The 288,358-nt window shown below is 42.3% G+C and overlaps 1 protein-coding gene across 1 annotated transcript; it reads left to right on the top strand.

Annotated features, from left to right (window-relative positions):
- Window positions 1–73,873: 73,873 nt before the first annotated feature.
- LOC126474887 (mucin-5AC) lies at window positions 73,874–232,569 on the top strand. The gene is made up of 17 exons (XM_050102381.1): window positions 73,874–73,960; window positions 154,218–154,297; window positions 172,844–172,919; window positions 174,988–175,070; window positions 179,078–179,241; window positions 179,343–179,401; window positions 179,979–180,143; window positions 180,253–180,422; window positions 183,424–183,639; window positions 196,875–196,973; window positions 197,497–197,656; window positions 206,647–206,787; window positions 210,091–210,263; window positions 210,551–210,752; window positions 215,426–215,618; window positions 223,110–223,281; window positions 225,250–232,569. Exons 1-17 carry the CDS (start codon window positions 73,913–73,915, stop codon window positions 228,452–228,454), a joined length of 5,406 nt encoding a protein of 1,801 aa, XP_049958338.1. The 5' UTR covers window positions 73,874–73,912; the 3' UTR covers window positions 228,455–232,569.
- The last annotated feature ends 55,789 nt before the right edge of the window (window positions 232,570–288,358 follow it).

Genomic DNA, 288,358 nt, shown 5'->3' with positions numbered 1-288,358 from the left:
TTTGTTAACCGTGGAGAAGGTTGTTAATCAACCTAAATCGGTAAACAGAAAATTTTTATTTTTTTATTGCTATCAAGACAAAAAATTGTAACCGATACAAAAGTTATCGTTTTAAAAACTGAAGTGGATAAAAAGTCATATGTACGCCAAACTCTAGTTAAATTAGAAAAGTTGGTGGACTTGAGCGAACGAAGCAGATTTGAATGCAGTGCAGCTAATTCGATTGTCCTTCAGTCCCTCCTGATGACTACGAGCTGTGCCTAACGAGCTGAAAAGTGGTAGTTGAGAAAATTTACAGCAATCAGTCGCAAATAGTGTCTTTTGTTTCAGAGCTAGATTTCAACTACTTTGTGGCGATCATCAGTGCGGTCGGATGCAAGTTAAGTGATCAGTATTGCTGTCCCTACCAATACAGCGACTGATTGTTGTGCACTTTCTCAACTTTATTAACGCCCATTGAGCATATCCGTTCCGTATGGAATCGAAACTGAAAAGCAAAAATTGTACAGGGAACTGTTTTGATAAATTCGTTTAAATTCAGTTCAAGATTATATTTTTAACAAGTTTACAAAGTTTTAAAAGCTAAAATTGAAGTAAGGACATTGACTAGTATTTATAAAAAGCGAGTTCCGGCTTATCGGGACTTTTTGTTTTAATTTTAATATATAATTATACCAGCGTGATGAATTACCAGTTGTGGATGCTGAACTGCGTACATTTCGAGAAAGCTTTGAAATTCAGTAAGAACGGGCGATTGCAGTGAACGAAACGAACGACTGTAATGAACGAAGAACGGTGGACCTGGAACGAGCAGCAAGCGACCTCTCGATAAAGCGTTTGACTCGGTGCCCCACTGCAGACTCCTAACTAACGTACGAGCATATGGGATTGGTTCCCAAATATGTGAGTGGCTCGAAGACTTTTTAAGTAATAGAACCCAGTACGTTCTCCTCGATGGTGAGTGTTCATCGGAGGTGAGGGTATCATCTGGAGTGCCCCAGTGAAGTGTGGTAGATCCGCTGTTGTTTTCTATCTACATAAATGTTCTTTTGGATAGGATGGATAGCAGTGTGCGGCTGTTTGCTGATGATGCTGTGGTGTACGGGAAGGTGTCGTCGTTGAGTGACTGTAGGAGGATACAAGATGACTTGGGCAGGATTTGTGATTGGTGTAAAGAATGGCAGCTAACTCTAAATATAGATAAATGTAAATTAATGCAGATGAATAGGAAAAAGAATCCCGTAATGTTTGAATACTTCATTAGTAGTGTAGCGCTTGACACAGTCATATCGATTAAATACCTGGGCGTAACACTGCAGAGCGATATGAAGTGGGACAAGCGTGTAATGGCAGTTGTGGGGAAGGTGGATAGTCGTCTTCGGTTCATTGGTAGAATTTTGGGAAGAAGAGGGTCATCTGTAAAGGAGACCGCTTATAAAACACTAATACGACTTATTCTTGAATACTGCTCGAGCGTTTGGGATCCCCATCAGGTCGGATTGAGGGAGGACATAGAAGCAATTCAGAGGCGGGCTGCTAGATTTGTTACTGGTAGGTTTGATCATCACGCGAGTGTTACGGAAATGCTTCAGGAACTCGGGGTGTGGGGTGTGGGGGGGGGGGGGGGGGGGGGAAGAGTCTCTGGAGGAAAGGAGGCATTCTTTTCGTGAATCGCTACTGAGGAAATTTAGAGAACCAGCATTTGAGGCTGACTGCAGTACAATTTTACTGCCGCCAACTTATATTTCGCGGAAAGACCACAAAGATAAGATGAGAGAGATTAGGGCTCGTACAGAGGCATATAGGCAGCCATTTTTCTCTCGTTCTGTTTGGGAGTGGAACAGGGAGAGAAGATGCTAGTTGTGTTACGAGGTACCCTCCGCCACGCACCGTGTGGTGGATTGCGGAGTATGTATGTAGATATAGATGAAAGGAGGAGACCGACTTGAAGGGAACGATGAACGACAGTTCAGATTGGCGAAGTTCCTTTGGACTTCTTCCTTCGCAGACGACCTACCTCTCGTGTCGGTAGCATACTGCAAATGTTAACAAAGTACAGAAACTGGCTGGCTAACGAAAGTGTTATTCTCAGCGTTAAGTTAAACAGATTGTCTCCGTGCGTAACTAAAAGTAGGTTAGTGGCGTATTAAAAATGTTGATCGCTGTTTTTCTTTACCTTATTTATAGCAGCAAGCCTGTACACGCACGAAATACTGAGTTTTCAGCCTTGCTGTCAGCGCTACACGCGGCCAAATGCTCTGAGAATGAAAATGTTAACGTTGCGCGGCTGCAAAATGTGTAAAAGAGACGTGTGCGACGGCCTTGTACTAATTTTTTTTTAAACCCAGTGTACATATAAACAGCAGAGCTGAAAGCTGGGTGCCAGGCGTGCTGAGGGAACGCCGGAAATGGATTCAGGCCGATGCGGTAGGAAGCCAGATAGCGGAGCAAATATCTGTGCCGGTTGTAGCGGAGGCGTGACGGACAGGCGTCGATGCGATGAGTTGTGGTGGTGGTGGTGGTGGTGGTGGTCTGGGGGGGGGGGGCGGGGGAGGCGGGTTCCCTGCAGCATATTGGGGCCGCACAGCTCAGCGAGCACAAGTAATATCGCAGCGTCACCCAGCGCTGTCCCACCCTCCTCTCACACCTATCCACTGGCGCCCGCGGCGAATTACTTTCTGCCGACGCCTCGTCACTGTCATTATTAATCTATCACCTGCACAGAGGGAAATAATTAAAACACCATTTCAGATAAGGAAAGATGAAATCACTCAACACCCGGTTGAGCATACACTAATACCACTGTAACTTTTTGCTTTTGATTCACAATTCAGTAGATTTTCTGTTAAATCGGCATTATACTATTCAAAAACATTGACCGTAAAGAATTTTGTAAATACAAGATGGTACCCAGAAGTTCGCAAAATTTGATTTATTCGCGCAAATGGCTACGAGTACACCGAAATGCCGTCGGTTTCTCCGCATACATCATTCATTAAACAGTGTGGTTAGTGGCTGCTAACAGCGTGGTCTAGTAACTTGTTTGTGAGCGTACTTCCATTATCGTGCTTCCGTGAGTTTGCAGTTGTGCGATGGTTGCCCCGAAGGACCAAAGCGTCCGTAGAAAGTTTGGTTTTAAACGCGGGAAAATCAGTGTAGAAACGCACCAGATGTTAAAGCAAGCTTACAGAGACAACGCTCTAGGCTAGACACAGATTTCCACGACAGGTATCAGAGATTCGAAGCTGGCCGCTGTGTCCGAGTGGTTCTAGGCGCTTCAGTCTGGAACCGCGCGACCGCTACGGTCGCAGGTTCGAATCCTGCCTTGGGCATGGATGTGTGTGATGTCCTTAGGTTAGTTAGGTTTAAGTAGTTCTAAGTTCTAGCGGACTGATGACCTCAGATGTTAAGTCCCATAGTGCGTAGAGCCATTTGAACCAAGCGATTCGAAAACAGGGAAGAAATCAGCTTATGACGACGATCTTCCCGGTCGGCCGTCAGCTGGCATCACACCGGAATATGTTCACAAAGTGGGGGATCTGATTCTGGAAGGTGGTAGATAGACCAAGCAAGACTTCTGGTATACCTCGAGAATAAGGTATGGTACATATGAATGTGTTCTGTCAGAAGAATTGTACATGAGAAGGATCGCAGCGAAGTTTGTGGGCTGCTCCAAGACGATCATAAGCATACGTGTGTGTTTGTTTGTGTGTGCGCGAGAGAGAGAGAGAGAGAGAGAGAGAGAGAGAGAGAGAGAGAGAGAGAGAGAAATTACGCGGCGTCTGGGGAGTATGGCGGCTGCGGGAAAAGTGTCGTCTCGTTTCTAGTTCAAAAATTTCTGGATGCTACAGGTCGTACGCGGGTATGGTGGAGTACGAAGTCATTCGTATGCCATGTCTGCGGACGTGTTCTCCAGATGTCCTCACAAAAACGTCTTAGAACATCGCAGTAGAACGACCGTCTGAACAGGAGAGACGAACTCGTTTACGAACAGTTCTATCATATATATCCGGAAGTGGCGTAAGAACGACTGGGTATTCTACTACGCCCACACACGGCTTACAATATTCAAGGAAATTTGACTACAAACGAGATGACAGCTGTTTCTGTAACCGCCGTTCTCACCAGATTTTGTATAACTTCTTTCCCTTCCGCTGGATGAAAATTAAATTGAAGGGATTGAAGATTTGATACAGCGGTGGAGATTGAAGCGTAATCGCAGTGTGTGCTAAACGCGTTACCAAAGACTTCCAGATTCCATTTAAAAAGGGGGCAAACGCTACGATCGTTGTATTCGCTTCCAAAGGAACTACTTTGAAGGTGATGAAGATCTACTTATGAAGTTATAATGTTAATATAACTCGGCAACTTAAGCCAACCACCTCGCACTTTCTAAAGACGTTCCGCTAGGGCAAAGTTAGTAGTGTAAGCAAAAAACTAAATAGATGCCAAAGATATCCTGTCGTAGTAGATCCTAAGTTTACCGGGGCACTCCCAAATGCAGTTTTTGTTAACGGACTTCTCAGTACCGCCTGTGATTGATTATGTAAAGACCTTAACATCGATTTGGCAAATTCAGTTTTAACTGTCAGCTTTCTTATCCACAATAGATACTCGCTCCCATGTAAACGCTTTGCGGTTCTTGAAACATGCGTAGGCTCGTACTAATTGTTAAAAATTTTGATTGCTCTTCTCTTCAATTAATAGTCACTTGTTGTGCAGCGCAAAAGAAAAATAAGTATCAGACTAAGCAAGAAGTTATCCACTGCATAAGAGAAGCAGCGAGACCGAGATGATTTACACTTTGTGATCTAAAGTATCCGGAAACCCTTACGTAACGCGGTATTGACAACTAGATGTCTCGAGAGGCTGACCCGAAGGCGGAAAGTATTATGTCGTCAGTAGAGGAGCTATAAAAGCATAATGGGGTGGTCCAGGACAGCTCACTGATTTCGGATCTTATGACACGTAAGTAACAAATCCATCAGAGATATTTAATTCTTCCAAAGCTACCCTAGACGGTTGTATGTGATGCTGAAGTTTAAACACGAAGGATCAACCACCGCTATACGAAGACCAGGTCAGGGATCTCGAGCGTTAAATCGCATGAAATCAGCGAATGCAGTCATGTGAGTACAAAAGTTCTACCAGCAGTCCAACGAGCACGGCGACTTCGGGTATTTACGAGGGTAATCCCAGAAGTAACGTCTCCTATTTTTTTTTTATAAGTACATAGACCTGTTTATTTCTACAATGGTTTACATCAGTTTCCAGCTTGAACATTTAGCTATTTTTCGACATAATCACCATTTCTGTCGATGCATTTTTGTAGACGCTGTGGCAGTTTTTGTGTGCCCATGTCATACCAGCTAGCTGCCACGTTGTTCAGAAAGTTGTGAACCTCTTCTTTCACCTCGTCGTCGGAGCTGAATCGCTTTCCGGCCAAATGTTCTTTTAACCTAGGGAACAGGTGATAGTCACTGGGCGCCAAGTCAGGACTATAAGGTGAGTGGGTGATTATGTTCCACTGAAACTGTTGCAGGAGAGCAACGGTTTGCCGATCGAAGTGTGGGCGAGCGTTGTCATGGAGAACGGTACGCCCTTGCTCAACATTCCTCTTCTCCGGTTCTAAATTGCCAGTTTGAGTTTTTTCAGAGTCTCGCAATACCTGTCAGCGTTAATTGTGGTCCCAGCGATCCAGCTCCGACGACGAGGTGAAAGAAGAGGTTCATTACTTTCTGAACAGCATGGCTGGTATGACATGAGCATACAAGAACTGCCACAGCGTCTACAAAAATGCATCGAGAGAAATTGTGATTATGTCGAAAAATAGCTAAATGTTCGAGCTGGAAACTGACGTAAACCATTGTAGAAATAAACAGGTCTATGTACTTATAAAAGAACAGGAGACCTAACGTTTGGTATTACCCTCGAAAAAAGAAGCGGGTCGAATGTCAAGCAGCTCCCCGTAAACCACACATTTCTGTACTCAGTGCTAAGCGGCGTTTGAGGGGTATAAAGAGCGTCGTCGTTGGACAGTGGACGACTGGAAACAGGTGATTTGGACTGATGAATCACGCTATACCTTGTGACACTCCAATGGAAGTATTTGGAGTTGGCGAACGCCACCTGCCATCATGTATAGTGCTAACAGTAAAGTACGGAGAAAGTGGTGTTACGGTGTCGGGGTGTTTTTCGTGGTTACCATGTGGCCCCCGTACTGGGCTTCAAAAAACGCCGAATGCGGAAGGATATCAACATATTTTAGAGCCCTGTGTACTGCGTACAGCAGAGGAACAGTTGGCAGACGGTAATTGAGTGTATCACCATGACAGTGTCCCCTGCCATAAAGCAGCTTCTGTGACTCAATGGCTTATGGACTGTTAACATCACCAGTGTCCGACATTACTACCTTCTCTGTTTTCTGCTCTCGAGAAAGAAGTTGCTGCCATTCCTGTACTGACTTTCAGACACCTTATTGAAAGTGTCCCCAGCAGATTTGAAGCCATCATAAAGGCGAAGAGTGGACTAGCCACACATTAATGTCCATTAATAGCTGGCCGGATACTTTTGATTAGATAGTGTATTTCCAGAGGCCACTGGTGTAAAACGACTGAAGATCAGCGTTATTTGACATAAAAACTCGTCAGCGAAACTTGATTTCCAACATTTCCGCCTGCCGGGGTGGCCGAGCGGTTCTAGGCGCTACAGTCTGGAACCGCGCGACCGCTACGGTCTCAGGTTCGAATCCTGCCTCGGGAATGGATGTGTGTGATGTCCTTAGGTTAGTTAGGTTTAAATAGTTCTAGGGGACTGATGACCACAGAAGTTAAGTCCCATAGTGTTCAAAGCCATTTGAACCAACACTTCCGTTTTCGTATTCCTACGTTCCATGTCAGCGTAGTAGGAGCCGTACACGAAAGAGCAAAGCTCTATTAGAAAGAAATTTTATTGTTTCCTATTGTGGAGAGCGAACGTGTCCCGAAATCCGTACAGGAATAATAAGCTCTTGCCCTTAAGAAAGATGAAGGAAATTCTGATTCCGGAACGGATTGTCTGGTACAGAAGATTGGTTCCGACGTGGTGGACCAAGAATAGGTGTTCGTTCGGACAGTATGGCTTTCGTTCCGCAATCATTTTATTCTGTTGTTTTCATTAAGTGTGGACTATGATGTCGGCAGTGAGTACCACATAAAACACGGATAATTGTGTCTACGTGTTTTTGTGGGACCTTGGCCGTGCCAGAGGCGGGACATGAAGTCGCGATCTCAAAGGTAGCGACGCTGCCCGAAGAGTACAGAAGCCGACTAAATCCCATACCAGTCGTATCTGTAGTCCGATTAAAATTACTTGACAGTTGAAGTCTATCACTTGCCGCTGCAAGTGCTGCCACATCTGCTGCCAGTTACAGTTCGGTTATAGGCAACACACACACGGCGGGTCACTTCACAAATGTTGTTCATGTGCAACGCGGAGCAATGTTGGAAACGGCCTTCGCGAGGTATTACAGAAGTGCTAGATGCCCTGTCGACAGCTGACTTTAAGTGATCAATGAGTCAATTGCGGCTGACAACGCGTTTTGTAACTCTGAATTTAAACTCTTGCGCTAATCTAACCACAACCTTGTGGTGTACAATGTATCCGAAGAAATGGCGGTCAGCAGTCTGTGGCAGAACTGAAATCACGATCGCTTTGTTCACGGCGAGTAAAGCTAACCTCTATGAGCAAACTCAATAAGAAAAATTCCACGCTATTTTGTCGAAAGTCGACATGTTGAGAAACGTGGCTGTTGTATATAACACAGCTCGTTGTATATTACACAGCTCGTAAGTACACTAATCCTGCAAGTTTACTAATGTTTATAAAAACCATCTCATGAGCAATTAGATTTTGTAAAAGAAGTAAATCTTTCGTAGTAATACCATTACCGATATGACAACAAAAATATTTCTTTTCTTTCCTAGTGCAGCAAACGAATAACACAAAGCAAAACTAGGTCCAACCAAGAATGCTTGTAATCTGCCATCTGAAGATGGATTTGTAAAGAAAAATCCGAAACCGGTCATGGTCTGAAGAGAATAAACCTTTTTAAACCATACATGTGGCTGGTAGCTGTTTTTATATAAATTATAAACTTTAAGAAAAATTCCAGTTTCAGCGCTAAAAGCAAACCCTAATTTTTTTTAGAAATAAAAAAATGCATTCGAACCAATCAACTGGCAGAAAATAATGAAGTCTTCAGATTTACGAATAAAAAAATATCGCTGCATTGGAAGAGATTCGAACCATCTTCCTGGTTAACCACCTGCACTACGCCACTACACTGCATTACGTTGTTATATTTGCGACTCTGGTGATCGTGTTGCAACGTGAATTGCAAGGTCCAAAAAATCGGCTTCACGCAATGTCCTGCAAAGTTTAGCTACCTAATGTAAGCCGATATCTGTCATTATAGTAACTGCATATTTGACGCTATAATAATGTCGTGTGACGAGGGCCTCCCGTCGGGTAGACCGCTTGCCTGGTGCAAGTCTTTCTATTTGACGCCACTTCGGCGACTTGCGCGTCGATGGGATGAAATGATGATGATTAGGAGAAAATCTCTGACTCAGCCGGGAATCGAACCCGTACAGTCTGTCGCGCTGACCACTCAGCTACCGGGGGCGGACATATTTGACGCTGAATCACGTCTAGTGCAGGAGGATCAAACAGTGTTAGATCTCTGTATATTTCGTTAGCATCGTTTTGTGTTTATCATGTGTGATAAAATACGAAGTAATAGGCTAGCCACAGGCTTCGGGACCCAAACAAATCAAGAAAAGGAGCCGGACGAAGAACTTGAAGTGAACTGACCAATTGTTGCGGCAGTTGGGCAATGGCGAACGGTTCGGGCGTGACGTTGAGCATTCAGGTTAGAAGAAATCACCTTGAATGCTTGAAGTGTCAACTATCGAGTAATTTTAATCAGACTATAGTAGCGTTCAACCCATTAGTGACGTCAGGTAGGTAGCAGTTACGAAACAGGCTCCTCGACATACTTTTTTCATCACTGACTGCGGAATGCACGCCCCCAAGGCGCAGTGACAGAAGTCCCAGTGTAGTGTGAAGCGTCAGTGGACCGGTGGTGCCGTGATGGAAGTGTAGCGGGGCGTGACATTTACCGGCGCCAGTGTGTGGCTCCGCGGCGCACTGGCGCCAGTGAGGCGGGGCACGGGCCAGACTGGCGCTGCGGCTGGCGTTTTCCGCGGAACAGGATGGCTGGCCGCGGTCCAGCCGGGTATTTCTGCCAGCCACCGCGCAGTCATAACGGCTTCCCGACACCACGCCAGCTGACTCAGCGCTTCCGGAGGCATCTGCTGCGCTAGCGGTTACTGCGCGCCGGTCGTCGCCTTCTGGACCTATCAGTTTTCGAGCTCTTTTATTCAATGAACGCATTGGTTATTGAGTAAGGGGGGGTGGGTGTCATACAGAAAAATGTTCAAGGATCATTCTTAGGATTTCTCTCTCTCTTTTTTACTCGTTGCTTCTTTCGTCTGTAAATGTTATTTGTACCGGGTTCTTGCAACTGAAGTGCAGCTACTCACGTAGGCCCAGTGAGGGCTCTATTTATCGCACAGCAGCGAAAATGGTAGATATGCTAATGCGTTAATGTGTTAATAAGATGCGCTCGGTTTTAACTAAGATACTTCTAATCAGTTTCGAAATTACCGTTCAGTAACGCTAAGTTGTCACTAGTAGAGACGTGTGCAGTTTGTGTTGGATGCGTTGACGTGCTCCACGACAAACACGTCATATTCCATTGAGCGCGAATTTACAAATTGTTAATGTATTGTTACTGATTACAATTTTCGTATTTTGTAAAATATTGTTTAGTGTATTGGGCTGAATGTAGACAAATCATCAGTTCGAAGCAGAACACTGGGCGATCAATCTTCATCGATTTTCTTGGAGGTGCTGAAATTCGGAAGTAGTGTTCCTAAACTAAGTATGTGTCTATCTCGTGTCCGTGACTGTGATTGGTACTTGTGCAATGTGCTGTAGCGTGTTTGTGTTATTGTAGGAAGTATACTTAGACAAGGCCTGGAGTACGGGAAGATTCCAGCTTGATTACATCATAGACAGAGGGTTAGAAATCAGCCCTACCCACGGAGCTGAGATAGATCTCGATCACAATTTATTTACGATGAAGATTACACTGACGTTTATGAGAATCGTACGGAAGAATCAGTGTGGAAGGGAAAGGGACACTGAAATATTAAGGAACGACGAGATGCGTCTGATGTTCGCTAAGGATGTGGATACTGCGATAAGGAATATCACAAAAGGCAGTTCAATTGAAGAGGAATGGACAACTCTTAGACATGGCAATCGCAGATGTTGAACAGACAAACTCAGGGACAAGAAAGGTAACGGCGAAGAAATCTTCGGTAACAGGAAAGTACTTCAACTAACTGACGAATGAAGTAGTAAGTGTAAAGATGTTCAGGGAAATTCAGGAATACAGAAGCATAAGTTATCTTTCAATGAAATGAACAGGAAGTGCAGGTATGCCAAGGCGAAAATGCTACAGAAAAGAAGTTAAGATACAGAAAAAGAAATGGCCGTCGGATGGACTGATTTAGAGTACAGATATGAAAAAACAAACAAACATCGTGAAATAAAAAGCAAGGGCATCAACATTAACAGTGAAAGGAGAATTCCACTGCTAAACGCAAAGGAGAAAGCGGATAGGTGGAAAAAGTACACCGAAGGCCTCCACGAGGGAGAGGTTTTGTCTGGTGATGTGACTGAGAAAGAAATATGGGTCGAGTAGACATGAAAGATACAGGTAACGCGGTACTAGAATCTAATAGCACTTGGGAAGACTTGCGACCAAATAAGGCAGAGTGGATATATAACATTCCTTCGAAATTTCTAAATCACTGGGGAGAGTGGCAACCAAGCGACTATTCAAGTTAGTATGTCGAATCTATGAGGCTGGAGATACACCATCATACTTTCGGAAAAATATCACCTACACAATCCCGAAGATAGCAAGGGCAGAAAAGTCAGAAAACTATCGTACAATTAGCACAGCACTCCATGGAGTAAAGTGGCTGACAACAACAGATGACTATCAATTTCGCTTTAGGAAAGGTAAGGGTACCAGAGAGGCAGTTATGACGCTGCGCTTGCAATCAATAATGGAAGCAAGACATTAGAAAAACAAGACACGTTCGTAAGATTCGTGGACCTAGAAAAAGCATTTGACAATGTAAAATGGTGTAAATTGTTCGAAATACCCAGAAAAATATGTGTAAGCTGTAGGGTAAGAAGGGTAATATACAACATGTACAAAAAACCGTGAGGAATGATAACAATGGATGACAAAGAACAAAGTGCTCAGATTGAAATGAGTGTAAGGCAGGGATGTAGTCTTTCGCCCCCTGGTGTCCAATCTATACATCGAAGAAGCAATGACGGAAATAAAAAAAAGTTTCAGAAGAGGAACTAAAATTCAGGGTGAAAGGTTATGAATTATACCATTCCTTGATGGCATTGCTGTTCTCAGTGAAAGTGAAGAAAAATTACAGAACCAACTGAATAGAATGACGAGTGCGGCGTATGGGTAAACCGAAAAAAGAGAAAAATAATGAGAACAACAGAAATGACAACAGCGAAAAACTTAATATCAAATTTGGTGACAAAGAAATGAATAAAGACTTCGGAAGCAAAGAAAAACGTGACGGAGGTAGTAAGAAGGACATAGAAAGCTGGCTAGCACAGGCGAAGGCATTATTCCCAGTCAAAAGCGGTCTACTAGTATAAAATGTTGGCCTTAATTTGAGGACGAATTTGATGAGAATGTACGTTTAAGAGTGCAGTGGAACTGCTTAAGGGACTGTGAGAAACCCGAAAAAGAGTGTCGCAGCGTTTGAGAAATGGTGCTGTACAAGACAAGAAAATTAGGTGGACTGAGAAGGTAACAGTTGAGGTGGTCTTTACAAGACCTGTGATCAAAGGAAAATATGGAAAAGTCTGACAAGAAGAAGGTACAGGGTGACAGAACGTTTGATAAGACATCATAGAATAGCTTCCACAGTTAAAGAGAAAGCTGTAGAGGGCAAAAACTGCAGGGGAAGACAGAGGCAGGAATACTTCCAACAAATAATTGAGGAAGCTGGGTACAATTTCGAGCGGGCCAGTATCAAATCAGTTACAGGACTGATGACCTGAATAAAAAAGTGAAATAAAAGGCAGGGAGGATGGCATCGGGATCCGCCAACAGCCCTCACATAACAAGAGCATCAATGGGGCGCAGAGGACAGAATGTATGCATCCGACCACGTTCCGCTTTCGAAAGTGTCACCCATCATGCTGGTCAGATACAGATGATCCCGATTTCGTACACCATAATGATTCATCAGACTGTGTGCGATTCACCAACCGGCGTTACGCTACTGTAAGATACCGAGCTTGGATTCAGTGGACAAACTGAAGCTGTCCTCAGTACTGAGATTGAATACCACAGTGCTTTACTAGCCACTGACGTATTGGAGCTGACATATCTGTATCTCTTTTAAAGTCACTTAGCCAATTATAGGACACAGGTTAACACAGCCTCCGAACCACGATACAGCTTGGCATTTTGCATAAATACCGATTGGTTATAACTGAAGTCGGCTGTAACTATCGTATGGCAGCGGAACTTGGTATATTCTTATGCGTTAAAGCAAAAACCCATTTAAGGTGGCAAAAATTAGTTCCGAATTTGGGCACCAGGTGCAAATCTGGCGCTTTGAATGCAACGAAGACGTATAGAAATGTTTCCATGCGTAATGGATTAGGTACGGATGTGAGCAGAAAAGATCGAACAAGTAAGAAAGGCATAATGTTGGTTTTATTATTAACCATCAGTTACACAATTTGTTCAGCGTGAGCACTGGAGACGTCAACGAGATGCTCTAAAGCGTCATATTTGCACCCGGTAGCCAAAATGAGAACAATTTTTTTTTCCAGAGTAAATCGGACATTTTGGTTATTAATTCTCCTTCCAGTGAAACCTTTTGTGTGTGACACTTGTTTATGGAAAATATGCTTACATATTCAGAACTATTTTAAAGAAAAAAAATTGTATCTATCGCTGCAGGAATTCTCCAGGGCTTGCATCACAGAATGCGAAAGACGCACACATTTAAATTCCGTTCACTGCTACAAATTTAGCTTCTTTTGCAGGGGAGTAATAATGAACAACAAGAATTTGTCGTTTTCTAAATCTAATATGATATACTGAACAGTATACACAAGAGTTTAACATTCCCTAAAACCACGTGGGAATTTGTGTAGCGCTGAGTAATCAACATAATTGGAAAGCATGAACTATGTTTTGCAAAACGATTTGTATACTAGGATTAAACCCATGGATGCAAATAACTACACATAGCGACTCCCATAATGCTACAATTAATCTGTAAGCACTGTGTACTATCTGACGATAAGTAATAATAATAATAATGTCGTGTGATGAGGGCCTCCCGTCGGGTAGACCGCTCACCTGGTGCAAATCTTTCGATTTGACGCCACTTCGGCGACTTGCGCGTCGATGGGGTTGAAATAATGATGATTAGAACAACACAACACCCAGTCCCTGAGCGGAGAAAATCTCCGACCCAGCCGGGAATCGAACCCGGGCCCTTAGGATTGACAGTCTGTCGCGCTGACCACTTTTTTTTTGCATTTTGTTCGTTATCGATCGTTGTGTTTGGTCGTTGCGGACGTCGCAAGACATCCTGTTCAAGTTCGGTGGTTGATCCTTCCACTCAGTTTTTTATTACAGAGGCCAACCGGCTCTCTGACCGAACACGCTGAGCTACCGTGCCGGCATCACTCAGCTACCGGGGGCGGTCTGATGATAAGTTACTGGGCGACTTGAAACTGGTTATGGTAAAGTCAAAATTGTACCGTCACAACAGACGAGTGGTTGCAGTTATATCTGAAAATCGTTATTTATCGCCGTCATAGTCCATCACATTCTCAAAGAATAAGAGTTTAATGTTTCTGTGCGATGAATCGGGTATGCTTGCGATGTGTACCAGCTTGGAAAACCCGTCTGTTGGTCCGAGTAGAGGTATGCAAAGTGTGTCAGGTTCGCCCTGCGGGCGGCAACCACACTGCAGACTCTGGCTCGTGGCTGGCAAGGCGCCACGCTGCAGCCTTAAGGCTCGCATATGCCGCGACCGACATTCTGACAGTTCCCTCCCGCCACGTAACTCCCGACTAAACTGGCCGCCGCAAGCGCGTTGGTTCTCACTCACCGCTTGCGGGATTATTTTTCGTTTCTTCCTCGGAACTGTCGTCTTTCTCGTTCCTGTTATTTTCCGGATCGAAGGAATGTGTTTCTGTTTCTTCTCAAACCGCCACGTGTTCGATCTGGGATGCCTGCGCCGGCCAGGAATAACATAATCTCAGTTTATGCATATCCATTACGGATATGTTAGCACCGTAACTATAAATTGAATGTAAATTAGTTATAGAAAACAGCAACCAGTCACTTTTTCGAATAATTATGTTTTATTCCATAAACCGGTTTTCGAACCTTTTCAGGTGCATCTTCAGATGGTTTCTGGAAGCTACATCATTATTGCTAGCATAATGCTTGGTGCTAGTTCTATGACAAAAAGATGGAACACGCTTTAATGTATCGCCATGACTATTGCTTCTCTGTCGATATAGATGTAAATTTACTTTTTTACTTACTTGAGACTGTATAGGCGGCTTTTTTCGTTTAGTGTCCATCTGTCTGCCCCCATTTTGATGTCCGGTTGTTATATCACTAAACACACACACTTCCACACAAACTATATTAATTTACAAGCTGACAGCGAGACTTCTTCAGCAACCAGCATGCGCTTTACAACTGTTGCTTGTAACAAAAGTCTTGACAAAGAGATATGGCATAGGTCTACTTTGCACAGAGATGTAATTTGTTCTTTTTTACATGTATTAAAGTCGATATAAGGGCAAATATTTTAATCAGAGTGGCGATAAAATAGGTAAATTACTACAAGAACAAACTTCAGGTGATCTGTCTTATTTATATTCGTATATTAACGTATATTACAGGCAGTTTATAGCAAATATTTTAATCATAATTGGCGTGAACATGGGTGCCCAGGAATCAATGATACAGAGTTGACTTTTGTTCCTGGTTTTTAAATATAAAGTGTACGGTCATACAAGCAGCTTTAGTCCATTACAAACACTATAACTTTTATATGTATACCTTTAGCTAAAATAAACAGAATCTACTCGTGCTAATATCCCAGATCATGTTAACGTAACAACAGAAAAAAGTCAACAGTTCATTTGAAGGTTTGTTATTAATTTAAAAATTTAAATTTAAATATAAAGGTCCTAGTCATACAGAGAGCTGTATCAAATTGCAAATGCAATAACTTTGCGTCATTGAGCCCTTAGCATTCATGTTAACGCCAATCATGATTAAAATATTTGCTATAAACTGCCTGTATTATACGTTGATATACAAATATAAATAAGATATCAGATCACCTGAAGTTTGTTCTTGTAGTAATTTATTTATTTTGTGCTCTGATGTTATCGCCAGTATGATTAAAATATTTGCCCTTATATCGACTTTAATACATGTAAAAAAGAACAAATTACATCTCTGTGCGAAGTAGGCTCATGCCATATCTTTTTGTCAAGATCTTCGTTACGAGCCACAGTTGTAAAGCGCATGCTGGATGCTGGAAAAGTCTCGCTGTCAAACTGTAAATTAATATAGTTTGTGTGGAAGTGTGTCTAGTGATATAACAACTGGACATCAAAATGGAGGCAGACAGATGGACACTAACCGGAGAAAGCCGTCTATACCGTCGCAGTAAGTAAAAAAGTAAATTTAGATCCATATCGACAGACAAGCAATAGTCATGGCGATACATTAAAGCTTGTTCCATCTTTTTATCATAGAACCAACACCCAGCAATATGCTAGCAATAATGATGTAGCTTCCAGAAACCACCTGAAGATAAACCTGAAAAGGTTCGAAAACCGGTTTATGGAATAAACATAATTATTCAAAAAAGTGACTGATTGCAGTTTTATATAACTTATGGAAAACATAGTTTCAGTTTAGAGTCAGAGTAAATGTTGAGGACGAAGAAATTTACTATCACGATTCGGGACTAGGTTTTTGTAAGTGTCAGAGAGTTGTGGTGACATTTGTGAAAACTGCAAAATACAAGAACTGCTTGAACAAATGGATCCAAACGGGGACACTGTGCAGATCTGCGCTCTAAGAACAATCGGCTATGCGTACGCTAGGCAACAGCTGTTTTACGTTACCCGGAACTTCAATTCACACCAAGGTCATTCAGTAAACATCCTCCAGATACCACACAGAAGTACACTGAGGTGACAAAAGCCACGGGGTATCTCCTAATATTGTGTCGGACCTCTTTTTGTCGGGCGTAGTGCAGCAACTCGACGTGGCGTGGGCCCAACAAGATGTTAGAAGTCCCGTGCGGAAATGTCGAGCCATGCCGCCTCTATAGCCGCCCATAACTGCGAAAGTATTGCCGGTGCAGGATTTTGTGCACGGACTGACCCCTCGAGTATGTCCTGTAGGTATGCGATGGGATTCATGTCGGAATATCTGGATGGCCAAATCAGTCGCTTGAATTCTCCAGAATGTTCTCCGAACTATCTACATCTACATTTATACTCCGCAAGCCACCCAACGGTGTGTGGCGGAGGGTACTTTACGTGCCACTGTCATTACCTCCCTTTCCTGTTCCAGCCGCGTATGGTTCGCGGGAAGAACGACTGCCGGAAAGCCTCCGTGCGCGCTCGAATCTCTCTAATTTTACACTCGTGATCTCCTCGGGAGGTATAAGTAGGGGGAAGCAATATATTCGATACCTCATCCAGAAACGCACCCTCTCGAAACCTGGACAGCAAGCTACACCGCGATGCAGAGCGCCTCTCTTGCAGAGTTTACTAAACTTCTCCGTAACGCTATCACGCTTATCACATAACCCTGTGACGAAACGAGCCGACCAATTGTGGCCCAGCGACATGGCGCATTGTCTTGGGAACATGAAATCCACGAATGGCCGCAAACGGTCTCCAGGTAGGCGAACATAACCATTTCCAGTCAGTAACGCAGTCCATTCCATGCAGACACAGCTCACACCATTATGGAGCCACCACCGGCTTGCAAACTGCCATTTTAACAATTTGCGTCGATAGCTTCGTGGGGTCTGCGCCACACTCGAACCCTACCATCAGCTCGTACCAAATGAAATCCGGACTAATCTCACCAGGCCACGGTTTTCCAGTCGTCTAGGGTCCAAGCGATATGGTCACGATCCCAGGAGAGGAGCTGCAGGCGGTGTTGTGCTGTTAGCAGAGGCACGGGCTTCGGTCGTCTGCTGCCACAACTCATTAACGCCACATTTCGCCGTACTCTCCACACTCATAGTTCGTTGTACGCCCCACATTGATTTCTGCGTTCATTTGACACAGTGTAGCATGTATGTTAGCGCTGACAGCTCTACGTAAATGCCTTCGGCCACTGCGTTCTACGTGGTGAGAGGTATGCCTGAAATGTGGGATTCTCGGCACACTGTGGACACTGCGAATTTTGGAATAGTGAACTCCCTAACGTTTTCTGAAATAGAATATGCCATGCGTCTAGCTACCACTACCATTCCGCGTTCAAAGTCTATTAATTTCCGTCGTGCGGCCATGATCACGTCGGGAACCTTTTCACATGAATCATCCGTGTAAAAATAACAGCTCCATCTTGTGCACGTGATACAGTGCGTACAAGTGTATATCGGTATCCCATGACTTGTGTCACCGCAGTGTACAAGGCCGTGCCGAGGATTTCATTGGAGGGGCAGCAAGTCATATTAGTCTCGTGGAACAGGAAGGGGTGAAGGAAACGCGCATAATGCGTTACAAAATAAGTCTCAACTCTGTTAGAAGCAGCCGGACGAGGTGGCCGAGCGGTTCTAGGCGCTACAGTCTGGTCCGCAGCTCGTGGTCGGCGGTAGCGTTCTCGCTTCCCACGCCCGGGTTCCCGGGTTCGATTTCCGGCGGGATCAGGGATTTTCTCTGCCTCGTGATGACTGGGTGTTGTGTGATGTCCTTAGGTTAGTTAGGTTTAACTAGTTCTAAGTTCTAGGGGACTGATGACCATAGATGTTAAGTCCCATAGTGCTCAGAGCCATTTGAACCATTTTTTGTTGGAAGCAATATGTTTATTAATTACCAGACATACTAATGCTGCCACTCAACGCTTACTCCTTAAGTTGTTTCTAACTGAGAGAGCATATTTTGTGAGAGATACGTACGCATTGTTTTTCTGTCACGCAGATGATTTTCAGACACACAAAAATAATTTCGGTATTATATTGTAATTTTGTGTGTGTGTGTGTGTGTGTGTGTGTGTGTGTGTGTGTGTGTGCGTGTGTGTGTACAATTATTGGTAAGGCGAGAAAATCCATCGCGAATTGAAGATACACAGCTCCTGGTTTCCTTTAGGAACCAGAGCGATCTGGCATTTCCAGTATTACACGTACAGCTATTCTTCACGTGTCAGCTTACAGTGTCACAATCATTTCCTCGGAGTACCAGTTAGTGTACGTTACATGTTGTGACTCGCCGGCCGAAGTGGCCGTGCGGTTAAAGGCGCTGCAGTCTGGAACCGCAAGACCGCTACGGTCGCAGGTTCGAATCCTGCCTCGGGCATGGATGTTTGTGATGTCCTTAGGTTAGTTAGGTTTAACTAGTTCTAAGTTCTAGGGGACTAATGACCTCAGCAGTTGAGTCCCATAGTGCTCAGAGCCATTTGAACCATTTTTTTTTGTTGTGACTCTTTTCAAACTGATTCTGAATTGTTACGCATGTATAAAATGTTCTCGGTTTCCAAGTCACATCATTTCAAATAAAGTACAGCTATCTCTCCCATCATCATCGTCAGAAGTAAATAAGCCACCGACTGCTGGGGGGGGCGCCGTGTTCCGTTTATATTGGCGCAATAAGAGAGTCTGAAACCTTCCATAGAGGGCCGCAGCGTTGTATGCGCGGGAAGGCGAGTTGGGCAGCTCATAGCAGTTCCGGCCCGCCGCGGGACCTAGTTATGAAATAACAAAAACGTTTCTCCCAGAGAATTGAATTGCTGAACAACAGAACCCATTGAGTATTTCAGACCGGCAGTCAGTGACATTTCAGCATTCAGACACTAAAATGCCGAATGCGGTAGCAGTGCAATCGTTTGTTAGTTTTCTGTCGTGCAGAGAGTCTTCCCGGCTTGTAACCTCACGCTCCCTACTCACTATGCAGTCAGCATTGAAGCTGCGTGGAGGCCGCCTACATCACTCCCCCCACTTCTTTCTTCTTCACTCTCCCTCTCTCTCTTCCTCTCTCTCCTTCTGCCCTATCCTTGAAGGCGGCCACATTGAGTGGTTAACTCACGGTCTATTGTAGCGAGTTTCCGTATTCGATTCCCGTCGAACAATCCGAATTTTTGTGAATTGCGAAAGTAAGAGGCAAAGTTCACTCAACCTCGTGTGGCCTCATGAGTTGTTTAACAAATAAGCAGAACGCCGGATGATCCGTAGACTGTTCGTGGATGATGCTGTTTGCTCATAGAAGACTCAACGCTCAAAAATTGTAGCAAAATACAGGAAGACCTGAAGAGGACGGACGCTTTGTGCAGGAACTATTAGCTGACCTTGAACATAAAGAAATGTAGCATACTCCGCATAAATATGTGGAATACACGTTATTGTTTGCTTACACGATTTCCAAGCATTCGGTGGAGGCAGTCACATCCATTAATGTTCTGGGCGTGTGCGTACAAGGTAATTTAAAGCGGAACGACAACATAAAAGTAATAGCAGGAAAGGCGGATAACAGACTGACTCAGTGGACGAGTTCTCAAGAAGTGTAGTCCACGCGCGAATGAGGTAGGTTACAAAAGCCTCGTTCGACCGATACTGGAGTACTACTCACCATGTTCGGACCCTTATCAGATAGGATTGATAAAGAAAGAGAAAATCCAAAGAACAGCAGCGTGTTTCGTCACAGCTTCGTTTAGTAAGCATGAAAGGAGTCACGGAGATGCTCATCCAACTTACGTGGCAGACGCCACAAGAGAGATACGCAGTGATTTTGTGGTGTCACCGCCACACACCACACTTGCTGGGTGGTAGCCTTTAAATCGGCCGCGGCCCGTTAGTGTACGTCTGACCAGCGTGTCGCCACTATCAGTGATTGCAGACCGAGCGCCGCCACACTGCAGGTCTAGTCTAGAGAGACTCCCTAGCACTCGCCCCAGTTGTACAGCCGACTTTGCTAGCGATGGTTCACTGTCTCTCATTTGCAGAGACGACAGTTTAGCATAGCCTTCAGCTACGTCATTTGCTACGACCTAGCAAGGCGCCATATTCAGTTACTATAAGTACTATCTTCAAGAATGTATTCTGAACAGATAATATTGTGTATCACGTACCGTCAAGAGCGACGTTCATCATTAATGGATTAAAGTTAAGTATCAAACTAATTACGTCCGCTTTCTGAATTCTCATTCCTTGTCATGTTCCAGACATCACCTCAGTACTTCCCTCCTCACGCTAGCCTGCTTGAGCTAAAACGCGTGCATTTCGGCCTCCACTCGTAACACGGTGTTGGGTCTTCTGTTAACATAAAAGATTTAGTATTAACTATTCCGTGAGCATACTTTCCTTACACAGCAAACCACATTGATACGAAAGCCATTGGAATGGGTTCCTGTTGTAAAGCTTGCCACCGCCTGGGTGTGAGCGACAGGACGTTGTGTAAGTACTATTGTTAAAGATACTCCTACAGACCATCACTTTGGTTCAGACACTTGAAAACTGATGAGACTCTCGGGCTAAGAGGGGAGAAATGAAAGTAGGAAAGTTGAGCGTCCTGCCGTCAACTAGAGACGTAGCTGTAGCTCCGTTGGAGGCGACATCACCGCTGTATGAAGATTGCCGGTACGAATAAAACGGCAATTACTTTTAACGATCTGGACTTCTCTACAACGTGCTTCAACCTGGACAGAAATTGATATCGTCCTAAATAGTACCTCAGGCAGGTTAGTTAGAAAATACCAGTAGACGTGGTTTACAAGGCCTGCAACCTATATGGATGGCTGTGGAAGTGAAGGGAAGTGTTCACTCAAGAACTCGGCTTCGTGTCTGCGTGTGAAGTACTTTAGAAACACGATGGCACACGACAGATGGCACACGACAGACTATATTGGCAAAGACACCATAAACTGTCTACGTAAACAGGGAAACTGGTACGTCCATCTTTTATATCGATCATTAGATAAACATACACATAAAAACTTAGTACTTAGTAAAACATCTAAAGGGTGATCCTGACTTGACTACTCAATCACATCCAAACTTTGAGAATCATACAGGAAGCACTAAGAGGTATGTTGTTTTAAACTACATTTGGTGTTCCGCTTCTGGGCGTCAAGACGAATAAGTTTTTTGATTTATAGGGCCGATTCACACTTGACGGAATGAAACGTAACGTCACGTCAAAACATTTCAAAATCCATTTCAGATGTCTGCATTTATACAGACAGTCCACGGCACAGAACGGGACGTCACCGTGAAGGTTTCTCGGAAAGAAGGTTTTGACATTTACGTTGGTGGGTGAATGGCGTGGGTGGCGACTGTGTCATCATTGCTAACTTAGTAAGTTAATCTATTTTTGCGTGATGTTATAGAAATGGATTAGGTGCTCTTGCGTCTTCGTAGTCTTTATTATTTTCATTTGTTTTCGTGACAAATTACAGATGCTTCATGATGACTGATTTTTTTTTTTTTCCATTGAGTTTCCTTGCTTCATGATGACTGATTTTCTTTCCATATGTTTCCTTCCATAAGTGAGGCCAGATGTCTGAAAGCGAAAAATAATTTAGGCTTTACGATAACTGAACAGAGCTAACGCTACACTATATAACATAAATTGATGAAAGTAATCTCATTATATAACCTTGTATTCAGTGAAGAAGCAGAAGAATACAATTGTTTACGTTGTTATTTGCTACAAAGCGGAAAAAACGTAACCGGTAAGATAAACAGGATCTATGTATCTCCTTGTAAATATTGTTAGATGTATCTGTATGTATATACTCTGTCTACACACATTAATATGACCACTTACTATCTTTGACGTCAACGTGCAATAATCACTCATGACGGCATGTGGCAGCACTAGCACTGGAGGGTATGTAAAGCGTGTCGGGGGAAAGCGGAAAACAGTGCAGTCATTCTCGTAATGCAACGGAGCGATTTATCTGACGTCCAAAAGAGCATGAGCATTGGTTTTCGAGCCAAAGATGGAAGCATTTCCGAAACGGCTGTGTTTGTAAACTGTGTTCCGCTGTGGTTCGTGTTTCGCTGTGGTTAAAGTATACCGTGCACTGTAAAATGGCGCCATCCAAAACCAACGCCAAGACAACTGTGGCGCATCACGGTCCATAGATGACAGGAGTGAATGACGGCCCCGGGGATGTGTAAGGACGTACAGATGTGGAACTGTTGACCAACTCTCCTTCCAGATGAACCAAGGGGCTACCAACAGCGTCTGCTCACCGACCGTCCAGCGAACGGTAGCTGCGTATGGGCCTCCGCAAGAGGCCTGATGCGTGCACCCACTCTGTTGTTCGTATGCGACGAAGGCTGGAATTTGCACGCCGATACCGCAGCTGGACGTCCAGTTAGTAGCGACAGGTGGCCTTTTTAGATGAACGACGTTTTATGCTCTATTGGACAGATGGCCCTAGGCGTGTACGGCGTGAAGCGTCTGAAAGGAAACAACTTTGAGCAGTTGTTGGAAGAGTCCAGGCCGGAGGCTAATACCTGGACGATATCATTCTGGAGGGTACAGTGGAACAACACAAGTATGTATCTATCCTTGTGGGCCAGATCGACCCCTACGTGCAGTAAGTTTTTTCCCGGCAAGGTACAGTATGTGATCAAAAGTATCCGGACACCCCCAAAAACAAACATTTTTCATATTAGGTGCATTGTGCTGCCACCTACTGCGCCGGCCGAAGTGGCCGTGCGGTTCTAGCCGCTGCAGTCTGGAACCGCGGAACCGCTACGGTCGCAGGTTCGAATCCTGCCTCGGGCATGGATGTGTGTGATGTCCTTAGGTTAGTTAGGTTTAAGTAGTCCTAAGTTCTAGGGGACTAATGACCTCAGAAGTTGAGTCCCATAGTGCTCAGAACCATTTGAACCATTTTTAAAACCACCTACTGCCAGGTACTCCTTATCAGCGATCTCAGTAGTCATTAGACATCGTGTGAGAGAGCAGAATGGCGCGCTGCATGGAACTCACGGACTTCTTACGTGGTCAGGTGATTGGGTGTAACTTTTGTCATACGTCTGTATGCGAGATTTACACAGTCCTAAACATCCCTAGGTCCACTGTTTCAGATGCGATAGTGAAGTAGAAACGTGAAGGGACATGTACAGCTCAAAAGCGTACAGGCCCACTTCGTCTGTTGACTGACAGAGACCGCCGACAATTGAAGAGAATCGTAATGTGTAATAGGCAGACATCTATCCAGGCCATCACACAGAAATTCCAAACTGCATCAGGATCCACTGCAGGTGCTATGACAGTTAGGCGGGAGTTGAGGAAACTTGGATTTCATGGTCGAGCGGCTGCTATAAGCCACGCATCACACTGGTAAATGCTAAACGATGCCTAGCTTGGTGTAAGGGGCGTAAACATTGGACGATTGAACTGTGGAAAAACGTTGTGTGGAGTGGCGAATCACGGTACACAATGTCGCGATCCTATGGCAGGGTGTGGATATGACGAATTCCCAGTGAACGTCATCTGCCAGCGTGTGTAGTGCCAACAGTAAAATTCGGAGGCGGAGGTGTTATGGTGTGGTCGTGTTTTTCATGGATTGGGCTTGCACCCCTTACCAGCCGGATTGGCCGTGCGGTTCTAGGCGCTACAGTCTGGAACCCAGCGACCGCTACGGTCGCAGGTTCGAATCCTGCCTCGGGCATGGATGTGTGTGATGTCCTTAGGTTAGTTAGGTTTAATTAGTTCTACGTTCTAGGCGACTGATGACCTCAGAAGTTAAGTCGCATAGTGCTCAGAGCCATTTGAACCATTTTGAGATGGCACCCCTTGTTTTGCGTGCCACTATCACAGCACAGGGCTACATTAGTGTTTTAAGTACCTTCTTGCTTCCCACTGTGGCAGAGCAATTCGGGGATGGCGATTGCATTTTTCAACACGTTCGAGCACCTGTTCATAATGCACGGCCTATGGCGGAGTGGTTACACGACAATAACATCCCTATAAATGATAATTAATTGAAACCTTCAGCTGCTGACAGGTGTTGTCGATATACCTCGATGGGGACAGCTGAAAATGTGTGCTCCGATTGGGACTCGAACACGGAATCTCCCGCTTACATGGCAGACGCTCTATCCATCTGAGCCACCGAGGACACAGATGAATAGAGGGACTGCAGGGACTTATCCCTCGCACGCTTCTCGTGACACCCACATTCCCAACTGTCCACAATCTAATATTTGGGCAAATATCTATTAGGAACATTACGTATGTAGAAACCATTTTCAGCTGTCCCCATCAAGGTATATCAACAACACCTGTCAGCAGCTGAGGGTTTCAATTAATTATCGTTTATTCTATAGAAGCTGCACGGTCATCAATGGCATCTGTTCTTTCGAGAACAGTTACTATCATCATATATAATAACATCCCTGTAATGGACTGGCCTGCACAGAGTCCTGACCTGAATCCTATAGGACACCTTTGGGATGTTTTAGAACGCCGACTTCGTGCCAGGCCTCACCGACCGACATCGATGTCTGTCCTCAGTGCAGCACTCTGAACAATGGGCTGCCATTCCCCAAGAAACCTTCCAGCACCTGATTCAACGTATGCCTGCGTAAGTGGAAGCTGTCGTCAAGGCTAAGGGTGGGCCAACAGCATACTGAATTCCAGCATTACCGATGGAGGGCGCCACGAACTTGTAACCAAGTCATTTTCAGTCAGGTGTCCGGATACTTTTGATCACATAGCGTATCTACCAACGGGACAATGCAAAGTGTCACACAGCTCACAGTGTACGTGCGTGGTTCGAAGAGCACCAGCAGGAACTTACCGTACTCGCCTGGCCACCATACTCCCCGGATTTTTAAACCAAATCGATGATCTGTGGGACCACCGCGATCCAGCTGTGTGCGCCATGGGTTGTCAACCGAGAAACTTAGCGCAGCTGGCCACGGCAGTCGGTACGGCTCCACACCTCTGTCGGTACCTTCCAGCACATCATTGACCCTCTTCCTGCATGTCTCGTTATAGTACGTGCTGCTAAATGTGGTATTCAGTGTATTTTCACTAGCAAATAAATATGCATGTTTTACAATGCTATGTTACTTCTCAGAAATTTACCGCACAAAATTAATCAACCCCTTATGAACTTTGCTTTGACCATTAATAAACTTTGTTATTGTTGGTTCCTTAATTCCGATATTGTAGTCCGACTTCTTGTGTCACGGATGGTAGGTATCTCACATCATCATTTTCATTGTTCCCTGCTGGTCTAAGCGAATCGACGTCTTGTTGACGTTCTTTATAGCGTGAACACACCGCTATTTGTCGGTGACGTCCCCTAACGGTCCACGTCTAGTGCGAATCGACCTTAACATACCAACACGCTACATTCTGTTGAGTGTGCAGGAAACAATAGCGATGTAATTGTTTATTTTATGCTTTTGAAATTCAGAAAATTAGTTATGTAAAATTTGTATAAAGGTTAATTTTACAGTTTGTAAGTGCTCCTCGACTAAGCTGTTGACGTAATAAGGTCAGTGAAGACCAAAAGAGGTCGAATTTGGGAAATAAATCGTACAATCGCAAATTTTTGTGCAGTAGTAGGAGAAAGAAATACTGACAGACGGGGGCGTAGTCGGAGTGGGGGTGCGTTTGAACGTCACTTTTGCGCGTCTTCTTGAATAACTCTGAAACTATGGCCATTAGCGAAAACGTATACAGGTATAAAATTTATCTAAATTATCTACAGAAAGGTCCTGTCATCTTTTTCTGAAGGACGAATAGTATGCGCGTAGTGAGCGAGGGAATACGAAAACTGCGCGCATGGTTTCGAAGGCCATGTAACGTTACGGGTTGCATTAAAATACGAGTACATAGGGCGGGGTAGCTGCATCACCTGGTTTATAAAAAGTTATATTTAATTAACCGTGTTGTAAGACTAAACAATTATAAGCACAATAAATCTAATCAAAAAATTAAAAAAAATTGAAAACAAATCGGGTAAAAGTGCTCCAGACTGCCCTATCGTCGTGTGGCTTTTGTGTCTGTCCAAGAATAAATAACACAGTGAAGTGAAAACAAACATGGCGTGATCAACATTCTAAGCCAAATAGGACGCACGTCAATTTCGTTAAATCTGAATGGTGTTGTTAGAGTAATAAAAACGTTTAGTTTTATAGTTAGTAGTCTGGTAACGGTGCCGTATTTATTTTGTATCTTAAGTTTAAAGGATGTTAGTTATCGGATAGCGCTCATGTGCCCACATGGTGAAGCGTCAGTCGTGTTTCAGAGAGGTGCAGTCACAGGAGGGAGAATGCGGCAGTTGGGGCGGCCTCGGGCAATAATAGCGGTGTGTGGCAAGCGCGGTGCGGCGCGCAGGGGTCGACGCTCGGACCCTGTGCCCGTGCCGCGCGCAGCCGGCTGCTGGCCGGTGTGCGCCGCTGACTCAGCCCACCAGCTGCCGGCCTGCCGGCTACCGCAGCTGCAGCTGCCGCTGCCGCGCTCTGGCAGCGCAGCCGAGCCGGCCTCGGACTCGTAAAAACGCCCGACACGCGGCTTTCCTTATGGGTTCCCTGCGGAGGCGGCGTACGAGCCAAAATAAACGTGTCTGCAGCGGCCGGAAACAGGTTTTCGAGCGCTGTTCTTAAAACAACGCACCGGCTTGCTGCCATAAATTTTGTCGGCTTCGGTCGCGCGTGTTTTGAATCTCTTACACGTTTGCATCTGACCTCGTTGGCGCCAGAGCCAAGCACGTGGTAGTGCACGTCTGCTACAGTTACGTGTGCATTACATCGACCTTCGGTAAGGAATGAGGAGGTTCTGCGCAGAATCGGAGAGGAAAGTAATGTGTGGAAAATACTGATAAGGAGAAGGGATAGGATGATAAGACATTTGTTAGGACATGAGAAATGACTTCCATGGTACTAGAGGGAGCAGTAGAGGGCAAAAACTGTAGAAGAAGACAGAGATTGGAATACATCCAGGAATGAGGGCGTAGGTTGCAAGCGCTACTCTGAGATGAAGAGGTTAGCACAGGAGAGGAACTCGTGGCTGGCCGCATCGCGCCAGTCAGAAGACTGATGACCAAATAAAAAGCCTTCGATGTGTGGATGTTCCCTAAAATGCGAGTACCACTGACTGACATTCGGCTTGTCACAAACAAGCAAGCGAGAAAGAAAGGAGAACTGCGAACAGTAATATTATAAACGCTTACTTGCAGTTGCAGCTGTCACCGATAATACGTCTCTTTACGTAAGTTGTTGACGGAGGGGGGGGGGGGGCAGGAAAGGGAAGGAACTGATGATATCAGCTGCGTCGGGATTTGATATGCAGTCAGCGATGGTGATTGAAAATGTGTGCCGGAAAGGGATTCGAACCCGGGATCTCCTGCTTACTAGGCAGTCGCGTTAGCCACTGCGCCACCCGGACAAAGTGTTAATCGCAAATGCGCAGAATAACTCGGCACGCTCCATGGCCGACACACATTCCCAACTAGCGCCACCACTTAACCTGTTACAGCGTAAAGTGAAGCGCCGGCACGCCAGTCGGGAACGAGAGAGCAGGGAGGGCTGTGAGGAAGACGTCAGCCAGTTGCTCACTGACCGATCCCTCTCCAGGACGACAACGCGACAGAAGCGGCCTCTATGCGAACGGAACACCCAACAGGTCGCGGCCCACTTCTACGACAAGCTTCAACGACTGGTTGCGGCCCATTTCTACGAGAAGCTTCAAGACCAGCGATCTTCTAGAAGTGTCAAAACTCATTACTTTGCTCGTACGTTCTATGTAGCTCAAACTTGGAATCGTTATGCTGAAGAAAATTCTTATTTTGTCTGTCGCCCTTTGCTTGCGATACATATGTTAAACACAAAGTTAAGTATTGTATTTTTTCGTTTTGTAATAAAACTCATTAATACGATTTGTTTCAATGTTGTCTAGCTATCCGAGAAAGCAGGTTTCCCATACACGCCACATTTGACGACTAGGCAGGACTCAACATACGCACAGTCCCTTTCCACGTCCTCTGTGCCCGCTAATTTTAGATTCCGCTCTAGGTCGAACTTAAATGTGCGTCTGCATTGATGGTTATGGATTAATAGCACATCGAAGCGTATCAGTTATATGAATCTCCAAAAGTAAGACACCACGCATTCATATAAACAAACTCCTCTTTACTTCTTATTTTTCGAAATAATGAGAACACTTGTACCTTTCAGAGAACTTTGTGGCCATTTACCAATTGAGGTTGCGCTGTGTTAAGCATTGACAAGATGGCGGTTGAGATGTAGCTTTTCCGTGGTTTCCCTAAATCGCTTAAGTCAAATTCGAGACTCGTTTCTTAGAACAGGACACGTTCTGTTTCTCTTACCCGTCCTTTCCAAATACGAGCTTGTGCGCTGTCTGTAGTGACCTAGTACTCGAAGACATCTTCCTTTTTACATGGCTGTTAGTGTGCGCATCAGGCACATAACAAAATTTGGTATCGAGCGAGGTGGCACAGTGATTAGCACGTTGGACTCGCATTCGGGAGGACGACGGTTTAAACCCGCGTTCGGCCATCCTGATTTGGGTTTTCCGTGCAAATGCAGGGATGGTTCGTTTGCAGGGGCGCGGCCGACGTCCTTCCCCTTCCATCCCTAATCCGATGGGACCAATGACCTTGCTATTTGGTTACCTCCCCCAACCAACCAACCAACAAAATTTGGTAAGCGATGACAAAACATAAACCTTTAAGTAAATTGCAAAGCAGCGTTAAGATTGGATTTTTAAATTATTAATTTTTTAATTTCGTTACCACAGTACAATGATCATAAGCGTTTTACTTTCTGACGACAAGAAGATGTGTACCATCACACCGGACAACGTAACACAAGCCACTTGAAGAAGCCTAAGACATTCCTATTGTATAGGACTTAAGGTCTAAAGTAAGACAGCTCATATCTAACTTCAATAATAGTGAGAGAGTCTTAATATCTCACTTAGTGTCTGCAATAGTGTTACTGTATTTTAAGAGAGACGGATAACACGATATGTTAAAATTATCTCTCACATGACTTTCGTTGCTTCTTTCGCCAAACTCATTTATAAATCTTTCTGAAATGTGTGGGTGTCAGCAACAAGAACTTTGCGTAAAAGCAAATGAATCGCGGAATAACTAAGGACGTTTTACATACACAAATGTGATGTTCCGACACGGAATTCATCTACATCGGTACTGACCTTGAGGTATGAGTGAAAAAAATGTGAAATTTGCTGAAGGTAAAACAATATTAGACTCGTGCATTAGATTTAATAGGTCCGTGCTTTGGGGATACGTAAGCTGCTGTTGATGGACTTGTACAGTGCCTCAGCCTCGAACACTTCATAAAGAAGATACGAAGAGCTGTTTTCGTGGCGGGTTCGATTACTAAGCGGGAAAGCTACGCTGAGATATTTGTCCAGCTCCCACTAGGAAAATAGACGTACATCACGGTGTGGTTTAATGCCAATATTACGAGAGCATACGTAGAAGAGTCGGCCAAAATGGCTTCGTCCTACACATATCGCGAAAAGGCTATGGTGGTAAAATTAAAGATATTTGAGCTTACACGAAGGCTTAGCAAAAGTGTTGATGTAGATGTAAAATGTAGAATCTGCATACAAACTAATTTGGCGTGTTCTACATGGTATAAGCTGGCAGTCGAAGGCAAGCGATGTCGCAAAATAAATCCTGAGAACAGCGTAAAATTTGGAAAGAAGTTATATTCACACCAAAATATTATAACCAGCTGGTAAAAGTCAAGTGTTTGCAGCAATCTATGAGGGATACGCCGTATATATTATTTATTAAACGTTATGCTGGAGAAGGAAATATCAGGAGAGTCATGACCTAGATGTTGAGTCTCCTTAAACCAATAATCATCAGCTGCAAGAAAATACCATTTATAGTTCCATAGGAGCAACTACGTTAAAAATAAAATAGTTTGCAGTAACTGTAGGCGTGATGATGCAGAGTACTAACCGTATGTTGCCATTGCCCCGTTGCGGGCGTTGGGGTCGCTCTCTCATTAAATTAGCCGTTTCCATGTACGGACGACTTGCCTTTTTTTTTAAAGAGTGCTCACATTTTAAATCTGTGTCCAGACTGACACGGTAGCTGTGCAAAAGAGTCTGCAGCTGCTGAAGTTTATGATGTAGATAGAAGCGGGAAGCTCGAGTGTGTAAAGCTATTCTAACCACCGCTATGCGGAGAGATGCGCCAAGAAAAAAAGTCATTCCTTGCCGACAGAGCACCACGTAATTTCTCCCAAAAGTAGAGCAAGGACTCTATCTTGGAGTGATATGTAAGAACTACAGACTGACACTCCAAGGTTTTATCTTTCTTCTATATGAGTACAATGCACAGCACGATTTTATCACGTTTGATTGCACGCGAGTTACCCACTTTCATTTTATTTCTGCTGAGATACTATATACTGCGATGTACTCATTGTTTTATTAACCACTGGTTAGTAAAAGTCCTTCTTTTAAACGTTAGTGCTCTAGTTGCGTGGCTGCTCCATTCCCAATTTTTTACTCGGTGTTATCTGTAGGCTTGAATTTCTCGTAATGTTATTCTTTCCTTTTCACGCCTGTTTTTCCATTTATATGCAAACGAACCGTGTCGGCTTGTAATGGCCGATTCAACGCAGTGAAAATTTGGAAAAAAGTTATGGTGGATGCAGAAAGACTCTGTTCACATGCACTGAGAAGTTGTGTCCTTTTAAATGACAGATAGTAAGGCTTTGTTGATATCTACAGTAGAGGGATGGATAGGGAGAGAGGAAATTACGTATGCCTAACATTAAGGACGCGAATTCCAACCTCCATAGAGTGTGTCATACATAGGTGAACAACCAAATGATGCGGTGGCAAACATGTTTGCTGGATGCGAAATGGTGAAATATGTCTTCTACAAAACTGAAACATCGTTCGAAAAATACTTTAGATACAAAATACTTCAGATAATAACGGTAACGTGGATGAAGATAATTATTATCATCTCCGTAGACCACACTGGAGTGCGAACCTCCTATAGTGATTGTGTATCACTATCAAAAAGCAATAAATGACATCACATGAAAACTTACACTTATGCCTACAGCTATACAGGAACCCCTTATCCATCATTACGCGCTATGTTCCCAATCACTATAGAGTATTGTGGTATTTAAGAATTATTCAAATTACTGTTGATGCTCCATACAGAAATCTCCTTTGAAGCAGCTGCAGCATGTCGATACTGCAGTGTCATAACACCGTAAGGTAACTTGTCCCTTGTCCTCGTGTGACCGAGTGTACTCTTTTTCTGTGAAAGACATCGAAACGAGGTTTTCGGCACGTGACAGCAGGCAGAGGAGCCCGTAATGTTGTTCCATGTTTAATACACTTGGCGCCTGTATCAACTGAGATACTGAAACAAGTACAGCTTTTTAAGTAGGACGAATACTTTTTCAGTGACTTTCTAAAGCTCTTGAAAAGATGAATTCATAGTCGTCAAGAAATCGTCAATTTGACGTTGTAGGGAAGTGGGGAGGTTAAAAATTGTGAAGACATCAAGCAGGTAGCTTACAGCAACTGTGCAGAGAGGAAAAGGCATGCAGAAGATAGATTAGCTTGGAGAGTTGTACCAGACTGGGCTTCGGACTTAGGAGAACTACAAAATATCAGTATACTCGTATTTCGAAAAGTCGTTACAGAAATACATCGTACCATTACAAGCCATTGCTTCAGTAATCTCAGTTGATACAATAGTTAAGTGGATTAAACTTGCAAAGAATTACGTGCCCCTCTGCGTAATATTGTAGAGTGTGTTCCAGAGAGAATGGTCTATATTCAGGGATCTGACAGGGACGGTCATTTGAAGCAAAAAACTACATTCGGACTTATGCCCTGTTCCAAATGGTTTCCTCGATAGAGCAAATTTAATGTACTCTGTTATTTATTTTCTGTATTGTTCAATACATCGTCAGGTTTAAATATGTACGATAGTTAGTAAACATAACAAAATGCGTTTTACAATGTATCAATTAAAAATGCGCACCTTTAACACATTGCCTCAACCATTATCGTGTCATATTACAGCTGTTGCACAGTTCGCAATAAGTGTTCGACTATATCACCGTCAACTTCAGTGCATTTGTGCGCTCTTCGGAGAGAATGCGTCGCTTGTCTGAGTGCCTCTGCAGGTTCCTTAATGAAGGCAGCAGTGTCCACGATGCGACCAAGCACCTCAGGCTTCATCCAGCCCCATAACCAAAAAGCTAAGACGTAAGGTCCGATGACCTTTGTGGCAGATTAATTGTACTACCACGACCAGTCCAGCGAATAAGATAAGTGCGGTTGAGATATTTACTCACACGTATGGGAAAACGTGCAAAGGCTCTGTCGTGCTGGAAGTACATTGCAGTTCGCTTTGCGAAGGACGTGTCCTCAAGGTGCTCAGCAAACGAATTTTCAGAAAAATTAAAGTAATCCTTTCCCGTCAGCAACTAGGTAGTTTTGGGTAGAATAAAACGTCAAAGAAGTTGGGTCGGTAAGACACGTATATGGGCGCCACTTGCGCCTAAAATAAATGTACATTATTCCATTTGGAATAGAGCATATGCCCAAGGGAAGTTTGTTGCTTCGAATGAGCGTTCCTGTCATATACTCAGGTATTGATCTTTCGTCCTGGGGCATCGTGTATGTTGAAGACGTCGTTGCGATATCTTGAACGGTTCGTAAAAGAAACGGGATGTAACTTTTTTCTGAGTCGCCGTGTACGGTGTATTGTTTCTTTTGTTGGCTTTTATTAAGTTGAAGCGTTTACCACCATACTGCTTTAATGTTGGAAGGGTCACAGTTCGTAGCAAGTGCTATCTGGGGTTGCTCCAAGGAAGTGTCTTCATTTATTGTCAGAGCTTTTAGAAGATGCAAGAAATCTACTAGACTGCCCACAGCCTAAATTACTCTTGCCCATCGTCTTCTGGATTATTGCTGCGTGGTACGAGATTCTTACCAGATGCAATTGATTGAGAACATCGAAAATTTCGAAGAAGAGCAGCGCATTTTTCACTATCACGGAACAGAGGAGAGAGTGTTGCCGATCTGATACACGACTTTGGGAGGTAATCATGAAAATAAAGGCGTCTTTCGTTGCGGCGTGATCTTTTCACGAAGTTTCAGTAGCCAACTTTCTCTTTCGAATATGAAAAAATTTTGTTGACTTTCTCCTATATACGGGCAAATGAGGGTCGTGATAAAATAAGGGAGAGCTCGCACGGAAAGATTTAATTGTTAATTTTGCCCACATGCTGTTCCAGAGGCGAACGGTCGAGAAACAGTCAAAAAGTGGTTTTCCGAACACTCTGCCAAACATATAAGTGTGAATTGTAAAGTAGTGACGTAGGTATGCATTCTCACGGAACGTTATGTTAAACCGCGCGATGCTATGGAATGCGAACGCAAAACTGTGTGATGAAAGTTTGACGTTAGAGGCACACAAAGGGATCTCATACCGCTGAAAGTGTCTGTCGCACCAACGTGATAAGATACGCTGTGCCCCATCGGCGCGCCGCAGCCAGGTAGACGAGGCGTAATCACCCCGCCGGCTGACCTCGGCAGCCGCCTTCATCGCTGGCGAGGCTGTAGCAGCTGCCTCGGCATAGCCACGGCCGCCGTTGGTCAATGGTAATACCGGTCAGTTCGAATCGCGCCAAAACCGTAGCAATGGGGTCTTGAAAAAATTCTGTTTCCAAGGAAGTAGGAAGAAAATGACGTTATCCTTAACATTAAACACCGAGTTACTTCACAAGAGAGATAGAGTATTTCCGTTTCATGTAATTTTGAAAGTTACAGATTGTAGAAAGGGAATACAAGCGAAATAAAACTGGAATACTACGGTTAGCAGAGGCTCACTACAAAAGTGGTGGGCACTTCAAAACAGCTAACGGCGATACATACACTACTGGCCATTAAAATTGCTACACCACGAAGATGACGTGCTTCAGACGCGAAATTTTACCGACAGGAAGAAGATGCAGTGATATGCAAATGATTAGCTTTCCAGAGCATTCACGCAAGGTTGGCGCCGGTGGCGACACCTACAACGCGCTGAAATGAGGAAAGTTTCCAACCGATTTCTCATACACAAACAGCAGTTGACCGGCGTTGCCTGGTGAAACGTTGTTGTGATGCCTCGTGTAAGGAGGAGAAATGCGTACCATCACGTTTCTGACTTTGATAAAGGTTTCGTGACATCGCGGTGAACGCACATTGGAAGCGTGTATTCCTCATCGCCATACTGGCGTATCATCCGGCGTGATGGTATGGGGTGCCATTGGTTACACGTATCGGTCACCTCTTGTTCGCATTGACGGCACTTTGAACAGTGGACGTTACATTTCAGATGTGTTACGACCCGTGGCTCTACCCTTAATTCGATCCCTGCGAAATCCTACATTTCAACAGGATAATGCACGACCGCATGTTGCTGGACCTGTACGGGCATTTCTGGATACAGAAAATGTTCGACTGCTGCCCTGGCTAGCACATCCTCCAGATGTCTCACCAATTGAAAACGTCTGGTCAATGGTGGCCGTGCAACTGGCTCGTCACAATACGTCAGTCACTACTCTTGATGAACTGTGGTATCGTGTTGAAGCTGCACGGGCAGCTGTACCTGTACACGCCATCCAAGCTCTCTTTGACTCAATTCCCAGGCGTATCAAGGTCGTTATTACGGCCAGAGGTCGTTGTTCTGGGTACTGATTTCTCAGGATCTATGCACCCAAATTGCGTGAAAATGTAATCACATGTCAGTTCTAGTATAATATGTTTGTCCAATGAATACCCGTTTATCATCTGCATTTCTTCTTGGTGTAGCAATTTTAATGGCCAGTAGTGTATATTGCTCTGGTTGATCAGTGGTGTTGCCTTGTTAGTACATAAGAGATAGAGTGCTGTAGTAATGGATTAAAGTCTGTCAGCGACCGAATAATACCAATGAAATTCAGCACTAGACCTTGGAAGCTGAATGTTATACAAGAATTTCCTCCAACTTCAGCAGCTGATGATGAAGAGATGGAAGAATTTTATTAGTCTCTTTCCAACTGCCTCGAGTCATACCCAAAAAGAAAGATATCGCAGCGCTAAGATAGGAAAATGGAGCTCATCAAATAAAGTACCTGGCTGTCACAGCTTAGGTAAAAGGAATGATCGTTAAGATCTACTGCTTCAGCTCTGTCACGAAAATAAGTTTGTTATTACCAACACCTGCTTCCAACACCATCCACAAAGACATTATTATCGGGAGCTCACCAGGTACAAATTACCGTAATCAGGTGGCTATGCTTAGAACTTGTGATTGGCTTAAAATCGAATGTTTCGTTAAAAACAGTAAGACTCTTTCAGGTGCCGACTGTGATCCTGACCCTCATCTTCTGTATCCTGAACAGAGGCTGGAGCTGCCGAAAGGTAAAGGGACGCCTCCAAAAGCAAGAAGACGAGAACAAAAGGATGAAATTGATTTTTTTAGGAATCTAGTTCAAGAATACTTTCGACCGATCTATGAGACATTATGACATCTGCAGAGAAATGGAATTTCCCGGTTGAGACATTAGTTACAGCAGCTGCAAAAAGTAGTCAAGGGTAGAGAAAGGGAAGGAATAAAAATTTATAGCTTACTAACTTAATCATACAATTCATTGAGAATAGGAAAGTGCTGAGAGTGAGAGAATTACAGTGAACTCGGCAGTACAACAAGTTGTTGTTGTTGTTGTTGTTGTGATCTTCAATCCGAAAACTGGTTTGATACAGCTCTCCATGATATTCTGTGCTGTGCCAGTCTCTTCATCTCCAAATTATTACTGCGACCTCCGTCTTTGTGAATCTGCTTACTGCCCTCCACGCTTCCGTCTAATACTAAATTAGTGATCCCCTGATGCCTCAGAATGTGTCGTATCAACCGATCCCTTTTTTGGTCAAGTTGTGCCCCAAATTTCTTGTCTCCCCATTCTGTTCAGTACTTCATCATTTGTTACATGATCGACCCATCAAATCTTCAGCATTCTTCTGTAGCACCACATTTCGTAAGCCTCTGTTCTATTTTCATCTAAACCGTTTATCGTCCATGTGTCATTTTAATACATGGCTACAATCCATACAAATACTATCAGAAAAGACTTCCTGACACTCAAAACTATATTCGATGTGAACAAATTTCTCTTCTTCAGAAATGTTTTCTTGCCATTGCCAGTAAACATTTTATATTCTCTGTACTTCGGACACCATCAGTTTTTGTTGCCCGAATACCAAAAATTATTTAATCCTTTTAAGTATCTCGTTCCTTAATCTGATTCCCTTAGCATCACCTGATTTAATTCGATTTCACACCCTTATCCTCCTTTTGCTTCTGCTGACATTCATCTTATGTCCTCCTTTCAAGACACTGTCCATTCCGTTTATCTGTTCTTCCAAGTCGTTTGCTGTCTGACAGAATTACGATGTCATCGGCAAACTTCAAGAGTTCTTTATTTCTGCTCCCTGAACTTAAATTCATCTCCAAGTTTCTCTTTTGTTTCCTTTACTGCTTATTCAATGTACTTACTGAATAACATCGGGGATGGGCTACAACGCTGTCTCACTCCCGTTTCAACCACTGCCTCCCTTTCATGCCTCTCGACTCCTGTAACTGCCGCCAGGTTTCTGTAGAAGTTGTAAACAGCCTTTCGCTTCCTGTATTTAACACCTGATATCTTCAGAACTTCAAAGAGAGTATTCCAATCAACACTGTCAAAAGTTTTCTCTAAGTCTACAAATGCTATAAATGTAGGTTTGTCTTTTCATAACCTATCTTGTAAGGTAAGCCGTAGGATCAGTATTGCCCCGCGTATTCCTATGTTTCTCCGAAATCCAAATTGATCTTCCCTGAGATCAACTTCTATCAGTTTTTCCATTCTTCTGTAATGAAACCGTATTAGTACACTCCTGGAAATTGAAATAAGAACATCGTGAATTCATTGTCCCACGAAGGGGAAACTTTATTGACACATTCCTGGGGTCAGATACATCACATGATCACACTGACAGAACCACAGGCACATAGGCACAGGCAACAGAGCATGCACAATGTCGGCACTAGTACAGTGTATATCCACCTTTCGCAGCAATGCAGGCTGCTATTCTCCCATGGAGACGATCGTAGAGATGCTGGATGTAGTCCTGTGGAACGGCTTGCCATGCCATTTCCACCTGGCGCCTCAGTTGGACCAGCGTTCGTGCTGGACGTGCAGACCGCGTGAGACGACGCTTCATCCAGTCCCAAACATGCTCAATGGGGGACAGATCCGGAGATCTTGCTGGCCAGGGTAGTTGACTTGCATCTTCTAGAGCACGTTGGGTGGCACGGGATACATGCGGACGTGCATTGTCCTGTTGGAACAGCAAGTTCCCTTGCCGGTCTAGGAATGGTAGAACGATGGGTTCGATGACGGTTTGGATGTACCGTGCGCTATTCAGTGTCCCCTCGACGATCACCAGTGGTGTACGGCCAGTGTAGGAGATCGCTCCCCACACCATGATGCCGGGTGTTGGCCCTGTGTGCCTCGGTCGTATGCAGTCCTGATTGTGGCGCTCACCTGCACGGCGCCAAACACGCATACGACCATCATTGGCACCAAGGCAGAAGCGACTCTCATCGCTGAAGACGACACGTCTCCATTCGTCCCTCCATTCACGCCTGTCGCGACACCACTGGAGGCGGGCTGCACGATTTTGGGCCGTGAGCGGAAGACGGCCTAACGGTGTGCGGGACCGTAGCCCAGCTTCATGGAGACGGTTGCGAATGGTCCTCGCCGATACCCCAGGAGCAACAGTGTCCCTAATTTGCTGGGAAGTGGCGGTGCGGTCCCCTACGGCACTGCGTAGGATCCTACGGTCTTGGGCGTGCATCCGTGCGTCGCTGCGGTCCGGTCCCTGGTCGACGGGCACGTGCACCTTCCGCCGACCACTGGCGACAACATCGATGTACTGTGGAGACCTCACGCTCCACGTGTTGAGCAATTCGGCGGTACGTCCACCCGGCCTCCCGCATGCCCACTATACGCCCTCGCTCAAAGTCCGTCAACTGCACATACGGTTCACGTCCACGCTGTCGTGGCATGCTACCAGTGTTAAAGACTGCGATGGAGCTCCGTATGCCACGGCAAACTGGCTGACACTGACGGCGGCGGTGCACAAATGCTGCGCAGCTAGCGCCATTCGACGGCCAACACCGCGGTTCCTGGTGTGTCCGCTGTGCCGTGCGTTTGATCATTGCTTGTACAGCCCTCTCGCAGTGTCCGGAGCAAGTATGGTGGGTCTGACACACCGGTGTCAATGTGTTCTTTTTTCCATTTCCAGGAGTGTATTTTGCAACCACGACTTATTAAACTGGTAGTTCGGTAATTTTCACACCTGTCAGCAACTGCTTTCTTTGGAATTGGAATTACAAAATTCTTCTTGAAGTTTGAGGGCATTTCGCCTGTCTGATACGTCTTGCGCACCAAATGGAAGAGTTCTGTCATGGCTGGCTCTCCCAACGCTATCAGCAGTTCTGACGGACTATCATCTACTCCCGAGGCCTTATTTCGACTTAGACCGCAGGTTGTTGGCGTTAATACGGGGAAATTACCAAGGAGAAACAAGTAATTACATCAGTGAAACATGTGAGAGAATTGATTTTCCAGGATTACAGTGAGACCAAATGCATGTTCAGTGAAATAAAGGAACTTACAGGACCCTTCAAACCAAGAACATTGTTTGTAGAAGATGAAGATGGCAAAGTTCTAACCAACAGAATTAGCTGTTGGTCGGTGGAGAACATACTGAAATATGTTGTACACGCATAAAAATGGAAGACTTGGTCGTGCAAACATTCCAGTAGTAAAGCGACGTAACATCTTATAAGAAGTAGCCCGAAAGGCTGTAGCTAAAGTAAAAAATAAATAAAGCACTTAGACTGATCGTATTACTCCCAAAATGAGCAAATCATCAGGAGGTAGGGATTTGTAAATCATACATGAAGTATTTAACAGGATATGGAGCAATGGAACTTGGATAGAAGACTAGTCTACGTCGGTAATGATTCCATTTCATAAGGAAGGAAACACACAGCGTTGGGAGAACTAAAAAACCATTTCATCGAGTTCAAATACCATCAAGATTTTTCTCTCATCCATGAACGCCTGAGTATCTGCTTGGATAAAGAAATACCAACGGAGCCAGCTAATTGAAAAACGTAGAGAAATCAATATGCTTTCGACTGTGTTCGGTGGAAATTACTGTGGAGCGTGTTAGCAGAAATTAACGTTCCTGGTCGTCTCGTTATCCTAATCAGAATCCTGTAATAGCAAGGCAGTAATGCGACTGGATAAGACTAATTCACGTCCTTCTAAATCATTTAAAGGCACCAGTGATGCATTCTATCGCCAGTTCTATTTAACGTCTATGGAGAATATGTTATTAGAAAAAATCTTCATGGCTGGACTGGTAGGATCCGGATTGGAGGACGAAGAATCAGTAATTTAAGATTTGCTGATGACACTATACTGTGCACAAAATCACGAGTGGCAATGAAGGAACTACTGGATAGTGTTAAGAGAGAAAGTGACCAACTTGGATTGTCCGAAATAACAAGAAGACAAAGATAATGGTAACTGACAGAAGTGAGTCAGTGCCAGCCTTTGGTGTACTACTGGAATGTGAAGAAGCTAATTACTTTTTGTATCTAGGCTCAGTGGTTCAGAAATAGGATGGGTCATACACAGGAAATATGACGTAAAATTGTTCTGGGCAGGGATGCTGCATCAAAGCCGACGGTGATTTGGAAAGACCGAGCCATAACCAGACATACTAAATCGAAAGTGCTGAAATCTCTGGTATTTCCAGTTTTCCTCTATAGCGCTCAAATGTGAACAATAACTGAAGGGGACAGCAAAAGAGTTGATGCTTCTGAGATGTCGACATTTAGGAGGTTACTGAGAATATTATGGCTGGACCAGGGAACCAACAGATCAATTCTTCCCTGGCACAGAGTGGAGAAGAGGTTGTCCATTATTTGTTTGTCCAGTATTTGTTTCCAGTGAATCCTACAGTTCTTTGGTCACATAGTTCGGTGACAGGAGGGAACTTGAAAAGAATGATCATCCAAGGCAAAGTCGAAGGATAAACGATTCCAATTAATACCGTCGAGACGACGGCTGGACCAGGTACAGGAGAAGACATACCTTCTACTCCGCGATACAAAAGACCGGGATAATGGAATAGACTGTTTTATGGGTCACCAACTTTCAACTATGAAAGACGGAGTGATGATGATGATGATGATGTAATTTTGAAAACTTACAAGTCAACGAAGTGCAAACCTAGAGTAGTTGGGTCTCACTTCTATACAATACTCAGCCACACATGGAAGTGTCCCTCGTAATAACCTGTGAAAATAAACTACTTGAAGAAAAAAAAATGTTTTGCACCACACTCATGACTTGTGTAGTTTTTTAATTTTCTTTTCGGGTAACCATTTCTCATTACTCTTTTCACTACAGGATATTACTATGTGCAACAACGAGTGTAATGGAGGTAAAGGTAAAACTCCACTCAGTACAGAAGGAATGAAGATCAGGGTTTGACGTCACGTCATTAGAGGCGTAGCAAGGATGGGGAAGGAAATCGGCCGTGCATCTCCAAAGGAACCATCCCGGCATTTGCGTAGAGCAATTTAGGGAAATCACGGAGAACCAAAATCTGGATGTTCGGACGCGAATGAGAACCGTCGTCCTCCAGAATGCGATGCCAGTATGCTGACCACTGCGCGATTCGCTCGGCGCTGTCAGGGCGGTTGAGTAGGACGCGCTGTGTCTTAAATCATATACCAAATATAACATAGACCGCGCATGTCTCTATCACTGCCGTGTTAACGCTTGAAACCTACATGTAAGTCACGTGACTAGGAGCAGAAAGCCGAATTCCTGTCACTACGCACTGTGTGAAGAGGAGCTGACCGCTACAGTTTTTCTCATTTACAGTTGAAATCAAGCATTGATTTTGACAATTCAACGAACTGTAGTACTACTCTTAAAATGTAGTTGTGCAGTTAACCTAGTTTCTCCGGAATTCCTGATAATAAAGCAGTGGTTATAGTTTTTACATGTGGTCAAGTTGAAAAGTATTGACCTGTTGAAAAGTATTGATAGCTCTTTTAACAAGCGACAGAATGACTGTTCTTTAGTGAATACTTGTTTTCTATTTGCGCTGTGAATTCTTGTAGTTCGCCACTTCCAGGAAAGTGGAAGACAAAATAACAGTTTCCAGCGCAGCATTAGTTTTCTAAAGATTTCACAAGAATATGTGTGAAATGCTTTAGTAAGCTTTTGTAAGAGAGAAAATTCGTGTATGTGCATAATGTCAGGTATTTACACAAAATAAGCACGCTTGTTTTCTGACTTTTGCTTAATCCAGTACAGATACCGCCGATATCAAGATAGGAAGCGTAATGCATTACGGAACGCTGATTTACTGGTGTAGTGAACCAGATATTAACGATATGTCGTCTCAAAATCTAGTCATTCACCAAGATTTACATCCAAGGACCAACATCCATCCTAACTTGCAACTTATGGAAATACCTCTTAAAGTACTTGAAAATAGTTCACTTACGCAAATGAGATTTTCGTCACTGTACCTAACCTGTAGAATAAAAAACAAGACAAATCTGAGCATATGTGAAGGCTGTTGCTTCTGCATCTAGTGAAAAGCACAACATTTGATCTGTAACAGAAATGTCAAGTTGTGCACTATAAGTGCGTAATGACATGCTCGGCTTCGTGCTCCGGGTCCTAGCCGCGCGGGATTAACCGAGCGGTCTGTGTCGCTGCAGTCATGGACTATGCGGCTGGTCCCGGCGGGGGTTCGAGTCCTCCCTGGGATATGGGTGTGTGTGTTTGTCATTAGGATAATTTAGGTTAAGTAGTGTGTAAGCTTAGGAACTGATGACATTAGCAGTTAAGTCCCATAAGATTTCACACACATTTGAACATTTGCTCCGAGTCACGTGACTTAGACGTTGGTTTCAGTAAAATGACGTCATGCTCAGTCTGTCACCAAATGACTATGCGGACAGGTTGGGCAGCAATCTGCGGGTGTTTGCTGATGATGTGGTGTACGGGAAAGTGTCGAAGTTCAGGGATTGTAGGAGGATACAAGATGACAGACAAAATTTGTAGTTGATATGAATAATGGCAGCTAGCTCTAAATGTAGAGAAATGTAGGTTAATTCGTATCAGTCGGAAAAACAAACGTGAAGTCTTCGGTTACAGCATTAGTTGTCCTGCTTGACATAGTCACGTCATTTAAACATCTGGGCGTAACGTTGCAAAGTGATGTGAAATGGAAAGAGCGTATGAGCATTGTGCTATTGAAGTTAAATGATCGACTTTGATTAATTGGGAGAAATTTAGGAAACTGTGGTTCATCTGTAAAGGAGGCAGCATGTATGACGCTGTTGCGACCTACTCATGAATACTGCTCGAATGTTTGGGATATGCACGAGGTCAGATTAGATGGACATCGAAGCATTTCAGAGGCGGGTTGCTAGATTTGTTGCCAGTAAGTTTGGGTAACACACAAGTATTACGGAGATTCTTCGGGAACTCGAATGGGACTCGCTTGGGGGAAGGCAGCATTCTTTCCGAGGAACTCTGCTGAGAAAATTTAGAGAACCGACATTTGAAATTGACTGCAGAACGATTCTACTGCCGCAGTCACAAATTTGGCGTAAGGACCAAGAAGATAAACATGCGAGAAATTAGGGGTTATACGGAGGCATATACGGGGTATCAAAAAGTCGGTATAAATTTGAAAACTTAATAAACCTCGGAATAATGTAGATAGAGAGGTAAAAATTGACACACATGCTTGGAATGACATGGGGTTTTATTAGAACAAAAAACGAATTTCACAAAATGTCCGACAGATGGCGCTGGACAGCAAAACTGTTACCTTGACGGGTGAGAGGTACGCCGATATGTTACATACAGAATCGCATCGTCCCCAGCCTGGCTGATAAACACCTGCTGGCACGTACGATGTTTATGCAGGTTGGCGCTCCACCCCATATTGCTAGACGCGTGAACGATCTCTTGCACGAGTCGTTTGGTGATGATCGTGTGCTCAGCCGCCACTTTCGTCATGCTTGGCCTCCCAGGTCCCCAGACCTCAGTCCGTGCGATTGATTATTGGCTTTGGGGTTACCTGAAGTCGCAAGTGTATTGTGATCGACCGACATCTCTAGGGATGCTGAAGGACAACATCCAACGCCAGTGCCTCACCATAACTCCGGACATGCTTTACAGTGCTGTTCACAACATTATTCCTCGACTACAGCTATTGTTGACGAATGATGGTGGACATATTGAGCATTTCCTGTAAAGAACATCATTTTTGTTTTGTCTTACTTTGTTATGCTAATTATTGCTATTCTGATCAGATGAAGCGCCATCTGTCGGACATTTTTTGAACTTTTGTATTTGTTTTGTTCTAATAAAACCACATGTCATTCCAAGCATGTGTGTCAATTTGTACCTCTCTATCTACGTTATTCCGTAATTTATTCAGTTTTCAAATTTATACTGGCTTTTCGATCACCCGGTAGATAGCCCTTTTTTGCTCGCTCTATTTACGAGTGGAGCAGGAAAGGAAATGAGTAGTAGTGATGTTGGGCACACTTCCCCACGCGCTATATAGTGTTTTGCGGAGTACGTATGTAGATGAAGCAGTGATGGTGGAATGAAAGCTAAGTAGGACGGCAAGTAACTACTATCGGCCACACACACACACACACACACACACACACACACACACACACACACACACACACACACACACACTTCCTCGTCTTCTCAGTGGCACTTATTTTCATTAGAATCCAAATCAGCCAAATACTGCTATTACTTCATCAAATTTGATGCCGAACCGCATATGGTTCGAAAGACAAACCTCCAATATTCAGAGATTGCTTTAGGCAGGAAATCCGCATAAGTGGGAGGCTTCGTGTGGGTACAGAATGTGCCGGGAAGCGTTTGCGTAGCAGTCAGGCAGATGGACACAGCGTCTCAAAGAGAGACGTTTCCGAAAACGGCTGGATTTATGCGCAGAGGAGGGACATCTCCAAGCGCTGGAAGAGTGGGCGGCGACGACGCGATAATGCATCCAGTTCCAGCTGAGGCCGAGCTTCTCCAAACGCAATTTGTCAGGACGGTCAACGTTGGGGATTACGCTCTCGCCGGATTAGAGAGGCAGTCTGCGCCTTCGGATTACGAATGTTCCATGAAGACTAGCCGGCGTCGCCTCTTTCGGGGATTAGTCGCCGTAGGGACGCCGGAGAGGGAAACACACTTGTGCCCTGGAGCGTTCTGACGCTGCGAGATACTGGAAAATAACAGTGCTTACTATACCCGTAACCCACGCCAAAGCAGTAGCTTTCGTCCACGAGGAAGGCATTTCGAGTACTGGTGTTGAAAGTAATTTTCAGCAACTCGTTGTTTCGAGGAGTTTCAGTTTCCCTTACGTGACAAATGTAGTAGCAAAAGCGTGAAAGTGCTGTAATTACAGAATATAATTTCGTATCTTAATCTTTCTTTCTTACAGTATTCGATGTTTCCTGTCACAGAGGTCACAGTTCGCAGTAACTGACGGGAAACCGAAGTGATATCTGCGTTTCCCATAAGAAGTATCATAGGTCGTTTGCTGTTTTTAATCTGTATAAGCGATTTAGAAAAAAAATTTGATCAGCCCGCTAAAATTATCTGCAGAATGATGCTATCGTTTACCATCTAGTAAAGTCATCAGAATATCAAAGTAATTGTAAAATGATTGGGACAAGGTATTTGCATGGTCCGAAAAGAGAAAGTTGATCTTGAACAATAACAAATGTGAGGTCCTCTCAAATGGTTTTCTCTAAGCACTATGGGACTTAACTTCTGAGGTCATCAGTCCCGTAGAACTTAGAACTACTTAAACCTAACTAACGTAAGGACATCACAAACATCCATGCCCGAGGCAGGATTCGAACCTGCGACCGTAGCGGTCGCGCGGTTCCAGACAGTAGCGCCTAGAACCGCTCGGCCACCCCAGCCGGCGAGGTCCTGTCCGTTAGTACCAACAGGAATACGTTAAATTTCGGTTCCGCTGTGAATAATACAAACCTAAAAGTTGTAGATTCAGCTAAATACGTAAGAATTACGATTACGAGCAACTTGAAATGGAGCCATCTCACAGAAAATTTTACGGGGAATGCCAACCAAAGACTGTATTTTAGTGGCAGAACACTTAGAAGGGCAGCAAATCTAGTAAAGAAACTGTGTACATTACGCTTGTCAAACCCCTTCTCTATTATTGTTGCGCAGCCTGGGATCCTATCGAGATAGGACTGGCAGAGGACGTAGAAAAAATTTAAAGAAGACCTGCTTGTTTTGTATTATCGCTAATTAGGAGAGAGCGTATCACGCATGAGAAATAGTGTTTTTCGTTGCAGCGAGATCTTTTCACGAAATTTCAATCGCTAGTTCTCCCGTCCGAGTGCTAAAATATTTTATAATTCTGTCAGTTGCACTAAGCAGTGCAGTTTCATCTGTTGTATGACTACGTGTTGTGTGGACGTTAACTGAATATATCAGTGGAATTTTGCTGTGTGATAAGCACTTTTAGTGCAGGCTTGGTTTGAAAATGGACGGCTGCGTTCGAAACTAGTCATCAGTGTAAATGACATGCAGCTGTGACAGAAATTTAAATAAAGAATTATTAAAAAAGTTGTTACTCCTTCCCCAGGAAACTGTAGGAACTGCATAAACTCGCATTCGGGAGGACGACGGTTCAATCACGCGTCCGGCCATCCTGATTTAGGTTTTCCGTGATTTCCCTAAATCGCTCCAGGCAAATGCCAGGATGGTTCATTTCAAAGGGCACGGCCGACTTCCTTCCCCGTCCTTCCCTAATCCGATGAGACCGATGACCTCGCTGTCTGGTCTCCTTCCTTAAACAACCTAACCCAACCCAACTACATAAACCAAAGTATTTTGTTGAATACATAGAAGAAAATGACCATCGCAGTAAAATAAGAGAAGTCAGACCTCGTACGGAAATACTCAGGTGTGTATTGATTATACAACTCAGCTGACCCACCAGCGTAACTTCCACTGACAGCTCGCGACAGGCGTAAGCAACAGATTCGAAAGTGGAGAGTCCTCGTCTAGTTTCAGTCTACCCTGTGATTGCACTCTTTCCAAACAATGTCTCTGCGAGCACTGGGGTCTGTCATAACCAATGGCACTTTTACAGTAATGTACATTGTTACGGCTGTAAGAAGTACAGCAAGTATGCAAACCAGTGATGTGAACCGAGCTGTAGACGCTTGCCAATAATTAATACCTGAGGATGACATCTTGTCACCTGCTGCTTAATGTTGCGTTGGTGTCGAAATCTTAAATCACACTTGCTTTAGTCTCATGTAAGCAAGGTAAGCAGCTACTGGTGCAAAGTGTCAGATAAATATGTAAGCCACATTCAGCTTGTTTGTGAAAAGGTATTAGGTTGGTGCTTAAGTTCGTAGCGTTTTGCATGTTGGTATTCTGGTTGATATGGTTTTATGTATCGATCGTCACTTTTTTATTTGTATTTCACTGTTGGTATTGGAGTTTACTTATTCTTATTTTGTTATTTAGAGGTAGTGAGTGGAACTGTGGACGCTACCTAAGGAGATCACACATGTCCATGACCGAGGCAGGATTAGAACTTGCGACCGTAGCAGCAGTGCGGTTCCGTACTGAAGCGCCTAGAACCGCTCGGTCGCAGCGGCCGGCTGACACAACAGTCTAGAGTTCAGTAGAGGGGTGGCAACAGCGGAGGAAGCCAAGTGTCTGTGCGAGAGTTTTCACGTACCAGAGGCGAAATTTAAAGTGTCGTTTTCAACGTGAAATTCTAATAATGATGACAGTAGATTCCAGCTATGAATAAAAAGTGAATGTGGGTAAGAGGGCGGATTGGGTATGAATCATTGAGGATGTTTTTAAATGTTTAGGCAACAGAAAGGACCCATCTTACATTTGTGTTGTAGCCAACATGTTGGAAACGTTCAAGAAGTCAGGCTGTTTGATGAGGCCCAAGAGTCAGTTTTTAAACAGTTACCTTGATTTCTTTTCCTGAAATTTAGGATGAGTTGAGTGAGAACTAGTGGGAGCGCTTTTATCAGAAGACGATTCGTGGCCTCTGGAATACCAGTACGATGCGAGAGAAAGCAATATAAGGTGCTTTAAGCTTTGTAAGATGCATTACGGGAAAGAGTGAAACTATAATCCAATTTAAATAAAGAGATATCTTCATCTTTACTCGTTAAGGAATCCTTTGTTCGTATTGAAAAATTAAATTGCTTTTCATTCCAAATAAGTGTGTATGCTAGGAAGTACAAAACTGCCAAAATCATGTTGTGACAGTACTTTACGTATTAGAAAAAGATCAGATAAAAACGTGAAGATTACCAAATACGCTGCAATCAAAGAATATTTCTTCGTCGGCCTATGCTATAAATGAAAAGCTTGTTTTTTACGGAAGCAGACTGACGACGTTCAAAAACAAGAAGAAAAGGCCAACAGCGCGCGCGTGCTGAAGCCAGTGAAGTAGCGCAGGTGTGCGGGACCTGAGCTGGCCCGTATATCGCTGCCGTCTCTTTACGCGACGTGCCGTGCTGGGGTTGTGTGCTGGAAACTGCCGGCCGCCGTACAGCCGGGTGCGCTTGCTGCTGAGTACTAAATTTTCATATTTACAGCTCGTAACCAGCCACGCCCGTGCGGGTGAAGGTTTCGCTGGGGCGTTTGGCTCCGTTTAAAGTATGGCGACGCCTCGGGAGGCGCAAGGCTGCGAGAATCTTACTGGCGCGGCTGTTGCGGCGTCTGAACCAGAAGTTGCGGTTTTCCACTTCCCTCTAGTTCCCTTTCGTAACGTATATGTGTCCCACATACACTTTTATCTAATTGACGGGGCACTATTACTCGCTGATTGTTTCCACCCACTGTCTACCGGCCATAAAACTCAAACCTCGTTCTTGAGCTCACTCATTTTGCGTTCAGCCCTACGCGATTTCAGGCTGCTGTTTCCTCCGTTATGTTGATGTACGAGGGGCTTTCAGTAAGCGATGCAATACATTTTTTCTCTCGGCCATTTTCGGCTGTGGGACATCGCGGAATATTCCCGCTTCAGCCCCTCTAGTGTCATGAAGTTGCGATTGGTGGCGGTGCTGTAAGTGGCTTTCAAAGTGGCGTCTGTAACGCGGGTGCGTGGCAAACAGAGAGCTGTCATTGAGTTTCTTGCGGCGGAAAACCAGACCTTCGCAGATATTCATAGGCCCTTGTAGAACGTCTACGGAAACCTGGCGGTGAACAAAAGCGCGGTGACTCGTTGGGCGAGGCATCTGTCATCACCGCACAAAACCTGTCCAAACTCCGGCGTGCCGGCCGGCCGCACACAGCTGCGACTCTTGCAATGTTGAAAAATGCTGACATCCGCGGGAATCAGTACGTGGACGATGGGGAGGTTATTAATGCACCAAGAAGTGTGCTGCGACGTCGACCGGTAGAGTGGTACATAGTGCGGGCATTTAGGCTCTCCCAGAAGGTGGCGTAAAGCCGTCGCACTGAACGGAGATTATATTATTTTGAAAAACAGGCTTTTGTAGCCAAAAGATTGGGGAATAATATGGTGTATAGGAAGTTCTAACGAAACCCAGCGTGCTTTCAGAAGAAAAAGTCTTGCACTACTTATTTTGGGAGTCTGGAACCGCGCTGATGCTACGGTCGCAGGTTCGAATCCTGCCTCGGGCATGGATGTGTGTGATGTCCTTAGGTTACTCAGGTTTAAGTAGTTCTAAGTTCTAGGGGACTGATGACCTCAGATTTTAAGTCCCATAGTGCTTAGAACCATTTGAACTTATTTTGGAAATATGTCGTAAGTTCCTATGGACCGAACTGCTGAGGTCATCGGTCCCTAGGCTTACACAGTACTTGATCTAATTTAAACTAACTGACGCTAAGGACAACATACGCACCCATGCCCGAGGGAAGACTCGAACCCCGGACGGTGTTCGTCTCAGAAGTAACACACAACCCTCATTATTTGTTTCAAATGGCTCTGAGCACTATGGGACTTAACATCTATGGTCATCAGTCCCCTAGAACTTAGAACTACTTAAACCTAACTAACCTAAGGACAACACACAACACCCAGCCATCACGAGGCAGAGAAAATCCCTGATCCCGCCGGGAATCGAACCCGGGAACCCGGGCGCGGGAAGCGAGAACGCTACCGCACGACCACGAGATGCGGGCCCTCATTATTTGTTTGCAGAGGGATTTCGTACTGAAGGTAAAATCTTCTGCGTTGTTAAGCCGCGTCATATTTCTTGTATGCGATCGACTTTTCGACCCCTCTGCTAGTATTTTCTTCCGGATCTCGTGGCGTCTTCGTACGATTCGCTATGTAGTGCTGCACTTAGGGCAGGGCAACGAAATCGACAACGTAATCTCTGCATAGCCTCGTTTAATGCTCAAAATGGTTCAAATGGCTCTGAGCACTATGGGACTCAACTGCTGTGGTCATAAGTCCCCTAGAACTTAGAACTACTTAAACCTAACTAACCTAAGGACAGCACACAACACCCAGCCATCACGAGGCAGAGAAAATCCCTGACCCCGCCGGGAATCGAACCCGGGAACCCGGGCGTGGGAAGCGAGAACGCTACCGCACGACCACGAGATGCGGGCATTTAATGCTCAAAAGCGGCGACTGAGCCAAGGAAAGAGCTCAGTTATCGCCTAGTAAAGGTCATCATCATATTCATGGACTGGGCGATCTGTTCTGCTTAATTTTAACAGTCCACCTGTTTCTGAACACAACACACCACACCACAGTTTCGTAGAATGCGGGACATGTTACTAATGTAATAAATAAAAAAATACCTTATGCGACATAGGTGATATGATTCACAAAAATTTGTTTCGTAGACTCGGGGTGTAGTTATTTTTTTAATGTCATAATGTCTTTTATGGTCTCCTTTGGAACAGCGCTTCACTGCACATACGAACCCCGTTTCTGCTCTTTCGATCTGGGATCCATTTCTGCGGTTGTGTCACACTCTGACACCAGATCTGTGATAGTCAATGGTTCGTCAGTTGTGAGTGGTTTCACTTTCGTGCTGGCCTCCCAGCGTCGGCTTGGTGGCACACTTTTAAGAGAAAATGATCTATTCTCAATGTGTGTCATATTAGTAGGTGATCTCGCAGCCAAGATATTTCAAGTCTGCATCGTGTTCTGATTTCACATTTGCGATCCAGAGTTCGTTCAAGTGAAGTCACTTCCATGAAATGCAATAATATTAATTGTTCCTCTCAATACATTACACTTTGTGAGCCAGTTTTCTGTTCTTAGACCATATGTTTAGTGTATAAACTGTAGGATAATGACGACAGATTCCAGTTTTGTATAACTTCTCAATTTTTCCTACGGGCTTTTTAATCTCGTCGGCATGGTGTTTATTGTTGAATAGAGCTAAAAGAGTGGAACTGGGAGAGGATGTTCCTTTTAAAGACAAACACTGTAAGGTCCTCTTGGTCAGCGAAAAGTCCACATAATGCTCGCTTGTAATTCGTTGTTGGAAAGTGACAATAGTCTCACTGGAATACAATGAAACTTTCACGAGCGTACCGATAAGACTTCCTTTTTTTAATTATGGAAAGCAGGCTGTTAAGTTTCTTTGGACATCCGCTATAGATCAACATGATGTTGGCAACAAGAAGACGGCGCATTACGGGTATGTTGTTAACCTAGAGATTATTACTTCTATTTTGATTTGCCATTTTTCATTCACCGGCACCTGTATTCCCTTTCGTAATTGTTTAGACCATTCTAATACCGAGTATCAGGCGAAAGGGGACTGTCTCAGTAAGAGTTGCGGACGGGATTGAAGTTTAATTCTGGCATTTAGAGTCAGTTGTCATGTGTCCCTTTAAGAGAAGAAAAAAAAAGTTAAAATCGCTGGATGCATGAAATCAATGAAGTACGTCGGACGTGTGATGCATGAAACTGATTTGCGGATAGAAGAGAAGCACAAGAGTAGAAAATGGAATCTATAGAAAGTTAGTATGATCAACCTCTTTTTGACGCTAAGAGATATCCTCACAACCACATCCGCTCTCTCCTCCTGAGAGAACCTCACGATGCTGATCGACCTAGGCCGGCCGTTGTGGCCGAGCGGTTCTAGGCGCTTCAGTCTGGAACCGCGCGACCGCTACGGTCGCAGGTTCGAATCCTGCCGCGGGTACTGATGCGTGTGATGTCAGTAGGTTAGTTAGGTTCAAGTAGTTCTAGGGGACCGATGACCTCAGATGTTAAGTCCCATAGTGCTCAAAGCCATTTGAACCATTTTTGAGCGATCGACCACCGTGTCAGCCCCTGCCAGATGTCATTCGAAATGGATACGTAGGGGATATGAGATCAGCACACCGTTCTGCCAGCCGTTGTTGGCTTTCCAGACCTTGTGGCCGCTCATTGTCATCCAAGTAGCCCCCCAGTATAGCCACAGGAGCGTAGATGCATCCGGTTCCAGTCTTCTCGAGAAAAAACCCTGGAAGCACGGTGGATAGGACGCGCAAGTGGAATTCTTATATACAGGGGTACTGTCTAATCCAGTGCTCTGCAAACTTCCTAGTCCACGGAGCCAAATATCAGCAGTACAACGACTGAAATTTGTTTTGAGAGCCAAATCTTTTAAAGTTAAAATACACAGGTAGTCACGTTGTTATTAACTTCATCTATCTGTTTTAGTTCGTCCTCTGTGTATTCCAGACGATCTCAATGCCCGACACTACGTATTCTTTCACTTTACAGCGCTCCTTAAAATTAATTTAATAAACGTAACACTTTATTTGAAAGTCTCAGCTATACTCTACGTAACTTCAGTGAGATTTAATATGTTATTTAAAAACGGTGTTATTAATTGATAAAATGGAATTGTTAGATCTTCATAAAATTAAACCATGACAATAACGAACAAACACTAATGTGAACATCTCCTTCCAAAGTTTAGACAGAATTCCAGGTTGTCATCAATAAGACGGCTTCTCAGTTTACTCTTGATAAGGTTCACGCTTGAAAATGATTATTCGCATGAATGTGTAGCGCCCAATAAGGAAAGAACAGCAAATGCTAGTTCTTTCAGGTGATTACATAAGTCACGTGTTAAAAATCAACATACGCCGCTTCATCTGGTCTTTCAAAGCAACCACTTGCGGTAGGACCTAAGTTTACATTTTTCTTGCTGCAGTACTTCCATATCAGCACAAAGACGTCCAAATTTCGAGCTCCACAATTCTTTGTTTTTTAAATGCATCTCAAAGTCGCCACTGTCAATATTAAAGACAGAATAATGTATTTCTTTTGCAGTAGCATTAACAGATTTTTTTGACAAATGCTGACGTGGCTTTGCTGTTTCTAAATTCCTGAAACTTGTTGAGGAAAGCGGCCCTGATATTTAAAAGTGTTGTTTTTAAATAGCAAATGTCAGTCTCAGAATTATTTTTATGGCGATGTTTCAACAGGTTCGGTAGAGAACGAAAGTTTCTCTTTCAAAACTTGAGCAAAAAACGATAATTTCTCTCCGAATGAAATAAGTAGCGTCGAATAAATTGAATTTCTTTTTCCCACGTAGTTCTTCATTAAGCTGATTTAAATGAGACGTGACGTCTGCCATAAAATGAATAGACTCGCCCAGGCCGAAAAACGACTTTGCGCATGGGCCCAAAAAGTTTCAGGCGCATTGTCCGCGGTTTAGTCACTCGGCATCTGCTGTACCTGATTCGCTCACGAAGGACAATTCAAGGGAAGAGGAAAGTGAAATCTGTTTTGTTTTGAAGCGCGTGAGAGTTGCGCAAGGTAAGCGGGTGAGCGGTGTTGCGTCGGGTCGAGCCGGTCGGCGCCACCCACTGCACGCGAGTGTAGGCGCAGGTGTGCGGCGTGGGCAGGCGGCAGGCTGTCCCTGCTGCAGCGCAGCGCTGCGCGGCCCAGACTCGAGACACAGGCACAGCCGGCGCGCTATTTCAGATCTTCGCTGCAGAAGGGCGGACCCCCTACCGACTCCCGGAATAGGACCTGCCGCGCCTCGTCTAGTCGCCCAGTATCGCTCCCAGCAGCGTCGCCCCATCGTGCCATAAGTGACGTCACCTCGCTGCAGATTCAATACAGTTACCGTAACAACAATAAGCTGCCGGGCTAAATACACTACTCGCCATTAAAATTGCTAGACCACGAAGATGACGTGCTACAGACGCGAAATTTAACCGACAGGAAGAAGATGATGTGATATGCAAATGATTAGCTTTACAGAGCATTCACACAAACTGTGCCGGTGGCGACACCTACAACGTGCTGACATGAGGAAAATTTCCAACCGATTTCTCATACATAAACAGCAGTTCACCGGCGTTGCCTGGTGAAACGTTGTTGTGATGCCTCGTGTAAGGAGGAGAAATGCGTACCAACACGTTTCCGACTTTGATTAAGGTCGGATTGTAGCCTATCGCGATTGCGGTTTATCGTATCGCGACGTTGCTGCTCGCGTTGGTCGAGATCCAATGACTGTTAGAAGAATATGGAATCGGTGGGTTCAGGAGGGTAATACGCAACGCCGTGCTGGAGCCCAACGGCCTCGTATCACTGGCAGTCGAGATGACAGGCATCTTATCCGCATAGCTGTAACGGATCGTGCAGCCACGTCTCGATCCCTGAATCAACAGATCGCGACCTTTGCAAGACGACAACCATCTGCACGAACAATTCGACGACGTTTATAGCAGCATGGACTATCCGCTCGGAGACGGTGGCTGTGGTTACCCTTGACGCTGCATCACATACAGGAGCGCCTGCGATGGTGTACTCAACGACGAACCTAAGTGCACGAATGGCAAAACGTCATTTTTTCGGATGAATCCAGATTCTGTTTACAGCATAATGATGGTCGCATCCGTGTTTGGCGACATCGCGGTGAACGCACATTGGAAGCGTGTATTCGTCATCCCCATATTGGCGTATCACCCGCGTGATGGTACGCGGTGCCATTGGTTACACGTCTCGGCCACCTCTTGTTCGCATTTACGGCACTTTGAACAGTGGACATTACATTTCAGATGTGTTACGACCCGTGGCTCTACCTTTCATTCGATCCCTGCGAAACCCTACATTTCAGCACGATAATGCACGACCGCATGTTGCAGGTCCTTTACGGGCCTTTCTCGATACAGAAAATGTTCGACTGCTGCCCTGGCCAGCACATTCTCCAGACCTCTCACCAACTGAAAGTCTGGTCAATGGTGGCCGAGCAACTGGCTCGTCACAATACGCCAGTCACTACTCTTGATGAACTGTGTTATCGTGTTGAAGCTGCCTGGGCAGCTGTACCTGTACACGCCATCCAAGCTCTGTTTGACTCAATTCCCAGGCGTACCAAGGCCGTTATTACGGCTAGAGGTGGTTGTTCTGGGTACTGATTTCTCAGTATCAGTGCACCCAAACTGCGTGAAAATTTAGTCACATGTCAGTTCTAGTATAATATATTTGTCCAATGAATATCAGTTTATCATCTGCATTTCTTCTTGGTGTAGCAATTTTAATGGCCAGTATTGTATTGGCCACTCCTTTAAGAGAGCACACTGGTCGTTGTGGAGCGGGATAGATGCTGTAGAATGATACCAGATAGTCATGTCACCTTTCTTCCATGACGTAATTCGTGGCGGTTTAGGGGTCTGTACGTGTGCCAGTCGGCTGAGTGGAAGTAGCACCGTAACATGGGTCGATGTGGAGGTTTGACTGAATGACTGGTTGAGCGTTCTTATGACTTCAGAGTCAGCACGGCCTGCGAGGGGTGTGAGAAAAGTGATTGATTTCTTATCTACCACAGATTTTATATTTTTTTCAAACAACGATATTGTTCCCTTCACAATAGTTCCCTTTGGCAGCAGTACGTCGGCGAAGTCGTTCTGAGTCCTTTTAAGATATTTTTCAAACTCGCGAAAAGGAAAAAAGTCACAAAGACTCAAATCATGTGAATTGGGGGGGGGGGGGGGAGAGAGAGAGAGAGAGAGAGAGAGAGAGAGAGAGAGAGAGAGAGAGAGAGAGAGAGAGAGAGAGACTGTGGAACAACAAAAATGCCTCTTAAGGTGAAAAATTCCGTGATGGAATTGGCCGTGTGACATGAGGCATTGCCATGATGCAGCATTCAATTGTCTGCAATGTCCTTGCGGCTCACTATATTCACTCTTTCGTGAGTCTTCTTTGTAAAACATTTAGTTGACAGTTTGTTCCATTTTCGTAACACACAACGAAACAAATCTTCACTGATAGCGCTCTCAAAAATCGTGTGATGACTAAACGGAGCTGAAACTCGGACTGAGCATCTCGAAGGTATGGACACACCGGTCTACACAAGCAGAACAACATACCGTTGCCAGATCACTCGCAGCTTCGCCAGACCCATTACTTTTCTCAGACACCTCGATTCAACGCGTCTACAAGGAGCGGTATACCACTGGCAGCCATGTAGCACGGCGCGAGAACACTGGCCGCGAAATCGTCGTGACCGACGGGGACTGGGGTCGAATTTCGCGGCTCATCAGCGACTGCAGGTCGATATCAAACAGTTTCCGAAGCATAGCGAAGGGAACTGCGCTTCTGACAGTTCGTCCTTTGAAAAGCGCTTTTGCTCACAGCAGCACATAAAGCTGCAAGTCTTCAGTGAGCCAAGTCAACAGTAGCCGGCTGAAAGCGCGCAGTGTTTCAAGGCATCGTGTGCACCAACGGTCTTGAGGCTTGAGGCGTCTACTCGCAGTGTGTGGATGGAGTAATTCAGGCCAGAGGTAGTTCTGTGAAGTTTTTCGTCCCATGCCGTGGGTGTGGGTTCACCCATTCAGGTTACCAGGATGTTTATTGCGACATCTCCATGGAGTGTATGCTGTGTACCGTCCTTTCTTCCCAGATGACAACAGCCGCCAAGGAAAATGCGTGCGACCATTTGGAAGAGCGGGTGTAACGTAGCAGTCAGTGTCTCCGCTATTAGGTAGCTTTATGCGATCTGATCATAAGTGCGTGGATTTAGCTGAATATGGCATACCTAAAAAAACTCGTGGACGCTCTTCCTCCTAGAAATAAAGCCGTTGTTAAGACTAGAAGCGGTTTTACACAGTATTAGCGTGATGTCTCCTCAGGTAGCATTCTTTGATTTTTTATTATTTTTTATGGCTATGCGTGATTAAACACGATGATCGTTCTAAGGTCTCTACCTTCGTGGATTAATCGCGATCTCACACGAAGGGGATTTCCAACTATCAGACGGCTGGAACGGGGTGGAGTGAACCTGTTAAGATCAACAGTGCGGCTGTTTGGAGGGGAAATAGCGGCCCCGGTTTAGAAAGAGATGGCCGGGTTGGAGAGAGGTGTGCTGACGACTTGCAATTACAGCACTCCTTCCAGGTATCGCATTTACACAGGATGAAGAACCGTTCGGTCGGAAGGCATTGTACTACAATGCGGAGTGTTTTTATTTGGTTGACCATAAATTAGGTCTGATGTTCCTATATTCGTACAAGGTTATATCCCCAATTTTTTCACCTGAAATAACTTATTAACTCATAAAAATCAGGGCTCAAGAAAGGAAGACCAGCGCGTTTTTGCAACTTGTTTAATCAGCGAGTTAATGAGCCAGCTTTGCTTTTGTGTAATGTAATTGTGATGTTTTTGGCCCAGAATGGAATATCTGCACGAGACAAAATCGTTAATTTAACTTTCTTACGGAATCACCCATCCAGAATCCCAGAAGTCCGTCGCCATGACCTTATCGGCTGAGGCTGCTGCTTTAAACTTTTTCTTTGGAGGAGAAGTGGTGTGCCGTTTTGTTCCCAGTTCGAAGTGAGGAACCCATGTTTTATCGCCTGTGAAGATTCTCGACAAAAATTTTTCACTATCAGCCTCGTAAAGCGCAGGCAACTCTGCAACTGAATGGTCTGACACGGCCCGTCACGAATTCCATTCCTGTGCCAACCTTGTCATACCAGAGTAGCACTTGCAAACTACATCCTCAATTATTTGCTACTCCAATTTCTGTACTCCTCTACAGTTTTTACCCTCTACCGTTCCCTCCAGTACCATGAAGTTATTTCTCGATGTCTTAACTCATGTCCTATCACCCTGTCCCTTCTTCTTCCCCTTGTTTTCCTTACATTCTTTTCCTCACCAGTTCTGCGGAGAACCTCATTTCTTACGTTACGAGTCCACCTAATTTTCACCATCCTTCTGTAGCACCACATCTCAAATGATTCGATTCTCTTCTGTTCTGGTCAGATTAAGGACTATGTTTGATACCAGTAGACTTCTCTTGGCCATGAATGGTCTGTGTGCCTGTGCTAGTCTGCTTATTATATCGTCCGTATTTCGTCCGTCATGAGTTACATTGCTTCCAAGTTAGCAGAATCCCTTAACTTCATCTACTTTGTCATCACCGACTCCGATGTTAAGTTTCTCGCTGTTCTCATTTCTGCTACTGCTCATTACTTTCACCTTTCCTCGATTCACTCTCAATCCGTATTGTGTACTTATTAGACTGTTCATTCAGTTCAACGGATCCTGTAGTTCGCCTTCACTTTCGGCGAGGACAGCAGTGTGATCAGCGAATCTTGTCATTGATATCTTTTCACCTTTTATTTTAATTCCACTCTTGAACCTTTATTTCCATTATTGCTTCTTCGGTGCTTAGATTCAACAGTAGGGGGCGAAGACTACACCTCTGTCTTACATCATTTTTAATCCGAGCACTTTTTTCTTTTTTCCACTCTTATTGTCCTTGTTGGTTCTTGTACGTATTATGTATTACCCATCTTTCCCTCTACTTTACCCCTATGCTTCTCAGAACGTCGAACATCTTGCACCATTTTACGCTTTTTACAAGTCAACAAATCTTAGGAACCTGTCCTGATTTTTCTTCAGTCTTCCATCAGTTATCAATCGCAACTTCAGAATTGCCTCTGTAGTGCGTTTATCTTTTCTTAATTCCAAACTGATCGTCATCTAACAAATTCAGTTTTCTTTTCCATTTTTCTCTGTATTATTCTTGTCAGCAACTCGGATGGCATGAGCTGTTAAGGTGATTGTGCGATAATTCTCACACTTGTTGTCTCTTCCGGTCTTCGGAGTTGAATGGATGTTTTTCCGAAAGTCTGATGGTTTATCGTTAGCCTCACACGTTCTACCCACCAATGTGAATAGTCGTGTAGTTGCCACTTCCTCCTATGATTTATGAAATTATGATGGAATGTTATCTATCCCTTGTGCGTTATTTGATCTTAAGCCTTCCAAATCTGATTTAAATTCTGATCTTAATACCAGTTCCTCTATCGACTCCTGTTTCTTCTTCTATCACGTCGTTCAGACAAACCCCTTCCCCTCAGACAGGGCTTCAGTGTATTCTTTCCGTCTATCCGCTTGTACTCTTTCCACCCTTCAGCTCTCTCCTCTGCATTTAACAGTGGATTTCCCATGGCACTCTAATGTTACCACCCTTCGTTTTAATTGGTCTAGATGAAAAGAATTTAAGAAGATTTTTAACGATCTAAAGTTAAATGGTTCAAATGGCCCTGAGCACTATGGGACTTAACTGCTGAGGTCATTAGTCCCCTAGAAATTAGAACTACTTAAACCTAAGTAACCTAAGGACATCACACACATCCATGCCCGAGGCAGGATTCGAACCTGCGACCGTAGCGGTCGCGCGGTTCCAGACTGTCTCAATCTAAAGTTATTTAATGCGTATCACCGTATATAATTCTGTTCGAAGTAAAACCTATTTTCTAGTTTATGCTTATTAAAATTCATTACAAAACTATTTCACACGTGTTTGCTTTGAGGAACTTGTGATTTAGTTCCGACATTTGTCTTAGATTCGACCAAAGCCTACGCATGATGTCTTATTCCACACACATTTCATTTGTCAATATTTTATTGTTCATATGTATTCAGGCACGTCACAGCATTTACACGAAGCACCAAAGAAACTGGTATAGGCATGCGTATTCAAATACAGAGATATGTAATCAGGCAGAACACCGCGCTGCGGTGGACAACGCCTACATAAGACAACACGTGTCTGGCGCAGTTGTTACGTGGGTTACTGCTTCTGCAGTGGCAGGTTATCAAGATTTAAGTGAGTTTGAACGTGGTGTTTAGTCGGCGCACGACCGATAGGGCACAGCATCTCCCATGTAGCGATGAAGTGGGGATTTTCCGTACGACCATTTCACGAGTGTATTGCGAATATCAGGAATCCGGTGAGACACCAAATATTCGACATCGGCCGGAAAATATCCTGCAACAACGGAACCAACGACGACTGAAGAGAATCGTTCCACGTGTCAGAAGTGCAATCCTTCCGCAAATTGCTGCAGACTTCTATGCTGGGCCATCAATAAGTGTCAGCGTGCGAACCATTCAACGAAACTTCGTCGATGTGGTCTTTCGGAGCCGAAGGCCCTCTCGCGTACCCGTGATCACTGTACGACACAAAGCTTTACGCCTGGCCTGAGTCCGTCAACTCCGACATTGGGCTGTTGATGACTGGAAATATGTTGCCTCGGCGGACGAGTCTCGTTTCAAATTGTGTCGAGCGGATGGACGTGTACGGGTATGGAGACAACCTCATCAATCCATGGACCCTGCATGTCAGCAGAGGACTGTTCAAGCTGGTGGAGGCTCTAATGGTGTGCGGCGTGTGCAGTTGGAGTGATATGGGAGCCTTGATACGTCTAGATACGACTCTGACGTGTGACGCGTACGTAAGCGTTCTGTCTGATCGCCTGCATCCATTTATGTCCATCGTTAATTCCGATGGACTTGAGCAATTCCAGCAGGACTGTGCGACATGCCGCATGTTCAGAATTGCTACGAGTGGCTCCAGGAACACTCTTCTGAGTTTAAATACTTCCGCTGGCCACCAAACTTCCCAGACATGAACATTCTTGAGCCTACCTGGAATTCCTTGCAACATGCTGTTCAGAAGATATCTCCTTCCTCTCGTACTCTTACGTATTTATGGACAGCACTGCAGTATTCATGGTGTCTTCTAGCACTACTTCAGACATAAGTCGAGTCCAAGCCACGTCGTGTCGCGGCACTTCTGTGCGCTCGCGGGCGCTCTACACGATAATAGGCAGTTGTACCAGTTTCTTTGGCTCTTCACTGTATATCTTCTGTGTCAAACTTCCTGTTCGCTAACACTCAATTGAAAATCGTTACTCATTTCGCGCTGTATGTCTCTTACGCTTCCTCCAAGCACCGTCTTTCTGCGAACAGTCAGATGTCTAGCTGTTTCCGCCAATAGCGGCTGTGCTGCTTCTACAATTCTCATATTTGTAGCATGCTAGGTTTTGACCGGCCATTTAAGCTGCAGATTGCCTTCTTACTTTCTAATATGTAGTAGGACCTTGCGTGAACATCGATGAAGTTCACTATATGGTCAAAGGCAATACTGTATTAGTTGTAGGAGGAAGGATAGAATTAGCGCCCCATTCATTAAAGAGGAAGCTCTATCTCATACGGACTAGAATGCTGGAGGCGAGCAGCATGTTCTTGTTGAAGGAACCGTACAAGCTTTCATCCAGAGTCATTTCTGGGAAGACATGGAAAAGTTAAATTAGAATTTGAAAATTAGAATTTGACTCCCTCGAGGGTACAGTATTAATCGCTGCTCCACTTCGCGCGGTACAAATGGTTCAAATGGCTCTGAGCACTATGCGACTTAACTTCGGAGGTCATCAGTCGCCTATAATTTAGAACTAATTAAACCTAACTAACCTAAGGACATCACACACATCCATGCCCGAGGCAGGATTCGAACCTGCGACCGTAGCGGTCGCTCGGCTCCAGACTGTAGCGCCCAGAACCGCACGGCCACTCCGGCCGGCTCGCGCGGTACACGACCTGAGATGAAAGTTGGGGACGCACCGGCGTCTTCTATTCTTCTATCCCTTGAAACAAGCCATTTACTTTCGCAGTCGTGAGAAGGCAGTGCGAGAAACCGGGGCAGGTGGCTCCATGCATCTTCACGACTGACATTGTCAGATCCTCGGGTGCTACCAACGTAATGTATTGGTGCGGGTGGCAAGTGCTAAACATGTCCCAGTCGACAGGTTCGGATTCCGTAATGATGTGAAAGTGACGTTCTAATGGCAAAACAGCCACCAATAAACGATGCGTTATCGTGGTAGAAGATAGCAGCTTCAACAGCGAACTCACTGTTCCTTCGTTGTAGAAGACCTCGGTAACGAGTACCGGGTGTATTTATTATTTGAGTAATAAGTAAGTTTGTAATAACAATAATAATAACAATAATAATACACTAAAACATGAAAACTACCGATTGCGTTAAACATGAATGTAGGGTGTGCCTTTAAACTTCTATGCCGTGCGGTGAGGCAAGAGCATACTTGCGCGTGATACCACGTATTCTAATGGCCGTGGTCTGAGATTGACTAGTTGGACAAGAACGCCGAATTCGGTTTTCCTGGGAGATATAGCCTTACGCTCTCGGAAATACGTGGGTTGGAGTTCATTCCAGGTATTACATTAGGGTGGGCATATCTTAATTTGGGGTTAGTCTGTGGAGAAGCTGGGACTTGCAATGAGTGCAGGTGAGTGGCCTTGTGCCTTCGTGATCATCGTATTGGACGCACAAGCGAGTGTAGGCTGTCGAAAAGTTGGTATCGGGCGTCAATTCACTACGAACTAACGTGGCTTTGTATTACAAGGCTATTCATTACCAGTTGCTCGTTCATCGTACTCGGTAACTTGGCGCAGAAACTTGAAGTACAAGAGTGACAGTTGCCACCGCAACATGCGGTTGTTATCCGATACATTTCTGCGAATGCTCTCAGGGCCGCCACTTGTGGTCAGCTTGTGGTCTGCGCCTCGCTTGGCCGCAGTCCCACACAGCGAGCCTCCACGTTACGTCAGGCGCCGCTGACGTGACGTGTCTGCTGTCTCGTTTGCCTTCGTGTAGGACGACAGCCATTACAATAATTACCCGCACTTCGCAGAACACGAGCTGGCCAGCGACGGGCGGACGCTGTGCAACTGATTCCCTCTTGGTCCCGTCCCCCTCTGTCTCAGTTGATGTCAACAAATACAAGCGTATGATTACAATAAGTTGCGCTGTGCAACTTAAGATTGTTTTCATAACGATTATTGTTATCAGAACTCCAACTTACTGAAGGTACAGAAGACAAACTTCTGAGTTTTATACAGTTTCTTAAGACAACAATAAATGACAATGTCGGTGATGAGATATGTTTTCTACCGAAGCAATGCACTTATTCTTTTTGCTTTCGTCATTTATGTTTATACGAGGAACGTTCAATTAGTAATGCAACACATTTTTTTCTCTGCCAATTTCGTTGAATTAATGTGGAATTTGTTGTGGGACTTCGTAGAATATTCCCGCTTCAGTGTCTATAGCTTGATGAAGTTTTGGTAGTTGGCTGCGCTGTACGTAGCCATCATGGTGTTTTAACGGAAGTGCGTTCCAAACTTAGAGCTTTCACTGAGTTTCTTCTGGCGGAAAACGAGAGCACCGCAGATATTCGCAAACGCTTGCAGAATGTCTGAGGAGACCTGCCAGTGAACAAAATCACGGTGAGTCGTTGGGCGATGTGTCCGTCGTCATCGCAACAAGATAGCGCAAACCTGTCCGATCTGCCACGTGCCGACAGGCAGCAGACAGCTGTGATTCTTGCAGTGCTGGAACGTGCGGACACTCTCATTCGAGGTGATCGACGGATCACATTCAAACATCTCGCTGCTCAACTGGACGTTTCTGTTGGTGATGCTCATAAAACTTAATTGGACTGTGCTTCCTCATCCACCCTACAGCGCGGATCTCGCACCTTTCGACTTCCATCTGTTTGGCCCAATGAGGAATGCACTGTACGGGAAGCAGTACGTGGTTGATGTGGAGGTTATTGGTCCACCAGGTCGTTTGCTCCGACATCGAGCAGTAGAGTGATATCATGTGGGCACACAGGCCCTCCCAGTAAGGTGGTGTAAGATGGTAGCATTGAACGTAGATTATTTTGGAAAAGTAATGTTTTTTAGACAAAACAGTGGCAAATGAATAACGTGTACGAAGGTGAATACTGCACAGAGTATTTTATGAGAGGCCTCTCAATTCTTGGCATTACCACTCCCGCCTTGGAATCGTTCACGATGATCAAGGGCCTCATTTACCTAGGAGAAAACGGCAATTGTTAGGTTAAAAGTCTAGACCTCTCTCGTTACATTGCTTGTCATAGCACTCTCGAGTGTAGATACCTTTCAATTACGGAACTGGCTCTGAAAAGCCGTATGAAAAATTTTGTTCGCAAACGCGCTTAGAAACTTATTGTCTTAGAGCTGAAAGCAGTGCAGCCACAACTTAAGAATGACCGGTTCATATTGGAGTTACGGCGCCGAAACCAGTCGCACAAAATGAAGTGTAAATACACTCATGCTCATAAATTAAGGATAATTGCAGAATGTGGTGACACAAAACTGGCGCAAATAGCATAGGCACGTAGGGAATCTGTAAAACCACGCTATTGGTGATATGTTAAGGAAACCATCCCAAAACACATGTGCTACAAAACGACACTGTTTCCTGCGCACGTACCCCGACATCAATATGGGATATGACCACTATACACATGTACACAGGCCGCACAACGGGTTGGCATACTCTGGATCAGGTGATCGAGCAGCTGCCGGGGTATAGCCTCCCATTCTTGCCTGTCTGAACTGCTGAAGTGTCGTAGGGGTTTGAAGACGTGCAGCGATACGTCAACCGAGAGCATCCCAGACATTCTCGATGGGGCTTAGGTCTGGAGAACAGGCAGGCCACTCCATTCGCCTGATATCTTCTGTTTCAAGGTACTCCTCACGATGGCAGCTCGGTTGAGCCGTGCGTTGTCATCCATCAGGAGGAAGGTGGGACCCACTGCACCCCTGAAAAGGCGGACATAGTGGTGCAAAATGACGTCCCGACACACCTGACCTGTTTTAGTTCCTCTGTCAAAGACATGCAAGGGTGTACGTGCACCAATCATAATCCCACCCCACACCATCAAACCACGACCTCCATACAGGCCCCTTTCAAGGATGTTAAGGGGTTGGTATCTGGTTCCTGATTCACGCCAGATGAAAACCCGGTGAGAATCGCTGTTCAGACGTGGACTCGTTCGTGAACATAACCTGGGACCACTGTTCCAATGACCATGTACTGTATTCTTGACACCAGGCTTTATGGCTCTCCTGTGACCAGGGTCAGTGGAATGCACCTTGCAGGTCTCTGGGCGAATAAACCATGTCTGTTCAGTCGTCTGTAGACTGTGTGTCTGGAGACAACTGTTCCAGTGGCTGCGGTAAGGTCCCGAGAAAGGCTACCTGCAGTACTCTGTGGCCGTCTGCGGGCACTGATGGTGAGATATCGGTCTTCTTGTGGTGTTGTACATTGTGGACGTCCCGTACTGTAGCGCCTGGACACATTTCCTGTTTGCTGGAATCGTTGCCATAATCTTGAGATCACACTTTGTGGCCCACGGAAGGCCCTTGCTACGATCTGCTGTGTTTGACCAGTCTCCAGTCGCCCTAGTATTCTACCCCTCATAACGTCATCAATATGTGTTCCTTGAGCCATTTTCAACACACAATCACCATTAGCACGTCTGAAAACGTCTTCACACTTACTCGCTGCACCGTACTTTGTCATGCACCAAAACACCTCTGCGTATGTGGACTGCTGCCAGCGCCACCATGCGACGACCGCAGGTCAAATGCACCGCATGGTCATACCCCGAGGTGATTTAAACCCGCAAACCGCTCACCAGAGCGTTGTTTCACCATGTATCAGCATTATCCTAAATTTATAAGCATGAGTGTGGATAAAAACGAAGTGGAAATGTGAAGCTATTTTCGAAACAAGTAGTCTCTCAGCTAGGGACTGTCAAATAGAATTCTCCTTCGAAAGTACTGGAGATCATGTACAGAAAACGCCTCCCTGAAGAATGTCCACTTGACGGACGGGGAGAATATCCTGTACTTCCACGTTGCGGTTGTATTTATCATCAGTTTACTATTTCAGTTTTATAGCTAGGAAACTTCAGGAACATACATACCGCATCACTGTTTAGCATTTAGATACAAAATCATATGAATTTCAACGAAACACTCCTTCTTCTTTCCACTTTCGAACAGAGAGAGTTAGGAGATTACTTCTGAGAAGTTGGAGTAACAGTGCTTACAGTAAAGATTAATACATAATAGATTTTTAAGGATGGTGGGTAATCGGAGTACCTGTCATTCTGAATGTACAGTCAATTCATCCTGCGAACGGTAGTGGACAGATCAGGAGTTACTTTTTCATTGGTTTCAGGCAAAGCCCACTTCACGATATTCCGGTGTTTCACATAATGATACAAACAGGACATTCGTCTTCCACTATGAAATATAAAATATAATGCAACGACATTGTTAACCTACAGAATACATTAGTGTGAATGCACTATCATATTAAAAGCCACCACATTTTGTAAAACCCATTCTCTGAGAAAAGATCCTAAAATTTTGAAGTTCTCTTTTACACAGACAGACGAAATGGTAAATACGCCTGGGAACAGGCCTATTCATTAAACTGAAAACTACTCTAATTGAAAGAGAAAAATAATCCTTAGTTTTTAAAATATTGCACTGTTCTTAGATGGTTGTATTTATCTCGTTCTGCTGTATATGTACGACGTCGTCATTAATGACGTTGGAATCATAGGTTGGAGAGGGCAGCAGTGGGTTCGTTGGCTGTCGTAGACATGTCAAAAAGCCACAGTCGCAGCAAATCAGAATTTTGTGTACAATGGATGACTCTGACAGTTATGGACTAAATGCTCACATTAGGGACCACAAGCCTTTGCTATCATCTAAATAATTTCTGTTAGAAGACAGCACTACAAACTAATCAATTTGTTAAAAACTCAATATCCTGATGCGTCAGACCCAAGACGTATTCCGAGCCACCAGACAATTTCAGTTGTAACAAAGAACAACCAAAAGTCGTACAATTGTACTGTCATCCAATAATTAAAAAACCAACTTCAAAAGTCTTTGGAGATATACTAGAAGTTTGATGGGCGTAGTCTTCATCTACATCTACATCTACATTGATACTCCGCAAGCCACCCAACGGTGTGTGGCGGAGGGCACTTTACGTGCCACTGTCATTACCTCCCTTTCCTGTTCCAGTCGCGTATGGTTCGCGGGAAGAACGACTGTCTGAAAGCCTCCGTGCGCGCTCTAATCTCTCTAATTTTACATTCGTGATCTCCTCGGGAAGTATAAGTAGGGGGAAGCAATATATTCGATACCTCATCCAGAAACGCACCCTCTCGAAACCTGGCGAGCAAGCTACACCGCGATGCAGAGCGCCTCTCTTGCAGAGTCTGCCACTTGAGTTTATTAAACATCTCCGTAACGCTATCACGGTTACCAAATAACCCAGTGACGAAACGCGCCGCTCTTCTTTGGATCTTCTCTATCTCCTCCGTCAACCCGACCTGGTACGGATCCCACACTGATGAGCAATACTCAAGTATAGGTCGAACGAGTGTTTTGTAAGCCACCTCCTTTGTTGATGGACTACATTTTCTAAGCACTCTCCCAATGAATCTCAACCTGGTACCCGCCTTACCAACAATTAATTTTATATGATCATTCCACTTCAAATCGTTCCGTACGCATACTCCCAGATATTTTACAGAAGTAACTGCTACCAGTGTTTGTTCCGCTATCATATAATCATACAATAAAGGATCCTTCTTTCTATGTATTCGCAATACATTACATTTGTCTATGTTAAGGGTCAGTTGCCACTCCCTGCACCAAGTGCCTATTCGCTGCAGATCTTCCTGTATTTCGCTACAATTTTCTAATGCAGCAACTTCTCTGTATACTACAGCATCATCCGCGAAAAGCCGCATGGAACTTCCGACACTATCTACTAAGTCATTTATATATATTGTGAAAAGCAATGGTCCCATAACACTCCCCTGTGGCACGCCAGAGGTTACTTTAACGTCTGTAGACGTCTCTCCATTGATAACAACATGCTGTGTTTTGTTTGCTAAAAACTCTTCAATCCAGCCACACAGCTGGTCTGATATTCCGTAGGCTCTTACTTTATCAGGCGACAGTGCGGAACTGTATCGAACGCCTTCCGGAAGTCAAGAAAAATAGCATCTACCTGGGAGCCTGTATCTAATATTTTCTGGGTCTCATGAACAAATAAAGCGAGTTGGGTCTCACACGATCGCTGTTTCCGGAATCCATGTTGATTCTTGCATAGTAGATTCTGGGTTTCCAGAAATGACATGATACGCGAGCAAAAAACATGTTCTAAAATTCTACAAGAGATCGACGTAAGAGATATAGGTCTATAGTTTTGCGCATCTGCTCGACTACCCTTCTTGAAGACTGGGACTATCTGTGCTCTTTTCCAATCATTTGGAACCCTCCGTTCCTCTAGAGACTTGCGGTATACGACTGTTAGAAGGGGGGCAAGTTCTTTCGCGTACTCTGTGTAGAATCGAATTGGTATCCCGTCAGGTCCAGTGGACTTTCCTCTATTGAGTGATTCCAGTTGCTTTTCTATTCCTTGGACACTTATTTCGATGTCAGCCATTTTTTCGTTTGTGCGAGGATTTAGAGAAGGAACTGCAGTGCGGTCTTCCTCTGTGAAACAGCTTTGGAAAAAGGTGTTTAGTATTTCAGCTTTACGCGTGTCATCCTCTGTTTCAATGCCATCATCATCCCGTAGTGTCTGGATATGCTGTTTCGAGCCACTTACTGATTTAACGTAAGACCAGAACTTCCTAGGATTTTCTGTCAAGTCGGTACATAGAATTTGACTTTCGAATTCAATGAACGCTTCACGCATAGCCCTCCTTACGCTAACTTTGACATCGCTTAGCTTCTGTTTGTCTGAGAGGTTTTGGCTGCGTTTAAACTTGGAGTGGAGCTCTCTTTGCTTTCGCAGTAGTTTCCTAACTTTGTTGTTGTACCACGGTGGGTTTTTCCCGTCCCTCACAGTTTTACTCGGCACGTACCTGTCTAAAACGCATTTTACGATTGCCTTGAACTTTTTCCATAAACACTCAACATTGTCAGTGTCGGAACAGAAATTTTCGTTTTGATCTGTTAGGTAGTCTGAAATCCGCCTTCTATTACTCTTGCTAAACAGATAAACCTTCCTCCCTTTTTTTATATTCCTATTAACTTCCATATTCAGGGATGCTGCAACGGCCTTATGATCACTGATTCCCTGTTCTGTACATACAGAGTCGAAAAGTTCGGGTCTGTTTGTTATCAGTAGGTCCAATATGTTATTTCCACGAGTCGGTTCTCTGTTTAATTGCTCCAGGTAATTTTCGGATAGTGCACTCAGTATAATGTCACTCGATGCTCTGTCCCTACCACCCGTCCTAAACATCTGAGTGTCCCAGTCTATATCTGGTAAATTGAAATCTCCACCTAAGACTATAACATGCTGAGAAAATTTATGTGAAATGTATTCCAAATTTTCTCTCAGTTGTTCTGCCACTAATGCTGCTGAGTCGGGAGGTCAGTAAAAGGAGCCAATTATTAACCTAGCTCGGTTGTTGAGTGTAACCTCCACCCATAATAATTCACAGGAACTATCCACTTCTACTTCACTACAGGATAAACTACTACTAACAGCGATGAACACTCCACCACCGGTTGCATGAAATCTATCCTTTCTAAACACCGTCTGTACCTTTGTAAAAATTTCGGCAGAATTTATCTCTGGCTTAAGCCAGCTTTCTGTACCTATAACGATTTCAGCTTCGGTGCTTTCTATCAGCGCTTGAAGTTCCGGTACTTTACCAACGCAGCTTCGACAGTTGACAATTACAATACCGATTGCTGCTTGGTCCCCGCATGTCCTGACTTTGCCCCGCACCCGTTGAGGCTGTTGCCCTTTCTGTACTTGCCCAAGGCCATCTAACCTAAAAAACCGCCCAGCCCACGCCACACAACCCCTGCTACCCGTGTAGCCGCTTGTTGCGTGTAGTGGACTCCTGACCTATCCAGCGGAACCCGAAACCCCACCACCCTATGGCGCAAGTCGAGGAATCTGCAGCCCACACGGTCGCAGAACCGTCTCAGCCTCTGATTCAGACCCTCCACTCGGCTCTGTACCAAAGGTCCGCAGTCAGTCCTGTCGACGATGCTGCAGATGGTGAGCTCTGCTTTCATCCCGCTATCGAGACTGGCAGTCTTCACCAAATCAGATAGCCGCCGGAAGCCAGAGAGGATTTCCTCCGATCCATAGCGACACACATCATTGGTGCCGACATGAGCGACCACCTGCAGATGGGTGCACCCTGTACCCTTCATGGCATCCGGAAGGACCCTTTCCACATCTGGAATGACTCCCCCCGGTATGCACACGGAGTGCACATTGGTTTTCTTCCCCTCTCTTGCTGCCATTTCCCTAAGGGGCCCCATTACGCGCCTGACGTTGGAGCTCCCAACTACCAGTAAGCCCACCCTCTGCGACTGCCCGGATCTTGCAGACTGAGGGGCAACCTCTGGAACAGGACAAGCAGCCATGTCAGGCCGAAGATCAGTATCAGCCTGAGACAGAGCCTGAAACCGGTTCGTCAGACAAACTGGAGAGGCTTTCCGTTCAGCCCTCCGGAATGTCTTTCGCCCCCTGCCACACCTTGAAACGACCTCCCACTCTACCACAGGTGAGGGATCAGCCTCAATGCGGGCAGTATCCCGGGCAACCACAGTCGTAGTCCGATCAGGGGATGCGTGGAACGAGCTGGCCGTCCCCGACAAACCCCCATCTGGACCCCCACAGTGATGCCCATTGGCAACAGCCTCAAGCTGTGTGACCGAAGCCAACACTGCCTGAAGCTGGGAGCGAAGGGATGCCAACTCAGCCTGCATCCGAACACAGCAGTTGCAGTCCCTATCCATGCTAAAAACTGTTTTGCAAAGAACGTCTGAACTAATCTACAGAGAGCGCAAACAAATCGACGAAATATAAACGGTTATTAAAATACAAGATTGCCTAGTAAATGCAGTAATGCTGCTACTTGCGCACTGCTGACACTGCTCGGCGGCGGAAGGAGACTAAGCGAAATTACACTATTCAGGTACTAAAACACGATGCTACACTCTCAAATACTATAATACGCCCGAAATTTATGAATTAAACAATGCAAGAACCAAAAACACGCAAAGAAATTAAGAATTAAACTATGTAACAAACGAGTGAGCTAGGAGTATACGACTTGCTGCTCAGCTGCTTATCCAACGGCGGCAGGGAGCACTTCTGATGATTCAGTTACGTAAGGGGCAATCAAATGAAAAAGAGACGGATGTAGAAAGAGTGAGTGAACTGTTTTTATTTGAAAAGTAATCGCCATAACTGATCCCATTATGAGGCGAGACAATCAGTGGCTTTATGGAAAAACGTTTGCGGCCTGTGGGACCATGTGATTGTACCCAGGCGTACACCTCATTGACCGAAGCAAATTGATGGCCTCGAATGTCTGGAGGACGTGTCAGGGCTCCCCATCGAAACTTCTGCAACATACTCAGACAAACTTAGCAACATGGGGGCGGTCATTATCCTGCAGCAGAATGATGCCGTCTGACAACATTGGCTTGGCTCTGAGCACTATGGGACTTAACTGCTGTGGTCATCAGTCCCCTAAAACTTCGAACTACTTAAACCTAACTGACCTAAGGACATCACACACATCCATGCCCGAGGCAGGATTCGAACCTGCGACCGTAGCGGTCGCGCGGTTCCAGACTGTAGCGCCTGACAACATTCCTGGGCGTTTGGACTTCATGATGTGCTTCAGTTTTTGCTGAGTGACGTATCACTTTGTGTTAATCGTGGCGTCAGGTTCCAGAAAGTCAAAGAGCAGCGGACTCTTCCACTGACCGATAGGGGTAATCATAACTTTCCCGGAGCTGGTGTGCTTGTGGCCGGCCGCGGTGGTCTAGCGGTTCTGGCGCTGCAGTCCGGAACCGCGGGACTGCTACGGTCGCAGGTTCGAATCCTGCCTCGGGCATGGGTGTGTGTGATGTCCTTAGGTTAGTTAGGTTTAAGTAGTTCTAAGTTCTAGGGGACTTATGACCTAAGATGTTGAGTCCCATAGTGCTCAGAGCCATTTGAGCCATATGGTGTGCTTGTTGTTTCGAGTATGCTGCAGAAGTTTTGCTGGGGAGCCCTTACACATCCTCCATACAGTCCCAGTCCCTCCCCATGCAGTTTCCAATTTTTGAAGCCCTGGAGAAAGACATTTGTGCCCGTCGATTTGCTTTGGACGAAGCTGTGCACACCTGGATGCAATAATCATCCCATAGGCAAATGCCAACATTTTTCCATGAAGGCATTGACCATCTTGTCTTGCAGTGGGATAAACGTATTAACAAGAATTATGATTATTTTTGAAGTATTAAACAATTTACTTACTTTTCTTCCCAGATTTCTTGTGTTTGACTGCCACTTATATAAACCGGATCTTCAAAGATTTGATCCACATTGTTAGAAGCGAAAAAAAGAAATATCTAATGTGACATGGATGAACTTCATCTGGTTATTTATTTACGTAATTTTCTGAAAGTATATGCTTCTTTTATTGAATTATGCACACAACAACGACACTGATGGGTACATTGAGGAATAACAGAAATACTCTGTTGCCCTAAAAAATCATAAAAAGGGTCAAAACAGAATGCTTAGGCAATAGAGTAAAAATTAAGAAAACAAATTACTTATCGAAATACAAATGATATTTGTTGTTCAGTAGAGCAGGGATTGTAGGTAGTGTGTATGTGTTTATGGTTTGGAATCCCTCCCAAACCCCTCGATAGATTTCAACCAAATTTGCCACAGAAAATGCAAGCCTCATCAGTATCAGCACTGTGAGTTTTATAACCTAGCTCCAATAGGAGCAGTGATATGGATAAAAATATGTTTTTCCAGTTCCAAGTATAAAGGCTACACTGCGCAAGAGGCATTTTGTGTGGGAGCAATATCGGCCTGCCAAATGTACCTGCTTTGAAGAGCAGCCCACATGTCAGGGGGCAAGACATCGTGTTTTTTTTTCCGAGGACCTGACACGTAGGCTGCCATGTGTGACAGGTGTGTTGTGTTAGAATAGTATCAACCTGCTTTATCAACCTGCTTTGCATGGCAAACTGTACATCAGGCGCTAATAAATGATTTTCAGGCCCCTGATGTGTAGCCTTCCTTGCATGACTGGTGTGTTGGAGTAGTATTGGGACTACGATGGAAGGGTGAGAGAAAGATGTGGTGAGAGAGGAGGTGGAGGAAATTGACAAAGAGAGGGGAAGAGTATATGAATACACAAAGAAAGGGGGAGGTGGAGATAGAGATAGATAAAGATAGAGGGGGGGGGGGATGAATATACTGAGGTGGATGAAGCAGACACCGAGGGCAGGAGGAGATGTGTTCAATATATGTGTCAGACACATATGCAGGCAAAGCTGCGGGGAGAAGGCTGTAGGTAAATATAATTATTTTTTGAAAGAATAAGCCGCCGTTTTGACTGTTGGCTCAAGACCATCGAAAACTTTTTAAACATAATTAGTTCCTTAATATTCTTGTAGTGGACCTCTCACGCGCTTTTACGTCCAAAGAATGTCTGCTTGTCGAGTAAACCGAGCGAAATTTCTTTTGTGTACCCTTTACTGATTTAAACTGTACTCAGTCGGTCGGCAGCTTTTCAGCTTAAGCTTTAGTAATGTACAATCGTCGAATGGCGTTCACGAAATAACGGACTGTCTGTTTGCTTTTTATTATTTGTGATGTGTTCTAATTTCTGGAGCGAGGAGAAAGGTAAAGCTGGGAATAAGTTTTGTTACAGTAAAGACGGAATTCGGACAGTGTTCAGCGACTTTGTGTGCAAGTTGAATATTTTTTGCAGGCTGTTAGGGTTGTTGTTGGCCTTTCCAGGCTATACCGAAAAATGTTGCAGTGGTGTAGAACTGTTTCCCGTTAAATTACTTTTTAAATACAAAGTTTTGCGCATTGCTCGGATTCACAGAAACAACGCATATTTCATTCAGGACTCCTGCAGCCACGTTTTCTTTGTTGGCGATGGCTCGCGCCTCTCCTTGGCTAGATTGTTAAGTAGCAGGCACACTGACTCTGTGCAGTTGTAGGTCAGCTCTCCTTTGAGTGGGCGCCGGCCGGGTTGCTAATAGGTTCTCTTTGTTGTTGGCAGGCCTGGCTCCAGAGTTCCACCGCCACAGGGTGGTCCGCCCACGCATGTTCCACGCCCGTGAGAAGAGGGAGATCTCCAGCTCTCGCCATCCGGTGAGTACATGGACACATCGGCCGCTCTCGCATGGCCAACCTGGTGCGCATGTTTCAGTATTGTTAACTGCTTGTTGCAGCAGACTGGTTACCGGTAAGGCCGTAATGGATCGTGCCGCATCAGTGAAACATTTAAAACAGCCATTTGTGTGATATCTAATTTACATTGGTCCATTCCTTGTATTATTTATATTATTGTTCGGCCTCCTAGCCCCCCTGCCCCCATCGCCAAAGTGAATCTGTTTGTTCCCATCACTATCATGTGGAAATACGGTCTGTTAATCAGAGCTCGGTATGCAGTCTATAGTAATCAGTAATGTACTTTAGTGTATCAAATATTGACTATATTTTATTGCCAAGAGCGCGACAGCTTCGACAACATTCATAACGTCGAATAAGCAATAAACAGAAAAACTTTATCCAGTATTGCACTATCTTCACTCTTCTCACAATTACTAACGGAAGTTATATTAAAAATTGAGGGCATAATTAATAGAGCCGTAAAAGATTATTCTCAATAATGACTCAGAATAGGGGCTATGCAAACAGCAATCTGTACCTCGCCAGGAACCATCACTGTCGTACATTACTGGAAAAAAAACTTATTCTTCACATGCATCGTTTCGGCCTCCTTCGGCATTAACACGTAGCTGGTTTCTGTCATTGTAGTTCTATAACAAAGCGCAGGATCTCGGTCACAGCCCTAAGTAGATATTTCCACGAATTCGGTTTGGTTTTTAATTTATCACCAGTGGCACTATGATGCAGAATATTTGACATATCGACAATAAGATACCGTCAGATACCGTCTTTACCTCTCAGAATCAGTGGGAATCTTATTTTGTGAAACATCCATCGCAGGTATTCGGGCTAGGGGCCAAGATCAGTGGGAAAAGTATATACCACCATAGGTTCTTTGAAAAAACAGCAGGGAATTCTGGTCATGAATTGTTAAGTTGATGGGTCAAAACAGCAAAACGTATTTTGATTGTATTACCCTTGATACTGGGAAATATGTCAGTGACTACTGCCAAGCCTGACGCTACCTCAAGCAAACAACTAGCAGCTTCAGACTTGATATGAATTTTCCAGGAGAGCAATACTAGACTTATCGATATCGACGCTTCAATCGTGGGGACATCTGTTTTCTCTGCTTCTTTCACATGGACATATGGTTTTGTTTTGTTTTGCTTTCTCTGTCTATTGCAGTGGAATTTGTTACACCACGTAACTCAGGCCACAATAACGTAAAATTCAGTCTAGTCTGAGTCACATAATTAGCATTAAACTGTATATTGTGACAAGAGAAAGTGTACGAGGATTTTGAACATGTAAGTCTGTATGTAAATGGAGATGAATATCTGCTAAACATATCTGATTGGAAAGCTGTAGCAGAGGAAGGAATAGAAGAGTTATGGGAGAATAGAAGAGGAATAGAAGAGAAAGGCTAACTGAGTTCTGTAACAAATTTAAGTAGTAATAGCGAATACACTGTTCAGGAATCACAACAGAAGGAGGCACATAAGGGGACGATCAATAACTTGCTGTTTGAGGGTGTTGCTGTAGTGCATACCCAATGAAGCGCCACTCCGATGCAGGTATGTAAGCACCGCAATGAAGGCAAGGGATTAGTGTGGCATTCCTGTCTTTCCGACGTGCGTACGGTAAATACGGAAACGTGAACTATGGCGACGTTATTACCAAATGCGTCCAAACAGGACCAACGTGCTGTTAGTCGTTTCTTGGCTGCCGAAGGACAAACACCGGTAGACATCCATCGGAGAACGAAGAATGTGTATGGGACAGCATATCTGTTAAAAACCACCGTTGTGCAATGGTATGCCAAGGGGTGCTGCAGCTTCACGACGACGCTCGTCCCCATATCGCAAATGTCGTAACGCAGAAGTTAATGTCGGCTCAAGTTGGAGACACTCGACCACCCGCTCCATAGTCCTGATCTCTCCCCATGCGATTATCACGCCGTCTGTCCTTTAAATTAAGGCCTTATTATACAACGATTCCTCTCGGACGAAGATGTGCAGCAGCCAGTTACAGACTTATTCGCGCATCAGGACACGGTGTTTTACCAAACGGGCGTCTTCAGCGTGGTTCATCGGTGGGATGAGAGCCTCTGTGCTCACGGTTATTTTGCCTTTTTGGCATACCGATTCTGGACTGTACTGCCTTCGATCGGAAACTTTTTGATCTCCTCATATACTTCGAAAAATCTGGGGACACGGGGTGATTCCAGCCGGATTACATCATGGTCAGACAGAGATTCCGAAATCCTATACATTTTGTCTCATGCTTCAAGGCAATAGTTTAGTTGGTTCAGTTCACACTGGGACGACAGCGATACGACATTGCGCCACCTCTAGGTGGTGGTGTACGACACCGACACATACACTATGTGATCAGAAGTATCCGGACACCCCCAGAAACATACGTTTTTCATATTAGGTGCATTGTGTTGCCACCAGCTGCCAGGTATTCCATATCAGCGATCCCAGTTGTCATTAGACATTGTGAGAGAGAAGAATAGGGCGCTCCGCGGAACTCACGGACTTCGAACGTGGTCAGGTGATTGTCACTTGTGTCGTACGTTTGCACACGAGATTTCCACACTCCTAAACATCCCTTGGTTCACTGTTTCCGATGCGATAGTGAAGTAGAAACGTGAAGGGACACGTACAGCACAAAAGCGTACAGGCCGACCTCGTCTGTTGAGTGACAGAGACCGCCGACAGTTGAGCGTGTGAAATCTTATGGGACTTAACTGCTAAGGTCATCAGTCCCTAAGGTTACACACTGCTTAACCTAAATTATCCCAAAACAAACACACTAACCCATGCCCGAGGGAGGACTCGAACCTCCGCCGGGACCAGCCGCACAGTCCATGACTGCAGCGCCTGACACCGCTCGGCTAATCCCGCGCGGCGCCGACAGTTGAAGAGGGTCGTAATGTGTAATAGGCAGACATCTATGCAGACCGTCACACAGGAATTCCAAACTGCATCAGGATCCACTGCAAGTATTATGGCCGTTAGGCGGGAGGTGAGAAAACTTGGATTTCATGGTCGAGCGGCTGCTCATAAGCCACACACCACGCCAGTAAATGCCAAACGACGCCCCGCTTGGTGTAAGGACGATTGAACAGTGGAAAAACGTTGTGTGGAGTGACAAATGATGGTGCACAATGTAGCGATCCGATGGCAGGGTGTGGGTATGGCGAATACCCGGTCAACGTCATCTGCCAGCGTGTGTAGTGCCAACAGTATAATTCGGAGGCGGTGGTGTTATGGCGTGGTCGTGTTTTTCGTGGAGGGGGCTTGCACCCCTTGTTGTTTTGCGTGGCACTATCACAGCACTGGCCTACATTGATGTTTTAAGCACCTTCTTGCTTCTCACTGTTGAAGAGCAATGCAGGGATGGCGATTGCATCATTCAACACGTTCGAGCACCTGCTCAAAATACACGGCCTGTGCCGGAGTGGTTACACAACAGTAACATCCCTGTAATGGACTAGCCTGCACAGAGTCCTGACCTGAATCCTACAGTACACCTGCGGGATGTTTTGGATCGCCGACTTCGTGCCTGGCCTCACCGACCAACATCGCTTCACTCCTCAGTGCGGCACCCCGTGAAGGATGGGCTGCCATTCCTCAAGAAACCTTCCAGCACCTGATTCAACGTATGCCTGCGAGAGTGGAAGCTGTCATCAAATGTAAGGGTGGGCCAACACCATATTGAATTCCAGAATTGCCGATGGAGGGCGCCACGAACTTGCAAGTCATTTTCAGCCAGGTGTCTGGATACTTTTGATCACATAGTGTATCTCAATCGATTCGCTCGATGCAACAGGGTGTTCTGGTTGTTTCACGAAACTATTGTGCAATACAAATTTCAAGTCATCAGAGGAGCCTTGAAAAAAATTGTTTTATGTAAATGTAGCTTAGGTACATCCGTCCAGTTAGTTTCTCACTGAGGCTTATGTTTTTTGTAAACATTAAAAACCGCGGCTTTTATATTCGCATTGGTTCTCCGCTATGCAAGATTTTCATCCGACTCTAAGTAAACTATTCGGTTAAAAAAAGTAGATTTTTCTCACGTTATAGTCTGACACCACAGCTCGATAATGAAGAGGTTTTCCTTACGCTGTTGCCCGCAGTTGGTGCGATACTTTGCAAATAAGTAAACCACCGAGCATATTAAGAATTTTCAGTGAAGAATACAGTCGCTGATAAGTTTACGTTTGGTGATTTTTAGCTGATATACTGCTGCATACGAAATATAGCTAACATATAGAAACCGTTTTTAATGGCGGAAAGAGAGCAGAAATCACAGTTTAACAAAAACCTGGTGTTTGCCTTCTATTTATTTTGCCAATTTTGACACAGCAGCCGGTTGGTACCGTTGGGCCTTCATGGCCTGTTCGGGCAGAGTTACCTTTTTTTATTTTAATTGTAATATCGAAAAAAAATTCCATGTATTCGTGGAAACACCTTTGAAATTATGAAACAGAGTTACAAAGAAATATGCATGATATACAAATGTTTAAGTATAGCTGCTTCGCGTGTCTGCAACGCGATTTTGTAAACGTCTCCATGGCAACGCCTCTTCATAGACAACTGTTGCTTTCGCCTACAGCCGTTTGCCCTTCGTAGTTGAAAGCTGTCAAAAGCGCTGCCAGGTATCAGATTTCCCTAAGTTGTCTCGACTGTAGGAGTGTCTCAGTAGTAAAGAATGAATGTATTAAACCTTCATGAATGATGCGGCAGTTTATCACGCATCTCAGTGTTTATGACGTCTTATCTCCCGAACTATAACATATGATAAGCAGGTGATTCTTACACCGACAGTGATTGTTGCCTGACAGGAAGGGATATGTGCGCAAAGTTTGATCAAAATCGGTCCAGTATTTTAGGAGGAGATGTAGAAAACACCCACCCACGCATTTTCAGTTTTTTGAGCTTTAAATAATAAGACAAAAGAACACCCTCCTCAGAAGCGATCATGATTGAAACGGAAACGTGATTAGTGCTGTCTTGGTGCTTGTCATACGGCGAACCGCAACATTCCAGTGACAACATGAGTGTAGCACCGGTAAGCATCGCGTCGCACGACCTTATCGCAGCGTGCCCTAAAGTACCGCATATCGTATCGTCTCAGCGTGAACCGCGTCTTAAAGTAGCACGCCCCGTCAACACATGCCACTGACTAAGACTGACGATCCTGTTTTATACACTGATTTCCTATGTAATTACGCGAACCCTCCTCGAATCAACTGAATAATTACTCACTGTTGCCCTACCAGTCGACGGAAACCTTCCAAACTCATATTTCATCACAGTAACAAACTGTCCCAATAATTCTTTAGCCGGCCGGGGTGGACAAGCGGTTAAAGGCGCTACAGTCTGGAACCGCGCGACCGCTACGGTCGCAGGTTCGAATCCTGTCTCGGGCATGGATGTGTGTGATGTCCTTAGGTTAGTTAGGTTTAAGTAGTTCTAAGTTCTAGGGGGACTGATGACCTTAGAAGTTAAGTCCCATAGTGCTCAGAGCCATTTGAACCATTTTTTAAATTCTTTTCGGTGCGACAATTCCACGCGAATCCCGAACAACGACTCCCAACCCGCATTCTATGGCAAGACCGTCAGCGCTATGGAATTCTCGAACGTGACAGCAAGACAATGCCCCTCTGGAAAGGGCATGCTCAACTCCTAAAGTTCAGAGAACCTGCGATGCGTTAAGGGGTACTTTCTGCTACGTGGTACCACTACAGACAGTAGTGCCCTTTACACTTCTAGGGAGAACCTAGGAGCAGGTATCGACTCTGGTCACAATTTAATAATGAAGAGTAGACTGAAGAGTAAGAGAATACGTGCGGGAGAATGAGTGAGAAAAGAAGTAGCATACTGAACTTCTGAAGAATGATGAGGTGCGTTTGCAGTTCTTTAAGACTGTGGAAGCTGTCGTTATGAATACAATCGGCAGTTCAGTTCAAGAGGAACTGACGTATCTAAAAACGGGCACTCACAGACTTTGGACAGATAGCTATAGATATGAGGAAGGAAACTGCGAAGAAAGCTTCACTAACAGAAGGGATTGATCTGCGTAAGAAGAAAACACACAAATGTTCAAGAAAAGACAGTGCAGCAATAAAAGTCACTTGTGGATAAAATAAACAGGAAGCCAAGGTGAAATGGCTTCATCAAAAATACGAAGTCGAAAAAGAATGGTCGTCGAAAGGACAGATGGAGCACATAGAAAAGTCAATATATCCTTCTGTGAAATCAAAAACAAAGGTGTCAGCATTAAGAGTGGAGGAGGAATTTCATTTTTAAACACAGAAGAGAGAGCAGATAAACGGAAAGACTTCATTGAATACGTCTACGAGATGGAGGAACTGCCTGATTCATGCTAGAAGAAGAGATGGAAGTCGATATGGAAGACAAGGGACACCCAGTATTACAGTCTCTGTTTACAGATCTTCAGAATATTGACGATCAAATAAGGCGGAAGACATAGATCGCATTCCTTCAGAATTTCTGAAATCATTGGAAGAAACTACTACTCAAGTTGGTTTGTAGAATTTATGGATTGGAAATAGCAAGGGCGGATGAGCACGAAAACTATCGCAGAGTCTGCAGCTCATTCCCCCAATTTGCTGATAAGAATGATATACGGAAGAATGGAAAAGAATATTGAGGATCCGTGTAATGACGTTAGGAAAGGTAAAGGAACCAGAGAGGTTTGATAATGGGAGCAAGTCTTAAGAAAAATCAATTTATCGACCTAGAAAAAGCGTTCGGCAGAATAAAATGTTGCAAGATGTTCGAAATTCTAGGGGTAATATTCAGTATGTACAAGAACAGAGAGTGAAAAATGAGAATGGAGGACCAAGAACGACGTGCTCGGATTAGGAAGCTTATAAAACCTTTCGCCCTTGTTGTCCAATCTGTGCATTGGAAAAGCAATAACACATTTCAGGAGTGGGATTAAAATTAAGGATGAAAAGCTATCAATGATAAAATTCGCTGATCATAGTGCTATCCTGAGTGAAAGAGAGGAAGAACTGCAGGGCCTGTTAACCTGAAAAGCAGTGTAATTAGTACCACACTATAGACTGAGAGCGAACTGAAGAAAGGTGAAAGTAATGAGGAGTAACATAAGTTATCTAGGTAGGTACAGAGTGCAGGAAGTGTAGGTGAAGATAGAGATCAGCCGGCCAGCGTGGCCGTGTGGTTCTAGGCACTTCAGTCTGGAACCGCGTGACCGCTACGATCGCAGGTTCGAATCCTGCCTCGGGCATGGATGTTTGTGATGTCCTTCGGTTAGTTACGTTTAAGTAGTTCTAAGTTCTGGGGTACTGATGACCATAGATGTTAAGTCCCATAGTGCTCAGAGCCATTTGAACCATTTTTGAAGATAGAGATCGGAATATATCGAACAAATAACAACGGACGTCGTGCTGGGCCACATTAAACCAGTGAGAAGACTGGTGACAAAAGACAAGGTTGTCGAACGATCTGTTGCAGTTGCAAATTACACTTCAGTAACTGAAACTCTCCGAAAGAAGAAACGATTGGTAGGACTCATGCTGAGGCAAGAAAGAATGGTTGATTTGGCAATGAAGGAGTGTATGTAGAATAAAAATTGTAGAGGGAGGGAGACGAAGGTTTGACTATAGTAAGCATTTCGCAGAGATGAAGAGGTTTGCACACTTTTTACTGGCGTGATTGTAACAGCAGCGGTGCAAAGTAAAGTTGGTTGGAAGCAATGTGTGTTACTTCTTTCAGGGACTTGTTTTTGGTTCCCTTATAAAGAACAAAAGTAGTGTTATTAAATGATCTCAAAATGACATAATCGTGGCGGTGGACATGGCCTATCTTCTGCTTGAGCGAAAGTGATGGAAAACATTGCTCAGCACTCATGGAACAAGGTAGCGCAGCGGTGAAAATTGTGAACCCTGTGGTCTGCCTTAACCACTGCAAGCGAGAGCCACGAATATTCCTTTAACGAGGCCGTAGGCGACTTCCTCCCACTGTCACGTCCATTTCAATTAGCGTCTCGTCTGTAATGGCCTGGCTGTCGAAAATGTGTTGAGCTCTCAAGGGCCCTACACACGCACCAATCGACCGACTAATTACATTGCTGCCTACACACGCCCTGACTCCGACTTCACTCAGCTCATACGGCGCCGCCCTGTTCCTGTCGCTGGTTGCGAATTCTTTGTTACATTCATTGAAGTTACGTTTTAGAAGATGTCGCTTGGTATTCCAAAGACACAAACCCTATGATTTGTCTTAGCTGCTTTTACGGTAAGAAAGCCAAAAAAGCCGGGAGAAAACCATGGTCAAAGAAATGGATAATGCAAAGGTAGAAATGCATCAACGCCCTGCTAATTAAGGAGAAGGGTGTGTGTGTGTGTGTGTGTGTGTGTGTGTGTGTGTGTGTGTGTGTGTGTATTTGTGGTGTAGTGTTAACGAGCTGGAGGTCGATGATTTTCAGAACTATTGAGAATGGATGAAACATGGTGTTGGGAGCTACTGAAAGACTTCAGACAATATTTGACGGAAAGAATACACTAGTAAGACAAGTTGCAAGCTGCGAGGAGGGGGATCTTAGTTACATTACAGTTTCTAGCTACTGGCATAAGTTAAGATGCCATCAGATTCAGTGCAAATGTTTCCCCACAATTTCCCTCACAATTATTATTTGAAATGATTGCTGAAACCTGCAGTATGATTACCACTTGCCTCAGCTTATGTCTTGCCGTCATTTAGACCAATTTACCACACACAGACACGGAAGCGTAAGTTTCGAAATACATGGTTACGGGGGAGGGAGTTTGGTGGATATAGAGGAGGGGCGGAGACAATTTTTAAAAGATTCAGGAGGAGTTTGTTAGAATTAAAATCATGTTTGCAGGATGCAATTCAACGTGGTCAAGAGTAAAGCCTTTATTAAATTTTCTTTTCGTGTTCAACCAAACCACCATGTTTATCACAAATTGTTACGTAACTAACTTTTCAGGTTGCTAATTGTAAATGGAGTTTCTTGCCGTAAGCAACAAGTTCAGATTATTACATAAATTTTGACAAGTTAAAATTTTAAAATGCTGAAATATTTTTAACGTCAGTCTACAAGTTTCGAGATTGGATCAATAAAAAAATGGAGAAAGATTAAGCGGGTAGTTGTAATGGTTCAGGTATTCTACAGAGTCTTTCCCCCTCTTTAGTGCAATGCGCAGAACGTTCAGCCGTGTGAAACTGTGAGAAAAGCCCTATTTTGGAATATTGCTGATCTCAAGCGCCAAAGCGTTGACGTTTAATTCCTGCTCTTTGTTGTTTTGTGGTAGATTCGTACTGCTAAGACAAAGTCTCGTCAGTCGTGACGATTTTATTTTTTTTCCAAAAAATAATTTCAAGTCGATTTTGTTCGGGAGTCAAGACATGCTTTGCACACACATTTTTCTCTTCTTCGAAACTTTCTGGAGAACGACTTCAGTACTTGATTTAGGTATGTTGGTCCATAGCGATTTGTGATACGTTGATACACTATGCCAGCTCGCAGCTGACTGGTCGAATACAAGTCTGTTGTTTTACAGTTGTTCGTTCAAGCAGCCATCATACGAACTGCTCTGATGTCGCTTATATGCCAGCACTAAAATCAGTCTCGGAGTTTTTTGGGCGGACGGTATATTCCAAATTTTTTGCAACGTCACGCCTTGAAGCTTTTTTGCTGTATAGCAGTACAACCATTTGGAAGGGAATCGATAGTTGATGGTCGCTCAACACACTACAAAGAGTTGTAACGACGTTCGCCAGCTGACGCTGGTTGTGTCAAATATCGAAATTTTAAATTTGAAACCCAGTCGTAACATTTATATAAAGGTAATATAGAACTTTTTGTTCTTATAATAGAACACTTCAACATCAGGCCTGTCACACCTATTTAAACATGCTTCAGGGATTGAAAATATAGGATACTTGCCGAGAATAAAACACCAGATCTGTTTTATAAACTCAAACGTCAAACCCGGAAAATTTTTCGCATATATTCATTTATAAGTAAAAACTACCCTATTGAAAGTGAGGGTGGAAACGTTAAAATAGATAGAGCAACAGTAGTGCTGCCTATGAGTTCACGCTACATCCCAACATTTTGTATACTCACGCGGGTAACAAGGAAAGGAAAAACTGAGCATTTGCCGCACGAATTTCCCGTAGACGAAACTAGTTCTGTTGTGACTCGTCCACAGGCTGAAGGGCGGAGAGCCCACTTGGAGACGTGTGGGTACGACACACCGAGCAGCTTGCGGTTTTGGTTGTTGTGGCGGAGGCAGTGCAGAGATGTCGTGAAGTACTGGCCCTCCTGCCCGCTGTCTGCTCTGACTCCATTATTCATTCCAGGCTGTTGGCCGGGAACCACGCGGTACAGAGGAAAAAAAAGAAGAATTTATTATCCCGCCTGGGTGCCATTTGCAATTAAAATAGACACTGCCGTCGGCCAAGTTCCCTCTAAAGTAATCTGAAGAGAGAAGCCGATAAGGCGCTGCCGTGTACCGACGCTTCGAACCCAAACTCGTGTAATGTAGGTCTTCCAGAATTGCCGTTCGTGCTTCTGATCGATTGCACTGGGGCAGTGCCAACGCGCACTCTACTCGCTGCCACACTCCCTCTCGCATGGTGTATGTTGCATTTCCCAACACGATTCGTCGGCTTCGTGTTATCGTTTGTTGTGTTATTAATTAAATTATGCATCACACGAATGTCATCTTTTTCCTAATGTGTTATAGATGCTAGGTAATTGCTATATAATGTAAATAACTTTCATTAATTATTATCACGTGCATGGAAATTTTTTTTCGCCGTTTTAAATATAAAGTACGTGATTCGGAACCCTGTCGTATCCAAATCGTTTGTTTCCTGCAAACTGCTACGCCATAGGCACCGATAAAAAAGTTGAAGAGGCAAGTCAACCGTTTTAAACAGTTTTAGTAAATTTAGCCCTCAGATAACAGATCACAGGTAATAAAACTGGAAGAGTCATTAAATGTGCAACTTTGGACAAAAACCTCCGTTCTCTCTCTCTCTCTCTCTCTCTCTCTCTCTCTCTCTCTCTCTCTCTCTCTGAGACACACACACACACACACACACACACACACACACACACACACACACACACACAAAAACCTTTTTTTGTATAGATGAGTTAGTAATTTTACACGTCCTGAAGAGGAAGAAGTTCAAAAATGTTCAAATGTGTGTGAAATTAACTGCTAAGGTCATCAGTCCCTGAGCTTACACGCTACTTAACCTAAATTATCCTAAGGACAAACACACACACCCATGCCCGAGGGAGGACTCGAACCTCCGCCGGGACCAGCAGCGCAGTCTATGACTGCAGCGTCTGAGACCGCTCGGCTAATCCCGCGCGGCCAAGAGGAAGAGGTATAAAATATTCTTTCTCCTTACGTATAATGGCAAACAAAATTTGTACACAAAACAATGTGCTGTTTCGTTATATTCCTCGCAGTCAGGTTTAACAGAAAAGAGGGAAGTTGTATTTACAGCTTATCAGTTCATCGTTAGAATACTACTACGGAATCTGAATCAGCCGAAAATTTGTGACCCTACCCGTTCGCAGCTTAAAACCGTGTAAAATATTGTCATTGACGCTACTGTCCTCAAAGACCCAGCACCGATTTACCCATTCATTTTAATCAAATCTATTCCCAATCAAGGTGTCCTTTGCGACGACAGTAAAAAAAGGCCTAGAGTTAGTTTTAAAGGAAAGATCTTTATTCAACAGAAATTCTAGAACAAGCAACGTAACTTCAGTAGGTACGATATAGCTTAAAATATCACAAAAATGACGTATTAAGGAAGAATGATTGAAAAAACAAATTAAAATACGTTTTTTTAATCCTTAACATCTCTTAAATGTTCTGTAAACGGAGGGGGAAAAACGTGTACTTTGTTCAGTGTTTTGACTAAGACACTATAAGAAGAACAGGGCTGACTTTTTTGGGACCAGGTTCAGTTATTCATCTTTCAAGAAAGATTAAGGAAAGGCAAACCTACGTTTCTATCATTTGCAGACTTACAGAAAGCTTTTGACAATGTTGACTGGAATACTCTCTTTCAAATTCTAAAGGTGACTGGGGTAAAATACAGAGAGCGAAAGGCTATTTACAATTTGTACAGAAACCAGATGGCAGTTATAAGAGTCGAGGGGCATGAAAGGGAAGCAGTGGTTGGGAAAGGAGTGAGACAGGGTTGCAGCCTCTCCCCGATGCTATTCAATCTGTATATTGAGCAAGCAGTAAAGGAAACAAAAGAAAAATTATGAGTAGGTATTAAAGTCCATGAAGAAGAAATGAAAACTTTGAGGTTCGCCGATGACATTGTAATTCTGTCAGAGAAAGCAAAGGACTTGGAAGAGCAGTTGAACGGAATGGAAAGTGTCTTGAAAGGAGGATATAAGATGAACATCAACAAAAGCAATACGAGGATAATGGAATGTAGTCGAATTAAGTCGGGTGATGCTGAGGGAATTAGATTAGGAAATGATGCACTTAAATTAGTAGAGGAGTTTTGCTATTTGGGGAGCAAAATGACTGATGATGGTCGAAGTAGAGAGGATATAAAATGTAGACTGGTAATGGCAAGGAAAGCGTTTCTGAAGTAGAGAAATTTGTCAACATCGAGTATAGATTTAAGTGAAAGGAAGTCGTTTCTGAAAGTATCTGTATGGAGTGTAGCCATGAATGGAAGTGAAACATGGACGATAAATAGGTTAGACAAGAAGAGAATAGAAGCTTTCGAAATGTGGTGATACAGAAGAATGCTGAAGATTAGATGGGTAGATCACATACCTAATGAGGAGGTATTGAATAGAATTGGGGAGAATAGGAGTTTGTGGCACAACTTGACAAGAAGAAGGGACCAGTTGGTAGGACATGTTCTGAGGCATCAAGGGATCACAAACTTAGCATTGGAGGGCAGCGTGGAGGGTAAAAATCGTAGAGGGAGACCAAGAGATGAATATACTAAGCAGATTCAGAAGGGTGTAGGTTGCAATAAGTACTGAGAGATGAAGAAGCTTGCACAGGATAGAGTAGCATGGAGAGCGGCATCAAACCAGTCTCAGGACTGAAGACCACAACAACAACAACAGATATTATGCACTGAGACAGAGCGAGTTGTTTGAAGCTAGTGACCAGTTTTGTGGAAAGGTCTTGCAAATTCCATAGCTGTTCTCTGTGACTGAATGAGAACGTTTTGACAGTAACAGATCAGGCCTCGACAGTCATTACTCTTTCGTTCAGCCTGAGAAGACAACACACCGAATATAATATAACACCAGACCTATGACATCTTTCTGTAAATGAAGCAGTAGTGAGTCTCATGTTTCTCTAGTTTCATGCCTCCCTGGTTCATGAAAAACCACCAAAAAGCCATAATCGCCGTGCCTACGCATCGTGTCAACGGTCGTTGACATCGGACGCGCATTCAATCGTAGTGTAGGTTTCTCCTCAGCGGTTCAAGTACCGGTATTTTCGAAATTGCCCAGTCGAGAATTTGAATATCAAAGGAGCACTTCGGCACACAATTCATTTCACTCTTATTTTCTTATTCCAATTCAGTATTGCATCAACAAACACGCACTTAGAGACAAGCGTGACGTTCTGGATCATCTGCAAGAGCGACTACCAGGGCGTAAGAGAGAGGTAGATAATGACTTTCGTAGCGAGTGTACTAGTTGTCTAACGTGCAGGAAGTCAACTTGTGTCTGCTTCTCCTTTCACTCGCGTCTGTTTAGAGGCAGTCCGGGGACCTTCGCTAACAAGACCTTTGCGGGTGTAATCTAACGCAGGTGTGGAGATAAGCTACGAAGAGCGCTACAAGGTAGCGTGTACATGATCCTTCATTCCAGACGCGTGAGTTTGCCAGCTAAAGGCTCCAGGCTCGTTGTGTTTGAGGTTTCCCACTCTTGTAAACTACTTAACTTTTGCATACACTGTCCGCAATACGACAAACTGACCAAAAACCTTCCCATTCGTGTTGAATGTATTGACAGTGCGTACGGTGCTTGACGCCTCGGATTTAGTACCACAGAGATCAGATGCTTTGTTTTTTCTCGTGAACAGGCAAGTGTTTAGCGGCAAGGAGAGGCCACAGCATGACTTCCTACCGATAACGAAATTGTTAAGAGACGGAACAACATGTCGGATCGACGAGAGCGATGAGGATCTGTCGTGACCTTGATGGGGCAACCATCTCGTCATTCACTTGAAGTAATTCACCGACACCGTGGAAAACCTTAACATCAGTATCCGCAAAGTGATTTGAACCGCTGTTTTTCCAGAACTGTCATATAGTGTGTTAACCACTAAGCCACTCTGCTCGATAAGTGCTTTGAAATTTCGTAACTAACTGGATAATTTTTATGCGTCACAGGGAAACCTTTTTCCGAGCACCTACAAATGTATCTGTACCCTTTGTTTCCTGCATTTGTCCACAAAGTCTTCGAATGGTGTTTTGGCTATCTGTATGATGTGTGAAATGAGTGGTGACTACATCCTTATTACTGGACTTTGCTACTTTATTTAATTATAAACAACTTCAGAAGGTGGGTTTTCGTATAAATGTAGATACAACAAATTGTTGTATGTAGTGCCTCTTATGTGAAGATAATCCGAACTAATTAGAGATCTTCTACATGATAAAATACTCGTATTTTCCTCGCTCGCTCGCTCACACGTTCAAAATGAACAATATTTCCCAGACTGAAAAGCTTCTAGAACAGGTAATTATCCTTGTGTCCGATATGAAGTTTTCTTTAATGTCTTGTACAAAGGACGATTGAGATAACGTGAAGATTCTGGTGTCAACACATTATTTCCGGGAGTTGTTTTCTCAGTGATCCGAAACGCAGTGATGTTATGTTTATTGAAATTAAACGCTCCAGATGCCAATAATGTTGTTTTGTTCGCACAACCGGTTTCGACTCAGTTGTATCCCATTCTCATATATGATGGATGTTTACGCTAAGGGCCGCGAAGTTATATAATAAAATTATTTATCCGGACGATATGCGCCGTTGTCAGTTATTTTATTGTCAACATTGCATGTCATCCGAATTTATATAGCATATTACGTGACTGTGCTGTTATCGGCATTAACACCAAAAATACTTGGAAATGGCAGGTAATTAAGCTGACACAGTTACGTGAATAAAACTCCAATGGATGTGGCAGCTGGACCGTTTAATTTCAATACACATGCTGCTGTCAACAGCTACGGAGCAACTGCTGCCTGCGCACGGAGGAGGCAAACCAATCTAACTATTCTCATACGAGCAAGGCATTTTTCATTGACGTCATCTATGATTTCTTCTGTTAGTGAAGATAATCTGTGGAGCGCTCTCATCTGCCTTCTTCACATCTTCGTGAGATTGTGTTGGTCCACAGTCTTGTCAGAAATTGCAGACTTCCAAGAAATGCAAACACCTGCTTACACCAATCCTCCCGGCGTTCAAGTGCTAATGCCAAACCTGTTGTTAAACACGTGAATGCAAAGAAGATACTTTGTCCTTGCAAGCAGCACAAATGTAACCGCCACCGAATATTGGAAATTGGAAATGAGTTTCGCTGTTTTTACGCTGTTCGCTATAGTGTTAGAGGCGGATCCAAAATTCCGCAATAGGAGTATGCTGGGTGTGCTTCTCTAAGCCCTCAGATCCAAGTCAGTAAAGCCTTCAAACTACCTAAAAGCGGTTCCGTTTTTACAGCGGAAACAGTGGCAATTTGGGAAGCACTCAGGTTTGTACCTTCAGTTTCCTTCTCAAAGATATTACGGTCACAGGAGATGGAATAAAACAACCAATCGTTATATACTGAATGTTGTACTGGCATCTGTTCCCTATAAACAGAGGGGACAGAAGTTCCAGCCGTTATGGATCCACTCACAAGCTGCAACCGCTATAATGAGGCAACTGACATATTAGCGGCCGGACAGTGTGGCCGAGCGGTTCTAGGCGCTTCAATCTGGGGCCGCGCGACCGCTACGGTCGCAGGTTCGAATCCTGCCTAGGGCATGGATGTGTGTGATGTCCTTAGTGCTCAGAGCCATTTGAACCATTTGAACATATTAGCGAAGCAAGTTGCAGTTAAGGGAACTGTCCTTGATTTGAAATCGCCGTATGCAGATTGCCTACGTGATATCAAGAGCTACTTAAAATATCAGCGACAAGAGATGTGGATTGTGTACCAACAAATGAAAGATGGGTATTGTGCGGCATTACAATCTTAAATTCCTTGATTTGCGAAGACTTCGGCAGACCAACGATTTCTGTCATTATTCGACTCCGCTTTAACCGTACCTCTTTTCCTTTACGTCTACATAGAACCAACGTTCACGGTATTGCTACATGTGTTTGTGAATATGAGAAACTGATGTTTTGGTGTCCCAAATTTTGCTAAGAAAGATTTGAATTTTTTGGAGGCATTGATGAGTATGGTATACTACCTCCCTCAATCAATTTCTTTTATTCATCTGCATCTACAACCTTGTATTGTATTGAACTGGGACCTAGAAACGACGGAGACGCTTCGCCCCGCCGTAGCCCTCAGTGTTTCACAAGCCCACAACCGGCTGCAGCAGTCCACTCACCCCACCGTCGCCCCACACTGAACCCAGGGTTATTGTGCGGTTCGGCCCCCAGTCGTAATTCTGGAGCATGAAACATGCTCCACAATTCTACAACAAATTGACGTCAACGATATAATCTAAAATTATGTGCATCTATCCTGCGTCCCTTTGAACACGGGAATAAGCTGCGCTTGTTTTACAGCCGCTAGGTACCCTACGTTGCTCCTCAAAATTACGATAAATTTCTGCTTGAAGGGAAGCTAGTTCTTTCGCATAGTCTTATAGAATCTTTAATGTGTCTGATTTGTTCCTGATGCCTTTCCACTACTAAGCTATTATAGTTGCTTCCCTTACAAGTATAGGGAAAATCTTTAGGTTTTAGTAATATTCACATTTTCATTTTGATGTATTGCTTACAATTAAATTGCAGCAAGCTTTGATAACAGAAAAATGTGTGTGTGTGTGTGTTTTTTTTTTTAAATTTGCTTTGGAAAAAATTGTGAAAGCTTGAGCTTTTACTTCTGTAAATCTTTGTTTATGTATTTCCTCCGTACAATTAAGTACGCACTGTAAAGGTTTGTTTTACACGCCTAAACTGGAGGTCATATACAAAGAAGTGTTCACCTGGGAAAAATAGCTATGCAAACCGTAGTAAGCAGACGTCTCTGCTGTGAAGCATGGCGAAGATTTTGTGCTGATACTAATGGTTGTATAGTGGTTTTCATTGCGTCCAGCGGTCACATTGAAAGGAAAGGTGACAATCTAAGACCGGCCGGTGTGGCCGTGCGGTTCTAGGCGCTTCAGTCTGGAACCGCATGACCGCTACGGTCGCAGGTTCGAATCCTGCCTCGGGCATGGATGTGTGTGATGTCCTTAGGGTAGGTAGGTTTAAGTAGTTCTAAGTTCTAGGGGACTGAAGACCACAGATGTTAAGTCCCATAGTGCTTTAACCGTACCTCTTTTACTTTACGTCTACATAGAACCAACGTTCACGGTATTGCTACATGTGTTTGTGAATATGAGAAACTGATGTTTTGGTGTCCCAAATTTTGCTAAGAAAGATTTGAATTTTTTGGAGGCATTGATGAGTATGGTATACTACCTCCCTCAATCAATTTCTTTTATTCATCTGCATCTACAACCTTGTATTGTATTGAACTGGGACCTAGAAACGACGGAGACGCTTCGCCCCGCCGTAGCCCTCAGTGTTTCACAAGCCCACAACCGGCTGCAGCAGTCCACTCACCCCACCGCCGCCCCACACTGAACCCAGGGTTATTGTGCGGTTCGGCCCCCAGTCGTAATTCTGGAGCATGAAACATGCTCCACAATTCTACAACAAATTGACGTCAACGATATAGTCTAAAATTATGTGCATCTATCCTGCGTCCCTTTGAACACGGGAATAAGCTGCGCTTGTTTTACAGCCGCTAGGTACCCTACGTTGCTCCTCAAAATTACGATAAATTTCTGCTTGAAGGGAAGCTAGTTCTTTCGCATAGTCTTATAGAATCTTTAATGTGTCTGATTTGTTCCTGATGCCTTTCCACTACTAAGCTATTATAGTTGCTTCCCTTACAAGTATAGGGAAAATCTTTAGGTTTTAGTAATATTCACATTTTCATTTTGATGTATTGCTTACAATTAAATTGCAGCAAGCTTTGATAACAGAAAAATGTGTGTGTGTGTGTGTGTGTTTTTTTTTTTTAAATTTGCTTTGGAAAAAATTGTGAAAGCTTGAGCTTTTACTTCTGTAAATCTTTGTTTATGTATTTCCTCCGTACAATTAAGTACGCACTGTAAAGGTTTGTTTTACACGCCTAAACTGGAGGTCATATACAAAGAAGTGTTCACCTGGGAAAAATAGCTATGCGAACCGTAGTAAGCAGACGTCTCTGCTGTGAAGCATGGCGAAGATTTTGTGCTGATACTAATGGTTGTATAGTGGTTTTCATTGCGTCCAGCGGTCACATTGAAAGGAAAGGTGACAATCTAAGACCGGCCGGTGTGGCCGTGCGGTTCTAGGCGCTTCAGTCTGGAACCGCATGACCGCTACGGTCGCAGGTTCGAATCCTGCCTCGGGCATGGATGTGTGTGATGTCCTTAGGGTAGGTAGGTTTAAGTAGTTCTAAGTTCTAGGGGACTGAAGACCACAGATGTTAAGTCCCATAGTGCTCAGAGCCATTTGAACCATTTGACAATCTAAGGACGTAATCGGCAAATATCCCCCCACTTCGCCACTGTCTTCTGGTATTGCTGTCCAGAGCTTCCCAAGTTATCCACATGATAATTTGTGTATGTTGTAAGTAGTAACGGTCGTATCACACTTCCATGGGGTATATTATTTGTAACGTGCGCGTGGGGCATACGATACTCATTAAAGCCTGTACTATGGCAAGTGAGCGGGATTCACTTTACGAGACAGTATATTCGTATAGATATTGACCGCATGTACCTGAATGGTGGCAAATCAGACTTACACCCACTCTGTAATAACAATGATCCGTCAAGTAAGTTCAAAATGCAATTACACGTCAGTATGTACCAATAGCAACACTGAAGATGCTACCAATTTGATAATAATACGGTCGCCAGCCTAATTAGGCATTAACTGAGTCTCTTCCCTGTACAAGTTGATGTATATTCATGCAAAACAACACGTAGTAACACTGCATAATATAGTGAAATTTTAGAACCAGAAAATCTATTGAACTGATAGCTTCACGTTCTGTACTGATATGGAAAAACCATATATACATAACACAACACTATAATGTATACTACAAAGCTTCGTACTGTCTATTGATCTGATTAAAATCGGGCATAGGTTACTCTAGAAATAGCACTTTCGAGCCACACACAAAATATCAATTTTGATAAAGATAAAACACTGATAAATTTCGACTTATATATTGACTTTAACTTTTGCTGGTCAAACCAATGTGGAACACTTCAGAATTCAAATGAATAAAGGGGGGGGGGGACCTGAAACTGTTATGATCACTATATTAAAAAAATTGATTACTGAAATTACTGAAATTATCATGCGTTAAAGATTTCCAGTATATAAGTTACTATTCTTTTTATCATACTTACTTCTCATTTAAATACCTTTATATCTGTCTCGAAATAATTAAACTTCATTACTATATCAGTATTAAAGTTATCTTTCAACTTCGTTAAACCTTCGTTATTCATTTACTGGTTCATCAACAAAACAGTTCTTTAAACACCATTCTAACATAACTAGGTCTGCAAGTAATTATTATTAACACAAAATTTAATTTTTCATTTCGGGACACTCGGATTGCACAACATTTGGAAAGGACCCTGCCTAGGTTAGTTGTGAGGATAATTAAACGGGGGGAAAGTTCTGGTAAAATTTAGGTTATTATTGAACAGTTCACTCTATGGTCCATACGCATACAGTACTAAAAAGTTTCAACCTGCTTGTATCGATGCGGCGGTTGGCGGGCGGCGAGGCACAGAGCTCACATACAACCACAGCTATGGCTCTTGACGTATCGGCACTTTAATTCTTCTTTAGTGCCTGTGGAATTTTGCCATGCTGTGTGGGCATTGGAACGGCATACCCGAGGCTCAGTGAAACTACGTCTTCCAGGAGAGCCTCCTCGCTCCAGAAGGTGTTGCTCAGATCAATGCCAAACTCCGACTACTACTGCTGAGCCCGTTATGCCGTACCGTGCCGTGTGCATTTTCCCGCGCTCGCCTGCCATCCACCTTTTACCGCTCCCTTGCAGACAGGGTATTCACCCGAGGTTTTGCATTCTACATATCCTAACACATTGCCTACGTATGGACCAGACGCACAGTTACAATTTTCAACATCTTAACAATAGTTTCAACATTTGTTACATTTCAATTCCATAACAATATTGCTTGACATTTGACATAAACATTAATATTCACATTGAAACTCGTTTACAGTTTTCTTAACACAATGGCATGAAACAAAAAAGAAATGAAAGCAGAACATTAATTACTCAAGTTTATCGAAATATCAGAAGAAAAAATTATTATATGTACAATAGGACAGAGTAGTTGTTGTTACATACTCCTGAAATAACTTTAACATGTGTCATTTTGTTCCCTTGAGAGCGTCGTGTTGAGTTTCTTAATTATACAAAAAAGACGCCGTATTGACGAAACGCACGGACATCATGTTTTAGATAATTTTTACTTACTCCATAGCAACGCTGAAATGGTTTTCCTAACACAGACATTACCGGTGTCTACTTACAACGCCAATTGGAACCCGAAAAGAACAAACTATAGTTACCTCACTGTACGAGTCTCATTTTATTCTAATATTACGAGTACATAATCTACATCTTCATGTACACGATTAATCTACAGTTCACAATTAACTGCTTGGCAGAGGTTTAATTGACCCGCGAAGAAGCTATTTCTCTGCAGCTCCACCCTCGAACAGCGGGGGGGAAAAACGAACACTTGTACCTTTTCGTGCGAACTTTGATTTCTCTTATTTTATTACAATGATTAGTTCCTGTGTAGGTGGGCCCTAACTAAGTATTAACGCTTGCAGAGGAGGAAATTGGTGATTTAAATTTTCTGAGTCGATCCTGTCGCGACGAAATGCGTTTTTGTTTTAATGATCCGTGTATCATCATATCCGTGGCTCACTCTCACCTTTTAGCCGATAATACAAGACAAGGTGCCCTTCTCTGAACTTTTTCGATGTCCTCCGTCAATCCTACCTGATGCGGAGCCCACGCCGCGCAGCAATAATCCATAAGAGGCGGACAAGCGTGGCATAAGCAGTCTGTGTAGTAAACTTATTGCATGTGCCGAGTGTTTTGCCAGTAAATCGCAGTGTTTGCTTCGCTTTCCCCCACATAATTATTTATCTGGTCGTTCCAAGTAAAGTTATTCGTATTTGTAATCCCTAAGTATTTAGTTGAATTCACAGACCTTATATTTGTGTGATTTGTCGCGCAACTGAAATTTAGCGGATTCCCTTTAGTACTGAAGGGGATTGACTTCACACTTTTCATTATTTAGAGTCAGTTGCCACTTTTCGCACCGTATAGATACCTTGTCTAAATCATTTTGCAGTTGGTCTTGATGATCTTCTGACTACGAGACGATAAACGACTGAATCTTTTGCAAACAATCTTAAGAGAGCTGCTCAGATTGTTTCCTAAATCGTTTACGAGTATATCGCCTCCAGGTTCAGAAGACTGTTAATGACATACCTGCTGAAGCAACAAAAATGACTACCATTGGTCCTGTACATTATCTTTACCGCTGTACAATCATATCTTCGTCATTCTCCAGTATTCTTAGCTGATGTAGTCTCTTTCAATTTTGTTTCTCCGTAAGTCGCTACATCAGAAAACATATTTTGTACGCCTATAAATTCTATATGTATCTGTCGCTGTTATTATTGTTGTTATTATTATTATTATTATTATTATTATTAGTCGTAAAGCTCCCAATATGGAAGACGCTAAGTAAAGATGGTTCACTTCTGGGGCTTCTTATTCTTCTTGTTTGCCCACCAGGTCTTCATTCTTTGCGAGAATTCAGCTTTTCTTTCTTCGCTCCATTTTGTTCCAGTTCTCGGCGCTTTTGTCTCTGGTTTGACCTCCCAATTATTATTATAATTATTATATTATAATTAATTATTATATATTATATATAATATATTAATATAAGTAATATATAATATAATAATAATAATAATAATAATAATAATTATTATTATTATTATTATTTCTTTCTTTTCTCAGACGTTATGTCTGGTCAAAAATGGAAAGTGACGCGGACCTTGATCAAGCGTGACTTCCTTTTAACTGCACGGTATATGTTATATTGCATTTAGGAACTTTCGGGTAATTGAACATGTATCAATAATTACAGATTTCTGTAGTTGTATATATAAGTTTGGATGTAGCTGTATTGCATTGATGAACTGGTGGATATTGTGTGGTATGACTCCTGTAGTTGATAGTGTAATTGGTATAATGTCAACTTTATCCTGATGCCACATGTCCTTGACTTCCTCAGCCAGTTGGATGTATTTTTCAATTTTTTCTCCTGTTTTCTTTTGTATATTTGTTGTATTGGGTATGGATATTTCGATTAGTTGTGTTAATTTCCTTTGTGGACTGGCAAGACAGCCAATCCACGAGTACGGGAGGCCGAAGGGCACGCGTTTAAGCTCACGCAGGATGGCGTGAGGTCTGGAAAATGACAAGGTCTTTATAGTAGCAAAAATAGTACGTAGCTTCTGGAATACTTAACTTTAATCCATAATTGGTGAACATCGGTCTGACGGTACATGCATCACAAGATAAATAGCAGTTGATAATGGCGCCTTGTTAGGTCGTAGCAAATGACGTAGCTGAAGGCTATGCTAACTATCGTCTCGGCAAATGAGAGCGTAATTTGTCAGTGAACCATCGCTAGCAAAGTCGGCTGTACAACTGGGGCGAGTGCTAGGAAGTCTCTCTAGGCCTGCCGTGTGGCGGCGCTCGGTCTGAAATCACTGATAGTGGCGACACGCGGGTCCGACGTATACTACCGGACCGCGGCCGATTTAAAGGCTAGCACCCAGCAAGTGTGGTGTCTGGCGGTGACACCACAATTTCTTCTTTTTATTGGTGATTATGATGTTAGGTTTGTTATGTGGTGTTGTTTTATCTGTTGTAATGGTTCTGTTCCAGTATAGTTTGTATTCATCATTCTCCAGTACATTTTGTGGTGCATACTTGTATGTGGGAACGTGTTGTTTTATAAGTTTATGTTGTAAGGCAAGCTGTTGATGTATTATTTTTGCTACATTGTCATGTCTTCTGGGGTATTCTGTATTTGCTAGTATTGTACACCCGCTTGTGCTGTGATCTACTGTTTCTATTTGTTGTTTGCAAAGTCTGCATTTATCTGTTGTGGTATTGGAATCTTTAATAATATGCTTGCTGTAATATCTGGTGTTTATTGTTTGATCCTGTATTGCAATCATGAATCCTTCCGTCTCACTGTATATATTGCCTTTTCTTAGCCATGTGTTGGATGCGTCTTGATCGATGTGTGGCTGTGTTAGATGATACGGGTGCTTGCCATGTAAAGTTTTCTTTTTCCAATTTACTTTCTTCGTATCTGTCGATGTTATGTGATCTAAAGGGTTGTAGAAGTGGTTATGAAATTGCAGTGGTGTAGCCGATGTACTTATATGAGTGATTGCTTTGTGTTTTTCTAGTTTCTGCTCGTTCTAGACAGTTTTCTTAAATTGTCTACCTGTCCATAATGCAGGTTTTTTATGTCCTCCTTCCTTTCTGCTTAATGTGAATCTTTCAGTTGCTGAATGTATGTGATGTATTCTGTATTTGTGGCATTGTGATCGTGTAAGTGTATTGAGTGCTTCTAGGTCTGTGTAACTCCATTTCACTACTCCAAATGAGTAGGTCAAAATTGGTATAGCATAAGCATTTATAGCTTTTGTCTGGTTTCTTGCTGTCAATTCTGTTTTCAGTATTTTTGTTAGTCTTTGTCAATATTTTTCTTTTAGTTCTTCTTTAATATTTGTATTATCTATTCCTATTTTTTGTCTGTATCCTAGATATTTATAGGCATCTGTTTCTTCCATCGCTTCTATACATATTGGATAACCACAGCGACTGCAATCTTCTTGTTTAGTGTGTTTTCCCTTGACTATGCTATTTTTCTTACATTTGTCTGTTCCAAAAGCCATATTTATATCATTGCTGAATACTTCTGTTGTCTTTAGTAATTGGTTGAGTTGTTGATTTGTTGCTGCCAGTAGTTTTAGATCATCCATGTATAGCAAATGTGTGATTTTGTGTGGGTATGTTCCAGTAATATTGTATCCATAATTTGTATTATTTAGCATGTTGGATAGTGGGTTCAGAGCAAGGCAGAACCAGAAAGGACTTAATGAGTCTCCTTGGTATATTTCACGCTTAATCTGTATTGGCTGTGATGTGATATTATTTGAATTTGTTTGGGTGTGGTTTTCTAATTTTTCATTACTATGTTTAGGAACTGTATCAATTTAGGATCTACTTTGTATATTTCCAATATTTGTAGTAACCATGAGTGGGGTACACTATCAAAAGCTTTTTGGTAATCATTGTACGCGTAGTGTAGCGACCTTTGTTTAGTTTTAGCTTGATGTGTCACCTCTGCATCTGTTATCAGTTGCTCTTTATATCCTCGTGCTCCTTTGCAACAGCCATTTTGTTGTTCATTTATAATTTTGTTCTGTGTTGTATGTGTCATTAATTTCTTTTTAATGACTGAAGTTAATATTTTGTATATTGTTGGTAGGCATGTTATGGGGCGATATTTAGCTGGGTTTGCTGTGTCTGCTTGATCTTTAGGTTTCAGATGAGTTATTCCATGTGTAAGTGTATCAGGGAATGTGTATGGGTCTGCAATGTAACTGTTAAATAATTTAGTTAGATGTGAATGTGTTGAGGTGAACTTCTTTAGCCAGAAATTTGCTACTTTATCTTTTCCAGGGGCTTTCCAACTGTGAGTAGAATTAATTGCTTGGGTGACTTCATGTTGCAAAATTATCACTTCAGGCATTTGTGGTATCATCTTGTATGTGTCTATTTCTGCTTGTATCCACCGTGCATGCCTGTTATGTTGTACCGGGTTTGACCATATGTTGCTCCAGAAGTGTTCCACGTCTGTTATGTTTGGTGGATTGTCTATTTTAATGTGTGTGTTATCTATTGTCTGGTAAAATTTCTTTTGGTTTGTGTTGAATGTTTGGTTTTGTTTCCTTCTATTTTCACTTTTTTTGTATCTTGTAAGTCGTTTGGCCAATGCTTGTAATTTCTGCTTCTTTTCATCTAATTGCTCTATCGCTTCTTGTTGTGAGATTTTACCTAACCTTTTTCGTTTTTTTTCTGACATTTCATTTCTTATAATTTGTGTTAGCTGTCCCATGTCTTTCCTCAGTTTTTCTATTCTGATCTGTAGCCTGTGTTGCCATGCTGGTTTTGTGGGTTTCTTCTGTGTGTTGGTTGGTTCTGATCTCTGCCTAGTGTGTATATTTAGTGTAGTGAGTGCTCCTACATAAACCAGTAGTTGTAACTCTTCCATAGTTGTATTTTCATTTATTTTGTTGTGTATGATTGTGTTGATAGTTGTTATTGTTGTTTCGACTTGTGGGTTATTTGGTGGTCTATGCAAGAATGGTCTAATGTCTGGTTTTGTGTCTTTGAATTCTATGTATGTCAACTGAAATTTTTCTTCTTTATCTGACATGTGTGTCACTTCATGTTCTATTTGTGCTTGTTCTGGTGGCTGTCTTAAGATTTCGTTTTCCTCTGATTGTTTAATTGATGCGTGTTGTTCTTTGTTTGTTTGCTCTGGGATGTTTGAGTCCATTACTGTATTTTCTTCTTCTTCTTCTTCTTCTTGTGATTGCACATTATTTTGTTCCAGTATTTGTTGTACTTGTTGTTTGATGTTCTCTAATTCTGACTGGGGTATCCTGTTATTTTTGATTATTACACGAATCTGATGAGCTAGTCGTTGTTCTGTTAAAAATTTTAATTCCGGGTATCTGGTAATAAATGTTGTGTATACTTGTGATCTGTATCCAGTTGTGTTGGTTCCTAAGTTTGTTGCTTGGTAATAACAGAACATGAGGTGTCGGTTAACTTCATCTGACCATCTCATCCTCTGTCTTTGTTTTCCTTCTAGAGTGGTTGCAGGAAGCATATCCTGCAAAACACCTCTATTTGGATTTAAATCATTTTCCGTGTGGCTAGCAGTGTCGTTACCATTGTGGACGGGCATAGGGTTCAAGCGTCGTCCCCGACCATGACAGCGCTTATCCGAGGCTTCATTAGTTCTGTCCCGATCCAACTAATCACACTAAAAGGGGGTTAGCCCTATTAGTGGTTTGTTCTTTTCGTCGCCTTTTACGACTGGCAGAACATACCGAAGGCCTATTCTTTTCCCGAGCCTCCACGGGTTTTATTATTATTATTATTATTATTATTATTATTATCATCGTCATTATTATTAGTGTCAGCGGCGGCATTAGTGGAAGTACTGGCAATATTAGCTTTATTGGTTCATAGTCAATATTATCTAATCACATTGTCTATATAGACATTCGTATCATTAAAATACTAATTATCATTAAAATTGTTATTTCTTAGATAACTGTATGTGTAAAACCCGTGTCACATGTAAGAAAGGGCCTGATGGTCCTAATCATATCAGTAGAAATAAATAAATAAATAAATAAATAAATAAATGCATAAATATAGGTCAGAAACAGCAGAAGACCTATAACTGTCGTGGAACGCCAGATATTACTACTGTTTTACTGTGACTTCACGTCACTTACTACAAACTGTGGCCTTCCTGACGAGAAATCACGAATTGAGTCGGACAGCTGAAGCGATACTTCATAGGCAAACGATTTCATTAGAAGTCACTTGTGAGGAATGGTGTCAAAAACGTTCTGGAAGTATGGAATCATTTTGAGGTCCCCTGTCGATAGTGCTCATTACTTTCTTTGCTTCCTTTCGTTTTGTGACGTGAAAGCATCTTTTTAACCTACTCACTGTTTCGTACAAATTATCACGGCAGGAGTTAATTAACGGTATTGTTGAGTAGAAGTTGCAGTAGCTACATACACACACACACACACACACACACACACACAAAGAGAGAGAGAGAGAGAGAGTATTTGCGACATTACCGCGGGACCGGTAGCTTGTTTCCGGCGCTGTCTTACCACGGGCGATGTAGCCGTTCTGCCGCACCGAGTGCATTCTGCGATGCCGGCTGTGCTGTACCGCATTTAATTATTTGCCCGCGTCCCTGCGGCTGGCAGCAGTTGATTATTCGCGGCGCGTACCGCCGTCCATTATCTTGTTTGGAAAGGGGGTCGAACGCGTGCGCGGAAAAGCGCACCTCTGCGCTACTGATTTACCACCGTGCTTCCGGCGCGCATTCGTCCCATAGCTTTGTACTCGGAACCGAGCTACCGACCATACGTTAATGGAGTCTTGTTCTCCTAAAGGACGTTCTCATTTTGCGCCCATGGCAGTTGCTCTTCACGACACACAAGACCTCACAGCGCCGCGACGCATTCTCTGATAACTTGTCGGGAATTGGCCGGTATATTACGAAACATTTCTAATGTCATTGATCTGGCAATCGTCAGTTTCTAGTAATAATACAGCGACGGAAATGGATTGCCTTACACCGTGGACACCTTGACCGGACGCTAACGGTCTGTTACGCCAGTGTTTGCATGCCATTAGCATTTGTTCATGGCTTAGTTTCGCATATTTTCATTACAGAAAAAGCCCTTCCCTCATCTGAAGAATGTGTAATCACGTGATGACCACTGGGTGCCTGTAAGGCTGCTGAATCTTTTCAACTGGGGATCGCAACAGTGCATGCCCAGAGGACGTATGACCATCTTTCGAACTTTGAGAAACGTCGATTTATTAGAAAGAGAGGGCATGGAGATAGATCCTAGCAAGAAGGGATTCGCGAGGCGAGTACATCTCCAACTCGTGGAATGATGGATCTGGAAGCTACTGGATATGAGAACGTGAGCGATTTGGTAATTTTTGCAGGGAGGCTGAATGCTCCCCGGTATGCGAGGTAAACTCTCTCGTCGTGCCCTTCAAGGTCATGCAGCTCCTTAATGCAGGGCCGGACACTGCAGTTCGTACCACAAATGCATTGAGGAATATACGGTTTCCTGAGCGGTAAGCACGTCTCTCTGATTTGTCCCGCATCCGACAAGGGGACTGTCACCCGATAACCACATATTTTGATGCGTCGTAGTTTATTAATAGGCAGAGACCTGTCCGGAGTACCTGGCTAGCATCTTTTCATGCGACAGCCCCCGGTTGCCAAGCAGATCGATGTTGAAGTCTTACGCGGACCTCCTACAACTCTAACGTTAATCATATACCGAGCAAGTAAGCGCAGTGCAGCGGCTGAACTTGGTGGGAGCTACTCTGGCGGTACGTGATCACATCTTGCTTTTGTGACCCCTTTCGAGACAAGGAGTGAAAACCATCCCTGTGTAAAAAAAAACGTGTGAACAAGAGTAGCCATTCCTTCCGGGCACGGTATGCTACAACTGAGTCTCGAAAGATATTCCGTTACGTATTCCTATGTCTGCAAGAACAATCCGGGAAATCTGGTCGGATTTTTCAAAGCAGAGTTGACGTGTTGATTCAAAAATTAAAATCTTTGGTGAGCGGTAGAAGTTAGCGAAAGCGCTGTGTGAAGAGATTTTAAAATGTGTCATTCTTCCATACGTGTGACAAGACAAATATCTTTACAATATTGATTCGTTCGAAGGGCAGACGCGTCAGACACTTTTCGATAAAATATTTTTAGATACAATAAATGCATGCACGTACACCGTAAAAATTATCCCACCTAAATGTACTCCACCTTGCCATCCCTGTAGTGTATTTGCACAGGCAGGCTAAAATTTTCACGAAATAAATTCAAAAAGCACCCCACTAGTGAAGAGTAACAGAGAAATCGCTTCGAGGAAAGATTCCATAAAAATACATTCTTTTATTGTACTTCAAATTAGCGTACCCGCTTTCACAGGAATGGTCAAAATAGTTGTTCTTCACAACGAAGTTGACTGACGAGAGAACAATCTTTTTGAATTCAAACGAAGTGTGTTTTCCGGTATCGCCTCTGAAAAATCCATGTGCGTGCAGGGCAGTAACTTTCATTAAATGTGTATGGTGCTCTACAAATTTGTGGCTCGGTTGCTTCTAGGACAAACTCCATCCAGAATTCTGTAGTTGCGCAATAACCGCTGCAAGCAACAGCGAGTGAGACGATTCTGTAATGTCTTCTGTAACAATCCGAACACACATTTGAAGAAAGTTTGCTCTAATGGTTGTTTTATTAATGGAATTAGTAGGACGAAAATGAGTGCTTTAGAATAATTTTGCGTGGCATATACTGAGTAATGATATTGTGTATGATGAAACTAGAGGAAAAAAATACAAAAAGATGTGGTCAGTATTCGAACCCGTACCGCCGGTGTTGTAAACATGAACGTTAGTCGCTGCGCTTGTTGAGAAAAAGGATAACAAGGAGAACATGGCAAGTGCCATAACTAGACTTCCTATGAACTTTACTCAGTGGAGGAAGGTTCAAAATAAGCGAACACGTGTCTCGGCTCATCCGTAGATACTCGTCCGTTTCTGAGAAAACGACGATCAATGTTTTCGAGATGGGGCTACTTTATGTAGCTTTCAACGAGTCAGTAGTCACCGAAGCGGCGTCGCAGTGGCTAGCGTCACGGGTCCATACTTTTGTGCCCCGTGTTCGAAAACAGATTATTATATTTTTCTATTTTTGTCTACCCATGTCCATAGAGATTACTACGAGAATGTTTTCCGATGTATACTGAAATAATTGTCCTTACTTGTGTACTATTTGCAGGGTGAATGAACCAAGAAGACAAAAAAGACAATAAATAAATGGAAAAATTATTTGAAATTGTTTTCGATGACATTCCTGTGGTGCATTTTGATTCATAATCAATTGCAAGCGCCATTTTTCGGAAAATTGATCCGTTTTGCGTGACTTGCAACGAAATTATTGCCAGCGCGTGAAATCTTTAGCAGTGGTAACGTCGTTTCATTGCCGAGAGAGATTTATACGACAAAATTTCGCTGTGGCAAAACTACCCTCGCGCGATGTTCGCATTGTTTGGAATTTAAGTGTTTCGAATCTTTCTACGATCGGCATCATCCAAGAGCATATGCACCAAATCTTCCTGAAGAATAGACATTAGAATAAAGTGTAAGAATTAAGAACTAATATAAGAATGAACTATAAGAATATAAGAATTTAAAACGATTGTGACCCCTGAAAATGCCATAACACATATTGACACTTATTGTAAACCAGCTACAATTTTACGATTAATGTAGCGCACTTGTATTCGTAAGTTGAAAAGAAACATTCCGTTGGAACCTTCTACAGACATGGATTCATAAATGAATAAAATAAAATAAAATAAATGAAAAAAAATAATCGGCTTTCGAACACGGGAAGCAAAATTGAAAGGCCGCGACGCTGAGCTTCTCGCGCGCTAAGAGTCATCAAAATTACGTCGAAAACTTTGACGGCCGTTTTCTCAGAAACTGTCCAGTATCTGCGCATAAGGAGACAAACGTGTTCGTTTCTTTTGACCCTCTTTCAGTGAACGAAGTTTCTGGAAAATCAGATTATGGCACTTGCCGTGTCCTCCTCGTAAGTATAGAAGTTACGCATAAAACTGCAACATTGGTTTTCTCGGAAACAAGGGACGGTCGCATGAAAATCCTTCTAGCCAGGTACGCACTCCTTTCAGCTTCATTTTCAAATGAGGGAATGGTGCAAAGGCACAAGGAGCAAGGTCTGCGCTGTAGGGAGGGTGCTCAAGAAGTTTCAGCCCTGTACCCGCAAATATTCGGTGCATGCTTTGGTGCCCGCATCTCGCGGTCGTGCGGTAGCGTTCTCGCTTCCCACGCCCGGGTTCCCGAGTTCGATTCCCGGCGGGGTCAGGGATTTTCTCTGCCTCGTGATGGCTGGGTGTTGTGTGCTGTCCTTAGGTTAGTTAGGTTTAAGTAGTTCTAAGTTCTAGGGGACTGATGACCATAGATGTTAAGTCCCATAGTGCTCAGAGCCATTTGAACCAGCCATGCTTTGGCGCGGGGAGCTGAAGCGTTGTCGGGGTGGAGGAACCAGGTCTCTATTCTTGACTTCGGTCGCAGGTTCTACAAAGATAGGATGACTTTGGGCAGGCACTGCTCAGTGTACCACTTAACTGTGACTGTCTTCTTTGTGTCCAAAACAACACGCTCCACAACTCTATTCGATCTAAAAACTGACAGCTACGGGTGTGTCATCATCTTCAAAGACCCAAACTTTGTTTTGAGTCTTAGTCGACACGTCATAGTACAGCCAACTCTCGTCACCTCTAACGGTGTTATTCACATACTGAGATTGTCCCTTAAAAAATTTATTGAACGTCTCCCGGCACCAAGTCCCACGTCGTGTCATCTGCTCTTCCGTCAGTCTATGCGGCACCCAGAGACAACGAAGTTTCTTTACTTGCAAATGATCGTACAGAATCGAACGAATTGCTGTTGCGTTTAGCCCTAAGGTATCCTCTATTTGCTTATAGGTCATTCGCCTGTCTTCGGCCAGAATTTTCCTCACAGCTCAATGTTTTCCTGCGTAACCGATGGTCGTGGCCTTCCCGTCCTCTCACCGTCCTCCAGAGTGAAATTTCCTCTGTACCATCCGAATATAGTTATACGATTTGGTCACATATCACAGAGGGCAAGAGCCATTTCTTCAGAACACTGGCTTATGTGTAAACCACGCTCGAAGTGACCACTAGCCTTGCTAGTAAACGACTGCGCCCGCAGATTTTGCATAGCGGCTACAATGCAAATATGAAGTATTCCCAGAACATAGCAAAGTCAGCCCCCATCGACAAAACTTTACTAGTACCCTTTGGGAAAACTGGAATGCATATGCCTGTCTTGACCAAATTTTGTACAGTTATTCTATTGCTCCATTGATAAGTACAGCGAGTTCTAAGTGGGGTACAGAACAAAAAAATATCTTTTAGTATACTGTGAGCAACATCAACACACTTTCAGTAACGTGTACTACCAAGGGGGATAAATGTAAACAAATGCAAATTTCGTTACTTGTTATCTTTTACTCACAACATACTTTTTGAAGAGAGATTGGTGTGTAAGTAAGGTCCTGAAACTGAAAATATTAAATATGACATTCATTGGGGAAAGTGACGTTTACTGCTAAGACTCAAATTCTTTGCTTAAGTTTAACTGAAAAATCGAGTAGAAGAATTCATGAGAAACAAATATTTTTTTAAAATTTTGAGATATAAAGTATCTGATATAGGTTACAGTATTTTCAAAAGGTGGGCATAAAGTGTACCGCCCCCCCCCCCCCCCCCACCCACCGCATGACTAACGGCATGAGCATGTAGGACATTTTAATACAAACACATTATGTGTATCCACAGAACATGGCCTATAATTGAAAAAGTGTAATGATGTCTCTCGATTGACAAGAGATTCCAGATTAGTCCCCAGTTGAGATATCTGGTAGCAGACTGCCAAGCGGAAAGTGACCATGAGAAAAAGGTGGAATAACAATCGAAGGGATAATGTCCTACGAGTCGGAGCATGGAATGTCAGAAGTTTGAACATAGCAGGAAAGCTGGAAATCTGAAATGGTAGATGTTATTTAAGGCTGAATCTAGATATAGTGAGGGTCAGTGAAGTGAAATGGAAACAATGTAATTTCCGGTCAGAGGAATATAAGGTAATACCAACAGCAGCAGAAAACGTTATAACGGGATTAGGGTTCGTTATGAATAAGAATGTAGAGCAGAGAGTGAGTTACTGTGAACTGTTCATGCCGACGTCGTATGCAGGAGACAGAGAGATAATTAGTATATGAGGGTATTGAACGGGTAATTCAGTATGTAAAAGGATATGAAAATATGGGCGACATGAACACGGTTGTAGGGGAATACGGGCTAGGCCGTAGTAATGAGACAGGCGAAAGAGTGTAAAGTTGGGAAGGTAGAAGACGAGCTAGTGGCAGAAGTAAAGCTCTGAGGACGGGGCGTGAGTCGTGCTTGGGTAGCTACGTTGGTAGAGCACTTCCCCGCGAAAGGCAAAGGTCCGGAGTTCGAGTCTCGGTTCGGTACACAGTTTTAATTTACCAGGAAGTTTCATATCAGAGCACACTCCGCTGCAGAGTGAAAATCTCATTCTAGATAGATCTAGATTGTTTTTATTTGATTTTTAGCATTTTATATCAATCGCTGAGCTACAGTTACATAATGCTATCTAAAATTTTAAGAACAAAGAGTTTTGCTTAACCTCAGCTTTCAAATATTGGAAGTATTCATCTTGATGTTGAAACTCTTTTGTCTGTGTTTGCTTGAACAATAACATGTTTTTGACCCAGACATGTTTCTCTCTCTCTCTCTCTCTCTCTCTCTCTCTCTCTCTCTCTCTCTCTCTCCCCCACTCCCTCCCTCTCTTTCTTTTCACACACACACACACACACACACACACACACACACACACACACACACACCCCCCTCTCTCTGAGAAATTCGAAACAACCGCGAATGACATCTTCAACTGTTCCACAGTCTGCCGTCTTGTTTTCACACCTTCTACTGTTCGACTGTCCGCCATCTTGTAATTACAGCTGGTAAACAGCGACAGTGACAACTCAATACACAGAACTTGACAATGAAGAAGATGACGAAAAAAGAAACTGTAGCCGCCCGTTGTGGCAGAGCGGTTCTAGGCACTTCAGTCTGGAACCGCGCGACCGCTACGGTCGCAGGTTCTAATTCTGGCTCGGGCATGGATGTGTGTGATGTCCTTAGGTTAGTTATATTTAAGTAGTTCTAAGTTCTAGGGGACTGATGACCTCAGATGTTAAGTCCCATGGTGCTCAGAGCCATTTGAGCCAGAAACGGTAAGTGAAACATAATGTAAATAGATGCACACGCACACGCACACACACACACACACACACACACACACACACACACACACACACACACACACACAACCTTTCCCATGAATTGTTAATCTCAGGCGTAGCCATACAGTTAAAAATCGTAATTTTTGCGTAAATGGTTTGCCTAAATTAAGTTGTATATAGTTGCAGGTGACGAAACTGTAAAGCAAAACAGTCACTATAAAAACATAATACAGCAGGAAAACCACACCATGTGGTAGTAAGGTATGAATACACAATTTTATGTGCTCTTCAGAAACCTTTAATTACGATTTAGAAACTAATATTTATATGTATTTAAACCGTAAAGAACATTCGTTATGTTTAACAGCCATATTAATAAAAAAAAACCAATGAAGATGCTGCAACTGCAGTGAAACATGTTTGGGACAAAAACAAAATTGTGTTTTGCGAAAGGCGGACCCCACTCAAAAACATATGTTATTCGAAGTATTCTGTTAGTCTTTAATGTAGCGGATGTCCGTAGATATACCAGTGGATACCAGTATCGGTACAGGCTTTATCTGCAACATAATTGTTACGGCAGACATGTGCCGGTATAAGTACCAAAGTTTTCCGGAAACAAAAGCCCCTGTTGTGGTTTCCATTACAAATGCTAAAGCAATAACTGCCGAGTACTAGACAAATGTTTTGAACAAACCCAGGAAGAAAAAATGATCCAGAAAGAGCAGAGGTTGAAAAAAAAAATAGCATCCTTCATTCGAAAGATGCCCCGTCGACTAAGATGCGTTTTTGGCAGTAGGGAAACACGCATTGAAGTACCTTTGTTGAAATATCCTTCCAGTTACCTAGATTTTGGGCCGTTTGACTTACAGCTAATCCTGCAGCCAAAGAAATTTTGTACTGGAAGATGGTTTCAGTTCAGTGAAACGGTTACGGCCGCCGAACGTGATTATTTTGTATACCTTTCAGACGAACAACGGGAATTAAATAATGATAATAAAACATGTTTTGGTAATCGCAATGGTCTAAGGACGGTTGGGAACCACTGTCGTACACAGATGTAGCCCTGGAACGGCATGTATGAGGCGGCCCAGTAAACGAAGGCGACGTTAATCGCTGTAGGTAGTACCGGAGAGCGGGTGAGGCGCCCTTGGCTCTGGTGCTGTGGCCAGCGGGGCGGGCTGGTTCGCCCACGGCGAGGGGACAGCCGCGGCCTTACGTAGGCGCCGTGATCTTTAAAGCGCTGCGCATGCGCCACTCGCCAGAAGATTCACTCGTGGCGAAAGCAGTGAAACGAAACACACAGCTAACTCAACACTATTTTCCCCAAGCCTTAAGTGCAGGTACTTGCAATACTTTGTCAGTAAACTATCACCGACGGAGTAGAAGTGCCTTTATTAGATCAGTGCTCAAACACACAGCAATTCTGCTGTTCCCGTGGGCAATAGAGTGTAAACGCCTGAAGACGAAATAACGCTTTTCGGAATCGGTTGCTTCAGTAAAGATATTTCAGTTTTTGGTGGGGATATTTTATTGGCGGCATATTCCAGTGGATCCTTCGGTTGCTGCTTGCTACAACTAGTGCTAAGTTCTAGGGGACTGATGACCACAGATGTTAAGTCCCATAGTGCTCAGAGCCATTTGAACCGTTTTTGAGCGTGAACGGCGATAGATGTTGAGTGCTCAGTCTGAAGGATACGGAGATGCCGCGTTCTCGTGTCAGACGACGTTATCAGTACCTGACACTTTCAAAGAGAGGCTCTTAGTTGGTCTCCACTTCGCAGGCTGGTCTAAGAGTGCAGTATCCAGCTCCGTGTGGCATTAACAAGTGACGGGCCCGATGTTGGACTGCATGGAAATGTGACAGGAGGCATATTTGTCGTCGTCGTCATCGTGGTAGCTCTGGTCGATCACACATGATCACTGCAAGGGAGGATCACCGTTTGCTGCATCAAGCTCGTCGTAGCCCCTACACATATGAGTTTGTGATCCGAGAACAAATAATGGACTCCGTGAACATTCAGTGTCATCCCGCATCATTGGTCTGAGACTAGCAGCAGTCGGACCAGGGAATTACTGTCCCGTACGTAACTGCCGTTAACACCACAACAAAAACGGCTGCGCTTGGCGCACGGTCGTAACCGGGAAGGTTTGACTGTCGATGAATGGCATGGCATTGTATCGAGCGATGAATCGCGGTTCTGCACTACCCCTGACGACCATCGTCGTAAAGCGTGGCGGCAGCCTTCCAGTGTATTGGAGAACCGCAGTGGGTTTACTCCTAGCGTCATCTTGCTGAGCGCAGTTGGATCTAACTTCAGGTCACGAACTGGTAGTGATTGAAGGAACTCTTGAAGGCACAACGGAGCTTCACGGACATCCTGTGTTTTCGAGTGTTACCTCGTGCAACAGTATAGTGATTACATTTTTTAATGGAACAATGCTCCTCCACATATGGCACTTGTGTCTATGAACTGTCCGCTTAATTTTGAGGTACTCACAAGGCCACCAAGATCCCAGATCTGTCCTCTGTCCAACACGTGCGGGACTAGCTCGGGCCTCATCTCCTTCCCAGTGCCAGTATCCAAGATATCAAGAACCACGTACAACAGCTGTGGGCCACCTTGCCTCAGGAGAGACTGCAACGGCCTTATGACATTCTTCCCGACCGAATCAGTGCACGCATCTAGGCCAGAGCGGTAGCAACGTCACACTGATAAGTGGGCTCATGCTGCCAAGTTCTTTGCAAATTTCACTCGATTCTGTAACCACTGAAATAACATCACATAACCTCCCACCTCGTGAAGTTTCGTTTCGTTTCCTTCTCCCCTTCTGGGTGCTTAATTTTTTTTGTCAGACAGTGCTATTCTTTTCTATTAATTCACTCATTGTGGTTATCCACTTCGTTTTGGTTTTATTTTGATTTCATGCTTCAAAGTCTTATACATGACTAAATGTCGGCCGGGGTGCCCGAGCGGTTCTAGGCACTACAGTCTGAAACCGCGCGACCGCTACGGTCGCACGTTCGAATCCTGCTTCGGGCATGGATGTGTGTGATGTCCTTAGGTTAGTTAGGTTTAAGTAAAGTTCTAGGCGACTGATAACCTCAGATGTTAAGTCCCATAGTGCTCAGAGCCATTTGAACCATTTTTGAACATGACTAAATATTTGACCGCCTCGCCAAATGTATCTGTTCTAGATATGCCTTTGTACACAATGAGTCATTGTAAATTGCATAAGAGAGGGTACTTTTAACTATACCGTATATCGAGGTTTCGCCTCGGTCCGTTAGTGAATGGAGCAGCGGAAAAGTGTGCATCTTCTTGTGAGACCGATTTTATCTTCGTGATCAGTGATTGCTTGTTGGTGGCCCTGTAAGCCGAAGACTGGTGAAGGAAATAAGTGAAAACAGTAAAACAGTTACAGTTCGTGTTTTCCCCTTTCATAATCCTCAAACACAATTTGACTGCTTGGAATGTGATGACTACAGACAAGTACGTTATTAGCACTCGCTGTTGGTTCTTATGGCCAACTGAAGCTAGAACACAGAGGAGATTCCTTGCTAGTAATATAACGAAGCATCAGTAAAAGAAGACGTTGACATTTGTGAGGAAATGAAATTGTATGAATGGTGGGGGCCCTAACCCGGATCCCTGCTGACTCTCGGATCGACTCACGAGTTCCAGCTTGGCACGTGTTTCAACCCATGCCCTGTCAAAAGAACGCGAGGTTGCGCGCGTTCATACGAAGAAATGCCCACCCCCGTTTTCTTTTCTATTCTCTTCTCTTTTCTCCTCCTTCTCCTCCTCCTCCTCCTCTCCCTCTCTCTCTCCCTCTCTCTCTCTCTCTCTCTCTCTCTCTCTCTCTCTCTCTCTCACACACACACACACACACACACACACACACACACACACACACACACACACACACACACACACAGAAATTTCTTCAGATGTGGCTTATTAGGAGAAACGAAACAAAAGGTAAAATTGTCACAACCCGAAGGTTAGCTTGAGTACCACACTGCTATACTTGGTGCGGTGCTATTACAGGTGGTATGCCGTTGCCTTCCTCCGACGTCTGAACTGACTTACGCAATCAGGTACTGGGGGGACCACAGTTTAATGTGGACTCGTAAAGAGTGAAATTGTAACGCTACACACATACTCGGCACGTATTCACTTAAAACTCAGGACACCTTTCGTAGGGGAGACCTCTTGTCAGTTTGTAAAATACGTCTTTTTCACATGTTGCGCCCTTGATGCTGTCCCAGTCTGTAACACCACCTCTTTCCAAAAAGGACTTCTTTCAGAAATGAATGTGTTTCATTGCCTGTTAGTGTCTACCTATCTGTAGATAAGACTAAAAGCCACTCCCAAGATGGCCGATGTATCAGACATTAATTCGACGCATGATCCGACTCTGACTCCACCCTTCTTCTCAGTCGCTGTAGCCTTATGCGTCACGCTACCCGAGTTTGATTTTCCATTTATTTGTAGGCGAGAGTGCCCTCGCACTCTACAAATCCGTTAAACGACTATGGACTCGCCATGGGAGCTGGATACGTGAAACCGCTCCATCTCCCCACACTACGGCGAGCTTCACCAAGACCGGTCGGAGCGAGGGCTTGAGCAGGATGAAGTCGTGATGTCCTGATACAGTTGATGTTGGGGTTAGCAGCGAGTTGACATACTTGAAACTAACCCTCCTCCCCAACTGTTTCTGTACCTGCTGGCATCACGTTAACCTAGTGCCCAATGTGATGTCGAGGTAACGCACATTTCTGCTCAATTGTACTGGGTTTTCAAGTGTCATGTCTGCCTCTTTAGCGGCCTTTTATGAGCAGTAGCCGTCTTGCAATTGGTCGACCTACGTCGTTTTGACGTCATTGTGCCAGAGATCATGTCTACGTATATTCTTCTCGCACTGAGCTACGACCCTGTCCTTGAAGGCAGCGCTATTAGTTTGACGTTGAACTGTTTTAACAGCTTTCAGGGATAGGACAAAGTGACGCCAACACCCACATAATATTTTTTAAAATAAAACCACTCCTGCATATTAAGCTCTATTGTATTTACAAAACAGCTCTCTTTTCAAGGGCCTGTACGAACAGAAGTATGTTTTCGGTTAATAATTGTACTGCTGGGATAGTATCAGGGTAATCCCATAAGTAAGGTTTCCTGCTTTTTTTATAGGTATATAGACCAGTTTATTTCTACAATGGTTTACATCTGTTTACAGCTTGAACATTTAGCTATTTTTCGACACAATCACCATTATTGTCGATGCATTTTTGTAGACGCTGTGGCAGTTTTTGTATGCCCATGTCCTTCACGCTGTTCAGAAAGTTATGAACCTCTTCTATCACCTCGTCGTTGGAGCTGAATCGCTGGGACCACAATTAACGCAGACAGGTACTGTGAAACTGAAAAAACTCAAACGGGCAACTCAGAACCGGAGAAGAGGAATGTTGAGCAAGGGCGTACACATTCTCCATGACAACGCTCGCCCACACACCGCTCGGCAAACCGTTGCTCTCCTGCAACAGTTTCAGTGGAACACAATCACCCACCCACCCTATAGTCCTGACTTGGCGCCCAGTGACTATCACCTGTCCCCTAGGTTAAAGCCGGAAAGCGATTCAGCTCCGACGACGAGGTGAAAGAAGAGCTTCATAACTTTCTGAACAGCATGGCGGCTAGCTGGTATGGCATAGGCACACAAAAACTGCCACAGCGTCTACTAAAATGCATCGACAGAAATTATGACTATGTCGAAAAATAGCTAAATGTTCAAGCTGTAAACTGATGTAAACCATTGTAAAAATAAACAGGTCTATGTACTTATAAAAAATAGGAGACCTTACTTTTGGGATTACCCTCGTAGCGTATGGTTAAGTAATGAATTTCTGAAAAATGTGTAAACACATCTGGCGTAACCATAGAGAGCAACTAGTCTTACAGAAGATCACAACCGGTTAAAAGTGAGGACATAAGTTAATTAAAACTGATAACTCTATCGTCATAAGCGAGGAACCTATAAATTATGGTGTAGGGCTAGCGTTTTACTCTTAAGCAGCCTGGTTGATCATGCGTATCCTGAACGATGATCAGTGGATTTTATGCAATTCCTCACATACAAAATGTTCCTATTCCTGGAGAAATGCAGGAAGAGGTTAACGGGTCGTAAAGTGTTGTACGATACAGACTGAAATCGCTCCGCACAATTTAAATTCGACGATAGTGGTGGCCAGAGAAGACATTTCCCTTCCGTTTTCATTCTTGCTATCTTGAACGTACGTGGCCATGAGTTGAGACATTATCATCTCCGAAACTTTGATACCCCGTAAAGATCAAAACCTATACCTCGAATGAACAACTACACCTAAAATTAATTTATGGATTCTATCAGTTAACTGTCCTTTCAAGACTCAATGAAACCCGCGTTATGGCCGCTCAAGCTATTGAACACAATATACTCCTAAGGGACATCCACAACTGTTGCTAAAATTTTCCAAGATGAATAAATCCGCTCCTGTTGTTCTTGACGAATCCTTTATTTCCATAAAATCGTACACCCGACTCGGGGTTCGGTATGTAAATCCCATCTCCGGGAGCTACAAAAAACAAGGGAAACTAAGAGGGACGCTCTATGTAATTAATTAACATTAAAAGGGTCCATATGAATGCGAACAGCAGGTCATGCCTGTTTTGCGCACGAGAAATGTATGAAGTAGGGTTGAGATTCCGCGCGGGTGACGCAAGAAAAGGTTCTTTGAGTCAACCAGAACCACACTCCATAAATGCCGTAGAACGCCAATTTGAGAACCTTAAAAGTAGCTCACTGTATAAGTGCCCAGCCCGCCACATGTCATGGACGCCGAGCAAGGCCGATCAACAGACCCCTGTGCGAACAAAAATGAGACGGCTCAGTACACATGTACGTCATAGACTGCCCGCCGCCGGAACTAATACCAAGGGCGGAAGGAACAGGCCCAAGAAATCGTAGCTAACAACACGGCCACACCTCACGTTTTCTTCCAAAAGCCACTCGCTAGCAATAGTGTTAAAACCATATTACTGTATGGACGGAATTAACTGAGCTAGGCCAGGTACAAACCAAAGAATAAAAGAAAAATATGCAGTTTGTGTATAACGCAGTTGTCAAGAAATAAAAATGTATAATGTTGTTAAATAAACATAATAAAACCACAGCATGAAATATAAAAAGAGGCCAAACTGATATACCTACAAATTAAACATAATTGTGAAGAACTTCCATTATATTTACAAATGAAAGAAGAGTTTAATTCTTACAGTTTTATCGGCGTTGTCCAGACGTCGTCTGTGAGATCTGCCATGACCGGAAGATCTGCATCTACGTAAGCAGACCGCAGCTCACTGCACAGAGTAACACAATGGGTCGATTTTATTTCGTGCTCCATTCGCCTATTGAACGAGGGAAAATTGGCTGTGTCCAAGTCTCTATACGTGTCCTAATCTCTCTTGTCTTGTTCTCGTAATCCGTACGCATGATACACGATTGTGGCGGCGCTCTAGTCGCACACTCTTCTTCGAGAACAGATTCTCTAAATTTACCCAGAACTACGTCTTCTTAATGCCAGCGGTTCCCATTTAAGTACCATAAGCATTTCTGTTACTCTTTCGTGTGGGCGATATCGATCCTAGGAGCGATTTTCCATTTCGATCGATGACTGTTTTCATTCCTATTTGTTCAGAACTTCAGGCACTGGAACGATAAAATTGATCGCACTAGCGCCTTGCAAGCGATTTACTTTACAGATATACTAAATTTTCCATTCGCTTTCCAAAATACTGATTTTACGTTATCGTTCCATTTCGTGTAGGTTCTGAGCAGTAAATCTCAGTGCTCGTTGGAAGTGATGTGCCCAACATTTTCACCAGTAACATAGTGATCAGGTAGTATCGGGTTCGTTATTTTTATTACAGGCTTTGTCTGCCATTTATCCACAGTAAAGAGTGCTGCCATTTGTTATATCAAATTGAAATGGTGTCCAAGTCTTTTGAGATATCCGTTAGGACGATACATATATGTACAGAACGACATCGAAACAGTTTCATTGACGACGTCAGTTTGTCTAAATCATGTTAGGATAATAAATAGTGAGTCAGCAATAACGGCCTTTTCAGTTAATGTGACTGCGGGTGCGTGCCGAAGTAGTCGGTGACCCGCTGAGTAGCATTGCAAGGAAGTCGGAAATTCGGTTATGATGGAGGAGTGGAGTGTGCAAGACCACGTTTATATGGTAGAGCTTTACGATGGGACGAAGTCAATAGTAGCGGCCCAGCGAGCTTTCTGCAGGTTAAACCTTCACCGTCTTATCACGTGGTATCAACGGGACGGTAAACTGCACACACCACCCATCTGTCGGTGGATGAACTGCGTAAACAGTTTGCTGGATGTCTCATCTCCCGATCTGGTGACGAGGCTTGGCCGACAAGTTCACCCGATCTGACCACTCTGGATTTCTTCCTCTGGGGGTATCTTACACACAGGGTGTTCGAAACTCGCCCTGCAAACCTCAAGGCACTGGAGGCCAAAATCCCAGGCGCTGGAGGCCAACATCCCTAGAGAAGTCGCCGGTATTCGTGTTGCTGCACTGGAAAATACTGCGTGGCAGCATCATAGCTCGTCTGCTTGATTGCTACCGTAAGAATGTGCTCATCTGAGGATGTGATGTTTAAGAAGTGAGTGCTATATACCGCATGAAAATCCAGAGTCTCACTAACACGTCTGCATATGTAAATCATGAATGCCTGTGTTAGTAAGGTTTTTGTTAACAGTTGAAAAGGGGCGTTCTTTTTGGGTCACTCTGTATAAGTCTTCGTCTGTTTTAATCAGGTGTGAATATGGTCATTATCGACCGAAATCGATTGGAGGATGACAATTTTTATGGTCATAGAGTGGAATTAAAGAAACAAATTGAGTCATATGGAGCTGGCGATCTTCCTATCTGACCAACTGCTTACATATATTGAACACAACTCTGCGATTCTCAGAGTGTGCTGGTGGGTCAGAGTACTTCCGCGATGGCTTGGTACACGGAGAAAATAAAATATGTAATTGCGGTGGAGGTGAGTCAGCAGCAATTTGCGGACATGTGTTTTTCTTTCCAACCGGCGCACGTAACAAGCGTCTTCCTTTGTGAGGCGCTGTTTCAGAAGCTGCGGCTCTTGGTGCAGGCAGAGTGAGCCGTCTCTCCTTTGAGCTGGTTGCAGCTGCCGTTAGCGTGTGTCTAATCTCATTACATTACCCGGGCGGCGCTTGGCGCTTAATGCGGTAATCGGGACGCTTGATTTAAGGTGAACGCGACCGCCCCTCTGTGTCTATTGATTCCGGAGGCAATTTAGCCACAGCTGCGACCGCACAGCTACAGCAGCACTCACTGTTGGCTTGGAGCTCTTTACAGCTCTTACAAAACTATATACCCGATGCCGGGTGGTTATAATTAAAGTGCAGCTACTCACAGATATCCAGTGTGGGCTGTAATTATCGTATGGCAGCGAAAATTGATAATTTGCTAATGCTTTAATGCGGAACCGATTTACGCTGGAAAAAATTAGTTCTAGTTTTGGCCACCAGGTGCGAGTCTGGCGCTGTGAATGCAAGAAAGACGTATAGAGACGTTTCCATATGTAATGGATTAGGATCCGGGTGTGGGCAGTAAACGTCGAACAAGTGAGGAAGACATAATGATGATATTATTATTAACTGCCGCTTACACATTCGATCAATATGAGTACTGGAGGCGTCGATGAAATGCTGTAAAGCGCCAGATTTGCACTTGGTGGCCTAAATTGGAACTAATTTTTTCCCAGCGTACACTGGCTTCTTTGTGGGTAGCTGCACTTAAATTATAAAAACCTGGTATGTATGAACGGGTAATACGAACTACAGTAGTAGAGTTAATGTATGTAAAAGCGCTAAGCAGAAATAACGACCATATTTGAATGGCATACTGACTGATGGTGAAGCCATATGCTGTAGGTGGATTAGGCACAGCGTATGGAGCGTGAAAACCTTTAACTCATAATGACTGATTCACACTTGATGGAATGGATAGGAAGGTCAAAACATTCTACATTGCTCTGATGTAAACCCAGTTTCGTAGCGACATACTGAGTCTCGTCTTTATATTCGATTCGGTAAGGATAAATGCTGAGGTAATTAATTAAAATTTGTGCCAAGGCCAAGATTTGAACCCAGGTCCCTAGCATACTAGGCAGATGTGCTGTCCACTTCACTGTCCTGGCGGTGTGGCTTACGCAGTTACATGGAATACCCTAGCCCAGTACCCTCCCTAACACAAACTTCAATTCACGCCTCGGCCCAGCTTTATTTTCCCCTTTTTAAATTGCCAGTATTGCCGACAATCTCCGATATCGGAATAACACCCTAGCTCTGTACGTAATAGCGAAATCCTGCCTGTACCTGAGGCGTAGACTATCTAATGATGTGACGTTATTATGTTTTCTTGGAGAACCTACCCAATACTGACGATTTGAGGAGGAGATAATGAAGATGGGCTGAGATGTGAAGTGAAGTCTGTGTTAGGGAAGGCATTGGAGTACGGTATTCTGCGCATCTGTGGTAGCCTTAGTGCCACGGTGGTGTGGTGGATAGTACATCTGCCTAGTAAGCAAGAAACCAGGACTCAAGTCCCGCGCCTGGCACAAATTTTAATTCATATCTTCAACCTTTATCCTTATCGAAGATTCCACATTGCATTTCAAACGTTAGTATTCACGCCGACCGTCGGCGGCACGACACGGAACGGGTCGTCAAAAATAAAGGTGTGTCAGGAAGTTTTGATTCTGACGTTGGTAGGTGGGAAGGAGGAAGGCGGTGTCATCGTCCGCTAACATCGGAAGATAACCTTTTTTTCGCCGCGCTCACTCATGCTGTAGTTGGGAGATTTCGTGATTTTGCGTTTTCTTAGTCTTTATACAGTATTATTAGGTTGCTTTGCTTTGTGACGCAATGGAAATGTTGCAGGACTACTTGGATACTTTTCCCTTTGAGTGTTATTCCACAAGTCAGGCCAGATCTTTGAAAGTAATACACGTTTTAGGTTTTGTAATAGCTTCTTCTTCTTATTTTCGCGACGTCGTCTGGGATGAGCCAAGTTTTGGCAATTTTATTTCATTTAACTTTGCGGCCGGATGCCTCTCCTGCCGTCGCAGCCGTCAGTTACCTAAGGGAGAGAAGTCGCATCCGTCATCTGTCTGTGACCTGTGTTACACTTTGTTGTGTATGTGTGTGTGTGTGTGTGTGTGTGTGTGTGTGAGAGAGAGAGAGAGAGAGAGAGAGAGAGAGAGAGAGAGAGAGAGAGAGAGAGAGAGAGAGAGAGAGAGAGGGGGGGGGGGGAGGGGGGTATCGTATTTTAAGTGTGTGTTTCTTGTATTTTCTGGGACGGAAAGTTGGGACCAGTCCAGCATTTGCATAAACCAGCTTGGGAAACCGCTTAAAAACCACACTCAGGCTGGCCATTGCGCCAACCACGGCCGTTAATCCGCCGCGCGAATTAGATCCAGATCTCGTTCACTTTAGTGTCTAGGAAATTAGCGCTCTGCACGCTACGCCATACGAGCAGAGCTTTCACAATAGCCGAACAGATAAAAAGCCTACACTGTGTATACATACTGAAGAAACTATTTTCATTAAGTAACTTATCTTTATGAGTGAAAAAGTCAGCCCTGTTAAAGGAGAAAGCTATAGTTGTTATTGGCGATTTTAATGCTTAGGAAGGAAAAAAGTAAGTTAAACAGTCTCTATGTATTGCCTTATAAATAATGCATGTGTGTCTATAGTAAGTTAGTTTCGATGTTTCATGTGTTTGGACGATAAGATTCCTGTTGTTTCACTTGTTAGGATTGTATCATGCAAAATTTATCAAGGACGTCCGACATGACGTTTGCTTTAGTTATTAATCAGCTTGATCATTGCTAGTTACTTAATTGTAAGTCTATATCCCGGCATTATTTTTATCACGGATGATATCCCATACCCTCGTTAAGCGAAATATATAGGGATTTGAGAAAATCAGCTCCTCTTAAGAAATGGCAAGGGGGCATGGATGGAATTAGACCGGCAATGTGTGCCCTATAATCACAACAGCGTTTCCTGATTCCGTATCGTAGTTGATATTCATTATTTCGGGTCATGCCCATTCTCGTGGGGTGGCAGTTCCCATGGACGTAGCCGTATCGAATGAAATACCGTAGTTTTCATCGCTTGTGTTATATGGCCGGCAAAAGGAGGAGAAGTGATGGGGTACATTTGCTGACCACCAACCATATTCTACACCGAAGTGCTAGATTAAATTCCAAATCTGTCTGCAGTGCCTCATGAAGCAAGGGCGTTCACGATGATTCTCATCCTTGGATTGGGACTTCAAGGTTGACGCTATTCGACAGGAATAGGCTATGTGCTGGTACCTTCATCATTATCAAGAACAAAAGCAACAAGAACACACTATATACACGTAAGCATTGCAGTCATTTAGACGAGAGAGTTAAATCCTGGCATGCAAGGCGCCAAGTGGTGTCAATTAAAAAAATCTAAACCAGTTTAAAGGATGTGCATTTTCAACTTCTCGCGGCATAATGAATAATCCATTAAATTTCGGGCATGCAGCCGCGCAAATAAAATTTCCTCCACTGATATTTCGGCCGCGTATCGTCCGGCCATCCTCAGAGTGAGTCACAAGACTGACGACAAGATGCCAAGCGTGGCCTTATATGCTCCACCGCGGCGGTACTGCGCATGCGGGTCACAGATGCTGGTCGGCGGCAGAGACATACGCTTACACATGCGCCGCCTGTGGCGAAGGCGTACAGACATTCGATTCGCTTATCGATGTATGATCGGCGGCAGTGACACGATGACGACTTCTCTTCAGTTTAATTACTCCTAGAGCCGGATTCCATGCTTTGTCTAAATGAAAACCATTATCTCTATTTATTAAATTTCTGTAGCTTCCTTGAATACAGATTCTCAAAAAGAAGAGGTGGATGTTAAAATCTTCACATCACTGTAATTCATGGAATGACCTGTATCAGTACAATGTTCGGCCACACTGGCTGTAATAAGCATGTGTATCTTCGATGCTCCACACACCTCTCATGAACGGTGCGTGTTGTTTGACCTATGTATGACTGCTCACAATTTCCGCAATGAAGCTCTTTACGAAGCTTTAAATCGTCCTTCACAGAGCCGAGTAAAGCTGCGATCTTAGTGGGGGGCCGGAAGATCACCTTAACACAGTGTTTCTCAAGAATACGGCCCATCTTCGAAGAAAGAGCACCCACATAGGGCAAAAACGCACTAGATCTGAAGGAATTACTATCTTCTTCCCCATCACATACCTGCTTTTTAGGTTTTGCATCGAATGCTCTACGAATTTGTTGCGGAGAATATCCATTCGATTTAAAAATGTTCTTGAGGTATGTGACCTCTTCTTGCAAATGTTCCTTATCGGGTATACAGTGCGCCCGATGCACTAAGGTCTTAAGGACACCTATGGTCTGTGAAGGGTGATGGCAGCTACTGGCATGAAGATATAGATTTGTGTGCGTTGGTTTCCGATGTACGGATGTCCTAATGTGCCATCACTTTTACGGCCTTATTTGAACGGGCCGGCCGGAGTGGCCGAGCGGTTAAAGGCGCTACAGTCTGGAACCGCACGACCGCTACGGTCGCAGGTTCGAATCCTGCCTCGGGCATGGATGTGTGTGATGTCCTTAGGTTAGTTAGGTTTAAGTAGTTCTAAGTTCTAGGGAACTTATGACCACAGCAGTTGAGTCCCATAGTGCTCAGAGCCATTTTTTGAACCTTATTTGAACAGGTGCTTCTCTCATCTTATTTTCAGTTTAATGGTGAATTTTATGAGCAAATTGATGGTGTTGCCATGGGAAGCCCCCTCTCCCCTCTTGTAGCTAATTTATTCATGGAAGACTTCGAGGACAAGGCACTGGACTCAGCAAGTTTTAAACCTACGGTCTTCTTGAGGTACGTGGACGACACATTCGTGGTATGGCCTCATGGTATGGATGAATTACATCGATTTCTTGAGCATTTGAATTCCATCCATGCTAGCATTAAATTTACTATGGAAATAGAAAAAGACGGCTGCCTCCCCTTTTTGGATGTTGTCGTTCGCCGACCAGCATCTGTGACCCGCATGCGCAGTACCGCCGCGGTGGAGCATATAAGGCCGCGCTTGGCATCTTGTCGTGTCTTGTGGCTCACTCTGAGGATGGCCGGACGATACGCGGCCGAAATATCAGTGGAGGAAATTTTATTTGCGCGGCTGCATGCCCGAAATTTAATGGATCAGTTTTAAGGAGTCTTCAATGATGTTGCAGGCCACTTTATTTTTTCACGGATTGACGAACAACGTAATAAGGATTTCTTGAGATATTATTAGCTTTCCTTTCTATTTCTGCCAGCTGTATAATTCCTATATTGGAAGCGACGTGTTGTCTGTTGATACCCACAGATGCATTGTAAAGTAACTGAAGCGGCACGACGAGTTGAAGGATAATATTCAGGAGATCGCCTCACTGACATCGTGTTGTCCACTGCCCTGTTGACACAACGGAACTTTTTTCGATGTTCATGTTTGCTCTTTTGTGGATACTGTATTCCTCTAGAGCACCCCTTTTTCCGAGTTTATTTCTGAGTTACTTGTATCGGTATTGTCATTGACTAGATGGATGTGTTTGTGTTAATATTTGTTCACAAACCGAACTTTTGAATAAATGGCTGTATCGGCGAGCCATTTTTGTGCGGAATTCCCCTTCCCCTCGTTTGGGGCACAGCACGCACGCTTATTCGTACCTAGTACGCGTTTTCTGTAATAAAATAAAAGAAAGGAAAACCAGAGAGAAAAACAGCGCGTGCGGCGTCCTCGCAGGCGAAACGTACATTTTTCACTCCACTCGCGCGGAACTCGATTACAAAAGATTACCCGGCGGCGCGTAATTGAATTGCGCCGGTTTACAGTTTATTGGATCGCGTAATGCGCCGCACAATGAAACGCGGGGGCCTTTTGTCTGTCGCCTGGACGAGGGCTCCGCAGTTCCTGTCGGGGTGCGGGGTTTGCAGACAGTTCCGCGCTTTAGCGACGGACGTTCGTGACTCGTGCATCGCATCGCATCGCCGAAGTCCGCTGCAACGGCCGCTGCCCGCTCGGGTCCCGCTTGTGTCTCCAGGTAACGCTCCGACCCTTAATTACAGCACGTGCGCGTGCATACCACCTCAGTTTGCAGTCCAATTCGTCCGGCCCCGACTGTAAATGAGACCATTGCAGGTTCTCTCTTGCCTCGCCCCGCTATCGCCTCCACCTCTACCCCCACCATCACACCTTTCTGTGCCTGCATCGCATTCTGCATCTGCATCGATACTCTGCAAATCACATTCAAGTGCCTGGCAGAGGGTTCATCGAACTACCTTTACAATTCTCTATTATTCAAATCTTATATAGCGCGTGGAAAGAACGAACACCTATATCTTTCCGTACGACCTCTTATTTCCCTTATTTTCTTATGGTGATCGTTTCTCCCCATGTAGGTCGGTGTCAACGAAATATCTTCGCATTCAGAGGAGAAAGTTGGTGATTGGAATTTTGTGATAAGATTTCCGCCGCAACGAAAAACGCCTTTGTTTTAATGACGTCCAGCCCAAATCCTGTATCATTTCAGTGACACTCTCCCCCATATTTCGCGATAATACAAAAAGTGCTGCCCTTCTTTGAAGTTTTACTTTTACTGTTGGCTAGACGGTGAGGGCGACGGAACGTGCTTGTGAACTATAGAAAATTAAACCGTCGGTGATACGGAAATTACGAAAGGAGACACACATTGCCGAGGAGACTGGGACTAAGTATCTGCTCGCAAAGGACGCAAAGTGCTCGTAAGTGTCTACTGTTGACATGCACTGATGTGTGATCACGTACATTTTTTGTAATAATAAGAAGTAAATAACTAGTTAACAATATGACTTCAGTCTGCTCACATTGGCAGAGTGGATACTGCCGGACTACAAATCGGAAGCTCCAGGGTTCAGTCTATGGTCGGTCCTAGAATGTTTTCTGTCTCTCACCTTCTTCTTCACGTATGGCATTTATCTGTTAGCATGAAAAATGCCATATCACACAATGACATGGGACCCACCTTAAAATGTAATCCTCCTGTAACTGACCGGTTAAATTGGCTCAAACGTCCATGAAAGGCAAAAGTGTGCCATATCCATTAGGATCGTGCCTTGTCAATCACTATTACATTAAATCCCACCTTCGGGTTGAGGACAGTACCACTTTTTTAATAAGAAATGCTGGAGATCAACAAAAAACTACATCTGGATGGCCATTGTGGCGTTGCCTGTAACATGATGTATAAAAACAGTTAAATTATAAGCCCACGTAAATTGTGCTACCAATCCATGTTACGAATTTAATCGATAACCTCCAGGAATTGAACCAGTTACAGTTTATTCGAGGCGTTTTGCCCAAGTTCATATGTGTTAAAGGTGCTGTATTCTACGTATCCAGTATAAAGTTAAACATGTATTCAAATTACATGGTTTATTAGTAAACACAGTTCACAGCATTCACAATAACAACCACCATCGGCCATGTTTCTGCACTGTTGCTAACTTAATTTTGGCAGGCCTTCACAAAAAAATATAGTACTGGGGGTCTTAACGACCTTCCTCAAACATCGACACAGTTAGAATGCCCTCTAGCGCCTCCTAAAATTCTGCACGAAATTCTATATAGAAGCATCCATCTCCACATCAGTTTAAGGGAGGTGAGATCACATAATTAAAGTATAAATTTGAACTGCATAGTAGAATGAAGCTGCGAGGTGGCACTATTTTAATTCATACTAGCTTTTACATAAAAAGAGATTTTCGTTAGTATAGTTAATCAGTCGAAATGCAAGTAATTGTGGTAGCAACAATATTTGTCAGTTATTCCTTCCACGATTCAATCTGCCATCGTAGCAAAAAATAAACGTAATTTTTATGAACTTTGGAATGGAATGACGTGTAAAATGTCTCATATTAAAGAATTTATTGTGCTGATTCTAAAACTGGCCTTAGATTTCGCAAGTATGTAACATGTCTGCAGTCACGGAGACTTAAATATTGCGATTAATATTGTATTAATATTCACTCACCTATTGCTTTTGGGTTCCAGTTCTATGTATAAAACATGATCACCTGTCCCCCAGCATTAGCTGAATGAACTGTGTTTTTGAAAATACCGTGTAACTGAATTTAAGTATTATAGAATACATCCTTTTGTCAATACGTGATACAGTTTTTGAATTAACCAAAAGAAACCTACTATCCTACTATGACCTTCGTAAAATTCTTGGTAGAAAAATACGGAATAATGAAGTTAAATGGTTTCAACATTCGAAATATGGATTTCTTATAAGGATCTTAAAATGCAGTTTCAGAAGGATTGTGTGTTGTCTACGGAATCAGCAAGCAGTCAGCGTTGTTTTGCTGTTGTTAAAAACATATATTACGTATAACAAAAATAGAAGGAATGTGACATCAGTTTTGGTTAGGATCAGAGTGTGTTGATGTTGCTATCGGCTTTGCTTAAGTAGTTGATAATCGATTGCTTAAATTACCCTGTATCTCATCAGGTAAAACAAGTACATAGAGCATTGGTATGAGGAAATAAGTTTTAAGATTCTACATGTAGCGAACTGATATGTCGGTCAGAACAACAGCATCCAGCACCGTGAATAACAAGGGGGGGGGGGGGGGGAGATGAACAGCCGTGTGGTATTAGCCGAGCGGTCTTAGGCGCTGCAGTCATGGACTGTGCGGCTGATCCCGGCGGAGGTTCGAGTCCTCCCTCGGGTATGGGTGTGTGTGTGTTTGTCCTTAGGATAATTTAGGTTAAGTAGTGTGTAAGCTTAGGGACTGACGACCTTAGCAGTTAAGTCGTATAAGATTTTTTTTAAAAAAAAGAGGATGAACATACTAACAGTGTACGTTCAGACTTTCACTTGTAGGAGCTCACCAGTTGGTAGTTTTGTGATCTTTGCAATTTGAGTGCGTAAATCTACATCGATACCCGCAAGGTAAGCCACCGTACGGAGCATGGCGGAGGGTACACTGTACCATTACATGTTGCTCCTTAGAAAGGCTTAATTTTATGAAATTGGTGGTTTACAAACAACTTACTTGAATCGTACCTAACAAGAAGAATGCTAAAAGTTGTACTGAATAATTCCAATAATTTTAGAAGGACAGAAGATTTTAGTGACTGGAGGAGATCACTAAAGGAGTCCCACAAGGTTAAATTTTGCTTCCACTGCGATGCATTGCATATGTGGATGACCTTCAACTTAACATTCATCAGCTAGAATAAGTACATCTTGCAGACGATACTAACGTTATAATAAACCCCTTAAGAGACAAAGCAAGACAAGAAATAGTTGACGATGTTTACTACTTGGTTATTTTTGCCATAGTGGCTACGTTTGTGCACCGTGACTATGTGGGATAATTATTTATTTCAAATTTCTGCTACCGGTCACTTTTTATTTTATGCTTAATCTAACATAATGCAACGCGTTGTGAACATGTTTTATCTTAAGGCGTTTATACATACATACATACATATAGAGAAATGTTACTTAAAAATAAACAGCCTTAAACTAGATTAATCTAGAATTCTTTGTCCATTGTTTTTTTTTGTAACTCCTGGTGTGGCATTTGGGGGGGAAGGAGGGGGGCAGCGTATGGCTAGAAATCGAAATCAGCAGAAGACATAACTGATTTCGATTTCTAGCCATACACTATCCCCTTCCTTCACCCCCCCTCCAAATGCCACACCAGCAGCTACAGAAAAAACAATGGACAAAGAGTTCTCGATTAATCTAGTTTAAGACTGTTTATTTTTAACTAACATTTCTTTATATGTATGTATAAACGCCTGAAGATCAACAGAACGTGTTTGAAACGCGTTGCATTATGTTAGATTAAGCATAAAATAAAAAGTGACTGGTAGCAGAACTTGAAATAAATTATTACTACTTGGTTCTTTGAAAATGGGTTTTCGATAAATTTTGAGGAACTTCACTGTATTCAGTTCCCTTTAACAAATAGTCATACCAACAATTCATGTGGCACATGAACATGAGTCAGTAAACGATTTAGACTGCTCCAAATTTTCGGTGTGTATATTGATGAAAACGTGACCTGAAAGAAGCATATTACCAAGTAGCTCGATCAGTTAAGTACAGCTACTTAGTATTTTCTTCTTATTACTACTTCCGCACGTGGTGCCCAATTGATTCTTTGTTCTTCTCTTCCGATTACTGGTGTTTGTTCTGCAAAACTGCAGATGTGTTGTATAGGTTTGCTACTTTCAAATAAATGAAGTGGAAGCAGACTGCCAATAGAACGTTGCTACAAACTCCGAAGTTCGGCAAACTAACGTTCTGTCGACTTCCACGCGGGAGCGCTATACGACAGCAGACGCTCACAGATATGCTTTCCATAACTTCCATAGGTCAGGTGTTACTTATTACTTACTGTTTACGTTCTCGTGGACGACGGCACATGACAGAAAGTGTTTCAGAGTTTGGGTCGATACTCTGTCGATATACAACGTTTTGTCGATATAGGCTATCTGGAGGTTTGGGTATTAGACTTATGATTGTAAATATAGACCTGTATGCTACTGCAATACGATGTCGCCTTTTTTTCTTTTTTTTTGGGGGGGGGGGGGGGAGCTAGCCGGGACTGTGCTGTTTCTAGTGGAACGTTCTTTGGAGGGGTGGATGTCATGACCCAAACGGCCTTCCCTCCGATATCCCCGCCTCATTCTACCGATTGCGTTAGACAGCAGGCCGTTGCATAGGAGAGACAAAGAGCCGTGTGTGTGCGTGTGGTGGCGAGAAGTCAGGCACTCAGCCGATTGCCACGTGGCACAGAGGCGCCGCGCTGCGCTGTTGGCGCAGACCGATCAGCGCGAGTGCAGAGTGCAGCCGTTGCACCAACCGTCCCTGGAAGGGCACGCAGCGCCGTGGAATGCCGACTGCAACAAAGGCGGCCGCTGTCTTCGCAGAACGGGATTCCGGGACCGGCACTGTTCTTACACCGGCATCACGGTTCCGCCAGCGAGTCCTGGAGTTACTGAGTGCTCTTATATTACCGGGTGACAGTTACTGGACTATATGAAAGAAAACGTAAATTAGTTACAAACTATGGCGTGCACACACTTTACTCAACATGTAAACGTTACTACAGATATTCGGATTCAGGTTATGACGTGTTCGATATGCCTGCCATCATTGGCGACGATGTGGCGCAGACGAGTAGCGAAATTCTACATGACTCGCTGAATTGTCGGAACGTCGATGCTGTCGATGACCTCCTGAATGGCCGTTTTCAGGTCAGCAATGGTCTTGGGGTTATTGTTGTACATCTTGTCTTTAATATAGCCCCACAAAAAGGTGGTGTTCAGTGTGGAGATCGCCTGGTGAAATCCTGATGGTGCAAGACACCACTAGGTTTTGGCTGACAAATGAAGGAGAGGCAGTGCCTCGTCGTTCCTCATTACCACACAGTGCTTGAGGGGGCTGGGTTAAATTCCAAAAGGTAATGTCTTCCGAAGTGAGAACATGTGAAGCGTCCGACCGACTGAGAATGTTAAGTTCGGCGATTCATCAGCAGGCCGAGGTAGCGTCATGCTTCTAGGTTCACACTCCCTTCTTTCTCATTGTCGTCGACTAGTGAACCGCGCTCTCAGATCTATATTTCCATCGCCTGTACTACGTTGTTTGGTATTGCGACGCATTGCAACAAACGTAGATTTGGCATGAATTGTGCTACGCGGTCCAGTCACCATTAAATGTGACTACCATCTATGCTCGACGTCATCGGGAAGTGGCAGCAGTAGCAGTGGAGTGTATGTGAAGCGTGTTGGGAAGATGCGGAAAACAGTGCAGTCGTTGTCGTAATGCGGAAACTGAACCACTTATCACACGTCTACAAGGGCATGACTATTGTCTTTCGGGCCAAGGGTGGAATAATTTCCGAAACGGTTACGTTTGTAAAATGGTAAAACGGCGTCATCCAAAACCAGTGCCGAGGTAACTGTGGTGCACCACGGGCCATAGATGACAGGGGTGAACGACGGTGCGGAGATGTGTAAGAGTGAATACACGTGCAGCTGCTCAGCAACTGACCGCCCAGATGAACCAAGGGGCTACCAACAATGTCTCCTCAACGACGGTCCAGTGAACGTGGATGCGCGTGGACCACTTCAGCAGGCTCCTGGTTCATGCTCCAATGCAGACTGCTGTTCATCGGCGACGAAAGCTGGAATTTGCACACAAGTACCACATTTGGACTTCCACTGAGTGTCGACAGGTGGATCGGACTGATCGTCTTAGGCATGTACAGCGTGAAACGTCTGAAAGCAAACACCGATTAGCCAGAGGGCAGCGTTTGCCCTGCGGAATGTTTTTGTGCAATTGTCAGGGTGACTCTGGAAGGCACAATGGATGAACGCAAATATGCATCTATCTATCCTTGGGTAAGGCAACGGCCTTGCCGCAGTGGATACACCGGTTGCCGTGAGATCACCGAAGTTAACCGCTGTCGGGCGTGGCCGGCATTTGGATGGGTGCTGTTGCCATTTTTCTGGGTGCACTCAACCTCCTGATGCCAATTGAGGAGCTACTCGACCGAATAGTAGTGGCTCCGGTCAAAGAAAACCATCATAACGACCGGGAGAGCGGTGTGCTGACCACTCGCCCCTTCTATCCGCATCCTCACCTGAGGATGACACGGCGGTCGGATGGTCCCATGGGCCACTTGTGGCCTGAAGACGGAGTGCTTTATCCTTGGGTACCGTGTCCACCCCTACATGCAGTTTGTTTCTTCTCTGCACCATGGCATTTACCAGCAAGACAGTACACAGTACGTGTCACACGGCTCAGAGTGTACGTGCGCGTTTCGAAGAACACCAGTATGACTTTACCATACTCCTCTAGCCGCCAGACTCCCTGGATTTAAACCCAATAGAGAATCTGTGCAACCGCCTCGATCGGGCTGTTCGCGCCACGGATTCTCAGCCGAGAACCGTAGCGCTGCTGTCCACGGCACTGGAGTCCGTATGGCTCCATATCCCTGTCGTTACCGTCCAGGACTTCAGTGACTCTTCCTACACGGTTCGCAGCATTCCTCGTCGCCAAGAGGGCTATTCTGGCTTTTGACAGTTGCTCACTTCAATGTGACGGGACAGTGTACATGCTTGGATATGCAAATATTAGGATTTCAGCACAAAAATACAACGGAGTTTGGATTAACGTCATCTGAAACCTTTGTAAAAGGAAATATTTCACAGCGGTTTAAAATCACTTTTTAATGTTGACTGGTTGTATTGTGCCTCGGGTAAAGGCGAAAAACGTCTACAGCATAGGTTCATAGCCTATCGAAACTTCGGTAACTGTTCCACGACATTGCTGGACACGTTTGTCGGAATCCCACGAGATTAATTCGAATATGGAATCAATAGGTTCAGGAGGGACAATGCTCAACGCCTTGTAGGATCTCAAAAGCTCCCCGCGACTAGTCCAAGAGGACAGACATACGAGTATTGTCCTCTCGGCCGTGCGTGATGCCCAGCCACACCACGTACCTTGAGTCAGGAAATTGGCACCTTGCAGCATCGCAAGTTTCCACACAAACAGTGGTGCGACGACGTCTGGAACACCACGGATCGTCAGCACGACTACCATTGTCCCCCTGTGTCGCAAGCAGAGAGAAGCGCACCTGCAGTCGTGTGCGCCACAACAACGCTGGACAAGAGGGGTGGTCCCCCGTCGACTTTTAAGCCGAGTCTTAGTTCTGAATATAGCAACACGATGGGCGTACCCGTGTGAGGAGGATCCGAGGAGAAGAAACGTTACCAGATTGCACTCGACCTCCCCATAAGGTATAGGGTACCAGTGGGCACATAAAACTTCTACTTCTGATCCGTATACACAGTTATTTGGACTGCAGGCATTACAGTTCTGATATGTCAAGGCTTCAAGGCTGGTTGAAGTGCCTTTTTTTTTTTCGAGGTCTCTGTAATGTCATCTTTCAACACAATAACACACAACCGTTTGTTGCCCATGGTGTCCTGATCTGTGTCGATACGGAGGGTGTTAGAATGTTGTACGTTCTCCAAATCTCTCAACCATTAAAAGCTCCTCGTCATGGGCTGATGAAGGACTGGTGCCCCACCACTCGCCAGCCACTGCGACTGTGTCTCTGGCATAGAGTTGAAGCATCCAAACTCAGTTCGACTCGGTATGCAACCTATTGGTGCCAGAGTTGGCAGGCCTGTGTACTTAATTTCGCACACTATATATGGGCGATTCAAAGAGATAGAACACATTTCAGTGTTTATTACAGACAGTATGAAAGATGGAAGCACATTTCGTATGTCACTGCGTAGAGGAATGCTTAAAGTTTTATGTTCGCACAGACACTGCATCTGCAGCTACATAGATACTCCACGAGCTACCGTACGGTGCGTGGCGGAGGGTTCCCTGCACCACTACTAGTCACTTCCTTTCCTGTTCCACTCACAAATAAAGCAAGGGAAAAACGGCTATCTACATGCCTCCGTATGAGCCCACATTTCTCGTATCTTATCTTCGTGGTCCTTACACGCAATGTGTGTTGGTGGCAGTAGAATCGTTCGGCAGTCAGCTCCAAATGCCGGTTCTCTAAACTTCCTCGGTAGTATTTCTCGAAAGGAACGTCGGCTTCCCTCCAGGAGTTCGCATTTGACTTCCCAAAGTATCTCCATAACACCTGTTGTTCGAACCTACCGGTACAAATCTAGCAGCCGCCTCTGAATTGCTCCTGTGTGTTCCTATAATCCAAGCTGGTACGGATCCCAAGCACTCGAGCAGTACTAAAGAATAGGTCGCACTAGCGCCCTATATGCGATCTCCTTTACAGGTGAACAATTCTGTCCTAAAATTCTCCCAATAAAACGAAGTCGACCTTTCGCCTTCCCTGCCACCGTTCTCACATGTTCGTTCCATCTCATATTGCTTCGCAACGTTACGCCCAGAGATTTAAACGACTTGACTGTGTCAAGCAGGACACGAGTAATACTGTATCCGAACATTACAGGTTTGGTCTTCCTACTCGTCCGCAAAACTCATTTAGGGTTAGCTGCCATTCATCACACCAACTGGAAGTTTTGTCTGACTCGTCTTGTATCTTTCTACGGTCACTAAACCGTACACTCAACATGCGCACCATGCGATGCTCTAGAAACATCGAAACAATAGTTCATTTCATTCCACACACGTGAATCAATAGGTCCCAGTTTATTGAATCGGCAGCTCCAACAATTCAGTTTCTTAGCTCTTGAAGAGTACTGCCGTGTTTGGGACAAAGATAGTCTTTTAAGTGTTCCCGGAGGAAAAAAAAAATTGCAAGTTGTGGTCTAGTGACCTTGGAGGCCAAAGGCAATGAACAATGGATGGACTTCGCGCGAACTCCAACACGCAAAATGATTTCTCTTGTGGCGTAGTGGCCCTGTTGCTAGAGTCAAGCAACAGCACAGCTGTGTCAAAACGTAGAACTATTCTCTGACCAGTGACATGCGCCATGCGTTTTTATCTTCTATATTTTGCCTGTAATGAACAACTGAAATCTGTTCTTCTATTTTCAATCACTCTATATATTTTTAAATCAGTAACAAATTTAGTCACGTATTCTTCCTACTAAACTGCATATGATTAATAAACAAAATTTCCTGGTGTTGCTGTTTTGGTGGCTGACACTGTAAATCGTTACACTCACTAATTGATTAATAAATGACTTTCACCCATATGCCTCATCAATTCCATATCAATGATATTTGTATTACTTTCCAAATGTTTCTGTGAAACAAACGGGGACAGTTACGTGTCTCGGCTTTGAACGTCACAGCGCAACGATTTCGAATTGTGCCCGCGTGGAACAATTTCTGTTGTGGAGATGACTCTCAAGGAGCATGCCAGTTGTCCTCAGAATAAGGTAAACACTTAAGATAAAGTATTTTCAAATAAGGTGGAAGCTACACAGGCCTAGAGCATCCTGCAAACCTGTGTGTGGGAGAATAACAATGAACTGTGCGGTGCGATGCAATTCTTAGTGGAAAACTCGCTGTTGGTACCTTTCGTTGACAAAGCAACCACCCCCCACTTCTTTGCCTTAAACAGAAAGCAGCAGGGGCGGCGCTTTGTTAGGTGCGACGGAAGATACGGGAAGATTTGTTACTCCTCTTCCCACTCGCTTTGTTCGTAGCTATGATACACCGCAACATGCCAGCTATCTGTATTGTGAAAATGCAGGCATCTGAATGTTCCTGCGTTTTTTCTGCACAGCCTCTCACCATATTTCATCACTGCTACCTTAGTCCAGTTTTTTTTTTGCGCGACGCTTGACTTTTCTGACATTTTTACGTCAGCAACATGCGTGCAGCACAGTGTTCTGTTTTATTTGGCGTTATTTAGCCTATGCAGTGATAAAAACAGGCTTCTCTTTTATTTGCTTCAGAAAATCGGGATTCCTTATTTTGTAAGACTGCTGGTGTTACTACGAGATTTTCAAAGGCGGCGCCGTTATTGATATTGATTTCTTTTTCTTTTTCTCGCAACAACGATCACATTGAATCCAGGTACAGTGATTTTACGAAAAGCAGAAGTTGTGCAGAATTGGGCACACCAAAGAACCCCGGACTAATAGCACCGTATGTACTTCTGTGTTGTACCAACAAGTTTGTTTACAGTCACATAAGTCGAAGAGAACATAAACTTTATAAATATTGTTCAAATGTGTGAATTCCCAAGGGACCAAACTGCTGAGGTCATCGGTCCCTAGACTTACACACTACTTAAACTAACTTACGCTAAGGACAACACAAACACCCATGCCCGAGAGAGGACTCGAATCTCCGGCGGGAGGGGCCGAACGATTCGTGACATGGCGCCTGTAACCGCGCGGCCACTCTGCGCGGCTTATAAATATTGAGACGGAAAATCACGCGAATAACAGTCTTAAATCGGTTCAATGAACCAGCACACAAAGATACGTGTCTAACACCCAACACTACATAGGAAAAAAAACCATGGTTCGTGATGAATAGTAATTAAAAACTAATCAGTGGTATGAATCCATTTAATCAACGTAAAGAATAACGCACTGGAAATGACGAAGATTGAGAACTGTAGATCCCTGCGCTAATATTTCTTATCGGGTCGATCGTGGAAAGATTACTAACAGATTCTTGTTACCGATTATGAAGACGGCATCGAAGATTTCAGTGTGAAATAGTATGCACGTGTATCGAAAGACATGTATATCTATTTGCTGAGTTCATCTCTATGTGATAAGCGCAGATCGTAGTGCACAAGCAGGACTTTCAAATGTCTGTGAAAATCTTTTAGACTCTTTCCTAACTGAAAGAGACTCAACCGATCTTTCTGTGGCAATGCGGTCATCGAACAGTAGGAAGGACCATGTAATTTGCACAGTTCTCTGCCAGTAGTGAATATTGACATTACCAAACGGAGCTGCTACCTTCTCTTCACGTGGATCCTTTTTATCCTCAGCAGACTATCTGCATTCCAATACGTTTATCAAGGCAAAATACTCGACAATACCAGGAATCGAACCCGGGTCCTCAAAGCAGCAATCAGATGCTCTTGGTTGTTGTGCAAAGAGGCGGACACAGTATGCTTGGCGTCCACCAATACCTGCCTCGCCTACTTGAAACTGTTATTTGTTAACGAGCTACGTGCTGTATAGTCCACCTATGAATGAGGTAGCTTATACAACCGTCGTTCGACCAGTACTTGAATATTGCTCATCAGTCAACAATCTGTACTAGATAGGATAAATACCCGAAATAGAGAAGATCCGAAGAAGAGCAACGAGTTTCTTAGTCTTCTTTGTCGTTGTCGCTGTTGTTTTTGGCCGGCCTGTGTGCCCAAGCGGTCCTAGGCGCTTCAGTCTGGAACCGCGCGACCGCTACGGTTGCAGGTTCGAATCCTCTCTCGGGCATTGATGTGTGTGATGTCCTTAGGTTAGTTAGGTTTAATAGTTCTAAGTTCTAGGGGACTGATGACTGATGACACGCACTATGAGTGCTCAGAGCCATTTGAACCATTTGTTGTTTTCGTTTTTGTTGTGGTGGTGGTTTGCAGTTCCAAGAAGCTGTGATTCAGGTTTCCACGCCAGCGTATCTTGTGCAAACCTCTTCATATCTGAGTAACAGCTGCAGCTTACAGGGCTTCGACAAAAATATGCAAACACATAAATGCATAAACATCAATGCAGACGCTTGCCAAGCCTGCAAGATGCGCCATTGTATTTGACCACGAACTGCACCTGTGAAATGTCCTCCGTACGTTTCAGGAGTCACCCGTGGTCACAACAGTGTTCTGCGTACTTGTGAGTGCATTATGTCGCAGCTAGCTGAATTCGAACGAGGGCAAAGTGTTGGTGCTCGCACGGTGAATGCTTCCGTAAACAAGGTAGCTGTAATGTATAATGTTTCAAGAGGTATCAATCGAAAATTTATACCTCATACGAGGAAAGCGGAAAACATCATCCGCTAAGTCACAACGAAGACAGAAGTGTGTGTTGTATGATCATGATAGACGGTCATTGAAGAGGATAGTGGCGAAAAGTAAAAGGACAACAGCAACAAAGGTCACAGCAGAACTGAATGTCGCACTCCCGAACCCAGTCGGCGCCAAAACAATACGAAGGGAGCTCCATAAGCAACGAATGGCAGGGCGAGCTAAAAAATAAAGTAAAATGAAAATAAAAACTCGAAGCCATAAAAATGCACTAAGACCGAATTTACGTCTTCGGTGGAAGGTGGCGTTGGTTCAGTGGTGATTTGGTCAGTCATGTCTTGTATTCAACGGGCTCCATGGTTACTCTGGAAGGTCGCATTACAGCCAAAGATTGTGACCATTTTGGCTGACCAGGTTCGTCTCAGGGCATACTGTTTGCTCCCCTGTGGTGATGCTGCTTTCCAAGACGGCAGGATCTCCGTCCACGCAGCTCGCATCGTCCAGCTCTATTATGAACTGCCGCAGGGTGCACCCATCTGCAGGTAGTCGCTCATGTCGGCACCAATGATTTGTGTCGCTATGGATCGGAGGAAATCCTCTCTGGCTTCCGGCGGCTATCTGATTTGGTGAAGACTGCCAGTCTCGCTAGCGGGATGAAAGCAGAGCTCACCATCTGCAGCATCGTCGACAGGACTGACTGCGGACCTTTGGTACAGAGCCGAGTGGAGGGTCTGAATCAGAGACTGAGACGGTTCTGCGACCGTGTGGGCTGCAGATTCCTCGACTTGCGCCATAGGGTGGTGGAGTTTCGGGTTCCGCTGGATAGGTCAGGAGCCCACTACACGCAGCAAGCGGCTACACGGGTAGCAGGGGTTGTGTGGCGTGGACTGGGCGGTTTTTTTAGGTTAGATGGCCTCGGGCAAGTATAGAAAGGGCAACAGCCTCCAAGGGTGCGGGGCAAAGTCAGGACATGCGTGGACCAAGCAGCAATCGGTATTGTAATTGTAAACTGTCGAAGCTGCATTGGTAAAGTACCGGAACTTCAAGCGCTGATACAAAGCACTGAAGCTGAAATCGTTATAGGTACAGAAAGCTGGCTGAAGCCAGAGATAAATTCTGCCGAAATTTTTACAAAGGCACAGACGGTGTTTAGAAAGGATAGATTGCATGCAACCGGTGGTGGCGTGTTTGTCGCTGTTAGTAGTAGTTTATCCTGTAGTGAAGTAGTAGTGGATAGTTCCTGTGAATTATTATGGGTGGAGGTTACACTCAACAACCGAGCTAGGTTAATAATTGGCTCCTTTTACTGACCTCCCGACTCAACAGCATTAGTGGCAGAACAACTGAGAGAAAATTTGGAATACATTTCACATAAATTTTCTCAGCATGTTATAGTCTTAGGAGGAGATTTCAATTTACCAGATATAGACTGGGACACTCAGATGTTTAGGACGGGTGGTAGGGACAGAGCATCAAGTGACATTATAATGAGTGCACTATCCGAAAATTACCTCGAGCAATTAAACAGAGAACCGACTCGTGGAGATAACATCTTGGACCTACTGATAACAAACAGACCCGAACTTTTCGACTCTGTAAGCGCAGAACAGGGAATCAGTGATTATAAGGCCGTTGTAGCATCCCTGAATATGGAAGTTAATAGGAATATAAAAAAAGGGAGGAAGGTTTATCTGTTTGGCAAGAGTAATAGAAGGCAGATTTCAGACTACCTAACAGATCAAAACAAAAATTTCTTTTCCGACCCTGACAATGTTGAGTGTTTATGGAAAAAGTTCAAGGCAATCGTAAAATGCGTTTTAGACAGGTACGTGCCGAGTAGAACTGTGAGGGACGGGAAAAACCCACCGTGGTTCAACAACAAAGTTAGGAAACTACTGCGAAAGCAAAGAGAGCTTCACTCCAAGTTTAAACGCAGCCAAAACCTCTCAGACAAACAGAAGCTAGACGATGTCAAAGTTAGCGTAAGGAGGGCTATGCGTGAAGCGTTCAGTGAATTCGAAAGTAAAATTCTATGTACCGACCTGACAGAAAATCCTAGGAAGTTCAGGTCTTACGTTAAATCAGTAAGTGGCTCGAAACAGCATATCCAGACACTCCGGGATGATGATGGCATTGAAACAGAGGATGACACGCGTAAAGCTGAAATACGAAACACCTTTTCCAAAGCTGTTTCACAGAGGAAGACCACACTGCAGTTCCTTCTCTAAATCCTCGCACAAACGAAAAAATGGCTGACATCGAAATAAGTGTCCAAGGAATAGAAAAGCAACTGGGATCACTCAACAGAGGAAAGTCCGCTGGACCTGACGGGATACCAATTCGATTCTACACAGAGTACGCGAAAGAACTTGCCCCCCCCCCCCCCTTCTAACAGCCGTGTACCGCAAGTCTCTAGAGGAACGGAAGGTTCCAAATGATTGGGAAAGAGCATAGGTAATCCCAGTCTTCAAGAAGGGTCGTCGAGCAGATGCGCAAAACTATAGACCTATATCTCTGACGTCGATCTGTTGTAGAATTTTAGAGCATGTTTTTTGCTGGAGTATCATGTCGTTTTTGGAAACCCAGAGTCTACTCTGTAGGAATCAACATGGATTCCGGAAACATCGATCTTGTGAGACCCAACTCGCTTTATTTGTTCATGAGACCCAGAAAATATTAGATACAGGCTCCCAGGTAGATGCTATTTTTCTTGACTTCCGGAAGGCGTTCGATACAGTTCCGCACTGTCGCCTGATAAAGTAAGAGCCTACGGAATATCAGACCAGCTGTGTGGCTGGATTGAAGAGTTTTTAGCAAACAGAACACAGCATGTTGTTCACAATGGAGAGACGTCTACAGACGTTAAAGTAACCTCTGGCGTGCCACAGGGGAGTGTTGTGGGACCGTTACTTTTCACAATATATATAAATGACCTAGTAGATAGTGTCGGAAGTTCCATGCGGCTTTTCGCGGATGATGCTGTAGTATACAGAGAAGTTGCAGCATTAGAAAATTGTAGTGAAATGCAGAAAGATCTGCAGCGGATAGGCACTTGGTGCAGGGAGTGGCAACTGACCTTTAACATAGACAAATGTAATGTATTGCGAATACATAGAAAGAAGGATCCTTTATTGTATGATTATATGATAGCGGAACAAACACTAGTAGCAGTTACTTCTGTAATATATCTGTGAGTATGTGTGCGGAACGATTTGAAGTGGAATGATCATATAAAATTAATTATTGGTAAGGCGGGTGCCAGGTTGCGATTCATTGGGAGAGTCCTTAGAAAATGTAGTCCATCAGCAAAAGAGGTGGCTTACAAAACACTCGTTCGACCTATACTTGAGTATTGCTCATCAGTGTGGGATCCGTACCAGATCGGGTTGACGGAGGAGATAGAGAAGATCCAAAGAAGAGCGGCGCGTTTCGTCACAGGGTTATTTGGTAACCGTGATAGCGTTACGGAGATGTTTAACAAACTCAAGTGGCAGACTCTGCAAGAGAGGCGCTCTGCATCGCGGCGTAGCTTGCTCGCCAGGTTTCGAGAGGGTGCGTTCTGGATGAGGTATCGAATATATTGCTTCCCCCTACTTAGAGGAAGATGTATGAGACAGGCGAAAAACCCTCAGACTTCAAGAAGAATATAATAATTCCAATCCCAAAGAAAGCAGGTGTTGACACATGTGAAAATTACCGAACTATCAGCTTAATAAGTCACAGCTGCAAAATACTAACACGAATTCTTTACAGACGAATGGAAAAACTAGTAGAAGCCAACCTCGGGGAAGATCAGTTTGGATTCCGTAGAAACACTGGAGCACGTGAGGCAATACTGACCTTACGACTTATCTTAGAAGAAAGATTAAGGAAAGGCAAACCTACGTTTCTAGCATTTGTAGACTTAGAGAAAGCTTTTGACAATGTTGACTGGAATACTCTCTTTCAAATTCTGAAGGTGGCAGGGGTAAAATACAGGGAGCGAAAGGCTATTTACAATTTGTACAGAAACCAGATGGCAGTTATAAGAGTCGAGGGGTATGAAAGGGAAGCAGTGATTGGGAAGGGAGTTAGACAGGGTTGTAGCCTATCCGCGATGTTATTCAATCTGTGTATTGAGCAAGCAGTAAAGGAAACAAAAGAAAAATTCGGAGTAGGTATTAAAGTCCATGAAGAAGAAATGAAAACTTTGAGGTTCGCCGATGACATTGTAATTCTGTCAGAGAAAGCAAAGGACTTGGAAGAGCAGTTGAATGGAATGGACAGTGTCTTGAAAGGAGGATATACACTCCTGGAAATGGAAAAAAGAACACATTGACACCGGTGTGTCAGACCCACCATACTTGCTCCGGACACTGCGAGAGGGCTGTACAAGCAATGATCACACGCACGGCACAGCGGACACACCAGGAACCGCGGTGTTGGCCGTCGAATGGCGCTAGCTGCGCAGCATTTGTGCACCGCCGCCGTCAGTGTCAGCCAGTTTGCCGTGGCATACGGAGCTCCATCGCAGTCTTTAACACTGGTAGCATGCCGCGACAGCGTGGACGTGAACCGTATGTGCAGTTGACGGACTTTGAGCGAGGGCGTATAGTGGGCATGCGGGAGGCCGGGTGGACGAACCGCCGAATTGCTCAACACGTGGGGCGTGAGGTCTCCACAGTACATCGATGTTGTCGCCAGTGGTCGGCGGAAGGTGCACGTGCCCGTCGACCTGGGACCGGACCGCAGCGACGCACGGATGCACGCCAAGACCGTAGGATCCTACGCAGTGCCGTAGGGGACCGCACCGCCACTTCCCAGCAAATTAGGGACACTGTTGCTCCTGGGGTATCGGCGAGGACCATTCACAACCGTCTCCATGAAGCTGGGCTACGGTCCCGCACACCGTTAGGCCGTCTTCCGCTCACGCCCCAACATCGTGCAGCCCGCCTCCAGTGGTGTCGCGACAGGCGTGAATGGAGGGACGAATGGAGACGTGTCGTCTTCAGCGATGAGAGTCGCTTCTGCCTTGGTGCCAATGATGGTCGTATGCGTGTTTGGCGCCGTGCAGGTGAGCGCCACAATCAGGACTGCATACGACCAAGGCACACAGGGCCAACACCCGGCATCATGGTGTGGGGAGCGATCTCCTTCACTGGCCGTACACCACTGGTGATCGTCGAGGGGACACTGAATAGTGCACGGTACATCCAAACCGTCATCGAACCCATCGTTCTACCATTCCTAGACCGGCAAGGGAACTTGCTGTTCCAACAGGACAATGCACGTCCGCATGTATCCCGTGCCACCCAACGTGCTCTAGAAGGTGTAAGTCAACTACCCTGGCCAGCAAGATCTCCGGATCTGTCCCCCATTGAGCATGTTTGGGACTGGATGAAGCGTCGTCTCACGCGGTCTGCACGTCCAGCACGAACGCTGGTCCAACTGAGGCGCCAGGTGGAAATGGCATGGCAAGCCGTTCCACAGGACTACATCCAGCATCTCTACAATCGTCTCCATGGGAGAATAGCATCCTGCATTGCTGCGAAAGGTGGATATACACTGTACTAGTGCCGACATAGTGCATGCTCTGTTGCCTGTGTCTATGTGCCTGTGGTTCTGTCAGTGTGATCATGTGATGTATCTGACCCCAGGAATGTGTCAATAAAGTTTCCCCTTCCTGGGACAATGAATTCACGGTGTTCTTATTTCAATTTCCAGGAGTGTAAGATGAACATCAACAAAAGCAAAACAAGGATAATGGAATGTAGTCTAATTAAGTCGGGTGATGCTGAGGGAATTAGATTAGGAAATGAGGCACTTAAAGTAGTAAAGGAGTTTTGCTATTTGGGGAGCAAAATAACTGATGATGGTCGAAGTAGAGAGGATATAAAATGTAGGCTGGCAATGGCAAGGAAAGCGTTTCTGAAGAAGAGAAATTTGTTAACATCCAGTATTGATTTAAGTGTCAGGAAGTCATTTCTGAAAGTATTCGTATGGAGTGTAGCCATGTATGGAAGTGAAACATGGACGATAAATAGTTTGGACAAGAAGAGAATAGAAGCTTTCGAAATGTGGTGCTACAGAAGAATGCTGAAGATTAGATGGGTAGATCACATAACTAATGAGGAAGTATTGAATAGGATTGGGGAGAAGAGAAGTTTGTGGCGCAACTTGACCAGAAGAAGGGATCGGTTGGTAGGACATGTTCTGAGGCATCAAGGGATCACCAATTTAGTATTGGAGGGGAGCGTGGAGGGTAAAAATCGTAGAGGGAGACCAAGAGATGAATACACTAAGCAGATTCAGAAGGATGTAGGTTGCAGTAGGTACTGGGAGATGAAAAAGCTTGCACAGGATAGAGTAGCATGGAGAGCTGCATCAAACCAGTCTCAGGACTGAAGACCACAACAACAACAACTACTTATACCTCTCGAGGAGATCACGAATGTAAAATTAGAGAGATTCGAGCGCGCACGGAGGTTTTCCGGCAGTCGTTCTTCCCGCGAACCAAACGCGACTGGAACAAGAAAGGGAGGTAAGGACGGTGGCACGTAAAGTGCCCTCCGCCACACACCCTTGGGTGGCTTGCGGAGTACAAATGTAGATGTAGATGCCCTCTCGCTACCACAATCATCAAATCTCATTATTATTGAAGCTTTGTGGTCTGCTTTGGAGAGAAGGCTGCGTGGTCGATATTGTCCTCCATCCTCGTTATCTACGAATTTTCCCCCTAATTTTCCGTCATTGACTGGACTATGTCACCCATGTTTCAACTACGTACAAGCCTACGCTCCAGACAAATACCTTGAGAAGGACACTTAAACTTATGTTAGGTTTTAACAAATTCGTCCTTTTTCAGAAATGCGTTTCTTGTTACTGCAAGACTGCATGTATGTTTTCTCTGCTTCGTCCGTACTCAAGTTATTTTGCTGCTGAAATAACAAAACTCATCTGTCACTTTAAGTGATTCCTTTACTGATTTCATTCCAACAGGATCAAGTGATTTAATTCGACTACATTCCATTATCTGCGTTTTGCATTTTTTATAACTTCCTTTCAAGATACTATTTATCCTACTCAGCTCCACTTCCAAGTCCTTTGCTGTTTCTCACAGAGTTACACTATCATCGGCACACCTCGCAGTTTTTTTTTTTCTTTTTCTTGAACTTCAGTTCCCTCTCCAAATTTCTCCTCGGTTTCCTTTACTGCTTGTTCAGCGTAAAGTTTGAATAACACCGAAAATAGGTTACAGCCCTGCTTCACCACCTTCTCAGCCAGTGCTTCCCTTTTTATGTGACTCTTACAACTGCGGTCCGATTTCTGTGCAACTTGCAAATAACCTACCCCCTCCCCGCATTTAATTCCTACGTTTAGGTTCATTTAATACGTACGAATGCATCACGGAGACGCTTAGCCAACTTCAGAATTTCTGAGAGCATCCGTTTCTAGAAGAGTCGTGCAATATATTGCTTCGTCCTACGTAGACCTCGCGAAAAATCCACGATGGTAAAACTGGAGAGATTCGAGCTATGACGGAGGCTTACTAAGAATCAGACCATTCGCGACTGCGACAGGAAGAGGTGGAGGGACTGTGACTGGCAGACAGAGTATTCTACACCACCCACCATAAAGTGGCGTGCGGAGAATAAATGGAAATACAGGGTGAACGTTAATGAAACCGACAAGCTGCGGGGACGGTTTCCTGACTAGAATGAAAAAAGGGCCCGTGAACATGTGTCCGGAAATGGGCGGTGTGCGTGCGACGACAACACATCGTCCCTGAAAACAGTAGAGAGCTGCATCGCATCCACGTCACAACAGGTGCTCAAAGTGGCCTCCATGGGATGCTGTGCACGCGTTCACACGTCACATCATGGGTTGCCGCACTCTTCTGCACGTTCCGACATCTCTCCAAACAGTGTCACAGGTGTTGAGCACGCTGTTCAAGGGTCTGCACATCATGGGTTGCCGCACTCTTCTGCACGTTCCGACATCTCTCCAAACAGTGTCACAGGTGTTGAACACGCTGTTCAAGGGTCTGCACATCAGGAACTGATTCAGTATACACAACGCTTTTGAGATGCCACCAGAGGTACTATCTAACATCTGAGGAAGATGATGTTGAGGTGTCGGCGAACTGTGATGCGGAAGTGGGGTGGTGCTCTGTCATGTAGAAACCACATAACCTGTCGTATTGCCAAAGGCAAGTTCTCAAGCAGTACTGGCAGAGTATTCCGCAGGAAGTCCAGGAACGTGCCTCCATCGAGGCGTTGTGGAATGATAAACGGTCCAAGTATATAGTCGCCAAGAATGCCTGCCCAAACGTTGATGCTGAACCGATGCTGAGAGACGCGTCAACCATTTACTGAGGATTGTGTGTCCTCACAGATGTCGATTATGCAAATTGATGATGCCAGTTCTGGTAAAGGTTCCTTCGGTGATAAAGAGGACTGATGGTAGAAATCCCATAATTGTGATGGTCTGGTGCAAAAACCAGCCCACAGATGACGATTATGCAGATTGATGATGTCAGTTCCGGTAAAGGTTCCTTCGGCGGTAAAAAGGATGATCATAGAAATCCCATAATTCTGATGGCCTAGTGCAAAAACCATAGACAGAGGGAAATCTGTTGCTGATAATACTTGCTCTCGTTGCACGCGTTGAAGATAGTTACGATTGTCATGCAGGATACATACAATAGTACGTTGGCTTACACCTTGTTGGAGGGCCACTTGCCTGGAGCTTGTAGTAGGGTTCATCTCAATATCCTGTAGAACCTCGTCCTCAAGATCTTTGTGTACGTACAGTCCGCCACCTCCCTGCACGTTAGTTTGTCTGAAAGGACCTACGAACACACAAACGCCCTAAAAGGGCTTGAAATGTTGTGTGATGTGGTTGATGTCTGTGAGGGTATTTGTTTTTGTATAGCCGTGCTGCCTCTCAACAGTTTCCATCTGCTTGGCAGTACACAAACTCGAGCTCGGCTTGTTACCCATATGAATATCGGACCATTCTGGTGTTTACTGAACACTGATGCAATCACATAGCCTGCAACACACAAGGAACACACGACATGTGAGTAAACACTGAGGCAATCACACAGCCTGCAACACACAAGGAACACACGACATGTGGTCGGAGGAACTTCCATTCGTCAGCGCCATCTCTTGTGCCAACAATGTATTTCCGGACACATGTTCATAGGACCTTCCCCCCCTTCCCCCCCCTCCCCCATTTACTGTCAAGAGTCTGTCCTTGGAGTTTGTCGGTTTTATTAATGTTCCCTCTGTATAGAGTTTGGGCTCGTGTAGTGAAAGAGTGCGGAGAGGGCTAGTGTAGTCCAAGAGAGGGGTTCAAATATCCGTCGGGGCATCGTAAATAAGGTTTTCCATTCTTTTTCAAAATAACTTTAAGTGGACGTCAGTGTGGATCCGTGAAAAAGCCGACGGTCGATTCCCTGCTTTATCCATCTCCAATCGTAATGTTCCGTTTGCAGTGATAAGCACCCAACACGGTCGACTGCATGATACAGATGAACACTTGATTTAAAAAGCGCTGGTTAGAACGATATTTTGTCGTGTGGTCAGTTTGTCGCGACTTTACCGCAGCTGCAGCACCAGAAACTATCCATCGCTGGTTGGCTGGCTGCTGCCGGCAGGAAATGCCGGGCCGTTGCCTCCACGCGAGGAATGTTGGCTGCATGTCCGTCCTTGGCGATGCTGCTTCTGTAGAATATCTGAGGACGACCTTCTTACAATGGCCCGTGTCCCACCGGCATATTGCCACGAGTCTAATTTCTCATTGGATACGTCATTGCTACAGCATGCTCCCTATTAACTGCATTAATGCGAACTGGATTAGCACAAAATTACGCCAACATACTGTTTATTGTTTATTTCGTATCACTTGTTTTCAGTTGCCTTTCGGGACATAATCGTCGATTTTTTTATTCACTTTTTTCCTTATTAAGGTTCTCATATACCGGAAACTCAGGACTCCTACGTCTCTACTACATCTATACTCTGCAAACCAACGAGGGGCACATGCAGAGGGTACGTCCCATTGTACCAGTTATTAGGGTTTCTTCCCGTTACTTTCACTTATTGAGGGCGGGAAGAATAATTGTTTGAATGCCTCTGTGCGCGCACTAGGTACTCTAAATCTTTTCCTCACGATGCCTATGTGAGAGATAGATACGGGACTATAGTACATTCTTAGAGTCATCATTTAAAGTCGGTTCATGAAACTTTGTTAATAGACTTTCTCGGGATAGTTTACGTCCATCTTCAAGAGTCATCTAGTTCAGTTCCTTCAGTATTTCTGTGACACTCTCCAGCGCATCAAACAAACTTGTGACCATTCATGCTGCCCTTCTCTGTAGATGTTCAACGTCCCCTGTTAGTCCAATTTGGTACGGGTTCCACACACTTCAGCAATATTTTAGAATGGATCGCACGAGTGATTTGTAAGCAATCTCCTTTGTAGACCTATTGCACTTCGTCAATGTTCTGCCAATAAACCGAAGTCTACCACCTGCTTTACCCACGGATAAGTCTATGTGATTATTCCATTTCATATCCCTACGAAGTGTTTCAACCATGTATTTGTATAAGTTGGCCCATTCCAACAGTGACTCATTGGTGTTATAGTATAAGGATATTACGTTTCTCGTTTTGTAAAGTGCACAGTTCTATATCCTTCAAATCCACTTTCAGCGGAGGGTTGCATTTTCCCCCACTAGCGATCTATTGTTATCTTCGCGTCGTACAAGTCTTACAAATACTGTCGAGTGCAGAGACTATGATAAGGGATTTTCAGAAACTGTCTTAACTCACAGGTATGTTGCAAGGGTATAATCCGCGCATTTACCTGGAAATAAATAGGAAACAATGGAAAAATATTTCTGGGATTAATGACGGAGGGATTGGAGTCCGCAGTGTCTTCCCTCTAAAACACTAAATATTATGCCTGCTGTGTATGCCAAACGAAAATATTCGCTCTAATTGTAACGGAACTAGCGACCCACTCGGGCTTCGCACAGATGGCACAAAGTATCTCTAACTATTTAACTCCGTCCGAACAGGCCTTGAAGGCCCATTGGGGCCGACCGACCGCCATGTCATCCTCAGCCCAGAGGCGTCACTGGATGCGGATATGGCGGAGCAAACGGACAGCAAATCGCACTCCTCACCGTTGTCCGTTTAGATCAGAGACACTATCTTCGGACGGAAAACTTGTTTGTGACACGTGCAAACCTCCGTCGTGAATCAGTCTGTCTATTAGTGGAAACCGTATCAAAATCCCTACAGAAGTTCCTGAGATTAACCCGAACAGACAGACAGAAATCGCGGTTGGGGAGTTTAAATTGTAATATGTATAGATACTTGAGGCTTATTCTTTTTTTTTTCAATTATTGCCGCACCCGGATAATCAGGGATTTGCTACATTATTATCTTTGTTTTTCACGACAGAGATTGCATTGGTGGACATGTTCAATTGCTGGACACGTTCAGGTCTACCGCAGGGTACTTCCAACACCCTCAGAGCTATGCCTGGTGACTCAGAATGATATTACAGTATTTAACGCAGGATAGGGGCGGTTCTGGCTTGCCTTTTATCCTATCTTTAATGTATCATTATATTATAGACAGGGCATTCGTCAGATTATTTGCCGTTGACCCCCGGCTACCACTGATTCGACTGACTCTTTGTCAGCTCCTCCTACATCAGTTTCTTCCGAGCCGCGTTGTCGTTGATGTTCCCAGCACACAAAATTGCTATGTCGATTAAGTGGCAGGATCTTTTACTTGGCTGACGTGCAACGATGTTAGACTTGTTAGCTGCAACTGTTCGGTCGGGACACATTTTTTTACCGTACAGGATAATGTTATATCCAGCTGTTGTGGCCGCTTTAGGTGCGTGGTCCTGCCGTTTGTTGGAGACATCTGTTACTCTTAAAACTCTGCATATTTGGCAGCGAAGGTATTAATGCAGCGTACTGTGCTTCTTGACATATTCGTTCTTCATAAAGGTAGAACAAAGTGATATTGTCTCGTCCGTGTTTTTAGAGTGTACCCGACATCGATATCTATCATCTTAAGTGGTTTCTATTATTTTCGTCTTCAAAGCCTGATCTTGCGCAGCTACTATTACAGCTTGTGACTGCTCTCACTGTTCGTCTTCTACGCCGTGGGTGAGTCTGATCTCCGTCAGTGTTTAAGTCCTCCAAGGGGTTTTGGTACTATCCATGCAGAGATTACTGCCTCCAGGCTTGTTTTAGCATATTTATTCTTTCCGTGTTGATGTTACTTAGCAGATGTGACTTTGAGAACTTGTTTGTGACTTTGGCTTGGACAATAAATCCTCTTGTTTCCATTTGCCATTTCAGAATGTATTTTTGTCGCGTTTGTGGATCATTCACGTGCAGGGTTGTTATTTATCCACAACTCTAGGTGTAGTGGTTGGCGTCGGCGACTCCAGATCGCGGGACCGCGCATTCGATTCCCAGCAGATACGAAGATTTCTTCGCTCGGGGACTGGCTGTTTGTGTTGTCCTAAAAATTTCACGTCATCTTCATCGATGGGCAAGTCGCAGGAGTGGCGTCAAATACACTTGCACTAGGCGGCCGAACAACTCCAGACGGGACTTCCCAGCCGAAAAACCATACGCTCCTTTCATTTTCAGTATCATCATTTACGACCATTCACTGTTAAAGAAGAGCGTGAGAATGGAATGGCCTTATGAAGATTACCTTGTGTTTTTCCTCTCCTCCCAGATTCTCTCCATGTTTTCGCTGTATTGTTTCTTTCTCTATTCTGTCCATTTATATCCTACGTTCTTTTGTCTTTGTCCCCTTAGCCTAGTGGTCAGCGCATCTGACTGCAGCCGGCCCGGGTTCGATTCCCGGCCGGGTCGGAGATTTTTCTCCGCTCGGGGACTTTGGTGTTATGTTGACCTCATCATAATTTCATCATAATCGACAAGCAAGTCGCCTAATGTGGCGTCAACTGAAAAGACTTGCAACTCCGCGGACGAAGTTAACCAGGTGGGGGACTCCGGCCGTTAATGGCATACGATCATTTCATTTCATTTCATTTCTTTTATCTTGTGATTTCAAATTTGTTTGTTGATGATATTCTTGGAACTTCAGTGATCTTTAATAAGACGTCCACATCTTCACATAGTTATTCATAGTTTGAGCTCGTGGGATTCTACGCCTTCTGTCGCGGAAATTTTTCGTCCCGGAGCAAGTGGTTTTTCAAATCGGGATCGCATCGCTCAGAAAGTGTCGTAGATACAATACACACCATCACTTTTATTTAGGCAGCTAAAATATGTATTCTCTCTTGAAAGAAAAAAAAAACATACTGCCAATGCGGTTTCTTCTTATTGTTTTCGTTAGCGTTTACGCCGTCTAGGATAGACTCCGCAGTGCTGAAGTTTTGGCAAATTTATTTTAACTTTGGTGCGGCCGGATGCCCTCCTTGTTGCCACAGCCGTAGGTTATCTAAGGGGGGGAGGGGGGGGGGGGAAATCTTGTGCGCCACCCGCCTGTGAATTGCATAAACTGCTTTCTGTTTGTGTGTCGTATTTTCTGAGATGGAAATTAGGAACCAACCCAACATTTGCTTAAACGAGCGTGGAAAACCGCCTAAAAACCACACGCAGGCTGGCCGGTACGCCAGCCACGGCCATTAATCTGCTACCCGTGTTCGATCCACACCTGGCTCACTTCACTGACTAGCAACATAGCGCACTGGGCGTTACGCCATGCGAGCAGGTCACTACGTTGTCTCTGGACACCACACCTCAGATAAGCAGCTATATTCCTTATTAATCGAGCATGAGTAAGTGTGCACTGCGTCAGTTTCACCATCTGAAATAATTTTTGAGTTCGTTTCAGACGTGTGAACTCAACACGGTTTCCGATGTATAAGTCTTCGGTTTTCTTCAGTTTATTTCTGGACATCTTGTGTGATGAAATTTTAAGGGGTAACACCACTGTAACGTCCTAAAAACAAAAAAAAGTACGCATGACAATTTCTTTTGGGCGGAAGGAAAGATGATAGAGAAACAATACTTGTGGTCCTTCTTGAGCATATGTTAAAGTATATTAGAAACAATTTTTGTCATAAAATGTTACACAATAGTGACACTGCAGCAGTTCTCCTGAGGTTTGTTGAATTTAAGACGCTCTGGGGCACGGCACACACTATGGCTGGCGCTAATTTGAATCTGGGAAAAAGAGAGAGAGAAAAAAAACTGTGTAATCTAAATGAACGTAGCTAGTGAACCACATAGGCGATTTTAGAAATATTGATTTTTGTGTAATTGGTGAGTGTTTGAATAAAATCGTTCAATTTTCACCAAAAAAGTCATTTGTTAATAAATATTGTTTAAATTAATCGAAGATCCCGTATTTCAAAGCCGTGATTAAATTTTCAAATAAAAAGATTGAAAGTTGTTGGAGTTACGCTGCGTCCTGTTTTGTAGAATCATATTCCGAGAAAAACGCGTTTGAAGTTTTGAAATGTGTTGTAGAAATGAACAACTGAAAAGATTCTACTTTTAGGAAACGCTTACCATTAACCTGCTATCCCAGGACTCGTCTATCATACTGGTGCCGTTGAGGTCGAAATGATATCCATTAGTTTATCATAGAAAGATTGAAATATCTGCCATGGCAGTTCCATGAACGCACAAAAATATTCCGTTTAGCTCTGTTCCAAGAAGGCGCACTGGATGGACGATTCGACGGCTGATTTCCTGTGCGTCCCGTGTAGACTTACTACTTTGTGTAACAACCTCTGCGCTGTTTGGATAAGTATAATTAATGTGAAGCCTGTACCCCGAGAACTTTGTTCTTGCAACGTGATGTCTGCATTGGACGTGTTGAGAAAATGGAAGAAAATTTATAATCCTATAGCTCAGTCGGTAATTCACATAAAAATCCTGTTCACTGTCTTTCAATTTCTTGGCAGAGGCACTAACTCCTTTCGAACTGCGGTCAGGCTCTCATCTTTTCTTTGGACGATTTGATGACATACACTACAGCTTCGACGCCGCATTGGATACAAGGCTCTCGCATCTTTTTTGCCTGAGTACACTTTCTTACCACTACTTCTTACTTGAAGACGACTGTAACTCTAAGCTCACAAATAAACTATCAAAAGTCAATACTGCACACAAAAATCGAGATTCGAAGCGAAATAAATATCTTTTTCGTACACGTACTGACGTATTATTGTTTTGAAATGCTTCTAACTACACCAAGACACACAGGGGATATCGAGTTGGTGTAGGTAAGCCGTTTTGGGTCATCTGACTCGCTAGATTAGGAGTTAGGAATTCTACAGAACCAATTTTTTTTTCAGGGATTAGACTTTTTGCCTCGTGTTCTAGAAGGTTTAAAGCTTCTTGAAGCCAATAAAAAACGATTTTTTTTTTGAAAATTCTGCAGTGATGTTGTTCCTTAAATGTTACTCCACAGCATATGATATGTGGCAATTAGATGGTGTCTTGCAGTAGTTTGTAACGACTATTGTGTTAGGTAGAGATGTCGCACCGTACAGGCATTAAGCTGAATGGAAAACATCCTATCAGGTTCTGAAAATAAATTTACAGCTGTGATGGCTTGGTTCAAATGGCTCTGAGCACTATGGGACTTAACATCTATGGTCATCAGTCCCCTAGAACTTAGAACTACTTAAACCTAACTAACCTAAGCACAGCACACAACACCCAGCCATCACGAGGCAGAGAAAATCCCCGACCCCGCCGGGAATCGAACCCGGGCGTGGGAAGCGAGAACGCAACCGCACGACCACGAGATGCGGGCCAGCTGTGATGTCTCCAGTGGTTTATTACTGGTTTGTATCTCAGGTGAAAGAATGTGTAGCCTGATCTTATTATTACAGAACTGAATGCGATTGCTAGATCAGTTTGGGACTTGACTTTTTATTGATATCTCGGCTCCCTAGTCCTCACTTGGTAAAAGTAGAAAGATTAAAATGTTTTATTTCTCCCCAGTTGTTGCCATCTTTTATGGTGGAACAGTGTTGTAATGCAACAGAGTAGCGTCCATGAAAAAAATCATTGTGACTCTGTGTGCAGTGTCAGTAAAGAATTAATCTTTTAGCTATCTTAGAGTCGATCACATGAAACTTTCTCCTTTTGAGTCACTTTCTCACGTGTAAAACTCACAGTTGGAATGAGTGAGATAAATAATGATTTTCAGTGATTTCAAGCTGGAATGAAGATACAAACAAACTCTTTTGTTCACATTCTGAAAACTAAATCTTACTGACATCTGGTATGTTGCTTGAAGTACAAGGATTAATCCTGCCCTTTGATAGCGTCCCCTTAAACTCTACTAACGAGGGTTTCTTTTTACCTCTTCATGTCTGAGTAAGCTCTTAGCTCAAAGTCCTCAGTTATTTGCTGGAGATACAAGATGTCCCAGAAATGTTGCAACATAGTAGAGGGTGTCCTGAGGAACAAATCGGGGATAGGAACGAGTGTCCGGAAATTTCATTCAGTGATGCTACAGAGCGTCAAAGATAAATGTGCCGACGCCCGCCTCCAGTCTACCCCTTCAGCAAAAAAATATGACTTTGTACTTTGTACGCTGGATCGAAGGCGGAACGTGTCACAATGTTATTTGTTGTTCAGCGATCGTGACTGACTGCCATCATCATCAGTGGAGAAGGTGGAGATAGCTGCTGCGTAGAAAAGCCTTGTCTCCTATGAATGTGATGCTCTGTTGCCTCAGTGAATGACGGTTTCAGACACGAGTTTCCATATGCAGTTCATTTTTATCGTGGAACACTCCAGAATCTCCTACGTTTTTCGATGTACAGGAGAAAAATAAACTGAAGCTGGAAAGTCGTGTACGAAACCGTTGTCCACCAAGGCAACGGAGCATCGTATTCGTAGCAGGCAAGGCCTCTATATGCAACAGCCAACTCCATCTTCTCCATTGAGTTCGTGGCAATAAGTCGCGATCACTGAATAACAAACAGTATTGCAAGACCTTTTGCCTACAACGTCGCGTTTGTTGCCGAGGGGAGTCCCAGTGGCACTATAACTTGGACGCTCTATAGTGTCATTGGATGACGTTTTTAGACATGGGTTCCTATCCTTGATTTGTTCTTCAAGACATCCTATACAACCCCTAGAAGTTTGTCGCAGCATTTCTTGGACAACTTGTGTATTAAAATCTGTGTCTTCCACTGCAGGCTTTGCCCCCTACAGCTCCCTCTAATAACATGTAAGTTTTTCCATGACTTCTTAACGCATTTCCCATTGTCCTGTCCTCCTTTGTTTTGACCGTGTTTTCCACATATTCTTTCTTTATCGATCCTGCAGAGAACCTTCTCATTTCTTGTGTTTATCAGTCCACTCAATTTTCAGCGCCATTCTGTAACTTGACGTTTCAAACGCTTAAATTCTCTTCTTTCCCTGTTTTCCCACGATTAACTATTCACGTCAATACACTATTGTGCTCCAGATGTGTATTCTCAGAAGAATCTTCTTCATTTTAATTACTATATTTGAAACTAGAACACTTCTTTTAACCAGGATTGTCCTCTTTGCTTGTAAAAATCTGCTTCGTCCATCATTAACTATTTTGCTTCCAAGATAGAAGAATCCCTTTACTTCATCTGTTATATGATCCTCAAATTTGACGTTAAGTTTATCGCTAATCTCGTTTCTGCAACCTCTTATTACTTTTCTCTTTTTGTATATACTCTCAATTCGTATTCTGTGCTCCGTAGACTGTTCAGTCCATTAAATAGCCCCTGTAATTCTTCATCACTTTCACTGAGGATAGCAATGACATCAACGAATCGTACCATTGATATCACTTCACCCTGAATTTTAATTCCCCTCCTGAAACTTCTTTTACTTTCGTCTTTGCTTCTTAGACCACAATTCGAGGCACGTCTTGTAGATGCAAGTCACCGTACAGTCCAGTTTGCCAGTGGCCCTACCATCCACCTTTTTCCAAGCTGCTCTTTCCTCGATCATTGGCTGTACTGTGTGTGATTCCATAATCAAACAATATGATAGCTTTTAGCATGAAAACCTCTACAGTTCATCACTCTAGGCAGGTTTAGCGAAAGTTATATCAATACTGTAGAATGTTTGAGTTAAGAGAGAGAATCTTTAAACTAGTAACCTTCGTGTTTCGTATGAGAGAGGTACTGAAGTTGATTGTTGTGCAATAAGATATTACTACAGCCCAAAAACAGATGTTTTCCTTTCTTAGTTTTATGGAATCCTGATAATCTTCTCCAGTAATTATGTATGAAATGTATCATATAATTTCTTATGGTAGAAATTTTAATAAACACAACTTGGTTTTCTTTTTTCAGGAAGGGGGCCACATCCATGATCTCACCGTTGGATTTGTTGTAGATGGAAAAAATTTTATATTGGATCTTCGCCTAAACAGGTATTACATTTTCTGTGTTCTATTCTCTCTCTCTCTCTCTCTCTCTCTCTCTCTCTCTCTCTCTCTCTCGAATTTCTTTGCTATGGGTAATCTCTTTTTGTTGCTTTGCAAAATATTGGAAATCAGAGCGCCAGCTTGAAAGAATGTTTTCATGAGGTTACTGCCTCCCAGGTTGTGTCTGCTGTTTATTAGAAAACTGACTATCCATAAGCATGTAATTATTAGTCCCAGAGATAAAAACTGTAGTGCTGCTGACGTACAGATAACAGAAAGAATATGTCTTTGGTTTTTGGAACTTAATCCTAATTGAGATAGACTCAAGCCACAGCGTAGGGTTAAATTAAAAATATTCTCTCTGGAACTAAACTGGAAATTATGCAGAGGCAACTGTTTTTGACATCCAGTCATGTAATTAGGTAGCAGAAGGGCATTAACAGTGTAAAGAATTCTCCAAGATTAAGGTATCATCAGCATTTTAACCACGTAATCTATAACCCAAACTTTCGCCTTGAGCATTGTTCTGAGTGACCTCTGTAAAAATTGTAATGTCTGTACCTAAGTTACTAGTATTAAATTAGAGTTGTGAATTTCATGGACTGCAGAGCAACCAATGTGAACACATATTACTGTCCGGAAACTCAAGACTCTGTGTGGTCACTCATAACTCTTTTAGTCTGAAATTTACAACAATTTTAAGCGGGTATATTTACAATGTCATTCTCAACAACAAAATATGTAAGTTCTCATTTGTGGGACATGTGGTCATCACCATAATCAGGGATTAGTTTTGTTAAGCGTTCAGTCTTCAGGGGTCTCAATTTCCCTTTCCATCTTTTCTGTAATCTTTTACTACGTTATGCCAAGACACTGTAATTTTACATTATTTTTAGATATACCCTGTCAATAATTCTTTTCACATAGTTTAATCATTTTTATCTGATACACTTCAGTTTCTTCTGGTATACCCTTTACACTTAATCTGGGTCATACATGTTCATTTTGGAAGGCATCAGCTCTTGTGTACCCTCAGGTCGAGTGTAAAAACCTCATTTCTGCCGGCTGGATTCATTGTTTTCCTGTCAGAGTGCAACACACTGCTCCACGGGGGATTGTAGGAACTGCTTTGATTCTATAAAAAATTACCATTGATTCAAATCTGGCTTTGCCATTTAATGTTCTTTTAATTACGTTACATAAACTAAAGAATGATTCTGTTATGGAGACAATGCCACTGTAATTGTCAAAGCTTAAACTAAAACCAAGACACTTAAAAACAGTGACCTTTCCCCTGGTTTGTTTCTTGTTAAGATTTTTGCCCTTGGCAACTGTCTCCTGGTAAATGCCTGTTCCTCAGTTCTGTATACAGGTATTTCGAAATTAAATGTTTTTGAAATTAAGTACTCTTTGTATACTGACTTTTGTAAATCGTCTCCTGATTCTATATTCACTTTGTCATTTACAAAGTTTATCTTTGGTAGCTGTTTATTATGTTTCAGAGCCAAGGAATATTTCAGTTATAAAAGTTAAATAATGCTGATGATATCGGGGAAACTCCGATACCCCTGTTTACAGTTATTTGCTTGCTTTTATACACATTTACATTTTGCTTCAGTGTTTGTTTTGCAATAAAAGCTTGTAACATTATTTAACAGATGACCAGGGACTCACTTCTATAATTTCACATAGCTTGTATCTAGCCACTCTGTCGAAAGCCTTAACATAATTAGTGAAGGCTATAAGTGCTAGACCGTTGAATTCCCTGTATTTTTCTAGTAATTATGTCATATGAAATATATGGTACATAAAGGCTTTTCCTCTTATAAAGAAATGTTAGTTACTTAATAGGGTCTTATCTGAAATAACATTTAGAATTATTGTTAATATTTTGGTGTAGGTTAAGTAATTCTGGCTGTTATTTCTATTTCTTTTCGTTTTAAGTATTGATACCACCAGGGCTTCATGCTGATCGCGTGATTTAGGTATGGCAAAGTTTACTAATCTTTTAAAGAATAGCTTGGAAAAATATATTAGATAAAATTGATGAATATTAGTTCCATGTTAATAGGGTCTGCATTTGGTGACTTCTTATTTTCAAACTCTTTCAAAACAAGCAGTACTTCGTCTATATTTATCAAATCTACACAAGGGCTCCTTGTTCCTACTACTTGTTTGCATAGTCCCTGCCAAAGATCTTTATAGTATTTTCCCTGTTTTTCTGTTGTGACATTAAGGACTGTAGTATCTTATTGGAAAATATTACGTTTTCTAGGGAGTTAGTTTCTTTTGGAAGGAGAAATTATTATTGTTACGTACGCAAAATGATTTTGCAAGTGGTTTACGTTATAAATGTTTAAAGTTGGTACACTCTTTAAGATCAGAAAGTTTAATACTTCGTCTATAAAAGTGAAAGTAATTTCGTGGGTTCTTGTTAGTACACTTTTACGTTAGACGTAGGGCACAGAAATAATATCTATCCTCCGTCGTGCTCAATACCTTATATACAGAAACTAACTGGAGCTTAAGTCTCTAAATTATTTCACTTCTACCGGAATGTGCAAGAAGAAACAATATCGCGACGTTCAGCGTCTGTACCTAGGTGCACATAAAGTATGGATTAAACACCACAAAAACACAGTTTCAGTACTGCAAAATATCTCCCATAAATCAGTAATGTTGTTAAGGTTCAGTATCTTTCACTTTCACACCAGAATAAACCGAGAATTAATTGTTTTTACCTGAAGCCTCGAGCCTAGCCGTTTTCGATTCTGGACTTTTTACTTACATCAGCTGTATATCTTTTGTAGAAAAATATTTGTGATAGATTTCAGAACTCCGTGGAACGATAATACACTACTGGCCATTAAAATTGCTACACCAAGAAAAAATGCAGATGATAAACGGGTATTCATTGGACAAATATATTATACTAGAACTGACATGTGATTACATTTTCACGCAATTTGGATGCTTAGATCCTGAGAAATCAGTACCCAGAACAACCACCTCTGGCCGTAATAACGGCCTTGATACGCCTGGGCATTGAGTCAAACAGAGCTTGGATGGCGTGTACAGGTACAGCTGCCCATGCAGCTTCAACACGATACCACAGTTCATCAAGAGTAGTGATTGGCATATTGTGACGAGCCAGTCGCTCGGCCACCATTGACCAGACGTTTTCAGTTGGTGAGAGATCTGGAGAATGTGCTGGCAATTTTCTGTATCCAGGAAGGCCCGTACAGGACCTGCAACATGCGGTCGTGCATTATCCTGCTGAAATGTAGGTTTCGCAGGGATCGAATGAAGGGTAGAGCCACGGGTCGTAACACATCTGAAATGTAACGTCCACTGTTCAAAGTGCCGTCAATACGAACAAGAGGTGACCGAGACGTGTAACCAATGGCACCCCATACCATCACACCGGGTGATACGACAGTATGGCGATGACGAATACACGCTTCCGATGTGCCTTCACCGCGATGTCGCCAAACAAGGATGCGACCATCATGATGCTGTAAACCGAACCTGGATTCATCCGAAAAAATGACGTTTTGCCATTCGTGCACCCAGATTCGTCGTTGAGTACAGCATCGCAGGCGCTCCTGTCTGTGATGCAGCGTCAAGGGTAACCGCGGCCATGGTCTCCGAGCTGATAGTCCATGCTGCTGCAAACGTCGTCGAACTGTTCATGCAGATGTTTGTTGTCTTGCAAACATCCCCATCTGTTGACTCAGGGATTGAGACGTGGCTGCACGATCCGTTACAGCCATGCGGGTAAGATGCCTGTCATCTCGACTGCTAGTGATACGAGGCCGCTGGGATCCAGCACGGCGTTTCTTTTTACCCTCCTGAACCCACCGATTCCATATTCTGCTAACGGTAATTGGATCTCGACCAACGCGAGCAGCAATGTCGCGATACGATAAACCGCAATTGCGATAGGCTACAATCCGACCTGTATCAAAGTCGGAAACGTGATGGTCCGCATTTCTCCTCCTTACACGACAACGTTTCACCAGGCAACGCCGGCCAACTGCTGTTTGTGTATGAGAAATCGGTTGGAAACTGTCAGCACGTTGCAGATGTCGCCACCGGCGCCAACCTTGTGTGAATGCTCTGAAAAGCTAATTATTAGCATATCACAGCATCTTCTTCCTGTCGGTTAAATTTCGCGTCTGTAGCACTTCATCTTCGTGGTGTAGCAATTTTAATGGCCAGTAGTCTGTGCGCTTTAGGTTGCACTATTTCATAAATAATTACTGAAAGTTAAAATTTCCGCGTAATGGCGGACAACAGGGAGACAAGCGATGTTAAGTTCATTTTCGCGGCAGTGGGTGCAAAAACTTCCGACAACTCAGGAATGTGACAAATGGAAATTGCATTTCTATCAATGAAATCGTGTAACCACATTTACTGCTAAGTCTCTGTTTCAGAGTAAATCAAATTTGACAGAATCACAGACCTAAGTACAACAATTCGCTATTACTCACATAGAGTTCATCAGATCAGTAGCAAGCGATCAAAACTATGAGGCAATAGCAAGAGAGACCGAAACGAACAGAATCCCTGCCATAATTTTACCGCACGATTATATAAATTAAATGATAGCAGCCAGCGATTACATGTTGTCTTCTTGTATACACATCCTTGTTGTCCCCCTGCGGGTCCGGGGGTTAGAATAGGCCCGAGGTCTTCCTGCCTGTCGTAAGAGGCGACTAAAAGGAATCCATCCCCCTCAAGGGGGTAGTTAGCGCCTGCGTCCGGAGACGGACGGTCCCACGACCTATATTTGTGGTCTTTTTGGTTTTTCACTTCTCGTTTCTTCCTTCTTTGGTTGGTTCCTTTCTTTGTTCTTCTCCATCTCACTGTCTTCCTTACTCTTTCCCTTGCCTTCTTCTCCTTGCCTTCTTCTCCTTGCCTTCTCTGGTCTCCGCCTCGGCGTTTGAGACAGTCTGTCCTCTCTCTCCCTCTCTCTCTTCTTTTTCTTCTTCTTCCTTCCTCCCTGTGCGCGCCTGAAGGCCGACCCACGCGTTCGCACGCGTAGCCGGTGACGGGTTAACGCGTAATTCCCCGCCCTGGGTAGACAAGTAAGGCACGCACGTACCCCCTGGTAAAGGCCAGGCCCAGGGAGGGGTGATTGCCTGAGCTGATACCTTTTGACCATGCCGATTGGTCCCTCCGTCTGTTTCTCGGGAGGTGTGACCTGAGGTGTAAACATTCACCTCAGGCGGGAGTGCCCTCTGAGAGGGTCCCCTTAAGGAAGGAGCGCGCCATCGGAGACACTGGCAATCATGGGGGATTCCTCCGCAATGGACAATGGATTTCTCTTCTTCTCTCTCGACTTCTGCCCACAAACGGAAACATGACCGGCCCCCAGTGACGAAAGTACTACCGCCTACCCCACAGTTCCTCGTCGTTTCTCGATCTGAGGATGGAAAGGATTTTTCCTCTGTCAACCCTTTCGTTATCCAGAAGGGCGTAGATGCCATAGCCGGATCTGTCAAATCTTGTACCAGGTTGCGTAATGGTACCTTGTTACTAGAAACTGAGAGCGCCTTTCAGGCACAAAAACTGCTTCGGGCCACACTCCTGTACACGTTCCCTGTCCGGGTGGAGGCTCACCGAACTTTGAATTTGTCTCGTGGTGTGGTCTATACTAGATCCCTCGACGGATTGACTGACGAGGAGATTCAATCGTTCCTCGCTGAGCAGGGCGTGACGGCTGTCCATAGGGTCATGAAAAAGGTCAACAATGACCTTGTACCGACCCGGACACTTTTCTTGACCTTTGATAGTGTTAAGCTGCCATCACGCATCAAGGCGAGCTACGAGGTTATTTCTGTTCGCCCCTATGTCCTGACACCTACGCGCTGCTACCAGTGTCAGCGTTTCAATCACACTCGACAGTCTTGTTCCAATGCGGCTAAATGTGTCACTTGTGGCAGGGATGCCCATCAAGGTGACTGTCCACCTCCGTCTCCTCGTTGTGTGAGCTGTCAGGGTGACCATGCCGCATCCTCCCGCGACTGTCCCGTCTATAAGGAAGAACGCTGTATCCAAGAAATTCGGGTCAAAGAGAAAGTGTCCACCTCGGCTGCTCGCAAGCTATTGGCTAGTAGGAAGCCCACGCTGCTCCCAGCGGGGAAATACAGTACTGTCCTCGCCTCTCCTCGGACTACCAGGGAGATGGCAACCCAGACATCCGATCTGACCTTCAGCACCACGGTCGTCCGTTCGGCCAGTGCTAAGATCGCGCGGTCGACGTCTCCTCTTCCTCCCATCACCCCACAGACACCAGCCCCTTCATCAGCTTCTGCTAAGACGAAGACCCAGAAGTCAGATGCACGGGCCTTCAAGAAGGAACCGTCCTGTGCAGACTTCCTACGTACCTCGACCTCCCAGCCATCGACCGGTACTTCCACCAAACGACCTTCCAAGAAGGCTCATAGGAAGCACAGTTCTCCTTCTCCGCCACGGCGCATTTCTTCTCCTGCGCCACCCAGCGGTTGCCGCCCCAGGCCGTCATCCGTTTCGCCTGGCCGCACCGCTGGTAGCCGAACATTTGGCCGTTCACCGGCGGAGGAAGCTCCCCCTCCCGGCCATCTTACCAAGATGGCCGATGAACCTATAGAACCAATGGACGATGACTGTCCGCCTACAGATAGCGGCGGCAGTGCTCGCTCGAAGCCAGGCCCTCAGCGGCCTTCGAAGTGACCCCTTCTTTCATCTTCCTTTTCTTCTTACGATGGCACTTATTCACTGGAATATTCGTAGCATTCGCTCCAACTGAGAGGACTTGAAGTTGCTGCTCCGCTTGCACCGTCCGCTCGTCGTAGCCCTCCAGGAAACGAAGCTACGCCCATGCGATCAAATTGCCTTGGCACACTACACCTCTGTGCGTTTTCACCTACCCCCTGTGGTAGGTATCCCGGCTCATGGAGGGGTTATGTTGCTGGTCCGGGATGATATTTACTACGATCCCATCACGTTGCACACCGGCCTGCAGGCAGTTGCCATCCGCATTACTCTCCCCACTTTTACATTTTCCATTTGTACCGTTTACACTCCATCGTCGTCTGCCGTTACCAGGGCAGACATGATGCAACTTATAGCTCAGCTACCTGCACCATTTTTGTTAACTGGAGACTGCAATGCCCACCATCCCCTTTGGGGCTCTCCAGCATCCTGCCCGAGGGGCTCCCTGTTAGCAGACCTTTTCAACCAGCTCAATCTTGTCTGCCTCAATACTGTCGCCCCTACTTTTCTTTCGGACACATCTCACACCTATTCCCATTTAGACCTCTCTATATGTACTCCCCAACTTGCACGCCGGTTTGAGTGGTATGCACTTTCTGATACATATTCGAGCGACCACTTCCCGTGTGTTATCCATCTCCTGCAGCATACCCCCTCTCCCTGCTCATCTAGTTGGACCATCTCCAAAGCAGACTGGGGGCTCTTCTCTTCCAGGGCGACCTTTCAGGATCAAACTTTCACAAGCTGCGATCGTCAGGTCGCACACCTCACGGAAGTCATTCTCACTGCTGCTGAATATTCCATCCCTCCCCTACTTCTTCTCCACGTCGCGTACCGGTCCCCTGGTGGACCGCAGCATGTAGAGACGCTTTACGTGCTTGTCGACGTGGTTTACGCACCTTTAAACGCCACCCTACAGTGGCGAATTGTATCAATTATAAACGATTACGTGCACAGTGTCGTCGTATTATTAAAGAAAGCAAGAAAGCCAGCTGGGCTGCTTTCACAAGCACCTTCAACAGTTTTACTCCTTCTTCTGTTGTCTGGGGTAGCCTGCGCCGGCTATCTGGCACTAAGGTCCACTCACCAGTTTCTGGCTTGACGGTCGCAAATGACGTCCTTGTGGCCCCTGAGGCTGTCTCCAATGCCTTCGGCCGCTTTTTCGCAGAGGTTTCGAGCTCCGCTCATTACCACCCTGCCTTCCTCCCCCGCAAACAGGCAGAGGAGGCTAGGCCACCTAACTTCCGCTCCTCGAATCGTGAAAGTTATAATGCCCCATTCACCATGCGGGAACTCGAAAACGCACTTGCCCGGTCACGGTCCTCCGCTCCAGGGCCTGATTCTATTCATATTCAGATGCTGAAGAACCTTTCTCCTGCGGGTAAAGGTTTTCTTCTTCGTACTTACAATCGCATCTGGATTGAGGGATATGTTCCCGCATGCTGGCGCGAGTCTATTGTTGTCCCGATCCCTAAGCCGGGGAAGGACAAGCACTTGCCTTCCAGTTATCGACCCATCTCGCTTACCAGCTGTGTATGTAAAGTGATGGAGCGAATGGTTAACTCCCGTTTGGTTTGGCTGCTCGAGTCTCGACGCCTACTTACCAATGTACAATGTGGATTTCGTAGGCGCCGCTCTGCTGTTGCCCATCTGGTTACCTTGTCGACCTTCATTATGAATAACTTCTTGCGGAAGCGCCCGACCGCGGCTGTGTTCTTTGATTTGGAGAAGGCTTACGACACCTGTTGGAGGGCGGGCATTCTCCGCACCATGCATACATGGGGCCTTCGCGGTCGCCTCCCTCTTTTTATTCGTTCCTTTTTAATGGATCGACAGTTCAGGGTACGTGTGGGTTCTGTCCTGTCAGACACCTTTCGCCAGGAGAATGGGGTGCCACAGGGCTCAGTTTTGAGCGTCGCTCTCTTCGCCATAGCGATCAATCCAATAATGGATTGCCTCCCAGCTGATGTATCAGGCTCCCTTTTCGTGGACGATTTTACCATCTATTGCAGCGCGCAGCGTACGTGTTTCCTAGAGCGCTGTCTTCAGCGTTCTCTTGACCGTCTTTACTCCTGGAGTGTCGCCAGTGGCTTCCGTTTTTCTGCCGAGAAGACGGTCTGTATTAACTTCTGGCGCTACAAAGAGTTTCTCCCACCGTCCTTACGACTCGGTCCCGTTGCTCTCCCATTCGTGGAGACAGCAAAATTTTTAGGTCTTACATTTGACAGGAAACTTAGCTGGTCTCCACATGTGTCATATTTGGCTGCCCGTTGTACCCGTTCTCTAAATGTCCTCCGTGTTCTCAGCGGTATGTCGTGGGGAGCGGATCGAACCGTCCTACTTCGCCTATATCGGTCGATCGTCCGCTCCAAGCTGGATTATGGGAGCTTCGTATACTCCTCTGCACGGCCATCCATCTTACGCCGCCTCAACTCCATACAACATCGGGGTTTACGACTTGCGATCGGAGCGTTTTATACTAGTCCCGTCGAGAGTCTTCATGCTGACGCTGGTGAATTGCCACTCACCTACCGGCGCGATATACTGCTTTGTCGGTATGCCTGTCGGCTACTGGCAATGCCCGACCACCCGTCTTATCGTTCCTTTTTTTGATGACTCTCTCGACCGTCAATACGGGTTGTATGTTTCTGCCCTGCTACCACCTGGAGTTCGCTTTCGTCGCCTCCTTCAACACCTTAATTTTTCACTCCCTGCAACCTTTCGAGTGGGCGAGAGCCACACGCCACCTTGGCTCCAGGCTCAGGTTCGCGTCCACCTTGACCTCTGCTCGCTCCCAAAGGAGGTTACTCCCGGTTCAGTCTACCACTCCCGTTTTGTCGAACTTCGTTCGAAGTTAAATAATATGACCTTTATTTATACAGATGGCTCTAAGACCAATGACGGGGTCGGGTGTTCTTTTATTGTCGGGGCACAAAGTTTCAAATACCGGCTCCATGGCCATTGTTCGGTCTTCACAGCTGAGCTCTTTGCCCTCTACCAGGATGTTCTTTACATCTGCCGCCACCGACATTCTGCATATGTCATCTGCTCCGATTCCCTGAGCGCCATCCAGAGCCTCAGTGATCCGTACCCGGTTCACCCTTTCGTGCACCGGATCCAACGCTCTCTTCAGCAGCTGGTGGACGTCGGTTCTCCGGTTAGCTTTATGTGGGTTCCTGGCCATGTCGGTATCCCTGGGAACGAAGCTGCAGATGCCGCGGCCACGGCTGCGGTCCTCCAGCCTCGGACAGCTTCTTGTTGTGTCCCTTCGTCAGATTGTAGCAGGGTCATTTGTCGGCGCATTTTATCGCTGTGGCATGCCGATTGGGCTGCACTTACAGACAACAAGCTTCGGGCCTTGAAACCTCTTCCCGCGGCTTGGACGTCCTCCTCACGCCCTTCTCGGCGGGAGGAGGTAGTTTTGGCCCGGTTACGAATTGGACACTGCCGGTTCAGCAGATCGTGACACCCAGTTTAATACGAGGTGCATTCAAATTCTAAGGCCTCCGATTTTTTTTCTAATTAACTGCTCACCCGAAATCGATGAAACCGGCGTTACTTCTCGACGTAATCGCCCTGCAGACGCACACATTTTTCACAACGCCGACGCCATGATTCCATGGCAGCGGCGAAGGCTTCTTTAGGAGTCTGTTTTGACCCCTGGAAAATCGCTGAGGCAATAGCAGCACGGCTGGTGAATGTGCGGCCACGGAGAGTGTCTTTCATTGTTGGAAAAAGCCAAAAGTCACTAGGAGCCGGGTCAGGTGAGTAGGGAGCATGAGGAATCACTTCAAAGTTATCACGAAGAAACTGTTCCGTAACGTTAGCTCGATGTGCGGGTGCGTTGTCTTGGTGAAACAGCACACGCGTGGCCCTTCCCGGACGTTTTTGTTGCAGTACAGGAAGGATTTTGTTCTTCAAACATTTTCGTAGGATGCACCTGTTACCGTAGTGCCCTTTGGAACGCAATGGGTAAGGATTACGCCCTCGCTGTCCCAGAACATGGACATCATCATTTTTTCAGCACTGGCGGTTACCCGAAACTTTTTTGGTGGCGGTGAATCTGTGCGCTTCCATTGAGCTGACTGGCGCTTTGTTTCTGGATTGAAAAATGGCATCCACATCTCATCCATTGTCACAACTCGAAAAGAAAGTCCCATTCGTGCTGTCGTTGCGCGTCAACATTGCTTGGCAACATGCCACACGGGCAGCCGTGTGGTCGTCCGTCAGCCTTTGTGGCACCCACCTGGATGACACTTTTCGCATTTTCAGGTCGTCATGCAGGATTGTGTGCACAGAACCCACAGAAATGCCAACTCTGGAGGCGATCTGTTCAACAGTCATTCGGCGATCCCCCAAAACAATTCTCTCCACTTTCTCGATCATGTCGTCAGACCGGCTTGTTCGAGCCCGAGGTTGTTTCGGTTTGTGGTCACACGATGTTCTGCCTTCATTAAACTGTCGCACCCACGAGCGCACTTTCGACACATCCATAACTCCATCACCACATGTCTCCTCCAACCGTCGATGAATTTCAATTGGTTTCACACCACGCAAATTCAGAAAACGAATGATTGCACGCTGTTCAAGTAAGGAAAACGTCGCCATTTTAAGCATTTAACACAGTTCTCATTCTCGCCGCTGGCGGTAAAATTCCATCTGCCGTACGGTGCTGCCATCTCTGGGACGTATTGACAATGAATGCGGCCTCATTTTAAAACAATGCGCATGTTTCTATCTCTTTCCAGTCCGGAGAAAAAAAATCAGAGGCCTTAGAACTTGAATGCACCTCGTATGAAGGCATACGCCAAGGTTTCTGCCGAGACATAGTCCACTGGGGCCCCTTTTGGTTCAAATGGCTCTGAGCACTTTGGGACTTAACATCTGAGGTCATCAGTCCCCTAGAACGTAGAACTACTTAAACCTAACTAACCTAAGGACATCACACACATCCATGGCCGAGGCAGGATTCGAACCTGCGACCGTAGCGGTCGCGCGGTTCCAGACTGAAGTGCCTAGAACTGCTCGACCACACTGGCCGGCGGCCCCTTCTGGCCAACGCGTGAATCGCTCGAGCATTGTCAAATATCGATGGCCGTTTGAAGGTGGTAACGGTTCCACGACGTCGATGTGTATGTGCGTAACACTGGTGGTGCTTTCAGGAAAGTTTCCGATAGGTGCGTGCTCGTGCCGGCCGACCTTACTGCTCCGACACTGTATACAACATTGGGTCCACTCACGGCAGTCTTTCTTCATCCCTGGCCACACGAAGCGATCTGAGATTAGGCGTATTGTAGTTCGTGCTCCAGGATGGCACAGGTTATACAAAGATGTAAACACGTTTTTCCTGAATCTTGCTGGTGAAAACGGTCGTTGTTTGGCTGCGGACACGTCACAGTACAGCTTGATGCCTGTTCCAGGAACGTTGACTAACTGCAGATCCAATGTAGACTTATTTTCCTGCAACAGCTCTTATAGTTCCGAGACTGTAAGTTGTGCTTCTGCGAGTTCCGTGTAGTGTATGCTGGAGACGCTGCTGACAGACAATCCGCTACTACATTCTCGACCCCGGATATATACCGGATGTTCGTGGTGAACTGCGCATTATACAGTAATTGGTTGTGTTACCTTGTTGAACAGTTAATATTGTTCTGTCGAAAGGCATATGTCAGCGGCTTATGATCTGTGAATATGGTGAACTCACGGGCCTCCAGCTGAGGACGCAAGTATTTGGTTCAAGTGGCTCAGAGCACTATGCGACTTAACTTCTGAGGTCGTCAGTCCCCTAGAACTTAGAACTACTTAAACCTATCTAACCTAAGGACATCACACACATCCATGCCCGAGGCAGGATTCGAAGCTGCGACCGTAGCGGTCACGCGGTTCCAGACTGTAGCGCCTAGATGCGCTCGGCCACCTCGGCCGGCGGAAGTATTTGATTGCCTCGTATATCGCCTATAAGTTCTCGGTCGTAGGCGCTCCACTTGCATTGAGACGGCGACAATTTCTTCGAAAAGAAGCTAGAGGTTGCCACGCGTCATTGTTGTATTGTTGCAACACTGCACCCGCAGCTGTTCGGCTTGCATCTACAGCCAACGCTAACGGTGCACTTGGTTCAGGATGTGCCAACAACGCAGGGTCCACTATTGCTTGTTTAGCCCGTTCAAACGCAGTTGTCATGCAGTCTGTCCACTGTATTTTTGCGTTCCCTTCGCATGTCGGACCTGCCAGCACAGCCGTTAATGGTTCCTGAATATCCGCTGCGTGAGATAAATGTCCGCGGGAAAAATTCCACATCCCCAAAAATCGCCGCAGCTCCTTAACTGTGGACGGCCGTGAGATCTATAGGATGGCTTCCACTTTGTCAGATAATGGCAGTGAACCAGACAGAGAGATTCGGTGGCCAAGGAAATCTACTAGTGGTTGACCAAAAATGCATTTTGCTGTGTTGAGAATAACGCCGTATTCGTCTAGCCGTTTAAAAACTTGTATGAGATGCTGGCGATGTTCTTCGGGCGAGACTGAAAATACCAATATGTCGTCAGGGTAGGCAAAACAGAATGACAGACCTTGCAACACTGAGTCGATAAATCTGCCATGTGTGCGCAGCGCTTCTGAGGCCGAAAGTCATGAATTTGCTTTCAGACAGGCCGAATGGCGTAATTATGGTTGTCTTCGGGATGTCTTCTTCGGCGACAGGTATCATGCGTGTATGCCTTGGCACAGTCAAACACGCCGTATAGTCGGGCACCGCTCATCGCGTAGTTACAATCGCGGAGCAACGGAACTGGGTAGCGATCGGGCACTGTACAGGCGTTAAGTGCTCTATAGTCCCCGCACGTGCGCCACGCACCGCACTTCTTAGGGCGATGACCAAGGGCTACTGGACGGTCGCATGATATCCTCTCGTATCATACTGTCAAACTCGGCCTTGGCGATATCTAACCGATCCGGGGCTAACCGTCGAGGACTACAGGATAATGGCGGCCCCTCTGTCGTCTTTATGCAGGGTGTTACAAAAAGGTACGACCAAACTTTCAGGAAACATTCCTCACACACACATAAAGAAAAGATGTTATGTGGACATGTGTCCGGAAACGCTTAATTTCCACGTTAGAGCTCATTTTAGTTTCGTCAGTATGTACTCCAACGTGATCAAATTGTAAATTTTCACAATCAACATGTGTGGGCTGACGAGAATCCGCACGCAATTGTGCAATCACGTCATCAACACAAATTTTCTGTGAACGTGTGGGCAGGCATTGTTGGTGATGTCTTGATTGGGCCCCATGTTCGTCCACCTACTCTCAATGGAGCACGTTATCATGATTTCATACGGGATACTCTACCTGTGCTGCTAGAACATGTGCCTTTACAAGTACGACACAACAGGTGGTTCATGCACTATGGAGCTCCTGCACATTTCAGTCGAAGTGTTCGTACGATTCTCAACAACAGATTCGGTGACCGATGGATTGGTAGAGGCGGACCAATTCCATGGCCTCCACGCTCTCGTGACCTCAACCCTCTTGACTTTCATTTATGGGGGCATTTGAAAGCTCTTGTCTACGCAACCCCGGTACCAAATGTAGAGACTCTTCGTGCTCGTATTGTGGACGGCTGTGATACAATACGCCATTCTCCAGGGCTGCATTAGCGCATCGTGGATTCCATGCGACGGAGGGTGGATGCATGTATCCTCGCTAACGGAGGACATTTTGAACATTTCCTGTAACAAGTGTTTGAAGTCACGCTGGTACGTTCTGTTGCTGTGTGTTTCCATTCCATGATTAATGTGATTTGAAGAGAAGTAATAAAATGAGCTCTAACATGGAAAGTAAGCGTTTCCGGACACATGTCCACATAACATATTTTCTTTCTTTGTATGTGAGGAATGTTTCCTGAAAGTTTGACCGTACCTTTTTGTAACACCCTGTATAGTGCACTGTGCTATGCTTCACTTCCTTAGGCATACCTGGAGGTTTTGTCAGCGCCGGAAAATCCCGAAGTTAGGCGGCGTACTCGCTGCCTTTTGCTTCAGTCAGATTGGCGGATTGGATGGTTGCGTGGCGCCGGAATCCTGCAGCCGTCAGTCCAGTGGTTTGATCGACCAGGCGTGTGTTGGCGATGTCAGGCAGAAGGGTGTAAAGTGCCAGGAAGTCCGCTCCTATTATCGGCTCGGCGACGTGAAATCCCACGCAAACACTCGGCGTAGGCCCAAAGCTAGTTCAAAACGATGCGTACCATACGTCGCAATAGAATAATTGTTTGCGGCAGGTAGACAGAACGACGTACGCGGCCTACACCAGTGTAACATTGTTCGCTGGAAAATACACATACCAGAGCCAGTGTCAATCAAATATTTCTTGCCTGTACGCCGGTCACTCACAAACAGATGCTGTGACGCAGACTGGCAATCTGATGAAGTGTCTACACCCGATCGCCGTTGGCATTTGGGTATGTGCAGAGTTTGGTACAGCGACTAACTTGATCACCAAATCTTCTGTGATACCAGCATATCCCCTGCTGTGTTTCAGTCACAGGCGCAGATGAGGCACTTGGTGATCTGCTGCATGAGCGCTTCCGGTATCTCGGTCGGCCACAATCACTGTTGGTGTTACACCGAGACATCAATTGGCTAATCTGTTGCCGTCAGAGCACTGTAGTCGGCGCGCGAAACTGTGGCTGACGTGATCGCGCATTGCACAGTTGCTACGTTAATAGGCGCAGGTGAGATAGCGTCCTGTACCTTGTCTGCTAGCTACGCCACCGTGTCTAAAGCCTTTACAGACTGCGACGCTATTATTGCTTTGATGGCAGGTGGCAACCGACTGCTCCAGATGGTTCTCAGCATGCTGTCAGGCACAGTACCAGCGTCGATCTTGCTTCGGAGGTGCCGCAAGTACTGCGACGGTTTACGATCCCCGATGCCCTCCTGCGTCAGAACTTGGCGGAGGCGTTCTTCTTGCGAAGCTGATAGTCTGCAGATAAGTTCTGCCTTGAGCCGGTCGTAGGCATTACTCTCTGGCGGCGCGGTAATCACGTCTTGCCCTTGGGCCGCGTACTGATGATCTAACTGGCTCACGACCAGTGCAAACTTGGTAGCGTCGGTGGTTATTCCAGAGTAAAAGAAACTATCTTCAACTTGTGCTAACCATAGCTTGCGCAAACCATAGTGCTAGATTGCGCTACCAAAAGGGTGGTAGTCTAACGGTGAGTCTGGACACAGCAGGGTCGGTCGCAGTCAGATTTTCCGTCATATTACAGTATCACTTTATTTTGTGCGTCAGGCAGGCGATAAATCACGTCGGGATCACCAGTTTGGTCGTAGGGCTAGGTTCTGGCCCGTCCGACCGGTTATCCTGCTAGTTTCCGATGATAAATAACGCACAACGATATCTCCAATGCTGAGATGACAAGATCTTTATTCGTTCGTTCGGCAATTAACAAAGGACGTCCTTAAGACGCAGTGTGTCAAGTCAAGACTCGCGCGGAAACAAATAAGTGATTTGTTGGCTGGTTACTAAAGATTAAGTATAAAAAATATTCTTGAATTAACATGGAGAAATCAGGAACATGGAAAAAGCTATGTACTAAGAATAAACGGCATGGAGTAACGGACAACGCAGCGCTCCTGGCGGCCGGCGCGGATCTAATTTATCTGCGCAAAATAAAATACGGCGTGACACACGGGTGATTTACTCGTGAACCGAACTGCAGCGCACTGCACTACTAATTGTGGTCGCTACATAGTGTTTAGCAATCATAAACGAAATATTTACTAAATGTGGATAATTACAGATTTCATGATTGCTTCTAGTATCAGAAAAATATGTAATTTTTAACAAAAATCGATATAGTTTCTATATTTTATGCTTAGTTGTCAATAGTATCCATTGTGACACTTAGAACTACTTCGTCTTTTTCATGTCTGTTGAGGAATTTTATTATTTTAAATGCTTAATTTTGGTTTCCATGTAGGTCACCACAGCTTCACTAGTAAACACTCTAAAACAAAATTTTAAAAAATGATACACCATGAAAGAATTAACCAAATTGGACAGAAATTGGTAGCCGTGATGTACATGAATAGACAAATAAATAACAATTAAAAAAATGGATGAATTATTCAAGAGAAAGAGCTTCACGAATTGAGGAAGTCGGTAATATGTAGGTCCACCCCTCGCCCTCATACAAGAAGTTATTTGGCTTGGTATTGATTGATAGAGTACTTAGATTACCTCCTGATGGCTATCATTCCAAAAACTGCCCCACTGACACATTAGATTGTTAAAATCTCGAGCTGGTTGGAGAGCCCCGCCTGTAATACTTCAAACATTCTCAGCTGGTGAGAGATGTGGTGACCTTGTTTGGCAAGGTAAGGTAGGATTTGGCAAGCATGAAGACAAGCAGCAGAAAGTCTCACTGTGTGTGTGTGTGTGTGTGTGTGTGTGTGTGGGCATCACCTTGCTGAACTGTGAGCCTAGGACAGCTTGCCATGAAGAGTAATGAAAGAGGGCATAGAATATTGTTGACGTACAGCTGTGCTGTAAGGGTGATGCAGATGACAGCCCATGAGGTCCTGCTATAAAATGAAATGGCACCCCAGACCATCATTCCTGGTTGTCAGGGCATATGCCAGACACAGTCAGGTTGGTGTCCCACCACTGTCCAAGGCATTCTCAGACAAATCTTCACTTGTCTTCAGGGTTCAGTTTGAACTGAGACTTATCATGGAAGACAATTACATTACAGTTAATGGGATTCCAGACTGAATGTGTCAGACACCACTGCAGATGGGCTTGTTGGGTTCACGGTCATTGGTAGTTGGCACAAGGGGCACCTTGGGCTCAGCTGCCATGGTCTTTGTGGTCAGTGAAGCACCATATGAAAGTCACATTGTTAACAATGATGAGTCCATAGCTCTGATGACTGATCAATCCTCACGGTCTGTTGTCTCTTTACGCTGACTGCTTCCTTTTTGATGCTGTGTTCAGCTGTGGTTCACCCTCTCCTGCCAACATTGTTGTATAGTAGCATCAATGCTGTTCAAACGTTGAGCAATTCGCCAATTAGTCCAAACGGCTTCTTTGACCTCAACTCAAAGTCCTGTCTCAGATGCTGAAATCTGTTGGTATTGTTCTCGTGCCTGTTTGTGAGGCATAGTTACTGTCCAGAGGAATAAAAGGAATGCAATTTGCAAAGAATTTATGCCCTGATATTAACATGTTCCCTGTTCACTATCCATGCCAGCTGTGCAGTGAAACTGTGCTGCAGTGTCACATACACATCCATTGGCCACCAAAATATACATTTTTTGTTGATACCTGTATTTCGACCAATTTGTGGCCAGTTTGCATAACTTCTTGGTTGTGTTTCGTACTTTTTGTCTGAAAGTATATGTTCCCAGCTCCCTTACTTCAGTTATCTTATTTCTCTTTGTTTACTACTGCACATGTTCTTTTATTTTCTGTTTTATCCTCAGACTTATTGGTATCAAATATTTCAAATAAGCTCTCTCTTATGTCTTATATATTTGGCAACACCATCATTTCATAATTATACTGAGAATTAGACGCTCAGAAGAAGTGATTTGTCTCAGAAAATCATATTTTTTGGCACAAATGACAGACATCTGTCACCCCATTTCCACCCTCTAATGTATCCATTGTGTTTATTATATTCATGGTTGTTTTTGTCAAAAATCATGGTGTAGCCAAATATTTAAAAAAAATATTTTGTTGTCTAGTGAAATGTGGTTAAAAATAATACAAAAAGTCATCTTTCTTACAGAGAACTTATTCCTGATACATACTTCGAACGTTACCAGCACAATGGCAAGCATGTAATCAACAGACCAACATCTAAGGTAAGAAGTGAGAGTACCCTGACTTTATCCACACTATGAAAATATGAGGTCTGCTGCTGCAGACTCTGTTGTGTATAAAAAGTACTGTTTTTTTGCACATACATTCCTCTTTGTAAAAAATAGATGTAGTTACTCATTGCGATTTTACTGTCATAATCTAAAGATCTGGAAATGGGTAAAATATTACTGTGGAGGATGTATCTGTGTGCCCCATTGAAAACTAAGGAAACAATATAAAATTAAAAGAAAGGTCACTTCGACTCATATTGAAGAGTGAGTCAAGAAGGAACTTGAATACTAGAGAAATTAATGCTGCATCTTGAGAGAGTGGAAGGTCAATGTGTTACAGAGTATGAAATGTGAACACAGTCAGAAAAGATTTTATAGAAATTCAGGTAATGAGGTTTGAGGAGCAAGTACAAGTAAGACACTGTAGATAAATTAAAACATACAGAAAGAGAGAAACTACGAAATAAAAATCATAATCAGAAATTTGACAGAATAGCTGTGAACAGGCTAGAGGCAAATGGAACCAATGATACAGATGAGAATAAAGTGAGCTTTGGACAGTTTGTGCTCCGATGTAAAGTAAGATATGGATATATTCATTGGACATCATTTCAGTTTATAGAGTTCAAGAACATTTTCATTAAGACGGATGATTTTAATGTCCTTGTAACGAAACAATTACATTTATCTGTGGTTTTGTCTGTACAAAACAAGTTGTCCTAGGCACCATGCTGCCTGTAATCTTCACTTACAGCAGCATTTTAATAATGATGCCACGGAAATGAAATGATTGTATGGCATTGTTAGCTGGGAGGCCCCATTCGGGGGAGTTCAGCTGCCATATTGCAAGTCCTTTTTAGGTGACGCCACATCGATGACTTGCGAGTCAGTGATGATGGACACACAACCTCCCAGTCCCCTGCCGGGAATCAAAGCTGGGCCCCCTGCGTGGTGGGCGGTAATTCTACCGCTACGTTACGGAGGCAGACTAATGATGCCATATAAAGACACTAATCACAAGATGCTTGGAAGGTAAACTTTAACATGAGTCATTCTTCCTTGAATGTATACATCGATATGTTTGGATGCCCATTGGTGGAATGTTAATCTAAATGAAATTTGAACTGTTTAGATAGTTGTCAAATCTGACATGAACACTGAACAATTACTGAAAAAGTAGTATGAAACTATTCACATTGTTTGAAAGTGAGTACAAATTCAATGTAGAAGTGAGTAAATTCTGTGCAGATTGTTGCATTGATTTCATTATTGGATAAGTTGCCTGGCACACAAAAAGGAGAGTTAGGTAATTTATAATAATTTTAATGTGACCTGTCTAAAAATGAGATTTTAAATTAATGAAAAAAAAGAACAGCACACCATAGGTTTATGAAGGATAATAAGAATAATATAAGAGAAAACAGTAATTCATTCATAATCGCCATTTTTATCTCTCTTGTATTCTTTTAGTTATATTCATCCTGTTGAACTGGGTGCCCTACCCATTTGTGTATAACTTTATATTTTTATTAATTCTACTTTTTACCTGTCCTTCGTACCTAAATGTTTCCTTTCCTGTAGCTCTGAAATCTTCCTCTTGTCCACTTCTTGCACCCATTTACTAATCATTTCTTTCTTTGTCCACTACCTGAGGATATTTTGCTGTGAAGAATGTGATGGTATATAAGCTTTTTTCTGTTTCTTGGAGGTGTTGATCCTGTTCCTTTTGTCAAGTGTTACTTTTAATCCCTTAATGCCTGAATAAATTTATAGATGAAAGGTAAAAATAAAAAATTGTGGTGCTTTAGAGGTACCCAAAATACTCAGGAGAATGCAGCACTTGTCAGAAGCATTGGTAGCTTCATGAAGAATCAGCATCTACTGGCACTGGCATTCAAAAAGAGTTAACCTTCCACATTGGTACAATGTGAATTCATGAGACTCAGGATTAAGGGCTTAACTGTATTTTATATAAAATGTGAAAAATAAGTTCTAAAGGAGCTGCAAATGGTGACAGAAAGTACTTTATGAAACACCTAAATTACTCCTTTGTTTTCAGGAAACAGAATTGTGCCAGTACCAAGGAAAGTTGCGTGGATACAGCAATTCATGGGCTGCCATATCAACTTGTAATGGTTTAAGGTATTATTAAGAAATTTATTTTGGTCTTTAATGAAGAAATATCATCACTCATTTCATAATATACAGGGCTATTACAAATGATTGAAGTGATTTCATAAATTCACTGTAGCTCCATTCATTGACATATGGTCACGACACACTACAGATACGTAGCAAAACTCATAAAGTTCTGTTCGGCTGAAGCCGCACTTCAGGTTTCTGCTGCCAGAGCGCTCGAGAGCGCAGTGAGACAAAATGGCGGCAGGAGCCGAGAAAGCGTATGTCGTGCTTGAAATGCCCTCACATCAGTCAGTCATAACAGTGCAACGACACTTTAGGACAAAGTTCAACAAAGATCCACCAACTGCTAACTCCATTCGGCGATGGTATGTGCAGTTTAAAGCTTCTGGATGCCTCTGTAAGGGGAAATCAACGGGTCGGCCTGCAGTGAGTGAAGAAACGGTTGAACGCGTGCGGGCAAGTTTCATGCGTAGCCCGCGGAAGTCGACGAATAAAGCAAGCAGGGAGCTAAATGTACCACATTACGGAAAAGGCTAAAGCAGAAGCCTTACCGTTTACAATTGCTACAAACCCTGACACCCGATGACAAAGTCAAACGCTTTGAATTTTTGGCGCGGTTGCAACAGCTCATGGAAGAGGATGCGTTCAGTGCGAAACTTGTTTTCAGTGATGAAGCAACATTTTTTCTTAATGGTGAAGTGAACAGACGCAATGTGCGAATCTGGGCGGTAGAGAATCCTCACGCATTCGTGCAGAAAATTCGCAATTCACCGAAAGTTAACGTGTTTTGTGCAGTCTCTCGGTTTAAAGTTTACGGCCCCTTTTTCTTCTGCGAAAAAAACGTTACAGGACACGTGTATCTGGACATGCTGGAAAATTGGCTCATGCCACAGCTGGAGACCGACAGTGCTGACTTCATCTTTCAACAGGATGGTGCTCCACCGCACTTCCATTATGATGTTCGGCATTTCTTAAACAGGAGATTGGAAAACCGATGGATCGGTCTTGGTGGAGATCATGATCAGCAATTCATGTCATAGCCTCCACGCTCTCCCAACTTAACCCCATGTGATTTCTTTCTGTGGGGTTATGTGAAAGATTCAGTGTTTAAACCTCCTCTACCAAGAAACGTGCCAGAACTGTGAGCTCGCATCAACGATGCTTTCGAACTCATTGATGGGGACATGCTGTGCCGAGTGTGGGAGGAACTTGTTATCGGCTTGATGTCTGCTGAATCACTAAAGGGGCACATATCGAACATTTGTGAATGCCTAAAAAAACTTTTTGAGTTTTTGTATGTGTGTGCAAAGTATTGTGAAAATATCTCAAATAATAAAGTTATTGTAGAGCTGTGAAATCGCTTCAATCATTTGTAATAACCCTGTACATATTAAATCATGCCACAACCTTACAGAACTTAGTTTTTAAAATATTACAGTTTCTGCTGACAGATGCATACACATATTGTGACAAAACCTAGTTGCACAATAAAAGCAACAGCTTTTCTTCTTTTTCTTCTCCCCCACCCTCTATCTCACTTTCTTTCTCTCAGCTTTCTTGTGTATGTGTTATTTCTTCCTGGCATCGTATGTGTATGTAGAGAACCCCCAAATATCTGTACTCAGTATAGCATAATACAAACTGCTGTGGTCATGAAACAGATTTTAATATTGGTTACAAAGACAGTTTGTGGTAACTGCCTGATTTTTCATCTTAAAATGGATGTATGAATGAATGTAGTGGTCTGGTTTTCTGCCAATGTCATTATTATTTTATTATTATCAGGTGTAGCACTAATTTTCCGTATTCAAACGTAACTACTGAATGACATATAACCTGTCATACCATCTTACAATGTCATAAACATTTAAAAAAGTACTGAAAGAATTAAAAGTAAAATCAACATCAAATTCTGGGGGAAATTACTTTCACTCTAAGACAAGATTTAAGAAAATAATTTACGTACTAAATCATATCACAACCCTACAAAACAAATTTCAGCTTCTGCTGACAGGTGGATGCTGTGGATGCACATATTCTGACAACAGCTAGTTGTATAAGAAAAGCAACAGCTCAACAAAAGATCTGTGCCCAAAGACCAGAAACTTGCACAAGTCACACCAATAGTCAAGAAAGGTAGTAGGAGTAATCCACGTAATTACAGTCGCATATCATTAATGTCAATATGCAGCAGGATTTTGGAACACACATTGTGTTCGAAGATTATGAATTATCTCTCAGTATATTGAAACACAGTCAACACGGATTTTGGAAACATTGTTCTTTTGAAACCCATCTAGCTCTTTAATCACTTGAAGTGTTGAGTGCTACTGCCAGGGGATTTCAAATTGATTCTGAATTTCTAGATTTCCAAAAGGGTTTTGACACTGCACCTCGCAAGCAGCTTGCCATGAAATTGCGTGCTTATGGAATAGTGTGTCAGTTATGTGTCAGGATTCGTGATTTTCTGTCAAAGAGGTCACAGTTCATAGTAATTGACAGGAAGTCATCGAGTAAAACAGAAATGATTTCTGGCATTCCTTAAGGTAGTGTTACAAGCCCTCTGCTGTTCCTTATCTCTATAAACAATTTGGGAGACAATCTAAGCAGCCGTCTTAGGGTTGTTTGCAGATGATGCTGACATTTATCATCTAGTTAAGTCATCAGAAGATCAAAACAAATGCAAAAAAATTTAGAAAAGATATCTGTATGTTGTGAAAATTGGTGATAGACTCTAAATAATGAAAAGTGTGAGCTCATGCACATGAGTGCTAAAAGGAATCCGTTAAACTTCGGTTACATGATTAAATCAGTCAAATCTAAAGGCCATAAATTCAACTAAATACCTAGGAATTATAATCATGAATGACTGAAACTGGAAAGAACATACAGAAAATGTTGTGGTGAAGGCAAACCAAAGGCTGCATTTTATTGGCAGGACACTTAGAAACATAACAGATCTACTAAAGAGACACTTGTCCATCCTCTTTTGGAGTACACCTGCGCAGTCTGTGATCCTTACCAGTTAGCGTTAATGGAGTACATCGAGAAAGTTCAAAGAAGAGTAGTACATTTTGTATTATTATGAAATAGGGGAAAGACTGTCATCAACATGATACAGGATTTGGGGTGGACGTCATTAAAACAAAGGCATTCTTCATTGCGACAGAACCTTCTCACGAAATTTCAATCACCAACTTTCTCCTTTGAATGGGAAAATATTTTGTTGACACTGACCTACACTGCGAGAATCGATCATCATAATAAAATAAGAGAAATCAGAGCTTGCACGGAAAGATATCGGTGTTTGTTTTTTCCGTGAGCTGTTCTAGATTGGAATAATAGAGAATTATTGTGAAGGTGGTTCAGTGAACCCTCTGCCAGGCACTTAAATGTGATTTGCAGAGTATCCATGAAGAAGTAAAAAATTGTAAGAGGATGCTTTATAAATACCTTCCATATTTATAGCACTTAATTGGGCTGCAGCAAATACACATTTGAACAAAAGCTGTTTAAAGTGCAAAGTGTGTGTGTGTGTGTGTGTGTTTTCATCTGGAATGATAAACTTCTGCCTGTTTTTATTTTAACTATAGTGTAAGTGTGGAAATGCTTTACTTCATATTTATAAACTTACTAGTCACTATCAGCCACAAAAATTGCTGTCTTTATGAGTTATTTTGCAACTGTTGTGTTGTTAGAAATGTAAAAACTTAAACACACCACTCAGCAGCAACTGCAACGGAAACAAAATGAGTAGTGCCAAAGGAGGATTCTGTTTGCCCATGGTTTTAGTATTGACTGTAGAAATGAACATTGGATTAATCTGTTGTTAGAGTTTCACAGTGCTTGATACCATACGTATATTGGCATTTAGAGTAAGAGACTTGTAAATATGTGGAAGGTGCATCGTATATGTGACTAAAACATACCACAATGAAAACTAGAACACTAACTCTTAATTTTGTATCAGTTTGACCATTACTAAAATCAGCAATTTATTTTTTTAGAGGTGTCATATTTGATGGGGAACAGATGCACTACTTAGAAAGAGGCCCAGCAGATACCGAGATAGAAGATGCTGGCGGAGGAGGGGATGGAGATGGCGGAAGTGAAGAACTAGAATCTCACATTTTGTACAGCCATTCAGATCTTATTACAAACAATACATGTGGTAAGTCCATCTTTGTTGGAGATAAATCTTACACAAGGTAATTTGATTATATTGTAACTGACAGGCAGTGTAACACTCTTATTTGTTTAATTACTTTACAGGTTACCATGACACTCCTCATGATGTTATAATAAGTGAAGAATTTAACAGAATTCTCAGGGTATGTTCAGGTCTATTGAATACACATTTTTAAGTTAAATATGATTCATTTTTTGATTGGTTTCTCCTTTTTATGTTATATTATTTCAATCTGTCAATAGTCACCTTAGTGAGTGAAGTGAATAGATTCTGTGAAGAGCACTGACTGATGATTCTTGAAAAGGCATCTTCCTTACTGAGGCTACTTGTTATCAGAAATGAACACTTTATTTCGTTTTCAATTAGCTAATTTTGCTACCTTGGATATTATCAAATGATGTAAGTGTTCATTTAAAATAATAATAATACTGTAATAATGGCCAAATGCGTGAAAATGACTTACTTTGAGAACTTTAACACAGCTATAGGCTCAAGCTTAAGAAAGATTACTTGCTACTTATTCAGAGAGTGTTAAAGACTGATACAGTAAAAACCATTAAAAAGGGTATTTTATTTTTATCTTCATATTACATACTGATTTTCAGTTAAATGATACTTCATTGAACAAAAGTTTGATTTTCTTATCTTTGTGCCTCCAACTATATTAAAGTCTCTGATTTTGTTATGCATTTTGAGCTATAACCTTACTTTATGTACAGTATAAAAGGGAGGCTGAGATGGTACGAGGACCATACAATGCAGACAAAAAGTCTCGTTTTGTAGAACTGGTTCTAGTTGTGGACAATAAGGAATATAAAGCACATGGAGAAAGCCGACATAATGTGTATGAACATTGTAAGAATATAGCGAACATTATCAATGCAGTAAGTATTTGGCTTCAGGTATTCACTAAACATAAAATTTTGATTGTGTTATACATGCAGGTATTATTAAATAATTTTCATTTCAGCTATATGTATTTCTTGTTTTCAGTTGTATGTCCCACTTAATATTTTCGTTGCATTGGTTGGTGTAGTCGTGTGGACAGAAAATGATGAAATCCAACTTTTGTCTAATGGAGATTCTACACTCACCAATTTCCTTACATACCGTCGTCAGAGACTTGTCAAAGAACACCCAAATGATAATGCACAGCTTCTTACGTAAGTTTTTACCTCTTGTACTCTGATTAGCTATTATGTGAAGTATTGCAGATACCATAGCAGTAGGTAAATTGATGAAAGAAATTGCCATTATAAAACTTTATTTATTAATTGTTTTGTTTGAGTGAGCAGTGGTTATAGAGTTTAATGGACATATATTGTGTTCAGTTCTCACTGGTAGTGTTTTAGGAGGTAACATATTGGTGATATATTCTTGTGAATTGGTCGTGATACAGAGTTATTCTAAATAACTTTGTTTTAGGTAATGCAAAATATACAGTTAATATTGCTAAAGTGATGGATAGACAAGCTCTTGAAATTTTGTTCTACCTCGATAGTAGCTGCCTCGGTTTCTGTCAGATGACAGTTATAGCAGTGTTTTCAACATAGCAGCCAGCAGCAAAGAGAAAGTATTTTGTACTCTTGAATATCGCCATCATAATCATCATCATCATTCCATTACTATAGTCCAGCAGCATTTTCAAATGATATGCATGAAGGACACTCCATCTGACAACTTTGTGCCCAGATGGTCTAATAAATTTGTGGAAATGCCTTGTTTATGTAAAGGGTGAAGTAGTAGGCATCCTTAATGTCAGAGCATATTGGAAATTTGTACAGAAAGCTCTAGTTGAAAATTACAAATTATTTTGGAATAAAGGAGACGAATCACTGAAGTGCTTCATCATCGATAGGCACACAAACAAAAGTTGCAGAGCTTGGCTAGCTTTCGGAATGCAGTTCCTTTTTCTATCTGTAGGAAACACACACACACACACACACACACACACACACACACACACACACACACACCCCTTAGATTTAGGCCAGGAACGTTACAGAGCGTAGGCCAGGAACGTTACAGAACGAAGGCTGTGCTGTAAGGATAGTTCTCGTCTGTGCAGCTTAGAAAAGCTGGTGGTGGTGGTGGTGGTGATGGTGGGGAGGGTCCAAATGGTACAGGCTGTGAAGCAGCCCACTGAAATCTCACATGTTGCGCTCTGCTGCATGTTGTGCCACTGGGTGGTCCACCTTGTTTTTTGCAACAGTTTGGCGGTAATTTGGCAACAGTTTGGTGGTAATTGACGGCTGGTTGTTTGCCTACCCTCTGATGTTTGTTTGCATACCCTCTGATGGGGTAGGATTGGCCTGTGATGGGACTGGAGTAGGTGGTGCTGGGTGGGTGTATTGGATAGGTCTTGTATCTGGGTCTTCCACAGGGGTATGATTTCATTGGCAGGGGATTGGGGGTGGGAGTGACATAGGGATGGGATAGGATGTTGTGGAAGTTGGGTGGCCAGCAGATCGTGACTTTTGGAGGAGTTGGAAGTATCTTGGGTATACAAACAAATTCATGGCTTGGCCATGGGCTCAACCTCTTCATGAGGCACCTCTTCATGGGGCACCTAGAGGAAACAATCCTAGCTCCCCAAAACCCCAAACTCCTGGTCTGGTTCAGGTTTATTGATGATGTCTTTATAATCTGGACTCAAGGCCCGGTCACCTTATCCTCATTCCTCCACAAACTCAACACATTGTTTCCTGTGATGTCACCATCTTCGATGTCGATCTTTTCCTCTCAGATGGCTCCATCCATACCTCGGTCCACATAAAACCCACCAATCACCAACAGTACCTGCACTTTGAGGGCTGCCACTCCTTCCACACCAAAAAAATCCCTCCCATACAGCCTGGCCACCCATGGTAGATGCATCTGCAGTGAGAACAACTCCCTCACTCAGTCTGCTGAAACCTCAAAAAGGCTTTCACAGACAGGCAGTACCCTCCAGTCCTAATTCACAATCAGATTTCCCATGCCACGTGGTCATAACACACCTGATCCTCACATCCATCCCAAGAACCAATCACAAAGATGCACTCCCCCTTGTCACCCAGTACCCTCCTGGATTGAAACAACTGAATCACATCTTTTGTCAAGCCTTTGAATATCTATCATCATGCCCTGAAATGAGGGACACCCTACCAAAGATATTTCCAACCCCTCTCAAAGTGGTGTTCCACTGCCCACCCAACCTCCACATCATCTTAGTCCATCCCTATGACACTTCCACCTCCAATCCCCTGCCACTGGCGTCATGCCCAGATGCAGGACCTGCCCAGTCCACCCACCCAGCAAAACTTACCCCTGTCCCATCACAGGTTTATTATACCACATGAGATGCTGGTCCATTTGTGAAAGCAGCCATGTTGTATACCAACTCTGCTGCAACAATCCCAATGGTACAACATGCAGCAGGGTACAATATGCAAGATATCTATTGCTGCTTCAAATGACATCGGGATCCTCCCCACTATCAACAGCTTTTCTAAGCTGAGCAGATGGGAGCTATCCTTACAGCACATCCTTCGCTCCCATAATCTTTCTGGTGTAAACTTAAGATAACTCGCTGCCCCCCCACCCTCCACCCGGTAGCGCGCGCGCGCGCGCGTGTGTGTGTGTGTGTGTGTGTGTGTGTGTGTGTGTGTGTGTGTGTGTGTGTGTGTGTGTGTGTGTGTGTTTGTTTGTTTTCTCTTCATTCCTCACCCCATCCCACCCCACCCCCACACCCGTACCTCGCCCCACTCACCCCAGTACACTCACTGTGGGGCAGTAAAGAGCTGGCAGTCAACTGAGCACAGTGTAGGGGGACAGGCGCGTGTGTGTGGCAGGAGGGGGGGGTGCATGTTTTTCTACAGGTAGAAAAAAGGAACTGCATTCCGAAAGCTAGCCAAGCTCTGGGGCATTTGTAATTTTACAAGACTTTCTAAAACTATATAAAAATAGTTTTGATAAGATATATATTCCTACATCAGTTGTTCTTTGTCTTATGATTTTTCAAACCTCAACAATCATTTAGAATAACTCTGAATTTAATTTTTATTGGGACACAAGCTTAACTGAAATTTAAAAGGTTTGTCTGTTCTTTATTTGTTGTTTGTGTGAATATTCAGTTCAAAAAACTTACTGATAATTAAATTAATGTGTTATGTTTTGAATTAGGAGAGTGCAGTTTGAGGGTGGTGTTGTGGGGAAGGCCCTCAAGGGACCAATCTGCACATATGAATTTTCTGGTGGTGTCAGTATGGATCATAGTAGTGTGGTCGGACTAGTAGCAACAACAGTGGCACATGAAATGGGTCACAACTTTGGAATGGAGCACGACACAGCAGAGTGCAAGTGTCCAAGTGAGCGCTGTATAATGGCTCCATCTTCCAGGTAATGTAAATCTCTTAGTTACATTATCACATTAAAAGTCCTTACATATGCTTGTTAGTTCCACATGTCTAGATTTGTAGGCCTTGTCTCTCATTGGAAGAAAAGTATAATGGCTTTTACAATAGTAGGTATAATTTGTAAAACATAATTACTTATTACACGTGACTGTGGAAAGTGAAGTAGTAATGCTACAAAAGACAAATAGAAGAACTTGGATGGAAAGGAAGTTGTTTTGTCAATGCTATTTTTATTTTCAATAAGTAAAATTTGTTTTACTTTCCAGCTTGTTACTCTGTCAGACTTTTTAAAGTCAAGGTATTCTTGGTATTATTTTCATATTGTATTAGCTACATTTATTAAATAATATAGTTTCATTTCTGAAAACCTGTATTAATGATGAATATCTTTGTCCTAACATGATAAATTATCTTCATGCAGCACTTTTGTTGTTGTGGTCTTCAGTCCAAAAACTGATTTGATGCAGCTGTCAGTGCTACTATAGCCTATGCAAACCTCATCATCTATGAATAACTGCTGCAGCCTACATACTTCTGAATCTGCTTACTGTGTTCATCTGTTGGTCTCCCTCTATAATTTAACCCCCACACTTCCCTTCAACACTAGATTAGTGATCCCTTGATGTCTCAGAATGCGTCCTATCAACCTATCCCTTATTTTAATCAAGTTGTGGCACATATTTATTGCCCCCCCCCATTTCTGGTCAATGAATAATTAATAGTGATCAGTTCTGATCAGTTAATAATTAATATTGAAACGATCTACCCACCTAATCTTCAGCATTCTTTTATAGCATCGCACTTCAAAAGCTTCTATTCTCTTCTTGTCTACACTGTTTATTGTTCATAGAAGAATTTCGTGATCCACACAGTAAAAAGCCTTTGAGAGGTCACAAAATATCCCAATAGGTGGTGTTCGGTTATTCAATGCATTTAATATTTGATCAGTGAAATAATATACAGCATTTTCTGTTGAAAAGCATATTTGAAAAACAAACTGACATTTTGTTAGTACTTCATTTTTACAAATATGTGATGCTACTCTTGAATACATTACTTTTTCAAGAATTTTGGATAAAGCTGTCAGAAGTGAGATTTGGCGGTAGTTGTTAGGATCAGCTCTTTCCCATTTTTTATGCAGTGGTTTAACAATAACGTATTTCAGTCTATCTGGAAAAATACCCTGTTTCAGTGAGCTACTACATATGTGGCTGAGAACCCTGCTTATTTGTTGGGAACAAGCTTTTAGTATTCTGTTGGAAATGCCATCAATTCCATATGAGCTTTTACTTTTGAGTGAATTTATTATTTTCCTAATTTCAGGAGGAGAAGTGGGTAGAATTTCAGTTTTATCAAACTGCATAGGTACTGCCTTTTCCATATGCTGCCTTGCATTTTCTAATGAATAGCTGGATCCTATTTTTTCTACAATACTTAAAAAATTATTATTAAAATGTTTTCTATTTCTAACTTCTTGTTAACAAACTGTTCATTGTGTTTGATAGAAATACAGTCTTCCTGTGCTCTGAGTTGCCCTGTTTCCCTTTTCACAATATTCCAAATTGTTTTAATTTTATTATCAGATGTGCTACTCTCAGACATAATGCACATAATTCTGGACTTTTTAATAACTTTTCTTAATACAGTGCAGTAGTTTTTATAATGTTTCACTGTTTCAGGATCATTCCTCCTCCTAGCTATAAGATACAGTCCCTTTTCTGTTTACAAGATATTTTTATCCCTTTAGTAAGCCATGGCTTTTTACATGGTTTCTTACAATTATATTTCATTGTTTTCTTAGAGAAATTGTTTACAAATATATTCACAAAGGCCTTACAATTATATTTCATTGTTTTCTTAGAGAAATTGTTTACAAATATATTCACAAAGGTATCAGGAAACAGGTTAAATTTAAATTGGCATCATGTTTCCTGTACACCTAGTCCCAATCTAACTGTTGCAAGCTTTCCCTAAAATTTTGAATTGTTGAATCGTTAATGGAACACACTATTTTGGAGGACTGTTTTGCATTACTGTATGGAGCTATATCATATACTGTAACTATCTGTGCATCATGATCAGGCAGACCATTCTTAACAGGGAAAGGTTTTATTTGATTAAATTTATCTTGGTCTATGAAAACATTATCTATCAGTGTGCTGCTTTCTTGTACCACCTGAGTAGGAAAATCGATAACTGATGTCAAATTGAAAGAACCAAGTAATACTTCAAGGTCAAGCTTTCTATCTGACTCTTTCAGAAAATCTACTTTGAAATCCCCACAAACAATAATTTGCTTTCCTTTGTCTGAAGGTAGCACAACAAAGGATCAAAGTTTTTCAAAAATAGTTGAGTTTCCCAATGGGGACGTATACATGGCTACAATTATAAAAGTGCCATTATTTAGTTTAATCTCACATGCACTTGCTTCCTTTCCATACCCTTGACTGTTTGATGTTCAGACAGGCATAGTACATCTATTCCACCCCCAGTTTCTAAATCTTCTAAACAAACAAGAAGCTCATCTACTTAATCCCCTGATATTCTGGTGCAATATTTTATTATTTTTTCACTGTACTTTTATGGGAATCTTGTGACATACTAACATTATTTTTCACTGTACTGTTATGAGAATAACGTGATATTTTCACATCTCTAGTACCTGCCTGTTTGAACTTTTCATTAAGCTTAATTTCAATCAATGTAGGATGATTGGACACTGATCTTAGCCTAAAAAAGTACTCTAATGAGTTTTAGTGGCCCCCCTCCCCTCCCCAAAGATTTTGCTATCATCCCAGCCAGTTTACCCTTGCCTTTCCTATGGATATGCTATTCTCACTATTGCCAGTTAACACCCTCTCTACTTCAACCATCATCAGTTATTTTGCTGCCCAAATAACACAACTCATCTACTACTTTAAGTGACTAATTTCCTGATCTAATTCCCTCAGCATCAACTGATTTAATTTTACTACATTCTTTTACCCTATTTTGTTAAAGCTTTGTTTACTTGGCAAATGGGGTTAGTTAGTTGCTTATCCATATGTTCTGTTAGTCACAATTGTGGAAAGAATCAGTTTACTGTTACGACTCACTTTTTCAGTAAATAATATTGCCTCACGACATTTACAGTTCTCAGTAAAAAATATGGCCACATGCCATGTCATGAGAAATGACACATACATTTTCTAAAATCTTTTCTATCTGCAGAGTATTCTTTGTTTCTGAAAAAAAAAATTGCAGATGTATCTTCACCATTCTATTTTGTCTGTTCCACTGAGTATTGTACATACCTAGTACACTAAATTGATCAGCCTATTACCATGTATGAAGTTTCAACATTGCCTCTGATTAATTGTTGGTATCTATTAATGTTATTTCACAATTTAAAAGGATAACATTGTTATGCTAATAGTGATAATGAAGCATATATAAAGTTCTTAAATTCACTAATATGTGCATGATGAGTCACAATATATATAAACTTGTAATTACTACTGATGAGAGAGGTTTTATCAATGAGAATAAGTTTAGTTCATTTAGTACTCTGTACTGTTCATTCAGCTCCACTAAGCAAGTCCCTAATCAACACTCATAAATGTTCATTGTATCACACTTTCACCTTGGAAACTCCATTTTTCTACCTCTATTCCTGTTTTCTTTTTTCTGGTCACTCACATTGTCAACTTGACCTGTCACTTTAGAGTTTTATTCTTCCTATTTGCAAATCCCTTCAAGCAAGTATTCTTGGTGCCCAACATTGCTTCTTATTATACCACCTAGTGGCTGCTTTTTGTAAGTTGTTGCCATTTACTCCTAAACTATTTACATTACACCTGAAATATCCTGCATAATTTTTAAGATTTTTCTTATTCAGTTTTCTTTTGGCTAGGTATGTACGATTACTTTCAAAATATCAAGAAAAACAACAGCGTTATAGATAATATACAAACAAGGTATAAACATTATGTACAGTATGTACAGTAGCATTTTATAATATTATAACACCATTTCCCCCCCATGAACCATGGACCTTGCCGTTGGTGGGGAGGCTTGCGTGCCTCAGCGATACAGATAGCCGTACCGTAGGTGCAACCACAACGGAGGAGTATCTGTTGAGAGGCCAGACAAACGTGTGGTTCCTGAAGAGGGGCAGCAGCCTTTTCAGTAGTTGCAAGGGCAACAGTCTGGATGATTGACTGATCTGGCCTTGTAACAATAACCAAAACGGCCTTGCTGTGCTGGTACTGCAAACGGCTGAAAGCAAGGGGAAACTACAGCCGTAATTTTTCCCGAGGGCATGCAGCTTTACCGTATGATTACATGATGATGGCGTCCTCTTGGGTAAAATATTCCGGAGGTAAAATAGTCCCCCATTCGGATCTCCGGGCGGGGACTACTCAAGAGGATGTCGTTATCAGGAGAAAGAAAACTGGCGTTCTACGGATCGAAGCGTGGAATGTCAGATCCCTTAATCAGGCAGGTAGGTTAGAAAATTTAAAAAGGGAAATGGATAGGTTGAAGTTAGATATAGTGGGAATTAGTGAAGTTCGGTGGCAGGAGGAACAAGACTTCTGGTCAGGTGACTACAGGGTTATAAACACAAAATCAAATAGGGGTAATGCAGGAGTAGGTTTAATAATGAATAGGAAAATAGGAATGTGGGTAAGCTACTACAAACAGCATAGTGAACGCATTATTGTGGCCAAGATAGATACGAAGCCCACGCCTACCACAGTAGTACAAGTTTATATGCCAACTAGCTCTGCAGATGACGAAGAAATTGAAGAAATGTATGATGAAATAAAAGAAATTATTCAGATTGTGAAGGGAGATGAAAATTTAATAGTCATGGGTGACTGGAATTCGAGTGTAGGAAATGGGAGAGAAGGAAACATAGTAGGTGAATATGGATTGGGGGACAGAAATGAAAGAGGAAGCCGCCTGGTCGAATTTTGCACAGAGCACAACATAATCATAACTAACACTTGGTTTAAGAATCATGAAAGAAGGTTGTATACATGGAAGAACCCTGGAGATACTAAAAGGTATCAGATAGATTATATAATGGTAAGACAGAGATTTAGGAACCAGGTTTTAAATTGTAAGACTTTTCCAGGGGCAGATGTGGACTCTGACCACAATCTATTGGTTATGACCTGTAGATTAAAACTGAAGAAACTGCAAAAAGGTGGGAATTTAAGGAGATGGGACCTGGATAAACTAAAAGAACCAGAGGTTGTACAGAGATTCAGGGAGAGCATAAGGGAGCAATTGACAGGGATGGGGGAAATAAATACAGTAGAAGAAGAATGGGTAGCTTTGAGGGATGAAGTAGTGAAGGCAGCAGAGGATCAAGTAGGTAAAAAGACGAGGGCTAGTAGATATCCTTGGGTAACAGAAGAAATATTGAATTTAATTGATGAAAGGAGAAAATATAAAAATGCAGTAAGTGAAACAGACAAAAAGGAATACAAACGTCTCAAAAATGAGATCGACAGGAAGTGCAAAATGGCTAAGGAGGGATGGCTAGAGGACAAATGTAAGGATGTAGAGGCCTATCTCACTAGGGGTAAGATAGATACCGCCTATAGGAAAATTAAAGAGACCTTTGGAGATAAGAGAACGACTTGTATGAATATCAAGAGCTCAGATGGAAACCCAGTTCTAAGCAAAGAAGGGAAAGCAGAAAGGTGGAAGGAGTATATAGAGGGTCTATACAAGGGCGATGTACTTGAGGACAATATTATGGAAATGGAAGAGGATGTAGATGAAGATGAAATGGGAGATATGATACTGCGTGAAGAGTTTGACAGAGCACTGAAAGACCTGAGTCGAAACAAGGCCCCCGGAGTAGACAATATTCCATTGGAACTACTGACGGCCTTGGGAGAGCCAGTCCTGACAAAACTCTACCATCTGGTGAGCAAGATGTATGAAACAGGCGAAATACCCTCAGACTTCAAGAAGAATATAATAATTCCAATCCCAAAGAAAGCAGGTGTTGACAGATGTGAAAATTACCGAACTATCAGCTTAATAAGTCACAGCTGCAAAATACTAACACGAATTCTTTACAGACGAATGGAAAAACTAGTAGAAGCCAACCTCGGGGAAGATCAGTTTGGATTCCGTAGAAACACTGGAACACGTGAGGCAATACTGACCTTACGACTTATCTTAGAAGAAAGATTAAGGAAAGGCAAACCTACGTTTCTAGCATTTGTAGACTTAGAGAAAGCTTTTGACAATGTTGACTGGAATACTCTCTTTAAAATTCTAAAGGCGGCAGGGGTAAAATACAGGGAGCGAAAGGCTATTTACAATTTGTACAGAAACCAGATGGCAGTTATAAGAGTCGAGGGACATGAAAGGGAAGCAATGGTTGGGAAGGGAGTAAGACAGGGTTGTAGCCTCTCCTCGATGTTGTTCAATCTGTATATTGAGCAAGCAGTACAGGAAACAAAAGAAAAATTTGGAGTAGGTATTAAAATTCATGGAGAAGAAATAAAAACTTTGAGGTTCGCCGATGACATTGTAATTCTGTCAGAGACAGTAAAGGACTTGGAAGAGCAGTTGAATGGAATGGACAGTGTCTTGAAAGGAGGATATAAGATGAACATCAACAAAAGCAAAACAAGGATAATGGAATGTAGTCTAATTAAGTCGGGTGATGCTGAGGGAATTAGATTAGGAAATGAGGCACTTAAAGTAGTAGAGGAGTTTTGCTATTTGGGGAGCAAAATAACTGATGATGGTCGAAGTAGAGAGGATATAAAATGTAGGCTGGCAATGGCAAGGAAAGCGTTTCTGAAGAAGAGAAATTTGTTAACATCCAGTATTGATTTAAGTGTCAGGAAGTCATTTCTGAAAGTATTCGTATGGAGTGTAGCCATGTATGGAAGTGAAACATGGACGATAAATAGTTTGGACAAGAAGAGAATAGAAGCTTTCGAAATGTGGTGCTACAGAAGAATGCTGAAGATTAGATGGGTAGATCACATAACTAATGAGGAGGTATTGAATAGGATTGGGGAGAAGAGGAGTTTGTGGCACAACTTGACAAGAAGAAGGGACCGGTTGGTAGGACATGTTCTGAGGCATCAAGGGATCACAAATTTAGCATTGGAGGGCAGCGTGGAGGGTAAAAATCGTAGAGGGAGACCAAGAGATGAATACACTAAGCAGATTCAAAAGGATGTAGGTTGCAGTAGGTACTGGGAGATGAAAAAGCTTGCACAGGATAGAGTAGCATGGAGAGCTGCATCAAACCAGTCTCAGGACTGAAGACCACAACAACAACAACAACAACAACAACACCATTTATGATATAATACATCTTCCACAAGATTTACATCTCTGGAAATGCATTTGAGTTACATGCAGATGGTTTTAGAGGTACTGTTTCGGTTTCCTCTTGAATACATTCGGGTTGGCAGTGTCCTTTTTTTATATTCAGAGGAAGGTTGTTGAAAATTATTATTCCAGAATGGATAATTCCTTTTTGTACTCTATTGACAGTTGCTGACTCTTTGTGAAGCTTTTGCTTCTGCCCTGTGTCATGATTGTGAATATCACAATTAGTTCAGAAAATTTTTTCGTTATTGATTACAAATATCATCAGTGAGTAGATGTACTGATTTGAGTGTCAGTATCCTAAGAGTCTCAAATAGGTGCCTACGGGATGTCCAGTTTATAAGGCCACGAGTCAACTTCACAGCTCATTTTTTTTCTGTGGTTTAAAGACTTTTTCTACTTTTGCAGCATTTTCCAAGTATATTATACCACACAATATTAGAGTGTGGAGATATGCAAAATTCAAACACATTACCATTTCCCTGCCAACATAGGGCAAAATAGCTCTTAGTAAGAAGTATGCTGAACCTTATTAAGATGATATTCTAATTTGAAGTTGCAGTGATTTTATGAAATTCTGATTTTGATGAAGTTTTTCATGAGTATTCTGTGACAGCAGGTGGGTACCATTGTAGATCATGGTGCATGCAGTTGAGACAGTGCTCTGCAACATATTTCAGGTTGCACTGGTAAGGATCTGGTCAGAACTATGTGGTGTGCTTTTCATTATTTACAAAAAAATCTGTAGTTTATTGCAAAACATATCCTGTTACGTTATTGGAAGAGACAGTGACTTTCCTTAATGCATACAAATCATGATGATCTCATTGCCTGAGACGACATTGAAGTTTATCAGCTTTTGATTTGTTATCACATGTATGTCCTTTCAAGTGGAATGGGAAAATATAGATAGTGAGATACGAATGAAGATTACCAAAAGCAAAATTTTATATGGATGGAAATCACATTGATGCATATATGAGGTACGAAACTTTACTAGTGACAATTATTTATTTGCAGTTTATACAAAATAGATACATGTTTCAAAGTTTCATTGTAGCCACCAGTATTATGTATAATAAACTGTCTGCAACGTGGAAGTCATAGGATACCCTTAGCAGTGCCAGTTGTGGTGACAGTTCCAGTGGGGTAGTCTATTGCCTGATGAATCTCTGTAACTGTTTTAAAGTGAAGCTTAAGTCGGGGCCATGCACCAGGTGGTACAGCACTTCCCAGTCACATCAACTGAATAAATCAGTCACAACTCGTACCATATGTGTGCGAGCACTGTCCTGCAAAATGAGGAGTGCGTCCTTCAGAAATTGTTGCTGCTTCTTTCTTTGAATTTTTCATTTTTGGATCATAGCCTGTGACCAGTGTAAAAAAAGAAGTGGCAACACTTCCTGCGGGTCCCACCCATCATTTTGCACGACAGTGCTCAAGTTATGACTGATTTGCTCGATTGATGAGGCTGGGGACTGTTATACCATTCAACACACTCAGACTTAGCCCTGATGACTTCAACTTGATTCCAAAATTGAAGAAAGCACTTAATGGCATTCACCTCGGAACCATTACAGAGATTCATCGTGCAATATACTCAGGGTGACCAACTTTTTAAAAAGAAAATAAGTGAAATACTTATATCCTTGACAAAAAATAAGGGAGATTAAAATCAAGGTAAAATTGCACCAAAAATCAAAGCAGTATATGTAAAAGATAATTATTTAATTACACACTGCAAATACTTACACATATTTTGCAACAGATTTTGCCTCAGTCAGTAGTTTATATCATTTTTAGCAAATTCAAAGAATTCACTGCACAATAAGGAAAATTCAGAGTTGATCAGGTTTTTACTACTTCTGTTCCTTACATCTGTCCACTTATTATTCATAAGAGAAAATATTCTCTCAGTGTGAATGCTACTTTCTGGTATACTCATAACATAATCTACCAGCTTACCAAAGTTTTCAAAATTCACATTATTTGATTTCAAAGGTGTTAAAACTTTTATCCATTTCTGACCAACTCTACCCTCTAACAAGAGAGCAGATTTAGTTACATCATTAGAACTACAAAGTTCCTTATATAATTCATCTTCATTCACACAATCCAGCTTGACACATTCCACAACTTCATGCGTGTCATTGAATGTTAATTCCCCTTTGAGGCATAGTGGGATTAAACACTTTAAACTATCATCACATATGCTAACTGAGTAAGAATTTAAAGAATCATACAATTCAATGATGTTGTTCTCACTAGCAGTATTCAAATTTCGATCAATAACAGTACCACTACCAAAAAATCTATCTTCCTTTCTCTGTCTAACTTTACTAACTCTGTCTAACTGTACAGCTTCATGAGATTTCATAATACTAAGATCAGAATTCTCCAATTACTTTGCTTTTTGAATGAAAACCTTTCCAGTATTCACAAGGAAACTAATATAAGCCTGAATAATTGTGTCTGCTTCTGTATTTTCATTGCAAAAATACTTGTTCAAAACTTTAGGACAGTCTGAATCATCTATGCATTTAAAATATCTTTTTATAGGCTCCAAATTTTTTAAAAGCCATTCTACAGCAGGTGTGAGAGATAACCATCTAGTATTTACATGTTGCAGGCTTTCTGCACATTCAGCATCAACAGTTTCAAAAAATGATTTTAACGTTTCTCTTCGTTTGGCAGAATAGGAAAAGTGACTATATAGTCTCAATACTGACACTTCACCATCTACATATTGTAAATAATTGCATGCACTTTTCATGGAATTATGAAGCACATGGTTAAAAAAAAAAACTGGCTTTGAGGATTTTTTCATTCTCATTACTTAACTGTTTCATGACTGAACGGTGCTTGTCATAATTTATATTGGCACCATCAGTACAGTAAGATGATATATTGCTGATATTCAAGTTATTTGAATTAAGTGAGTTTTTTTAACAACCTATGGACATGCATTTAAAGTTCATCTGCCTGTTCCATGAAATCCAACAATTTGTTTTGAATTCCACTAAAGGGGTTAAAATATCATATTAAAACAGGAAACATTTTCCTGTTCAGGTGACTGGAGGCATCTGTTGCTAAAGAAAAGAATTTGCTACACTTTTTGGGGTCAAACTTTCAAAAAATCGTTCACACTTCTTGGGGCCAATACGTTCATTATGATCATTTCGGTTTTAGTTCACCGCCAAGATATTTTCTTTGACACAGTAGATTCACTGAATATGTTTTTTGAAAGTTTGGTTGCACAGTCCAAGTTCCTATAGCTTAGATTGTCTTATACTGTGTGGTAGGATAAATGAAAGTTCACTGGCAATGCTTTTCATGTTGTTGTTTGTTAGGCCTTTTCTCAGGTTAGGAGAGCTGAAGAAGGTAGTTATCATGAATGATGTAGTGACATCATTTGCTTTGCATATGTGACCTACAAGCAAATACAAGAAGTTAACTCAGAAAATTGCCAATTACTAATTACTACTTGCTGAACAGTAAGATATATCTTTTTGAGAATACCGAGTAATAATTTATTACTTGAAGTATTAATGTGCCGTACACAATTGTTCTAGCCGCCATGTGTGATGCTAAACTCACATTTGCAGATGGAGCAATTTTTTACTGTATAAACATTTGACCATGCTGGTCCAATCCAGGAATACAAAGCTTCCCACTTCATAAGATATGTACACATATACTTTGTTTTCTTTTTTGGTGGTGTTTTAGCTTTGTCCTCATTGCCGATTGTAAAATCTTGAATAACGATTCACAGTAAGCACTGGCACTGAAACAAAGTCACGTCTAACCACCAAGTGTAGGTTGACAATTTCTAAGATAATCAGTAGACATAATGTCGATATAGAATTACTTGTCTCTGTTGTCCAACATTTCAATGAATTCTGATCGTGCATGCAAAATTTAAATGCTTGAAAAATGTGTGTGCATATGTAAAAAAAGAAAAAAATCTAAAAACTGGAGAAAAATGCCCAATGAGCCTGAAAATACGGGAACTAGGAGATTACGAAAAAATATGTTCAAATAGGGGAGATCGCGGGAAATACAAGAGTTGGTCACTCTAAATAGGCCGTTCAACATCATCAACACAACTGTCGCTGATAAGGGTATCCTAAGACTTTCAGATTGCTGGAAAAGAGTTAACACAATGCTAATGATTACTTTGAAGGATAGTAAAACTTGAAACATGTATCTATTTATTTAAGCTGTAAATAAATAGTTGCCACTATTATAGTTTCATCCCTCAAATAAACTACTGAAAATTAATTATTAGTGAAAACAAGATGAAATTCAATTTTGGAAGGAGGCAAAGGTGATTAAATACATAGAGTTGAAAATATTAGTGCAGAAGAAAGGGCAACTGGCAAAATGAAGGAATCTTATATGCTGCAGTCATCCCCCATACATAACCCAATTTTTATAAGGTATAATGCTGACTACACGAGTATGCCATTATTACAAGATTCCTCCGTTCAGTTATATTGCTAAGGAAATCGGACAGTATTCGATAATTGTTTGGAAGTAATTCTGTGATCAGGCCCAGAGGACTGTGATGCTGACTGTCTGCCATGTCATCCTTTGCTGGATTTGTAACTTTACTACACAATACAGACGAGAATTAAGTCAAAGTTTCAGTTCAACAATATTAGTTATTTTCAGTAGCTACATTTTAATATGATGATTCTTGAAAAATTTTAAACTGAGTTTTGAAGTAGGAAAAAGTTACTAAAGTAATCTGATACTCATCTGGTTGAACTGGAGATCATGAAGATTATTAGAATCTTGAATCAGATTATTTTAAAGAATTTCATTTATTCACACTAATCAAACTTGACAACACTTCTACTGCTTCCCACTTCTACTCATAATAATGAACCCCATACTACTATGCAGTTGCAGCCACCATCACATTTGAAAGATTCCTACAATGCAACAGCCTTAGATATTATTAAAATCTATTGTCAATTACAAAAGTTTTCTGTAATAAATTAGTAAAATAAATATGTTTAGCAATTACTATATAAAAATGTTCATTAAAATAATTATGTACACTGATTCCCTTCATTGTTTGTGACATGAATACTAAAACTTTACAACAAAAAGCATTTCAAGTACTACTGAATACTTGGAATGAGATAACTGTTTCGTTGTGATTAATCCATTGCAGCACGTAATTTCATAAGACTTGAACAAAAAAATTATTTAAACTATTGTTACATGGCCACAAATATTCAACTATGTAATAAAAAATCATTGTGCATTGTATTGTTAACTAATCAGGTGTATTGTATACTACAGTACTTGAATCTCAGTCTGTCACAATACAGTGGCATCATTCGTATGCAGCTAGAGGGATGTGGTGTCCTCCCCCTCCCACTTGTCATCAGTTTTCTTGACCATAGAGCTGTCCCTCAGTTGTTTTCATTAGGCTGGGTGCACCATTACTCCAGTCCTACCACAGAGGAAACAATCCCTGATAGTAACATGAATAGAATCTGGATCTTCCTCATGGCAGTCAGATGTGCTGGTCACTCAACTGCAGAGACGGACTTCATTGTATTCAGTATTACTGAAGAACTGCCTTCCCTGTTCCATTTTCTCAGCTTTTTATCTCTTATGTCTCTCAGAGAAGCATTAAGTAAAATTGTATAAACAAAGCAGAAATATCATTAACTTATTTTAAATAAAATGTGTAATTGGGTAACCAGCATTTCAATTGATTTAATCATTTTCAAGCATTGTTACCATTTTAAGTAATTTTTTTTCAGAATTCATTGTCCTTTATGACTGATCTGATTTCATTTGTTTTGTGCAGCACTGATCTAATCAATAATCTTTACGTTCTAGCTCAATGAGTCCAACTCACTGGAGTTCATGTAGTTTGGAGTACCTAGCTCTAGCATTTGAGCATGGTATGGATTACTGCTTAAGAAACAAACCTAAAAGGTAAGTGACCACAAATTTGAGTGTTTCTGTAAGGTTGTTATATACATTATTGTTTTAGCCATTTACCTTTAACTCTGTTATTTTGAAGAAAAAGAGAATATTATATTCATAATATTAGTTTTGGAAGTGCTACTATTTTATTGTAAAATCAAATGTACAGATTTAAGAAGATAATTAGACTATGCTTGAAAGCACGATTTTTGTGCAGTTATGATACTCGGTTATAATAAGTGTACATTAATACTGAAGTAACTTAAATTACGATGTTAATTTTTTGTCTCCTTTGTAATTGATTCTATAGAATGCATGCTTGTATATAGTCAGCATTTAAAGGGATACTGGAGATTTTATGTTACAATTTTTTGTTTGTTTCAATTCATTGTGTGCAATAATTTTTCTTTAATTTGAAAGTATGTTCAGAGAAGACTACCAATACTATGTACTTACATCACCAACAAAATACTATTATATTATAAAGAAAATACTGAAAGACTCCACATCACAAAATTTTTTGCTGTTGCAGTCTATTTGATGGCCCAGTATGTGGCAATGGATTTGTGGAAGCTGGAGAGCAGTGTGACTGTGGATTACCTGAACACTGTGACAATCCATGTTGTAATGCCACAACTTGTATGCTTTTCTCTAATGCTTCTTGTGCTACAGGGGAATGTTGTGATCTGAAGGTGAGTAACATGTGCACAAGCATTTTACTAATAAAATGATCGGTTACAATTTGAAACTGTCTTAGAACCATGACATATATATAAAATGTAGTTGATTTCATTTTAAATTCTATGTGATCCATGACAAACCTATTTTATTTTCATTTTCTTCTGGAATATTGTTTTCAGGACCAGCATGTTGTTCTTCTCTGTAAATTCTTCTATCATGTGACCTCAGTCAATTCTGGTAGTTCTTGTGATGTTTCCCACTGATAAATCATTGTTTGGCTTTTCTCTACTGTTGCATTAAGATCCTCCACTACCATATTGTTATGGGATATGCTGTGATTTCACTTTCTGTAACTCTTCGGAAAGGTTTTCTATCCCATTAGCAAGATGTGAGCACATTTGATGATTTCCATACAATAGCTTGCGTTTCTTTTTATGAGTGTCTTGCTATTCTTTCTTCCAGTAACTGTAATATTGGTTTTCATCTTCCTGTATAAAAACACCTGAAATGCCTCTGTGATTTGGTCCCTTGTAATAATTCATATGATCTTATTTTAATTCCATTTGGCTATTGGTTTTTACTGCACTTCCACTACATCCCATTTGATCTTATTCAACTTCTCTTTTAATTCCACCAGCCTATTTTAGACCCTATAAGGTACTGCAATTTACTGATCCTGAAAATATAATAGCAGCAGTCGGGTTTCTTAAGGCTCCTTGGCAAATTTAATGTGACAGAACTGGTTGAATGCCTCTCCCCCCTCCCCCCTATCCCTCCTCCCCCCCCCCCCCCCTTCCCAAAAGACCTGAAGTTATTATCCAAGTTTCTTCAGTCCTCTACTCCAAATATTCTTTCACTGATGCTAGAGTAACGGCATTCCAGAAACTTGCATGTGGCACTAAGCTCTTCAACAATCCTGCCGTAGCTAAAGGGTTAGGGGAGACAATGCTAAACCTTATCAAAGTTATGCTCACAGCAATCTCAGCTCAGGCCTTAGCACTTCTAAGTTCTAGGATCTTGATTCATCATGATCAGTTTGCATACTGATCACCTACCAACATCAGGGGCGGAGGCAAGGGAGGGGCTATAGCCGCCGCCCCCCCCCCCCCCCCCCCCCCCCCCCCCCCCGCCTACCACGGGGGCTACAGCCCTCCCTCCCAATGCAGTATCATATTACACTTGATAAAATGACTTCAGAAATCAGCGAATACATTACTCCAAAAAAATAAGAGCTGCAGATAGCTTACTACCTAAACCAGTAAATATCATTTAACTTAAAATTGGCATCTTATTATTTATTAATACACATTTTTTACCCTGAACTCCAAAACAGTTACCAGAAACTACTTTAAGCAACATCAAATCACCAAATCTTACGAATTTGTCAGTGGCTGACCCCCAACTCTCCTTTTCTTAAGCAATATTCCATTCCACTACTCCCCCCCCCCCCCCCCCCCGCCCCCCGCCCACTTGATCGACTTCTAGAATCACCCCTGACCAACAGTGTCATAAATATTGTGACTTAGCAGTCAGTCTGTCTTCTTGTTACTTATAAAACACTTAACCCAGAATGTAACAGACTTGGACCCACCATTCTGTATGCAGTGTCAGTCAGTGGGTAGCCCTTCCACATTTGTTCCTCACAAAGTAACTCATTAAGACTGTTGTCTTATGGGTACTAAAAGATGTGTGGTGTAAATTTCTGAATTTGTGTGTCAGGCTGTACTCCAGTTTCTTGCATTAATTCACACTAAGATGTAATTAAAGACCACATCCACATTTTTTAGTAGAGGCTGTTTTGCTGCCATTTTCTCTTACACATATGATAAATGTGTCTCCCCTATTTTTTTGGGTATGTAGTCTGTGGCTCACTATATATGGATCTGTGTTTTGGCTTGTATCAGTATCATATTGACACAGATTGTTGAGGAGCTTAGGGCTCATCAAGACCTGTCACACAGTTATGTGCTCACCACCCTGGTGCACAGAACTCAAGCCACATGTGACAAGAAAAGCCTGCCTGTTAAATTGTAGCACCTATCAAAAACCTTTTATAAGAATGGCTACTTGGCGATCCGAAAAAATGTGTTCTCCAGGAGAACAAGTAGAATAAGCCAGAAGAAGGAATCAGGTGTCTGGCATTCCTATTATATGCAGAGCTGCTCTCTGCAAATGTTCCCACAACACTGTAGAAACATCATGTAGAAACCATATTTCACACAACATGAAAATTCATGTAGATGCTGTACTAGATCCAATAACTACAAACGCATCACAAAACAGTACTGGGTGTGAGTTTGACACTTGTTCGTCTGCCGGACACAGCATTGTATCTTGCAGCACTGTGTGGAAAACAAGACAAGTGTTCAGCTTGGTTAGATAGAGCCAACAGCAACTATTTTAAACTAAGGTGCTGTGTAATGTTATTAAGAGGCAGAGGAAATACAGAAAATGATGACCGTATCAAACAAGGGCAGTTGTTGCCAGTGAAGTTCCGAATGGGTCATAATGTTAGCCTAAATTCATCAATACCACTCTTGTCTGAGAGTGGCACAATGTGATGAAGCAAGCTGGGATATTTTTACTTCCCTTCTTGTTTTGCCATCCGCCTCCTTAAAATTCATTTTTTCATTTTTGAATTAAATACCTTTAACATACACGAGTATAATCTGCATTTTCATAAAAGAGAAAGGTTGGTCCTCAGTTTTAAAGAATATAATGCCATATCTAATTTTGTGGTTAATTTTATGTATGTAATTGATTTTCTAATTTATTTTGACTATTCCTAGTTGGTATCTTTTCTTATAGGATGTAATCAGAAATTGTTTTGTAACTTAAATTCTATTGTTGACTTATAAACAAATATAAATTCTATAATAACTATAAATGTTTGGAAGACGAAACACTAGCATTCTTTAAGTATTTATTTGGCTCCATTCGAAAACATATTAGCAAATCTAGCCCTTAATTAATTCCAAAGTAATTAACAGCTTCGTCAAAAGTATTGTTTACATAACTATGTATGTTAATTTCATGATTTAAACAAAAATGAGGCTCGTCCACAAAGTAAGTTCCGTTTCTATTTCCATGCACGGCAGCGTTATGATTGCAGTTGCTTCTTTATAATGTCAGCCGTAATTGAAAATGTCGCTGTGTGTGAAATCAGACCTGTGATTCATTTTCTAAATGCAAAGAAAGTTAAACCAAAGGAAATTCATCAGCAAATCTGCGAGGTTTATGGACAGAATGCTATGAGTGATTCAATGGTTAGAAGATGGGTCAGACTGTTCCATGAAGGACGTGATCAAGTGCACAATGAAGAATGAAGTGAACACCCATCGGGGTTACTGATGAACTGGTTCACACAATTGAAGAGAAGAGTAAGCACAGCCCTAAGTTTACACTTACTGCATTTGCTGTGGAAGTTCTGCAAATCTGTCCATGGTAGTCAACACTTCAATGGTGATGTCGAGCTGAAAGAACATATTACTGCATGGTTGAATACACAGGCGGCAAACCTTCTATGAAGAAGGGATACAAAAACTTGTGCCACGCTATGACAAGTGCCTCCAAAATTTCGAAAGCTATGTAGAAAAGTAGTTTAACAGATGTAGATTTTTGTACAATAAATATTTTTTCTGTATGTGCACACATTTGTTTTATATAAGCAAACGGAACTTACTTTGTGGACATACCTCGTAATTCAGCTTAACCTTTGTAGTAGAAGAAACCGTTAAAAAGAACCAGCTTTTCGATGTATTCAATTAATTTAATGAGTTAAGTTTTAATTGTAATTTCTGCAAATTAAACATCAAATAATGTGTAGTTTCAGTGCCTATTATTGTGATGATATATAAGGGCCAGATTTTTGGTCCCAAGACAGTCAGTCTAAGACCGAATTTCAGACGAGGAACCTGTATTGGTTATATCAACAACAATGCATCAGCTTAACTGTGAAATAAGTGTAGCACAATTAGACACTGTGTTAAAACAATGACAGTGTCTATTCCATACGTACCTGATTATTCCGAAAGAACTGTGGGCTATATGGTTATGTTTTTTAGTGCTCGTGGATGTTAAACAGTAAACTATTGTAGCAGTATGTGGATGTTCGCCTGCAACCTATTAATGAGGCTTATCGAAAGTTAATTTTTCCCGAGGGCATGCAGCTTTACTGTATGATTACATGATGATGGCGTCCTCTTGGGTAAAATATTCCGGAGGTAAAATAGTCCCCCATTCGGATCTCCGGGCGGGGACTACTCAAGAGGATGTCGTTATCAGGAGAAAGAAAACTGGCGTTCTACGGATCGGAGCGTGGAATGTCAGATCCCTTAATCGGGCAGGTAGGTTAGAAAATTTAAAAAGGGAAATGGATAGGTTGAAGTTAGATATAGTGGGAATTAGTGAAGTTCGGTGGCAGGAGGAACAAGACTTCTGGTCAGGTGACTACAGGGTTATAAACACAAAATCAAATAGGGGTAATGCAGGAGTAGGTTTAATAATGAATAGGAAAATAGGAATGCGGGTAAGCTACTACAAACAGCATAGTGAACGCATTATTGTGGCCAAGATAGATACGAAGCCCACGCCTACTACAGTAGTACAAGTTTATATGCCAACTAGCTCTGCAGATGACGAAGAAATTGAAGAAATGTATGATGAAATAAAAGAAATGTATGATGAAATAAAAGAAATTATTCAGATTGTGAAGGGAGACGAAAATTTAATAGTCATGGGTGACTGGAATTCGAGTGTAGGAAAAGGGAGAGAAGGAAACGTAGTAGGTGAATATGGATTGGGGGACAGAAATGAAAGAGGAAGCCGCCTGGTCGAATTTTGCACAGAGCACAACATAATCATAACTAACACTTGGTTTAAGAATCATGAAAGAAGGTTGTATACATGGAAGAACCCTGGAATTACTAAAAGGTATCAGGTAGATTATATAATGGTAAGACAGAGATTTAGGAACCAGGTTTTAAATTGTAAGACATTTCCAGGGGCAGATGTGGACTCTGACCACAATCTATTGGTTATGACCTGTAGATTAAAACTGAAGAAACTGCAAAAAGGTGGGAATTTAAGGAGATGGGACCTGGATAAACTAAAAGAACCAGAGGTTGTACAGAGATTCAGGGAGAGCTTAAGGGAGCAATTGACAGGAATGGGGGAAATAAATACAGTAGAAGAAGAATGGGTAGCTTTGAGGGATGAAGTAGTGAAGGCAGCAGAGGATCAAGTAGGTAAAAAGACTAGGGCTAGTAGAAATCCTTGGGTAACAGAAGAAATATTAAATTTAATTGATGAAAGGAGAAAATATAAAAATGCAGTAAGTGAAACAGGCAAAAAGGAATACAAACGTCTCAAAAATGAGATCGACAGGAAGTGCAAAATGGCTAAGCAGGGATGGCTAGAGGACAAATGTAAGGATGTAGAGGCCTATCTCACTAGGGGTAAGATAGATACCGCCTACAGGAAAATTAAAGAGACCTTTGGAGATAAGAGAACGACTTGTATGAATATCAAGAGCTCAGATGGAAACCCAGTTCTAAGCAAAGAAGGGAAAGCAGAAAGGTGGAAGGAGTATATAGAGGGTCTATACAAGGGCGATGTACTTGAGGACAATATTATGGAAATGGAAGAGGATGTAGATGAAGATGAAATGGGAGATATGATACTGCGTGAAGAGTTTGACAGAGCACTGAAAGACCTGAGTCGAAACAAGGCCCCCGGAGTAGACAATATTCCATTGGAACTACTGACGGCCGTGGGAGAGCCAGTCCTGACAAAACTCTACCATCTGGTGAGCAAGATGTATGAAACAGGCGAAATACCCTCAGACTTCAAGAAGAATATAATAATTCCAATCCCAAAGAAAGCAGGTGTTGACAGATGTGAAAATTACCGAACTATCAGCTTAATAAGTCACAGCTGCAAAATACTAACACGAATTCTTTACAGACGAATGGAAAAACTAGTAGAAGCCAACCTCGGGGAAGATCAGTTTGGATTCCGTAGAAACACTGGAACACGTGAGGCAATACTGACCTTACGACTTATCTTAGAAGAAAGATTAAGGAAAGGCAAACCTACGTTTCTAGCATTTGTAGACTTAGAGAAAGCTTTTGACAATGTTGACTGGAATACTCTCTTTAAAATTCTAAAGGCGGCAGGGGTAAAATACAGGGAGCGAAAGGCTATTTACAATTTGTACAGAAACCAGATGGCAGTTATAAGAGTCGAGGGACATGAAAGTGAAGCAATGGTTGGGAAGGGAGTAAGACAGGTTTGTAGCCTCTCCTCGATGTTGTTCAATCTGTATATTGAGCAAGCAGTACAGGAAACAAAAGAAAAATTTGGAGTAGGTATTAAAATTCATGGAGAAGAAATAAAAACTTTGAGGTTCGCCGATGACATTGTAATTCTATCAGAGACAGTAAAGGACTTGGAAGAGCAGTTGAATGGAATGGACAGTGTCTTGAAAGGAGGATATAAGATGAACATCAACAAAAGCAAAACAAGGATAATGGAATGTAGTCTAATTAAGTCAGGTGATGCTGAGGGAATTAGATTAGGAAATGAGGCACTTAAAGTAGTAAAGGAGTTTTGCTATTTGGGGAGCAAAATAACTGATGATGGTCGAAGTAGAGAGGATATAAAATGTAGGCTGGCAATGGCAAGGAAAGCGTTTCTGAAGAAGAGAAATTTGTTAACATCCAGTATTGATTTAAGTGTCAGGAAGTCATTTCTGAAAGTATTCGTATGGAGTGTAGCCATGTATGGAAGTGAAACATGGACGATAAATAGTTTGGACAAGAAGAGAATAGAAGCTTTCGAAATGTGGTGCTACAGAAGAATGCTGAAGATTAGATGGGTAGATCACATAACTAATGAGGAAGTATTGAATAGGATTGGGGAGAAGAGAAGTTTGTGGCACAACTTGACCAAAAGAAGGGATCGGTTGGTAGGACATGTTCTGAGGCATCAAGGGATCACCAATTTAGTATTGGAGGGCAGCGTGGAGGGTAAAAATCGTAGAGGGAGACCAAGAGATGAATACACTAAGCTGATTCAGAAGGATGTAGGTTGCAGTAGGTACTGGGAGATGAAAAAGCTTGCACAGGATAGAGTAGCATGGAGATCTGCATCAAACCAGTCTCAGGACTGAAGACCACAACAACAACAACAACATCGAAAGTTAAACAATAGTGCACTGGCCATATAACTGTGTAATATGGGGGGGGGGGGGGGTGTGTGAACAGTGAAAATAAAGGACTGTGAAAAACAACTGTGCATCTGTCGGCTACATAATTTACAGTAGACAGTACTGCACTTCCACCCCCTATTTTTTCAGACAGTATGTCGACACCGAAGACAATCAATGAAGAAATAAAAGCGGGCAAACCGTCACAACAGGCAGAGGACAGGATGGCCATACTGCACCAGAATGTGATACTTGGACTTCTGCCACCACCACCACAGACTATAACTTTCCCTTCTAGATACAAAATAGTGGTACCATTGATACTTCATTGGTAGAAGAGTGTTAGGTCTAGTAAAAAATCACATCCTACCACACCTGAATACTTCGTCTGAGGATGATTGCTTCAAGGTGACAGTGTCACTTGGCTGATAACCCAGAAAGATTTAATCAGCCTGCATTCTGTTCCTAAAAAAATACTTGTGACAACACCTCCTTGATTGTAAGACGTAATCTGAAAGAAAATGTGTGCGTTATGTGCTTGGAGATAAAATACTTCATGTATCCCTTTTAGTCACTGTTACTTATTTCATAAAGACAACTGAACTCTACACATTTTTATTGCATTTAAAGTCTTTTTCTACATACAGGGTAGTTTCTTATTTGTAAAGCAATTTCAAACCAGCCACCCACAAAGTACCTAATTAACTTAATGTACTCATATCTCTGATTTATCACCCATACCCTCTGCCATGCACCACCTTGTGGTTTGCAGAGAGTAGATGTAGACTGGCAAGATGAGCAGAGTAAATCTAATTTAATCTAGTCCTTTGATAAAGTTCTTGATCATCAGACCAAGCAACAGTGTCTTGTTTGAAATTCCAAACCTCTCTGCAGTGGCACATTTTGATGGTGATCTGTCCTCGGGTGGAAAAATTAATCTAGGAGCAGACTGCTATAAATTTATTGATCATCACACTATGGATCAGCGTCTTTCCTTTAAATATCATACCTCTCTGCAGTGCCACATTTTATGTTTATCTGTTGTTGGATGGGAACATTACTTGGAGATAGCCTTTGTGCTATCCAAGAGGGGGTAGGTTATGTTCTGGTACTGGTTTTCACCCTTCCTGTTCCTTTAATTGTGTATTCATCTACAACGACAAAAACACAACAGTATATTGTGCAAGCACTTATCAGTCATATGTATGATATGGAGGAAGGCACTTACAAATAACTGCCTCTTTAGCAGGACACTGTGTGGAATTTCCATATTCCGCTCACTCCTCACTGATTCATTATGGATTGAGGTCAACATTTTTACTTACTTTATTTTACTTACTCAGAAAAATTATATGAGTGACTGTATATTTGTTAATGCCATTAAATTGAACTGAGTGTATCAGTTTACTTTCATAAAATATTGACCTTATTTTAAATGTTGAAACAGTATCAAGCTGAATGGTTAGTGTTCATACACAATTGTTTCAAAGCTCACAGTTGCTATATAGTGCTATCTGAAGAATAACTTCAGAGATCAAGACCATTTACATCTCCTCTCCCCCTCCTACCCGCCTCCCTCATCCACATCCACCAGTTAATTTTTCTTTCTTTTTATGGATGATATAGAAAACATGATTTTGTTGATGGTTGCTGTGCATTTTCCTTGTTTATAAGAAACTATATTGCTCTTATTACAGTGCTACAATTTGTCAGTGTTTCATTCTCTTTTTACAAAACAGTATTTAGTTTGGTACAGTTTTGATTAATAAATTATCCTTGTTCCTGTCTTTCAAGACATGTCATCCAATGAAGGCAGGGACAATGTGCCGTTCTGCTGACCATGAATGTGATCTTCCAGAATACTGCACAGGCCAGTCAGAGTATTGTCCTGATGACGTGTACAAGATGGATGGGGAAGCGTGTGATGGGGGAAAAGTAAGTTCAAGGAACTACATTTTAGTGTTGTGAATTGTAATTTGGTATGCAGAAATAGAAAAGTGATTTCTGTAATTATGGCAGTGTTTTGTTCAGGTACCATTGTAAACAACATTTAGAGAAATCATATGAAACTAAATACTAAGATGCATTTAAGAAGCCATTCTTCCTGTGCTCCATACTTGAACGGAACAGGAAAAATCTTAATATGTGGTATTGTGGGAAGTATCCTTTAGGATACACTTTTAAGTAGTTTACGAATTATGGATGTAGATGTGAAAACTGTAACTGCTTAGTAAAATACTGAAAAAGATAGTTCATCACATGCATATGGAATGCTACCTGTATATTCATGAAGATAGCAGCTAACTCATCAAAATTTGGACGTTAGTAATTTGTTCCCCAGCGAAATTTTGATAGCTATGTCATGAGAGAGTATTCTTTAGGAGGTAGAATTTTAGTAATCATTCTGAAGATTTCAGCAACTTTTTTGTGTATTAGATGATTCAAGTACATTGCCAGTGAGGAACATGCACAGAATTGTATGCAGAAATAAGATACAATAGGAAGAAAACAAGAGGCCACTTCACTTAAACAGTGGCACATGGAAGACAAAATCATGTGCTTATATGTTGCTTATAGTGTGCTATTTGAGACAGGATTGCATGAAGTATGCTGATATGTATTATAATTGTACACAACTGTGCATATAATTGTCTGCATCTTATACATGTATTAATTCTATATCTAGCTTTTTTAACTGTGTTAGTTCCTTCCTCAAAGAGAAAGGAAGGATAGCTAGGAAGTTTGGGAATGAGAGTCAGGTCATTCAGACTTCAGGTTGAGAGGAGCCTACCTTTTGTGAGGACAATGAGAGACATAAGAGGAATTGCAAGAGAGAGTGTCTGTTAACTATGACAGGTGTGAAGGATAATGAGTACTCTATCAGCAACTAAATAACACAGCTGAATGGCACTAGGAGACAGAGCAAATTCCTACACGAGATGGGGCAAGTTGAGCTATCAAGTAGTAGTGAACAAATGTTTACCAATATTTCAATGTCTGTTGTTCCTCGTGAATGTTTGAGAGGCTGATCAGCGCAAGCCTTATAATCCTAGTACTGGTACAGCCCATGACAGTACAACTTTCAAGACTTTTGCAAAATAATGTGATTTTTAATTGTCCTTATCACTAACACAAAAATATATCTGTGCATAATGTGCTTTGCGATTTTAAAAGAAAAGTCTGCTCCAGTGTCCTCTTGCACTGGTTTACAAGGTGAGCATTTGTTCATTACATCCTTCTTAACTAACTTGCTCCATCTCATGTGTGGTTCTGTGCCATGCTGTCTGAGTACAGTTGCTATGGAACAAATATTCCCGATCGCTGCCACTGTACTGGTTATTATTCATATTTTACTCTCACCAGCACATATTATTAAACCAGTTATCACATGAGACTAATATGACACATCTGTGTCAGATGGGCATTCACTTTTAAAGACACTTTTTTTGTAGTTTGAAACAGACAGACATTATTTTGCTGATAGTGTGCTTCAAATGAAACACAGAATGAATAATATTAGTTTGTGCTAGCTCCAACTACCCATATTGCAGTAATGAAATTGCAAATCTTTGTGTAGCACCATATAAAATGCACCGATGACTATTGCTGGAGGTGCCTGTTATATAGGTCAGAGAAAACCAACATGATAAAATGGCGAGAGCAGGGTAGGGGGCACCAAATTGAGCAAAATTTTCTATAGAACCGTAGGTCAGAAATGCACAGTTGTGGATCTATGGCCATAAAATGCATTGATGTGTATGCATCCAAACCGGCTTGCCCAGCTGGTATCTGTTGTGGTAAAGAGTGCAGTTACTAATTCAGTAAGCCAAAGATAACTGTTCCAGCTGAACAGTCAAAGCAAGGCAACCTTTGAATTCCACTACTCCATGGCTGACTGCATTAGACATAAATTATCTGTGGTGATTATGGGGTAATGGTTGACTATTAAATCAACCACACCAAATGGAATGAAATGCCATTAATTTGTTAAGATGATAAATTTTACGTGCACTGCTAGACACACAAAAAATTTTCACTTATTGAACAAACTTTTGCATGCTTGTCACTGATTTGTTGCTGCAGCTTCACAACTTTGCATTTCTAGCCCATGGTTGTTCAGTTTTGCTTGATTTAACTTCCATTATCCTGCCTGGACCTAATTATCAGGTAATGTTTATCCACCCTATGGTATTAATCAATTGGGCAGTTACTCATAGCTCCCCTCTTTGCTCTTGCGTTGCACCCCCCCCCCCCCTCTCTTTCTCTATCTGTCTATGTCAGCATAAAACAAACTGGTGATACAGAACTTGCCTTTGATCAGTTTTTTAAAATTGGAAAAGAAATGGAACAGTCAATTGCCATACTGAATGAATAGCTGCTGGCTGTACAAAATACTATAACTGAACATGTGTAGGCTTGTTTCACTTTTATTATCTGGCAATAGACATGCAGTCATGAACTAACTAAAATCATTCTACCTTGCAGTAACCTACACTAAGTCTCGGGTATTGAAACTTTCCTTACTGCTATGTGTTAATTTTTGTCAGAAGTCTGTATCAACAATATTTGTTTAGATTAATCCATTTGGGCACCAAGCACAATTGTTTTCTTTTGATATGACCTTATCTATCTTATTATGTGCTAATATATTAGTAAAAGCAAAATTTTCAAATATGTGTAAGGCATGATTGTTTTGGTCTCATATCCTTTTCTTGACAACAACCTTCTTGTGATTAAAGCACATACAGATTTTTATGTTTTGTCTGCTAACTGTTTGTATGTCTGGGAAATATTCAGTTGTAGAATGTTTATTAGATTTTCAGTGCAGAAGAAAAATATATTGTGTTAATGCATGAGCTTGGGTAGCGCAATCAGTTCCTTCTTTTAGCTAATGCAAAACAAAACTTGTACAAATCAACACACGATCAAAATAAGTAATCCTTGTGCCTATATTTGCCATCTGTTGTGGGAGCTTCAGGAGAAGGAACAGCAGATCTGTAAATTTGTTTTTAATAAAGTGCAATTATAGCTCTTTACTGCACCAGTTAGTTTAGGATGAAAATATGTTCTTTTCGAACAGGTAATCATTGTTTCTTGGGTTCTTGCCATTAATTGAGTCATTTATTTAAATTTCCTGTGCTGCATTGCAGATACTACATCAGAGGTTCTTGTGGTGTCTTTATATAATTCAGGTAACTTATGAAACAGTTGTGCATAGTAATGGGAAATTTCTTGCAGGCATTTTGCTATCAAGGTTCTTGCCGTACACATTCTGACCAATGTCGTCTGCTGTGGGGCCCCTCAGGGAAGAGCTCTGACATGCAATGTTATGAAATGAATGAACAAGGCAATCAAAATGGCAACTGTGGATTTGATCGCTTGAACCGCTCGTTTCACAAATGCACAAAAGAGTAAGCTACTTTTTTATTTTTGTACATATATAGTCACTAATGTGTGTATTTTCTTTTCATTACATAAATACGGTGAGAGTAAGCAGAATTTTAACTTCTATTAGCTTCCAACATCTGATTTCAAAATCTCATATTATATTTTCTTTGTTTGCAATATATTCCATTTATTTAGCAGATTTTTGCACTCATATTTGTTGATGGTACTCAAAAATTTACAGTATTTTGGCAGCCACACTACTATCACAAATTTTTTTCTTGTTTATTACTGTTGCTGTTCACTGTTTCAGAGACATATATTGTGGAATGCTACACTGCAAGCATCTGAATGAGAAGCTTGAATTTGGAATGGAATCAGTGGCCAGGCTGGCACATTCCTTTATAAATGCTGGTGGAAGCCTTATCCCATGCAGAACTGCCCTTGTTGACCTTGGTCTCAATGAAGTTGATCCAGGCCTTGTACCAAATGGAGCAAAGTGTGGTGAAGGAAAGGTGAGAATTTTGTTACATACAATATATGTGAGCAGTTGCTCCAAAATAAGATGATATGCAGAAAAATTAAAACTTTAGAGCAATGTTTTTTTTGTGCAGTAGATACTATGATGACAAGCACAGTTATGGTATCTTATATTTGATATAATTGCAATAAATTAACTGACTAGATCTACTAGTAAGAGAGAAGGATTATGACTTTAAATTGTTCACAAAAATAAGATTTAACTCTCATGGCTCCTCAAATTTGACTTGTATAAAAAAAGGGAGGGGGGGAGAGAGGGGGGAGGGGGGGGGGGGGAGGAGAGTGTTTCTCTCTCCTCAATTGATATGTGATGTGTTTTCCTTCAGTGCGGTCCCTCCGAGTTTTAAATAAGACTAAGACTTGAGTTTTGAACTACCAGCTGTGTTCGAATCATCCTTATATAGTACCTGACTGTGACTAGATATGCCATTATTTTGAAATGTATCGTCTGTTCCTCTCAGGGTGTGGAATGTGCCTTTACCAGCCAGCATGTTCGCATTGACATCAGTGTTGTCACATATGAACAATGTGAAAGGATTGTCTGGCTTACCAACTGCATCTTTCTTTGCCTGCAGCACATATGATCCATCAAACCTAGAAGCTTTGTCATAGGAAGCTGAAAATCCTAACGTCGCTAGGGAATTTACGAGGGCAGTTCAATAAGTAATGCAACACATTTCTTTTCTCGGCCAATTTTGGTTGAAAAAACCGGAAATTTCTTGTGGAATATTTTCAAACATTCCCGCTTCATCTTGTATAGTTTCATTGACTTCCGACAGGTGGCAGCGCTGTACGGAGCTGTTAAAATGGCGTCTGTAACGGATGTGCGTTGCAAACAACGGGCAGTGATCGATTTTCTTTTGGCGGAAAACCAGGGCATCTCAGATATTCATAGGCACTTGCAGAATGTCTACGGTGATCTGGCAGTGGACAAAAGCACGGTGAGTCGTTGGGCAAAGCGTGTGTCATCATCGCCACAAGATCAAGCAAGACTGTGTGATCTCCCGCGTGCGGGCCGGCCGTGCACAGCTGTGACTCCTGCAATGGCGGAGCGTGCGAACACACTCGTTCGAGATGATCGACGGATCACCATCAAACAACTCAGTGCTCAACTTGACATCTCTGTTGGTAGTGCTGTCACAATTGTTCACCAGTTGGGATATTCAAAGGTTTGTTCCCGCTGGGTCCCTCGTTGTCTAACTGACCAGCATAAAGAGCAAAGGAGAACCATCTGTGCGGAATTGCTTGCTCGTCATGTGGCTGAGGGTGACAATTTCTTGTCAAAGATTGTTACAGGCGATGAAACATGGGTTCATCACTTCAAACCTGAAACAAAACGGCAATCAATGGAGTGGCGCCACATCCACTCCCCTACCAAGAAAAAGTTTAAAGCCATACCCTCAGCCGGTAAAGTCATGGTTACAGTCTTCTGAGACGCTGAAGGGGTTATTCTGTTCGATATCCTTCCCCATGGTCAAACGATCAACTCTGAAGTGTATTGTGCTACTCTTCAGAAATTGAAGAAACGACTTCAGTGTGTTCGTAGGCACAAAAATCAGAACGAACTTCTCCTTCTTCATGACAACGCAAGACCTCACACAAGTCTTCGCACCCGAGAGGAGCTCACAAAACTTCAGTGGACTGTTCTTCCTCATGCGCCCTACAGCCCCGATCTCGCACCATGGGATTTCCATATGTTTGGCCCAATGAAGGACGCAATCCGTGGGACGCACTACGCGGATGATGAAGAAGTTATTGATGCAGTACGACGTTGGCTCCGACATCGACCAGTGGAATGGTACCATGCAGGCATACAGGCCCTCATTTCAAGGTGGCGTAAGGCCGTAGCATTGAATGGAGATTACGTTGAAAAATAGTGTTGTGTAGCTAAAAGATTGGGGAATAACCTGGTGTATTTCAATGCTGAATAAAACAACCCCTGTTTCAGAAAAAAAAAGTGTTGCATTACTTATTGAACTGCCCTCGTAGAAGCAGTTTGGATCTTAACTTCTTGTAAATTTATGTGGCAACCCCAATTAAAATGGGAGACAAGAATAATTTTGGTTGCATGGCTAACTTATTGACATGTGCCACAGTAAGACATTTCTTCTTTGGTGATTCCAGTGAACCCGATTTGTATGGAGGAGGAGATGCATTGTCTCAAGGACAACATGGTGGGAATCACCAAAAAAACTAGCAATGGGAGGGTAAGCAGTAGTGCCGGACACTTAAGAGCAGGTATCTTCTAAAATAATTTTGCCTGCAGTTTTCACAATTTGAGCCATTTCTTCTTGAGTGTCTTCTTTTTTTCCCCTTAGAGTATCAGTTGTCTGACAAAATTTTGTGGCCAGTTTTCTTGAAACATACAATATTTCCTCTCTTGGGTGAATCAAAGATGATTGTCATGTTTATACTTCTCTTTCATGTGCTTAACTTCTGGATGAGAATTTTCAGGTACCTCGTCAAGCAACTGTCCAAGGGAAAACTGGCGCTTGTCAGTGTTCTCCTTGCGAAAGGTGAATATAATTTCAATGGTGTGATCTATATTGGGTTTAGGTTGTCCGGTATTTAACGAATATGTCCAGATATTTTGTAGAAACTATGAATACACTTTTGCTGATATGCCACATTATCCACAGTTAAATCTGTGTCTGTATTATCCAACATGCTCATACAGATTTAAATTGTTTGTTCCCATTCATCACCTTTCAGTCTTGCACATGACAAAATTGTGCTTGCTATCTCTGGGATTGTTACTTTTGATCATGGGATTGCACATCAGAACTCTTCAGTAAACTCTTCCTCACATGAGAAGCACTTGTTGTTGAAATCAAATGATAACGATGACTTACCCGAGCGAGTTGGGTTGGGGGAAGTTAAGCATAGCAACTCTTCTCTTTTTAACTACAATCACTTACTATTCTGCCAAACTTTCTTTGCATGTGAAGCACTTGCCATATTAGCTCACTACCACCACGAAAATAATTCGAATTACAGCATGTCCACAAAAAGTGCATTTTTATGTCACTCGAATAAGAAGTCATCAATGAACATTTACATTGAACAACTGTAGGAAACCTGATTTGAAAGGACGAGAACCTCTACTTTTGGAATGTATGTTGCATCTAACACAATTTTCAGAAAATTTTTGATGAATGAAATTTATAAGGAAAAAACTTGTGTTTTGTTGCTGTTTTGTGAAATAATGATGGCCTAAAATTTCAAGGTTTTTTTCAGCCCCTATCATATTAGCATAGTTCCTAAAGATCAAAAACTCAGATTCTACTCCACAGAATACCCACAAACAGCACTCTAAAGTAGAATTAAGTTTGGAATACTTTCTACATGCTCTTCTCCACCTACAGCCTGTACTATTATCTTTGCAGTGTGACTGTGAACATAGGTCTGTAGACTGTTTCTACACATTTTCGGAACCCTTCGTTTTAATACCATCTTTTGCACTGAAAGTTAGCTGACAGATATGGAAATTGGTATATATAACAGTGTTACCAATTTCACCATTTTTGTCTGGGTGGAGATGAGTTTGGATAATTGTCTGACTGTCTCAATATAAAATTTCTATAATTCCCCAAATCATTTCAGATGAAGCTGAGCTGATTCCATGAAAAAGATCTCAGATGATTTCTTTTTCCATCTTTGTTCCTTCAGTCATTTCTCTGTTGATCTTAACAAGTGTGAGATATAAATGATCTCCTCAGTTCCTTAAAATTCCCACTGGCTATTGATCGGTGGGCACCCGGTGATGGAATCATAAACTCATTTGTTTCAAAATTCACATTGCTGCATGGCAAGGTTTATAGGTTGGTGCTTACAATATTTAGTGCATAGTAGGTCTGTTTGAGGATGCGATATAACAAATCATTTTGAATAGTTAGGGGGAAAAATATAATTGCATTGTGTTCACTGTGGATATAAAGAATAAAACAAGGCACTGGTTACAGCCATAATTTAAATTATGTTGCGACCTATAATTCTATTTGTCTCATTTTTCTTAGAATGAATATGACAAATTATTAATAATAAAACATGTTGTGTTCACTACTTTTAGAACTTTCATTGGTAGTAATTTTTGTGTCTGAAGATTGCTTTGGAGGGGGGAAAGAGGAATTGTCACTACCAATACAGCTCATTCAGTTCTATCCTACTAGACTGTTTGTGGTGCATGCATGTGCAGCAACAAGACTGAAATGTATAGTCACAGAAATGCTTTCAAAAGGCTGTTATTTGGTAGTGAACCATGGTGGGGAGTGCACCACAGTGCTTTCTCTCTCTCTTCCCCCCCCCCCCCCCCCCCCCATCCTTTTCTTCATCCATCTCATGCACTCAAACAATAGAAAAGAATGCAGAGAGAAAAAATAAGAGTGCATACTACGGTGATTCTCAGAATATGTAACTTATTGATTTTTCTTTTCTGCTAACAAGTTTTTTGACAGTCAAAAGATTTTGATTCCAACCTTATAATACTGCTATCAATCTGATTTACAAGTCAGTTTGCTTCAGGATGTGCATGAAGATAGTGTATTTGATATTATCTTGATAATGTTGTTCATGATGATGTATTAAATTGAGAAGTAGTCAGTGTCAGCATGATTGATTTCACTGTGTACCGTATTGAATTTTCTGATAGATGTGTGTGAGCCAGCGTTGTATGCCAGTGGGCTCACTGCGAGCTGCAGCTGTGTGCCCCCAGAACTGTAATGGTAATGGTGTCTGTAACAGTCGAGGGCATTGCCACTGCGCTACAGGATTTGCTCCTCCATTGTGTGACTATCCTGGGACTGGTGGCAGTGAAGATAGTGGACCTGCTTCAGATCCAAATGGTTTGTAGAGAACATCAATAGTATTCTGATTTCTTTAATGTTTTATAAAACACCCTAATCATTAAAGTTTTGTTCGTTACAGTCATGAACTGGACCTTTGTATTGAGATTATGTTTTGGGACATTTTATTTAATAGTTTATTCTTCATTTCATGTTACATTTCTATTGTAAGTTTTAGACCAAAAATTGTCTGAGCACCATTTAGTGTACAGTATAGTGTAATAAATAAGGATTTCTGACTTCAGGTATATGATATTAACTGTCAATAAAATTCAATATGTGAATATATTGTCAATATAAAAAATTCTCTGACATTTTGGCCACTGTCGCAAATGGCCTCCCTCAGTGCATTTTGCTGAATGTAAGCATAAGGTCCTGAGGAAAGCCAATTGCAAATGTGGCCAAAGTGTCGGAGAATTTTACATGCAAACAATTCGGTCACGTATCTTGAAGAATTTTATTGACAGTGATAGGCCAACAAAGCCTACACTTAAACATACTATTAAGTTGTTGTTAAGATGAGTAATTTACTAATAACAGGAAGATAGTAATAAAAAGCAGGAAGAATTTCTGCATTACCAGCTCTCAGTGCTGTGGCAGGTGCAGCTGTTTATTTCAGCAAACTTATCTTCCTCCTACATCTGTTATGTCTGACTACAGCTGAGCTTCTCTGTGACTTTTTCTTTTCTATAGCAACTTTTATTTTAGTCTTTCATAATTTCTCAATTTTTACTTTGATTTTTTTTCTTAGCGAAGAAATTAATTGTCGTAAATACAGGTGACAAGCAAGTAATCATCTTCTACCGTGTTTTGCTGTTGATTACGTACTAGAAAAACTGTTAGGCTGTAGTAGACAGAGTGATCATTTTTTTGCAGGAAATCTTTATTTTGATGTGCAGCTTGAATGAACAAAGACATGAACCACCCATTTGCCTTTGTATGGTGGATATTGGTTAAAAAGTTATTTCTTTTCCTAATAAATTAGATTCGTGCACTGTCACATTTTCCATCAAGTTTTCTTTTATGTTGATCCATGATACAAAATGCTTGTAGCAAGTATAAATTGCTTTAAAATTCTTCCCATAACAATAGAGTCTCATAAATTACTGTTTGCAATATAGGTAAAGAAAAACATATTCACTAAGTGATAGTAGATAGAAATATTCAAAGGACGTAAAATTGCTAGCTTTCAGAATCAGGGAGTACTACTTCTGGCAGAAGAAGAGAAGACTGATGATGAAAAAATTACTGTATCTGTCAGAATAAGTATCCAGCACTCAGGGTCAGGGGTGCCTTGCTCGACAGGCAGCATGAGAGTGGAAACTGTGTAGTTGGTATATATCTGTGTGTGTGTGTGTGTGTGTGTGTGTGTGTGTGTGTTTGGAGGAGAGGGATATCCAAATTAAAGATGAATGAAAATATGTCACAAGTGAGCCAAAAAAGTGAGGGAAATGAAGACCAAGAAAATTTGTAATGGGTACATAAAATAAATGATACTACAAGGAATGCTGAAGACAAAAACAGTAAGAGAAAAAGGAGGAACTGGCATTGAGAGGAAGAATACAAACTTGCACATCTGTAAAACTGATATCAAGGTCATAACTACGATGTTGTATAATGAACTCTGCAATGCGATGCTAAGAGTTACCAGTATGTGCTCCCTGTTTAGGGCTATTCTTCCTTACTAATAGCTTCTGGAGGCTATCATAATCTATAAAAGGCTAAATATTTACTATAAACAAATTTGTTTGTGCCAATGTGTGACACTCATTTTGGTGGAGCATGTTTTGACACTACCAGGACTGTTGCAGGTAGTAGTAAGAGAGTGCGTAAGGTTGACATACTGCAGGAGTAGGCACAAGTATCGTATGATAAGTAAATTGACCAAGGATGAGCATGGAATCTGAACAGAATGTTTTGGGAAATCATAGGCCAACCAAAGAAGTTCGTTAATACATTAAACCATGTTAGTAATGGGTAATAAGAATCGTTCTCATTTGTTGATTTGAAAAGGATCAGAAATATGCGACTTCCAAAGGTCATGTGCAAAATTTGTTATGTGAACTATCTGGTGGGATTCTTCCAGGTAGTGAAGACAGAATGAGACTGGCATTATATTTTCATAAGGAGCCAGCATCCAAGTAAGAAAGTTTACCCTGAATGCCAAGGTTGTAGGGAAGGAGTTGTTTCACCTGTAAAGGATGACAGCTCGTAAAGTCTAAGTACTTCTCTAATTGGTTAGCTCAATGTGTACTAGAGGTTGCATAAATAAGTAATAACTTCCAACCAATGTGTGAAAAGGAAAATAGGTCTTAGCTACTGTAGTTAGCCCTAAGACTAGTCAGTCCCTTGGCTAATATGAGCAACTCAGGAGGGGAATGGACTACACATTCAGGGTAATTCCTGTGATAACTGACATCTGAAACTTATTACATAAAAACTTTCCTTTTACATTAAAGGGACCAATAATTTCCTGGAACAGCTGAAGTCAGTGACTGCCCCACCACAACCACACACTTCAATGGTCACCACTAAGCCACCTACCTCTACACCAAAATTCCTCATACACATGGTTTGTGGTGCTAAACCTTACTGCAGTGAAAACTCTTCTGATACCATACCAATGACTGTTCACTAGAATCAGCTACACACTTACCAATGATAGAAATGAATCAGGGTCGCACCCATATGAAACAATGGTAGCTCTTTCCAATGCTACTCTCTTCATGAACAGTTAACTAATTTTCACATGATCCCTGTGTAAATCTCGTAACACCTTCCTCAATACTGATATCATCCTTATAGAAGATAAAGTTCACAACTCGGTACATATAAAGCCAACTGTCAAACAGAAATATTTACATTTAACAAGTGTCATCCCTTCCATGTGAAATGTTCCCTCCTCTATAGCTTTGGCAATGATGCAACCCTATCTGTCTGGAAGAACCAGTGTAATACTGGCAATACATCTCAGAATCAAGACAGAAGAGCATGTTTTCTTGTCCTTTACTATGCTTTTGTTTATAATGCAATAATGAGTTAACCAACTTCTTTGACAGGACTATCATATTCTGAAATTGAGTCCAAGAATGAGATGTGCTCTACCTAATATTTCCCACACATAACAGCTTTTCATCATCTTTCAATTTCAGGAGCATCCTCATCAGACCCAACACTCCATCGTCATTCATTTTACCTACTGATACCTTGTGTTGCTTATCCCTGTGTGACTGCCCATGCTGTCTTGTTCACCCTCCTGATACTATTCAAGCCCCTTTACTGGCAAAACCTATTTCTTCAAAGTGAGAAACATCTGCTAAACAACTTGCATCATAATATGATCACTGTCTAACCTTTCTTATCAATGTGACAGCCACCGCATGGTCAATAAGGATGTTCACTCATGTCTGTACTCTGTGTCATGGCTGAGTACACTCTGCAGTACCATACACATGTCGATACCTGTTTTACTACACATGCCATCTTATTCTCTCTCCTGGTACCTTCCCAGAACTTGGCTCCACAACCTATGCTTGGATATTGCATTCTCCTTGGCCTCTGTTTATGAAAGTTATGCAGTATTCTCTCTCTTCTTCTTTTATTCTTTTTCGTTGTTTTTCCTTTTAATTTCTTTTATTTTTGATCCTTTTCACAATGTTTTTTGTGCTTAATTTACCCCTCTTATTGTCTGTTGGCCTGGGATCGAGTGAGCTTACCTAGGTCCTTAAGCATTCCCAGGTTTTTTTTCCCCATCACATTCCTTCTTCTAGAAAAAGCTAGCAATTTTATAGCTATCTACATATTTAAATCTACTGCCATTTGATAAGCACATTTTTCTCCATCAATATTATTAACTGTTCAGTTCACTAGTAATTTTGACCAAAACTTGTTTGATTTGTGACTGTGTATTTTACACACTGAAACTGTGTACTGTATGTTCATTCCATTGGACTGAATAGTGTAATAGATCTCTTTTAATTCTTTACACAGCATTTTTCTCTCTCTAGTCTTGCTACAGCTTTACACAGTGTGCTTTCCTTTCTGAGAAGGAATCTATTACTTCATTAAAGTTCATCAAATATTTTGCTACCCGAAATATCAAAAATGTCATTGTCTAATACCAAAAAAGCTGTTAATATGAATAGTATCCAAGACTGGTGTGGTTTTTTGATTTGATTACATCTGTTTTGTCACTGTCTGCTAGATAAAACGAAGTATACCTTTCTAATATTGTAGCAGTTGTAACATGCAGCTAATAGGTGAGACTGTTTTGGTACAAATGGTCATTTTTGTCTACCTTATTTATATAAATAACACGTCAGAATATAATTCACCAAAGTACCAGTATCAAATGTCTATTAGGCCTACTACAAGCAAGAAGTTTTACTTAGGAAATAATTCCACATTTCATTCATACGTTCCAGTTTCTCAAACACGAGATCAAAAAGTAGTAGTATGAAATTTTTATATAAATTTGGGAGCGGCATATTCTTCCACATAATTTCTGTGCTGTCCCCATCTCTTCTCCTTGCTCGTTCTAAAAACCAATTTTGTCATCAGCCATTCCTGCTATTGTCAAAACTTATTCTCTGGTTAACTGTTATTCCTGTTAGTCATTTATTTCTACTGTGGTTGTCTGAATATATGGATTTTGCTAATACAATTAACGCTGATCATCCGCATACCCAATCAACTGCATAAACAAAGAGCGATTGGCATTAACACATTCGAGTTTATTCAGCTCAGCTCAGCTGTTAATATGAATAGTATCCAAGACTGGTGTCCTTTGTCTGACAGAGTTTTTTTATTTCTAGATGTGATGGGGATTCCACTGGCAGAGGTATCATGTACACTGTGCACGCATTCAAAACTCAACTTATGGTTCATTCAGAAATCAATGTAAAATGTTCAAAAATAACAAGGATGTTTTTCAAAATCATTTGAATAATTGATAGACCAACGTGCGCTGGATGTTAGGCACTTTGTGAAACAAGGTATTTTTTCTTCAAGAATATGAATTTGGCGCCCCCTAAAGTTGCTGCAAGGGTAGATATCCCAGTTTGCCCCTCCTAGATCTGGGCCTGGGAATAGGGACAGGTGGATGTGGGTGTCAGGATACCATGTGGATTTCTCATTTTAGGGCATGACAAAAGGTAGTTGAAACCCTGGCAGAGAGGTACTGCTCCTCACTGCAGATGCGATGACCATGGGTGGCTAGAATGTGTGGAAGGGACTGCTTGGTTTTGGATGGGTAGCACTGTTGAAATGGAGTATTGGTGGTCGGTAGTTTCGATGTTGACGGAGGTACTGTTAGAGCTGTCTGTTAGGTGGTGGTCGACATCAAGGAAGGTAGTCTGTTGGGCTGAGAAGGACCAGGTAAAGTGGGGGTGGGGTGGGGGAGGGGGGAGGAGAAGGTGTTGTGGTTCCGGAGGAATGTGGGTAGGATGTTGTTACCCTTGTTGCAGGTTGTGAAGATGTCATCAGTGAATCTGAACCAGGTAAGGGGGTTTGGGATTCTGAGTGGAAGGATTCTTTTAGATGGTCCATAAATAGGTTGGCATAGTATGGTGCCATGTAGGTGCCCATGGCTGTACTGCAGATCTGTTTACAGGTGATGCCCTCAAAGAAGTAATTACAGGTGATGATGTAGATTGTCTTGGTGACCAGGAAGTAGGTAGTAGGTTTAGAGACAGTTGGGTTTGAGAAAGGTACTGTTCAGTGGTGGCAAGGCAGTAAGCACTGGGGATGATATTGTTAATGGTGGCAAACTGAAAGTGATGAGCAGGGTGCTAGGTGATAAAGGGCAGTAAATGTGGGAAGTCTGCAGAGGAAATGATTGAAGTTGGGTCTCTGCATCTGAATGCAACAATAACCATGTGCTTATGAGGTGTGTGTGTGTGTGTGTGTGTGTGTGTGTGTGTGTGTGTGTGTGTGTGTGTGTGTGGTTTTTCCCTCTTTTTCCTACATCAGATGAGCAACCTTTTGTGATAGCTTAATAATATCCAATAGTCTACTTTTAAATTTGCCTGTTTGCAGCTCTCTGTGTCCTCCAGGTGGTGAGTGGCAACCTATCCTAGTTTATATTATTGTTATTCCATGCCAGAGTTTCAGTTGTTTAATATTTGATATCAATAGATCTGTTTTATTAAGGATAACTTTCTTCACCATTATCAATCTTCTATGTTTTTTTGATTTTTCCATATTTTAAAGTCAGTATTGATACAAGTGGCACAGTGGTTAATATGACACTTAGTTCACATACTGAAAGAGCAGGACTATCTGCGTTTCGCGTGTCTCTCTTACGATGAAAGCGAGGATGGATGATCTGAAGATGACACATTTAATTTCCTTTCTTATCCTTGTCCAGTTGTGATGTTCTCAAGTTATGACGACCCCATCATCAGTAGTGTATTAAAGATTAATCTTCCACCTCTTCTCTTTTTTTGAAATCATGCTTTCCAAATAGGTCGATGATTACACGTCTCCTGCTATAAAATCAATTTGCTAAACATCAACATTGAAGAGGTCCAGCTTTGATGGGATGTTGTTATCCTACTTTCTATCACTTTTCATAACTTTTGCCTCTGTTTCATTTTAACTTGACCCAGCATCTTCTCTAATTGACCTGACAATTACGTAAGTGTAGGCTTCTGTGGCTGTTGTTATCTTCAGCAAAAATGTTTCCAGATGTGTGACTGCATTATCATGTTGTTATATACTGAGACCAATATTTTGACTTGCTGCAGTAGACATGTTGAAGACTCAGGCCATTCTTGCCAATAGTTTTTCTAGTTGTTTCTTACTTCTGGGATGAAGTGCTTTTTCATCTGTGCATTGGTATCTATTTTCTTTAGAATTTTGTTCATGTTTTGAGATTCTCTTTCATTCCATTTTTACTTTTAGGGTTTCTATAACACAACAAAGGCAATAAAATACGCTTTACATTCTTACTAATGTGAACTTTATTTCTTGATTTTTCCTCATTTATTGATATTTGTTATAGGTATCACTATCTTTTATTTCCTTGTAATTGCGTGTCATCATCTTGCACACAGTATCTAATTTTTCTAAGACCATATGATTGTTATGTTCCTTCATACATTTTTGTCTTTCCCATTTTTACTTTTCATTCTTACAACTCTCATGTTGTATGAACTTTTCCACAGCTTATTTGTGAAAAATATCATTGTAACTTTTAGGAATTTTATGAAAATGAATGCCTGGATGCCTCCGAATATGTCGTCATTTGCAGTAATGTAATTTAATTTCTCCAGGTCATCTGTTTTTGCCCCCCCCCTCCCGGTTAAACTACTGTAGCATTTCTGGCGGTTAAAGATCCTTTCTATTCATGTGCTTGATTAACTGTATTTATTACCACTGTCTTTCGTAGTTTGTTGCATGTGGGCTTTCCCTAATTATTGTATTTCATTTTTCATTTTTTTCTTTCATATTAGTATATAAAATTGCTAATGAATGTTTTTTCTCTTTCAGGAAGAAAAGATGTAATCACAGCAATGTACGTGATATTCTTAGGAATTGTTCCTTTAGTCGCCATAATCGCTGTTTTCATTCATTACACACGGCGAAATGTGAAGTACTGGTGGAAGAAAAACAGCAGCATCCCATCTTCGACCATTACAATGAATGGAAGAGGCCCTCCATCGTACGTAATGCCTCACTTCATAACTTCATTGCACCAGAGACTGCGTCAGATTTGTAATTCTTGTTGTAGAGTGGAATGTGGGAATGGTCTGTGCAGAGCTATGCATGAATACTTCAGTAGTTTAAGAGACAGAATGCATACTTACTTTAAATGTGATGTAGTGCATGAAAATAGCCAAAACAACTTCCAGAAAACTGCTTCAGCTGCTGAAATACATTCTTTTTCTGTTGCTGGTGCAGGTGTTAACAGTTGCCTTTCTGGAAGTAAGAAAGAAATTACTAAAACTGGTTTAATATCCACAACAAACAGTAATGTTATCCATATTCTTAATGCTGAAAAAGGTTTCCAAACTGTTAATGAGTCAAAGATACCAGGTACAGTGCCTAACAATGTTGCAGGACTATGTGAAGAGACAAAACATGGTGGTGTAAACACAGTCAATGTTGAAGTGCATCTACCTACAACCACTCAAAGTACTCTACATCCCAAGAGCATAAGCACTGAGAGTAATATTGCATCTGTAGGCAATCATATTAGGAATTCCACCAAAAATATTCTTCGAAAAAATTCTAGAGGTTTGTCCATAAAAACTGCAACTTCAGAAAAACGATTGTTGCAACAGTCAGACTCATCTGGTGCTTCTACACCAGAAACACCACCAATGCTAAGGATTAATGATGTGGCCTTCAAATCTGTTGTTAGCAAGCCAAGCGTTTCAGCACTTGCATCAAGATTTGAAGCAACAGCCTCTCAAAATAATGTAGTGCAGATATAATGTAGATGCTTTTTTCCATATAATGAGATTACTTCATGAAGTTTTTCAAGTATAATGTAAATATCCCATGCTTTTAAGCTGACTCCGTTTGCCAGAGGGGTGGCACATATATGTTTTATCTCCCAGTTTTTCTTGGCATAATCATAACAGAGTTGTTGAATGGAAAGCCACCATCGATTTCTGTAGACACAAGACTGTTTTGTCACAGTCATTACTCAAAACATTATGTTGAAATCAGAGAAACACCATTGCATACTGTAACACTTATTTAAATATGTTATTCATGAAAAAAATACTTATACTACCCTCAAGTGCTAATTTTATTTCATATTGCCCTGCAGAGCTTTCATCTGTAAATTTCTTAAATGCTTTGTAGCATCGTTGCAATTGGCTCATTTTCAGTTACTAGTTGTTTCTAATAGCTAAATAATGGAAAAGCTTTTTATAATTTATCGTTGTCTCAAACTTAACATTGTGTTGGTCTGTTGCTCTGTAAGCTCTTTTAAATTTATGAATTTAATTCTTTAATTTTTAAAGCATGGGTGTGATTTACAATGAATGTTACCTTTTCTTATATGTACCTGCAATCATAACACAACGTTTCTTCTTATATACATCTGGACTGGGACAGACTGCAGTACATTAGACAAATTTCTGGTTCCGAGTAATATGAAATTTTTTTAAACACATAAATAGTTCATAAACTACATTTTACCATGCATTATTACCCTTAGTTATTATAATGTGTGTAATGTTTACATACTTTTCACACTTGTAAATGTGTTACATTGTAGTCATTTTGATAATTAAGATGATTATAGTTGTTGTTGTTATTATTATTATTTGCAGACTCATAAACAAAACATATTTGAGCAGTTTTATCCTTTAGGTGGTTCAGTAAATTTATCTTTCTTTTCTTTTTTTCATCTGGCTTCCTGCTTTGCTTTTGAAGTTGCTTTTAACATGCATATGGTGTGTGTGTGTGTGTGTGTGTGTGTGTGTGTGTGTGTGTGTGTGTGTGTGGTGGTTGTTTATCAGCTACTAAAGTTGCTTATTTATCATGCAGAAATGATAGACTGTGACATTAACTCCACTTTATGGAATTCTTTACAGTGTGTGTAATTTGCTTACAGTCTTTTAAATTTGTGTGCTGTAAATTGCTTGAAATATAATGATAATGATTCTCTCTATAGGATGAAACCTTTGGAGAAGAAAAACGGTCAACTGCGGAGAATAAGCCGTGGAAATTCCTTGGCGTATCACCCTGATAAAAGCATTGGATTGGAAATTTCTGCTCCGCTTCCTGCTGACCACCGAAGTGCTTCTGATAGTGCTCGTGCTTCTCTTCTTCCAGCACATGACAGCAGTTCTGGATCACTTACTGGTTCAGCAGCATCAACAAATACAAACAGTTCAGGGAATCTTCAGAATAATTTACTTGGACACTTTAAAGGCTTCACAATTACACCACTACCCTCTTCGTCAGAAGGATCTTCGCAGATTCATTCACCACCTGTGAGGACACTGGCCTCTCCAGTTTCTCCTCCAGTAGTCCCCTCTGTCGCCATACTCCCTCCAAAGCCAACTAATTTTCCTGCAAGGTCAAGTAATACATGTACCACAGCTGCACAGAATAACTTTATTCCTGCATCAGCACCTCTGTCCACATCAGTAACGAGTGCACCTGTGTCTAGACCAGTTATTAGCAACCCAATTCTTGATGCAACTACTTGCACTGCTAAGGAGCTTGTTGCTGCTCGAGCAGCACCGTCAGTACCTACAAGGCCAGCACCTCAAGTTCCTCCTGCAAATATAACTTCAGACACCAATACCAGTTCAAATAAACCTCCCAGGCCTGTGTCTATACCTAACACATCTGCTGTTAATATGTCTGCTTTCTCTTCGTCATTAGAAGACAGAAAATCTAAAGAAAATGGTTCAAGCTATCCCACACTTACTCGTATTGCATCTTTTATGATGCGCCAAAATCCAGTAAATAGATCACAGTCTAGTGCTCATGGAACAGGCCATAATAATGAAAAGAAACTGAAAAATAAACTAGGGGATGGCACAAACTCACTTCCTAGAACACACCATCATGCTGTTAAAGCCGCTAAACTTCAAATTGATCGTGATACACTTAGAAACTTGCAGATTTCTGAGCCAATACCACTGCAAGAAATAGAAGTTCCACAGAATGCATTGCCAGTAAGAGCTGCTGCATCAGTATCAAATGAAGAGCCCAATAAGAATGTTGTCATGCGAGCTCAGAGCATGAGGAGCACAGGATCGGTTGTGCAGAGACCGGCCATTCCTACATTTGGATCAATGAGACAGTCTTCTGCCACAAAGAGACCTACAAGCATTCCAGCCGGAAGTCGTCCTACATCACCTCCACCTCGGCCACCTCCACCTCCGACAACCAAAGCTGATGAATTACATACAGGAATCATAGGACTACCAGGCTATCAGAACCCACCTGCAGTAAACAATGGTGAATATGCTTATGATGACTGCTTAAATCTCATACAAGAAGGTTCTGCCCCATTAGCTAACATTGATGAAGAAACAAGTCCCGTGAGTGCTGACAACATATATGCTGTGATTGAAGAAAGTCCTCCTGAAAAAAGTAGGAAGAATACTGAAAGAGGCTTTTCAACAACTGCAAAGACAACAAATGGAAACACAAAAACAGCTGAGAAATCTGAGTATGCTGCACCCTCATTTAGTGAATACCATTCACCAAAACCACTGGAAAACAGTGTTTCTGCTGGGAGTGCTGAATCAGTTGGCCTACTTTCAGAGATAGTAAATGAAATTCAGGCAAGGAATATGGAATCTATATATAGTAGTTCTACTGTTGCCAGGGGAAAGAAAGAAGGTGACACACACAAAACGGAAGACAATGATGCTTCTTCTACAGTAACAGGCACAGACTCTTCAGTGGCTGGTTCAGGATCACCACAACCTTTTCCTGAAAAATTAAGTGCAGTAGCTTCTTCTAACAGTTCTTTGGGCACTTACGTAAATGCACCATATGCCAGCAGCATATACAGATCTTCTGCCAGCACGTATAGTAACACTTCACAGAGTGGAGTGGGTCCTCCAAGCACAAAGGCTTCAAACAGTTCATCCAGTTCCAGTAGTGGCTACCTGAGTCCATTAGCTGTCAATTCTGGATCAATGGGCACTACAAAACCAAACACTTTAAGCAGTAAGCCTGGCGATTTTAGCACTTTTAAGACTACACCCAGTCACTCATCAGCATCCACAACAGAAAGTTTTTCTAAAAGTTTCGATGTGTCATCGTACAAACCGTTTAGCTCTTCTCTCCAGCGTTCTTCTGGCCCGTTGGCTGCAGCTTTCCGTTCAACACCACAAAATGCAGGAAGTGCTGAACTTGATACAAAAGCCAACATCAATTCAGAAAATAAAGGTGTAGCCTCAGCATTAAAATCTGAAAGTGTTTCATCACCTTCAACAGTAACAGATGCAAAAAAATCATCAGAATCTGTAACAAAAGCACAAATAGGCATAAAGAATGAAAAAATAGCACCAAAGCCTGCAACAGGTGCAGCTGCCCTGACCAGAGTGTCAGGTCCAGTAGCTGCTTCTGCAAATGGAACTCAGAAACCCACTTCTGCAATTATAACAAAAGGAAATGTAGTAACTTCTCCTACTAGCTCTACTTCAAGTAAAAATAAAATGTCTGTTAGCGGTGTTAAAACTGGTAATGTAAATAATAGTCCTGATGTAGTTTCTAGTTGTTCTGTTGTTGAGAATGGATCTGCAGAGAAATCTCCTGATGTAGTAAGTGGAAAAGGTAGTAGGTCAGGTGCTAGGTCTCCTGATGTGGTGCCAACAAATGTCGATAAATCACAAACACAAATAAGTCAAAGGACTGCTGGACGCTCAGCAACAAATAATAACAAAAGTGCACCATCTATCAGTGCTTCTAAAGCTTCTAGTGCAACAGGGCTAGCAAAACAACCACAAATGACATTAGGGAAGACAAGTGTTTCAGGGAAACAACCCCAGACAGCTCCAAAGCCAACAGTACCAAGATCTGTTAGCAGTGCAGCAGATAAACGGAATGTGTCAAACAGTGGCAAGGAAAGTGGTATCAGGACAGCAGGGAAGGGGCCTACTGTTGCAAGGTCAGCATCGGAATCTTCTGGTAATCGAACAATGCCCACTGGTGCTCGCCAGGCTGCCAGCAAGCTTTCCCATGTTGCATCTTTGCAACAAAAATTTGAAACTGTATCAGAAAAGAACACTGGGTCTGTAACGAGCTCAAGAGTACCCTCAAATGCTTCAAATAAAGTTAAACCATCCTCACCCAGTGCAAGTTCAAAAGCCATTTCTGATTCAGGAAGAACTGTTTCCTTTAAAAAGTGAAGGATATGTGTTTTTGTTCTAGAGTTAATGCTCTGATTCTTGTTACAATGAAGTATGAGGCTTCATAAGCAAGGTGTACTGCTGAATGCCTAATTCAGTGAGAATATGACTCGCATGGCCATCAAATGAGATAAGTGTCTTATGTAACTTTTATATCTTTTCTGGCATTTCTCACAGAACATTTTGTTTCCATTTTTGAAGTTCTGTAATGGTGCTTATTGTAATGAAGAACTAGAACTCATGGCATCTATGTGCACAGAATAGTCGAGAAATTGAAGTTAGACTAACAATGCTGAGAGACAAAGTAATGAGCATTGTAGGACATGTGCCACTGATTTTGCTGCTGTGTTGTATTTAAGAAAATGGCTCTGTACCGTGGTGAACTGATTAATGTATTTTTTAGCCTAGGACTGAAAAACTTTAACCTGGAGAAACAAAATCAAAGCATTCCTGTTACATTCATTACCATATTATGGTATCCAAAATATGTTTCTTATTTTGATGAACAATTTAAGAAACAATGTTAATTTTCCAGATCACTTTTATGTGTTACAAAAATTATTGGAACTATGAAAACATAGTGGTGCAATGTGTCAGACGATTTTAAAGTTTTGTTAATGCATAACATATACTTTTTATAGCAGAGTTTTCAACTTGTTGATTGTTACCAAGATACTGGTAACAGGTTTGTTTAAATGTTTACATGACAACTGTGATAATATTTTTTTATTGTGTAAATTGTTTACTGTTAATGTAATTTGTATAATGGTATCTAGAGCAATGCTTCAGTTCGTATTTATCCAGTACAGTCACATTGAACATTGGAAGAAACATAAGAGGAGAACAGTACTGCAGTTCTTTTAATGATTAAGAAAGCTTAAAAGAAACCATTTATGTAATTTACCTTTTTGCCTTGCAGTCTTGAAATGGCAGGCTTCTTTTCAAAAGTTGAAATCTGGCTAAGTCATAGAGCTGTTAGTGCAACTCTAAAGTTGGTATTAAGTATTGCAGTAGGGAAATATATGTCCTTGACCAGTAAATGTGATACTTAAGGCACGGAGAAGTATAGTTTTACCTTTTTTATGAATTACAGGTTATACAGTATGAACAAATCATTCCACTTTCCTATCAGATGGAAAAAGCTGTTATTGTTATGTTAACCTTTTCTCCCCTTTGTAAAATAAGCTAATTTCTATAATGTAGTGTGTCAGCTTTGCTTGGGAATTATTGTTGGTACTAAAATGCTGATGGAAGGATCTCCATTGTTTCAACACTTTAAAATGTTTTTATTCCGCATAGAACTTGAACTACAGTTGTAGTTATTTAATTGGGGGAAGCAGTTGCTCCTGTAGGCTTACACATTATTGGAGGAGATCTTGCAGTAAAACCCTAGTTATGTGCAACTGTACATCACATTTGAAAGTTTGAATAACTGTTGTTTTAGGTAGATTACTTATCTGAGGTGCCCATAAACAGTGTTGCACAACAGCAAGGGACCATTAAGTGAGGTTTTATTACATTTCATCAGTTTACTTTAAGTAAGAGTATAATTATGGTTCTCTTTATATGCTTGTATCTGCATGTGAATAGCTACAGAACTTTCTGTGCTCATCCAACTATTTTTACATCACATTGTCTGTAAAACATGTGTATTTGAGATACAGTTTGTATCCAGGATAGCATAGACAATCTCAGAATTAAAGTGGATTCATTGACCATTATTGGTATTACTGCTCTGAGTTTTTTTGCATCATATGCTGACAGAACTTAAGAACAAAACAACGATTAGTTAGCAGCTACAAGATCACATTCAGAATTAATTTAAACTAATTACCTGTGAGAGAAAGAAAGAGGCTGGTACTATTCTTCTGATAATTTCCTGTTAATTACCAATGCTAACATAAAGTGAGTGCCAATTCGAGCTTCAGTGAATTCATCCATGTTAGACAGCACCTCAGTTCACAATTTGTTGAGAAATTCCTTCAGAGTTATCAATTTTAATTACACAGTATTGCTTGCACATCTCTTTTTTAGAAGTCGATCACCTTGAAGAACTGTTGTTGTTTGCAGATACTTGAAACTCTTCTTAAGAGAGTTCTGTGTATGACAACTAGACTAAAGTATAAGACATGCAGTCACACTTCCACTAACCAAATTCCTTCACATGTTGCATATTTATGGACCACTCATTGAATCACTCTACAGTTTTCCTCTTACACTGTTATTCTGTTCCATATCACCTACATTTGCATCTGGTATACTCGATCAACACAGATGGTGCCATTTTTATGTTGCTAATAGTAAATTAAAGTTATGAAGAGAAAGTAATCGCACTTTTTTATTGCATTTTGAATTGGACTGTTCATCTGAAGAAAACTTCTGAACATCTTGATTATTACTGTTCAAGAATGCATTGTTTTTCAACCATACTTGAAATGTAATTTTTTTTATCACATGTAAGTGAAACAATATTTTTGACCATTTATTATTATCTTTAGAAATACAGCTGTATAGTGGTTTTAATCATGTCACAATCATGCAGGGTATATATTTTTAGTGTTTTTATTTCAACCCAAAGGTTTAGGGATGGAAAAAAATTGTTGCTGTGAAGAAAATAATCTTTAGGTGGCATTTGTGTAATTCACTATTCATTTATTGATTCTACAGTTGTTTATATGTTGTGATATGGTTTTATCAGTTTTATATCTATACTATTCTTCTTTAATCAAGATGACATAGAACCACATTATGCAGAGGTAAGAGGGATGGAGAAGAAAAACAAAGCATTGTTAATATGAAAAATGAAGGCAGAAGTCTTTAGAATGAGGCAGCACATGGGTGAGAATATTGGTTGAAGCTCTTAGTGGTGAGGTGTTTTTGGTGATGACTCAGATGTGTGGCCTTGGTGCTAAAATAGGGTACTTTTATATTCATGTCCAATATCTAATTTTCTTCCCTTTTTAGAAATATGAACCTATTTTTTTTAAATCTATTACTTCCCTTGAATGTAGGTTTTGTGTCATAACAGACCATAAGTTGCATTTTCATTATTATTTAAAGTGAAAGTGGCTTCAGTTCCTGAGAAAGACTTTTTGCATTTTTAATCTGAATTGAACAATCACTTTACTCCATCTTCTTTGTTTCAGAAAACAGTATTTCATTTCATTTAGTTGTGTGGTGCTCTTTAACTGTCAAGCATATCAGCTATTTGATATATATGAATGTTGTGTGTGGTGTTAATTTGGAGATGTGTACCCACATAGTAGCTCTTTTGTATAATGAGTGTTGTATGATAGTGTAGTTGTCAGCAATTGGCTGTATTTAGATCTGATATAAAAATTCAGATTTAGACATAATGGAGTGTGGTTAAATCTTATATGCAGTGGCAGATTTGGTGTACTAAACACTGGCCAATTTGTACTGGTGCTATTGACCTGGAGCGTAGAATAACTATTTACCATCAATGGAAATCTACATTTCTTCCTGTAGCAGTTTTAAGCTACTGCAAATTGTTCCTTTTTTTTAGAAGAAATATTTTAATGAAATATTCAATTAAGAGTTCAGCTTCATTAATTTCACTGTGTTTTTGATATCTTTCAAAAGACACTCTTTATTATAGACTCATGGGTAATGTCACTACTAAGATTTTGGAAGAAATTTTGTTATATGGAATTGCCAGGGCAGGGGGGGAGGGTGTTCATGTGAAGTACATAATCTTATTGGCATAACAGCTGCATCAGATGCAAGTGCTTTGGGAGGTGTATGTGCTCCAAAACTACTGTATTCAAATAATGTACTGCGACTTCCACTGTTTCCAATGGATTTTCGTAAGTTACAATATTCATCAAATGTGCAAGAGCAATACAATAGAATAACAATTGACACCAAAATTGGCTGTTTTGTGGGAGCTGAGACACTAAATATAACCTTTCCCTTGTTCTTGTATCTATTTCTATGATGAACATATCTGCAAACAAAGAAGATGTGATTCTTAATTCAGTGTCTATAAAGAAAGTATAGTCCAAAAAAAAAAAAAAAAAAATGAATGTGCATAGGTTTCCAAAGCTTTGTAGGGTAATACTGCATGTAGAATAGCTCCCTCTCCCTCTTCCCTCCCCCCCCTCTCCCTCTCCCTCCCCCCCCCCCCTGTGTGTGTGTGTGTGTGTGTGTGTGTGTGTGTGTGTTGTGAGAGGGGGGGGGGGGGGGGGGGTCACACACACATGTGCGAGCACACATCATACATGTTCTGCAAGTGTGTGCCAGAATTATTGTGCAAAATCTGATGTAGTTCCTGTTACTGAGACAAGGGCAAGAAAAAAAGAACTCACTGTGGTTTGAATATTCTTACTTCTGCAATTATCTTAATTTTTCCCTCGAGTCTCAAAATGCAATAGAGGTGGCACAGTTAAATTAGCACTGGAATATACTTACTTATCAATCCCAAAAATGAATCTGAAACTTTGAAAACTATATTCTGAATTGTATCAGTTCTTATCAGTAATGGTGGAAGCAATGCAATAAGCAGTCTCACATGCTGGCATGCAGGTGTTCTAATTCCTTTGCAGTTGAACAACTAAGCTGAAACGCAGCACTCGTCTCCATACAGTATGTTTTATGTGACTTCAATGATGTGAATTACTTTTCATTTAATATTCGTATATAGAATCTATATTTTTGCAACAATATGCAAGTTTCCCACTTAGAAACACAATAATGTGATGGCTTAGGCTTTATACGTTTGTCTAATGCTTGAGCTCATGTCCTGCTTGCAATCTGTATGCATTTGTATGTATAAACCTGACTAATCTATATTCTGCTTTAGACATACTGTTCTCATATCATTAAAATATAGTTTAGTAGGAAGTGCCATAATGTTGTTCCAAGTGGCCCTTTTTGTCATGTGCATCAGGATAATTACCTGGGATGGCATTGATTCTCATGCTGATATTGGCTATAGAGCAGTCAGAGCTGAGTCTGTTACATGTTAGTTTTGTATGTACTTATTTGGCAAAAAGGCAGTACATCCATTTCTGTGTTGTGCTACACCTTCTTCTCTATGGAGAACAGCTGTCATTTCCTGCACATTATTGTAGAAAAAAATACGAATCTCAATTTTGCTTTGTTCCTTTCCATATTTCTAGTAAAATGTCAAGACTTCAGTATTTATGTATGTGTGCTCATGCTTCGAAATAACTAACAAATGTTAGGAAGTTGATCTCTAAGTAGTGAATATATTTAATGTGACTTTCTGCATCTGATGAAGATATTTTGTTAATGCTATATTGTAGTAACTTCAACTGATGGTGGTAATGATTCGCATCTGCTAAGGCAGTCAAACAAGTGATGAATTCTTCGAATATCTTTTTTTGGTCATACAGCATACTAAAAAATGAGATCTGACATCAACAACAATAACACAGTTATTTTTCATTCATATAAAATTGCTTGTGACACTTCAGAACAGTGAATTAAAAACTACTGATAATGCTGATTGAGTTAAATTTTAAGCTCATGTCTCTTATAAAAGTATTTTATGACAAGTTTTCCTTCTGAAAGTATAATACTTCTCTATTTCACTTTAAATTTGAAGGTATCTACTGGAGAGCCACTATTATTACCTGTAAAACTATGTAGATTTTGCTGTTAATTATTAGCACTGACAATCCAGATTTGATGATTATATTTTCCTACATGTCTGTGAGATATGGATTTTTCTAGCATGTCAATATTTGATTCTCAGTGTACTTTGTAAAAATGCTCTGCCTGTACTATTATTAATGTATCAGTGATACTCAGATGTTAATACCATGTCAGTGTAAAAAACCTTGTGTATATGGTATATGTGTGTGCTTCATATTATTTATTACAAGATTGAAGTTTGGTGTACTAGAGCAGCATAATTCCTGTGGATATGGTTGCAGTGATTTGTGCATTATACATAAACTTGATTAATTCGTCATGTCATGTTTGTATAATTGTCTCTATGGCAAATTTTACTACTATGAATTCTAAACTGCTATGATTCGCAAAGAAACAGATGCTGTTGTTCAGCTCTATGAAGTGTGTAACAATCGCACGAGTGCTGGAGAAGTTGATGCAATGACAGTTTACACATGTTGTAATAACAAGATTGCCTTTCAAAAACATCATTTATTTTGAAAGTGGTGTATCTTAATTAGATTATTTTAGCTGAAATTTCAACCAGTTGACTTACAAATGAATTATGCTGCCTGAGTATATACAGTCAATGATAAGTTGTGTAATGAAAGATTGTTGTATGTTACAACTGGTTGTCGTCAGAGTATGTTATCAGGATTGTTGATTCGAGTTGGGAATGGAAACATTATGGAACAGCTTCAAAGTTCACCAGTCCTTATGTGACACTAAAGGATTTATGTTTTTCTATATTGTACACCATATGTATTAATTTTTTAAATTATTTTGTTGTATAAATACCAAAGATTTTTGTATTATAAAATGGTGCACAAATGATGTACTTACTTTTGAAGTTCTTTCTACCAAAACAACCTTTCAATCCACCACCCATCTCATTTAGTCATTCATTAACATATCATGTTCTGTAAACCTATAATGAAATAGAGACTTAAAGGACAAGAGTGAGTCAAGCTATTTATTAAGATAAAGATGGAGGCACTGCAGCAGGCTAATTCAAAATTTAGCTGTTGCTAGTCTATATACATAAGGAGGAAACACTTAGTTTTTCAAAAGTTTCTCTCTCTCTCTCTCTCTCTCTCTCTCTCTCTCTCTCTCTCTCTCTCTCTCTCTCCCTCCCCCCCCTCCCCCTCTCCCTCCTCTATCCCCCCCTCTCTCTCTCTCTCTCTCTCTCTCTCTCTCTCTCTCTCTCTCTCTCTCTCTCTCTCTACTCAACTGCCATTTTTGTCAAATACTTCAAACAAATCATTTACTAACTCAAGAATGCTGTTAGCTATCTGTATGCTGGCAAAGTTATGATCTTGTTAACACTGGAATTAGAGTTAAGGAGAATTTAGATCCTGTTTAACAGTAGAAGAAGAGGCTGATGAAGCATCCTTGTTCTTTGTTTTTGACCATCTGGGGATTTTCAGTGTCCTCTATGAATCTACTGGCAGCCATCATAGAATGTGGCACCAAAATATAAAATTCCTTTTTGAACTCTTTATAGGGTTGCATAGTCACTGTGGAATTTATTTCTACTTTCAGAGTTGTGGGAGTGACTTGCACAGCTCATTCAGTTGTGTTAAACATAATTACCTTCAGGCAGTATATCTATTCACACATAAGTGTGAGAATACGCAGGTCCCTGAGAAGGCTTCTGTGAGATGTTTTGTCAGCTTTACATAATATTTTTACTGCATTCTTCTGTGGAATACTTTTTGACCTTAGCTGCATTACCCCAGAAGATTATGCCATAGAACAGTACTAAATGAAAATATGAAAAATCTGCTATCAATCCTGACTTCCGGTCAAAACAGTAAGAGAGATTCCTAAGTGCAAAGTGGACACAACTAAGATTTTTTCTTAACTTTCTCAAGTGCTAGTACTGTCTTCCCTTATTATCCATCTGGATGACTAGTAACTTCACATATTCAACCTCATTCTCTATGTCCTTTGATATCTACTTCTGATATCTGTAAGTAATTTTTATGCATTTGGAAAAGCATGTTATTAGTTTTTTGTAAGATTAAGGGGTTATCCTTCCACTGTGAAGCAGTTGTAAGTCTGTTCGACTAGATGCAAATCATTCTAAGTGTCATTGATCAGATGTATCTGAGATGAAATCAGTATTGACAAGTCCACAACCAACCACTTCTCAGTTATTTCTACTAAGCATGGTTAGTGCCCTTAATGCGTCATGAAGGTTGAAACCTTTCCTGTTGATGGCCTGTACATTCTCAGAGCTGTTACTGTGTGTACTTCGAGTCTCATATTGAAGCATAGCACAAAAAGAGACTTTCAGTGCAATACTTATTTAGATCTATGATATGGGACTTACTCCACTTTTTTTGTATGTAGCTACTCCCCTTTTCCTTATATCACACATACTGTAATTTAATACTGACTAGTATCCATGTAGGTACTTCTGTTCAGTTTTTATATGATTTCTGAAAGATGATCTTTTGTGTGTAACACATCTGTATAAATATCTTTAATTTTTTTTGTTTCCTTTGTGATATGAGATACTCATTTTTCTTATTTAAAAAAATGTTTGTTTTGTTGGAGAAGTTCAAATGAATTATGGTTGTTACCCATTGTGCTGTTCAAGCTGCCATGTTTTATGTCTCCACTGATTGCTACAACTGTGTCTGTAGTTATTTGGCAGCTGGTTGTTTGGAAATAAATATGTTAAAAAAGTCTTAATGAAAATACTGGAAACCACAAGGATAGGGTAATAATGTTCTGCCTATTTGTTGTGCAAGTAATGTCATCTCATTTACGCAAAAATGTCCACACTTTGTACATATGCTGCATTTAATATCTGATCTTATTTCTCTTTATAAAAAGAGCAGTGGCGTAGAAGTACTCTATTCACTGTTACTGAGTGCCGGTTAGACCGTCAGGTGAGAGAGCACTAAGAGTTCCTGTTGCTAATAAGGTGAGTACACTGCTGTGCAGATGTGAGCTGAGTTGGTGACCCTTCGCTCACAGCTCTAGGCAGTGTTTTGCTTCCATCACACAGCTTGAGGCTGCTGCCAAGTGGCATCACTGCGGGGGGTCGGATGCGGGGATGTTGAGCACAACCCACATCTCCCGATCTATCCACTGCTATGGCCGCCCCGGATACTGCCTGCACTGAGGTTGACCCCTCACATGTGGTAGAGTCGGAGATCATTCCAAAGTCTGGCAGGCAGCAAAAGACTTTTCGTGGGGCCGATCATAGGGCCTCCCTGGTTCGTTTGACGAACAGGTTTCAGGCGTTATCTATGGCTGACGAAGTCTCTGAGCCGGATGCAGTTGTTCACCCTGTTCCAGATGAAGTTTCTTGGCCCGCAAGGTCTGAGCATTCAAAGAGGGTGGGTTTGCTGGTAATTGGGAGCTCCAATCTTAGGCACGTAATGGGGCCCCTTAGGAACATGGCTGCCAAGGAGGGGAAGGAAGCCAATGTGCACTCCGTGTACATACCGGGGGGGGAGTCATTCTGGATGTGGAAAGGGTGCTTCTGTATGCCATGAAGAGTACAGGGTGCAGCCAACTGCAGGTTGTGGCCTGTGTCTGTACCAATGACTTGTGTCACTTTGGATTGGAGGAGATTCTCTATGGTTTCGGGCAGCTAGCGGAAATGGTAAAGACTGCCAGTCTTGCTTCCAAGATTAAGGTGGACCTCACCATATGCAGCATCGTTGACAGAACTGATTGTGGTCCTTTGGTGCAGAGTCGAGTGGAGGGTCTGAATCAGAGGCTCAGGAGATTCTGTGACTGTGTAGGCTGCAGATTCCTTGACTTGCACCATCGAGTGGTGGGTTTCTGGGTTCCGCTTAATAGGTCAGGAGTCCAGTACACACAGGAAGCAGATACACATTTAGCGGGGGCTGTGTGGAAGGGACTGGGCGGTTTTTTAGGTTAGTGTGTCTCAGGAAACCACAGAAAGGGCGTCTGTCTAAAAGGGGGCAGGTAAAACACAGTAAGGTAGTTGTAGAAATGATCGGTATTGTAATTGTAAATTGTCATAGCTGTGTTGGGAAAGAACCAGTGCTCCAAGCCCTAATAGAAAGCACTGAAGCTCAAATAGTTATAGGCACAGAAAGCTGGCTAAAGCTGGAAATAAGTTCAGTGGAAATTTTTTCAAATGACCTAACAGTGTTCAGAAAGGATAGATTAAATACAGTTGGTGGTGGAGTATTTATTACTGTGAGAAGTAGTTTGTCTTGTAACGAAATTGAAGTAGATAGTCCCTGCGAAATAGTATGGGTAGAGGTTATGCTTGACAATTGGACTAAACTATTAATTGGATCATTTTACTGAACCCCCCTTGTGACTCAGAAGATATAGTTGCTGAACAGTTCAAAGAAAACTTGAGTCTCATTTCAAATAGGTACCCCAATCATACAATTATAGTCGGTGATGACTTTAATCTACCCTCCATATGCAGGAAAAATTATACATTTAAAGCCACGGCATTTATAAAATGTCATCCAAAATTCTACTGAATGCTTTCTCAGAAAATTATTTTGGACAATTAGTTCATGAGCCCACTCGAAGCATAAATGGTTGCGAAAGCATACTTGACTCTCAGCAACAAATAATCCTGGACAAATAGTGAGTATCGTGATGAATACCGGGATTAGCGGCCACAAGGCAGTTGCTGCTAGGCTGAATACCGTAACACCCACAACCATCTAAAAGAAACGCAAAGTACATCTATTTAAAAAGGCTGATAAAAATGCTCTTAATGCCTTTTTAAGAGATAGCCTCCACTCCTTCCGATCTGATTACGTAAGCGTAGAAAAAATGTGGAATGATTTCAAAGAGAGAGTATTAATGGCAATTGTGAGATATATACCACATAAATTAATAAGTGATGGTATTGATCCCCCAAGGTACATAAAACGGGTCAGATCGCTGTTGCAAAAGCAACGAAAAAGTATGCCAAATTCAAAAGAATGCAAAATCCCAAAGTTTGGCCGAAGTTTGAAATATAGTGCGTGCTTCAATGCCAGATGCTTTTAATAATTTCCTCAACGAAACTCTATCTCAGAATCTGGCAGAAAACCCAGAGATTCTGGTCATATATAAAGCACACCAGTGGCAAGACACAATCAATATCTTCACTGCACAATAAAAACGGTGAAGTCACTAATGACAGTGCCACCAAAGCAGAGTTATCAAACACGGTTTTCTGAAACTCCTTCACCAAATAAGGCGAAGTAAATACTCCCGAATTCCAATCAAGAACAACTGCGAAGATGAGAAACATAGAAGTATATCCTCGGTGTCACAAAGCGGCTTAAATCACTTAATAAAGGCAAGGCTTTTGGTCCAGATGGTATACCAGTCAGGTTCATTTCAGAGTATGCAGATGCAATAGCTCCATATTTAGCAATTATATATAACCGCTCTCTCTTAGAAAGTTCCTTACCTAAAGACTGGAAATTGCTGAAGTCACACCAACACCCAAAAAGGGAAATGGGAGTAATCTGCTGAATTACAGGCCCATATCACTAACATCGATTTGGAACATATATTGTATTCCAACATTATGAAGTACCTCGATGAAAAAAGATTCACTGACACACAGTCAGCACGGATTCAGAAAATATTGTTCTTGCGGAACACAACTAGCTCTTTATTACTCATGAAGTAATGAGTTCTATCGACGGGGGATGTCAAATTGGCTCCATATTTTTAGATTTTCAGAAGGCTTTCGACACCGTTCCTCACAAGTGTCTTCTAACCCAACTGTGTGCCTACGGAACATCGCCTCAGTTGGGCGACCGGATTCGTGATTTCCTGTGAGAAAGGTCACAGTTTGTAGTAATAGACAGAAAGTCATTGAGTAAAACAGAATTAATATCTGGCATTCCCCAAGGAAGTGCTATAGGCCCTTAATTTTCCTGATCTATATTAACGACATAGGAGACAATCTGCGTAGCCCTCTTAGATTATTCACAGATGATACTGTCATTTACCGTCTTGTAAAGTCATCAGATGACCAAAACGAATTGCAAAATGATTTAGATAAGATATCTGTGTGGTGGAAAAAGTGGTAATTGACCCCAAATAAAGAAAATTATGTGATAAGTCGCACAAATCTCAAGGCTGTAAATTCAACTAAATACTTAGGGATTACAGTTACAAATAACATGAACTGGAATGATCACATAGATAATGTTGCGGTAGAGCAAACCAAAGACTGTGGTTCATTGGCAGAACATGTAGAATGTGCAACAGATCTACTAAAGAGACTGCTTACACTACACTTGTCCACCCTATTCTGGAATACTGCTGTGTGGTGTGGGATCTGTATCAGATGGGACTGACAGATGATACTGAAAAAGTTCAAAGAAGGGTGGCTCATTTTATATTATTGCAAAATAGGGGAGATAGTGCCACAGACATGATACATGAATTGGAGTGGCAATCATTAAAACAAAGGCGTTTTTCGTTGTGACGGGATCTTCTTATGAAATTTCAATCACCCGTTTTCTCCTCAGATTGCGAAAACTTTCTGTTGGCACCCACCTACATAGGGATAAATGATCATTATGATACAATAAAAAAAATCAGAGCTCACACAGAAAAATTTAAGTGCTCGTTTTTCCCACGGAAAAAAGGTGGAAAGGTAGGGAGACAGCTTGAAGGTGGTTCATTGAACCCTCTGCCAGGCACTTAATTGTGAATGTAGATGTAAATGTAGATGTACCATAAAATATCTTCACATAATCAGCAAGCAATCTGACTGTACTGATACCAGGAAACTGATACCAGGAATTTAAATGAAGAAGCACGTACCATGTCTCTAGTGTGGCCAAGAGCTATGAGTCCAGCTTCAATCCCAACCACTGTTTAAATTTTGAATTAAAATCATCAGCAAAGGCAGCTGAAGGCTTCTTATCATTAAAGACACATGACATGTATCTGCAGGACATATGGCATGTAATTGAAAACTTCATAGCCAATAGATTTCGTATCAGTCACCATTCAAAGCCCTGAGCAGGAACTGCCAAAGGGGACTAATGACAACGAAAAGATTGAATAACCAACAAAAGAATAACATTCTACAAGTCGGAGTGGGGAATGTTGAAAGTCTGAGAGTGACAGGGAAGCTAGAAAATCTGAAATGAAAAGGCTCAGTCAAGTTATAGTGGGTGTCTTCGGATATAAGATTAGGGTTTCTGGCCAGATGAGTACAGCGTAGCATCAACAGCAGCAAAAAATGGTGGAATGGGAGGAGGAATTGTCATGAATAGGAAAGTAGGGAAGAGAGTGAGTTACTGTGAACAATTTAGTTCTTATCAGAATCAACAGCACCAATGATATGGTAGTTCATTTATACATGCAGGAGATGAAGAGGTAGAGAAAATATATGATGATATTGAACCTCTAAAGAGAAATGAAAAAATCAAGATATAGAAGACAGAGTTGCATTACATAATGAGATGGGTAGTAGGAATGAGAGAGGAGGAAGCATGATTGAGTTCTGTCAACTTTCAGCTAGTAATAGTCAATACAATGTTCAAAAGTCAAAAGAGAAGAAGATATACTTGGGAAAGGCCTGGAGAAAGAGGAAGCTACCAGTTAGACTACATCATTTTGGAACAGACATTTGGAAATCAGACATTAAATTGTAAAGTGTACCCAGTAGCAGATGTAGACTCAGATAACAATTTAGTAATGATGAAGAGTAGACTCAAGTTTAAGAGAATTGTCAGGAACAATCACTGTAGAAAGAACTGGGATACTCATGTACTGAGGAATGATGAACTGCATTTGAAATTATATATATCTGAGATACTGCAATAAGGAATACCACTATAGATAGTTCAGTTTAAGAGGAATGAACACATCTAAAAAGGTCAATCACAGAAGGTGGACAGGCAAATGTAAATGCAAGGAAGATAGTAACTGCAAAGAAACCTTGGTAACAGAAGAAATACCTTAACTGACTGATGAAAGAAGGAAGTAAAAATCTGTTTAGGAAAAGATAGGAATATAGCAGTACAAATCACTTAAGAATGAAATAAAATGGGAAGTGCAGGAAAGCAAAGGTGAAATGACTGCAAGAAAAATGCAAAGAAATTGAGAAAGAAGTGGTCATTGAAAGGACTGATAAAGAGCGTAGAAAAGTAAGAAAACAACCTTTGCTGAAATTAAAAACAAAGGTATAAACATCAAGGGACAAATCAGATTCAACTCATAAACACAGATGAGAGGGCAAAGAGGTGGAAAGAGTGCACAGAAGGTCCCTACAAGGGGGAAGAACTGTCTGATGAAGTGATAGAAGAAGAAATGAGAGCCGATATTGAAGTCATAGGGGATGAAATGTTAGTCGGAGTTTAACAGACCTTTGGAACACTTGCGATCAAAGAAGGTGGAAGGTACAGACAACATTCCTTTGAAATTTCAAAAAACAGTGGAGAAAGCAGTAACCAAATGACTATTGAAGTGTGTACGATCTGTGAGTCTTTTGGAGAAACATCATCCACACAATTTTGAAGACAGTAGGGGCAGATAAGTGCTAGAACTATTGCGAAATCAACTTAATAGGTTATACATCCAAGTTACTGACAAGAATAATATACAGAAGAATGGAAAAGGATCTATTAGATGGTGATCAACTTGGCTTTAGAAAAGACCAAGGCACCAGAGGGCATTTAGGATGCTGTGCTTGATAATGGAAGCAAGACTAAAAAAATGAAGACATGTTCATAGGATTTGTCGATCCAAGAAAAAGTAAAATGATGCAAGATGTTCAAAATTCTCAGGAAAGGAAGTATAAACTATAGGGAAAGATACAAGAACCAAGAGGGGGAAAATAGGAATGGAAGACCAAGAATGAAGTGCTTGGTTTAGAAAGGGTATAAGACAATGAGGTAATCTCTCACTACTACTGTTCAATCTGTACTTTGGAGAAGTAATGTTGGAAATAAAAGAAAGATTTTGAAGTGTAATTAAAATTCACAGTGAAAAGCTAGCAAAGATATGGTTGACTGATGGCATCATTATCCTCAATGAAAATGAGGAAGAGGAGTCCCGTAGACAGTGAGGTCATTAGAGACGGAGCACAAACTCTCAGGTTAGGAAGGATGGGGAAGGAAATTGGCTGTGACCTTTGTCAAAGGAACCATCCCAGCATTTGCCTGAAGTGATTTAGGGAAATCATGGAAAACCTAAATCAGGATGGCTGGGCCTGGGTTTGAACTGTAGTCCTCCTGAATGCGAGTCCACTGTGCTAACCACTGTGCCATCCTGCTTGGTAAAGTGAAGAAGAATTATAGGATTTATTGAACAGTCTAATGAGCACATCCTAAGGGCTGAGAGCATATTGAAGACACACACAGACAAGTAATGAGGAGAAGCAGAAACGAGGTTAGCAATAAACTTAACATCAAAATTGCGGACCATGAAGTAGACAAAGTCAAGGAATTCTGCTTCCTTGGATGTAAAGTAACACATGATGGATGAGATGAAGCAAGGAGGACATAAAAAAACTATCACAAGCAAAGAGAGCATTTCTGGCCACAAGAAATGTACTGGTATCAAACATGGATCTTAATTTGAAAAAGCAGTTTCTAAGGATGTGTATTTGTAGGACAGGATTGACTGTAAGTGAATCATTGACTCAGAGAAATTTGAAAAATTAGAGTGTTAAAATGTTTGAGATATTGTTAACTTTAAGCTTCATAAGTGTAGTTTTCCTGAAAAGCAATTTAGATTTCAGATGTATTCTGAGGCCATGGTAGCACTTGTTGGGAGACAATATTCATTTTTGGGTTTCAGCACTGCTTTATTCTTACAGTTTACTTCTGATCCAAGGTAAGTGAAACTACACCTGACATGAAACTTATATGAACCAATTCCTATGGATGAGACCCCATCTGGATAGTTTTTCTACACAATTTTTTTGGTGTATTTACACATTTTTTTCAATATCTCTTTCCAGTCATTCAGTATAGTCTCCCTGCTTCTCTATGACTGAATCCCAATGTCTCAGTGGCTCTATTATTCCATCTAGAACACCACTCCTATTCATGTGTTGAATGGTAGAAACCTCTTCCAGAGAAAGATAATGATACCCACACTTAGGCTTTTTCCACTTCTGGAACACATTTAAGTCTGGTGAACTCATGTCGCGGCTGTAGGGAGGATGTGGCAGCACTTTACATCTGTATTCGTGCAGTTTTTGGGCTTTAACATTGCTAATATGTGGGTGAGCGTTATTGTGGAGAATGAGTGGCCCGGCCTGGAGCAACTGAGGTCAGGTTTTGTCCATTTTACTGTGCAGGTTTTGCAAGAAAATATGGTAATACATTGCTCTGACACTTTTTCCACATGGAACTCTATCTGTCATGATGATTCCTTGGTGATCATAAGCAAAAATCATTATTTGCTTGAGCTTTGATTGAGCACGTAGAAATTTTTTTGGACATGGATAATTTAAAGTTCTCCACTCACTGGACTGATTTCACTCCCAGTTCAAAGTCTCTTATCCACGCTTCATCAATAGTGACAAACTGACACAAGAATTCTTGACCTTCATGGTCAAATTGTTGTTTGAGCAAGGTTGCAATGTCCAGGAATTTCTGCTGCTCTTCTTCAGTCAAACAGTGCGGGACCCCTCTTATAGAAACTTTTCTCTTCTTCAAATTGTTTGTCAGAATACAGGATACTGATGTTGAGGGTATTCCCATGGCCTTAGAGAGTCCTCACAAGTCATACTGTAATCTTCTTCAAGAGCATCTGCCACTAGTTTCACATTTCATTCATCTGTCGACATTTTTGGGCTTCCAGGGTTTGGATTATTATTGCCTATGCTCGTATGACCACCACAGATATGATTAAATCACCACAAACTTCACTTAATGCACTGTGGATTTCTGTCAGGTTTTTTCCACATAAAGGTTCAATTTTGATGTACGACTACTATAGTGTGCGTCATTTATGACGGCGGTTGAGTTTAGGTTCGTTCTGCGCATCTGACGTCACAAAACACAGTCAGCCAATGAACAGAGAATGACGTTGCCAGAGCTGGACTGCAGTGCAGAGCATGGAAGAGTGTTTTCAGTTTTAGAAACGTTCAGTCATAAATAAAGTAATTGAACAAAAGCAATGTCTTGATAGCAGACTTTCTTTTATACAAAGTTTAGAAAAAGCATTCTTTATACCAATTGCTTCACATTCTATCAATTAATTAAACCAGGCCGGCATGGTAGCTCAGCGTGTTCGATCAGAGGGTTAGCAGTTCTCTGTAATTAAAAAAAAAAAAACCAAAAAAAAAAAAAAAAAAGAGTTGATCGGTCAACAACGAACTTCAACAGATGTCTTACGACGTCTGCCCCAAGCAGATATAATGAACAAACATGAACAAAATGACTTAAAAAAAAAAAAAAATGCTGCTTTAGTGTAATGGTTATTGTGGTTGGCTACTAAACAAGAGGTTCCGAGTTCAAACCTTGGTCGGTCCTAAATATTTTCTTTATTTATAAACAATATCGAAGAGTCTTACTTCATGAATTTTATTCGTTTGAATGTAATTTTTTGAAATTTCTAGTGCTTTGTCTCTTCATTATAATCATAATAAGTTTTCGGTTTTTCTAATTTTGTTCTCCAATATTTCCTTTCACAGCAATTAAAAACAGTGAAAAGGCACACATACAATTTTCATGTTATCTGTTTTGTTTGTATGTCTTCTCTTCCGCAGTTGCTGTTTTACTATTCATATTGAGATATATTCTTTTGCGACAGTATTAAAAATATTATTTAGAGCAGAATTTCAGCTCTTACGTTGCCGAGCTAGTTGATTGTCTGATGCAATTCTTTGCTTCGCTGCTTTGGCAACATCATATTCAATGTTTTCATCGACCGATCTATGTTTTTTGTTTTGGGAAGTATTTGCTGTCCACTGTGAGAAACACAAATTGTTTGCACACTGTGCCTCATTGGCAATATATTTTAGTTTCTACGTTTTATTATGTCCACAATTCAGTTTTGTGTACTTCGCCAACTTTGTTTTAATCAGAACGTTTTACAAAAAAGTGAAATGACTCTGGTATAAATAAAAGTTTTATTACAGTCGCTAAAGATGGAATATTTCCCAGTATCACATACGAAACCTATCTGGTACTTAAATTAAATAAGATATTGTTATACAGTAAATTTTATATGAAATTTAGGTATCTTGTCCACATTTCATTCTCGACATTGTGGCAACTAAAATCGACCATACGGAAAGTATACGCTATGGACTTTTACCTCTGCAAACTCTTCAAAATTTCGTGCAATGGTTTACTACAATTAATGTTGCACAATAACTGCGTTGAACATCGAAACAAAATTAAGTCATTTATCGGGGGAAAGTATCAGTCAAGAAGATGTGTAAAAATCAAATTTTTGGCCCAAATAGTTTTTGTAAAATTGAATGATAAGTGTGTCAAAGCAGTCGGAACACCATGTGTCTGCACAGGCGAGCAGTGCAGTGATGACAAAATTGCACAGAGCACGGAATGCAGGGAGCACGTCTCTGTAGCAGTGAAAGGGTTAATGCGGCTATGGTGGCTTTATTTCATAAACTGCATACTCCCCCCTAAACGTAAGTTTGCGAACTATACTATACTATGGCGCTGCTTCTCTTGGTGCGTGCGTCGTTTATAACTGGCAACGCGTCTGGGTGGGCATGCGCGAGCCGCCAAGGTAAAAGAATTGAACTATAGTCTTCGACATTCACACTGCCTGAGACCCTTGCAGGGTCCATTTACACCTGTTACCAATTTTACCTTAGAGTACACAGTGAAAAAACAGAAACTTGTGCTTCTACCTCAATCTCCCAACTACATCTGACAAAATTTTCATTATTGTTGCATCAAACAATGCACAGTAATGTCATCCTGTGCATTATTTATGAAATTCCCCTTGTAGTTGCAGGTATATACTTTGTTTTCGCTTTGTTTATCTGTAGGATAATCTTGTTCTTGCAATTATATCAATATCATCTTTATATGTCAGCACCTGAACTGATTTGTACAGGGTAGTTCCTCTTGTATTGATGCCTGCATCTCTTCTTACCTCTTCCATGGCTATATTAAACAGAAGGCAGGATAGTGTGTGTCCCTTTCCTCTTTTTTTGTGGTCAAGGCACTTGATATCATATTCTGTATTTTAAACAATGGAAAATCCAGGATGGAATGACGACAATATTACAAAAAGCATGGATTGCTACTCACCATGTAGCGCAGATGTTGAGTCCCAGACAGGCACAACCAAAAGACTACTAAACACATAAGCTGTCAGCCGGATGGGAGAAGCAATGTGTGTGGTGGCGACAAGGAGAAGGCTGGGGTTTGGAGGGGGAGGGAGAGCAGGATGTGGGTGGGGGATGGTAAAGTGCTGTTTGTGGGAGAATACAGAGACGAGGTGGAGAGAGGTTAGGGCAGCTAGGTGCAGTCGGGTGGTAAGACACAGGATGGGAAGGGGGGAGGGAGAAATGAAAAGACTGATGGTGCACTTGTGGAATAGGAGGCTGCACAGTGGGAACAGGGAAGGGGATAGGTGGATGAAGGACAGTTTAACAAGAGTGGAGATCAGGAGGGTTACAGGAATGTAAGGCACGTTTCAGGGAGAGCTTCAGCATGTGGCCACCGTCAGGTGGCTTGCGGAGTATGGATGTAGATGTAGATGTAGATGTAGATGTAGATGTAGATGTGAAGTTCAGAAAAGCTAGTGTTGATAGACAGGATCTAGATGGCACAGGCTGTGAAGCAGTCATTAAAATGAAGAATGTTATGTTGCGTACCATGCTCAGTAACTGGCTGGTCCAGCAGTTTCTTGGCCACAGTTTGTCAGAGGCCATTCATGTCAACAGACAGCTGGTTTGTTGTCATGCCACGTATCCCCTTCCCTTTTCCCCACTCACAGCCCCCTGTTCCACAAGTTCTTTGTCGTGCCACTCAACTACACCTAGCTGTCGTACCTTTTGCTCACCTTGTCCCCTGTGTGCTCTCATAAACAGCACTTTACCACACCCCATCCATACTCTGCTCTGCTCTCCCTCCCCCTCCCTTCCTCAGACTTGTCCTTATCCCAGCCTCCCAGACTGCTTCTCCCATCATGCACAGTTGCTCACTGTCTAGTCTTGATAGTGAGAGACAGTGGTCATGTGTGTGAGCTGTGTTTGTGTGCATGTGTGTATGTATGTTGTCCATTTCGGGAGAAGGCATACTGGCTGAAAGTTTTATGTGTTTAGTAGTCTTTTGGTTGTGCCTGTCTGCGTCTCAGCATCTCTGCTATATGGTGAGTAACAACTATCCTTTTCATAAAATTATTATTCTGCATTTTAATTTGACTCTGAGTGTTTTCCATAGTAGCTTACATTAAGGCAATTAATTTATTAAGAGGAGATGTGTATCAGTCCCAATTCTTTGCATTTTTCTAGTATTGGCCATATCCTGAAGATCTGATCAACAGTAGAACTTCCTTGATGAAATCCCCGCTGATAGTCACCAACAGCATTTTCAACACAGAGTGTAAGCCTTTTAAAAAGGATGTTGGAGAGTATTTTATATGCTGTAGGTAACAGGCAAATTCCCCTGTAGTTAGAGCACACCGTAATACAGCTTTGTCATGTACTGGGCATATGGTATCTGTGTTCCATTTGTCAGGTATACTTTCATCTCTGCAAATCTTAATCACAAGATTATGGGAATGTTTGACAAGTTCATTTCCCACATTTTAACGAGTTCTCTTTTATTAAATCATTCCTGAGGCCTTACTATTATTCAGCTTCTTGAGGCTGCCTCCACTTCCGTACCAGTTCGTACCGGTTCCTCTGCCTCGGAGTTCATTGTATTTACAGAAGGTCACATTATTTGGTTCTCTGCTGTACCACCATTCATCATCCATCAAAGTGTTGTGTCCATCATCTACATATTGCTTCATCACTACTCAAAACTAAACCATTTATATTTCTACATAAATTCATCTTTGTCTGGAAATCCTTTCGGCTCTTATTTAACTTTTCATGTATCTTTTTCAGCTGTTTCTTTCTTTCCTTTTATGCTCTCCATTTGTGCAGCCTCTTCTCTTCTCTTCTTGCTATTTTACAATCTTCTACAGATCTTCAGATACTGTTTACCTAATGCATTCTCTTGTAAGCTTCATTTTTAACTGCTGTTACTAGTGTACACTCATCAAACCGTCAATTGTGTATGGCCCAATCTATTCTTCGTAGACCTCCACCAGCAGCTTTTGTAAGGGTGTCTTTTACATTCTTCCACATTTCCTCAATACTCTCACTGTCTGGAAAGTGTGCCAGGTCTTCCTTGGGTAGGTCAGAGAACCTCGGAGCAGACTCGGGCTGCTTCTTATCAATATGGAATTTTCTTACTTGAGATCCACGTACCTCCCTTGCTTTAGATACCTGACTTCCAATGTTGCCATTACAAGGTAATGGTCAGAGTCAACATTAGCACCCGTGTAACATCTAACATCCATTAGATTGGACAGATGTCTTGCATCCGTTAGGAGATGGTCAATTTGGGTAAAAATATTTCCATCTGTAGATATCCGTGTCATTTTAGGTACGTCTTTGTGTTTAAAAGTTGTATTGCCCACTATCACATTTATTGAAGAAGCAAAGTGTATTTGTCTGATCCCATTGTCATTTGAGTTCTCATGTAGACTGTATTTTCCAAAACAAGACTGACATTACAATTAATAAAATCTTCTCCGCTATTATGCCATGGTCATTGGATTTCATCTTAAAAACCAACATTTCATGCCCACGTGCAGAGGACATTTTGGAGGGGCATCGTAGCTACTTTGAATGTCCGATTCACTCCCTGGCTCATCAGTAGTCCCCGCAGATGGGGATGAAGTGTTGGGTTTTAAGGTGAAATACATTCAACCACAGCATAACAGCCTGGAAAACTTTATTAATTATGACATTGTCTGCCGTGAAAGTTTACATTTTACAAGACTGGCATTCATCTTCTTTTCCTATTTTAGCATTCGTATCTCCAAAAATTATATTACTTTTCCCTCTCAGGCATTCAGTGCATACGTCATCTAACTACTCATAAAAAGAATCCTTCTCTTCTTGCCTCTTCTCTTCAGTTGGGTCATGAACACTTGTAAGACTATAGCTGAAAAATTTTCCTTTTATTTTGAGGCTGCATAATCTGTGTGATTTCGCCTGGAAGTCCGTAATAAGTTGTTGTTTCCTTTTATATACAATAAAACCAGTACCAAATATGTGATCTTTCTTTTGGTAGGTATAAAAAATCATTTGATTCTTCTTCTGTCACCTCTTGAATAGCTGTAAAATCCAGTCAGTACTCATTCAGCTGATCAAATAATTTTTTTAAGGCTCGAGATAGAACATTCCTTGATCCCAATCTCAAGTCCTTTAATTATCTGCCTCTTCATTGTAAACAGGTCAGACCAGCTATTTCGTTGTTAGGTTTTGGAGTATTTGGTTTTTACAGAATGGAAGGTCAGCCCAACGCCAACCCCCATGGGTCCTGGAGTACTGATGTTTTCTGTTAGGGTTGCCCCCTTAACGGGTGGGTCCCCATTTTAAAGTGTCGGGAACACACATTTTCACCCTTGCGTGACTTAGCCAGGTACACTGAGTGTATCCAGTGTCCAGGCAATACAGTGTGGATGTGCATGGATTGAACACATTTCCTGTGTTTTGTTAGTACATTTCCCCCAGCAGGAAAGTCACCCACAGGGCCGCATAATACTCCTTTGACCCCCACACAACAAATTGCTGTGCCTAACATGGTGTAGGAAAACTGTTGGCTTTCAAAAAAGCTTCCAGTTATCTCAGAATGAATAAATATATGTCCTGTATGGTTTTCAAGGAAATGTTACACAATTATTCCTGCAAAATAGTGGAAAGTTCAAGTAACGATGATGGAGGTGGATATTGATTATGTGCTCTTCTCTCCAAAGTCGGCCATAAAGCACAATAACACTAAGATCTTGTTTTGTGGTGATATGGGGAGATGTGACAATTCACTCTCATGGTCACAGAGCCAGTCCTAGACAACACGAGCTGCATGGAAAACAGTATCACCATTGGGGAACAAACATTATACCATAGGACGTACTTGATCAGCCAAAATGCTCACATAATCTTTGGCAGTAAAGCAACCTTGCACAGTTCCCATGGGATCCATGTAATATCACAGTATGGCTGTCCAAATCATCACCAAACTCACACTCCCTTTCACTCTTGTGAGTAAGCAGTCTACTGAGTTTAGGATGGTGTACACCAGATGTTAACTCAATCAAAAGTTGTAAAATGTATGAATCACGACTCACCCAACCAATTGATTTTCATCCATCGCTACTGCACCATTTTTTCCTGTTATGGGCATTTGTATTAGTGATGTGTGATTTTTGAATTCCAGTTCACGCTGCAATTCCCAGCTTCTGGAGCTCCCTTTGTGCTGTTTTGCTGCTGATAGGATTCGTGAGTGTGACATTCAGTCCTACAGTGACTTCTGCAGCTGTTTTTCATCACCATCCTCTTCAGTTACAGTGTGTCACAAACACTGAACACACACTTTCATCTGCATAGTGATTTAATGGATAATGTTTTCCACTTTCCCTGTATGTGGTATAAACCTTTGATAAGGTGCATCTTGAAACACCAAACCCTTTGCCAATCTTGGTTATGGAATCACTCACGATACTGTAATCAATGATTTACCCATGTTTGAATTCACTTAACTCTGGCATATGCACTTACAACTACACACAACACTGTTGTGACCACAAATGACTACTGACCTCTACATCTTGAACTATCACCATTTGTCATGAAGAAATGCAGTGCTAAAGACTGTGTCAGTAGAGCTCAAACACTTTCAGACAAGAAAAGCCTCCCTGAGTAATTACACCTACAATTGTGTTCCCTATGATTGAGTACTCAAATCATGAAACAGCATGAGTGTTGCAATCAAAATCAAGGATGTCTGAAAAATCATTGCTCCTGAGGCAGAGGAAGAGGCTGAGACTGAGACAAAGATTCCAAATGAATGTGGCTGGTCTTTTGTGGAGCAGACAGTTAGTGCACTTGAGGACCAATGCAAGGAACATCAGTGACACATCTGACTAAAAAAGGTAAGCAAATCAGCTGCCATCAAGCCCTGCCTTTAATTTAACAATGAAATGAATATCATTAGATCATTATTGTGGTACAACACCAAGTTTTTGGGATGGTATACTTAAAATTGAAATAAAAATGTTGGAAAACCTAGTGAACAGGCATGAAGGTTTCAATTAAAATAAGGCTTGTGGTCCAGTACTCAGTTTATTAATACCTCACTGGCCATCACATCCATCAAAGCTGGGAAATGCTGAGAGAATGTGTGTTTCATGGAATATCTGTCTGGCTCTGAAAAACAAAAGCGCATGAAACGGTGTTGTAATTTTTACATGTACAGCGAGTATTGACACATGGATGTGGGTGGGCGGTTGAATTAAAAACACACACATCATCACTGTTGATAAATGTTTTACAGAAAACACACATATACAGACGCAGAATGGCACTACCGTTACACTACATTCTTAGAAAGAGGTCCCCCCCCCCTACTCTAGCAGCACCAAAATAGCACATAAAAGAAACATACACTAGAAACCCTTGGCTTCTGTGTGCTCTGGGAATATCACTGAATTATGATGGTGGTCACCGCATTTAGTAAACATAATTACAATGAAGGGCATGGTGGGCATCAGGAAGAATCAAACTCACAGTCCACTGTAAATAGTGGCTTGAGACAGACAATAGCTCACAGTCTGGTTGAAGTCCATGCACCTGAAGGAGAAGACAGGGGCAGTCGTTGAAATACTGCGTGTGAAATGAAAACAATGACTTAGCTGAACACCATTGAACAACTGAGCTGAGAAAAACTGAGAGATCACAAGGAATAACTTCTATGGTACTTAGGAGAGCTGTGGAGGGTGAGAACTGAACAAAGAGATGGAAACTATGATATACCCAACAAATAACTGGGGATGTTGTGAGTGTACAGGGCATTCTGAAATATAGATATTGGCATGGGAGGACTTCATAGCAAGCCGCATCAGTCCAGTCAGAAGAATGGTAGCAAAAAATATTAGTTGGTTGATTTAGGGGAAGGGACCAAACAGCATGGTCATTGGTCCCATGATCTAGGAAAGCAGAAATTAAGGGAGGAACAACACAAACAGCATAGTCCACTGAAGGGGAAGGGATAATGTGCAAACAAAGAGGGAAAAGGGACATCAGGGCAGCAGGAAGAGGATAGAAAAGAGAGGGCTGCCCCAGAAACACTACATGTGGTGGGGTACCAGCACAGCCACCAACCTGTTCTGACATCCACACCATACCATTATGACAATACAAAGAGGGCAACAGCAGGGGAAGAAGACACAAGAAAAGGGGACAGAAAACAGCACAACATATCAAACAAAATGTACGAAGAATGCAGGAAGAACCTGACTGATTTGGAGGCAAGATCGAGGGCTCCATGACCAATACTTACGCCAACATAGGGTCTCAAATGACAGAGGAAAATTCAAGGACTTATATTTGAGAGTACAAACCACTTTCATGAAGAAGACCAAGGACAGATATAACTGTGCGTGGGTTGTCCACTAACACCTAAGATAAAGGAGGTGGGAGGGCATATTTAGTGCAAGGGGCAAAAGATGGGGGCAGTCCCGCAAAATATGGATCACCATGAACTGAACCCCCGCAACTACAAAGAGGGGGGAGGTAGTGGAGGTTGGTGGCTCATTGCGGAGTCAAAAATCATGGGTCAACCTAGTATGGCCAATAAGAAGTTTGTAAGGATGGCAGATTCCCCCCAGGAGAGGCAGATGAAGGAATACCACGCGGTGGGGTAGTCCTTGATGGTGTGGAGTTTTTTTAGACAAGAGGGTAGCCTCCCAAGCCCATGACTGAGTGAAAAGGGATTAGCTGCAGATCCACCAACCCCCCCCCCCCCCCACCTCCGCCAGACGATTAGCAAGTTCGTTACCTGGGATACCAACATGGCCAGGAACCCTGAGGATGTCAACCAAACAAGCAGCAGCACCATGATCAGCTAGGAGGTCATGGATTGCAGAGACCAAGGGATGGTAGGAAAAACACCAAGCAATAGCCTGAAGGCCACTGATTGAATCTGCTCATAACAAAACTTGGGTGAGGGAGGACCATTCAATAAAACAGAGGGCCTGATAGATAGTCATCAGTTCTGCAGTAAACACAACCCCCCCCCCCCCCCCACACACACACACACATGTGGCAGGCAAGAGATGGTGTTCCATGCCAACGAAGGATGTGAAGGCATATAAGTGTGGGCAAGGAAGCAAAGAACATCGCGTTTACAAGAACAACCAACTTTCAGATGATGGATAGGGGCAATCAAGTAAGCTTGTTATCAAAAAGAAGACCCAAGAAACAGAAGTGAGGGACCATGATCAGGAGCTAGAGTGTTGGATCAGGATGGATTGTAGTACAACAAAAATGAACCAGCCTCAGATGATTTGAGAACTGTGTGATAGTGTCCACATGGAAACAAGCTGGATGGCACCCTGGAACTCTCATTCCACAGAGGCCACTAAGTGGGAGCTAGCCCAAATACATAAAATCATCTACATGCAGAACAGGGTTGACCAACGGTCTGGCAGAGGCCACAAGTCTGTTAATAGTGATTAGAAAAAGGACACTCGATATGGAACCATGTGGAATGCCATTCTCCTGGATCCGTGGAGAGCTGAGAACAGTGCCAACCCAGACTCTGAATGACTGGTGGGATTTGAACTGGTGAACAAAAATTGGGTGGGGCCCCAAAGAACCCACTCGTCGAATGTAGGGAGACAGTGATGGCGCCAAGCTGTGTTGTAAGCCTTACGAGGTGCATTCAAGTTCTAAGACCTCCGATTTTTTTTCTAATTAACTACTCACCCAAAATCGATGAAACTGGCGTTACTTCTCGACGTAATCGCCCTGCAGACATACACATTTTTCACAACGCTGATGCCATGATTCCATGGCAGCGGTGAAGGCTTCTTTAGGAGTCTGTTTTGACCACTGGAAAATCGCTGAGGCAATAGCAGCACGGCTGGTGAATGTGCGGCCACGGAGAGTGTCTTTCATTGTTGGAAAAAGCCAAAAGTCACTAGGAGCCAGTTCAGGTGAGTAGGGAGCATGAGGAATCACTTCAAAGTTGTTATCACGAAGAAACTGTTGTGTAACGTTAGCTCGATGTGCGGGTGCGTTGTCTTGGTGAAACAGCACACGCGCAGCCCTTCCCGGACGTTTTTGTTGCAGTGCAGGAAGGAATTTGTTCCTCAAAACATTTTCGCAGGATGCATCTGTTACCGTAGTGCCCTTTGGAATGCAATGGGTAAGGATTACGCCCTCGCTGTCCCAGAACATGGACACCATCATTTTTTCAGCACTGGCGGTTACCCGAAATTTTTTTGGTGGCGGTGAATCTGTGCGCTTCCATTGAGCTGACTGGCGCTTTGTTTCTGGATTGAAAAATGGCATCCACATCTCATCCATTGTCACAACTGATGAAAAGAAAGTCCCATTCATGCTGTCGTTGCGCGTCAACATTGCTTGGCAACATGCCACACGGGCAGCCGTGTGGTCGTCCGTCAGCATTTGTGGCACCCACCTGGATGACACTTTTCGCATTTTCAGGTCGTCATGCAGGATTGTGTGCACAGAACCCACAGAAATGCCAACTCTGGAGGCGATCTGTTCAACAGTCATTCGGCGATCCCCCAAAACAATTCTCTCCACTTTCTCGATCATGTCGTCAGACCGGCTTGTGCGAGCCCGAGGTTGTTTCGGTTTGTGGTCACACGATGTTCTGCCTTCATTAAACTGTCGCACCCACGAGCGCACTTTTGACACATCCATAACTCAATCACCACATGTCTCCTTCAACTGTCGATGAATTTCAATTGGTTTCACACCACGCAAATTCAGAAAACGAATGATTGCATGCTGTTCAAGTAAGGAAAACGTCGCCATTTTAAGTATTTAAAACAGTTCTCATTCTCGCCGCTGGCGATAAAATTCCATCTGCCGTACGGTGCTGCCATCTCTGGGACGTATTGACAATGAACGAGGCCTCATTTTAAAACAATGCGCATGTTTCTGTCTCTTTCAAGTCTGGAGAAAAAAAATCGGAGGCCTTAGAACTTGAATGCACCTCGTACAGAGATCGAAAGAAACTGTGACAAGGTGGCGATGCTGAGAAAAGGCCTATAGGCCTGCTGAACAGCAGTTTCCAATCAAAGCAGATGCTCGATCAGAGAGTAGACCGTCCCTCCCGAAAGCCACACTGGTAAAAGACCCCGAGATTCGAGGACCCGATTGAGCCAACGAGCCACCGTCCATTCTAGTAACTTGCAGGGGAAATTTGTCAGGCAGATGGGCCGGTAACTATCAAGGGACGATGGATCCTTGCCAGGCTTAAGGACAGGGACCACAATATTGTCTCTCCTTTGAGAGGGGAAAATGCCTTGGAGCCAAATATGGTTAACCACCTGGAGGAGACGTCGCTATTGTGGAGGATTGAGGAGTTGAAGTAATTGGCTGTGGGTGGAGTCAGGGCTACGAGCTGAATCACGAGAAGAAGAGAGAGCCTGAAGAAGCTCCCATTTAATGAAATTTTCACTGTAGGAATCTGCCTTATAAAGGGTAAAACACAAGTGGGAAGCTTAAGCCTGCTGTTTCTGGTAGAGGAAGGCAGTTGGCTGGGAGTCTGTCATCAATTCAAATGCAAAATGAGTCGTGAGGTGTTCCTCAAGAACTGATGACTCTGTATGAAGGCCACTTGGAAGGGCAACGCCCACAATGGAAGACTACTGCTGACAATCTTGGAGTGTACGGAGTGTAGCCCACAGCTGTGATGAAGGGCCAGAAGAACCTAGGGAAGAGACAAAGTGTTCCCTACACGCCCACTTGCTCTGTTTGGTTAAGTAATGGTCTTTATGGTGAAGACGTGGACAGGTGCTGCATAAGATGTTGCAAGGTGTAGTGACAATCATGGATGGTGGTGGCAACAGCTGTGCTCCACCGTGAAACTGGCCGACGATGAACAGGAACTGTCAAGTGGGAAACGGCAATGCCGGCAGTGGGGATTATTGTATCGAACAGATCGTGGACGATTTTGTCAATACAACCTGACAAAGGAGGTGGAAACACAACCTGGGATGTATTTAGAGGCCAATCGGCATGATGGAAAGCCTAGCAGGGAAACCTGGTCATAGGGAGGTGGAAAGGGAATGAGAGAATCAAAAAATGGTTCAAATGGCTCTGAGCACTATGGGACTCAACTGCTGTGGTCATCAGTCCCCTAGAACTTAGAACTACTTAAACCTAACTAACGTAAGGACATCACACACACCCATTCCCGAGGCAGGATTCGAACCTGCGACCGTAGCAGCAGCGCGGCTCCGGACTGGAGCGCCTAGAACCGCACGGCCACCGCGGCCGGCTAATGAGAGAATCAACGGAAAGTGTCACTATCACAGAGGTCACTGTGTGGAGTCCAGTGTAAGGAAGGAAAAAGGGGAGGGGAAGAGACCGAAAGATCAATGGCAGAGAAAGTGCCAAATGCAGCACTAAAATGATTGATGGAACCATCATTAAGAAGGCACAGGTTGTGGTCCACAAGGAATTGGTCAATGAGGAGTCGCCAGCTCGTTGAAGAAGCACTGCCCCACAAAGGGTGATGGGCATTAAAATCCACAAGGAGGAGGAAGGGAGGGCAAAGTTGCTGGATGAGGGCAGTTAGGGCGGCAGATGTAGGTGAGAAATATAGATTGCAAACTGTGATGGCAGAGTCCAAGTGGACCCAAACAGCAACCACTTGCAATGTGGTATGAAGTGGGATCCATGTACTAACAACATTCGTACGAACCGATGTGTAGATGTCACCAGAAGCCCTCAAAGGGCCAACTCAGTTCCAACAGAAAGCACGGAACCCATGAAGGTTGGTGAGTGAGCATCAGCAAAATGAGGTTCCTGGAGAATGACATAAGCTTCGGAGTAAAAGACAATAAGGGATTGCAACTTTGGGAGGTGATGGTAGTGTCCAGTACAGCTCCATTGAATAATCACGGAGCAGCTGTCAAAATAGGAGGGAAATGGTGTGGAGACAAGTCACACAACCAGGTCATCGTGCATCACCAAAGGCGACGGGATGACATCCATAAATAATATGTCACACTCAGGTTGCGAGGCGGGGGAGATGGCATCTCTTTCATAGGCTGATGTGGGGAGGGCACAGAGGTAGAGCAGACTTCTGCAAGACCTGGAACTGAAAGAGCAGGTGATTTCGTGGCACACAGACTGCGTGTCCTGTGGCTAAGTTGTGGTGGCAGGCCTCTAGGGTGAAAGATGAGGGGCCAGAGGTGGAGGGGGGGATGGGGATGAATTCTCACCAAGGTCTTCAACCCATCACACGCTAGCATGCTGGAATACAATGGGTAGGCATTGTTGAAGACTATGCTCCACCTCCAAGTTTCTGCAGTGTGTGTAGTCTGGCTACAGGATGAAAGAATATTAGGAGTAATGGAGCAATGGAACTTGGGTATGGAAACAACACAGAGGAACACAAATTACAAAGGAAATTCAAGTGCAAATCCTGTTGCAAACCATTTAAAAAAATTACCAATGCTGAAAGAATCTCACACAGAATAGCACACATTGTTCTAAAAATAAACACAACAGATTCCATGAAAATTTTCATGATTCTTTACAGAGAGTATCAGCAAATGGTAAAAGAAGTATTTTAATATGAAAGTAAGCTAAAAACTAAAGGATGATTCTTCATTGGGAGGCTTTGAACATAAGTCCAGAAAAAACAAAGGTCACACACTAATAGAATTTGAGGAGAACACCAACACATTGGTCAATATACTTCCTTCCAGGAGAAAGCACATTGACAACAACACAAGAGAGAGAGAGAGAGAGAGAGAGAGAGAGAGAGAGAGAAAGAGAGAGAGAGAGAGAGAGAGAGAGAGAGAGGTTCCAGTACTGTGACCTTCTGTAGGTGTTTTTTAATTTAGATGTCTTAAACCCTAACCCCATGAACCATGGACCTTGCCGTTGGTGGGGAGGCTTGCGTGCCTCAGCGATACAGATAGCCGTACCGTAGGTACAACCACAACGGAGGGGTATCTGTTGAGAGGCCAGACAAACGTGTGGTTCCTGAAGAGGGGCAGTAGCCTTTTCAGTAGTTGCAAGGGCAACAGTCTGGATGATTGACTGATCTGGCCTTGTAACAATAACCAAAACGGCCTTGCCGTGCTGGTACTGCGAACAGGTGAAAGCAAGGGGAAACTACGGCCGTAATTTTTCTCGAGGGCTTGCAGTTTTACTGTATGGTTAAATGATGATGGCGTCCTCTTGGGTAAAATATTCCGGAGGTAAAATAGTCCCCCATTCGGATCTCAGGGCAGGGACTACTCAAGAGGATGTCGTTATCAGGAGAAAGAAAACTGGCGTTCTATGGATCGGAGCGCGGAATGACAGATCCCTTAATCGGGCAGGTAGGTTAGAAAATTTAAAAAGGGAAATGGCTAGGTTAAAGTTAGATATAGTAGGAATTAGTGAAGTTTGGTGGCAGGAGGAACAAGACTTCTAGTCAGGTGACTACAGGGTTATAAACACTAAGTCAAATAGGGATAATGCAGGAGTAGGTTTAGTAATGAATAGGAAAATAGGAATGTGGGTAAGCTACTACAAACAGCATAGTGAACGCATTATTGTGGCCAAGATAGATACAAAACCCACACCTACTACAGTAGTACAAGTTTATATGCCAACTAGCACTGCAGACGACGAAGAAATTGAAGAAATGTATGATGGAATAAAAGAATTTATTCAGGTAGTGAAGGGAGACAAAAATTTAATAGTCATGGGTGACTGGAATTTGAGTGTAGGAAAAGGGAGAGAGGGAAACGTAGTAGGTGAATATGGATTGGGGCTAAGAAAAGAAAGAGGAAGCCGCCTGGTAGAATTTTGCACAGAGCACAACATAATCATAACTAACACTTGGTTTAAGAATCATGATAGAAGGTTGTATACATGGAAGAACCCTGGAGATACTAAAAGGTATCAAGTAGATTATATAATGGTAAGACAGAGATTTAGGAACCAGGTTTTAAATTGTAAGACATTTCCAGGGGCAGATGTGGACTCTGACCACAATCTATTGGTTATGACCTGTAGATTAAAACTGAAGAAACTGCAAAAAGGTGGGAATTTAAGGAGATGGGACCTGGATAAACTGAAAGAACCAGAGGTTGTACAGAGTTTCAGGGAGAGTATAAGGGAACAATTGACAGGAATGGGGGAAAGAAATACAGTAGAAGAGGAATGGTTAGCTTTGAGGGATGAAGTAGTGATGGCAGCAGAGGATCAAGTAGGTAAAAAGACGAGGGCCAGTAGAAATCCATGGGTAGCTGAAGAAATATTGAATTTAATTGATGAAAGGAGAAAATATAAAAATGCAGTAAATGTAGCATGCAAAAAGGAATACAAACGTTTCAAAAATGAGATCGACAGGAAGTGCAAAATGGCTAAGCAGGGATGGCTAGAGGACAAATGTAAGGATGTAGAGGCTTATCTCACTAGGGGTAAGATAGATACTGCCTACAGGAAAATTAAAGAGACCTTTGGAGATAAGAGAACGACTTGTATGAATATCAAGAGCTCAGATGGAAACCCAGTTCTAAGCAAAGAAGGGAAAGCAGAAAGGTGGAAGGAGTATATAGAGGGTCTATACAAGGGCGATGTACTTGAGGACAATATTATGGAAATGGAAGAGGATGTAGATGAAGATGAAATGGGAGATACGATACTGCGGGAAGAGTTTGACAGAGCACTGAAAGACCTGAGTCGAAACAAGGCCCCAGGAGTAGACAACATTCCATTGGAACTACTGACGGCCTTGGTAGAGCCAGTCCTGACAAAACTCTACCATCTGGTGAGCAAGATGTATGAAACAGGTGAAATACCCTCAGACTTCAAGAAGAATATAATAATTCCAATCCCAAAGAAAGCAGGTGTTCACAGATGTGAAAATTACTGAACAATCAGTTTAATAAGCCACAGCTGCAAAATACTAACACGAATTCTTTACAGACGAATGGAAAAACTAGTAGAAGCCGACATCGGGGAAGATCAGTTTGGATTCCGTAGAAACACTGGAACACGTGAGGCAATACTGACCTTACGACTTATCTTAGAAGAAAGATTAAGGAAAGGCAAACCTACGTTTCTAGCGTTTGTAAACTTTGAGAAAGCTTTTGACAATGTTGACTGGAATACTCTCTATAAAATTCTAAAGGTGGCAGGGGTAAAATACAGGGAGCGAAAGGCTATTTACTATTTGTACAGAAACCAGATGGCAGTTATAAGAGTCGAGGGGCATGAAAGGGAAGCAGCGGTTGGGAAGGGAGTAAGACAGGGTTGTAGCCTCTCCTCGATGTTATTCAATGTGTATATTGAGCAAGCAGTAAAGGAAACAAAAGAAAAATTTGGAGTAGGTATTAAAATTCATGGAGAAGAAATAAAAACTTTGAGGTTCGCCGATGACATTGTAATTCTGTCAGAGACAGCAAAGGACTTGGAAGAGCAGTTGAACGGAATGGATGGTGTCTTGAAGGGAGGATATAAGATGAACATCAACAAAAGCAAAACGAGGATAATGGAATGTAGTCGAATTAAGTTGGGCGAAGTTGTGGGTATTAGATTAGGAAATGAGACACTTAAAGTAGTAAAGGAGTTTTGCTATTTGGGGAGCAAAATAACTGATGATGGTCGAAGTAGAGAGGATATAAAATGTAGACTGGCAATGGCAAGGAAAGGGCTTCTGAAGAAGAGAAATTTGTTAACATCGAGTATAGATTAAGTGTCAGGAAGTCATTTCTGAAAGTATTTGTATGGAATGTAGCCATGTATGGAAGTGAAACATGGATGGTAAATAATTTGGACAAGAAGAGAATAGAAGCTTTTGAAATGTGGTGCTACAGAAGAATGCTGAAGATTAGATGGGTAGATCACATAACTAATGAGGAAGTATTGAATAGGATTGGGGAGAAGAGAAGTTTGTGGCACAACTTGACCAGAAGAAGGGACTGGTTGGTAGGACATGTTCTGAGGCATCAAGGGATCACCAATTTAGTATTGGAGGGCAGCGTGGAGAGTAAAAATCGTAGGGGGAGACCAAGAGATGAATACACTAAGCAGATTCAGAAGGATGTAGGTTGCAGTAGGTACTGGGAGATGAAGAAGCTTGCACAGGATAGAGTTGCATGGAGAGCTGCATCAAACCAGTCTCAGGACTGAAGACCACAACAACAACAACAACATGCCTTAAACATTATTTTAACTTTTTTTTTTTTTCTACGGGAGGTACTGGTATGGCATTCCAACACATACTGTCACAAATCAAGCATTGGGTTTGATAAAGACCAAGTGAAAAATGACAATTTTTTAACTAACAGTTGAGAAGTTTTATAGATAGAACTTTAAAAGAGATGTCCATAGAGAAGTAAGATTCGGAGTAAAAATAAATACCAAACTAGAGAGAAACAGACTCATCAGGCAGTAACTCAAAAATTTAGATCATCAGAATTTATTTAAAAATAGGAATTTATAACATTAAATTTAGTAACAAGATTAGCATTTTAGAAAATGAAGATAAAGGGGCAATTATTTGACATGGGGGGTAATTTGGAACACGCAGATGGAACAAGGCAGTTATATACAGTATTCTTCAGACAAATAAACCTGATGTAGACATTACACTCTGTACTCTTCCACATTTACTGGAATCTTAATGAATTTTGTTTCACATAGAACAGAGGCCTAGCTGTCTTGAGTACAATCAAATATGATAATAAAGATACATTTTATGCTATGTGATATGCTCACAGTGACTCAGCAATAATATGAGACAACAGCTTTAATGACACATTTAACTTGAAGAGTACTGACCAGCCAGCTGGTCCAAATAACCTGCAGTGATGTGAACAGTTGCAGTTAAGATGTAAGAAGAACATTGAACAATGTTGTTGTTGTGGTCTTCAGTCCTGAGACTGGTTTGATGCATGCTACTCTATCCTGTGCAAGCTTCTTCATCTCCCAGTACCCACTGCAGCCCACATCCTTCTGAATCTGCTTAGTGTATTCATCTCTTGGTATCCCTCTGTGATTTTCATCCTCCACGCTGCCTTCCAGTACTAAATTGGTGATCCCTTCATGCCTCAGAACATGTCCTACTGACCGATTCCATCTTCTAGTCAAGTTGTGCCACAAACTCCTCTTCTCCCCAATTCTATTCAATACCTCCTCATTAGTTATGTGATCTAACCATCTAATCTGCAGCATTCTTCTGTAGCACCACATTTCGAAAGCTTCTATTCTCTTCTTGTCTAAACTATTTATCATCCATGTTTCGCTTCCATACATGGCTACACTCCATACAAATACTTTCAGAAACGGCTTCCTGACACTTAAATCTATACTCGATGTTAACAAATTTCTCTTCTTCAGAAACCCTTTCCTTGCCATTGCCAGTCTACATTTTATATCCTCTCTACTTCGACCATCATCAGTTATTTTGCTCCCCAAATAGCAAAACTCCTTCACTACTTTAAGTGTTTCATTTCCTAATCTAATTCCCTTAGCATCACCCGACTTAATTCAACAAGGGGGGGCGCGGGTGGAGTTAGCGGTATAAATCTAATTTTTCTTTTTAATATCGATATTTTAATAAAAATGTATGAGCGTGTATTAATGATAGATCATGGTGCTAAATGCAGTCGTTTGGCTTCCCGCAATCCTATCTCAATAACCTATCCTAGAATATACAGCTTTTGAAGATCACGTTTAGAATTTCACACACAGAAACTCTCAAAATTATGAAGGCGATTTGCGTTAATTCTAATATATCAGATTTGTAAACAACTTATTTCTGACAATTGGAAAACAGAGAAGTCAGTTATTAATTATTCCGTACATCTGTACACATGAACTGAATGTAGTCATGTTATAACTTTTAGCCGTAGTAGGCTGAAGACCACAACAACAACAACAACGACAGGCTATGTTCATCAGAGTAATAATCACTTATACTGCAAACTGCAAAAATGCCGTTTTATTACCCTGTCAACCTGCGGATCCCCATGTGATGCGATTACAGTGACTTTAGCAGACTGTATACGATTCAAATGAACTGGCGGGTTCGTAATTTGGACACCATGGTTATGCCCTTTGTCACCAGAAATATGCACGACCTGAAAGCGAAACTAGTAGAAGTGTTCATTCTGAGCAGAGTACTTCACGCCGTTCTGGAAACATTGTCGTGAGTGCTAACAATGAAACATAACCCAGCTAGGTAGACAATGAAATCCATTAGTGGGGCTTTTTTTCCCCAACGGTCAGTGCTACAGCTCTTTCATTCGGATTACTTATCTGACTAAACAGTTATTATTCTTCTGTGGTTTTGAAATATGGCATAATTTCGTTTGAAATTAGTGTACATTCTTTGCTGCAACAATGGCTTCTTTTGGTACGAGTACAGAAATAACTGCTTGGCACTGTGCACAGTTTCCAGCGAAGTGTGAGGTGTATACACAACCTTACTTAATTACTGTGAAATTTGACAACCAATTCATTGATGTTATCTCAAAACTTATAACGCTTCATTTATAAGTAACGAAAGATGGGGGCACGAAAACGATTTTCGCATAAAACCCCAGGCTGCACTGCTCAGAACAGCACCGCAGAACATGTAGCAAATTCTTAGGGTGTCTGTGGGCTGTTTCTGCCCTAATCCGTGAAAAGCCCGTTTCTCCCAGCAAGAGCCCTGCTCAGCCACCAGGTCGCAGACAGACAGTGCACTGACTACCTGCGCTGCGGCTAGGCTCCCCCGTTCTTCGCCCCACTCCTCACAGCAGTCATTTGAGGTGCCAACAGATGACAGTAGCTTTCCTTTATTTTAGTTGGTTACTTGCAGTTGTTGACACATCTGATGTATTGAATTTTGCTGAAATCGCGTTGAATCTTTCACAGTTGTGCCTCAGTAAAATCAGTGCTAGTGCGAAATTATATTGTTAACTTCTTGTTTTCTTTTTACTTCACCATGAGTGTCGTGAAAAAACATAAATATAATGATGATTACATCAAATACGGTTTTGCTTCTATACAAAAAATGGTATTGACCAGCCGCAATGTGTTATTTGCTATGAGGTTGCAGTGTTACGTGGCTTTATGCTTAATTACGAACTTACTATTTTATCAGTTGATTTGTTTTCGCCACGTATCATCCGCAGTTTACGTCCTTCTTCGTTGCTGAGCAATGTATCACTTTTTGTTCTGATGCCACAACTCTTCCTTTCCTATATCTTTACTACTTTTTATCTATATAAATGATGAACTATTGGTTTTGCCGTTTAACAACTTTTTAATAACTGTGGAAGTATTACTGGCATCGGGTCCCATCTAATGTGTCACCCGCCTATACGTTTTACATGAACCTTTCAAGACTCGATCGATCTGTTCACAAAGAGAAAGCAGAATATCTCTTCATTTGACGTTGTCCAACAACGACGTAGGAAGGTCGACGCCCTCGCGGCCTAGGCTCTTCCATGGCTCGCGGTAGTTTGCAGCATTCGTTTTATTCCTTGTCCACTTGCCGCTATGTTGAACTTTCGTGGTGATCGGTGGGCAACGTCTTCCACGTTATCTGCAACAGAAATAAACTTTCTTCCCACAGTACTTCTGTAAACCCAAAAACAAACACAAAGAACATAATAATAATAATAACTGTTCTTAAAATTATTCGTATAAGTCTTGGTCAATTTAATGAGGGGTGGGACAGGCCTAAGCCTTGTGAAACCACAAGGTATTGAGCAATGATTCCATGAAACCTTCTCGTCTGGAACGCCATTTGTGGTCAAAGCATGGTGCATTGAAAGAGAAGCCGAAGGAATTTTTTGCTGCAAAATGCGATAATTTGAAATGGATTAAGTTTCACACTGCTGGATCCTTCACTCAGGCATCAGAAAAGGTACTGGAAGCCTCATATGAGTTATCGCTACTTATTCCAAGGATCTAGAAAAGTCATATTATCGGAGTGACACTAGTCAAACCCTGTTTGTTGAAAGCTGCTGATATTGTTCTTAGGTCAGAAAGTAAACAAAAACTGTCACAAATACCTCTTTCTGACCAATACTGTGAAACGTCGGATTGATGATATGGCCGAAGACATACAAAATCAATTAGTTACGGCCGTCAAACAATCGCAGTTTTTCGCAATACAGTTAGACGAGAGTACCGACGTTGCGAATTTTTGCCAACTACTAGCTTTCGTTCGCTAAATAGAAAATGAAGCAATTAAAGAAGAGTTGCTGTTTTCTACAGAGTTAAAGCCAACTTCAAAAGCAATTCATATAATGGCAGCCGTCTCTGAATTCTTTTGTAAAAATGAGTTATCATGGCAGAAACTGATAGGCGTATGCACAGACGGCGCCCAATCAATGCTTGGATGTCGCTCAGGATTCGTACAGATGGTCAGAGAAAAAAACCTAGTGTTACTGCTATCCACTGTGTAATACACCGTCAAGCATTGGCAGCTAAGACATTTCCAAAGGAACTCAATGATATCTTGAAATTGTGCATCAAAATCGTGAATCATATTAAAAAAGAGTGCGTTAAATTCCAGGTTATTTACAGCTCTTTGTGAAGACTTGGGAGCAGAGTATAAAACACTTTTATTTCATACAGGAGTCTGCTGGCTCTCAAAAGGAAATATGCTAGGAAGATTATTTGAACTTCGAGACGAAGTGATGCAGTTTCTGGAAAATAACAAACAATCTGAATTGCATGTGGAATTTAGAAGGCCCGATGTTCATGTTGCAGTGGCTTATCTGTCAGATATTTTCGAATCTTTAAACACATTGAATTTGAAGTTACAAGCTGGAGAGTCAAACATAATTTTCATCGGGATGCCATCAAAGCGTTTACTGATAAGTTGCAACTAAGGAAATGTAAAATTTTAGCCTGCAATTATTCATGCTTTGCCAGATTGTTTGGAATCCTGGAAGAAGCCCAATTTCACAACGATTTTAAGGATACTGATACTAAGAGTAAAATATCGAACCATTTGCAGCACCTCATTGATGAATTCGAACAATACTTCCCTAACAATTGTGATGATAAAATTTATTATAGTTTAGCGACGGATCCATTTCACGTTGACGTGTATGTGTTGCCAGACAGACTACAAGAGGAAGTCTTAGAAATTAAAAATGATTCTGCAGTGAAGTATGATTTTGTGAAGATGGATAAGCCTTTATTTTGGGTGAAATATCGCACGGTGTATCCCAGCACAGCAGAACAAGCACTGAAACTGTATTTACCATTTCCATTCACTTATTTGTGTGAAAGAGCATTTTCAGCGGTAGTGGCGATAAAAAATAAGCTTAGAAGCAAACTCAGTATTGCCATGATTTATGTTGCGCAGTTTCTACTATTCAGCCAAGAATTAAAAATCTTGTAAAAAATATGCAAGCTCATCCATCACATTGATTTATTTGTTTGTTTCTTCCCATATGTGTGTGGAATTAATATTTTTATAATAAATACATCACATTATAAGAGAACTTGTTATTTTTCTCCTAACTATCATTACATGTAGGTAATACTGTAAAATTATAAAAAAAACTATTTCGAAGAAACAATATAAAATAAACATAGTGAATCTGATTTAAATATAATCCTTATGGATTCTGATGTTATGTGTGGTATGTTATTTCAACTAATAATAGTATTTCTTCTTGATGAAGACACAGCGAAAGTTTGGCAAGTGAAGGTAGTCCTAAAATCGTATACTGATAAAGAAATGGTGTGCAGCAGGGGAATGTAATCAAGGTAAGGAAGTTGTTTTATTCATATTTTTGAAAGTTCTGTGTAGTCTGTAAAATTATTTCGTAAAACTTATTTTTTATTTTTTGTCTGGTTCTGAGAACTGGGCGTTTGTCGCCATTCGGTAACTTATTTATTTATTTATTTATTGTATTTTTTTTTGCATGGAGACACCAACTGGTGTCTTTTGCAAACGTCATAGCATCTTTTACAAGTTTAGTACAGTCATATATACATATGTGATTACATATACATGATACAAATGTACCATTGTACCTAATAAGGCACAATATTGGGTGTTACATCGTACCTATTAGAAATATTCAGATTTTACACAACTACATATATATACAATAATTTATTTTAGTTTAATATTAATATTCACTTAAAGAATATAAACACTTGTCAATCAAGAAATAATCAGTTTCACTTTGAATAAGTTCCCTTTGTGGCACCTTATAGAGCTCAGTAATCTGTTGTACCATATTTGACCACTAATGCATGGACTATGGTCTGTTGTTTTTAATTTTGTTCTTTGTCTGTAGTAGCTGTCTTTATTTCTTGTATTATAGGCATGCATATCAGAGCACTTTGTTGCTTTGTTTTGATGTGTCTCAAAAAATATAATTAATTTGCAAAGATACAGTGAGTAGACTGTGAGGTATTTATGATGAACAAAGATTTCCCTGCATGAATCTCTATACCCTAATCCATGGATAATTCTGATTGCTCTTTTCTGTAAGGTTAATATTCTGTTCATATGTATGTCGGCAGCACTACCCCGTAATTAATCTGTGCAAAAATGGTTCCATAATAAATTGTTTTTAATGTCTGATGTGGAACTACTTTTGATAACTGGCTGATTAGATGTAATGAACTGCTGATTTTATTGCATAAAAATTTGATATGGTTTACCCATCTTAGATTTTCATCTAGGTGAATACCTAGAAATCTGCAGCCTTTTGTGTCCACTACTTCAATTCCACCTATGTTACTGATAGAGGTTTGGTGTGAGTTTGTAAGTTTAAATGGCAATAACTGAGATTTACTGATATTAACTTTCAAACCTTGATCTTGGAAATAAGTAGTTATTTGACATAGTCCCTCAGTTGCTACCAATGTTAACTCATCATTTTGTTTACCAAGAAATAACAGTGAGGTATCGTCTGCATAGGTTACCAATTGGGAGTTGAAAGGTTGCTCTATATCATTTATGTACACTAGGAAAAGGAAAGGGCCCAAAATTCAGCCCTGGGGTACACCTTGTGTGACTGTCTCATATTTGGACTGGAAATTAATGATCTGATTATTGATTTTGTAAGTCACCTTTGTACACTGCTTGCGGTTAAATAAATATGTAGCCAGCAGTTGCATGGATGCAGCATTTACGTTGTATGACTCAAGTTTACATAAAAGTATCTCATGGTTTACCGAGTCAAAGGCTTTAGTAAGGCCTAGAAATATGCCAGCTGTTTGCATTCCTTGATCAAGGGCACCATACATTTTGTGAAGAAATTCCGTAATTGCTGTGATAGTACTATGATCTTTTTGGGATCCATGTTGTGTCTCTGTTGGGAACTTATTTTTCAAGAAATAGTCACTAAGTTGTGTCAGCAGCACAACTTCAAATACTTTGCTGAAGATAGGTATTAATGATATGGGCTTGAAATTTGAAACCTCTTCCTTGGATCCTTTTTTATGCACTTGTTTAACTGTGCTCCATTTCAATACATTTGGAAATGTATGTTCTCTGATACTGCAGTTTACCAGGTGGGTGATTATTTTAACTAATTCCTTATTACAATTTTTAATCACAATACTACTCAAACCATCCCATCCAGATGAGAACTTATTCTTTAGGTTATTTACTATCCTGCCTATTTCTTTTTCACTTGCTTGTTTGAATTCAAAAGGTGGCTCTCCAAAGGGGCAGAGCTTTACCTCACTACTCACAATTGTGTTATTAACTGGACTAACAGCTGCAGATATAAAGTATTTATTGAAAACATTGCAGACTTTATTAGGACATTTAATTGTGTTTCCTTCATGTCTTATATTTACAATTTCAGTTTCTGGCTTCGGTGTGGCTTTGCCAAATTGATTTACAATTCTCCATGAGGTCTTGGCTATATTGTCTGATTGAGCTATTTCACTGCTGTATATCTGTTTTCTTAGATTTGAAAGCTCTTTCTTAAAGATTTTCTTGACTTCGTTGTACTTGGTCTTAAAAACCTGCAGGTTTGTTGACTTGTGTAACACATCCAGGTCCTGGATGTTCTGCCTGAGTTTTGTCATATTTGCTGGAAGTATCAGTCTGTTGGTTTTTGCATTTTGGTTATGGGTGAACACTCTCTATGTTTTCTTAACAGGGCAGCATCTGTCAAAGTGTCTTAGCATAGTATCATAGAATTTGATCCATTTGTTTTCAGATCCTTCAGTCTGGTAAAACAGATCCCAGTCCTCTATAGCTAATTTATTTTCGATAACTTTTGTCATTTTTGGGATGCTTGTGTTTACATACTCTACAAGCTGGCATTTGTGGTCAGAGTAGTGAAAATCCATATTCCAGCACCTAACACTGTCTTTAATATGTTTACATAGTATAACGTAATCAATTCTGCTAAATATGGACTTTGTTACCCTGGTATCACTATTTAGTACATTTATGAGATTATATGAGTTAAGAGTATCTATTAACCTCATATTACACAAACTGGAAGATATTGCCTCAATATTCATATCACCAAGTATATTTAGGTCACTGGGACCACACCGTCCCACTACTCTACTAAATATGTCTATGAAGCTAACTACATCAGCCTTTGGTGGATGATAAATCCCAATAACTTTATGTTTTCTCATAACCTCTCTACACTCTTTGGTGTGGACTTCAATGCCTGTCACTTCAATCAAGCCTTCTTTGTTGTACTGCTCTAGATAGTTTATTTTCTTGTACTCGAGATTCTCACTAATGTAAACTGCCACACCACCACCCTTATGTTGCTGTCTACAATAACTATTTGCTAAGGAGTAGCCCTCCAGTTTACAGTAAATAATTTCATCAGATTTTAATCCATGCTCAGTTAACACTACTATATGAGCTGACTGTTCATTTACAAAAACCTGTAATATATTAAGTTTATTTCTAAGGTACTGTATGTTTAGGTGCATGAGCCTTAGTGGTATTTTTAACTGGTCACTCTGATTATCTTCCTTTAAAATGCACTGAGTTGGTTCACTTACGTAAGTTCTGGATCCAGGCATTAAAAGTGTTCCTGTTCTTTGGCGATCTTGCATTTCTTGATCTACTACCCAACCTGGCTTCTGTCTGTCTAGTTGTCAAGGTAGCTGTTGAGATGCCTTCTTGCTCCGTACAGTCCGAGGAGTTGCTGAACTGCCTGGTGTTGCAGTAACTGGAGTTGTATACTCCACCACATTTGATTGCGTAAGTGATGCTGAAGAGTCTGCAGTTGATGCCACAGCTTCTGTTGTTTTAACTGGCTGGCTTGGCAAGCTGTTTTTACCCAGACCTGGGAATTTGTTAGTTGCTTTACTTTCCCACAAAAAAATGTTACTTTGAACTCTGGGTTTTATTGGTCTTGAGGATCTTCTAGGAGCACAATGTGTTTCTGGACTTTTGAATATCCTGTTGCTGCAAACTGATCTTCCTACTCCATTGTTCATTACTGTCCTCTTGACAACATTGTGATTGATTTCTGGTACTTTAATTTTGTCTTGTTGTGGTGTTATTTGCTCAGTTCCATCTGGATCCTTCCACTCAAGTGATATTGCAGGCTTTAGTTGATTTTTTGGAGAGATGACCGCAAGTAGAGTTCTGGCCATTTCTTCCTTGTCATTAGCATTTAGGTGTAGTCCGTGAAAAGTGTACCAGTCTCTGTCCTCAGGGACTGTTACAAACTGAGTGTTTTGGAAAGATTTCACTATTTTCCTATTTGTTCACCTGGTTTCATCGTTCACACAAGACCAGTTTGCAAGCTCATATCTATGGGGTATCCCTACTATGATTACATTTGTGTGCTGAAGCTTAATTAATGCAGATGTTATAGCATTTAATGCCTTGTCTGCTTCGTTTTTGGCTACATCATTTGTGCCACCCCATATTATAACTGTGTCATTCATTGTGAGATTCTGTAAGTTGTTACAGCTTTCAAGTATTGAAGTTAATGATGCACCTGGTATAACATTTCCTTGGATTACGAAATTATTATGACTTTGATGCATTAAGTTAGCTGCAACTGATCGCCCATGGCTGTCTGAAAACACTGTTATTCTTTTTTTGTGTTTAGGTGAGCTTTTTATGTTACTGCTGTGTCTGTTGTATGAATGTTTCTTGCTACTTATGATGTTTTCTTGAACTATGAAGTTTTTATTTACCTCAGTGCTTTGTTGTTCACAATTTTCATCTTTTTGTATCATCAAACCTGTTCCTTGTCGTAATGTATAATGAGGAATCATTCGCAATTTTTTTCACAGCTTTAGATGTTGTTAACTGTTGTTGTTGACATAAATGCCAACCTATGCACAATGAAAATAGGGAGCACTATAGGCGTACAAATCAGTGATGTTCTTTAACACCATGACTGAGTGACTATTTTTGATAATGAGTGAAAGTAATAAGCTACACTCAACATAGAACAATGGCCCGCATCCACTAATCTGCAAAGGTAGCAAATATTTACCAAAGACTTTCTTTACTTTAGGAGTGGCTTATAATCACTAGACTAGACTGATGACGTAATAACTGTGACTTGATACATTAACAGCCCACCATGTTACATGACGTCACCATCACAAATTTTTCAATAGTTTCTTGATAATTAATAAAAATCTCTATATTTTTTTGGGGGGGGGGGGGCACGGAAGTTTTCTTTTTGGCAGAAAGGGGGGGGGGGGGGCGTGACAAACAAAAGTTTGGGAACCTCTGCTCTATATACTTCTTCCACCTTTCTGCTTTCCCTTCTTTGCTTAGAACTGGGTTTCCATCTGAGCTCTTGATATTCATGCAAGTGGTTCTCTTTTCTCCAAAGGTCTCTTTAATTTTCCTGAAGGCAGTATGTATCTATCTTACCCCTCGTGAGATAAGCCTCTACATGCTAACATTTGTCCTCTAGCCATCCCTGCTTAGCCATTTTGCACTTCCTGTCGATCTCATTTTTGAGACGTTTGTATTCCTTTTTGCCTGCTTCACTTACTGCATTTTTGTATTTTCTCATTACATGAATTAAATTCAGTATATCTTCTGTTATCCAAGGATTTCTACTAGCCCTCGACCTTTTACCTACTTGATCCTTTGCTGCCTTCACTACTTCATTCCTCAGGGCTACCCATTCTTCTACTGTATTTCTTTCCCCCATTCCTGTCAATTGTTCCCTTATGCTCTCCCTGAAACTCTGTTCAACCTCTGGTTTAGTCAGTTTATCCAGGTAGCATCTCCTTAAATTCCCACCTTTTTGCAATTTCTTCAGTTTTAATCTACAGTTCATAACCAATAGATTGTGGTCAGAGTCCTTATCTGCCTCTGGAAATGTCTTACAATTTAAAACCTGGTTCCTAAATCTCTGTTTTACCATTATACAATCTATCTGAAACCTTCTAGTACAGAGGTTTCCAAACTGGTGGGTACGCCCCCCTGGGAGGGGGGCGTGACAAACAAAAATTTGTGAACCTCTGTTCTAGTATCTCCAGGGTTCTTCCATGTATACAACCTTCTTTCATGATTCTTGAACCAAATGTTAGCTATGATTAAGTTATGCTCTGTGCAAAATTCTAACAGGCGGCTTACTCTTTCATTTCTTAGCCCCAATCCATATTCACCTACTACATTTCCTTCTCTTCCTTTTCCTATTGTCGAATTCCGGTCACCCATGACTATTAAATTTTCGTCTCCCTTCACTACCTGAATAATTTCTTTTATCTTATCATACATTTCATCAATTTCTTCATCATCTGCAGAGCTAGTTGGCATATAAACTTGTACTACTGTAGTAGGCGTGGGCTTTGTGTCTATCTTGGCTACAATAATGTGTTCACTATGCTGTTTGTAGTAGCTTACCCGCACTCCTATTTTTTTATTCATTATTAAACCAACTCCTGCATTACCCCTATTTGATTATGTCTTTATAATCCTGTATTCACCTGACCATAAGTCTTGTTCCTCCTGCCACCAAACTTCACTAATTCCCACTATATCTAACTTTAACCTATCCATTTCCCTTTTTAAATTTTCTAACCTACCTGCCCAATTAAGGGATCTGACATTCCACGCTCCGATCCGCAGAATGCCAGTTTTCTTTCTCCTGATTATGTTGCCCTCTTGAGTAGTTCCCGCCCAGAGATCCGAATGGGGGACCATTTTACCTCCGGAATATTTTACCCAAGAGGACGCCATCATCATTTAACCATACAGTAAAGCTGCATGCCCTCGGGAAAAATTACGGTTGTAGTTTCCCCTTGCTTTCAGCCGTCCGCAGTACCAGCACAGCAAGGCTGTTTTGGTTAGTGTTACAAGGCCAGATCAGTCAATCATCCAGACTGTTGCCCCTGCAACTACTGAAAAGGCTGCTTCCCCTCTTCAGGAACCACATGTTTGTCTGGCCTCTCAACAGATACCCCTCCGTTGTGGTTGCACCTACGGTACGGCTATCTGTATCGTTGAGGCACGCAAGCCTCCTCACCAATGGCAAGGTCCATGGTTCAAGAGGGGGGGGGGGGGGGGACATAGAACAATACAGATTATGAAAAGGATAGTTGTTACTTATCATATAGCAGAGATGCTGAGCTGCAGAAAGGCACAACGGAAAGACTGTCACAAAATAAGCTTTCAGCCTACATGCCCTTTGTCAAAATTAGATGACAGATGCACAAGTACGACTACAGTCTCTGGCAACTGAAGCCAGACTACGGGCAGCAGCAGCAGCATTGCATGATGGGAGGGGCAACTGCATTGGGGCAAGGAGGAGGTTGGGGTGGGGAGGGTGGGGAGGGTGGGTATGGGTGGGGGACTGTGGATTACTGCTAGGGTGTGTGCAGGAATGAGGTGGAGAGAGGGTAGGGCAGCTAAGTACAGTCAGGAGGTTAGACAAAGGGCTGGGGAGGGGGGGGGGGGGGGTAGCGGAAAAGGAGAGAAGCAAAAGAAATTGGTGGAATATATGGCTATCTAGTGCTGGAACAGGAACAGGGAAGGGGCTAGATGAGTGAGGGCAGTGACTACTGAAGGTTGAAACCAGGAGGGTTACGGGAATGTAGGATGTATTGCAGGGAAAGTTCCCACCTATGCAATTCAGAAAAGCTGGTGTTGGTGGGAAGGATCCATATGGCACAGGCTGTGAAGCGGTCATTGAAATGAAAGATATCATATTTGGCAGCATGTTCACCAACAGGTTGGTCCACTTGTTTCTTGGCCACAGTTTGTCGGTGGCCATTCATGCAGATAGACAGCTTGTTGGTTGTCATGCCCACATAGAATGCAGCACAGTGCTTGCTGCTTAGCATGTAGATCACTTGACTGGTTTCACTGGTAGCACTGTCTTTGATGGGACAGGTGATGTTTGTGGCTGGATTGGAGTAAGTGGTGGCAGGAGGATGCATAGGACAGGTCTTGGATCTAGATCTATTACAGGGGTATAAGCCGTGATATAAGGGGTTGGGAGCAGGAGTTGTGTAGGGATGGACGAGTATATTGTGTATGTTCAGTGGATGGCAAAATACCACCGTGGGAGGGGTGGGAAGGATAGAGGGCAGGACATTTCTCATTTCAGAGCATGACGTGAGGTAGTCGAAACCCTGATGGAGAATGTAATTTAGTTGCTCCAGTCCTGGGTTGTACTGAGTTATGAGGGAGATGCTTCTCTGTGTTCGGACAGTGAGGCTTTGAGAAGTGGTGGGTGACTGGAAAGATAAGGAGCAGGAGATTTGTTTTTGTACGAGGTTAGGAGGATAATGACATTCTGTAAAGTCCTCAGTGAGACCCGAGGTATATTTTGAGAGGACCGCTCTCTGCCCTCACAGACCAACAGCTTCAGCCTATTACCCAGGAACTAGCCTCCTATATAAAAGATACCAACCATTTCCTCCATAACTCTCCACAGTTTCTGTTCCTTTACCACATTGTGACCTGCTCGTCACTATTGATGCCATCTTCCTTTACACTATCATTCCTAATGCCCATGGCCTTACCGCTATTGAACACTACCTTTCCCAAAGCCCAATGGATTCCAAACCAACAACCTCCTTCCTAGTCACCATGATCAACTATATTCTCACCCACAATTACTTCTCCTTTGAATTCATTACCTATAAACTAATCAAGGGTATGATGATGGGTAGCCGCATATCACCATCCTATGCCATCCTATTCATGGGCCACCTAGAGGATTCCTTCCTAAACACCCAGAATACTAAATCCCTCACCTGGTTCAGATTCATTGATTACATCTTTGCAATCTGGATTGAGGGTGAGGATACCCTATCCATATTCCTCCAGAACTTCAATACCTTCTCCCCCATTCACTTCATCTGGTCCTACTCAATCAAACAAGCCAACTTCCTAGATGTTGACATCTATCTCAAAGGTGGCTATGTCAGTGCCTCTGTCCATATCAAACTTACTAACCACTAGAAATACCTCCACTTTGACAGCTGCCACCCATTCCATACCAAGAAGTCCCTTCCATATAGCCCATCCACTCATGGCCGTTCCATCTGCAGTGATGAGCGGCCCTCTCAAAATACACTGAGGGTCTCACTGAGGCATTTACAGACTGTAATTATCCACCCAACCTGGTACAGAAACAAATCTCCCATGTCTTATCTTTCCAGTCACCTACCACTTCCCGAAGTCTCACCATCCAGCCAAAGAGGAGCATTCCCATCATAACTCAGTACCACCCAGGGCTGGAGCAACTGAATTACGTTCTCTGCCACGATTTCAACAACCTCTTGTCATCCCCGGAAATGAGAAATGTTCTGTCTATTATCCTTCCAACCCCTCCAACAATGGTATTCTGCTATCCACTGAACCTACCCAATATACTTGTCCATCCCTACACAACCCGTGCTCCCAACCTCTCCAGTCACTAACATCACCTATCCCATCAAAGGCAGGGCTACCTCTGAAACCAGTCATGTGATCTACAAGCTTAGCTGCAACCACTGTACTGCATTCTATGTGGGCATGACAACTGACAAACTCTGGCCAAGAAACAACTGGACCACCCTTTCGCTGAGTATGCCGCCCAACACAACATTCTTCATATCAATGACTGCTTCACAGCCTATGCCATATGAATTCTTGCCACGAACACCAGATTTTCTGAATTGTGCAGGTGGGAACTCTCCCTGCAGTATATCCTATGTTCCCATAACCCTCCTGGGCTCAACCTTTGTTAGTCATTGCCCTCTCCCATCTAGCACCTTCCCTGTTCCCGTTCCAACACACCCAATCTTTTTACTTATCTCCTTTTCTGCTACCCCTCTCTCCCCCGTCCTCCGTCTAACCTCATGACTGCACCTAGCTGCCCTACACACTCTCCACGTCATCCCTGCACACACCCCAGCAGCACTTCACTGTCCACCATCCCTACCCTGCTCTCTCTTCCCCTCCCCAACCCAGCTTCCTTTTTACCCCCACACAGTTCTGTCTCTCCCATCATGCAATGCTGCTGCTGTTCATAGTCTGGCTTCGGCTACTATGGTCATGTGTGCATGAGTTGTATTTGTGTGCGTGTGTGTGTGTGTGTGTGTGTGTGTGTGTGTGTGTGTGTGTGTGTGTGTGTGTGATCTAATTTTGACAAAGGCCTTGTTGGCCAAAAGCTTATTTTGTGACAGTCTTTTTGTTGTGCCTATCTGCGATTCAGCATCTCCACCATTTGATGAGTACAACTGCTCTTTTCACAATATTGTTACATCCCATCCTGGATTTTCCTTTGTTTGAACAATATAGATTGTCATTTAATTTGTAAACAGGATGAAATAATACACCACACAGCAAAACTGTGGCACACACTTCTTGGGGAACCAGACTGAAAACATAACACATTCTCATTCTTAGCTAACATAGTATTGTAATTAAAAGCAAGAGTAAAAAAAATTACTAATTTAAACACAGAGTAATTTTTCATGTGACCTATGTGTGATGTAAAAGCAATTGCAGGGATTTCACTGTGTACTTAAATATTGAAGCCACTGAAGATATTAGTAATTGTCAGTCATCTGGTAATCTCCAAATTTCTTCTACATCTGAATCCGAGGAACATATTTCAGTACTGGAACTGTCATCTGCTACATTGCTAATGAGGTCATCAACAACAGAATCCACAAAGCCACACAAGCATCACATTTTCTCCTCTTCTTTTATGATGTGTTTGGCAGTGATGTGTGACAAAGCCTCACGCATTATTTCCAGTACATCTGGCAGCTTAAGTATCTTGTTATTTCTCATGAAAAACCTCTGAATTAGGATCCAGATCAGTTCTATTGGGATATGATTGTAATGGTATGGTACCAACTGTGAAAATGCAGCATTTGTATAGTATGCTTGTGACATGAAAGTTATTGTTTCTTCTGTTTCAATGATGCTTGTCGCTTTGACTGATATGAGACCACATCTGTGGTATAAAACAATGGACACAGTAAAAAAAGAGTATTTGGGTTTTTCATTTTTGTCCCAAAAATTTAGTGTTTTCTTAATTTAAACAATATTTATTAATAATCTTTTATAAAATATTGATAACTAAGAATTTATACCTGCAATGAAAATGGAGTTTTTTTGTGTGATATACAATTACAAACAAACATTGTTCAAAAAATGATGATTTAGTATATGTTCATTAGCATATATGAGTGTTTAATGAAGTTTTTATAACTAAATGATGTAAGTATCTGAACTGATCAGAAAAAAATTACTTAACTAAACTCTGCCCAAACAGGCCTCGGAAGGCCCAACGGTACCCGCCAGCCACTGTGTCATCCTCAGCCCACAGGCTTCACTGGATGTGGATACAGTGGGCATGAGGTCAGTACACCATTCTCCCTGCTTAAGTCAATTTATGAGACTGGAGCCGCTACTTCTCAGTAGCTCCACAGCTTGCCTCACAATGGCTGAGTGGGCCCCGCTTGCCAACAGTGCTCGGCAGATTGGATGGTCACACATCCAAGTGTTAGCCCAGACTGACAGCACTTAACTTCAGTGATCTGACGGGAACCGGTGCTACTACTGCAGCAAGGCCACTGGCCAGAAAAAAAAATTAGAAATGAAAATAATGAAAGCCCACACTGAGATTTGAATCAGTTATGGACAGTTTACACCTTCATCAGTAATCAACTACTGAGCCCTGCATGTAATTTACAAAAAGTCCTTAACATTAAATATGTACCGAAGTTCCTTGGAAAACTTCAGAGTTGAATTTCTATGTAAACTTGTGAGAAACATTAAGAATAACATGTTTCTCACTATTTTAACCATGTTTCACTACAAAGCAGGAAGCAGCATCAGCTGTTTTCACAGTACGTGTTAACAGCAAAACATATACACCACAACTATAATAGTGTTTACAGAGACTGCCACTGTACATGATTTTTGAAATAAGAACTACATAGCCATACAGGGTGAATATTAATAAAACTGACAAATTGCAGCGGCAGGTTTCGGACTGGAAATTGAGAGAAAAAAAAGGGCTCTACAAATGTGTATCGGAAATGCAATATTTGCTATGGTAGATGGTGCTGACGAATGACAGTTCCTCTGACCATGTGCCATGTGTTTTCATGCTATGTGATTGATGCAACATACTGTAGGCAGCAGAATGGTCTGGTATTCATGTCAGGAACAAGCTGAGATGGTATTTGTGTATGCCAAACAGATGGAAAGGGCCGTGAGGCAGCATGGCTGTACCCGAAACAATTATCCTAACAGACACCAACCACATCACAGAAGCCCTTTTGGGGCATTTGTGTGATCATTTGTCCTTTCAGACAGACTAACATGCAGGGAGGCTGAGGACTGTGCATACATCAGATTTGTAGGACTGGTTTATATGGGATATGGAGACAAGCTCTAGTACAAAAAGGGCTTGAAATGTCATGTGATGTGGTTGGTGTGAGTGAGGGTACTCGTTTTGGTATAGCTGTGCTGTCTATCAACCATTTCCATCTGCTTGGCCATAAACAAACAACATCTCGACTTGTCCCTGATATGAATACTGGACCATTCTGCTGCTTACAGCATGCTCTGTCAGTCACACAGCCTGCAACACATAAGGAACACATGACACATGGTTGGAGGAACTCTCACTCATCAGTGCCATCTACCTTGATGCATTGCTAGTTACATAATCAAAGGACATTTTTTCCTCCATTTCGAGTTAGGAACCTGTTCAAATGGCTCTGAGCACTATGGGACTTAACTTCTAAGGTCATCAGTCCCCTAGAACTTAGAACTACTTAAACCTAACTAACCTAAGGACATCACACACATCCATGCCCAAGGCAGGATTCGAACCTGCAACCGTAGTGGTCGCGTGGTTCCAGACTGTAGCGCCTAGAACCGCTTGGCCACCCCGGCCGGCAGGAATCTGTCCTTGCAGTTAGTCAACGTTATTAATTTTCACCCTGTATCATGATCAAGAAAAATGTTGTTGGCTAATGCATTAGAATATCTTAAAGTACCATTTACAGTAATGTGATATGTAATACCTAAGTAGTGTGGTGAAACAAGTGTTGTATCATTGCGAGAGATACAGAGGCAACTGAGTATGCTGGAACTTACTCCAGTTCACTATTGCCTGTGCTACATAATCATAACGCATCTGTGCATAGCATACAAAGGATTGCACCATAATCTAAGAGTGAAATTAAAAATTCAAATAAATTTTCCAAACTTTGTCAGTGTGTGCTTCAGTTTATTAATATTAATATTGATCTAATGAATATGGTTTGCTAAATATATTATTTTAAGAAAAAAATAAGTGGTGCTAAATAATGATGCTAGAAAGCTAAAAATTGTTCACAATGTGCAAATGTGTATCACAATCAAACGATACGAGTCTCAACTTGATCGAGGTAATATTTTGGTCATAATTGCCATTTTTACGAAAATTTGTAGGTGCCAAATATTATACTCAGGAAGATGAAAATTTATATGTAGCCTCAGTATCATATAAAACATTAACTATGTGACTTGATTAAGCTCTATTAGTTTTCAAGTTATTCACTAAAAACCAAATTTGAATGTAAACTTCTTTCTTCATAATAGATTAAGTATCATTTGTATTTGTTATAGATAGTTCTAATTCCAGCACTTGATTACATTAAATCAATAATATACCTGTACCAAATTTCAAGATTTTATTGTAAATAACTACAGCTACAAGGAATTTTAAAAAGCTGGTTCAGAGGTCATGTTCTATTGTTGGTTCCATTCTAAAAAATCTAGCTGGCAAAGTTTAAATGTGATCGAGCTAAGACTTTTTAAGTAACTAAAGCAAACTTAACGCTAATTATATAAAAATTAAGAAGATTTAAAGTGTTAAATGACAGAGTTATTAATTAATATGTGTCCAAGAAAGCAGCAATTTAGATGCTAATACCTGTGCCTAGAGCAGTTCTGTTTGGTGGTCCACCGCATCCATATATATATGCAGCCAGAGAGACAGTAAGAAGAGACACACTGCACTGAGATATCAACCTGCCCGATTCAGTCAAATGCCTGTGTACACTGTACTTGGATAATGTCACAGCCAGATAGCTACCAAAAATGTTTTCGGTGAAAGTAGGAAGTGAACTTTAGAGGACTGTACACTGTCCTGGATCACTTAGATTTTATGGAAGTAACTGCTTCTGTGCCACGCATAACATTGGCAATACTGCATATCCAGGGGCGAGATTATTTTCCACTTTTAAGGCAACCAATTCATTTTGATGATTTGAAGTCAGGGTGATAGACCATTTTACTTCTGTTGAAGTCACCTCTGAACTGTTAATAGTGCTGTTTCCAATAGGGATATTATTATTATTATTATTATTATTATTATCATCATCATCATCATCATCAGGAATATTATTATATTTTGTGTGTGTGAAATTTTACTGCATATATTAATCAGTTACAACTCAAAACTTTTATTTATAATCATAATTCCTGATCCTGCTGAGTAAATAGTAAGTAGGAACATTTTCTTTCAGTGAGTACAGAGTAATGTGGACTTGCAGACCTGGAATTATGGTCAGTATGCCCTCCATTGTTTTCTGGCTGACAGCAAGAATAGTTTTCATGCTCTTGTAAATGGCAAAGATTTAGATTTATTTTATCCACTGCCCCACAGTTGCATCTACTTCCAAGAGCAAAACAGCACCAGTGTGTGTGTGTGTGTGTGTGTGTGTGTGTGTGTGTGTGTGTGTGTGTGTGCGCACGCGCGTGTGTGTGTGTGTGTGCGCGCGCGCGCGCACTACAGCTAATCATCATGTCTTTGTTGTTTACATCAGGTTTATTCTTATGATGAATGAAGTATATTAAAGATAAATTGTGGGGAGCAAGACTGAATAAGCTGCATTAATCAAAACTGTTCAGAAATGTGTTCATGAAGATTTGATGAGATGCAAAGAATATTTGGTAAGAGTAACAACTGAAAACAACAACAGTGTGAAAAAAAAAACAGATAGACACCCTTTTTGTTGGGTAGACATGAGTTTTCACCCGTTGATATGGTACAGTAACAGAAAACAGAAAAAAACTTTGTACAAGTGTACAGAGATTTCCTTAAGCTCAAACAATTCAAGAGATGATTCAGGAACACAAATAGTTAATAATGACGCTACTGAAGTAATACAAGGTGAGGTGTTTAAAGTCATACAAGGTGTAAAGAATGGAAAGATGCCTGCAGACAGTGTCACGGCATAACTCTTAAAAACACTGGTGTTCATATGGAAAAGTACTGACTGATGCAATGACTAACCGTCTTGATATAAATCAGATTACTAAACTAAATAAAATGGATCTTGTAAAGAAAATTCTTGTTTTATTATTAAAACAATCTTAGATAATCTAACCCCCAGAAGTCTTTTCTTTCCTGGGTGATGGTTGCCCTGGTCAAGCACTCACTTGGCACAGATGTGATGATGATGGGAAGATACATCTCTGCAAGTTTTGGGAAAAATGACTTCTTGTTCTCCCAGATTTCAGTAGGGTCTCCTTTTATTGGCATAACAGTCCTCAGTTTCACTCATGTTTCCAATAGATGTTGATGACTTATTTCTCATGTCTTTGTGTGACAATTGCTTGTGGTCTTTCCAGATTTGAAATGCTGAATCTTCTTTATCAGACTCATCAGAGGTATTGGTCTTGATTTTAGGTATGTTAAATTTCCATACATATTTATTGAAGTAACTAATTACTTTTGTTTTAGTGGCAGCATCTGTGAATTGTATGAAGTTGAATCTTGGGTCAAGAGTTGTTGGATTTGCCAGGATGGCGGAATGTTCTAAGTTGGCAAACTGTCTTGCCAGTTTCTTTTTTTTTTCTCTTTTTCTTTTTCTTTTCTTTTCTTTTTTTTTTTTTTTTTCTTTTTTTTCTTTTTCTTTTTTTTTTTAAATCGAACAACCATTTCGTTTCTAGGTTTCATATCTTCAAACTGTGCCTTGAACAGAACTGACTAATGGGATTACTTTGCTTACTGGTTAGTAAGTGTCCTCTTAAGTTTCATTTGTTAATTTCTCAAATGGTCATAGCAGTTCTGCCATTTCTGTGACATATTCTAACATTTGCAATCGCCCTACCTATATGATTAAGATTCATATATATCAAGAGCTCATATGGAAACCCAGATCTAAGCAAAGAAGGGAAAGCAGAAAGGTGGAAGGAGTATATAGAGGGTCTATACAAGGGCAATGTACTTGAGGACAATATTATGGTAATGGAAGAGGATGTAGATGAAGATGAAATGGGAGATACGGTACTGCGTGAAGAGTTTGACAGAGCACCGAAAGACCTGAGTCGAAACAAGGCCCCGGGAGTAGACAACATTCCATTGGAACTACTGATGGCCTTGGGAGAGCCAGTCCTGACAAAACTCTAGCATCTGGTGAGCAAGATGTATCAGACAGGCGAAATACCCTCAGACTTCAAGAAGAATATAATAATTCCAATCCCAAAGAAAGCAGGTGTTGACAGATGTGAAAATTACCGAACTATCAGTTTAATAAGTCACAGCTGCAAAATACTAATGCAAATTCTTTGCAGACGAATGGAAAAACTGGTAGAAGTCGACCTCGGCGAAGATCAGTTTGGATTCCGCAGAAATGTTGGAACATGTGAGGCAATACTGACCCTACGACTTACCTTAGAAAATAGATTAAGGAAAGGCAAACCTACATTTCTAGCATTTGTAGACTTAGAGAAAGCTTTTGACAATGTTGACTGGAATACTCTCTTTCAAATTCTAAAGGTGGCAGGGGTAAAATACAGGGAGCAAAAGGCTATTTACAATTTGTACAGAAACCAGATGGCAGTTATAAGAGTTGAGGAGCACGAAAGGGAAGCAGTGGTTGGGAAGGGAGTGAGACAGGGTTATATTGAGCAAGCCCCCCTGCGGGTCCGGGGTAAGAATAGGCCCGAGGTATTCCTGCCTGTCGTAAGAGGCGACTAAAAGGAGTTTCAACCATTTCGGCCTTCCATGTGATGGTCCCCCTTGGGGTTTGACCTCCATTTTTCAAAATTCTACAGAAGTACGAGCCTTTTGGGGAAGGACGCCTTACGTGGTGTACCACTGGTCCTCAGTGCACTAAGACCTTGGCACTCAGCATTGTACCAGCATTGTTGCATACCCACTATTCCTCAAATTGGGCCTAAACGCCTGATGGGTTGTACAAGTTACGCCCATAGTGCGTCCCTATCTGCACCTACGATCATGATGGACTATCCATGGCACCAGAAATCCAGCACGGTAGCCAGCCCGTTGTGGTGGGGTCGTCATGTACCCTCTAGGTTGTAGCCCCCTGACAACACAGGGATCGTACTGCCGATACCTGAGCTGCACCCTCCCCACGTCGGCCAAGGAGTAGATGCCCGTCTCCTTGGGGCATCAGGACTCCCGGCAATGGTCATCCTGCCAGGTGGCCCTTGCTGAGGCTGGGTGGCGCCCGTGGGGAGAGCCCCTGGTCGGAGTGGGTGGTATCGGGGCGGACGTTTCGCAGATGAAACGTCAACACGTATCAGGTGGCTCTGCGGCCGAGTCTTTCAAAAGGAAAGGTACTGTTTCTAGTTCTGGTTCTCCTACCCTTTCCCCCTTGGCCACTCCCTGGGAGGAGGGACAGGCCCGCCGGCTTGGGGATGAAGTACTTCCTCCGTTATTTGGTCTGTTCTCGAACCGATGGGGGGACGTTCGCCACCTCCAAGCCCATGTTCTTTGTTCAGCACATTGAGGACATCTTCGGGGAAATCGAGGCTCTCAGTAAGATGCGTTCGGGGTCCATTCTTACAAAGACCACCTCCGCCACACAGTCGGCGGCGCTCCAGGCGTGCGACCGCCTAGGGGACATCCCAGTGTCCATTGTCCCGCATCTGACACTAAATAGGACGCAGGGGGTTATTTTTCATCGTGACCTCCTGCTGCAATCTGATGAGGAACTCAGGGCCAACCTGGAGTGCCGAGGCATGCATTTCGTCTGGCGAGTCCAGCGCGGCCCCAAAGACCATCGCATCGACACCAGGGCCTTTATCCTCGCCTTCAAGGGGGACGTTCTCCCAGAGAAGGTAAAGGTGATGTGCTACCGGTGTGACGTGCGACCTTACGTCCCGCCACCTATGCGCTGTTTTCGGTGTTTGCGCTTTGGGCACATGTCGTCACGGTGTGAGGCTGAGCCCCTTTGTGGCGATTGTGGACTCCTCTTCGTGAGGAACATACATGCACCCCACCACCTCGGTGCGTTAATTGTCCTGGCATCCACTCGCCTAGATCCTCAGACTGCCCTGCATATCAGAAGGAGAAGAAGATACAAGAACTCAAAACTTTGGATCGGCTCTCTTATTCTGAGGCCAGGAAGAAGTATGACCGCCTCCATCCTGTGCCGTTGACCACTTCCGCGGTATCCTCACCCCTATCCTGTCCCCCCTCCGCCTCCTCCCCCCATCCGGGGTCTCTGCCTCCACCTCCCAAATCCCTCCCTTCCAAATCCTCCTCCCCCGTGGCCCCTGCCCCCTCTGCCCCAGGAGCCACCCTTCCTCCTCCTCCTCCTCCTCCCCCCCCCCACCCCCCGCCTGAGAAGCGATCCTCTTCTCAGGCGTCCATCGGGGAAACGTTCCGGACCCCAGCTTCCGAGGTCCGGCGTTCCAAAACGGACCTTCTTCGGGTCAAGCCCACCATCCCTGTGCCTCCTCGGACTTCCAAGAAGGCCTCCAAGAAGAAGTCTCTATCCCCCTCTCCACCCTGGTGCATTTCATCTGACGCTCCATCCGTGAGTCGCTGCTCCCGGCCGTCCTCAGTTTCGCCGGGACGCTCTGCTGCCAGGCGCTCAGCTGGCCTCTCGTCGGCAAATGATGCTGCCCCTCCTACACAACCAGGGACAGTGGCCGCAGCTGGCGACGACTCAATGGAACAGGATCCGCCTCCCGCCGGTTGTAGTGTTGTTCCCTCGAAACCTGGCCCTCGCGGCCGTCGAGGTGACCAGCTCTTCCCCCGTCTCGTTCCCCCTCTTTTTTGACTAGCGATGGCCTTGTTACATTGGAACATAAGAGGTATTCGATCTAATCGGGAGGAATTACAACTGCTCCTCCGCCTGCACTGTCTGCTTGTCTTTGGTCTCCAGGAAACCAAGTTGCGCCCGACTGACCGTATTGCCTTTACCCACTATACCTCGGAGCGGTATGACCTCACCCCTGTGGACGGTATCCCAGCTCATGGTGGGGTCATGTTGCTCGTTCGGGACGATGTCTATTACCATCCCATCCCATTGACCACCCCACTCCAAGCAATAGCTGTCCGTATTACTCTTTCTGCTTTTACTTTTTCAGTTTGTACCATCTACACTCCATCGTCATCCGCTGTTAGTTGGGCTGACATGATGCACCTGATTGTTCAGCTTCCCCCGCCGTTTTTATTGTTTGGCGACTTCAATGCCCATCATCCCCTTTGGGGCTCTCCTGCATCCTGTCAAAGAGGCTCACTCTTGGCGGATGTCTTCAACCATCTCAATCTTGTCGGCCTCAATACTGGCGCCCCGACTTTCCTCTCGGACTCTACTCATACCTACTCCCACTTGGATCTCTCGATCTGTTCTACCACTCTTGCCCATCGGTTTGAGTGGTATGTCCTTTCTGACACCTATTCGAGCGACCACTTCCCCTGTGTCATTCGGCTCCTGCACCACACCCCATCCCCACGTCCTTCGAGCTGGAACATACTGAAAGCTGACTGGGGACTTTACTCCTCCCTGGCGACCTGTCCGGACCACGATTTTCTCAGTTGTGACAGTCAGGTCGAATACCTCACGGCTGTTATCATCAATGCTGCCGAACGTTCCATTTCTCGTACTACCTCTTCTTCACGTCGCGTTTCCATCCCCTGGTGGAATGAGGCTTGTAGAGACGCTATCCGTACTCGACGACGTGCTTTACACACCTTTCGCCGCCATCCTACGTTGGCGAATTGTATTGGATACAAACGACTCCGAGCGCAATGCCGTAGAGTCATCAAAGACAGCAAAAAAGCTTGTTGGGCCTCTTTCACCAGCTCCTTTAACAGTTTTACTCCCTCTTCTGTCGTATGGGGTGGCCTGCGCTGGCTGTCGGGCATTAAGGCCCACTCCTCGGTACCTGGCCTGACCTCAGGTAATGAGGTCTTCGTTGATCCTGTGGCTGTCTCCAACGCCTTCGGCCAGTTTTTCGCGGAGGTTTCAAGCTCTGCCCATTACCACCCTGCCTTCCTTCCCAGGAAAGAGGCAGAAGAGGCTCGGTGACCTTCCTTCCACTCGCTGAATCTGGAAACTTATAATGCCCCCTTTACTATGCGGGAACTCGAACGTGCGCTTGCACTGTCCCGGTCCTCTGCTCCGGGGCCAGATGCCATTCACGTTCAGATGCTGGCACACCTTTCTCCGGTGGGCAAAAGCTTCCTTCTTTGTACCTACAATTGCGTCTGGACCGAAGGTCAGGTCCCCATGCGTTGGCGTGACGTCGTCGTTGTTCCTATACCCAAACCCGGGAAGGATAGACACCTTCCTTCTAGTTACCGCCCCATTTCTCTTACAAGCTGTGTCTGTAAGGTGATGGAGCGCATGGTTCATGC

Source organism: Schistocerca serialis, chromosome 4 (genome assembly GCF_023864345.2).
Source record: "Schistocerca serialis cubense isolate TAMUIC-IGC-003099 chromosome 4, iqSchSeri2.2, whole genome shotgun sequence".
Taxonomy (NCBI): domain Eukaryota; kingdom Metazoa; phylum Arthropoda; class Insecta; order Orthoptera; family Acrididae; genus Schistocerca; species Schistocerca serialis.
The sequence above is the reverse complement of the archived record's forward strand: the minus strand, read 5'-3'. Positions and strand labels throughout refer to the sequence as shown.

What these genes read in the sequence shown, in the direction of transcription:
- LOC126474887 (XM_050102381.1), top strand. Translation starts at nt 73,913, where the DNA reads ATGTTCCACGCCCGTGAGAAGAGGGAGATCTCCAGCTCTCGCCATCCG. An exon ending in TTTCACAAATGCACAAAAGA is followed by an intron (nt 210,264 to 210,550) that starts GTAAGCTACTTT and finishes TCACTGTTTCAG; the next exon opens with AGACATATATTGTGGAATGC. An exon ending in ACCTGCTTCAGATCCAAATG is followed by an intron (nt 215,619 to 223,109) that starts GTTTGTAGAGAA and finishes TTTCTCTTTCAG; the next exon opens with GAAGAAAAGATGTAATCACA.